The 288358-nt window shown below is 42.2% G+C and overlaps 1 protein-coding gene across 3 annotated transcripts; it reads right to left on the reverse strand.

Annotated features, from left to right (window-relative positions):
• Positions 1–8409: 8409 nt before the first annotated feature.
• Positions 8410–117762, reverse strand: SYT9 (synaptotagmin 9). Of its 3 annotated transcripts, none has more exons than XM_084631953.1 (7): positions 117260–117755; positions 67021–67372; positions 62761–63307; positions 17489–17609; positions 15993–16164; positions 15090–15219; positions 8410–9053 (listed from the first exon to the last, which is right to left on the reverse strand). In XM_084631953.1, the coding sequence occupies exons 1-7, from the start codon at positions 117681–117683 to the stop codon at positions 8979–8981; spliced, it is 1821 nt and encodes a 606-aa protein (XP_084488079.1). In that variant the 5' UTR covers positions 117684–117755; the 3' UTR covers positions 8410–8978. The 3 variants fall into 3 exon arrangements, with proteins under 3 accessions (XP_084488079.1, XP_084488081.1, XP_084488080.1); XM_084631955.1 differs by lacking the exon at positions 8410–9053 and adding an exon at positions 11215–14544 and having other exon boundaries at positions 117260–117759; XM_084631954.1 differs by lacking the exon at positions 8410–9053 and having other exon boundaries at positions 15121–15214; positions 117260–117762.
• Positions 117763–288358: the final 170596 nt, after the last annotated feature.

Consider the following 288358-nt stretch of genomic DNA (forward strand, 5'->3'; position numbering starts at 1 on the left):
AATTAGTAATTCAAACATTTCCATTGCGCATATTGGTACCCTATAAAGCCATATCTCTCTAGCACTGTCACCCTAATCTTCCCTTTCCTGTTCCCTTTCCAGATGCTTGTTGTAACTTGTCTTCAATTAGATTATAAGCTCTGGGAAAAGGAAACAGGTCTTCCTATGGTGTCCCTAGCCTCTGTTTGCCAGAAGCTGGGAATGAGCAACAGGGGATGGATCACTTGATGATTACCTGTTCTGTTCATTCCTTCTGGGGCACCTGGCACTGGCCACTGTCAGAAGATAGGATACTGGGCTAGATGGATCTTTGGTCTGACCCCGTAGGATCATTCTTATGTTTTGAACAGTGCCTAGCACGATGGGACTCTAGGTGGCATATGAGGGTGCTGCCATAATATAAGCAATAAATAATAATAATCATGCTAAGGTCTGGAATACTTTTGAACTTCTCTATCAATAAATCTGGAAACTGCAGTGAATGATGCAGTTTCCAATACTTCTAATTTGGGCCAGAATGTATAAACAGTGAGAAGGCTTTAATTAACTTCTCACCTGTCACAAGTAAATCCTGGATTGCATTTCCATGCACCACGTGGCAGTATTTCTGTCTGCAGCTGACAGATACATTCCACGTGTTTCTGTGCTGCTAGCTGGAGAACATTTGAGGAGAGCAGTAAAGGGGAAGCAGAGTAACTTTCCTCCAAAGGTAGGAATGTAGGGTCTGGTGAGCAAGGCAGGAGGATACAGCAATAAAGAGCTTGGCTGGTGTAAATCAGTGTCATTCCATTGAATTCAATGGTGCTATATTGATCTACATCAGCTGATCACCTGACCCTGTTACCTATAAACCTAGGGAGAGAATCTGGCCAAGTAACTTTCCGTAACCTCATCCTTTGATATTTTTTTAATACAAATTATCCTTCCCCCACCAAAATATTAAATAGTTTAAAAGTTAATGAATAAAAGCAGATTCTTCAAAGTAATCCAGTTCTTACAGGGGATACATAACAGGGTTATGTTATATATGTTATAACAGGGTTCAAAAAAACTTCTCCGTGACTTATCTATAGGTCCATCAATGCCTATTAGCCAGGATGGGCAGGGATGGTGTCCCTAGCCTCTGTTTGCCAGAAGCTGGGACTGGGCGACAGGGGATGGATCACTTGATGATTACCTGTTCTGTTCATTCCCTCTGGGGCACCTGGCATTGGCCACTGTCGGAAGACAGGATACTGGGCTAGATGGACCTTTGGTCTGGCCGTTCTTATGTACATAGAGGACACCAGCACAACTTCCCCTCCCCAAAGTAGTCTAGACAAAGTACTTGAAAGTGCTAAAGTATATGATGTATAATCTTTGTTTCAGAATTTTATTATTAAATGTACTGATAGTTGGAAATGTTTGTCAGGATTATGGAAGAGTGAGAATAGAAATTGCCAAAGGTAGCTCCTCACCAATGCAAAGCAGGCACATGCCTTTCAAGGAAAACAAGGGGGCATGTTTTCCTTTCTATTTACCTTTTCCCCTGAGTGACAGTTTCTCAGCTGAGAGGAAGATGGTGAAGCATTTTTAAGGGGCTCCTGTCAGGGAAAAGATTGGTTTCCGACCTGCACACTTAAAACAGTAAGAAGGATATTGCCACAATCACACACAGAACTTCTGAGGGCTGAGGCCTGCAGAAAGGCCATGTAAGGCCTCCAAGGGGTCCCAGCATTGAAGAGACCATGTGCCTCCATGCACCCTGGAACAATCGTTCTGTCCACAAAACAGAGGGCACAAGTCTCCATTGCCCTAAAGCTGATCCAGCAGCATAAAGGGACTTTACAGAAGCCACTCCTCCTCCTTTCCCTCCCAGGACAACCTTGGCATAAGGAGTTGCTGAGTTGGTACGTAACAGGGGTACAAGTCATACCAAGAGGTAGGGAGCATCTCTGAGGCTTCCCTGATGTACACTGGGGCACTGGCTGGGCCAGACCCACAAAAGCAGGAGGTGCAGCAAAGTTATCTTACCATGTTTCTTCAGCCCTCTAGCTCCCCGGTTCCTGTGCTGAGTAGGGCTGGCCCAAAACCAACCATTCTGTTTTGTGAAAAAAATTGGCGTTTCAGAATTTGTGTTTGTTCTGCATCAGAATGAACCTGAAACCTTTCACCATTTTTTTTCTATGTAAACTTGTATTCTCAAGTTCAAGTCCCTGCTCTGAATCAGGCAAAGGAAGCAGTTGAGCTAATATTGCCTACATCCGACGTGAGTGCCCTAAACACTGGGCTATTGGCTAATCTGGGATGGTTTTCTTTCTCCTTGCTCTGTTTTGACCAGAAATTCCATCGTATATCTGAGACCTCTTCCTAATGGAAGTTTTTTCACACCCTGGACCAACAAAAGTACTAGTGTAGACAAAGCTAAAGTGGCCAAAACTTTAGAAGTGGAATGCAGGAGCCGCAGCCAAAATTCCCTCTGGTGCTGGAGTGCAGGAACCATGTAGAGTTTCTGCAGTCTGGCGGTATTCATGAGAGCTGTGGGCAATGTCTGCTTAATGGGGTATTGGCCAGAGGGCAGAATTTAGCCCTAACTAATTAATCTGCCCCTCACAGCCCATAAGAGGTAAGTAAACATAATTCCACTTCACTCATCTAGCAAAAGCTGGGTAACTGACAATGACACTGTGCTGTCATTTCACAGAGGAAAGAGATAAAGGGCTCTTCAGCCCTAATTTCTATAGGAGAAATGCACTTACCTTAATTCATTCAATAAACTTGGTAATTTTTCACTTAAAAACCATCTGAAAACAAGCTTTTAGTAGCTTCAGGAATTAGCAACTCTCAGAATATTCCACAGCCTGGGAACAGAATTAGATGGTAATGATTTAATTGATTGAGTGTGCAGACAAAATGTATAGACAAAATCCTTTCAGTAATTATATCTTTTCAGGGGCCACAGGCTCTGATAATTTATGTCTCAGACTGTAATTACAAACCAGCTGCAATTTTAGGCAAAGCATGAACACATCTGTGGTGCTTATCTTGGCGTAAGAAACAAACAAAAACACACTGTTGGAGCTCATAGCAAAGAATTAAAAACAATTAAGTAAGGTAATGTAATATTATGCACAGATATGTGACATTAGAATAGTGCCAGTCATGCCATTATAGCTGAAGGTCTATCATGGTTTCCTTAAAATACCTTTAATTTTTCAGGGTAAAAAAATGTTTTGTGTTGAATCCTTTGGGTCCAAAAGTTCAGATTTCATTTGTAGGCTTTCTTACATGAAAGTTTTTAATGAGAATATTGGTTGAGTAAAGACTGCAGGAATGGGTTAATAATTTGGGGGTTCTGAAGGGCCAGTGTGAAATCTTCCTTGACAATGAAGAGTGGAAGCTTGTGCAACAAATTAAAAAGATTGTTCCCAAAGATTTACAACAGGGTCTTGGGACTGGCTGGGTAAGTCTGGCGATTATGGTCTTTAATTTACATGATCACATACTGTTTTTTCCACAGGACTTCTGTCTCGTTCAGTGCACAGGTTGGATCTTGTTCCGGGGATGAACCAGGGTTGTGTGAATCAGTGAAGGAGTCTGTCTGTAAACCCCCTGCTTCCTTTGGTGTAGAAGTTGGAAGGTTTGTAGTGAATAAGACAGGGAATTACAGGAAGAGAAAGTCTCATGGTTTAGGCAGTTGAATTCTGCCCTGGAGAACTGGATTCTATTCCTGCCCCTGCCAAAAGTGTGTGGTGGTCGGCAAGGTCACTTAAACTTTTCACAAGTAGTCACTAATTGGATGTACTTAATTTTCTTGATAGTAGGTGGTTCCCAGTCTGAGACCCTGGAGTCTGATTTGCCAAAGTGCTGAGAACTCAGTTGCAAATGAAGTGGAATAGAATGAACAGAGTGCTATAAAATGCTAAGTATTCTGAAAAACCAGGCCCTAGGCTTCTCAGATTGAGCACTCAAAATTAATGGACAGTTCTGAGCTTAGCTGCTCTGCACCTCATCTATAAAATAGGGATAATAATATCGCGTCACCTCCCAAGGGTGTTGTGAAAATAATTTATGTTTATGAAACACTTAGAGACTATGAGCACCATATAAAAGCCCATGAGGAATGAATAGTGTGCAATAAATAAGAAATAGGGCCAAACATTGAGCAATTGGATAAAATAAAATATTTGATTGCTGCCTGGTCAGTGAGCACCATCCATCCCGTGCAGTGAATGAGGCAGAAGTCCTGTGGAAAAAACAAAACAAAATATGCTTGTGTAATTAAAGATTGCAGCATAATACATGTGCACAAGGGGGTCAAATCAAGGTTGCAAGGGCGATCTTAACTCTGGCATTTCCTAACTTCTGAGTGCTTGATTTTGCAACCTTAACCTTCCTTTAATGTAGCTGTATTGCGAGTAATACGTTTTAAAGTGCTGTGAGATGAAAGGTGTGCAAGTCAATGGGATGACTCAGCAGTCTTTTTGTGTGTGTAATAGGGTTTTAAAGTGCTTTTGAGATTAAAGGCATGTAAATTGGTGGAATGACTCAGCAGTAATCAGTGTGAACAGCAGAAGCACATAACTGGTTCCCTTAAGGAAAGACAAACATAAAAAGGTTCTCCAGTTTAGGGTTCACTCAGCACCTGGGTCTGGAGCCCTGCCTTCCCACAGGTATTCTTCTCCTGCCTTCACAGCAGCACTTTTGTATAGCCCTTCCCTTGAGCTCAGGGGAGGGGAAGTAACAATTGTGTAGTGGGGACTAGCTAGTACTCCTGTCTTCTTTCCAAAGGTGATGTACAAATGTAATGTACATTTAGATAAGTCACTCCTAATTCTGTATTGTTCAGCTTCACCATCTGCCAGCTAACCACTTTCTAATGTGGCTTGGTTTCTATGTATCATGCTTTCTCTGTGTTTGGTTTATTGTGTGTGAAGTTATTGGGATCAAACACACACGTCACCTGCTAAGAGGAAAAGCAAGCTTTTTCCTGCCCCCTCATAGGATGATAGCCACTGACTCCACTTTGCCACTCTGAATGACCAGTCAGCCCAACTCCTGCAAAGAAACCTCCAAGATGTATTTGCTAAATACATGAATATAGTCCTATGGGTAAGGTACAGGATTAAGAAGCAGGAGACATGAGTCCCTGGTGCAGCAAGTACAGGAATGGGAGGGCGGGGAGGAGGTGGCTTTAAGTTACCTTTTAAATTCCCCATATTCTAGAGCAGCCAAGGGTCTGCCTGGCCCATCCCATGTAAGCTATAAACAATACAAAATTCAGCTGTTTATATTCTTGCTGGCAGCAGGTGATTCCATCATATCACCTCAATCCTATTCAGAATGTATTGGTTGCTCATCAAATGTCATATTAATTATAGGTGTTTGCCAATTCCGAAAACTGGGTAACTGGGCAACAAAATGGCAGATGAAATTCAGTGTTGATAAATGCAAAGTAATGCACATTGGAAAACATAATCCCAACTATACATATAAAATGATGGGATCTAAATTAGCTGTTACCACTGAGAGATCATGGAGTCATTGTGGATAGTTCTCTGGAAACATCCACTCAATGTGCAGCAGCAGTCAAAAAAGCGAACAATGTTGGGAATCATTAGGAAAGGGATAGATAAGAAGATAGAGGCAACATGATATTTTCTATGTAAATCCATGGCATGCCCACATCTTGAATACTGCGATCAGGTCACCCCATCTCAAAAAAGATATATTGGAAAACATTCAGAAAAGAGCAAAAAAATTATTAGTGGTATGGAAGAGCTTCCATATGAGGAGAGATTAATAAGACAAAGACTTTTCAGCTTGGAAAAGAGATGACTAAGGGGGGATATAATAGAACAATCATGAATGGTATAGGAAAGTAAGTAAGGAAGTGTTATTTACTTCCCTCATAATACAAGAATTAGGGGTCACCAAATGAAATTAATAGGCAGCAGGTTTAAAACAAGCAAAAGGAAGTATTTTTTCACACAACGCATAGTGAACCTGTGGAACTCGTTGTCAGAGGATGTTGTGAAGGCCAACCTTGTTCAGTATAACAGGGTTCAAAAAAGATCTAGATAAGTTACAGTGGTTATTAGCCAGGATGGGCAGGGATGGTGTCCCTAGCCTCTGTTTGCCAGAAGCTGGCAATGGGCAACAGGGAATGGATCATTTGATGGTTACATGTTCTGTTCATTCCCTCTGCAGCATCTGGCATTGGGCACTGTCAGAAGACAGGATACTGAGCTAGATGGACCATTGGTCTGACCCAGTATGTCCATTCTTATGTTCTTAAACAGGGCCCGAATTATCTTTTGGAGTTCCTGTTTTTTGTCCTACTGGCCTTTGGCTCAGGTCACTCATAAGTTTCATCTTGTGTTTTCTCTCCAGTCGTATCACTTGTGGCTCTTTGTGGAACTCTTTGCGTGTTGATACTAGGAATCTACTTTTCCATTGTCTAAATGTAGAGAGCCACATTCATCCCCAGCGTATACATTTCTGAAGTTTAATGTTTGGACCAAGGTGTGTTTGTTCTCTCTAAATTTTCACTTAACTAAATATCAACTCTGTAAGATCTCTTGACTGTTGATATTTAATATTACTGCTAAGTGTTTTATTTGCTTTGGAATAAGGTGTTTCAGTTCATTACTAGTGCTGTATGTCATCAGCACTTGAAAGTGGCAAACAAGTGGCTAGTAAAGTCTGTCAGTCACACATTCTTCTGGGCACCCAAAACATAAGGTACTTTGTCTATTTCAAGTCTGCAGTCTGAATGCAAATGCTCAAACTGTGGACAATGTGGGAATATCTGTTGAAAGAAGATAGTAGTTTTAAAATAGTAAACATCAAAAACCTTTTATGTGATATCAGATTTCAGTGCCATCTATTTATAGTACATTATTTAAAGAGACCTATGACTTGAACTGATCCGTAAGTGCTCTTCTTCAAATATCTCTCTCTGCTGTGATGTCTGTATCAGCCAGTTACTAATGGCTTGACAGGCAGATAGGGATACCTGGCACTTACACAGTTGCTTTTCCTCCCGAATTAGAAAGTGTGTGTGTAGATGTTGTTGTATTTATTAAATTATATCTTTCTCCCACCACCACTGTATATCTCTTGTCCCCTTAGATTGTAAGCTATTTGGAGCAGAGATTGTATCTTTGTATGTGCTTGTATAGCCCCTCGCACAATGGGGCCCTGGTCCTTTTTTGGATTATGGTTAAATACAGTATCCGCTTCAAAACTACAATTCTGCTCTAAATTTTTCCTTGTACTCCTGGGACTTTCAAATAGTTGAAAGAACAGTGTTATACAAAGTTGTTTTTAAATTGCTTTTCTACATCCACAGAACTTACATTCTGGGGACTAGTCCATTAATGTAGTGGAAGCGGGTGGGTACAGATCTTCCAAATGAGTTAACGGTGAGCTTGCCCGATGGATTCTTGTTTAATCAGGTTCAACGCTGGGCCAGTCATGCATGTGTAGAACTCTCATTGTGGGGAATGGAACATCTGGTTCTTTGGGCTCCTGTCCTTGGCCCAGGCAGGGAGCAGAAGCTGCCGCCGCCTCCCCAGCTGGGCTCTCACAGGCAGCTGCTGTGCCACACAGAGCAGCAATCCAGAGCAGCCGACATGAGAAGCAGCTGGTCCTGCCCCTTCCACTCCCCGTCTGGGCCCGGCTGCCAGGGACAGGGGCCGAACGTGCCGGAGGCAGGTGCAGTGTGAGAAGGACAGAGCCCCTCTTCCCCCCTCCCCTGGCAGGCCAAGCAGAATTCTGGGGGGAGAAGGGGCACTTGCCCCTGCATGTCCCCTCTCTACATGTCGCCGATGCTGCTAGGTATAACTTACTTAGTCATGCCAGTTTCTTATTTCTATACACACTTTTCCATGTGTGTCTACTCTCTACCTCAGCACAGCTGCCAGTTTCCCTGGGCTGCCTGTCAAGCTCTGACAGGAAGAATACTGGTCTGGTTAATTTAAAGAAGAAAATCATACTTTGCCACTCTGAAAATTACATGAAAATCTGAAATATGGTGGATATAGCAAAGTCAGGAGGCTCTTAACTTGCGAGGAAATTATGCTTCACTCTGCAGAAAGCTTTCTGTAGCCATCTGATGTTCCTCTTTGAACACCCTATTTGTGTGATATTTTACTTCATCTACAAGGTGAGCTCCATGCCCATTTTGTTTTAAAAATGAATGTTCAGAACTGTACTAGAGAGGTTTTCCATTGCTTCCTGTTGATAAACACTGAATTAAAACATCTCTAAAATATTACCCGTGAGTTCTTTAAACATTCACTTAAACTTTAATATATAAATACAAAATAGGAATAAATAACAATTGCACAATGTCTTATTAAGAACAAAAGTATTTGTATAGACTAGCTCTATATAAATAAATCAAAGTACATTTTACTTGTGTTTTAGAAGAATGATAAACTTTTTATAAAATTAAGAAATTTTAAATTTATTTACTTTATCCCTCATACCCTTACTGCAAAGGAATCATGCATTATCTCTACTAAACAAAGATAAGATCCACCTAACTGAATGAGCCCTGATAAAGATGTGGCTCTACTTTCCAAAATTAGACATGAAACATAGACATACCAGGACTACTCATTGAACAAGAAATAGTAAAGTAGAATACAATGTTCATGTGTAGTAAAATCAAAGTTACTGTATATCAAAACTATGTCCCTTTACATACCTTTGTGATGAGTATTAAAAAAAAAAAAATGACGACTGGCCAGCATGCAACTGACTAAAACATTCCAGTTTTAGGGATGTCTGAGTTTGGCCAAAGGAAAAAAAGAACTAAAAGAAACAGACAAAACAAACAAACATCCCAGATGCTTACAGTCCCTTTTGTGTTCTTCCTCTCTGTGCCAGGTCTGTTAATGCTTAGTTTGCAGCTGAGATGGGTGTTCCTGATGTTATTCTTCCTGTATGTGGTCCATCGTTGCAATTTCGAGCATAAATTTCATATGCCTTCATGGAGATGGTGGTCCTTTCAGAGAATTGCAGGACCCTGGAGTGCTTCCAACTGTAGTTCCTTGCCCAACCCACTGTATTAGAAATCACCTTTTAATGCAATTCTCGAAGACATTCAGCAATGTCCATAATTGTCACAGTTCCATTCACACAGTATTACTCACATTTACACAGCTTTGTTGACATGCTGTAAAGTTTCACTTCAGAACAGAATTATGATGCAAGCAAGGACCTTCATTAATTACAGCAGAAAGAGAGAGCTTTAAACATCTGTTACATATCCTGTTCTACTTCCCTTTTCACCTGCACAAGTGCTTCTAGTAAATTCTACTATACCATGGATTGCTCACTCTACATTTTTTTTCCTTATAATAATGCCATTTTTCCCCATTTGATTCTAAGGTGTAATTTTATAGTTTGATTCTAAGGTGTCGTCATTTTACAGTGAATTGTTCTAAACAGAAGGTAAGAACATTTAATTGAGAACAATTCTGTTGGTTTCAGCCTAGTTTAAGTTCTTCTGTCCCCCCTCCCCCCCAGTTGAAACACACAATGTTTTAACAATACACTAAATTGCACTGTATTTCTAATTGGGTCAAACAAACAAAAAAAATTTAAAAATCCTGATTATTTTTTTTAAATCAGTTGATATTTTAAGTTTTTAAGAGCATTTTCAGAAATTTTGTTTTGATAGCAAATAGGCCCCCTTATGTTTTAAAACTGCTGAGTGGTGTTGGTGTGAAATATCTCTCTTGTACCTCTTGGTTTATATCTTGTGTGATAATATGGGTCTATATAATCCTAGGTTTAAAACTCCTTCTAAATTCCCCTGAAGGAAATGTATCCTTTTTCAGTGATACCCACCCCTGAATGGGGAGTGACTCTCATCCACTCAGTCATCTTGTAATTCTTTGGATCTCTCTCCTTTCATGCCTCTCTGAGATTGATCCAGCTTCTGCTGAAACCAGTGGGTCTCTGTTTTCTCCAGTGGGAGTTAGATCAGGCCCTTGTCTAACAGGCTGTCATTACCTTTTTCATGTTTACTGCTCTTAGCTGATCCATGGATCAGCTAGAAAGAATGCTGAAATGCACATGCACTGGTACCATCATCTTGAGACACGTGTGTCTCCTCAGCCACATGCTGGATTTCTGCTCTGGAAGCAACTGCTGCCCCAGCAGTGGAGTTCTATATGCACTCATTCACTGCCAGGTACTTTAGACCCACATTTACGGTCTGTTTAGGAAAAGAGGGGAAAAAGTTTATAAAACTATATAACAGAAAGGTTTTTTTGCTTTATAAGTTAGTGAAAAGAGAGGGTGTGGTTTTTTTTTTAATTTTAAAATTCATGTGCAGCAGCGATGTTGTGTCAATTTATTAACATGGAACTTCCACAAAAATTCCCTTCTAGTCTGCAACAACATGAGTGTCTTGGAAGGATTGAAATATTTATTCTTTTAATTTCCTCTTTAAACAAAAATGCTCTCTTCTACCAAGGAAGTGAGGCAATAGGTGCAAAACTCCCATGGACTTCAGTGGGACCAGGATTGCACCCATAATCTCTTGGTGATCAAATTTATGTTATGGAAGTGTTCCTGAAAACTATGCTGACTGTATAAAGTAGCATTGCACAAATGTACAGTGTAATCTGAAGTGGCAGTAAGGTGTTTGGGGAGGGAGTTTTCTCTCTTGAGGAAGTATTTTGGAAATTACTGTACCTTCCATTTGAAGCAATTTGTTCCATTCCAAGGCAAATATACAAAATTTTAAAAAGAGGGCCCTAGTGACAAGTTACCTCTGGGAGCAGTGTTTCAAAAAGAGGTTGACTGTCAGGTTCATGGGTAGTCACCCCAACTCTCCTGTTAGTTCAGTGGCAGAATTTAAACAGGATCTTTGGAGTACTCCACCCAGTATAATGCTGCCCTGCAGAGTTGGAACCCCAAACAAAATAGTATTGTGCTAATGGGAGAACCAGAACATGAAATTGACTGATCTAGTGGATTTCGTTGTCCAAGGGGGTCCAAGAGGTAAACAGAAATTATAAATGGTGTCACACCAGTTATGAAAAAGAAATAATGTTAATATTCACAGTATGGTGCTAACCTACTGTGAGCATCTTTTATATAGTACTGCCACCCCCAACTGTTCAGGCATCCTGAGTTGGGCACCAAAAAATCATGAGAGTTAAAATAAATAAATGTTGGTTTCTTTTTCTTTGCCTTCTGGTTTCTGAACCTTTTAGGGTGCACTCAGGCCAAGTTTCCAAGCACTTTCTCCATAACTGAGCCAGCTAGAAACACCTCCCCCCCCCCCCCCCAAAATGAGACTGCATGCGAATCTCAGCTTTCTAGATCCCAGCAGCTGGGGCTGTAAGTGAAACACCAAATAGTGTGAAAATGGCGATAAAATAATGAGAGCAGCCAATACTGACTATATAACTTTTATGTCTCTAAAGGTGCCCCTTTAACATGCTGGAGATGCAGAAGCTGTGTGAGAACTTCCATATCGACCCTGAAAGTCAATCTCTCTCTCTCTCTCTCTCTGCAGTACAGGTGTTTCCCTTTCCACTGCAGCTACCAATCCTGGCACTACACTGGGGATAGTAGTTGCAGTGGGTAAGTACACACCTGTCTGCTTTGCATTCCAAGCAGGGATGCCGGCACTGACTTGTCCAGGGAATCAAAATGTTTTTGTTACAGGACCAAATTCATTGACCCCCATGGGAGTTTTTTGTTTGAATAAAGAGGAGATGCCTGAAATGAGGCTCATGCATGAGAGACTAGAATACTGTCACTGTGTCACAGTCTTGCTGATACCAAGGAGCTGCTCAGACAGCTTTTGTTGAAAGTAACAAGACAGAAACAGACTGACACTTTTTGCAAATTTTGGGCCAGCCTTGTAAGCATGTGCTCAAGACTACCTACTTGTATTTGCATGTGCTCAATTGTAAATCCAAAATGCCTAATGAACATGCAAGATGGTATGTGGACACAAAGGAAAGTCTGACTATGCATCAGGTATTTTGCTTTGACAAATGTATACAAGTTTGCATGTGTATGTTTTAACATTAGGGCTTTTACTAAATCCTTGAAATTAAACTATGCTGGAAAGGCTTTAGACAGTTAATTACATGCACAATTGAAGAAATAGTGAAAGTAGCTTTTTATCCCAGTGGCTCTTGTTCCTGGATGTGGATTTCTTAGTGTGGTACTGCCCAGTACAGTGATCACCTTTCAACATTTGTCAGCAGTTACCACACAGTGGCATCTAAGGTACTCCAGTTATTTCCTGTATAAATTATAGAGAAAGCTCCTATGCATTAACCATTGGTCAATTAATTTAAAATGACAACTGTGAGGGTGTTATGGGGCAGAGCCACCTCTGCCCTGCACCTATTTTTTACAGAGGTGAACAAATCTGTCTTATGCAATGTTACCTATATAACTGAGGCAGCTGTTGAAAACTGATCTGCAAAGAGCAATGAGGATTTACAGGCTACATAAAATACAAACACAAACCTACTTATTCTCCTTCTTGCTGAGGGAACATCGTGTCACTAAGGATGCCGTACCTGTCTCATTCTTGCCCTACAGACAGTAGCTCCTTTTTTAATTTCTTAAAGTGTAAAGTCTTTGGGGCAGGAACCATGTTAACCTGGGTTTTTGTACAGAGTGAGGGGGGACACCAATCCTTACTGGGACCTCAAGGCATGACCACAAGATAAAGGTATAATGACAATCAATCTTGAAGAAATGTATTTGCAAGAATATCCAGAAGAGCACTCTTTTTTTCGTTTGTTTGAAAAATATTGAATATATTAATCAAACTAGTTGCTGCACCCAGCTGCAAATCACACTGCTTGCAGATTTCCGTTGCTATCAGGCTTGCTGTTAAAACCAAACAGTTCCATGAATCTCTGGAAATGGGCATGATTTTGGCTTGCCATCTGAATTTGGGCAATAGTAGTGGCTGTACCAGTAATTTGTAGGTACCACCGAAACTTCTGGCTGTTACTGTTACTCGTGGATACCGTTAGACTATCTAAACAAACCACTCTTCACATAGTTGAAACATTTGTTTGAAAACTGAGGGTCCTATTCAGCAAATAGAGTCTTATGGCTCTGGCCACAGAGGCTCTAGAAGCTTCCAAAGCTCAGCTATCACTGAGCCTAATCCTGATTCAGGACCCAAAATTATACGTTGTTTGTATAAATATTTCTCTGCACAACTTGGATGCTTTGGGCACCCTCCCTCACTTGATTCTTGGGAATTACAGACATATGCTTCTTTGTAGCTCAGGTAGATGTAAAGTGACTCACATTAATGACCGCTGAAGGACTCAACTGAGCATGTGCTGAGAGAATAGTGATGTCAATTAGATTCTGACAGCCCTCTCTTTTCTATGAACAAGACTTCTGCAGCTCATTGCCCTCAAAAAAGGAAACACAGGTTTGATGTAAGGGCGTGCATAACCTCTGCTAACAGACATTGCCATGCTGGTTTATAATGCTCCATGAGTGTTCTGTCAAGCCACTTGTGTCATTGTTTGACTACAGTTAAGAGCAAGGTGCTCTGTTTTCCAAGCCCAGCTCAATCAGAGCAAAGCACAATTTTGGCTCTTGCATTGTCATGAAAAGGATAAAGTGCCCCTGGTCATGTCTTCAGCTTCTCAGTGAGCCCAGAGCTTTGTGTGCTGAACTTCACCACCTTGTTTGGACTATTTCCAGGTGCAGTCTTCCACTCCATTCATTCAAGCAGTTTGTGGGCACTCAGAGGTCCCAGACATGCGGACTGAACTGCAGTGGGACCCATTACTAAACATGATCAGTCATGGAGATGCAGTCCCAGTAGGATACTGCTATCATTGTACAAGGGCTTCCTGGTACTTGCCAACTGTCTACTGAAGCCATCTATGGTTGATACCTATAACTTAGCAAAACTGCCATATCACTGTAAGCATCCCCAATTACATTCTAATCAATACGACATACATAGAGAGGCTGCCCACTAATCATATCTTTGGATAACTAATGGGCATTGTGGCTGCTGGCTAGAAATATCAATATGGCAGGCCTTCCCATCCTTCTGCGCTGAGGGTTAGCATGCTAGTTGTTAAACAGGCTACCATATTTCTATCCATAAGCCTCTGGAAATGGGTGTGAACATGCATTGCCATCTGAATTTAAACAATACATGTAACAATAAAAGTAATTCCTAGGTTACAGCAGAGACCACTATTATTGTTGTATGTGGATAACAGTACCTTTGCCTAGATTAGAGCTAAATGGTGGTAACTTTCAGAAATCAAGATATAGCTGTGTCTATGATTTTTTTTGTCTCCTGAATCAGGATTAGTATTCCCTGGGGAGGGAAGGGAGTGAGGGGGAGGGGTTAGAAGGATGTCTCTACCCTCTGGACTCTCTGCGGAATGGCCCCTGAGGAAATGGCTAAGAAAGAGATCAACAGGAATGCCAAATTTCTGCTGAATAGGTTAAAAGGGTGAGGAAGCCTCTTCGGCAGCCATCCATGTGCAGAAGGCCTGCATAACATTTCTGCTGAATAGGGCCCTAAATGAAGACAAAAGAAACATAGGAAGCCAGTCGTAACTTGAAGAGCTTTTTTGATTGTGCCGTTCCTTATTTTTACATTTGCTAATCTCCAAGGACATTTTATTATTTTTGGTGCAATTAGACATCCCTTTGGACATGCCAGTGGAATGGAAATAGAGTCATATTTTTATCTGATATATAAATGTAAAACAGCCTATTTAGTTAATTATTCCTTAACAGCTCTAGACAGATGGATACGGTTTAGCCAATATACAGTGAACTCAACATTTTATGTTATAAAAATCACCCTATATATAATGCCTGAGTTTTAAGTTTATATATATATATTTTAAAGTTTGAAGTAATTTACATCCCACTAAAACTGAGAGGAGCTGCTATGTCAGGCTCACTTTAAAAACTGGAGTTTCAGTTTAGTCTTTTCTGGGTTTAGTCTACAAATGTGGATCCTGCTATTTTGTTCTCAAAGATTTTATCCATCTTCTAGTTTCTCATTTAAAGAGCTTTTACAATTAAAGTAAATACTCAGGAAATGGAAATCTTACCTCTGCAAGGGGATGCCAATGAGCAATCGGTTTCCGAGGGTACGAAAGCATTTCATTCCAGTGGTCCCGGCCTAGGCTCTCTGCATCGTTGCCTATTTGACACACTCCAATGACCTCATTGTGACCTACACTGTGAAAATGTGCCATAATATTTTTTTCTTAAAATTTTACATTTGGGAACAAATGCCATTTAAATTCTCTATGACAAATAATGATCTAGGATGCTGGGAAAACTTGATGAGCTACACAACACAGATTTGAGTTTCATCCCTATCTTTTTCATTAACCTAGATAATATACTAATAGTTTACTCTTTTCTATCATATTAGTTCACACCGTGTATGTTGGTTTTCTACGGAGTAAATTGACAGTTGGACTTTTATTTGTCTACACTCCAATTTTAACCAACAGAAAAATTCATTAACATTTGCAAAAGAGAAAAATAACTATACATTATACGTGTTCTGACTCCAGCCCACCCAAAGCATCTGACATGTAAAGACTACTATGTGAAATGGAATATCTGAACAAGCAGGACATCTCTTCCAAAGCAATTATTTGCAAATAGAATATATAGTGGGCCACATTTTCAGAAGAAATCTGAGGAATTAATGTGATGGTGCACAAATGGCCGTTCAGAGTGCAGACTGTTCATTGGGATAGGCAATCATTACAATTTGAGTAAATATGTATGCAAATTAGGCATACAAAGTTCTGGATGCAATTCTGTATCTCAAAAACTAAGAAGTAAATGCTGTGTGATGGTACAGAGAATTGTAGCCTGCTGCTGAGACCTGCACCACAAAACATTTTATGACAACTTGTGCCAGCTTTTTACAATCTCTTGCCTCATAAAATCTTGCATAGTAGATTTGTATTCAGTAGCAGCTACAGGTATCTCACCGGTCATAATCCATAACTGCTATTGACAAGTTAATTTGGTCAATGTTTTCCGGAGGGACATCGAAGACTATGGCTTCATTGTAAACGGGATTGAGGGTATTCCTCTTGGTGGATGTTTTCCTTTTCTTTAGCCGCCGTCCTTCGCACATTAAAGAAACCTTCACGTAGGGATCTGGGTGAATCATGATAAGCAATTTTGTTGATTTAAAAATAGACACAGATGGAAAGCAAATGGAGTAAGCTTAATTTATGCCTAGATCTATATACATAATTTATTCACCGTTACCTACATTAGAATCTGAGCTCCTTCAATAATGACACGTGCTGGCAGTTAAAAGGTCTTCCTGGTTGAATGACTGTAATGAACCATTAGATGTTCATTTAGGAAGCTGGGTTTTTGTATTGTCTTCTCAAAGAATGTAAAAATTTCCATTAAGACACAATATGGATTCCCATGTTAGTAACAGTCTGCAGGGCCGGCCCACAACATTTTGGTACCCGAGGCGAGGAGCTCAAATGACACCTCCCATGCTCCCTTGCTTGGGCCAAAACTTTGAAACTCTGGGTTTTTGTGGTGCCCCCCCCCGGCAGTCTGGCACCTGAGGTGACTGCCTCAGTTCGCCTCATGGTAAGGCCAGCCCTGATAGTCTTTGTAACTGATTACAGCTATAGCACAAGTAGAACCCGGACACAATCAGATAATGGGGTCAGCGCTAGTGTTTGCTGATATGGAACTAGTTATGTTAACACTTTAGAAGTATAATAGTTTGAGTGGTGTACAGTTACCGTTCTCTTTAGAAGTACGGTTAAAGCTGTGGGTGTAGTAGAAGACTGTCCTACGTGGGGCACCTGTTTCATTGTTGCTCCTTTCTGACAGTACTATTACCACCACCACCCCGCCCCTTTGCCAGTGGATTGAAACATGGCATCTCTGACCCCTTTGTAGCAAAATCCCAAATGGGTTTCATTTTGTTTTCAATACCAACCCTGAAAATGGTTGCTACAATGGACCAGTGAGCTTCATAATCTTGGCCCAAGCATCATTTGTATCACATTAATGGCTGTTGAGCCTCTCCATTGTCGGTGTTGGTTTGTATTGTACCCAACATATACCCCAACAAATAGCAGGCAGTGCAAAATTAAATTCTGTGGTTACCATCATAGGATGGCCACCTCCAAGTATTCAAAAGCCAGGCCCCCAAAATTCTTGAGGTCTTTACGATGATAAACTTTGGGTTCTTTTAATTTGCCGTGTAGTTTTTGAGCCTTTAGAGTTCACATTTTTTTAAGCTTTTCTTTGCAACTAGCTAAAATCCTAAAATTTAGGATGGCTAAAATTATTTTTTAATGAAAGAATCTCCTATAATCAAATAACTGCAGAAACCAGGGCTTTAAAAAAACACCAAATATCAGAAGAGTTGGACACACTGTACCATTTCTTTAATTCAAGGGGGAGAAGATGAAATTGTAATGTTGGGCATGAGAGAAATTCCTACCTGATGCTCCTGTTATGTCCATTGCCTTTAAATTCCTAGCCTTTATTATGGTAATAGTTAATCTGCCAGCTGTTGGAAGGTAGCAGAGTGAGAACATCAAGTCACCAAGATCCACATTGTCCTGTAAAAAAAAACAAGTTTGTGAAACAGTAATAAAACTCTCTCTCTCTCCCTCTCTGTGCCTAGAAACGAATGATAGAGTATGTGTATTTAGGAGCGCTGGTTATTCCAGAGAACTTAATTCTCCCTTGCAGAGCACGTGGCAGGAAAAGTATGCACTGTATGCAGAGGTTTGCCCAAGCTGCTGAGTTTGTAGGCAGAGTTCTGAGTCCCATGAGCTGTAAACATCATTACAATTTTGTAGCAGTCAGTAGTGAGAGAGGAGCCATGTCCTAGTAGTAAGAACAGTGGTAGGTACCTGGAGATCTTTGTTCTTCTACTGACTAGACAAGTCTCTGGAGCTCTTTGTGCCTCAGCCTCCCTATTTGCAGGGAATTTACCATAACGGGGTTCATGGGAGAAACCGCAAATTGACAAGGTAGGATGAGGTTTCATACAACTGCCCAGGATTTGTCAGGCCAAACATTGCAGTAGGGAAGGTCAGTGGAGGGAGCACCATCAGGGGTAAAGTAACCTGGAGCAGGAGGGAGTGCAACTCTCCCTTTCCGCCAAAAGCGGAATGAGAACTTTTCTCTCCCTGGTGTGCAGGAGCAGCTCTCCCCCTGCAGCCCTCCCTCCTCCTTAGCTGGTGCAGTGACTGCATCCCTTTTCTGTTTCAAGTCACTGGGTACCATCCGGGGTTCAGAAAGGTAGCTGAGGAGGAAGTCCACCGGATCCCAGATGTAGATATTAGGGAACAAACACAATTTTTTCACCTGATCACAAAGGAAAAATGTTGGTAGATTTTTATTTTTTTTTTATCTAGCCACTTTGGACGAATCTGCCAGCTTCATCCACTTTGGACGAATCTGCCAGCATTAGAAGCCGTCCAGTAGGGATGATGCATTAGAGCAAGTTGTAAGGCACATCTGTTTACTCAGCTTTTGCCTTAAGGAGTGGGAAGAGATGGCTGAGTGATAGTTCTTTCCTGCAGTTGTTTTTTTTTGTTGTTGTTGTTGAGGGGGGCATTCATTAATTGACAACATATTAATTTAGATGACCATTATTTGTGATAATAAGATGTTGGAGTTGTGATAGGTGAATTTTGTAATCTGTGGGGGGTGGGGAATAGATTTTTGGGAGAAAAGCAGGGATTTACTTTTTAATTCTTTGTAGTAGTTTGGATTTAAGGCAGTTTTCCCACAAGACAGAGTGGGGAAAATGCTCACTGTTTTTCTGAAAAAAATACAGTTGAGCATGAATTAATATTTATTGACACCAGCAGATAAATATTTGTTTTGTAGCTGGAGCAGTATCTATGAAGTATTTCAGAAAGGACTCAACATTTTATTTATTACTTCCATTCTACCAAGTTTTTGATACATAGATACATAGATATTTAGGTCAGAAGGGACCATTATGATCATCTAGTCTGACCTCCTGCAGAACGCAGGCCACAGAATTTCACCCACCACTCCTACAAAAAAAAACAAAAAACCTCACACCTATATCTGTGCTATTGAAGTCCTCAAATCGTAGTTTAAAGACTTCAAGGAGCAGAGAATCCTCCAGCAAGTGACCCGTGCCCCATGCTACAGAGGAAGGCGAAAAACCTCCAGGGCCTCTTCCAATCTGCCCTGGAGGAAAATTCCTTCCCGACCCCAAATATGGCGATCAGCTAAACCCTGAGCATATGGGCAAGATTCATCAGCCAAAAAATTCTTTCCTGGGTAACTCGGATCACACCCCATCTAATAGCCCATCACAGGCCATTGGGCCTATTTACCATTAATATTTAATTACCAAAACCATGTTATTCCATCATACCATCTCCTCCATAAACTTATCGAGTTTAATCTTAAAGCCAGATAGATCTTTTGCCCCCACTGCTTCCCTTGGAAGGCTGTTCCAAAACTTCACTCCTCTGATGGTTAAAAACCTTCGTCCAATTTCTAGTCTAATTTTCCTTGTGGCCAGTTTATATCCATTTGTTCTTGTGTTCATATTGGTACTGAGCTTAAATAATAATTTGAGTGAGTCTGGAGATGCTTTTTGTCCATTTTACAGTTTTGATATTAATGTAAGCAGATGAGAAACCTTGTTTATGGATGAAGAAAACTCTATTTATATTTTTGATAGATAACTGTGACTATCTGGCGGGGTGATTTTCTTTGGTTAATAATGTCTCCTAATTAAGCAGCCCTAGAGATGTTTCTCTTCATAGGTTACACACTTCTTCCTTTTGGATTTTCAAAGGAAACTTTTCTATTTATAAAAAGAAAAGGAGGACTTGTGGCACCTTAGAGACTAACAAATTTATTTGAGCAAAAGCTTTTGTGAGCTACAGCTCATGAAAGCTTATGCTCAAATAAATTTGTTAGTCTCTGAGATGCCACAAGTCCTTCTTTTCTTTTTGTGGATACAGACTAACACGGCTGCTACTGTGAAACCTTTCTATTTATACATACCTTTTTCTGTTAACAGTGTATGTGTTTAATCAGCTGAGGTAGTGCAGGTTCAGTGTCTCGTAATATTCCAAACCCATTGTTTTTCCCCTTATTGTGATATAATTGTTACAGTAACACCTAAGCTTCAAGCAAGATCAGGGTCTCATTGTGCAAGGCAGTATGTAGGTATATGGTAAGAGACCATCCCTGACTGACAAACAGGACAAAGAATGGGAATGGAACAAGATGTGAAAGGACCTGCCCAAGGTTATACGTGGCAGTTCAGGTCTCCTGAATTCCAGTCCAATGTCCTATCCACTACTTATACTGTCCCTTTCTTTCTTTTTTTTTTCTTTTTGCTGTGACCCTGTCTTCCCCCTTAGCTTCTTAGCCCTTTAACTGGTTATAGCTGACCTTTCAAATTAAAAAGGTCATAGAGCAGTTTTTAAACTAAGGGCTGGGGGGGAAAGCCAACAGGTGCAGAGGAGCACGTGGTTTGGACAGCACCATCTCTTAGGGGAGGATCTATTAATGGAGATTCTCTGGGTCCTAATAAGGAGGAGAGAGTGGAAGATGGTAAAATACAGGTAGGATCTGATGAGAAACAGTCAAAGGAAAAAAAAAAGTCCCATTCAATTACATCATGTAATGGCAGACAGCTAAAAAGTGACAAGTTTTTCAAGGGCTTATATACATCAATACTAGAAGTCTAAATAATAAGATGGGTGAATTAGAGTGCCTCATATTAAATGAGGATGTTGATATAATAGGCATCACAGAAACTTGTTGGAGTGAGGATAATTAATGGGTCACAGTAATACCAGGGTACAAAATATATCAGAAGGACAGAACCAGTCGTGCTGGTGGGGGAGTGGCACTATACACAAAAGAAAGCATAGAATCAAATGAAGTAAAAATCTTAAATGAACCAAATTGTACCATAGAATCTCTATGGATAGTAATTCTATGCTCTAATAATAAGACTATAGCAGCAGGGATATATTACTGACCACCTAACCAGGATGGTGATCGTGACTGTGAAATGCTCAGGTAGATTAGAGAGGCTATTAAAATAAAAAACTCAATAATAATGGAGGATTTCAACTACCCCCATATTGAATGGGAACATGTCACCCCAGAATGGGATGCAGAGATAAAGTTTCTTGACACCTTAAATGACAGCTTCTTGGAGCAGCTAGTCCTGTAACCTGCAACAGGAGAGGCAATTCTTGATTTAGTCCTAAGTGGAGCACAGGATGTGGTCCAAGAGGTGACGATAGCTGGACTGCTTGGTAATAGTGACTATAAAATAATTCAATTTAACATCCCTGTGGCGGGGAAAACACCACAGTGGTCCAACACTATAGCATTTAATTTCAGAAAGGGGGACTACACAAAAATGAGGAGGTTAGTTAAACAGAAATTAAAAGGTACAGTGCCAAAAGCGAAATCCCTGCCAGCTGGATGGAAACTTTTTAAAGACACCAGAATAGAAGTTGAGCTTAAATGTATACCCCAAATTAAAAAACATAGTAAGAGAACCAAAAATGTACCACCATGGCTAAACAACAAAGTAAAAGAAGCAGTGAGAGACAGAAAGTCATCTTTTAAAAAGTGGAAGTTAAATCCTAGTGAGGAAAATAGAAAGGAGCATAAACTCTGGCAAATTAAATATAATTAGGAAGGCCAAAAAAGAATTTGAAGAACAGCTAGCCAAAGAGTCAAAAAGTAATAGGATTTTTTTTTTAAGTACACCAGAAGCAGGAAACCTGCTAAACAACCAGTGGGGCCACTGGACAATCAAGATGCTAAAGGAGCACTCAAGGACGATAACACCATTGCGGAGAAACTAAATAAATTCTTTGCATCGATCTTCATGGCTGAGGATGTGAAAGAGATTCCCAAACCTGAGCCATTCTTTTTAGGTGACAAATCTGAGGAACTGCCCCAGATTGAGGTGTCATTAGAGGAGGTTTTGGAACAAATTGATAAACTAAACAGTAATAAGTCACCAGGACCAGATGGTATTCACCCAAGAGTTCTGAAGGAACTCAAATGAGAAATTGCAGAACTACTAACTGTAATCTGTAACCTATCATTTAAATCAGCTTCTGTACCAAATGACTGGAGGATAGTTATTGTGATGCCAAGTTTTAAAAAAGGGCTCCAGAGCTGATCCCAGCAATTACAGGCCTGACTTTAGTACCAAGCGAGCTGATAGAAACTATAGTAAAGAACAAAATTGTCAGACACAGAGATGAACATAATTTGTTGGGAAACAGTCAACATAGTTTTTGTAAAGAGAAATCATGCCTCACCAATCTACTAAAATTCTTTGAGGGGGTTAACAAGCATGTGGACATGGAGGATCCAGTGGATATAGTGTACTTAGCTTTTCAGAAAGCCTTTGACGGCTCCCTCACCAAAGACTCTTAAGTAAAGTAAGCAGTCCTGGGATAAGCGGGAAGGTCTTCTCATGGATTGGTAACTGGTTAAAAGATAGGAAACAAAGGGTAGGAATAACTGGTCAGTGTTCAGAATGGAGAGAGGTAAATAGTGGTGTCCCCAAGGGGTCTGTACTGGGCCCAGTTCTATTCAATATATTAATAAATGATCTGGAAAACGGGGTAAACAGTGAGGTGGCAAAATTTGCAGATGATACGAAATTGCTCAAGATAATTAAGTCCCAGGCAGACTGTGAAGAGCTACAAAAGGATCTATCAGAACAGGGGGACTGGGCAACAAAATGGCAGATGAAATTCAATGTTGATAAATGCAAAGTAATGCACATTGGAAAACTTAATCCCAACTATCCGTATAAAATGATGGGGTCGAAATTGGCTGTTACCACTCAAGAAGGAGATCTTAGAGTCCTTGTGGATAGTTCTCTTAAAACATGTGCAGCAGCAGTCAAAAAAGCGAACAGAATGTTGGGCATCATTAGGAAAGGGAAAGATAAGATGACAGAAAATATCATGTTGCCTCTACGTAAATCCATGGTATGCCCACCTCTTGAATACTGCGTGCAGCTGTGGTCGCCTCATCTCAAAAAAGATATACAGGAACTCCTCACTTAAAGTTGTCCTGGTTAACGTTGTTTCCTTGTTATGTTGCTGATCAATTAGGGAACGTGCTTGTTTAAAGATGCACGATGCGCCCTTATGTCATTTGGCAGCCGCCTGCTTTGTCCACTGCTTGCAGGGTTCTCTGGAAGAGCAGCCCTCCCCCCGCCCTAGGGATTAGAAGCAGGGGGGACCAGCAGCCCCCCTTCCCCTATCAGCTTCCCTAAATTCCCTGTAAGGTATGTGGCTCGGTAGCTGCCCAGCAGTAGTTCAGGTGGCCCTTCCCTCACTGCCGTGTTGCTCCTGCCCTGCCCTCTGCCTTGGAGCTGCTCCCGGGAGTTTCCTGCTTGCTGGGGGAGCGGGATGCTGATGTCAGGATGTTCCCCTGTTCCTACCCCCCCCCCCGCTTCATACCCCCTCTCCACAAAGTGGAGGAGGGGACAGTCACAGGGCTCAGGGACAGAACGGCGGGGTCGGGGGTAAGGAGCTTGCAGGAAGCTGTTGCTTCCTGTCTGAACTGGCTGATCTGCTTAAAAGGGCAACATACTTGAAGTGATGTCAGCATATTTAAAGGGGCAATGCACATCTCTCTCTTTCTCTCTCACTCATGCACACACCCTCTTACTCCACCATCTCAACCAAGCTTTACAATCATTCATTGCTGTGTACACTATTAACTGGCAAAAAAAATTTCCTTGGAACCTAACCCCTCCCCCCCCCGCCATTTACATTAATTCTTATAGGGAAATTGGATTTGCTTAACATTGTTTCGCATAAAGTCGCATTTTTCAGGGACATAACTGCAACATTAAGTGAGGAGTTCCTGTATTGGAATTGGAAAAGCTTCAGAAAAGGGCAACAAAAATGATGGGGCATGGAATGGTTGCCATATGAGGAGAGATTAATAAGACTGGAACTTTTCAGCTTGGAAAAGAGATGACTAGGGGGATATGTTAGAGGTCTATAAAATCATGACTGGTGTGGAGAAAGTAAATAAGGAAGTGTTATTTACTACTTCTCATAACATAAGAACTAGGGGGTACCAAATGAAATGATTAGGCAGCAGTTTAAAACAAACAAAAGGAAGTTTTTTTTGCACAACGCACAGTCAACCTGTGGAACTCCTTGCCAAAGGATGTTATGAAGGCCAAGACCATAACAGGGTTTAAAAAGAACTGTATAAGTTCATGGATGATAGGTCCATCAATGGCTATTAGCCAAGATGAGCAGGGATGGTGTCCCTAGCCTCTGTTTGCCAGAAGCTGGGAATGGGCGACAGGGGATGGATCACTGGATGATTGGCATTGGCCACTGTCAGAAGACAGGATACTGGGCTAGGTGGACCTCTGGTCTGACCCAGTATGGACGTTCTTATGTTCAGAAATAAAAAGTTGACATAGAAGAACTAATGAAGACACATTCTAGGTAGCACTCTAGGATCTTCTACTAATGGAATCCTCCTTACTCTTTTCATTAAACACTCCCATTGATAGCAGCAGTCCAGATGTCTTCACTTCTTGGCAGTAGAAGTGAACACTGTGGATAAGTTGTTTGTGGTGACTGCGAAGCAAACAATTAAAGGGTGTGACACTAGTGCAAGATGTCTGGGGTGACTCACCCTGTTTAATGTCTCTAAATAGTTCCCAGTGTGGAAATAGACTGCTGTCACACTGTGTGTCACTGACTCATTTGAACTGCTGGAAGATCAAAGTGGTGTTTGACAAGGTGATGCTTAAGAAGCCCTGAGGACTATAAGTGGTGTCACCACACTCAGAGGAAATACTCCTTTGCTAAAATCTGCATTCAGCTCTGGGTGAGGCATATCTGCTCTATCCGATTTCACTGATGAATACTGGACATGATTACTTTCTCACTGAGAAATTTTCCCTGAATGGTACATAAGTACTGTACTGCTGCCTCTTCTGATTCTGGGGGAAATGTTTCAAGAGATTGGCGGGAAGTTTCCCAGCTCCATAGGGATTCTGAGCTGTACAGTTTTCCCTCTTGTGATGCAAACTATGTAACTCTTTGGGGGTGACGGGGGGGCCGAGAATTCTATGGTCTATTTACAGTAGTTAGTGGCACCTTTTTGTGTCTGTATTCTTCAAGAACTTGTCCCCATGAACCAAAAAAATTGAGGAAAATTCCAAAGGAGGGATCATCCCTATCAAATTGCTCATGAGCTATTAGGAAAATCTGGCACACTAATGAAGCATGTAATTTGGCCTTAAACACCACAAAGAAGCCCCTTTACTTGTTTGTTTTAGTTGCAGATAGGATTTCCTATATTCTTTCAATCATAGCAGTGTCATTCTGTATTCATCCCTTGTGTTCTACTTATTGGCTATATAATTCATTGTTTTGTTACTGCCACTGGTTTATTGTAAACAACAACAAAAATCCCACCACCCTCAATTCCCCTATTTTCTCTAAACTTATTAGCCTGCCTGATGCTTTCAAAACTTCAAAACCTTTCAGCAATTCCTAGCCAGAAGAAAATATAATCTCAATGAGATACTGTGAAGTGGTTTTGAATTTGAGAACTTCCCAGAAAAGACATACTTTCCAATTCAGTATGCTCTATTTACAGTTGGCATAGATATTAATAATGGATCATTAGTTCTAGTGGACAAAAGCTGATTTCTGTAACTAAGTTATTAAATTAAATATATTTTCCTTTTGTGGTAAACGGAAGTCACAGTAGATAGAACTCGATAAATAAAAACAATGAATATGTTTCAGTGGTATTCATTACCTTTTAGATTTGTTTTCTACAAACATTTGTAAGAGCATCTTCGCTCACAAGAACATTCACAGAAAGTGAAATCCTCATGAGAATATGTTCTCTGGAGGCTTCAGGCCAGAAGAGTTCACCTTTAAATTTCTTTATACAGCAATCATGATTGAAACAATAATCAAATCAAGAAACGATACTGTCGCAGATTCAGGGTAACTGCATTGTTGACCCCCCTATATGGTCTGATCAAGGAATGCCATCTCAGGCCTCTAGCTGTCACCTGCCTCTGGGCAGCACTCCAGGTCCTTCTCTGTCCAGACCAGGGTTTTAGGCTGCAGCTGTCTGCAGTTGCCCTATGATTATCCAAAGTAGATTCTGACTTATGTCCAGCCTCTCTGCTTTGCTTGTCCTCTGAGAGCTATGACTAGGGAATGCCATAGCTTGCAAGTGATCACACAGCTCTTCCAAAGCAGAGTACATTTATTTAAGGACAAAAGCTACAGAGAGAACCTCGCAAAAGGTCTAAATGCATCAGATGTACCAGAAGTCACCCATCAGTCCTATGGGGATCCTGGCAGGTTCAAGTCCTCCAAACTCTTCTGGTGGGTTTGGCCCTCATTTGGACTAAAGGTCAAGTCCATTTACTGAATCAAACCAAAGTCCCCTGTGCTGTTCCCTCTGGCCCTTTATAGCCCAAGTTCTTTCTTTGTCTCCTGCATCTCTTGGAACACGGCCTGCACCAGCATATGTAACCCAGGCCACGGGTTGATACTTCTCAGAGCTGTTTATGTCCCCAGAGACTGCACTAATTACCCCCCACTGGTTTTAGTTTTTGGAGGAGCTGTGGTAACTCTCCCCTGTGGAGTAGAACACAATACCTGGCCCACAATGATAAATATAACATTCATAAAGTTAACACAATAGTCCCCAAATATATTGCATGTGGCTGCAATATCTCTCAGATACCATGTGACTTACCACATGGTACCAAGTGGCTGAACACACATCACAAATAGTAAAGGATACAGACGAAGTAAACAATCAATGAATAAACCTTAAAATGAAAATAGAACGTTAAATTATGAATGATCCATTGTTTGTGAGTGGTTCATGAAAAGAACAAAGGGGGTAAATTTAAAGAATAAGATTGTCTGCAAATAGCTCTCAATTCTAAGAACAAAGAATTTAAGGTTTTTAGATTACAAATATGCTGAAGTAGGAGCACTGTTGAGAAGAACTGCAGGAGAAGAGATTAAGAAACTACCCTGAGTGTACTTCAGGAAATTATCCTATAAAACATTTATCTTCAAGCTTTGTAAACTTCCTCACATTTGAAAAGAGCTCTTAAACTATAAAATTATATATTTTGAATCAAACAGCCTCAGGAACAAATAGAGCTAGTTAAGATTTTTTCAAAATTGTGAAATTTCAATGATATATTGTTGACAAAAAACAGCAAAAAAATCAGCATTTTTACCTTGTGGTGCGGTATTTTTCAGACTGCTGTAGTAAAAAATACACTCCTCATCCCAAGTTCTTGCCATGCAGGAAACCTCATGCACAGTTACATGATAGACTTTCTTATTACTGTGAGAGGATTCCAAAAATAATTTGATGCTAAATGGTGGTAATTACAACAAAACTGTGCATTTTCTATAGAATCTTTTTCGTGTGAAGATCTCGGAGCAGTTTTACAAATGTTTATTAAGCCTTAGAATGGACTAATGTGTGTGTGCACGCACAAGTCACCCACAACTCTCGTGATCTTTTCAAGCTTAAAGTGAAACAAGAATTTGAAATCTAGTCATTTTAAAAAAAAAACAGCTAGTCATAGTTTCAAGTACTACTTCTGCCTCTGAGACAGCTTGCCAGTATATGTAAATATGTAAATATTTATATGTACATATGTATATGTAAATATACACAAATGTTTTCTCTCCCTTCTTGCTGTGTGAAAGACTGACATAAACAGGTGGAATATGAACTGTGGTTATAGGGGAGAAAGAAGTAAACTGACTCATTGGAACTCAACATAAAATGCTGTTAAATGCACAAAGTAAGCAAACTGAAAATAAAGAGAACATAGCGTTTCTTTTCTCTGATCTTTTTCAGTTCTAGTAATTTTAGAAGTTGTTTGTAATAATGGTGGTAAAAATTCCATGCAGAAAAGGTTATTTTTAAAAATATTGATGTTGTCTCTTTTAGTAGCACACAGTAACAATACATTACAGTTTAGCACATGGATTGAAGACTAGTACAATAACTACTTGAACCAACAGAGTCAATTAAGGTAGGCAGAATGTAACTGCTTGGAATTTGGCCAGGAAAACATGGTTATAATATGCAAATTCTAGTGAAAGAACCCTGACATCTTTAATAATCACAAGTGGTTAAAATCTGTTTTCTGTCACCTGAAAGATGGCTCCTCCAGTAGCATAGCGCCGTTCTGCAACACTGATTGATTCAGTACTATTTCTGAAGGTACATAATGATTACCAGTCTACATCCTAGATGTTCTTCAGTCTTCTCCTCCTTAAGTACAGATTCATGCTAATCCTGATTTAGCTATGAGATCCCATGGAATCTCAGCGCACAAATGTGCTCACCAATCTTCCCAGGCTCATCAAGCACTTTTATTTTGGTGACCCTGGAGTTAAAATATTTCAGAGCACTGATTATCTGGGAAAGATTAAATTATTAATCTTGCTATTGAAATCTCAAAAGATAGTAAATTTCTGGTGTAGTAAGCCTCATAATCTCTTTCCCATTCCCACTGAGCGAACTGCTATTTATTTTTACTGCGGGGTGTTATATCTTATCATGTGAGAGTGCTGTTTCTATCTCAGTCCCAGATATGTTAAATTTGCTTTGAGGTTTTCAAGCCCTGACTGCTTATGAGACGATTCTCTTATACTGAACCAAAAAATGCAGAGAATGTCTAGAGCAGGAGTGGCCAACCTGAGCCTGAGAAGGAGCCAGAATTTACCAATGAACTTTGCCAGAGAGCCACAGTAATACGTCAGCAGCCCTCCATCCGCTACCCCCCTCCAGCGCCTCCTGCCCACCAGCAGCCCCGCCAATCAGTGCCTCCCCCTCCCTCCCCACGCCTCCTGCCCGCCGCAATCAGCTGTTTTGCAGTGCACAGGAGGCTCTGGTGGGGAGGGGGGAGGAGCGAGGGCATGGCAAGGTTGGGGGAAGGGCTGGAGTGGTAGCAGGACCTGGGCAGAGCAGGGGGTTGAGCAGCGAGCACCCCACAACATATTGGAAAGTTAGCATCTGTAGCTCCAGCCTCAAAATCAGCGCCTATGCAAGGAGCCGCATATTAACCTCTGAAGAGCCGCATGCGGCTCCGGAGCCAGAGGTTGGCCACCCCTGGTCTAGAGGATTATTGCATATCTTGGGTTGGTTTAATATCGCTGAGCCTTAGGGCTTTGTGCCATGTACCAGCACCCAATGTGTGCTGTAACTGTCTAGAAATGAACTGCATTTTCAGCTTAGAATTAACAAACTTAACTGGTAGGATTTTGAGTGAAGATTGTTTTCAGTATGACGTGGGTACTTCTATATTACTATGTATGCAAAACAAAAGATGGCTGTATAAATGGTATACTTTCAGGGCATTGTTTTATATTCTTGTTGTTAAAAATGACTCAATAAAATAACTCTTTTGGTTTGATCAATGAATGTATTTGTATGGCACTTCACAATGGGCAAACATTTATTTTGAAATAGCTGACATATGAGTTAATTTTGGATTCCTACTTGAAAATAGTTCTGCATCAGTTATTGCAAAAGTAGCTACATACTTATTTGTACAGTGCCAGGACAGAGCTAGATGTTTGGAATGAAGTTATCCAATGGTCTAGCTATGTTGTTTATCCTGCCCATGTTTGTCGATAAGCACTGCTAGCTAGATCCAGCCAATTACTCCAGAGTTGGGGAGCCCGAAGTTCCTTTTCTGAAAGGTAGTTCTGAAAAGGTCTCCTCTGCTTTGCTAGCCCACCTGTGGAATTTAGATTTTCTAGGTTAAATACATCTGTTTGCTAGGGTAACTGCTGGCTGGAGAACTCTGGCAAGGGTTGCTGGGAACTGAGCACTAAAACCTTCACCATTCTGACTGGTGGCATTTCTAGTCTTACGTTATTCCAGATTTGTGGAGCTCTTTGCAGAGATACAGTTTTCAGGCAAGGACAAAAAATTCCGTTTTGCAAATACAAGGAAAACATTAATTTTTGCTATGGGTCAAGGGTTAAGAAATCTTATCTACATCCCCACCACCATTTCACACTCCATTTTTACAGCCAACATTTGATCTACCATCAGAATCAGTTTAGAAGCTATGCAAATGACTTGACCACTGGCAGTTTATTTCAGATGATTCTGATTTACCCAGAAATGTTTTCCTGATTTCCTTACGTAAAGCTAGTGTAGTGAGCACCCATCTTTAAATGTTGAATTTCACTGGTAATTCTAATACCTTGTTAGTTAATCTGTTTTTTCACACATTAAAATTATTAATTTTGTTGGATGTTAGCCTTCAGACTGAGTCATCCCCTAGTACTATGTCAACTGTCTTCGTACTGGCTCTAAGATGAGTATAGTTCAGCATTACAAACAGTGAAACGTGTGACCATAAAGAGAGCTGTGACAAATGTACTCCTTAATGGCTCCATTTCTGATTCCCTTGGGGCTGTGTTGAGTCAGATTTGTGCTCAGAAATCTGTAAATTACATAGGAGTAGGAGGTTTTTTGACAAAATGGAAATAGCATTGAGGATCAGGGGTCCCTGTAGATCAACTGCCCCCTCCTATGAAATCATTCATGTCTGGGTAGAGTGGATATGCAGAATGGGAAGAGACTGAAGTCAGCCTTCCTTCTCTGATAGTGTTTAAGGCCTCAGGGAAGGTGCACTGTGCTGTGAGGTGGGACACCACATGTTCTAATCTAGACTCACCTATTCCACAAGCTGCTTCTAATATTTCTATAGTTCACAATGCTTATCAAGCATTCTCTACATACGGTTGGTATATTGTTCTAACTACTTTGGTTAGGGCTTTGATTTGTGTGTGTATGCTGAAATAGTTGTACTGGTACAATTTCCCCCCTTAGTGTGGATGCAGTTTTATCAGTTAAAAGGTATCTTATACCATCGTAGCTTATTCCTTTTGCCATACAGGAGTAGCCATACCAATATAAGGCACCTTTATATTGATATTACCAGGAGGTTGTACTGCTTTGACTACACTGGTATAGTGAAATCTATATGACTTGTGTGCGTAGACAAGCATGTACCAAGGGAGGGCTTATATTCCTTCTGGGAATAGGAATACAACCAGAGTCTTATTCCCTTGGCCACATTGTCTTTCAGAACAAGCATGCCCAGGGTTCCTGACACCCAGCATTCCACTGCTGTTTCACCAAAGAGTTGTTTAATCCACAGGCAAATACTATGTTGCATCTGCCTTTAGGGCCTACTCTACTTAAAGCATAACAGCCAACACCTGTTACCTTTAGCTCAAGTAGTAGAACTGTTTTGTATTCAGCTGAAGGTCTTATAGTTCAAACTATTTATTAACAGACGGTTATGGCTATGCTAATGAACCATGTGAGAAAAATGTGGTCACGTAATTAAAGACTGTGTCATAATCCATACACACAACTGCCTTAAGATTTGGCAATCAAGTTTGAAAAAGTCAGTCCATAATCTTCGATGCCTTAGAGCACTTATAATGTTTCTCTTGGAAATAGAACACCTTACTTTTTCTCCTAGCTGTTAAGATCTTATATTGCCCAGAATCTATTTCCAAGAGAAACGTAAGTGCTCTAAGGCATCGAAGATTATGGACTGACTTTTTCAAACTTGATTGCCAAATCTTAAGGCAGTTGTGTATATGGATTATGACACAGTCTTTAATTATGTGACCACATTTTTCTCACATGGTTCATTAGCATAGCCATAACCCTCTGTTAATAAATAGTTTGAACTATAGGACCTTCACCTGAATTTGCTATAGGCAACATAGAATCATGGAATCGTTGGACTGAAAGGGACCTTAGGAAGTCATCTAGTCCAGTCCCCTCCACTCTTGGCAGAGCTAAGTATTATCTAGACCATCCCTGACAGATATTAACAGATACTGTCAATTCAGCTGGCATGCTTGTGCATCCATGCAAAGAAGCCAATATTAAAACTGATATGAGAGGACAGGATTGATTTCCTAGTGTTTTATCCATTGGTTTGGCTGTAGTACAGACAGCAATTATTACCCTCTGGGTAATAAAAAGGTAGTACCTTCTAATAAAATGCTAGACATGGAAGTTTCTTGTGTGACAGACATCACAAAATACATGGTTCAGCACAATGCATGTTTTGAAACGGCATGGAGCATCCTGGTACTCCAAAACAAATGCAGTACAGAATAGCAAGCACCTCTGATGTGTGACTTGTTCTTGGAAATGAACGAGTCACACGAGGGAGCATGAGCATTTGAGTATGGAGATGATATGACATGGACAGACTCAGTGTTTATTGATCCAGTTTCTAATTACGCTCGGTGTGCATAAAAAGTACAAGTTTTGTGTCATTTTTGGTAATGTATATTTTTGTCCATTATATAACTGGCTAAAGAGCATTAGCAATGAAGGAATGAAAAACAGAGAAATGGCATGTGGACAATCCTTGATTATGGTGAGCAACAGAAGTTATTTCACAAAATTTCCATTCTATTTATACATGGGGGAAAAAATACTTTCCGTCAGACAGAAAAAAGCTCTACCTCATTATTCAATACATTTTTCCAGAGTGAAAATACCTATTTTTAATTCAGAGTTTGTTTATCTAACAAAAAGATGATAATGTCGCACCTTTCAGCATCTTTCATCAGAGGGCCTCAAAGTGCTATATAGGCACTAAGGGATAAATTCTGTCCCCCATGCCAAGTCTGAATAGCTGAGCTTGATGTTGGGAGTTCCCAGGGGACTGGAGGAGGAAGGAATCCTTCCTGCAGACTGTGATAGTGGATCTGCACCATGGCTGCCCCCTCAGCTCTGGGACTCTCTCTTACCTTGCGGTTTAATACCCGTCACTCTAATATCTGAGCACCTTTGATGTAAAATCGATAGCAACAGCAAAGTCCCCAGTGGATTTCATGGAGTCTGTGGCACTTTTCCTTTTTTGGGGTCAAGATTTTACTTGGGGAAAGGCTCTTGCTGGCCTTGTGCTTCCTGTTCCTTTGGTGACTTTGGTTGGTGGATGTGCAGAGCACAGGATCTACTGGCCTCATTCCAGCTCCTTCCCCAGTCTGCCTGTGCCCCACCTCAAACCCAGCTGCATGGGAGCCCTCAAAGAGCAGTCTTCCAGAACATGCAAAGGATGCAGACCTTTGGGCAGGCTCCCCATATCCTTACCCTCCCTTCACTGTAGAACCTCCTGCATTCCACTGTGTTGAGGGTGAAGGAGCAGGACTAGGCCCTAACTGATTTTAGCCTCTGAACACCCCTCTGAAGTGGATATTTTTAAATAGTAGTATTCCCATAGTCCAGGATGGGAATCTGAGGCACAGACAATTAAGTGACTTTCTCAAAGCCACTCACTGAGTCAGTGAGAGAGGGGCAGGATAATTCCCTGCCATGCCCTTTCTCATTTGGTGTAAGAAGTACAATGGATTTAACCCACCTCTTTGTCCTCCAATGCTTTCAATTCTGGTGGCCTCCTTATTCCCACCAGAGCCCGCAGAACCGCCTCCTTCCTCAAAGGGTTTTTTTGTGTTTACACCCACCCATATCACGACCACTTTCCTTTAATAGGCAGCACCTTACAGCACAATATCAAAAATCCTCCAGTACAGAATTCCGTGACCTGTCATGGCTGGTCAACATAGAAACCTCAAGATTTGTGCAAGTGAGACCCAGGGATATGTTCTCGTAATGTATATACATTTGAGAACAAGTCCAGATAATACTTATGAGAATAATATGCACATAACCTGCACTTGCCATAATGTCATTCATAAATGAAAAACAAAGTTCCATTCTCAGAGCCACAAGATGGATCTTGATGCTGATATTCTTTTCTCTTGACATACACAAAACCTCCATTGTCATAAATTTATGTACTGTCAGAGAGCTGAATATTGCCTTTAGTGGTCCATCTGCACACCGTCTGGTTTTGTCATAGATCCAGCTAATATTCTGATAGCAAATTATTCTTCATTAAGGGCCTGATTCATAAAAGCATCCCTGTTCAGCAAAGCACTGAAGCACATGCTTAAATCCCATTGACTTTAATTGGACTTCAGGGTTGTGCGTGCTTTGGTGAGTCAGGGCCTAATAGTGGATTTTAATTGGTTACTTTGGAGCCATGAACAGAGATATATCTTGAGGTGTTACAAGGTAAAATGGTGAGTTGAGGAGCCAAAGCTTCCAGTGAACAATTCAATGCAAATTGGCAATCAGGTGTGAATAAAAAGATGGAATTATTCATTCTGTTTATGTGTGTCACACATCAGGTTATAAAGTGAGTCCACAGACATAACTGGTAATGGAGAATTCTGAAAACAAACTTCTGTAGAGATCTAATAGCTCTAAAGTAATCTTTATCTGCCTCCTGAACAAACCGAGATGTAAAGAAGGTTGGTGAGAAAACTAATTGTTTTGTAAGTTATTCCATGTATCACTGCTGAAGTCAGAAGGGGAGATCAGTTAAAAACAATGTGATTCAAAAAGGCTGATAAGTCTCTCACTGAATGACATCTATGTTGTGTTCAATGAGTCTTAAGGTGTTTTGCTTCCTTAAATTTCATGTTTTAGTCCCACATTTTGTTACTTGCTGCCTTCCTGCCAATAGTGTGCTGTGTTCGATTTTAAAAAAACAAAACAAAACACCCTCATTTTCCAGATACCACAATGATCCTTTGATCATTTTGGTTCTCTCTCAGGGGAAAAAGCAGAGAAAACTTTCAGGGGAAAACAAAGTGTCTACCTGGTTATACGATTCATTTAAAAATGAAAATGTCATGTTCTCGAAGACATGAATTAACAAGTGAGATTCTGGGGAGGGATAACTGCTCCTCCTTCTCTGCAAATATCTCTTGCTTCACATCCCTTCATAAATGCCTATATTTAAAGCTGTCCATTCTTTGGTATTGTACTTCACAAGCCTTTAAAATGGAACCACCGTGAGGGTGGATTAAGTGGTTTCATAATGCTAAACCTTTTAAAAGAGAGCACTTTTCATGCTGAAGTCACTGTAATATTTCTCTTTGTAGACATGAGTGTAATGCTTTAGAAATGTTGACAAACTGAAGAAGAAACTGCAGCTCACTTTGAAATGTTAAGTGTTCGAGTTTGGAAGAGATGTTTAGAGAACAACCATTTTCTTGTAAAGAAAATTTCAGATGGGAAGCATGAGGGTTTTGGTGTTAGGTCGGTAGAGATTGTGAGAGAATGCATGGGGCAAATGTATAGCTCCAGGTTCAGGTAGGCAATAGCTGCCTCCCAGATGTCAGTTCAGGTAAAAATTCCCAAGGGGGAGATCTGAAAGAGTATGGAATAGTTTCCCAAAACAAGTGGCGGTAGGTCCAAGGCTTGAGACATTTAAATTGGGTCAAGTACTGAGGAATATACAGTTGTGTACAGAATAGTTACACGTTGGTAGACACTTGGACAAGATGGCCTACTAAGTCCATCTCTAACTTCTATGAAATATTAAGCTTGAGAAAAGAGAGGTTACTTCGATTGTGGCACTAAATATCTTACAATACAAATTAGCAGCTGACCTATCATAGGTATCTTAAAAGAAAACTCTCAATGGTAGTCATACAGGTATAAGGAGAGAAGATTGTAAACTCCTGTGGTTTGAGGGCCAAATTCAGATCTGTTGTAATTAGTAAGGGCTTAATTTGAGTTTAAATTTTCACTATCACTAAGAGGACTGGAACTTGTTCAAAATAAAGCAGCAAAACCACCCTGTAGCTTAAAATCTACTTCTGCTATATATTCAGGTACATGTTGTTCTTTGCCAGTTCCTTCTCACTTCTGTTCTGGTACAAGGTGGAAGGAACTTTTGTTTCTCTCTGTATACTATTAATTATACAGCTAAGAAAAAACATGTAAAGGAGGAAAACGTTTGTGAAAATTAGTTTATCAACATTTGGTACTGATGAGCTAAACTGAAGATGCTGAGATCAGTTAAACTTGTATGTGGACAAATGCAGTGACCTATCACATCGCCCAAAGTTGAGTGGCTCTATATGAATGTACACACCTACCAAAAACTTCACACAGTGCTCTGCTTCCTAACCAGTCTCTACTAAGAAATGAAGGAACCTGGAGATAGAATTACCCTTTCACACCTGGGGATTGAGAGTGATCAGTTTTTATGTAGGGTGAAGTCTAATGGAATGGCAGAGATGTGTGGAAAAAGCTTATGTTAATACAGTTATGCTACTAAACCTGGATAAAACAGAAGCTGTGGGCTCCACTGTTGACAGTCACTTGCCTTTTGTTAGCATTGAATTGCTTCCTCTGTACTTGCCACCTGTGTTGAATAAAGCAGCCTACTTACCCTTATTCCATTTGTAAAAACCTAATTTGAATCAGATCACATTGAAAAGGATAGGAACTAAATACTTGCGTAGTACTGAGTGAGATGGAAAGAGAGGCAGCAGTGGAGAGGAATAGAGATGTCATTTTCAACCTTTAAAGGCAACTTTTGTAAGTGCTAAAGGATGTATTCATTATGCTTACATTAGGATAATTTCTTTTCCACTCAGACCTAGCACAGACTCAACTTTGAAGGGCTAATAAAGAGTGAATCCTTTGATAAATATAAAGTTCTCTTCAAAAGTAATAGAATTTGTACTGCATTTACACAGCTTGACAGGGAAGAGGTTGAGTAAGGGTCCAAAGTAATACAGAATTCTAAAGTTAAAACTAAAACTGCCCTCTTCCATTGCATTAAAAAGTCTAGACCATGTGCCATTCTCATTGTACCACAAAGAAAAGAAACTTTACTCTTAGGGTTTTGTTTTAAAAATGCAAGAATTACCAGACATCTCTCAGCAGATTTCATTCATCTGCTTTTTGATTCAGTCTGTATGCCAAATTTAAGGGAGGATATAGAGAACTAGGGTGCACTTACAAACTTTTCTGGGAAAGTACAGGATAACCATTTTGTTTGAAAATGGATGTGTCTGTAGTGAATTATCCCTGTTCTCTTTTCAAGTTACAGGCCAAAATCCTGGTCCTACTGCAGTTAATAGCAACAATCCCATTGACTTCAGCAACACCAGGATTTAGCCCATTGTGTTTAATCTCTCGTTGTTATTTTACCTTAGTAAATTGATGAGAGATCACTTCATTCGTTCTTTTCAGCTGAATAAATCCACAACACAGAGTCATATGCAGTATTTATAGTAATTATAACTGGTCAGTCAAGCAGTATTCTGCCTGGGTTTGGCATATCCTAATTGTGATGGCCCCCATCACAGACTGCTGCAGGAAATTTATTAATGAATAATGTACGGACACTTTTACAGGAAACGTGTATGTCTCATGTACGCTGTGGTCAGTTCATATCCTAGCTATGATACTCTGAAAGCAAAGTTACAGTAATACACAATCCCAGGACTTCCGATTTGAAAGCAGAAATACTATGAAGGTATAGAAAACTATATGTAGGTGTCTTGAAACTATGTAAATGTCCTGAAGCTACTCACTTGAAAGATCTGGCTAAATTCTGTATTTTGAAAAACATACATACAATAGGAGAGTTGGTATAGTGAGTAGAGCAGAGCATAAGTCTCAACATATCTTCAAGTAGAGGAAGAGTCTTGAGATGTGTCAAATGTTCAAAGCCATGCATACTTTCTTTCTGTTGTTGTGACTGTTTTAGCAGCTGCATTGAACATTTATTGCCACATCTTCCTTCTAGCTAGCATAATTAGGAAAGGGTAAAGAATGGGCACAATTAAAAAGTTTATATCTGATCTTTTTAATGGTAGGTAAGATATTGCTGCTTTGAACAGGTATTCCTTAAACAATAGAACCTCAGAGTTATGAACACCAGAGTTACTAATTGACTGGTCAACCACACACCTCCATTTAGAACCAGAAGTATGCAATCAGGTGGCAGCAGAGACTTCTCCCCCACCCCTCTAAAAAGCAAATACAGTACAGTACTGTGTTAAACGTAAATTACTAAAAAAAAAAAAAAGGGGGGGGGTAAAAAATGTGACAAGTTAAGGAAACTCTTTGTGTTTGTTTCATTTAAATTTAAGATGGCTAAAAGCAGCATTTTTCTTCTGCTTAGTAAAGTTTCAAAGCTGTATTAAGTCATGTTCAGTTGTAAACTGTTGAAAGAACAACCATAGCATTTTGTTCAGAGTTACAAACATTTCAGAGTTATGAACAACCTCCATTCCCAAGGAGCTCGTAGCTCTGAAGTTCTACTGTGTTTACAATGGGAGATAACTCTAGAACCAGTCATTTCTCACCTACTGGGAAAAGGCACTTGGGGAATTTTAGCTATACCCACTGTATCCTCAAGGATTGTAAATGCATACAGTCATCTGACTTATACAACACATCTGTACTCTGTGGGTCCTTTAGCTACCCAGACCATATGTCTTGTACAATGATGGTGAAACTTAGGGCTCTTGTGTGTGCAGAGGCCACAAAGAACATCTGAGCACAGCCTCAAGTGACAAACATTGTCTGCTTCACATGGCACCTTCTCAGTTTCCTTTGTTCTTCCTTCTCACCTTCTGTTCCTTTCTCCACTTCTTTCTTTCCTAGTTCTGTCCATCTCCCCCTACTCCATTCTCTTCCATTTGCTCTCCCTAATTCATCCTTCTCACTGTCTGAGGCTTTTTCCACTCCCACCAAAACACACTCTTACGTTTTGGAATAGTGATGAGTCATGTCACATGCATCATGCTGACCACTTTCCGAGACACAACCTTCAAATAGTCTTGAGCTTCATTCCCCACTACATTTGGGACAATGGATTACACACCAGGCACCAGTTTGAGCCTGAAGTTTGTTATTCCTGATCTAGGATTTTGCAGACTACACCTTTACTTGTAGAAGCCAAAACTGCTGCTCTCTTAGCTATTTCCACCATGATCAAAACATATCTAATCAATCTATTCATCTATGTTATTTAGTATGTGAGGGTTACCATAGTATCTAGGTTCAGAATTTGAAAAAAAAAATACAGGTGTTGTTCAGCTTTGATGTCAGTTCTACAAATACATTAGAAGCAGGAGGAAGACCAAGGACCGAGTAGGCCTGTTACTCAATTAGGGGGGGAAAGATAATAACAGAAAACGTTGACATGGCAGAGGTGCTTAATAACTTCTTTGTTTCGGTTTTCACCAGGAAGGTTGGTGGCGATTGGATGTCTAACATAGTGAATGCCAGTGATAAGGAGGTAGGATCAGAATATAAAATAGGGAAAGAACAAGTCAAAAATTACTTAGACAAGTTAGATGTCTTCAAATCATTAGGGCCTGATGAAATGCATCCTAGAATACTCAAGGATCTAACTGAGGCGATATCTGAGTCATTAGCAATTATCTTTGAAAAGTCATGGAAGATGGGAGAATTCCAGAAGACTGGAAAAGGGCAAATATAGTGCCCATCTATAAAAAGGGGAATAAGGACAACCTAGGGAATTACAGACCAGTCAGCATAACTTCTGTGCCCAGAAAGACAATGGAGCAAATAATTAAGCAAACACTTTGCAAACACCTAGAAGATAAGGTGATAAATAATAGTCAGCGTGAATTTGTCAAGAACAAATTGTGTCAAACTAACGTGATAGCTTTCTTTGACAGGATAACAAGCCTTGTAGATAGGGGGGAAGCGGTAGATGTGGTTATCTTGACATTAGTAAGGCTTTTGTTTTGACACTGTCTCGCATGACCTTCTCATAAACAAACTAGGGAAATACAACCTAGATGGAGCTACTATAAGGTGGGTGCATAACTCATTGGAAAATCGTTCCCAGAGAGTAGTTATCAGGAATGGTTCAAAGTCATGCTGGAAGGGCATAATGAGTGGGGTCCTGCAGAGATCAGTTCTGGGCCCGGTTCTGTTCAATATCTTCATCAATGATTTAGATAATGGCATACAGAGTATACTTATAAAGTTTGCGGATGATACCAAGCTGGGGGGGGGTTGCAAGTTCTTTGGAGGATAGGATTAAAATTCAAAAAGATCTGGACAAACTGGAGAAATGGTTTGAAGTAAATAGGATGAAATTCAATAAGAACAAATGCAAAGTTTTACTTAGTTCTACTCTACTTAGGAAGGAACAATCAGTTGCACACATACAAAATGAGGAATGACTGCCTAGGTAGGAGTACTGCGGAAAGGGATCTGGGGGTCATAGTGGTTGATCACAAGCTAAATATGAGTCAACAGTGTAATGCTGTTGTAAAAAAAAGCAAACATCATTTTGGGATGTATTAGCAAGAGCAAGACACAAGAAGTAATTCTTCTGCTCTACTCCATGCTGATTAGGCCTCAACTGGAGTATTGTGTCCAGTTCTGGGCACCTCATTTCAGGAAAGATGTGGACAAATTGGAGAAATGTCCAGAGAAGAGCAATAAAAATGATTAAAGGGCTAGAAAACATGACCTATGAGGGAAGATTGAAAAAATTGGGTTTAGTCTGGAGAAGAGAAGACTGAGAGGGGATATGGTAATAGTTTTCAAGTACATAAAAGGTTGTTACAAAGAGGAGGGAGAAAATTATTCTTCTTAACTTCTGAGGAAGGACAAGAAGCAATGGGCTTAAATTGCAGCAAGGGCGGTTTATGTTGGACATTAGGAAAAAAATCCTGTCAGAGTGGTTAAGCACTGGAATAAATTGCCTAGGGAGGTTGTGGAATCATAGAATATCAGGGTTGGAAGGGACCTTAGGAGGTCATCTAGTCCAAGCCCCTGCTCAAAGCAGGACCAATCCCCAATTTTTGGCCCAGATCCCTAAATGGCCCCCTCAAGGATTGAACTCACAATCCTGGGTTTAGCAGGCCAATGCTCAAACCACTGAGCTATCCCTCCCCCCATCATTGTGGATTTTTATGAGCAGGTTGGACACGGACGATCTAGATAATACTTAGTCCTACCTTTGGAGTGCAGGGGACTAGACTAGATGACCTCTCGAGGTCCCTTCCAGTTCTATGATTCTATGGTCTAACACCTTTGGCAAGTACTACTTTTGCGAGGGAGCTCTGATTATTTTGCCTGTTTAAGATGAGATTATCAGTCTAAAGAGTCTGTTTGTGAGAAACTGTCTGATACAAGTCCAGATTTCTTCACTTCCCTTTTAAAATTTAATTTTACTTTAGGTGCATGGCTCTCTGTCTAGATTCTACCTATCACCAGCACCTATCTGATCCCCTAACTAAAGCATCTATCAAATGTACACATAAGGATTATGGTTTGTTTCCTCCTCCCCCAACTCCCCTGTGCGTCTTTATCATTGTGGAAAAGCTAAGTGCAACGACCAGTGCATGGGTGGTCAGGTCTAGTGGTCAGAACTGACGACAGTGTCAGCTTCAAAGCAAAGATCAGAGCCACAGTCAGGTGCCAAGCCAGGGGTCAGAGCTGGAGACAGCATCAGGGGCACGGTGTAGGGGCAGGGACCTGGAGTAAGGCAGGACAGCAGGGACTGGAAATAGATGGGAGTCTGGGAAAGGAGGACAGGAACCAGGAGCAGGTGGGGAGGCAGGAACCAGGAGCCGGCAGGAATGCAGGACTCAGGAGGGCTCCAGACCTAGAAGCCAGCCAGGGATTCCTCTAGTTGCTCAGACAACTTCCTGTGCTACTTTCCAATTTATACAGAGCTCCTCAGCCAGCTGGGGGGTTCTGGATGTTTTCTCCAATCAGGAGCTTGGGGGATGGAGCCCTCTGCACACTCGCTCTTGTCTGGTTCCCCTTCTCTGGTTACTCAAATGAGCCACTGGGTGGCCTGAGCACTGCCCACGGACATGGGTGTGAGGCTCATGCTAAGTAAAATAGCTGTGTTTTCCATTCCTTCTTAAGATGGTGAGGTTCGTTGTCCTGATTTTCACAGACAGTGAGTTCTACATTTGTTGGCTGGCTGCTGAGGAAGCTGCCCTGCCTTGGCCATCAGTCTCTAGTCTTCTGCCACAATCATTTTCGCAGCACTGCACAGCTGAACTTGTTCTTTTTGATAGACTTGTCTCAAGTCACTCAGACTTAAAACCATTTCCTTGATAACAAATGCATGGATACAATTAAATGATACATTTGTAATGTTCTCTCTTGTTCTCTTGCCAATGTATTCAGGAAATATTTGTTCAATATTGTGGTTATCCTGGTCCTTGACGACTACATCCTGAATATTAAAATACCCATCCTGACAGAACTTATTTTGATTATGCTGGAAAGCTTTTGTTGAGGAGTGTTTGGCATCTTTAACTACTGCTACAATCAAAACCTCTTTGCATTTCTAATATTTCTCTTTGGCAACTGGGAATATATGCAAACACTTCATGCTAACCCTTCTATTTCAGCTGTTCAGAATGTTCTCCAACAAAACCCTTATGGGTTGAAATTCTCCATGTTTGGTCTCTTCTAAACTCAGGGGTGAGGGTTGTTTTTTAAGTTTTGCACAATCCATCTGGCCATTTTTGAGTTCTTCAACTCTAGAATATTTTGAGTTCTCAAAAACATGCTAATTTCAATGAAAAAACATTGCATTATGAATATTTTGCCCAGTTCTAGAAGATGCCTTGCATGCATTTCTCTTTCTCTCCCTCTCCCCTGCTCAATAAAATTCTGATCACTTTTATTGAGGTGAAAAGTTACAGAAGTGTTGCATAGCTAATAAGGCGCATTCAAGGCAGGTCTTGCAGTGGTAATGTATTTTTTCACACCACGTGTCCCTTTAGTTATTAGTACCCATTTCTCACTTGAGGCGAGGATGGTGATATTGTGAGTCTGTTTCTGTAGTCTTCTTCCAAGGTTATACAGAGATTTTATTCCTCATGTTTTAGTGGGAAACCTTTTATTCTTGAATAAGTATCTTTCATGTACTACCTTATATTTTATACAATAGAGGAGAAAGTGTCTCTCAGTTTAATCTCTCAGACCTTTGTTTGGTCTCCTTGGACACTCCCATGAACTGGTCTCAATCTTTCACAACTACTTTCCTGGCAACAAATAATTTCTTCCTAGAACCTTCTTTTTATTCCATTACATTTGAAATTGTTACTTACTTACTACGAAATGGACTCATCGAATGTGCCAGAGTTGGCTGATGACATGTTGTAAATGCTGGAACTTATAAGCAACAATACTGGTGCCACACCATACTTAATTAAATGTGCAATCCACTGAAAACTTCAGTAAAAGGGAGGAAACCATTACAGTTTAAAAACGTGTCTAGTAGCATTCCAGGCTTTCATTAGATTGTAAGCAGAATTAAATTGAACAACATTCATTTTATCAGCAAGATTTGTCTGTAAAATGACCCATTTTTAACAAAAGTAAAGCAATTTCCATCAGGATTTCATTTATTTTTTAAGTAATATGTTCATATAGAAAAGAAAATCTCAGTATTTCGAAGTTAGAATATAAGGGCTGGAAGGGACCTCAGGAGGTCATCTAGTCCAACCCCCTGCTCAAAGCAGGACCAATCCCCAATTTTTGGCCCAGATCCCTAAATGGCCCCCTCAAGGATTGAACTCACAACCCTGGGTTAAGCAGGCCAATGCTCAAATCACTGAGATATGAACAGCCTAAACGAATTACAATGATAGCAGTACTCAGTGAGTGGGTTATTGAGTTAAAAGTTGTGAATCTAACTATGAGATAATCAAAGAAATATAAAATGGAATGAACAACCAAATTATCAGTACACTAGGTGGAAGAAAAAGTCACAGAATCCAAGGCTAGTCATTATGTCCTACCAGATCAGGTTTGTTAAATGGCAAAATCCCAGATGCAACACTGAGATTCCAAAATACTGAAAGGAAAATCTCTTTCTGTTGAAATGTAAAAGGAACCAAAATAGCAAAAGTTAGAAAGGAGTGAGAATGAATTTAAAATCACTGACAAGGAGAGAGTCTCACTCCAAAAGTGCAAATAACAGGACTGATGAATTTCATCATAGAATTTAAGTTCCCATGGTATAAAAAAACATTACCACCTCAATTAGGAGAAAAAAAATTATTCTTCCTCTAACAGTTACTATAACTAATTTCATATGTAATTGTTATTAGCCTTTGTTTGCTGCATAAACATGCCCAGTACATGATGCCAAAACCTCTCATCAGTGCACACATCCCTTAACCCCTGAAAAAATGCCAGCATTTGTGGAACTTTCATCTGTGGTGGTTAACAAGCAAGGGGTTAATTTAACCACTTGTCTGGGAGGGCGAGGAAATGACTTCAGTGATTCTACTGATATAAATAGGCTGGGCAGAATTTGATTTTTACTTTTGTCATAATTTTGATAATATCAATGTTTATTTTAAAGTATTTTTTAATTTCTATTGATTTTAAATTTTCACAATTGCAGGAAATTGGGGGGGGGGGGACAGACAATAGTTATTGAGATTCAAAAAGTTAAAGTTTTATAGCCATTAAAACATAAATTGTCAACATCACATGGCAAAATATACAAAGTAAAATATCCTTCAATCAAACTCTAATAGCACTTTTCTTACTTTGCCTATCTGAAAATTTCAGTTCTTATAGGTGGAAATATTTTTGGGTCAGTTAGTGTGTGTATGGTGAAAGCAACATTTACTGACGTTTACCAATAAAAATCGAATCCTTCCAAGCCTAGATGTAAACAAGTCCAGGTTGGCGTCTTGACGTGGTGTTAACTGAAAGGCCAGGATCCTGGAAACTACACTGCTCTGCTGTTCTCAGAAGTGGTTCCTCCAAGTCAAAATTAAGTTACATTAAGCCACAGGAAGGGGAATTTTTGCTGCCACTGTGTGTGATGAACCTGATTTACAAATAAATAGACGACTTCACTCCCCAGGCACTGTACCAATCTAGCGCTAAATCCAGTTTAAAAACCTGTCAATAAAAAATATTTCAAAATAAAAAAATAAAGACTCTGAGGAACTTGCCAGGTGTGGGGGGGAGAAGAAAGAAATCTAAATAAGAAACTGCAATCAAGTGAATCACCAGCACGCTCCAGGTGTCTACAGCACAAGCAGGCGAAAATGTGATTATGTGGCGTGTGATAGCAGTTCTATTTCCATAATACTTATACCTTAACAGATGTACTTGTCTCCACATTATATTTAGGCATCTGTGGCTGGCAATTTTAGGATTATCTCAGCTGGTCAGCATTTTTCTTCCCTTACAGACCACACAAGAGGCTGTATAAGATGTGGGATAACAAGAGTGCACTTAACATAGGCAAAAGGATCTGATTGTTGTAGGTACCGAAAAATGAATCGAGCATTCTACATGTCAGAATGTTCTCTCTCAGAACAGGTTTTATCTTTGTGTACTTGACAGAGCCAAATTACCAGCCTGGGAGAGGGAGTGTTAAGAATTTTTACTGTTCTTCTAGGGGCAAGTGAGCAGACCTGTTCAGGTCATATTTTGTGGGAGCTGCTCGTGTTACTCCACTGTTTATATATAGAACAACTAGTTGTTGTTATGGATATGAGTTTGTCACAGTAAAATTAAGCAAAATTCAAGGAACAGTCATGGGATAAAAGGACAAAATCAGTCACGGTGGGGCTGAAGCCAAAGCTGGAACCCCACTGCCCATGGCTGACAGCCGGAACCAAAGAAGTCACGGAAATCTGTTAGTCAGAGAATCCATGACCAAACCATATCCTTAATTATTATTTAAGTGCCCACTATGCTCAGCACTGTTCAAGAAATAAGGAAAATACAGGGTTACATTTTCAAAGTACCTATGTGATTTAAGAGTAGATCTGGGCAAAATTTTTGGCTGAAACATTTTTCAGGGCAAAATGCAAATTCAGTGACTCTGAAATGTTTTGCCAATTTGTGTTGGTTCGTAGATTCCTAGGTTCCAAGGTCAGAAGGGACCATTGTGATCATCTAGTCTGACCTCCTGTATAACACAGGCCCTAGAAATTCCTCAGAATAAGACCTAGAGAAATGTCCAATCTTCATTTAAAAGTTGCCAGTGATACAGCACGCGGGTGCGCACATTCAAGGATCTGCAGAGAAAGATACTACAGCCTCAGGCTGCAACCCCCCTTCCCTCCACTTCTGCTTGGGAACCTCTGGTAAAGGTTGGCCCAGGGGCAGCCACAGGATGTGAAAGCCTTGTCAACACAGCTCCACTGAAGCTGTACTCCCCGGGGAGAGGGAACCAGCACTTGGCACACACAGGGGCTCAGAGCTCTGGGGTACCCCGCGGCAGCTCGGCACTTCTGGGTGCCTCCGCCGCCCACAGTGGCTCAGAGTTCCAGGGCCAGCAGCTCAGAGCTACGGGGATCCCCTGCTTCCCACGGCAGCTGAGAGCTGCAGGGAGCCCCTATGGCAGCTGAGAACTGCCCCTGCCAGATGAGAGCTCCAGCCCCATCACCCCAGGGGTATGGCGGAAAATGTCAGAGGTCTCTGGAAGTCACAGAATCTGACCTCTGTGACATAGCTCCACTCTTACAATGATCAGCACCCCCTATAACACACCTTTCAAGATCCATAGATCCTGCACATGCCTATCACAACATGTGGTCTACCGCTCTGCAGTGCTCTAAATGTCCCAATAACTGCTATGTAGATGAAACCAGACAATCACTATGCTTTCAAATAAACTCACACAGGATAATGATAAAAGACAAAAACACCCTATCACCTGTGGGTGACACTTTTCACAAAGTGATCACTATATTTGACGTATCAGGCCTCATCCTCAAAGGAAATCTGCACAGCACTTTCAAAAGACAAGCCTGGGAGCTTAAATTCATTACTCTGCTAGACCCTAAAAATCAGGGACAGAAGAGAGACACTGGATTTATGACTTATTAGAATAATCTGTAACCCACTAACCACCTCTTTTTGTCCTATGACTGCAGAGGGGTTAACGGGCCACCCTACTTTGAATGGTCCCTTAAGATATGTGCTAACTACTTATGCTAAACAATCTGTTCCACCTTACAATTAGAAATGACTCAGGGAGTGCCTTTCCCAGGCCTGAAGAAGAACTCTGTGTAGCTCGAAAGTTTGTCTCTCTCACCAACAGAAGCTGGGCCAATAAAAAATATGTACATGAGAAAGGATTACTTGCGTTAGTGAATTAAAAAGGATATTAACACCACAGGAGAGTTATTAATCTTGGGCCTGATAGTGTCCTCCCATTGAAAAACTGTGTGAGTCAGGCTAAGGGTGCATCTATCATTCCAATTGTTACTTCAGGCCAGCAAGTTTTCTGTGACCTCTCCCAGCAGAGCAGGCTCTGACTGTCCAGGGTCATCCACACAGAGGTACGGTGTCCCTGTCATGGTTCTGTGGTGCCCCCTCTCCCTGGGAATACAGCTTCAGTGCAGCTGTGTTGACAAGGCTTTCACATCCTGTGGCTGCCCCGGGCCAACCTTTACCAGAGGTTCCCAAGCAGAAGTGGAGGGAAGGGGGCTGAGGGGGGGTTGTTTGCAGCCTGAGGCTGTAGTATCTTTCTCTGCAGATCCTTGAATGTGCTAATGGGTTTTGGGGCACTGGGGAAAAGCTGTTGTGCAGGAGGCTGACCCTCCTATTGCGTGGGTTTGTGAGATTTTGCGTGGTCAGTCAGGCCCTGAGTTGCTTGCTGAATTTATAATTGGGTTTTAACTGACTGTGTTGAGTGACTGGTTAAATATGTTCAGCTCTGATTTATGTTAACCCTGTCTGCTCTCATTTCCCCTCTTTCAAAATTTGATTCAAAATACATTATCAGTTGCTAAAAGCCTCCTGGAAGAGAAGCTATAAATAGATGACACCTGATCAGAATTCCCTAACACTTGGCTGGGACAGCACGTTTCTCTTTCTACTGCTCCCCTCCCTGCTGTTTCCATTCTTTATCTCTGCTATCAAAGGCAGTATCCATTTAAGTGATGCTAAGGTGCCACTCTGCTGCAGTGTTCTTTACAATACCACCTCCTCAGCACCACCGCATGTTCCAGTTGCATGTCTTAGTTCACTGCATCCGATGAAGGGAGCTGTAGCTCACGAAAGCTTATGCTCAAATAAATTGGTTAGTCTCTAAGGTGCCACAAGTACTCCTTTTCTTTTTAGTTCACAGAGAGTCAGTTCAGCACTGAATCACTCCTTCCAAGATCCCTTCCACACACAGAACAAGCCCCCTTTGAGAGCCCATGAGCTTCTGCTTGGACCAGAGGGAGAGCTTGCTCTCATAGATTACTTGGTGAATTGTATGACCTCATCATAAGCACAGCACGCTCTGCAAGTTAGCCTATTAGCATGCCACCCTGGTTGCCAGTGTAATGGTTAGGGTTAAATAATTCCTTTCTGTATAGAGGTCCACAATGGACCAATTAGGCACGCATTGGCATCATGAATTGCTTAATTGTGAGATGCCTTATGCCCCCCTACAAGAGTGTAAAGAGGGGGAGTAAGGAGCTCCCTTATTCCTTTGCATGAGCCACCTGCTTGTTGGTGGGGAGAAGAGCCTCGCAGGGCTGCTACTCGCCTTCCTGTGCATATAAGCAGGCATGGAAAGTGGATGATGGAGCCAAGCCTCTGCACCACGCATCAAATTCACCAGCCAGTGCATCTGAGCTGGTGCACTGGGGAAGTAATCTGTGTCAATGATAGGATGACCGCAGTTAAGTCGCCTTCCCCATGCCCTGGAGCAAGGGAAGCACCAACCAGGAACCAGATTGCAAGTCAGTCTGTTTCCTGGTTGGTTTTTGGAACCTCCTGCTCAGAGCCACAGTAGAGCTCTGAATTAATAATACGTAACTAGAACAAAAATGTGCCCATTGCTCAGCATGTCTGTGAAAGCTAAGGAAGAGTCAAAGAAGAATAAAATTTGAAAACTGGAATAACCAGAGCATTGACTGTACACAGTAGATCTGAAATCCTAAATCTCTAAAGAAGTCTATTTAGTGGAGAAGGAAGACTGATGGCTCTGATATCTTGTAGGGATTAAAGATTAAAAATAGCTTGAGGCATTTCAGGTAAGTACAATATGTGCAATTCAATGGGAAGAATACATTCAAGTTTGGCCCCAGTTATTGAAACTGACTCTACAGAGCAGGTATCTTTCAGAAAATCTGATGAATTCTACGGCTATTTAAACAGTTTCCATAAGCTCAACTGAAAAGCAGCAGAGTCAGAAGTCTCCGAATTATTTAATAATTAAACAAATGTTGGTTTGAAGTGGCTTTTTTTCACCTGGCTAAATACATATTTTAGGTTTTAAAGATATAACCTTGTGCAAATATTAATGCAACAAAATCTAGGTCTCTGAGTAACATAACAGCTGCCCACTGTGCAAAGTGACACCAGCTGAGGCTCCCTTAGCATAGCTGTTTTAGGGTCACAGCTAGGGGAGAAGCTCTTGCTTGGTTGGTAAAACTGCTGCCTATCAACTGCAAATTTTTTCCCCAGTTACACCTGTGCTGTATCATTAAAATCACTGGGATTGTATGGTGGAATTGAGGGTCAGGTATGACTTGTTACCATGCAATACTGGAGGCTGCCAGCAGATGGCATTTTGCTTCATTTCTGTATAGATTAGGGAAGGATTATGGAGAACAGGGTAAGGAGGAGGTGGGAGACAGAATGAGAGAAAAAGATGCTGACTACAGAATTAGCTACATCTTGTTTCTGTAAAATCTGGACCATCTAGTAGAGCACGGAACTAGAACTCAGTCTAACTTTATTATTTCTATTAATTTGTGACTGTATATGGTGTGAGGAGGGAAGTGTTTCTCTCATATCTTCACACACTGCCAGTTACAGGACTGCTCTATCAGAGAAATGTGTATGTACACATATGTAAATACCAAAGTGCCCGCCATAGATGGGCTCAAAAATATGCAGCATTGCTCCTGGGTAAAGCTGAATGGGAACTAGATTTTTCATTTTGTGGGAAATCCTGAGAATTAGAACAACAATACAAGAAATCTCTTCGAAAACAGAACTAAAAAAAGAAAAGAAAAGAATTTCCCCACAAAATAAAATTTTGGGGTTTTTTTTGTTTGGGTTTGATCAAAACATTTTGTTCTGATAAAATCAAAAACATGTTGTTCTGATTTTTATTTTTTATTATATATGATATTATATCATAAAATTTTAAAAGCATGAAAAATCATTTTGAAACAGAAAATTGGAACGGTCCATTCTGAAAAAGTCAAAATGGAATGTTTCGGCCTTCTCAAAATTCTTTTTTCCCCCCAAACTGACTTTCATCAAAATTGTCACAGCTAAATATTTTGCTTTAGACAGATTGGCGTTTTCTGATGGAAAAAGTTCTGTCCAAAAATTTCTTACCAGCTCTATGCCTGTTTTTTTGTAAGACCAATAAAACTTCTTAACTTCTTAACAATGAGGTAAAACTTCTTAACAATGAGGTAAAAAAGAAAACACAAAACCAACAGACAAAATCCAATCTTGGAAAATGAGCCTGCTTAAAAACATGAAAACTGTAGAAAGAACACTTTGCAGTGCAATTAGCTGACAACATGACAACTACTGTAGCTGCTGTGCTAAGCGTGAAGGCCAATTAAATGTTTTCCTATCCACACTGGGTTGATCCTTGAGAAATCTGGAGGATTCAAGCATCTCCAGTTTTTCAGACCTTTTTTACCCCTGACATGATATCACCTATTGCCCAAGGACTTTGTTTAACCTTTTTGGTACTTTTGATTAAGCAAGTATAGGCAGAAACAAACAGTCCCTCACAAATAAACAGTGATCACTGCAACTTGATTCTTATGGGGTGGATTTTTTTTTTTTACCTGAGTCTTTAAAGACAAAAGTGTAAATGAACATGAATACCCCATGATTTACTACCTGAAACTTATTTAAACACTTCCATTTCACAAGGATGTATATATGGTTGGACTGATTCTTGTCTCCAGTCTCTTCGGGGGTGTGGGTTCGAATCCCACTGCTAACACCAGTTGTCACAAAGTCCCCGGGCAATGCTCTGGAACTGCTCCCTACGAAGCCAGTCAGGAACTGGTGAAGCCGGTCTGGTGAACTCTCCTCTCTGTGAGACTGTCTTCAGGGCAAAAAGCTCACACAGCTTCCACCTTCCTGGGTCTGACCTCAGAGCATTCAGCATCCTCTGCCCCTCCTTGCGCTTCCCACAGCGAGTCCACTCAGGGGGGTCCTGGGGAAGCCAGAGGGTCCTTCACCTCAACTTCGCAGTCAGACGTGACTCTTAGCCAGCCAGTAAAACAGAGGTTTATTAGATGCCAGGAACACGGTCTAAAACAGAGCTTGTAGATACAGAGAACAGAACCCCTCAGCCGGGTCCATTTTGGGGGGCAGTGAGCCAGACAACCACGTCTGCACTTCACTCCATGTCCCCAGCCAGCCCCCAACTCACTCACCCTCCAGCCCCTCCTCCTATGAGCTTTGTTCCTCTCTCGGGCCAGGAGGTCACCTGATTCCTTTGTTCTGCAACCCCTTTAGCTATCACTTTAATATATACAGTTGTGGTTTGTTTTCTATGGCTGACATGCAGCAGGAATTATTTGGACAGTTTGAAAATTGTTACAGTGAGACTGAAAATATAATGCAGTTTAGTCCAAGTGAAACAAACTTATCTAACCAAGAAATAACTGGCAGTTTTCTTCTCAGCCTTCTGGCCCATTTTAAAAGTAGGTTGAACATAATGATTTACAAGTCTACCTTTTTACTAGCTGATTCACACCTGCAAATTGGATAGCTAAATGCCTATAAGTCCACTTCAATAACTGATTGCCCCAGTGACACTGACGGTTGGCTGGTTTTAAATGTGTCCCTAAATACAGTGTTGGTTTAATATTGGATATGTCCTCTGTCATGAGACCACTTCAATCTCTCTGGTCACGCGATTACAGACATGAAAGTTGCGATATTACAACAAAAAAACTTCAAATCCAGACCCCAGCGAGAAACTGTTGAATTGGAATTCATTTGCAAATTGGATATAATTAACTTAGGCTTGAATAGAGACTGGGAGTGGCTAAGTCATTATGCAAGCTAACCTATTTCCCCTTTTTTTTCCCAACCCCATCTCCCCCCAGACGTTCTTGTTAAACCCTGGATTTGTGCTGGAAATGGCCCACCTTGATTATCATACACATTGTAAGGAGACAGATTTCAGAGTAACAGCTGTGTTAGTCTGTATTCGCAAAAGGAAAAGGAATACTTGTGGCACCTTAGAGACTAACCAATTTATTTCAGCATAAGCTTTCGTGAGCTACAGCTCACTTCATCGGATGCATACTGTGGAAAATACAGAAGATGTTTGTTTTTATACACACAAATCATGAAAAAAATGGGTGTTTATCACTACAAAAGGTTTTCTCTCCCCCCACCCCACTGTCCTGCTGGTAATAGCTTATGTAAAGTGATCACTCTCCTTATACACACAAATCATGAAAAAATGGGTGTTTATCACTACAAAAGGTAAGGAGAGTGATCAGTAGGTTTCCGGTATAGGGTGGTGTTTATGTGACCATCGTTTATTAGCACTGTAGTGTCCAGGAAGTGGATCTCTTGTGTGGACTGGACCAAACTGAGGTTGATGGTGGGATGGAAATTGTTGAAATCATGGTGGAATTCCTCAAGGGCTTCTTTTCCATGGGTCCAGATGATGAAGATGTCATCAATACAGCGCAAGTAGAGTAGGGGCGTTAGGGGACGAGAGCTGAGGAAGCGTTGTTCTAAGTCAGCCATAAAAATGTTGGCATACTGTGGGGCCATGCGGGTACCCATAGCAGTGCCGCTGATCTGAAGGTATGCATTGTCCCAAATGTAAAATAGTTATGGGTAAGGACAAAGTCACAAAGTTCAACCACCAGGTTAGCCGTGACATTATCGGGGATAGTGTTCTTGACGGCTTGTAGTCCATCTTTGTGTGGAAAGTTGGTGTAGAGGGCTTCTACATCCATAGTGGCCAGGATGGTGTTATCAGGAAGATCACCTGGATTGTAGTTTCCTCAGGAAGTCAGTGGTGTCTCGAAGGTAGCTGGGAGTGCTGGTAGCGTAGGGCCTGAGGAGGGAGTCTACATAGCCAGACAATCCTGCTGTCAGGGTGCCAATGCCTGAGATGATGGGGCGCCCAGGATTTCCAGGTTTATGGATCTTGGGGAGTAGATAGAATATCCCAGGTCGGGTTTCCAGGGGTGTGTCTGTGCGGATTTGATCTTGTGCTTTTTCAGGGAGTTTCTTGAGCAAATGCTGTAGTTTCTTTTGGTAACTCTCAGTGGGATCAGAGGGTAATGGCTTGTAGAAAGTGGTGTTGGAGAGCTGCCGAGCAGCCTCTTGTTCATATTCCAATCTATTCATGATGACAACAGCACCTCCTTTGTCAGCCTTTTTGATTATGATGTCAGAGTTGTTTCTGAGGCTGTGGATGGCATTGTGTTCTGCACGGCTGAGGTTATGGGGCAAGTGATGCTGCTTTCCCACAATTTCAGCCCGTGCACGTCGGCGGAAGCACTCTAGGTAGAAGTCCAGTCTGCTGTTTCGACCTTCAGGAGGAGTCCACCTAGAATCCCTCTTTCTGTAGTGTTGGTAGGGAGGTCTCTGTGGATTAGTATGTTGTTCAGAGGTATGTTGGAAATATTCCTTGAGTTGGAGACGTCGAAAATAAGATTCTAGGTCACCACAGAACTGTATCATGTTCGTGGGGGTGGAGAGGCAGAAGGAGAGGCCCCGAGATAGGGGACAGCTGCTTCTGCTGGGCTGAGAGTATAGTTGGATAGGTTAACAATATTGCTGGGTGGGTTGAGGGAACCATTGCTGTGGCCCCTTGTGGCATGTAGTAGTTTAGAAAGTTTAGTGTCCTTTTTCTTTTGTAGAGAAGCAAAGTGTGTGTTGTAAATGGCTTGTCTAGTTTTAGTAAAGCCAGCCACGAGGATGTTTGTGTGGAAGGTTGGTTTTTTATGAGAGTATCCATTTTTGAGAGCTCATTCTTAATCTTTCCCTGTTTGCTGTAGAGGATGTTGATCAGGTGATTCCGCAGTTTCTTTGAGAGCGTGTGGCACAAGCTGTCAGCATAGTCTGTGTGGTATGTAGATTGTAACGGATTTTTTACCTTCAGTCCTTTTGGTATGATGTCCATCTGTTTGCATTTGGAAAGGAAGATGATGTCTGTCTGTATCTGTACAAGTTTTTTCATGCAGTTGATAGATTTCCACTCCATACGGCTAAAGGCAGTGCCTTGCATAATCACAGGTTTCAGAGTAACAGCCGTGTTAGTCTGTATTCACAAAAAGAAAAGGAGTACTTGTGGCACCTTAGAGACTAACCAATTTATTTGAGCATAAGCTTTCGTGAGCTACAGCTCACTTCATCGGATGCATACTGTGGAAAGTGTAGAAGATCTTTTATACACACAAAGCATGAAAAAATACCTCCCCCCACCCCACTCTCCTGCTGGTAATAGCTTATCTAAAGTGATCACTCTCCTTACAATGTGTATGATAATCAAGTTGGGCCATTTCCAGCACAAATCCAGGTTTTCTCTATTTGTGTTTTCCATCTCTAACGGCTATGATTCTATAAAATAGAGAGAGGCTCAGATCTTAACTTCTCTGGGGTTTGAATTAAAATCTGGAATAAGAGACATATTTTGTTCCTGGTTTCTCTCAGTTTGTCAAACCAAAATCCCAGGCTCAACCATCCTAAACCTTGGGGCATTTAAAATCCAGATCTGAGATCTGCAGCTCAAGCCCATCATTTCTGTATACAACGCACTTGCCAAAACAGGAATTTTTTTTAAATGGGCTAAAATTTGATGCCACACTGAAGGTTTCTCTAACCACCATAGGTGGAGTTGGATGGTTTGCTGTCAGCATCACTGGTTGTAAACTGAGGGAAAGAGGCAGTTATATAGTGGATTAAACCTGGCACTCGGAGCAGACACTCCCCAGTTCCAGTCTCACCTCTGCTACTAACTCACTATGCTGCCTTGGGCAATTTACTTATCCTCTCTGTATCTGTTTCCCTTTCTGTAAATTGGGGATAATATTTACTAACTTCCCTCAAATAATGTTTTGGATTAGTTCATGTTTGTACAGAGCTTTAAAAGTGTAAATGCCAAACATGTGAACCATAAAAGTCCCACATATTATTAGTTCCTTCTGGAAAGATTTGCTCCTCGGAAAGAGCTTGCTGTGTGTATCCCAGTGGGCTAATATTCTTCCCCAAAGTGCATGTTATTGGAGAAAATTAAATTTCTCATAGCATATGAGTAGGGCAGGTTTGTGGGGTAACCTTTAGAAAAGTCCCTTTTGTTTGGGAGGTGAATGCACTTTTGAATTTCAAGGAAGCCTGGCAGATTTCCGGTTACACTTCAAAAACTCACACCTGTAACTATTTTCCATAAATAGAACCCACTGACATAATTCAGATCTCAGTCCTTCCACATACAATGGAAGGAATCTGTAAATATATTGTTCTCACTTACCCTTAATTATAATTAAGGGGGGGGAGTAGCTCAGTGGTTTGAGCATTGGCCTGCTAAACCTAGGGTTGTGAGTTCAATCCTTGAGGGGGCCATTTAGGGATCTGGAACAAAAATTGCGGATTAGTCCTGCTTTGAGCAGGGGGTTGGACTAGATGACTTCCTGATGTCTCTTCCAACCCTGATATTCTATAATAATTATTATTATTTACATGTATTGTGATAGTGTCCAGGGGTTGTAATCATGAATCAGGACCCCAGTCCTAGACATAACTATATAAACACATAACAAAAGATAATACCTGCCCCACAGAGCTTACAATCTAAGAAGACCAGGGATACCAGGTGGATACAACCGACAGAGGGAGCACATGGTAACAATGAATTGATAAGCATGGTAAGCAGTGGTCACAGCACACCGGATGACTAATCACAGAGCAGAGTTTTAAGGAGGGATTAGAAGGACAAGGAGGAGGGGCTTTGTGGATGCTTATGAGGAACTCCTTCCATGTGTGGGAGTGGCATGGGTGAAAGTGCATAGGTGCTCATCCATACTAGAATTTTAAAATACATATATTAGTGTTGGGTTAACCACTCAGAATAGAAGAATCTTACAGACACTGAATATCTAACATCCAACTGCACTTACCATACCCAAATCTCAAAGATAACTATATTTGGAAGCTGAAAAGATACCGTCAGTGTCATGAGCTCTCTCTCTTGCCACAGCAATTTATTACATCATTTAGAAAAGTTTTCTACGTCGAGGTGCAATTGGTGACAGTATTGGTTTATCAAATGGCTGTACCATGAAAAATATCTGGCATTTAACACTAAAGTAGGCAGATAGTGAAGAGGGAAGTAATGCGATTAGATCATACAAGAGACCATTCCTGTTGTGTTCTGTGCTCCTGGAGTTATTCTATCTTCTTTTAGGATTTATCTGTCCAGTAGGAAAACTGCTTAACAAAGCCAAATAGGCAAGTGCATTGTAATACTTCACCATTGTACGTCCAGCACCTAACAACCACTAAATTGTTTATCAGACACGATACCTCTGTGTGACAGATAGGTATTTACTACTTTCATACCTGCTAAACTTGAAGCACCAAGAGTTTAAGGTAAGAATATTCAGACATGCCCACTAGTTTTGTGTGCCCATCTTGAAACACCTATGGCCTGAATTTCAGAGATATTGAGTGTCTGCTGCTCCCACTGATCTCAGTAGAAGATGTGGGTACTTGGCACATTTGAAAATCATGTCCTAGGTGTCTCAAGTTCGGCATCCAAAACCTCTTTTGAAAATGCTAGCAGAGCTGGGAGTAGAAGTGAGGAAGTCACAGCTCCCATTTATTCCCCTCCTTTAAGTGGAAATCATCACTCTCCAGTTCTAATTTTTGTTTTGTTCTTAAAGAAAGAAGCTAGTGGAAGTATCTGCTACACAGCAGGGTGACAGAGATAAAGCCGTTAGGTAACAAAAACAAGTCATTATGAAACAAAATGTTCACAGTAGAAACTGGTTCATCTAAGATTTGTAATCTTTCTGTCTGCCTGTGTAGCAGCATGGTCATGTTTAATAGGTTATTTCCTTGAAAAGAGTTTTTTTATTCTCTGATACATGGCATGTTAGTAAATGGGTATTTAGTATTTCATGGAGAAGGTGATTCTCATCTATCCAGAATGCTGTAACATGGGGTTTCATGTCTTGTGCAGATAAATTAATTATTTTATTTTATAGTTTAATATGTTTTCCCCCTTTTCCTGAGGCCCTATGCTACTCCTGAGGAAATATGAGTTTGAGGATAGCACTGTATGTGGGGAATGTGTGTGCATGTGGAGGGGGTAACAAACAATCATGCCCTCTTCAAAACATGCCACTGGTCTGTGAACATTTAAAGAAGTCTTTTGAATACAAACTTCAGAGGCTGCTGAGTGCATTAGTTTGACCTGTTAAACTCAGACCTAAAAATAGAGATGACAGCAACCCCTTCTCCTCCATCCTAACAGTCAGAAATCAGACTAACTTGCCCGATAGATGTACAAAAAGCAAATCAAACTTGATTTCACGTTCATCTAAGGCTGATCTACTTAATTACATCTTCCATTAAACAACCCCGCTGCTGGTGCCTGTAAGACAATCCCTTCTGCTTCTCTCTGGCTGGAAAAAGCAGTGTGACAGAAGATATTCAGTTTTATGCTCAGAGGGACTAAGATTAGAAGAACCGTCATTTGAATATCAGCTTGCTCTCTGCTTAGAGGCAGTGCTCACCATAGATTTTTTTGTGTGTGCTATTGAGGTGCTTTAAGCTACCATATGCATATTCAACCCTGTTAACCTAATGGACACTAAGCTATTAGAAAAGAATCATACAGTCTGGGATTGTACTGCACTCTGGAAGAAGAATTGAAGCTGCTGTGCTTCAGTGGAATTGTAAGCCTTCCGCCTTGTTTGAGAATAGCAAGTAGACACATTGATGATGTGGTCTCAGGGTGGATAAAAATCAATTATTTTTTTTTATTTAAATTGGATTTTTTTGGGGTAAAATGCTTTTTGAGGAAAAAACCTATCTAAAGATAGTTTTAATTAAGATATATTATAGTTCAAAAATATCTCGTCATGGAATAGGGAATATAAATTCTAATTCTAAAGTATGAGACAATATAGTCATGTAATGTTTAAGAAAAGTTTTGTAAACGAGTTCCAACAGTTCATGGATCAGGGACCCAATTTTATGGGATTCCAGGGGCTTCTGATAGATTATTTAGGTTAATCTTTCTATCTACCCAAATGGGACTGAATGCTCAGTCTAGAAGATACCATCAGAGATGCTTAGTTTTGCAGTTCTCAAACTGTGGTTTTGTGTCTCCACAGATAACATGCTTGTTAACAGCAAAAATGTTTTTAAATAAATAAATAATATACAGAGGTGACAAATAACAGACCTCAACCCTATTGTCCCTCTACAAATTTGTGTACATAGAGTCAATCCCTTACGTCTCTCTAAAAGTGCAAAGTTTCAAAAAGTTCAATGAATAGAAGATTGTTGGGGCGCAGAATAAATCTGGACAAGGAGAAGAAGTCTGGAGATAAATGTGAGAAGGGAGGGACGGGCAGTAATAACAAAAATGAAACTGTTTGAGCAGCATATTCTAGAAGTCTTGAGGTCTTTCTGAGTGTAGCCTTCATTGATTTGAGATCTACCATATCATTCTCTCACTAGAAGGGAAAACCTATAATGGCAGCAGGCCACAAAAGATACCCAGTTGGGGAATAAGAACCATTCAAGAAATATTTGTTTGGTAATAATGTTTTAAAGAAAGTCACACCAATGAACTGGTGGAAGTCACTTAAGCACTTGGATTCAGAGACTGTTGAAATGATTATCTCACTTTTAATAGCAGTAGCTTCTTCTGCTGGTGTAGAAAAAATATTTTCTTCCTTTGGAATAATTCATTCCAAATTGAGAAATCGTTTGGGACCTGAAAAAGCAGGAAAGCTTGTTTTTCTTTTCCAGATTATGAACAAACAGGAAAATGAAGGTGAAGATGATTGAGTTAGCTGAAGAAGCCAATATTTTAAGTTTCTCATGTTGACCTGGCTGACATAGTCAATTTAATTTTTTTTTAATATTTCATTTATTTATTTTACTTAAAAACAATTTTAACAAAAACAAACATGATTTTAAAAAACTTGCATGTTTAACTAAATTCAAAAATTCATGTGCTTGTTTTGTTAAAATATTATATATTTGCTGTTGAAGGAAAAAAAATCCAGAATACATAATGTTGTTGTTTTAGTTAAATAAAACAATTTAAATGTCTGTCTGGTGATGTTCTCCTGCTAATACAGCACGGCAAAATACAGCAAGAAAATCCTCCAAATATTAATAATTAACCTGTTGAATTGGAGATAGTTCACCTCCCATGACTTTATAAATATCTGCTTCAATTACCTTTGGTATATGAAATAACCAAACAATCATTCATTTTCTGATATAGCTGTAAAACTAATCTGAAAAGTTTTCAGAATAAATCTCTTTAAAAATGTATAGTGTGTACCTTCTAAAAATGAAACCTGTATCTATCTCTGAGTTGTGAAGAATATGTATTAAGGTTATAGCAACCAACAAGAATGCAATTTTATGTAGAAATCCATGATTAAATCGAGTCTTCCTGACTAGTGATTTAAATCAATTTGATTTAAATGAAATCCACCCTGCGTGGTCTAATGGGTGAATCGAATGGCTTTGTTTGTGGTGAAGCTGATTTATTTAATGTATAATCTGCAATATTCACTTGAAATAGACCATTTTGCTAGGTATTCAGTAAAGTCTGATTTGATGCGCTATGTTATAGTAATGTATCAAATTGGATTAGAATATAATAAAATAGGGAAGAATGTAGATAATGGGACATGAAATACTTGGCTATATAATGTCATGAGATGCATCAGGAACAGAAGTAGATGCAGTTTTGCTCAGATGCAATACCAGAACTGTGGGTAACTTGGCAGGTTTGGTTGTATAATGCTTACTTCTGCTCTTTGCTGGATTCTTTGATGATTTACACCCTCCGAAAGTCCACTGATTGCATTTGACAAAAGGCATTTGGTCCCTTTTAAGTTTGATGTTTGAAAAACCGAGAAACTCAAAGTTCAACTGCTGCCAAGGTTGATGCAATTCCTGCTCACAACCATTAATAAACTCAGGTTTATTTGTAACTCAGCCCAGTTTTGCTTCAAAGATTCATGAACCTTGTCCTGTGATCAGGTTTTTGATGAAATCAGGTGAGTTTTGTACAGCAATGTTGAATTCCCAGTAGGATTTGAGATTTTGCTGCCAGTCCATCTGGCAGCTAGGAGACGCAGATAAAAAGAGTTAACTCGGATTTGCTGCAACTCAGTGCAACTTCTTGAATTATGCTGGGTTAGTTTGTCAATATTTAATGTGCTAAATCTAACCGTTTGAATTTTTGGAAATGTTAATTGAGGAAAAAACATCTCACAACTTGGGAGAATCAAGTTTATAATTTATCCGAACCCCTTATCTGGAAACAAACACTAACTGAAACTGGATTATGTTTCCTGCTGAGCATCATTTACATTGAAAAGTCCCTGTTTATCAGAATGAATTCCATGTCCTTTGTTCTGTTTGGATCAATGTATTCTACTGTACTCTGAAATGCACTTTGACTAAAACTCTGAGGACTATAGAAGGGCCCATACCTCAACCCCCATGCAGAACATGTGGAACTTAAGAGTTTTAAAAATTTGAACTCAAACACAAATAGAAATATTGGGAGGGGACGAGGGGGGCACACATCTCCTTCACATAATTTGTGCATGCTTGTGGGGGAAGCAGAAGCAAGAGAAGGACCTACAGGGGCTGGAATGGGTCTGGGAGCAGGTAGGAACCCCCAGGACCCTCCTTCCCAGCCTGGAGCTAGCTGCTGCCCTCCAACCTTCCTGGGCAAACTTAATTCCCTCTCCTATTCTTGCACTCCACCATTTGGATGGAGCTTCTGTTCCACCCCATTTGCCCTGCCAGGGTAGCCAATGCCTACTATGAACTTCACAGATAAGAGAGTTTAAAATAATGACAGTCAGTGTGAATGCCAACATTTTCAAAACAAAATCAAGAAAAAAATGAATTTAGTCCTTTTTGCTCTATGGCCAGTAACATGGCACATTAGCAGGTTATAGTCTAGAAAGATTAAAGTGCTGACTCAGGAAAGAATCCCTGTTTAGAACAGCATTTAGCACATGCTTAACTTTAACTATGTGCGTAAGTCCCACCAAAGTCAAAAGGAACTTTTAAGGGGTGCTGGAACAATTTGTATAGTGGGGGTACTGAAAGCCATTGAACCAAACAGTAAACCCCTATGTGATGGGAACAGTCAACCTGTGAAACTCGTTGCCAGAGGATGTTGTGAAGGCCAAGACTATAACATGGTTCAAAAAAGAACTAGATAAATTAATGGAGGATAGGTCCCTCAATGGCTATTAGCCAGGATGGGCAGGAATGATGTCCTTAGCTTCTGTTTGCCAGAAGCTGGGAATGAGTAACAGGGAATGGATCACTTGATGATTACCTGTTCTGTTCATTCCCTCTGGGGCACCTGGCATTGGCCACTGTCGGAAGACAGGATACTGGGCTAGATGGATCTTTGGTTTGACCCAGTATGACTGTTCTTATGTTCTTAAACCACTTCAAACCAGGGGATACAGCATAGTTCCAGCACCTATGACTTTAAGCACATGCTTAAATGCTTTTTAGGATTGGGGCCTAAATGACTTACACTCTTTTGCTGTTATTGACTTGCTGACACTAAAAGGTGGAATCTGCAAGACTACAGTTCCATAAAACAAATGCAACCAAAACCAAATAAAAACAAATAAAACCAATATTTATTGGCTTCTGGAAGCAGTAGTTTCACTTTGTGGGCTCTGAAATGCATAGGGCTCTTTTTTTCTACTGGAGAATGCTGAAGTCCCATTAACACTAATGGGAGGTTTGCCTGTGCCATGAGAGAAGTATAAAGCCCCTGGCCTCTGAAAGTACTGTCTGTTTTGTAGCTGGTGCCCTGAGAGTGTTTCTATGTAGGCCCACATACCAAAGGCTGTCAAGACAGCAGGAATATTAGTAGATTATAGTAAAGATGTTCCCCTGCTTCTTTATTTAAAAAGTTTTGTTCAGAAAATGCCCCTAGCAGGACAGCACTACACAGATGTAGTACCTGCGACCTGCCTCCTGAAATGTAAACTGAGACGGTCCTTGTATGGATTTGAGTTTTCAAATCCTGCGTGACATCTTCAAACTTTTCTCTCATTTTAGGCTGTGGCTACTAACTGCTGGTGCTAGGTTTGAACTCACATATTCCCCTTGGTTGTAGGTGCAAGGTCAGCTGACTTTGTCAGAATGAGCTTCTATGGGAGGTTGACGGAAGCCATGCAAAAGTCTTCAATTTCCAAACTGAGGCCGATAGCATCCTAGAATACATGTGGAAAATAATGCAAACCACAGAAAAGTAGAGAGAGAAAAGAAAAAATAACATTCCCTGGGGTAAGTGAGGGATAGAGAACAGATTTTTGTGGCTTTCCTCCCCTACAAACAAGATAATGATTAACCTTCAGCATAAAGGACATTTCTAATGCTGTCCAATAAAGGTAAAATGATTGTGGATTGTGGTCAAATGCTGAGAGAGAGATAATTTTCTCCATAAATCTACCGTGGAGAACTTTTATTGCCAGTTAAAAAAAGGTAGAGGTTATAAACTATTAAATTACTGTATAAAATCTCAAAATGAAAAGGTGTCATACTCACATTGGTGACATACTCAATATCCCTCCAAATATTACTTTCCCTGGGAAAGTCTGCCAAATCTAAAAAATTATCCACTATCACTTGGCCAATCAAGTCATGCCTGGAGAATCTGTCAAAGTCATACACAGAGAAGTGGAGTTTCCTTGTGGTCAGATCATTGTACGGAACGGGAAATAAAAAAACCTCATCAAACACTGGGTTTAGGGTCTTTCTATGCACTTTAGTCTGTTGTTTTGTTTTTCTATCTGGAAGCAAATAGATCTTCACGTAAGGGTCTGAAGTTCCAGAAAAGTCCTTTGCTGGCAGGTTGACAGCTTTGTGAATTTTCACTATCAACTGCTCTAAATCACAATCATATTTCAGAATGAAGTTGAGTTTCCCACAGGCCTTGCTGTTATTCCTCCGGCCATCATCGGTATCCACTGATCTTTGCTTATACAACTCTGGCTTAATGCGTCCAATCCCTGTCAGCTGCTCCTGTTTTTGAAGCTGCTGGATGTTGAAGTCAGGGTTCGAGAGATTGAGCTGTCTTCGGATTGAATTGTGCCTTAAGGGAAAAATGACAGAAACTAAACTGATTATATTGTTAGGTGTTGTGTGATTCTGGTTTGTATAAAAGACCTATTATTTACTTTCATTTGTCTTTCCTTAGCCATGATTTTGGGTTGTATGGTGCCACAGGGTTTGATTTTTACTTCTTTACACCTATAAAGCACAGTATCCCTTTTAATGAGTAGAAGGATACTTATATTAGCCAGATGTTACTATAGTTCTTCTTCATCATTGGATTCATGGTGTTTGCATAATTTTCAGTTTCTATACCTCGAGCTGGCAATAAGTACTCTCCAAAATTGGTTGAAACTCATAACATCCCCTGTTAGATAGAACTCACAAGAATGCTGCAAAATCACTGACTCCCAAGAAAAGCTTAGAAGTGTATACTATTCAGTCCAACTACATATGTAGCCCATAAAGGAAATGGACCAAATTCATGCCAGGTGCAAATCCACAGAGATCAGTGGACTTAAGTACACCAGGTATGAATTTGTCCCACTGACTGTAATAATTATAATAAATACTAATACTTAGCACTTGCTTTATAGGGGCTTTATAAATACTGAGACGAATCCCATGAAATATAAGGGTGTAACACCAATGTAACTGAGAGCAGAATTGGTCCCATAAACTAAGTAATGGCTTACTTTGAACTTGCAGATATCTTGTATACAGTGACGGGAGGAGATATTTCCCAACATCTGTATTTACTGATGGAACCTACTACTTGGTTCACAGACTGGTTATTCTAATTTAAATGATTTTGCTGCTTGTTCCTATCAAGCTGGTTTGCCTCTCAGAACTCCTAGCTGATGTGATAAGCGCTGTAATACTTAGAATGAAAGACTGCTTTAGTTTCATTGCTCCTAGGAGAGAAAGTTACTTTTAGTTTCAGTCCAGTGAGATTTATTATCTAGACTTGGTTATTGTGATTGAAATTTCCACTCTACAAGAAGATTGCAGAAATCAAATTTGTAGTTCTTGTATGGGAGTGGGATGTGAAAGCTGGATTAGGTAAAACCTTAATCCTATACAAGTTGGATTTTACGTTTCCCCCCAATTAATATACAGCAATCATGCAACATATTGTAGAAACAAAATGAAGTGAACATGAAAAGTAAAACCTGGGAAAATCTTAGCATAGGATTCATTAAAAACTATGTTGAATATAATCAGCATTATTTTCTCTGCTGTTATCATTTCCTGAATGTGTGTGCATTAAAACAAAAGCATTGTCTCTTATAATCCATCTAATTTTTTCCCCTTACTGCACAATAAAAGCATAATTATGTTGTTGTGCATTAGTAATTTTCATGACAATATATTATACCACAAATAAGGAGTTATACAACTTAACCCCTAGCATTCTCTACAGATTGTCAAGATGCTGTAATAGAGACAGATAAGGGTTGTTGCTGGTGTGGGGGTTAATGTATTATCTACATTGTATAGGTGAGGAAAGTAAGGCATGGAGACTTGATGAAGGTCACACAGCAAAGGCCGTAACTGACCAAAGACTAGAATCTTGGTTCTCAGTTCTGTGCTTGCTAGACTGCATTGCCTCACATACAATATCTTATACAGCTTGCATATCTGGGAGCCCCCCCCAAAAAAAGGTGGTAGGGGATCAAATTGCATGGAAGGATCAAATGAGTATCGTTCTTTTCTTGTACCCCACGCAGGGTTTATTTCCAAAATTGACTTAAGTGTGACAATGTTTCACCAATGGCAAAAAAAAAAAAAATTTGATGATGATGATGATAGTAACATTAATCCCTCAATTTCCTCTTTTTACCTTTCCCTGGAGGATGTTGCCTCCTGCCCCTCCCCAGCCCTAAACTGTCTTTTATCGAGCACCAACAAGAGGCACTGATTTAGTTGGGTAAATTTCACTGCCTTCCTTTTTTGTGTGTTCCTGATATTTTCCCTTCTACCCATCCACTCCATTATTTGTCACTGATTTACCCCTCTCTCACTCCCTTTTGCTGTTCTTTTGCTCCTGCTTTATAACACTCCTCCATTTTACTGCTGTCCGAGAGATACTTTGGGATTAGACACTCCGCAGTGCTATAGCCATGTGCTTCCCTGCCATACTCCCTGTGCAATACTGTTGACTTCTGTGGCATTGTATGGCCTGTTAACCAGTACAGAGGTGGCCTTCTGATAGTGAATGTGAGGCCCTTTTCAGATCCAACATTTAATGCTAGTGGTATTGCTAGTGAACCACAGAACATGGGGCAAACTACTTTTACAGGGATTTGAAAACAGAACATTAGCTCCGTACCACAGCTCTCGACTACAATGCCAGTCTGAAATCAACCTTGCATGTGGCTGTGTGTGTGCAACATGGTGTCCAGCATCGACAGTTATGGCAATGCCCTCTCCACCGACTCCTAGAAAAGACTCTCAAGGAGCCTCCCTTACACTGATCGTACAGCCAGTGGAAAAAGATTAACAAAGTGTGTCCATGTACCTGGAGCCTTTGCTCTGTAGTATGTGTGGTGTTTGTTGGGCCTTCTGTTCATCTAGGCCTGGGGTGGCCAACCTGTGGCTCCGGAGCCGCCTGCGGCTCTTCAGAAGTTAATATGCGGCTTCTTGAAAAGGCACCGACTCTAGGTTTGGAGCTACAGGCGCTCACTCTTGCACGCCACAAAATAGCTGATTGGGAGGTGCGGGGAGGGAGGGGGAAGGTGCTGATTGGCAGGGCTGCCGGTGGGTGGGAGGCACTGGGAGTCAGGGGGAGGGTGAGCTGATGTGGCGCTGCTGAGGTATTACTGTGGCTCTTTGGCAATGTACAGTGGTAAATTCTGGCTCCTTCTCAGATTCAGGCTGGCCACACCTGATCTAGGCCAAGCCTTCTCACACCTAAACCTGGGTCTGTCAGCAATTATTCAGCTTTAACAGCTGTTACAGCACCTTATCTTAAAGCTTTTGCCAAACCCACTCCAGTCAAATGGCCAGACGAGTTATTGAGGAGCAATGGAGAGAGTGCTGTACCTTCTCCAGATCCAGTACATCTGCATTAGCTCAGAAATCCACTAATTGGCTGTTCACGTGCTGATCCTTTTCTGGCTGCATGCAGCCTAATCCTTTTATCACCTGCCCCTAAGCACTCTCACATTCTCCCCTTCTCCCTTTCCTGTTCCCTTATATGCTGGCACTCTGGTTCCTTTGCCATCATCTAATCTTGCTCATTCAGTTTCCCCCCACAGTCAAGGCTGTAGCTAAAACCTATCACCTTTAATTCTATTTCTAACTTTCAAAAGTGTTTCATTAGCCTGCCCTATTTTTCTCTTTTGATGGTTGTTGAAATCTTTGCGGAGCCCTCGGCATTGATGGTAAGTCCAAATGAATGTGATTTACAAGATCCAGTGTAGGCTGTTCTTTTGTTCTACGGGGCATTAACCTTCCTGGCTATTTCCCCAGCTTATAAGGGGAAGACACAGATGATGCTGTAGTTGTTCATGTTGGAAAACATGGATCGCCACTGTGGCTACTATGGAAGCACCTTCCTAATTTTAAAGCCATCCATCATCCAGTACACCCCAACATACAACTGATTTTCTATGATCATTAAAGTAAAAGAATGAGGCAGGTACAATATACATCTGCAGTCAGGCTCTGTGTTAACTAATAAAGTGTAACTCTCTTGGTCTCATCTCCATTCATAATGATTATCATTAGAAAGAAATTACAGCTACTGACCGAGCAGAAGAGGTTGGTTCTGTGATTTGGCGATGCATTCGGACATTGTGCACACAATTCTCCTTGGTCCCTGCCTGAGCATCTAATGGAATATCAGGGGAAGTGTGACTAATCTTCAGGGAGGACTCCGGGTAGGAAGTGGGCTGCCCCAGGTAATCCTCACTGTATTCATGGTCATTGGTCTCTGTGTCTGTATAGTTCAGCGATCCCTGCTTGTTGTCTTTGCTCCCAGAGGGCAGGCCACGTTCTCGCCAAGGGATCCAGCAAAGCTTCCAGGACACAAACAGAGACACACCAAAGAGAGCAAGTCCACAGGCTGTGACAACTAAGGACAGCAAGCTTACTGAGATATCTGCAAAGAAGAAAAATACAGAGACATGTCACATTTTTCCTCCTGTTCGGATATGGCTCTCTGCAGCTCCAAAGGGGCACACATTATGGAACTAATCGTTCATTACATAATGCTTTTCTACTGGATTGCAAAAATGAAGCACTGGTAGCTGCAGCATTCAGGTCACAGAAACAGAACAAAATGTGTTTCCTCCATTTCCCCCAGAAAAATTAACTTTCATTAATGTCTTGCTGTGAATAAAATATTAAAGAATTATAGTTTTGAAATGTATTATTAATATTGGACACAGGCTCTGTGACTTCTGGCCTTCACTAATGCTACAAGAGAGCATTAAACACCATTTAAAGTGATTTTCATCAGCCTCAACCACTCTCCATTCTATCCTGGTGGTAAATGCCATACGTGGGAAAACTTCTCTGTCTCACTCACAGAAGCGGGTCCAATACAAGATATTACCTCATCCACCTTGTCTCTCTAATATCCTGGGACCGGTACAGCTACAACAACGTTGCATACTTGGGAACATACATTGCTGTGGTCTTCCTGGCATAGACATAAGGGAAATGTACAATATTTAGACTTTTCAAAGGATGTCTTCCATTTTATCTACAGAGAGATTTTTTTTAGAGAAATATCACTTAGAAGAGTAAAATGAAAAAAAAATCCTCTATTGCCTTTCAAAATGTTTTTATGTGTCAGTTGCCCCTATGGCAGGTGTTGAGCTTCATGTGCCCTCTTTGCCCTGGGAAGAGGTTCAGCAGCCCTCGTATGGGTTCATCATGAGGTAGTGTAGAGGTTGTGTTTGTGTTCTTTTCCTGCGTAAAGTTGGGGAGGGGGCATGGCTGGTGGAATGAGGAATCAAACTAGAGAAGGAAGAGGCGTGTTCAGTCATCTGTTCATCTTCCTGCCAGTGCAGGATTGTTCGCTACAATACACTTTCTGTTGCCTTGTTCAGTTCAGTTTCAAATGCCTCCTTCATTGGGGCTTTCACCACTTGCCTTGTGGAGAATATTCCACAGTTTAATGTATATAATACCTGTCAAGATATTTTCCCCAAAACTCACCAGAAATGTTTAGTATTTTAATTCTATTCCTTTTAATTCTAGCCTCTTTCTCTACTTTGTGCGTGTGCACTCTTCACATATGTTTACATGGTAATCTTGTGTCTCCCCCCAGTCATCATTTAACTATGGTACAACTACGTGTACAAGGTCAAGTGTCTTAATTTTTGTGCTCTTCTCTGAAACCCTTGCAGTTGGTCTATATCCTTCTGGTCCTCAGGGGATGTGGAGGTGGACTCTTTGCAAATCTTTCACAGATCTTAGCATTATCCTGTCCTATAGGTACTATTTGGAGGTTGGGTTTTTGTTTTTTAAATTGTACTTTGGGAAAATGACTGACTGAAACAGCTGTTTTGATGGTGATGGCATTTTCTAAATGAGTTTCATTAAGGGTTACACAATATACCATGCCCTAAGCACAATTAACAGGGACTCCATTTCATTGCATCAAACTGCAACATAGCCTTATCACTGCAATTTTCCAGACTGTGTAAAAGCACTATATGTCACTGTAATCTCACCTCTCCAGTTTACTGTTAGAGTAAAGTTTGAAACAGCTGCACAAGATTTAGTCATACAGCTCCCAATACGAGTCACTTATGTAACTGTGTGTGACAATTCAGGTGAAACAAACCTCAGCCAACTTTAAAAGAGAATACTCTTCTCTTCCAAGGAGAACGCTAGAAGATACAGCCACTCCCAAAGGCTGGGCAGGTTAAATCTCTGCTGTTGCTGCAAAAGCCAGTCTCAGTCAGCCCTGGTCTATACTACAAACTTATGTCAGTATAACGAGCTCACTTAGGAAAATCCACACCCCCGAGTGATGCAGCTATACTGACCTAACCCGCAGCGTAGACAGGACTACGTTAACAGGCATTCTCCTGTCCACATAGCAACCATCTCTTGGGGAGGTGGAGTACCCACACTGCTGGGAGCAGTTCTGAACAACTCTGGTGATGACTTTGGGTAGAGCACAGTCAGCTAGAGAACCGAAATCAAGAGAAGTAAGTTATAGCAGTAATAACACTTTGCGCTTATTTAATACTTTTCATCTGAAGATCTTGAAGTGTTTTACAAGCACTTAATAAAAAAGCATCACAAGACGCCCGAGAGTAGATGGGTAATACATTTATACTCATATGACCTGAGGAATACACAAGTTAAGTGACTTGCCAAGGTGAGTCAGTGGAGAAACAGAACCTAGGAGTCCTGAGTTCCAGTTCCCTGCTCTGATCGTTAGGTTACACTCTCTACCAAATGTTCTGGCATCTTGAATTTAGTAGACATTGTCTGATACTGATGCATATTCTCTCTTTCTAAACAACTGTGGGTTTCTTCCTTGAGCCAAATCAGCTGGCTATTGACAAACCCAAGATGGGTCCCTGCATATGCTAGTTTCAAACTGCTGCCATGTGTTCAGGAAAAGCCCATCTTATACCAGGTGTTTCCCCACCTATTTATTATTCAATGTGCGTTGGGAGGAGAATCCGTCAGAAAGCGAAAGCGCACAGCAGAATGAGGAGGTGTGAAAATCGCTTCCACTATCCTCCTTTTATATTCTACCTGCTCTCACTCATTCCTTATAATTTTGTTTTGTAGGGTTTTTTGGGGGTATGAAGATAGTTTCACACTTCCGTGAAGTTGCAGTGGGGCTAAATACTATGGCCAAGGCATTGAGTGACCCTAGACAGGAATTTGCAGGTAATCAATGCAGGTACTTAACAGTTGAGTAGCATATTTTCAAGTACGAGGCGGATCCAGTTCCTTTGGACAACTAGGGGTACTATAACCCCTGTGGTACTGTGAGCAGCTTCAGGGACTGTAGCCCCAAGTAATGAGTATTTCAGCTGCATCTTCCTTCTGATTGTAAGAGAGCGAGGCTCCCATGGAGGTGTTCTCATATTACTTACTATTTTGTACTGATTTTTCTCTAGTAACTTTTCCTCCATTTCTCCAGCTGTTCCTCCGTTTTCCTGAGCCTATTTAGCGATATTCCCATGTGCTTTTGTTCTTCAGCCTGATATCAGTGGCTCACTCTGCTTTTTGATGAGAGCAGAAAGCATCCTCATTGTGTGTATTTGCAAAGATTACAGCCATGTAGTGCGAGCGAGTACCAGAATTGTGGTGACACTCAGGACCTCAGAGGCTAGTCTTTTCAGTTAGCTCAGCTTTCACAGGAATTACGGCAACATGTGTGTGACACTACTATTGGAGATAGGCCCAAACTGCAACTGCAAAACGGAGCTCTTCCAAGCATGGTAAACTGGGTTGTGGATTTACATACAAGCCTGAATTTGGTATTCGTGTGGAAGAGCACTGGATTGGATTGTAATTCACAAGGAACAATCCCTCTACCAGCTCATCAGCATGCAAAGATAGTGTGCATATTGCACCGTTCCTTTGGATAGTGGAGCCTGGTGCCTATTAGCTAGGGTCCTGCCTCCTTTGCACCCCCTTTGGGGTGATCTGTGCTCTTGGAGCTCGAGAATGGAGAAATCTCCTGAATGGATTGCTATTGTGCCTGAGTAGTAGAAATGGCAATGATAGGGGAAAAGACTTCTTTCACCCTTCCCTCTCCTGGTGCAACCATGCTTGAGCCAAGGATTCTGTGCTATACAGGAGGTCAGCCTAGATGATCACAATGGCTCCTTCTGGCTTTATAGTCTACACTGCAGAACAACATAGCCTGTAGCCCATTTCATCCTTTGTAGTCAGACAGGTTATTAACATCTTTATTTTCCTACCTTCTCTTTCTGAAAAAGATTTCAAACTAGACACAGCTTTTTAAAGCTGGATCTATTTGTTTGCAGTCTCGGCATGTGCCTAATAATTTTGCATGAAGCGTTTCCTGGAGTCAGTAACAGTAGGGAGCTAGAACTGTGCTATTTCTTCAGCAGGATTCTTCTGCATTTTAGTCTCATGTTTCTTTATTCCTGCTGATTGAAATCTTCTGTAAATCACCATTATTTTATTTTTTGGATCTAAGTTTTGGAACTTTAGTTAATTTATTCTAATTTTCCAATAGGACAATATTTTGACATAAGAGGATATAAGGGCCAGCTCCTGGCCCTGCTTTACATAGAAATAAGCCACACATTAATCCCTTTCTCACCACAGATACAATACTGTGCTAGGTTAATCAGGCCCAGTACAGCAGTGGAAGCAGAGAGGTTTCATGCTCACTCTCTGGTGAGGACCAGCAGATCTCCTCCACAGCATGTGAGCTCCTCATATCCAAGCAGCCGTCCACAGAACTCTGTCCCCTTTCTCCCTACACTGGGCACACAGGGGTTAGTGTGAGCTGTGGAAAGGGGGTGGAGGCAGAAGGCAAATGAAATTACACCTCCAGACAATCCACACCCTCATAAAACACAGAAAAGGGACCTCTAGAGAGGGCCTGGGAGAGTGTTGGTAAGGATTTTTCTGTCTGCCCAGCTCTCAGTTGCCATTGGGTTTGTTAGCCCGAGATACCACTGCATTCACAGATGCAGTTCATCACTGTCTGCTGGGAGGTCCCTGTCTTAAGTCCAAAAGTTCATTTACTCTCCTTGCCTGATTAAGAGAGAGAATTGAGGTGTGCACATCCTCAGTCCTTTCCTGACCTCACAGTCAGCTTGGGCCTGGGGAGGGCAGAGTCACTATGATTTATGGTCCTTGAGAATCTGATTAGTTCTCCATGGCTGCAGATAGTACTGGGATTTCACCGTAAACAATCTTTTGTAATACATAATGTTAAGGGACTTAGCTGTCCTTGGATCAGGAAGTTACAATAATAAAATTCAGGAACCACCTATATGCATTTCTTGTTTGATTTAAAACATATTCCAATCTAAATGAATTCTCAGATTCCTGTCATACATACACGCGCAAACTGGCCTCTCTAAGGGATTTTCATGCATATTCCTCAAGGGACCGGTCGTTCCCCCACTGAAATCAATGACAAACTTCTGGCTGATTGTCGTAAAACTACCCCAGGCTTTCCGGAATACCACATTCAGTTCTGGACACCTGAACACTAAACAGAGACACACACACAGGAGGTAATTTAAGGGAAACTAAAATGAACAGATGCTTAAGGGTACTGTGTTTATTGTCTTACGAAAAAAGATTAAATGAGCCAGAGATGACAATTGGAAGAGCTAAGCAATGACTATGGATCTTATGGGGAAGGAGACTGGATAATAATCTGATAATATGTAAAGGGTGTAAACACCAAGGGCAGCATTCTGATTCAAATTATGTTTGTATGAAAAACAGGTCTCCTCAGACCTTGGGTCCAAGAGCATATTAATAAACAGGTCTTAGAATCATGGAATATCAGAGTTGGAAGGGACCTCAGGAGGTCCTCTAGTCCAACCCCCTGCTCAAAGCAAGACCAATCCCCAATTTTTGCCCCAGATCCCTAAATGGCTCCCTCAAGGCTTGAACTCACAACCCTGGCTTTAGCAAGCTAATGCTCAAACCACTGAGCTGTCTCCCCCCACAGTGTATTCCTTCCTGGAGCAAGTTGGTGGGAAATAACCCCTGTACTCATTGGCCAGGTTACCTGTGCCAGAGCATGGGCTGGACTGGGATGGGTATAGGCCAACAATAAATTATTACCCGCTGGGAGTGAGGAGCAAACAGGGTAGGATTTGCCTCTACACAACCCCTGGCAACTCCTTTGAATGTAGCTCCAAGTAGAGAAAGGAACTGGTAATGGTGGGACAATGGGGTATGTAAATAGGAGATCGGGGTAATGGGAATACAGGTAAATTTGATAAAAATTGAGGCAGCAAATGAGAAAATACCACCTTCAAGTGATATGTTAAAAATGGGTGCTTTACTGATTGGGACATTTAAAACCAGACTGAACAATGCATTAGTGATGGACTCTAGGAGACACCCTGCACCCCAGACAGGTGACCTGGAGGAACTAACAGGGTTTTTTCCAGCTCTATTTTTTATTATTCTCTGACAAGATCAGCAGATCTGCTTTGCTCAGACCCCCTATGTTGCTCTCTCCCAGCCTGATGACCTTGCTTTTTGCAAAAATCCTCATTTATTCATTGGCTTTTAGGAGGCTTCAGCTGAGTGAGGTCATCTGCTCATTTTAGGGATCAGGAATATTTTTATCTACAAGTTTTTTTTTTAAATGTGGGGAAAACCTTTGAAAACTGAGTGAAAATGGAAACCTTTGAGACTTTTTCTTGTTAAGGTACAGCAGAGTGTTGCTGTCCTTGGGGGTTCAAGCGTGAATTTATAGCAGAAAGCTATTTTTTCCTTCGTGCATTATGAGAGAGGAGAAGTAGTATGCTGAAGGCTTCTGTAGACTGCTTCTGGAAGGTAATTTTGAAGATCTGGCCTTTGTATTTCATTTTCTCCTTTCCAAAGGGAGAAATGCTAAACAGATGTGAAAGGAGAGAGACTAAAAGACGCAAATAGATAAGATGGGGAAAAAGTCTGAAGAAGTGAGACATCTTAAAACTGTCAAAACCAAAGAATCTATTAGAACAAAACTGAACATTCAAGCCTCTGTGCTGCTCTTTTATGCTTCTGAACAGTAGTTGGCCTTTGTAAACCCATGATGCTGTCAGCCTCAGGCCTTCCCTAAATTTGGCAACTCAAAATGTAGAGAAGAACCTCAGCTTGCTTGCTTCCTTTTAGTAAAAGTAAGTTTCAAGCCCTTCCCATTGCCAAAATACACTTGAAAATGTAACCCGATCAGTAGAGTTGAAAGCGGTCAATGATTTTTCGTAAAGATTTTAGATTATTCACAGTTTGTAAAGGGCTACCTAGAACTCCTAAAGTCACAAATCCTTCTGGTAGGAGGAAGGCTAGTGGCTCCAAGAGAATACTAGCTTAGCTGGGGATTTCTTCTTTGTAATAGTTCTCTAAATTTTTGCAGCTGAAAACAGAACCCAGCACAAACAACTAGGCTCCTATTCTCTTGGAACAGGAATTAAGGGGAGTGGAGTGGGGGAAAAGAGAATTCAAAGGTCTCCCCCCCACTGCTCCAGTCTCTCTCACACACACGTTACATAAATCATTCCTGTCAGGATGATGATAGCGCCGACAATGTGCTAGGTGTGTCCAAACTTACAGAAAGACAAAGCCTCCGCCCTGAAGAACTCACAACTTAAGAAAGTAAAACTCAAACAAAACAATGGGGAACGATGGGGAAGATGTCAGCTGTCCCCAATGGGCCCTTGATCTAGTCATTGATTGGCTAATATTTGGTTGGCACCTCTGTAGAAGTGGGTCTTGAGGAGAGGGCTCACTTATGAATTAGTTCAGGGCAGGTATTCCATGCATAAGGGAAGAAAGGGTGGAGACAGTTGTGGGAAAACAGTCATAGAGTGCCTGATGCAGGCATCATTGGTTTACATTTTCATGTCTTTTTTTCACAAAGGGTAGACATTTTTTAAAAGTGAAAGGCGAGAGTCCGCCTGACAGGGTCTTTTGGCCTGTGGTGCTAAATGTGGGCTCATATGACCCTCCCCCCCTACAAGCCCCTCCTGCCTGGAGTATGCAGGTGTTGGATCTCCAGGGTCTGTGGGGAGAAGAGGCTGTGTAGGCACAGCTCGAATCCAGCCATAGAAATGTTGTCCTATATAAGCAGATCACGTGGGACATGGAGGAGGGACCAGCAGCAGTGCCACATAAAAGCCAAGGAGCTGTGGCAGGTGTTCCAAAAGGCAAGGGAGGCTAACGATTGCTCTGGTGCAAAGCTGCAGACATGCCACTTTTACAAAGAACTGCATGCCATCCTCGGATGAGACCCCACCACCACCCCTTCCAAGAGCCCCGTGGATACTTCGGAGGAGTCTGAGTTGGAGGCCCCCCACCCTGAAGCATGAGGGGGAAGTGTTGGACAAGAAAGAGGAGCAGGAGCATGGGGGACAGGCAACGTGTCATGGGATCCAGGTGCACAGGAAGCCAGGACATGTTTTTTACTCCAGCGCAGTCCAGCCAGTCTGTACAGGCCAGCACGGGTGAGCCTTATGCAGGGGTAGGAACCTCCAGTAAGTATGCTGTTTGCTTTGAAATTACAGGGATGGAATCCCCAAAGTAGCAGAACATATCTGTTGATTTGCTCCTTTTTACTTATGCTAAAAGAGGCAGTGAAACAACCAGTAGAGGTGGAGTTCCTGTCTGCTTCCCATCCCACTCTAGAATTAGGCAGAGGGGGCCCCCGCAGAACACTGTTTATGTGCACTGGGATGTCTGGTGAATCCTGGTGCTGGTCCCTCCTCCATGCCCCGAGTAAGGGGTGGGTGGTTCCTGGCCAGTTGGCCACTGCGCAGCAGAGTTCACAATGGCGACCAGAGCGATCAGGGTGGTGCATTGTGGGGGACACCTCCAGGGGGCTGCGAACAGTCAATGCAAGTAACACACCATCTACACTGACACTGTGTTGACGTAACTACATCGACCTTGACTCTATGCCGGTTGTGGAGGTAGTGTTATTAAGTCAGGGTAACTGGGCAGTTATGTCCGTGGGAGTGAAATTTAAGTGTAGATGCATACACATCTACATCGACGTAAGCTGCCTGCATTGACTTACCTGTGTAGTGTAGACCAGGCCTCAATAAGGTCGCTATAATTTTGTACCTAAAATATTTAGATTTGTTTAGATTAGCTTTTAGATTATTAAAATAGTAAGTGATTCAGTCAGCCCACTGTACTGGGTTTACCTGGTACACCTATTTTCTCATCTTCATCTTAACAGTTTTATCCTTCAGACAGACTTTGGTGGATGGTATAGGCTGCATTTAGGCCATGATTCAGCAAAGCACTTAAGCATATACTGATTTAAATGGGACATAAGCACATCTTTAGAGTTAAATGTGTGCTTAAATATTTTACTGAAGAAGGATGGACTGAAGCAGTGCTGTGCTGAATTGGGGCCAAAATCTGGGTAATGTTTTGCCATGCTATATGAATACTTTTTTTATATACAGTCAGAAATTCAAAGCTGCCATTGTGGTTTTTGCTATTTATTATAAGGACTATTTTGTATATAATGTATTCCTTACCTGTGTTACAATTACTGTAAATTATTAAAACTGAAAGAATTTTAAAAATCTTTATTTTTCATTAGTATGGCTGTTTGCTATCTATAACTCCCTTGGCTTGAAAAATGAAACTAGATAATTCAGTTTCAGTTTTGCTTATAATCACATTTTAATCAATTTTACTTTCCAGTGCTCATCCCTAGCACATTATACCATGACATTCTTTTAGGCATCAGAACCATCTGAAGGATTCATGAAAGGAAATAGAAAAAAGTTTAAAACAAGCAGAACACACATTTTAATCAATAAAATACAGACAACTAAACAAAATATGCTGTAAGTGGTAGGAGTTTAACAAATATGGATTTCTTTTCCATGATGTAGCACTGTATGGTCAGTCATTAAAAGGAATCCTTAAAAAGAACCAACAGTAATTACTATCTTTTGCAATTTTCATATGAAGTTTACAACGTAATATTCAAATTTTTTCATTAAAAGGAGGGTGAAGCTAGATCGTGGCAAGCTTGGGATTTTTTCTGTGATAGGACACTCCCTCATCCAGTTGATAGATAGGCTAACGAGGATTCCTGCTCAGCCAATGCCAATTAAGCACACCTGCAGAACATGCTCCACCTGGAGAAGAGGAGCTTAAAAGGGTGAAACTTGCAACAGAGAAGGGGGGAAGTTTGCCCAGGAGGGCAGGCTGCCAGGGACTGCTAGTGATATCCAGTAGCAAGGGAAGCCCAGCCTGAGGCAGTGGTTGGTGTTTCCTTCTCTTCCCCCGACTCATTTGGGGACAGACTAACACTACAAGTCTGATATGGGCGAGGGGCCCTGGAAGGCTGATCTCAGCCAGCAACCTATGGTAGGACCTGGGGAGTGCCACCAAAGACTACCAGCAATAGCAGTTGGACTCAGAAAAGACCCCATGAATGAGCTGAACTTCCCCCAGGAACAGACAGATTGCCCAGGAGAAGTGGATCTGATAGGGGACCCAGTGGCAAGAGACTTGGAGTGACTATGTCCAAGCCCCAGCTAAGGGTTGGACCACTACAACTGGTGGAGAATGTGGGCATGAAGCCTTATGCCTTATACAAGGCCCCGAGGCAGAAACAGAATCCACACCAGTCCGTTCAGAGGGTGCTTCTGCTGAGAGGGGCCCCAAACGCTAATGCAAGTAGATGGTGGAGTGGCAACAATAACAGGCCAACCAGCAACAGCACTTCCAGCAGCAGATGTTGTAGCAGGCCCAAGCCCAGGCAGCTGCAACAGCTGCTGAAGGAGGTTGTGTCCCAGCAGCAAGAACTCCAGAGAGTCTTTCTGCAACAGTTAAAACCCCTGGCCCCTGCCCAGGGAGACCTCAGAGTGGCCTTTACATCAGGGGACCTCTGTCACCCATGCTGGTGAAGTTCAATAAAATGGGCCCCGATGACAATCTGTTCCTCATCACCTTTGAGAGGGTGGAGCTGGTCTCTCAATGGTCTCTGGAGCCCTGGGCATTAGTTTTGTTCCCTGCCTGATGGGACAGGGACAGCTGGCCTAGAGTAACCTTGATCCAGAGCAGGCTAGAGACTACAGTTGGGCTGGATATCAGCAAAGAGACACATCAGCAGTGCTTCAGAGCAGAGATGTAGCCTTAGGGGGCATGCCCTCGGGTGGTGGCGCAACAATTAAGAGCATTGCTGGCAGTAGCATTGCCTGGAGGAGCACTTTGGGACCCAAGTTGCAGAGTTATTTCAAATGGAGCAGTTTGTGTCCATGTGGGCATTTCCCTGAGTTATTGTCAGATGCAGTACAGCTGATGGAGAATTTGCTCAAGGCCAATGGGCTGTGTCAAGCTTCCTTCCCCACTCTGAACTCTGGGGTACAGATGTGGGGACCTGCATGAAAAAAACCCCTAAGCTTATTTCTACCAGCTTAGGTTAAAACTTCCACAAGGTACAAACTATTTTACCTTTTTCCCCTGGACTTTATTGCTGCCACCACCAAGCGTCTAACAAATATATAACAGGGAAAGAGCCCGCTTGGAAACATCTTTCCTCCCAAAATCCTCCCAAACCCCACATCCCCTTTCCTGGGGAGGGCTTGATAAAAATCCTCACCAATTTGCATAGGTGAACACAGACCCAAACCCTTGGATCTTAAGAACAATGAAAAAGAAATCAGGTTCTTAAAAGAAGAATTTTAATGGAAGAAAAAGTAAAAGAATCACCTCTGTAAAATCAGGATGGTAAATACCTTACAGGGTAATCAGATTCAAAACATAGAGAATCCCTCTAGGCAAAACTTTAAGTTACAAAAAGACACAAAAACAGGAATATACATTCCATTCAGCACAACTTATTTTATCAACCATTTAAACAAAACAGAATGTAACGTATATCTAACTAGATTGTTTATTAGCCCTTTACAGGAGTTCTGACCTGCATTCCTGCTCTGGTCCCGGCAGAAGCATCACACAGACAGAGAGAACCCTTTGTTTCTCCCCCCTCCAGCTTTGAAAGTATCTTGTCTCCTCATTGGTCATTTTGGTCAGGTGCCAGCGAGGTTATCCTAGCTTCTTAACCCTTTACAGGTGAAAGGGTTTTTCCTCTGGCCAGCAGGGATTTAAAGGTGTTTACCCTTCCCTTTATATTTATGACAGGCTGCTAGACATGGGACATGTGTGGCCTCTGCCCATTTACCAGATATGGTCACCAATAGCGCCAGATGCCTGTCAGCACACGCCAAACCCTGGGCATGTTGGAAAACATGTACAAAACCCACTGCAGAGACCCAAGCTATCTGCACAGAGATGGGAAGACTTTGGTGAGCCACGGGGCTGAGTTAGGATGATGTATTGCATGAATAAATACCCGGTGATGCAAACAACCAGGCTGAAGGCTTTGAGTTCAGACAAAGGTCCCCACATAATTTGAACCAGGAAGGAAATCAGGGGAATGAGCCTGGCAACCTGCTACTCCTGTGGGCAACAGGGACATATGAAGACAGGGTGCCCATTGAAGAAATGCCAATATACAGAGGGCTGAATGGCCGAAGAAAGAGTCTGTAGGAAGACTCCTACCAGGTGATGGTTCCACTGTGGGTCCAGGGGAAGAAGGTATTGAGGCTTGTAGACTCGGTGTGTAGCCAAATGGTGATGCAAGCTTCCTAGTGGGCGAGATGATCAACCCAAAAGGAACGATTTGCTTGCAGCGTATACAAGGCCTGTGCGGAAGGTGATGTTCATGGATGGAGAGGCAATGGACCCCCAGTGCATGGGACAGTACTCCCCACTTTGTCCAGGAGAGAGAGTGGCTGTATTACGTGGAAGGAAACCCACAGTTGGCAGTAATAAGAACTCAGCTCCTGGTGTCCTGTAACCATGGTCGGGCTGTAATCCAGCTGGCACATGAGATGCCTTGTGCAGGGCATATAGGGTGTGAGAAGACTCTGGAGCAGGAACTGGTTCAGTTTTTCTGGCTGGGGGTGCATCAGGAGGTAAGGGAGTATTGCTCTCCCTGTCCTGAGTGTCAGTATGTGGCAGCTAAGAACACCCCAAAGGATCCTTTGGTCCCAGTTCCATTTGTAGAAACCCCATTTGAGAGAATAGAAATAGATATGGTGGGGCCTTTGGAAAAGAACTCCTTGGGAAACCAATATATACTCATAGTGGCGGACTTTGCCACATGCTACCCTGAAGCCATCCCCTTGTGTTTGGCAAAGGCAATAGCAATCACTCCTGAGCTTTTGAGACACTTTGCCTGGGCTATGGTTCCCATGGGAAATACTGATTGATCAGGTCTTCAACTTCCCCTCTCAGGTGATGTGTGAGCTATGCTCTCTCCTTAAAAAAGGCCCTGAGAACACTGATGTGCCATTTGCCGTGTGGTAGGTAGGCAGGCCCTCAAGCCCACCTGACCCTCTGGGTCTGAGCTTGGATGACTAGCCTGAGTCTCTGCTGGAGCTGCAACAGCCACACCGCTATTTTTAGCATGCTAGCCCAAGCCAAGCCAGTGTGAACCCATCTACCAGGTTGGGAGGTTTGCTCTAAGCTGCAATGTGGACTTATCCAAAGGCCCTGCAACCCCATGACATTTTGAATCCCATCTCTCTTCCCTGTTGTCACTCTGAACTCAGAGAAATGAAGAAATGTCTAATTCAAATGTCTAATTGTGGCATTTTACACAAGTTCCATAATGGTACTATGTCCAGAGCCTTATCTCTGACTTGTAAATAGAAAAAAGACTATTCAATCCTGATGAGACGAAGAGGTAAGGAGAGCGGAATAGTGATTGTGCCATCCACAGGACACTGGCCATGTCTCACTCTGTGAGCCTGATCCTCAGCTATGCCAGAGTTCTGTTCATTGCTGATGAGAGGGAGACACGGGTCAAATGTTGCATTAAACCACATCCCCACCATCAGTTCTTCGGAAAACTGGAGCCATCTCATCCCCTAGTGCTATGGTTCCCAAATGTTTCAGTACTGTGGCTCCCTTACAGATATTTTTTAAAACTTGGTGTCTCCCCACAACCATATACCCCTTTTAAAACAATTTAAAGCATTAAGATTCAAGAGGGACACAGAGTTCAGATGGTTTTGTGACTTTATTCAATTTTATACAGTTTGTTTAATTATACAATTGATCTAATTTGGCTTTTTAAAACTATAATTTGAAAATATGGATTTTTGGGGGGCATTTGGACATGCCAAGATCCCTCAACAAAAACCCAGAATTCCTGGTTTGTTAGATTTGAAAACTTGGTCTTCAGCATGTGATTCACTTGACAATTCTGAGAGATTTTCTTGAACTAGGTGAGATATTTAAGGGTGGAATGGAGTCAACTGTTATCTAGAACAGGTTTTGAATCCAGTTGGTAGCTGGGGAGTCATCTTCAGCAGCAGGAAAATATAATCAAAATGGGAATACAATCCAGAAAAAGAGTTAATATTTGGTGTTTAATAGCATTTTGAGCTCTTTTATTCTGTGTTTTAAAAAGTCTGATAACACTGGAAACATCTTGGTCACTTCCTTTTCAAAGTGGCATCTCCAAAAAGAGAGCTTCTTTATGAATCCCCTGATTTTCTATTTCATATCTAGTATATTTGTATTACCACCTTGAAGTGTTAGGTTCAGTGTATTCAATTTGCCATAAATGTCCACCAGGTAAGCTAACATAGTCAAGAAGTCCACATTGCACGTGTAATTTGCAAGATCTGTTTTCCCAAGGAGGAAATTTCTGATCTTATCATGCAATACAAAGACATGTTGTAATGCTTTCCCACATTACAACCACACGACTTCACTGTGAAACAGAGACAGAATGTGACCTGGGCCTATCTTTTCTCACAGCATACTAAAACAGAGTGGGTTCACTGCCTGGGATTTTATAAAATTAACAATTTTAATAACAATGTTGAGGCCCTCGTGTACTTTATATCACAACTTCTTTGATGCCAAAGCTTGGTGATAAATCACACAGTATGTTCATATTGCTGCTGGCACCACTTTCCTTACTTGTGTTGCAACCTCTCTGTTCTTTTCTGGTGGTGGGTGCTATGCCATCAGTGCAGAGCCACACACATAGCCACACAGTTTAGAGCCCCACACTTAAGACCTTCATCCACACTGAATTTATTGACGATCTTGAATATTTTCTCACCAGTTGCTCAGGTTAGGATTTTTTTGCAAAATAAAAGTTCTTCAACTATAATACTGCTTTGACAAATCTCACATAACACAGAAGTCGAGCCATGTTGACTATGTCTGTGCATTTATCAAGCTACATCTTCATCTTCATCATCTTAACTTGGTCTAAAGACTGGTCCTGGTCATTAATGTGTTGATGGATGATACTATTTGACATAGGAATGGTTTTCAGTGCCATGGCTGCTTTGTCTCCAATCATAATTCTACATGTCTATTGCTGCTGGAAGTAGAAGGGTCTTGCCAATGGTGTGTGCTTGTGTGCATTTTGCAATTTTTATAGCCACAACATAAGGTACTTCTGAGGCCTTTTGAGGAACAGTTGTTTCTTTGGACATGGCTTTTTTTCTGATTTAATTCTTCTTGTTTCGGAAGGAAAAAAATTGCAGCTCTCGTTTACAAATTCCAGGTGTTTGGTTTCTCAATGTCCCTGTGGTTTCCCAGACCTCAGGCTTTCATTTACTAACACTAGAAAGTGATGCATTGTAGCTGTGAATTTTCTGCAGTAATCAAACATAATATAAGTATCATTGTATTGTGTACTTTTCTTCCTTTTCTGTTTAACTTTATTAAAATCTTGATCTTCTTCAGCTGAATGTTTGCTACATGTAGGCGTAGCACTGGGTAAAAATCAATCTATTATAAAGAGCACCTGTCTCTTGCTCAGCACCCTTCCTCTATCCATTAGTACTGGTGCTGCTGTTGATGGCACTGGGAGCCTCTCATTGCCCTTTGCTCCACCAGGGGGCTTTGAGCCAAGAGACTCCCTGCTGAATGTTTCCCCCAGCAGGGAGTCTCCCTGCTGAAGTCTCCCTACAGGAGTGGAGGGCACAGAGGGGCTCCCCTCTCCAGCAGCAGCAGCAGCAGCACAAGATGCAGATCCATGGATAAGGCACAAGTGACTTTTAAGCCTAGTTTATTAGTCTCTTAATTAGAAAAACACAAAAATGGGCATGTTGATTAAAAACGTTTCCCAGACACTGGTGGCTCCCACATGAACCCTTTGTGGCTCCCTTGGGGAGCCACAGCTACAGCTCCCAGTTTGGGAAGCACTGTCATAGTACAAATTAAAGCAACCTCAGAGATGCATCAGGGGAATCTTCCTCAGATATCTGTCTTGGGTAGTTTTAAGGCTCCTTGTCACCACCACGGTGACCTTAGAACGGGCCAGAATCAGGCCATGTGTTTTATATAGGGATGAGTGTACTAGGAATATTCTGCAGCAAGTAATTAAGAATGAGAACAGAAACACCCGCGATAACATTACCTGACGCCTGAGTCAGAGAGAATTTTAAACAGAGGTTCAAATCCTTGTCCTTGCTTTCCAGAGTTCTGTATTTATAGACTATACCTTTCTGACACAAAATGTGACCTTTATTCTGTTCCTCTCTTGCTGTACCACCTGCCTTTCAATGGAAGAAAGGAAGAGACATTAAAAAAGAAGTAGTAGTAGACACATTTTCTCCAGTAACTTCCAATTTACCAGAAGGTCATTGTGAGCCTAACATGAAGGGAAAGCCAAATCTGGATTTCTGAGAGAAATCTACGAGCAATCATTTGTCAGAGCTTGAATCTCTATTTAGCAGCTTGCTGACCTCTGCTATATATAGGGCCAGAGTCTCCCGTTGGATACATATACATTATTCTTATTGATGTCAGGAGGAGCTGCATTCACGGGAGTGCAGAATTTGGCCCATGGTACATAACTTTAAAGATCTTCTTGTTGCTGTCACTCCACAGATGATAATTCTCTGGCACTTCTATTAATTTCCTCAAAAGGTATTTTCTGGAGTCAAAATTTTGGTAACACTTTATTTAATATTCCCTTTATAACAACAGTATTACTTGGTAATAATGATAATATTTTTTGAATTTGTTACTAGATATGTTTCCTGTATTTGTTTATTATCCTAGTACCAAAACAATCTAGCACAAATAAGCAGCCAGAGGCAGAAGGAGCATATTAGAGATGAAATAAAGATAGTTTTGGACATCACTGTAATTAGATATTAGGCCATAATTTCTACTGTTCAGGTTATTCCCACACCTGAATGGAAACGCAATTCTCCTCAGAACAAGTTCCATCCCTTAACCAGCAGATCACCTGAGATCAGCTTGAGGCCAGAAACTTCTGTATGGAGGCTGCTCGTCTCTCCACTGGCTACGTCCACACTGCAATTAAAAATCCCTTGGCTGGCCTGTGCCAATTCACTTGGGCTTGTGGGGCTCAAGCTAAGGGGCTGTTTAACTGCAGTGTAGATGTTCAGACTTGGGCTGGACCCTGGCTGTAGGACTCTGCAAGGTAGGCGGTTCCCAGAGCTCAGGCTGAGCCAGAACATCCACACAGCAATTAAACTGCCCCTTAGCCCAAATCCCGTGAGCCCAAGTCAGCTAGCACAAGCCAGCCCCAGTTGTCTAACTACAGTGTAGACAGACATACACTTAGACAACAAATGCTCAGCTAGCATGGCTCCTCTAAGAGTTTCTCTGACCACAGCTGCCCCTGGAACTATCCTAAATCCCTGTTCCAGCAGCAGCAGGGCAAGCAATTAAGTTAGTGCAAACTCTGTACAAGTAACTCTTTTTTTGAATATGTTGCAGCCACAGAGCCATCCTGTAGGACAGGGGTGGGCAAATATTTTGGCCCGAGGCCACATCTGGGAATAGAAATTGTATGGCAGGCCATGAATGCTCATAAAATTGTGGTTGAGGTGCGGGAGGGGGTGAGAACTCTGGTTGGGGGGTGTGGGCTCCAGGGTGGGGCCAGAAATGAGGAGTTCAGGGTGCAGAAGGGGACTCCAGGCTGGAGTGGGGGAGTAGGGTGCGGGGGGGGGAAGGTGAGGGCTCCGGCTGGGGGTGCGGGTGCTGGGGTGGGGCTCGGGATGACGGGTTTGGGGTGAAGGAGAGTGCTCTGGGCTGGGATCGAGGGGTTCAGAGGGTGGGGGGGATCAGGGATGGGGCAAGGGGTTGGGGCATGGGGAGAGGCTCAGGGGTGCAGGCTCCAGGAGGAGCTTACCTCAAGCGGCTCCCGGAAGCAGCGGCATGTCCCTTCTCCAGCTCCTATGTGGAGGCATGGCCAGGCAGCTCTGCCTGCTGCCCTGTCCGCAGGCGCCACCCCTGCAGCTCCCATTGTCCACAGTTCCTAGCCAATGGGAGCTGTGGGGGCGGCGCTTAGGGTGGGGGCAGTGTGCAGAGTGGAGCCTCCTGGTTGCCCCTACGTGTAAGAGCTGGAGGAGGGCCATGCCGCTACTTCCGGGAGCCACGTAGAGCGGCCCCCGACCCTGCTCCCCAGCTGGAGCGCCAGAGCAGGGCAAGCCCCAGACCCCGCTCCCCAGAGGGAACTTGAGGGCCAGATTAAAATGGCTGGCGGGATGGATCCAGCCTGCGGGCTGTGGTTTGCCCACCTCTGCTATAGGAGCTGCATTGCCTGGCTGTACGTCAACGGAATCTTTCTGAGCAGTACTGACAGGTAACGTGTGCTGCTCTGTCAAGCACACCGTTCTGTGGATTGAGCATAGAAACAGCCACCCTTCCTAATCAGCCCTGAGTTCTTCTCTCCCTTTGGAAGCCAATCTTAAGCTTTGAAGCAGAAGGAAGGAGGGAGGATCAGTGTGGCTCTGTGGAAGCAGTATGGTCAGAGAGCAAGTTACCTTTGGCCTGCATAAATATCTAGAACCATTTCTACTTTAAAGCACAGAGTTTTCTAGTGGTAGGTTGCCTGAATTCCAGGAGCAGTGCCTCAATTTAATCACAAAGTACCCAGTATACTGGATCTAAACCCTAGCTGCCGAGAAGCAAGGTGAAGAGATTTGGAGAACCACCCAACCAGGGGCACTGGAATGGTGGCCCAGGAGGCCATGGTCCCATCACTTTTTACCTGCCTTAAGTGCAAGTGAGGGGAGACGGTAGAGAGGAGCAAGTAGGGGGCGGGGCCTCAGGGAAGAGGCAGAGCTGGGGCTGTGCCTCGCAGGAAAAGGCGAAGTGAGAGGGCAGGGCCATGGTTCGGGTGCTGGTGGTCCCTTCCCCACTTCCCCCAGGAGGAAGAAAGTGTGTGACTGTTTGCTGGGCAGAGCTAGAAAATCTGTATATCAATCTTACCATGCCTGTCCTGGCACAACCAAGATTACTCTGGCTCTCCCTAGAAAATCTTCCTCAAGACTTTGTAAATGAAAGAAACATAGGAGATACTTAGTGGAATCCCTTTCCCTAGTGCAACAGGAATGTGTCTGATATGAACTGAGGGTCCTTTCCTGCTTTGGAGACAAACCTTGTTCACTAATTGCTTTGACTTGTACCAAACAAATCCTTGTCTGGTGACCCCACTTGCCGGAAGTCAAGATGTGCCATTGATGGCTTGCGTGACCATCCCTGCTGATCTGTACTTTTTCCACCGTAGATCATTAGAGCCTGGGCTATTTGTACAATGCAGACAGTTACCCCATTCTGAATGTACCATCCTCTGCCTCCTGACATAATGGAGAGGACCAAGAAACCTGCTTGCCCCATATTCTGCGTGTCAGGTAATTTCAACCATATGGGCTATGAGAATCTGCAATAGTTGTCCTCTTGCTTTAAGGAAGAAAGGACTTGAGGACTGTTAATTAAATCACATATTAAACCTCAGTGGTTAAAATTTACGTAGATTATATGATCTTTGGGGACAGGGGACATCTTTCTGGGTTTGTACAGCGCCTAGCACAATGGAGTCCCAGTCCATGACTGGGGATCCTACATGCAACGGTAAGAGCAAAAGGAGTCCAAGGGGAGGCCATTGTCTGCTGCATTCTATTATGGAAGCACTATCTGTACAGACAATGGCCTCCTCTTGGGAGAGAGGGAGGGGGAAAAAAAGAAGAAAAACCTGAGGGCTGTTTTGTTGTTTCCTATATATGCATGTTAAAGAAAGCTGTTTGCTGAAGAGTGTTTTAGCATGTGCTGATAATGACTCCTCTCCTCCTCATCACCTTTAATCTTACTTACTTTCTAGTGGTATGAAATGTTAAGTATCATAAAAAATACCAATCCCAAACCTATGCAGATATTTCTGTAAGAAACCTTTATCATAATGAAGGTTGAAAAGATGCAAATATCAAGAAAATGTAAAATGAGTTTACCATGCTAGCCTAGTCAAAGAGAAATTGCATTCTGAAATCTATCCACCTTCACATTAGAGAAGAAGCCTTTAATCCTCACTGGTGCTAGAATAGAAAAATGCATTATGTCCCCATGAACTGGATCAATGGGAATAGTTGACATTACTTATTCAGGAGACAACTTCTTCTGTCTTAGTTTTCTGAGCAAAAATGTGAATGAGCCAGAAGCTGGGAATAATATAAAGTAGACTAAAACAAAAAAGATTTTATAATTGATTAACCTTTTATGCATTCTGTGGATACACAACAATTGCTCCCTAAAGTAGCATGCTTACAGTTTTTATGGACATCCATCATTAGAACTGGCAGAATAATTCATAACATATAATTGATTTTCCCCTCTTTCTAGTTACGGAGTGTCTGTGAACCCTCCGCCATTTTCTCAAATGTATTGTTATGCAAATCTATTTAACATTTTCTGGTGTATGAATTTTGTTTCTTTTCTGGCTTGCTATTGGAATTCATTTTCTGAAATTTCAGTTATCTTTGATTAGTTGCAATTAGCAATGTTTCCATTCCTGATTTGATGAGTGTAATTCTTTAAATCAAGTAGCTGGAAAGAATTGTCTCAGAAATGGAATTTAAAATTCTGCACGTACATTGTGCAAGGATCTGAGATGCAAATTTTAAAAATTGGTAGTAAATCTCAATCTGACATTCATGGAAAGTGAACATGATGAAAAAGTATTTGTATTTGCAGAATTTTTTGTAGTGTGGTCCTACCTGTATCTGTCTGTTATGTAGCCTGAAGAACCGGGTCACTAAAATATCACAGTGATGAAACTATTTAACACTTATGGAACACATCCATAGATCTCAAAGGAATTACAGGTGGGTTAAGTATCATTTCCATTTCACAGATGTGGAATGGAAACTGAGATGCAGCACAAGGTCACAAAGCAAATCAGTGGCAAAGCTAGGAATGGAATCTGTGTCCCCTGACTCCCTAGATCATATCATATAACAGCACTTTCCTATTAAACACTCACACAGCTATATCTACTATGTTAGGAGAACAAAATGTGATTCAATGGAGCAGCATACATAGAAATGTGATAACACTGTTTAATGCATATCCATGTTTATTACCTTTAGGAGTACACTCGTTGCTTTCCAATTGGGGGTGGTTTGTGTGTGTGTTAATGGGTTAACTTTAATATTCTAGTTTTTAGAGAAGTTGTTATCATGACTTTGCAAGAGGCATATTGGCACCACAGTTAAAGTACCAACTGACACAACAGATATAGGAAGAAAGAAACCAAAAACAATTGAGAAGTGATGTCATCACATACTGCAGTCAAAAGTGATTGCTGACTGTAAATTAGAAAGTTGTGAAATATAATTTGGCAGATTTCGGGAAGACTGAAATGAAGCACAAAAGAGATCATCTACTATAACTCATTAGCTACTGTAATAAAATATAGTACAGGACTCATTAAAGATACGCATGCTGCTAGCTGAAGAGCTCAGCAATAATATTTATCTAAAAACTCCTATCCTTCCTACCAACAAGCCAATAGAAAAGATTCCATTAAGAGGATCTAGTTTATATACTGTGTGTGTAAAGTTATGAGTCCCTTAAATACAGAATTTTGCAGGTTTCAAGCTTGCTGAGTTATCTTTCCTAAAACAAACTGTGCAGTAATCCCTTGTATTATTTAGGATTGCTCTACATGTGACATGAGAACATTAATCTGACAATTAAACGAATGGGGAATAGCAAAATAATTAACTGAATTAAAAGCTCCAAAACAGTTTAAATGTTCTTTAGCTCATCTCCCTATATATGTGTTCGGACTTGTCTATCTGCGTAAAGTGGGAACAACTAAGTAATAGCAACGAATTGAACAATTTCTTATCTTAAAGCATATGTTCTTTTGGAACATTTTTTAAATGTTTGGAAAATCTCAATATTTCCAACATGCATTCTCTGCTACTTTAGCGGAGTTAATTCACCCTGGTTTATGTCTCATGTTGGCAACAAACAGGAACTAGACTTGTTTCTTTAATTAAATTAATCTAGCTAGACCAGTAGCTTATCTACGGAAATTATTTTTACAGGAAAAAGAGTGTCTCATCCTCTGTGCTTAAGAAGTAAGAGGACGTTTATTATCTGCTATTCCCTGAACAGCCCAGTGAATGGAAAAAAAGGAATGCTCTCAACCTAAGCTTGGAAAACAGATCCATGCTCCAAAACCAAATTTATGGTGCGTCAGGTGACAATGTAGCTCTCCATTAACTGGTAGGGAAATTTGATAGATGCCTGTGCTCTTTCTGAGATTGTGCCAGAGTTTTCTTTGATTTCCCAGATAGTTTTGTGAGGAGCAGTCAGTCTCTTCTGTTGAGGTTTGTAGCCAGTCCAGAGTAGCCTTGGCTATATAAATGGCCAGATGAACTCATGTGAGCAATTTAGTGCTTCCTCCACTTTTTAAGCTATGATATTTTTGGAAAATATACTCCCTTCCAGGTGTACTGTGGAATTACTCATGCTGCACGTCTTCTTTGGCGACCCAGCCACATGCCTCTGTTGATTCATCTGGTGGATTGTATTCCATTTAATCATTTGCATTAGGAGAGATCATTTTGTGATAGGGAATTTCACTGGTGTTTAAGCAGTTATTCTATTGCTGGGAATTCTGAAACTACTTTAGATTGTTACACCCTTGCCCTGAAAGAGTGTACACTTCTAGAGTGTACATCCTTTATGTGGGCGGGTTCTATGGCCTTGTAAATTTTACTAATCCGATAAAAATAATCTTCCTTATGGCAACATCTAGCCGAAGAGCTATCAGCTTAGGAGGAGATCAGGAGATACGGGAGCATCCCAAGGCCTTAGTTCAGCAAAGCGCTTAAGCACGTGCTTAGCCTCAAGCATGTTGTTAAGCCTTCCTCTGTTCAGCAAAGCATTTTCACACATGTAGTTATCTTGAAGTCATTAGGATTTAAACATGTGTCGAAGGCGAACTGCTGTGCCAAACGGACGCCAAAGTGAGATGATGGCTACACTGGCACTTTTCAGCACTGCAACGTTCTCGCTCAGGGGTGTGAAAAAACACCCCCCAGAGAGCAGCAACTTACAGTGCTGTAAAGCGCCAGTGTAAACAGTGCCCCAGGGCTGGGAGCTGTGCTCCCAGCGGTCTAAGATAATCCCCTCGTGGAGGTGGAGTACCAGGAGCTCCCTCCCAATGCTTGCGCGCGACCACACTCGCAACTTCAAAGCGCTGCTGCGGGAGCACAGTTTCGAGGGCAGCCCTGGCCTGAGTGTGGTAGGTACAGCTGGCTGGGATTGTTAAAATTTTCAGTGAAATTTAAAAAAAAAATCATGAAAAATATTTCCTGCTTGAGCAAGTTTATGGAATGGGTCATAACTTAGTTTTAAAAAAAATCAATTCTGATGAGAGTTTAAAAGAAATCATAAAAATATTTGCCATTTTCTAACCAGCTCTCTTACTAAGTAGCTTATCATTGTTCATGCTAGGAGAGTGTTAGGCCCTTCTGCCCATGGACTCTGGACAAAGTAACTGTTGAAGTGAAGGGAGTGACATCACCTGTTTGACTTCTGCCTATTCCAAATAGAGTGCAGGGCTCCCAACTCATACTTGGAGTGAGGCTCCCCAAACGAAGAGGCACCATGTTGAGAATGCATTTACCTCTGCTCTTCTATTTAGAAATTATTCATTCATTTTGTTCAAAGGGCAACACTCACTTCCCAGTGTTGGATGACAATATGGGCAGAATTTGTCTTAATATCTGTAGGCTCCAATTTTCCCTATGGTATCATGTCTTTGTGTGTAAGTAACTCCCTTTTAAGTACAGAAGGACTACAGGATTGGGCATTACATTTGTTTGTTTTTCATTCTTTTCTTCAAAATCTGAATATTTATCTAACTCGAAAAACACTCACACAAACAAGACTGCTCATTCGGAATAATTTTTACAAGCAGTTTACTCCTCAGTTTTATGAGTTCCCAGCAGAGGGATATTAACGTATCATGTACTTTTAGAATAGGTACAGTATAGCAATTACTGTTAATTGCAAGAGCTAGGAGGAAACAAAGGAAACAAGTTATTTAACAGACTGCAGTTTCAGTGCCAAAATCAGTTAAAGCATTCTGATTCCTGTACGAAGGGGAAAGTTAGTAGTAATTAATAAGATACATGTTAATGTGGATTCGTGATTTATTTCCAGCATGTTAACTGTCTTGCCATATTTACTATTAGAGAAGATTTACTTATTCAGTTTTTGTGCATACAATTTCCAATGTGCATTTTGGAACAGGGACCATGTCTTTATATGTGTATGCACAGCTCCTAGTGTAATTATGATTGGGCCTCTGGGTATTAATGGTAAAAACCTTAATAATAATAATTTTTAGTGCTAATCAGAATAGCAGGAATAGATTGAATGAGGATATATGAAATGAGCATGAAGGAGAACATGAAATGGAGCTTGGTATTCAAGTGACTCAGTACTAGCTTACTTTGCATATGAGAGGATTAAAGGTTATTTTGTAGGAGACTTCAGCCAAATGTTGAGTGCCTTATTTCTTCTAAAACACATTTTAGAATGTATTATGCTCATTAAAGCCACAGGTAAGATAAAGAGGGTAGTATATATCACACCTTCTTTAAAGAGAAGCTCAGTGTAATCATCAAAAAGTGTATTTGGTCAGAGAATGAGGGCCTGATTAGGGTTGCCAACATTCTAATTGCACAAAACTGAACACCCTAGCCCTGCCCCTTCCATGAGGCCCTGCCCCTTCCCCAAGGCCCCGCCCTCGCCTCGCTGTCCCCCAACCTCACTCACTTTCGCTGGGCTGGGGCAGGAGGTTGGCGTATGGGAGCGGGTGAAGGCTCTAACTGTGGGTGTGGGCTCCAGAGTGGGGCCAGAAATGAGGGGTTCAGGGTGCAGGAGGGGACTCCAGGCTGGGGTAGGGAGTTGCGGTGCAGGAGGGGGCTCCAGGCTGGGTGGGTGGGGTCGAGGGATTCTGAATGTGGGAGGGGGCTGTGGGTTGAGGCAGGGGGTTGGCATGTGGGAGGGGGCACGGGCTCTGGGCTGGGTATGTGGGCTCTGGGATGGAGCCAGGCATGAAGGGTTTGGGGTGCAGGAGCATAGGCCCGGGAAGTAGAGGTGGGGGGTGCTGCAGCAACTAACTTAGCCACTCCCACTTCCCAGCCACTAACTCAGAGCAAAAATGTGCGGGTGCTTCCTGCACCTCCGTCCGGTCCTCCACGCGCACTCTGCTCACCAACCCCTCACCTCACCTGGGGCTCATGTCCTGGCCGCCGGCCCCAACCCCCGGCCACTGGCCCGGGGCCCCGTGCCCAGCCCCACCCCCTGCTCCCAGCCCTCCGCTCCCAGGGCCCCTCCCCATTCCCGGGTCTGCTCCTGGGGCCCCGCCCACCAGCCCTGCTCCCCAGCCGCTGGCCCCGTGCCCTGCGCCTGGTTGCCCGCTGCCAGGGCTCCACTCCTGGGGCCACGCACCGGCCTCACCGCTGGGGCTCTGCTCTTGGCCCTGCACATGGGGTCCCGGCTGCTGGCCCCTGCCCAGAGCTCCGCTCCTGGCCCCACACCCGCCCCCAGCTGTGGCCCCAGCCCCCTTACCCTTGTCCAGGTCCCCCCTCCCAGAGACACAGCCCTGCTCCCAGTCTCAGCGAGGGAGGGGGACGGACTGGGGTAAGGGGCCTGGCTTTCAGCACCCGCACTACTGTTATTGAGGGGCACCAGGAAAACAACATGGGGAGTTAGGCGAGAAATAACGCAAGCACATGGGCAGAGCAGTCTGCAGGGTATAATAAAATACCACATGTTCAACTTAACTTGCAATCAGCTTCACTATTTGCTAATAAAACACACAGCATGCTTCCCTTGAGCCTGTGGATGTCCTGCAGACAAACGACAGGATCTGGGCTCCCACAGGCGTGGCTGGGGAATAAGCATTCTCCAGCGTGCATCCTCAAAGCTATGGAGAATATGCAGTGTAAGAAACTGCTGGCTTTATCAGCATTGATGAGGAACTGAGGCAGCAGCCATCAATGAGGTCATAGAACCTTCACTCTCAAAAGCCATAATGCCCTGGACAAAGAAGTCTCCAGGAAATAGCACAGAAACATGGGCCTCTGTAAATGTGCCTGTCTTTTTCACAACCTTGATCTGCTGGAATACTTCACAGATCTGGAGGATTCCTTGGGTTCTGAGGAATTCCACGACTCCTCCCTGTTCTGAGGGAAGAGGGGCAATCCGCTGCAGGATAACCCCATGTAACCACAGTGAGCTGAAACTTGTCATTCCCTGGCCTCTTCATGATAGTTTCTTTGCATGGGGGAAAATACAAATGAAAACAGGTGGAATCTTTTTCTAGATCCCTGCAGTCATTGCAGTCAACAAACCTTCCTGGTGTTTGCCAGAAGCTGGGATTGGGTAACAGGGCATGGATCACTTGATGATAACTTTTGGGGCACCTGCCATTGGCAACTCAGAGAGGACAGGATACTGGGCTTTATGGACTTTTGGTCTGACCCGGTATGGCCGTTCTTATGTTATGTTCTTATTAACAAGAAGCTAATTTCAAAAAAACACTACATGAATCCCTGCCTAAACTGTCTCTGGTTTGGTTGCTCCTATACTTCCTTACCTCAGAACTTATCTGAGAGAACCCTTCTACCTCAGATCTCCTCCCACCTCTCTTATAGTCAGGGTGGTATTGAACAGGCCATCCCTGTCTCAGTGAGTCATTAGATTAACTTGCAGTTCCTTGTAGGATTCCACCATTTGCTTCTTCTTGGTGTATGTACAATGTGCCTCAGGTGGCATGTGACCAGGATTCATTATCGAATTTGGTCTGCTGATTGGATTATTAGCTTCCCTCGTCCGGGCCGGGTACTGATGGGGAGCGTGACATGAATGCTGATCCATGCCCCCCACCATCTTCTAAAAGGGCAGAGCAAGAGGAAAACCCTGCCACTCTGATATTGTAAAGGAAGAATTGTACATTCTTGTATTATTATTATTATTGTTTTTTTTATTTATGGTACACCTAGGAAAATGAGGGTGAATAGGGAGATAAAGATGATGACTCAGTGTAATCACACTGAGTGAACTACTTTTTATTTCTTTGGATTATCAGTAGCCAGTCTTTCCCTTTCTTGATTGTTGGCTGAATAGCAACCCAAGCAAAAACATCAGTGTGCCAGCTAGGGCACACACAACCATATGTATATAGCCATTGATACAGTAAGACGTGACAGGTCCTGACAGAGGTGAGAGGGTTATCTTATATAGAATTGGAGGCCAAATTCTGTTCACAGTTACACCTATGCAGCCTCATTGAAATTAATGGTCAGAAGAATCAGAAAAGAGAAACTTTCCAGACCCCATTCTGCTTTGTTACATTTGTGCTACTCTACTGAAGTCCATGTGACTGTGTCTTGTGTTGGGTTTTCACTTTCCTCTGTAAGGTAGTGGTGTGGAACACTAACAATGTGAGGTTTCAGAGTAGCAGCCATGTTAGTCTGTATCTGCAAAAAGAAAAGGAGTACCTGTGGCACCTTAGAGACTAACCAATTTATTTGAGCATAAGCTTTCGTGAGCTGATCCATCCAGTGAAGTGAGCTGTAGCTCACGAAAGCTTATGCTCAAATAAATTTGTTAGTCTCTAACATGCTACAAGTACTCCTTTTCTTTTTACTAATGATGAGGTTTGCTTATTTTAGGATTATTTTCACATAGCAATTTTAGGATAACTCTGTAGGATGCTTAATACGTACCATGAATCTATTCACACTGCTGTACTTGAGCAAGTCATTTCAACTCATCGCTAATAGAAACAATCAATGATTGTTCTTCTATACCCTTATATAATTTAAAGCTTGGATTTTCAAAGACACTTAAGGGAATTAGTATCCAGCTTCCATTGAATGTTAGTGAGATTTTGGGTGTTTAACTCCTATGAACATTTTGAAAATCCCAATCTAAAAGACACTTCTGAGTTAAAAAAATGGTGCCGTAGTCGAGAGGCCAGATTTAGTGGCCCCTGATATAAACTGATACGATGCCACTGAAGTAGAGTTACATCATGGTTGAATTTGTCCCAAAGAATAGATAAATTCAGAGAAGGACAAGCAGAGGAAATATCCCTTTGAATTACCAGACAAATGCAATTTAAGAGAGCAGAAAATGTCTTACTTGCTATCCTTCTCAATTAGGAAAATTGTAAGGATAAGATTTTATCCACTTTGATTAAAAAAATCTAATACAATTATATCATTAAACCCGATTAAACAAAAGAAACTTGAAGAGCTGCATGTTCTAAATTTCCAGAGATTTATGAAAGGAAGCCGGAGCATGAAGGAGCTTGCTCAGTCGAAAGCAAGTTACACTGCCATTCTGCAATTTTCCCACAAGAATTTCACATGAGGGAAGCTTGGTACATTTTAAACAGCTTATTCAAACATTACAGGGATATTGAGGCTTTTTGGTAGAGTTTAAAGACAAATATGTAACTTAAAGAGCAAATAAATCAAGACCAAAATAATTGGTGTGTGCCCATTTAGTTCGCAAGTGGTATGAGTCAAGCTATAGTTTGTTTGCTGAAATAAAAGGATTCCATATCTTGTGTCTCTTTATTCCCACAACTGGAACAATTTTGCAAAGATGATAACAGTCCTCTCAGTTTTTGCTTCAGCTTGGTTCATACAGGAAGTGTATTTACAATGGATGTTTGACAGCCTTAAACCTCACAAAAATAGGAAGCAATCTGCAAAATTAGTTGGGTATTTAGAGAATGAGTGAAAGCAAACCCAAATTCCTATTGTATAATCAAAAATAGGCCAGATTCTGAAGCAGAATGGTTCCTACAAAACATTCCATTTGGTTCTTTAAACACAGAGAGCACAACGTGCAAATACATGGGCACCTAAATTCCACAACCAAATCCACATCTGGACATTCAAACAAATACAGAGGCAGATAAATGCCTCTTTAAGTGCCTAGTTTTTTTTCAATGCCCAAACGTAGAAGTTGATGTCCTATTTAGTGCCCACATTTGAATATTGCATCTAACCTCCAAAGTGTATCCCACCAAAACTCTAAACCTTTGTTCAATTAGTACTTATTGCTAGGAATGCCAAACTCTGCATAATCAAAAAGGCTGACAAAGGAGGTGCTGTCGTCATCATGAATAGGTCAGAATATAAACAAGAGGCTGCTAGGTAGGTCTCCAACACCACTTTCTACAAGCCATTACCCTCTGATCCCACTGAGGGTTACCAAAAGAAACTACAGCATTTTCTCAAGAAACTCCCTGAAAAAGCACAAGAACAAATCCACACAGACACACCCCTGGAACCCCGACCAGCGGTATTCTATCTGCTACCCAAGATCCATAAACCTGGAAATCCTGGACACCCCATCATCTCAGGCATTGGCACCCTGACAGCAGGATTGTCTGGTTATGTAGACTCCCTCCTCAGGCCCTACCAGCACTCCCAGCTATCTTCGAGACACCACTGACTTCCTGAGGAAACTTCAATGCATCGGTGATCTTCCTGAAAACACCATCCTGCCCACTATGGATGTAGAAGCCCTCTACACCAACATTCCACACAAAGAGGGACTATAAGCCATCAGGAACAGTATCCCTGATAATGTCATAGCAAACCTGGTGGCTGAACTTTGTGACTTCGTCCTCACCCATAACTATTTCACATTTGGGGACAATATATACCTTCAAATCAGCGGCACTGCTATGGGTACCCGCATGGCCCCAGAGTATGCCAACATCTTTAAGGCTGACTTAGAGCAACTCTTCCTCAGCTCTCGTCCCCTAGCACCCCTCCTCTACTTGCGCTACATTGATGACATCTTTATCATCTGGACCCACAGGAAGGAGGCTCTTGAGGAATTCCACCATGATTTCATAGAATCATAGAATATCAGGGTTGGAAGGGACCCCAGAAGGTCATCTAGTCCAACCCCCTGCTCAAAGCAGGACCAATTCCCAGTTAAATAATCCCAGCCAGGGCTTTGTCAAGCCTGACCTTAAAAACCTCTAAGGAAGGAGATTCTACCACCTCCCTAGGTAACGCATTCCAGTGTTTCACCACCCTCTTAGTGAAAAAGTTTTTCCTAATATCCAATCTAAACCTCCCCCACTGCAACTTGAGACCATTACTCCTCGTTCTATCATCTGCTACCATTGAGAACAGTCTAGAGCCATCCTCTTTGGAACCCCCTTTCAGGTAGTTGAAAGCAGCTATCAAATCCCCCCTCATTCTTCTCTTCTGCAGGCTAAACAATCCCAGCTCCCTCAGCCTCTCCTCATAAATCATGTGTTCCAGTCCCCTAATCATTTTTGTTGCCCTTCGCTGGACTCTCTCCAATTTATCCACATCCTTCTTGAAGTGTGGGGCCCAAAACTGGACACAGTACTCCAGATGAGGCCTCACCAATGTCGAATAGAGGGGAACGATCACGTCCTTCGATCTGCTCGCTATGCCCCTACTTATACATCCCAAAATGCCATTGGCCTTCTTGGCAACAAGGGCACACTGCTGACTCATATCCAGCTTCTCGTCCACTGTCACCCCTAGGTCCTTTTCCGCAGAACTGCTGCCTAGCCATTCGGTCCCTAGTCTGTAGCTGTGCATTGGGTTCTTCCGTCCTAAGTGCAGGACCCTGCACTTATCCTTATTGAACCTCATCAGATTCCTTTTGGCCCAATCTTCCAATTGGTCTAGGTCCTTCTGTATCCTATCCCTCCCCTCCAGCGTATCTACCACTCCTCCCAGTTTAGTATCATCCGCAAATTTTCTGAGAGTGCAATCCACACCATCCTCCAGATCATTTATGAAGATATTGAATAAAACCGGCCCCAGGACCGACCCTTGGGGCACTCCACTTGATACCGGCTGCCAACTAGACATGGAGCCATTGATCACTACCCGTTGAGCCCGACAATCTAGCCAGCTTTCTACCCACCTTATAGTGCATTCATCCAGCCCATACTTCCTTAACTTGCTGACAAGAATACTATGGGAGACCGTGTCAAAAGCTTTGCTAAAGTCAAGATACAATGCATCCACTGCTTTCCCTTCATCCACAGAACCAGTAATCTCATCATAAAAGGCGATTAGATTAGTCAGGCATGACCTTCCCTTGGTGAATCCATGCTGGCTGTTCCTGATCACTTTCCTCTCATGCAAGTGCTTCAGGATTGATTCTTTGAGGACCTGCTCCATGATTTTTCCAGGGACTGAGGTGAGGCTGACTGGCCTGTAGTTCCCAGGATCTTCCTTCTTCCCTTTTTTAAAGATTGGCACTACATTAGCCTTTTTCCAGTCATCCGGGACTTCCCCGGTTCGCCACGAGTTTTCAAAGATAATGGCCAGTGGCTCTGCAATCACAGCCGCCAATTCCTTCAGCACTCTCGGATGCAACTCGTCCGGCCCCATGGACTTGTGCACGTCCAGCTTTTCTACAATTTCCACTCCACCATCAACCTCAGCCTGGACCAGTCCACACAAGAGATCCACTTCCTGGACACTATGGTGCTAATAAGCGATGGCCACATAAACACCACCCTATACCGGAAACCTACTGACCGCTATTCCTACCTACATGCCTCCAGCTTTCATCGAGACCACACCACACGATCCATTGTCTACAGCCAATCTCCAAGATACAACTGCATTTGCTCCAACCCCTCAGACAGAGACAAACACCTATAAGATCTCTATCAAGTGTTCTTACAACTACAATACCCACCTGATGAAGTGAAGAAACAGATTGACAGAGCCAGAAGAGTACCCAGAAGTCACCTACTACAGGACAGGCCCAACAAAGAAAATAACAGAACGCCACTAGCCATCACCTTCAGCCCCCAACTAAAACCTCTCCAACGTATCATCAAGGTTCTACAACCTATCCTGAAGGACGACCCATCAGTCTCACAGATCTTGGGAGACAGGCTAGTCCTTGCTTACAGACAGCTCCCAACCTGAAGCAAATATTCACCAGCAACCACACACCACACAACAGAACCACTACCCAGGAACCTATCCTTGCAACAAAGCCCGTTGCCAACTGTGTCCACATATCTATTCAGGGGACACCATCATAGGGCCTGATCACATCAGCCACGCTATCAGAGGCTTGTTTACCTGCACATCTACCAATGTGATATTGCCATCGTGTGCCAGCAATGCCCTTCTGCCATGTATATTGGTCAAACTGGACAGTCTCTACGTAAAAGAATAAATGGACACAAATTAGACGTCAAGAATTATAACATTCAAAAACCAGTGGGAGAACACTTCAATCTCTTTGGTCACTTGATTACAGACCCGAAAGTTGCAATTCTTCAACAAAGAAACGTCAAAAACAGACTCCAAAGAGAGTGCTGAATTGGAATTAATTTGGAAACTGGATACAATTAACTTAGGCTTGAATAGAGACTGGGAGTGGATGGGTCATTACACCAAGTAAAACTATTTCCCCATGTTTATTCCCCCCACCATCCCCCACTGTTCCTCAGATGTTCTTGTCAACTGCTGGAAATCGCCCACCTTGATTATCACTACAAAAGGTTCCCCCCTCCCCCCCCGCCACTCTCCTGCTGGTAATAGCTCACCTTAAGTGATCACTCTCGTTACAGTGTGTATGGTAACACACATTGTTTCATGCTCTCTATGTATATAAATCTCCCCACTGTATTTTCCACTGAATGCATCCGATGAAGTGAGCTCTAGCTCACGAAAACTTATGCTCAAATAAATTTGTTAGTCTCTAAGGTGCCACAAGTACTCCTTTTCTTTTTGTGAATACAAACTAACACGGCTGCTACTCTGAAACTAAAAGGTGTTATACCAACCCATTCTCTCCCCTGCAGGCACATGGGACAAATTATTATTCTTTTTATCTGTATTACACTAGTGCCTACATGTCAACCTGAGATCAGGGCCCCATTGTCCTAGGCACTGTGACAACAGATTGTGAGAGACAGTCCCTGTCCCAGCGAGCTTACAATCAGTACAAAGGGTGGACAGAGAAACAGCAGCATAGAGAGGTGAAGTGACTTGCCCAAGGTCACACACTTGGTGAGTGGCAAAGCTAGGAAAAGAACTCTGGTCTCCCAAGTCCAAGTCTACTGTCATAGCTACTAGACCATGCTGCCTCCATATAACCTCATTGAATCACTGGGTTTGCACCCACATAAGAGAGAGCAAAATTGATGTACAGGACATATCCAGCACACCTACAGTGTAATTTTGAACGTATAGCATTTAGAATTCCAAACTGCTTTCTGTATATCTTCCTTTTTCCTTAAACTAACCCTGTAATTTTCATCTCATTACTTCATCTTCTAAGCATGAGTCAGCAAACACCTTTGAGGAACTTTTCCAGTGGCTAACTGCTGGCAGGCAAATAAGAATAAGAATAAGCAGTGTTTAGGGTTTTTTAATCAAATACATTAATATTGCAATTAAGAAAACTACCCCTTTCTCTGTCTAATATCATTCACTGGGTACAATACATTGTGAATTTTTCTAAAAACAGTCTTATGAAAGTTGCCTGATAATCATTGGTTCGTTATACAGCAGTTTGTATGTACAGTGGTAATTAAATTCTCTTCCTGCTTTTTAAAAAAATTCTCTTATTGGTAGCAACAATCCCAGAGTCCTGTCCCAGCCTTGTGGTATACTTGTGGTATACTGTTTATAGTGAAGTTGATACATGTAGCTTATGGTTTGGGAAAGTGATGACTTCTTCAACATGAAACATTCACACTAACTCTACTGTGCTTGAAATTATGGTTTATTTAATGCAGCCATGTTGCAGCATACTAGTGTAACCCACACATCTCCTGGGTATGGTGTTCTGTCCCAGCTAGTGGCACTGAGATCACTTAGAGAAAGAGAGATTAATGAGTTTGCTCTACAGCTTTAGCTAACAGCCAGTTGGCTTTGAGCTCATGCAGTAGAGGCTCATGCACTAAGCTCCAGAGGCCCCAGGTTCAATCCTGCCTGCCGATGATTGGGGTCTGTCAGCATTACCTTTATATGGGAATCCTAGTGTAAGAATGGTGAAAGGTGGCCCATCTGTTATAGCCTTGGGTACACTATAATGTGGGGAAATATCCACAGGAGACAGGACCGGCTGTACAGTTTTTGCCACCCCAAGCAGTGAAAAAAACTTCCGCTGCGAACGGCAAAAGAGAGGAGCTGCCGCTGATTTGCCGCCACGGCCAGTGGAACACAGAAGCTGCCGCCAAATTGCTGCCACCGCCGAAAAGCAGCCACCCCTTTCAAACTGCCGCCCCAAGCACCTGCTTGGAACGCCGGTGCCTGGAGCCGGCCCTGTCAGGAGAGAGTTGTTTTTATTGCTTCTGGCCTGGTATGGTTGATTTTTCTTGCCGTCATATTTTATGTTGTGTTCTTTTAATAACTGGTCTTTCATATTTAGTTACACATAGCTTTCAGATAACATTTTAAGGCACTTATTTTACAGCTTTTTGATCTGTTTGGTTACTGAGAGAAGAAAGGGGATATCATATATGCATACAGTACAGATGGTGGCTGTTTGTCAGCAAGACCATATTAAGAGGAGAGACTGTCCCAGACCTAACTTGGTGGAAGGACCTGGTAAAGGGCAGTGCTGGCCAGTGGTTTGGGGAGAGCCTGATTCCCGCTACAGCTCCTTACAGTGGCCACTTCTTATGGCTTGATCTGCCCAGGCTAAGGGAAGAGCCCATCATGAGATTAGACCCTGAAATCTTTTTGGTGCAGGCACTGTCTTTATTTTGTGTCTTGTACAGCTCCAACCCCCAATGTGAGAGCTTAACCAATAATAAATATCATAGCCCTGGTTATGGAGAAGGGTCTCAAGGAGAAAGAAGAGGGATAGAGCAGGCAAAGGAAGACCACTGAATGAGTTTGGGGCTAAAGAAGGATTGAAGTGGGAATGAATAAAGGGGAAACATTCCAGAGCAGGAGTGATAGGAGGCAGAGATTTACAGACAAAGAAAGGAGTGAAAATGACAAGTTAACTGGCAGGAAAAGACACTGAAAAAGACTTAAAGGAGAATTCTAGATATGGGGAAAAAAAGAAACTGGAATGATGGAAGAGAGAGGGAAGAACAAAGTGTGAAATCTACATATTGTAGTTTATTGTAACGTTTTAGCTTTATGAAAAGTTGATTGTTGAAGCCTGTTAATATATATGCTAATAATGATACTGTGCAAATACATTGGCCTCACTTTCTATTTTGGTCAACCTCTGCTCAGCTCAGGAAGAGAGCCGGGATGGCTAGGAGCTAAAAGGGCTGTGAGCCACGTTTAGTCCCACCCCTTTCTTGGGCCCAGCCAACTATCTACTCAGAACTTGCCATAATTTAGAGCAGCCTCAGGTATGCTCTGTTTTGCACTAGGTTGCCCCTGGCCCCAAGAGGTCTTTTCAGCAGTTGAGGATTGATTTTGGTGGGAGTTAAATGCCTAAATACCTTTGAAGATCTGGGCCACAGTGCTGTGGCTATATCTCCTTCAGTGGGGCATATAAAGGATGTAGCAGAGTTCAAGTAGTGGGCTACACCATGTATATTCCCTGGTAGCCAGATCTACAGGTTTTATGATTCCTTTTTGCTGCTCCAGCAACATGAAGAGTCCAAAATGTAATGGATGGTCAAGCCTATTATATTTTATTTATGGTGGGACACATATGGTGGGAAGACAGTTGCAATAACTTGCCATTTATCTTGTTATATCCCAAATCTATCTGGGCGGAAAGATAAAAGAACTTTCTCTCTTTGACATGTAGAAAGGCTTTTTCTCTGCTACACATAGAAACATTAGACTGTAAGACTCTTGGTTTTGTTGATACCATTATCAGAGACAGTGTATTGTCCCTTTTTTCTGGACATTCAGAATTCTCACTGGGATATTTCAGAGCAAGTTCTAATTAGTTTTAAGCTATGACAGATGTCAATAAAACATTTAATATGTTGTCTTATGAAACCTTAAATTAACCATTAATTCAATAGGCCAAACTCTCATATGAATTGAAAACTGACTCCAAAGGGTAATGATAAACAGAATTGAATATTGCTGAGGAGTGGTGTCTGGCGGGATAATGTAGGGAGTGGCGTAAGGTCTGGTCTTATCTGTCATCTTCAGTGATGGAAGAGGGATTCAACAGCACAGTAAAGAACTTCTTAGACAATGCTAACTTTGAAGGAGTTGCAAACAGCACTAACGACAAAGAAATAATACAAAGAGACCTACAGAGATTAGAACCATGTGTAGAAAATAATAAAATGAGCTATAGCTTGGACAAACACAAGCTCATGCATGTGGGGAAAATAATCTGAAACACAGATACACATACAAATCTGGCAAACCAATATGGGATGGTAAAGGATAGCATATTTGACATGTGTTTACAATGTGCTATAGCAGCAAACTAGGCCAATTCAAATTTGTGCTTCTCAAAGGCAATAGAGCAGGGAGGTAATAACCCCTTTCTATAAGGCTCTGCCTGGGCACCATATTACCAGAAAATTATTGGCAAACTGGAGGGAGTTGAGTGAACAGCCACAAAAATTATCTGGGAGCTAGGGGGATTGATTTACAAAGAGAAATTACAAGAGCGAAATATGTTGCGCTTAGCTAAGAGATGGCCAAGAGATGGTGGAGTCACACTAACCCGCTACACCCAGCTAGAAAGGCACACTGGCAGTGATATAGAATTAAATGTACTGACTGAGATTTATCACGCTGAAGAAACAGTCTCCCAAGGGAAGTCTTGAAAACCTCATTGCTTCGAACTTGTAAAGCAAAATTGGCTAAAATGCTAGAAAATATACTGTAGGGACCATCCCTCATCCCATCTCAAATGTCTTTTATTCTATTCATTCTTTGCATGTCTAAAATCTGGAATTATTAGTGCCACTGGATTTTTTTTCTACCATGTGGGAATAAATAATAATAACCATCAATAATCCAAAAGGTTTTTCTGAGGGAGTTTATGCCCTTGAACCCCTTCTACCACCTACAGTCTGATATATCCCAGGTGCTGTATATTGGCTCAAGGCATACCTTTATGTGTCAGTTTTGGCTACATCCACTGCCTCCATGGATCCCTTTTAAGCATATCAACCATATTCTATAAATCCTAGCTGTGGACCTGCTTGTCAGGGAAAGCAAAACTTCATTCTTCTTTCTTAACAAGTATTCAGTATGCTGCTAAACACAGTGAGCACCTAAAACACACTGATTTGGTGTGATTACAAAAGCCAGTGTTACAGATGTACACAGCACCAGCTGGTATGGAGAATGTTTTCTCTACTTCATCCATTTATTGGATAAGAACAAAACCCCCTGTACTTGCTTGTAATATATTCATTGTGGTCAATACTAAAGAATATGTAGATAATTATTTGTTTTGCAACAAACTCAGCGATCAAATACTTTATAAATTGTGATCAACAACGTTCTTTATAAAAAACATTTCTACGTTTAATTTTGCTGATGACCCAGTGAATGAAGGATTTGGCTTGTACGCTCACTTATTTTTTTTCTCCATTTGAAAGCAGGCACTGTCACAAACATAGCATCAGAGTAAAGCTTTAAACTAAAATAATCTCCCTCTATCTGTTCCGTCTAAATAAAGCCATAAAAGAGCTTAAATTAATGCTAAAGTACAGCAAAAACCCACAACATTATAGGAAAGTTCTTGACTACAGTTCTGTAACAAACCACCAGCAATGTTCATTATCTCCCAAAGGAAAATTTAAAAAAAAAAATCAAAATGTGTGTTTACAAATGAAATATAAATTAAAGAACTCGTCGCAAAAATATAACGTTAGTTAGAAATATGAGCTAGCATTGGCGAAGCAATTATGAGTTGGTTCTGATTGCTTAGTAAGGACACAGTCATTATCCTGGTTACTCACCAGAGCAGTAGTGTGAGGTGTAGCCTTAAACCCCTGCCTGGGCTACCTCTATGGCTGGTATCAGCACAAAGGAGAGGAGGGGTGGGCAGCTGCTTTCCCTCCTGTGCAAATGGTGGGGAGTGCGTGGTGCAGCTTTGGCTTCACCTGCCCTACTCAAAGAAGCTGGTCATTGCAGCCACGACGGTGTGGAGGTAGAAGCAATCTTCACCCAGTGAAAGGTTGGCGCATCTTATTGCTCCCTGGAGCGTGTATGTGTGCCTCTTTGCGGGGGGTGGGGGGAAACTCAGAGACCAAACTGAGACTCTGAATCTCAGTTCAGACTCTGGCCTGCTTCTGGAACAGCACAACTATGTGCTGCTCCTTTGGCAGGGCTTGTGGCAAAGCCACTATTCAACAATAAATTTAAAGGCTACATCCAGGCCTACTTTGATAGTTCAGAGCTACTGTAAAGATCAGCCCCCTGAGGACTGCTCCTGCTTAGAGGAATAATCATGTACAGCTCCTGTGTCACCCCCATTTCCAGCCCAGGTGCAAGGGGCCTAGCTGGGAAAAAGGAAGCTGCACTGGAGCATCCCTAAGATCCCTCAGAGATGTCTGGGGGCCAGAGAGGTCCCTGAGGTCCATGGGCAGCAAGGTATAAGATAGAACATCCCTGACATACACAGGGCTATGACTAAGAGTAATGGGATCAAATTAAAAAGGGAAAATACAGTCTTTTTTATGACATTCAGCCTATCTGACCACAAGAACAATTAGGCTGTAGAACACTCTCTCAAGGGAAGTAGTGAAAGCCTTATCACTTAAGGTTTTTAATACGGACTAGATAAAAGTTTTTCATATCTAATGCTGGAACACATTGAGTCTCATGGCAAACCATCATATTGGAGAGGTCACAGAATTATGCATTACTCCAGCAAGCCAATCAGTGCTGTGGGAAAAACATGTATGTTAAAATGTATTTTTACATTTACTGCCTCCCCACAGCCCTATCAGTGGTGCATTCAAGATATAAAACTGCACTTAAATCCATGTTCATTTAAGCTTTTCCATTCATATGCAATAACCTTGCAATGCCCAATAAAAAGAAAAATAGGACAATTACATATAGGAAGTCAAATCTGTAGAAGGGACCTCCTTTGTTTTTATAACTGAAATCAGTTGGGATTATACTTCTGATTCTGATTATTGGATGCAATCAAAGAATTAGATGTCTAAATGCAGACATCTGCATGCACTATTGATTCAGGAAATTAGAAGCCATTTTGTGGCGGGGGAAATGTGGCCTATTATTTGCACTTTGGTCACTCAAATTAGCACAAAATGTAACAATTTAGAACGCTAACATTACGTATCAACAGTACAATATGTTCACAAAAAGTTTTTACAAGGAACTAATAACCCATACAGCCATTAGAAATGAAGACCTCTACATAAGTGATTGGGGCTATGTGCCCTATAAATGTAAATGACTGCCTGTAGAAAATAAACTCATGAATATTTCTTAGAGACGTAATAAAGCAAATTCTGCCCTCAGTCAAGAATGTGCAAATCCCATTGAAAGAAAATGTTGTCACTACTAATGTGATGGTAAGGGCTCAGTGGGAATTACAAGCATATAAAGGTGAAAGCAGAATTTGATCCAATTTTTGAAATCTACAGAATATGCAAAGGCTTTTAAGGTTAGAGTCTTGGAGTAATAAAGAGGGATTGGACTGTAATTAATCCAGACTCCTGAAAATGTTGGTACTTCTTATATTTCTCTTTAGGTAATTTCCCCATCATCTGTATTTTTCCATTGATTATCCTAATTTTCTTTGACAGTGATAGTACATTATAAAAAACTTGCTTGAGTAGTTGGATGTTAGTGGACAAATAATTTCTGATTTGATTTTGTATATGATATGCTAATCCAATTTCCAAGAATGCTTCACAAACCTGCTCTCTAGAATATATTAAAAACACATATAAAATGACCTATATACAGGTCCCTCATATCTTTTCCCTTGAATGTTTCTGTAGGTTCCTAAGATGCATTATTAATGACAGTACTTGCTATTTATTTACTCTGGGTGTATTTCCAGGAATCAAACTCAGTTGCTTTCAAAGATACCATAGGATGAGGTTCTGTGCCCTCAGGAAAAATCTTTCATCATGGAGACCATTGGCATATTCCTCCAGCTCACTTAAAATAAACCTTGCGACCATATTTTCCAGTATATTGCAATGCTATAGTAATTCAGAATATAGACCAATATGCAGGTCCTAATTTTAAGCATGTGCGTAGTTCCATAGAAGTCAATGGGACTACTCATCCACCTAACTTCAGACATGGCTGAACAGGGACCGTATTTGGGAGAGAACTGAAAAACACTAGGGCAGGAACACTGGGTTTGTATTCATTTCTTTGTAAATTTTAAAAGCTCATAAATTCAAGGAGACCTTAAAGAATTTAAAGTAAACAGAGGAAGAATGAGTAAAATGGGTAGCAAAATATAAATAAAAAATAGGAAAAGAGAAGTTATAAAAGTGAGAGGAAAATAAGTGTTATATTTCTTTCATGTGCATGCCTTCTGTTAGAGCCCCCTAACTAAAAACCACAATGCCCCCTGAGAGAGGCAAGCATTTTTCTGATTTTACAGCTGGAGAAACTGAGGCACAGAGCGGGATATTGAAATAAGTGTAAGGATGTGTCATATCATATACTTATAAAAACATATGCTACGAAATGCAAAGATAACCTGGGGAGATGAGCTGTCTTAAGAAAACTAGTGCAAAGGGATCCAGTTGTGACTAGGTATGCGAAGACCTGGGGTTCATTTTGACTCAATGTGCATTTTTGCCTTGGTTGTTCGTGTCATAAAGCAACTCTAATTTTGCAAGTGAATTTCTTTATGTTTGTTATAATTTTAACAAGTCTGGCTGAAGTATCTCCTATTTAAATACAAACAGGGATCAGATGCAGTAATAAAAATGGGAAGTCATATGGGGAACTGATTGAACTAGCAATGGGAAGCTCTGATAAAGTGATTCTCTCTCAAGATTTGTGCTGGGATTTTATCAGGTCACTGCTAACAAATCAGAATGCTTAGCAGCTTATACCAATTGGAGCCTAAAATAATACTGTGGAAGACTGGATACATTTGTTTTCTCTCACAGAGTATTAAAAAAAAAAACCACCCCAAAAATGCAAACTGCAAATGTAGTTAGCAGCACCCTATACTGTACAGCACACCACTGTGTACTTTAAAGGACTACTTTGTAAACTGTGCAAGTCCGATGTAACTCCTGGGTAGTTCTAGGATTACTGCAAGGATAATTTTAATGAAGACATTTACAGCCCTGTCCCTCCCCTCTCCCTCTTTCTACTTTAAGAAAGTCACCTGGACTCCTTTGTAAGAATTTCTGCTTTTCACTTGCTACATTAAATATTTTTTCCCTATGGTCATTTGGTGGGTCCAACTTTTTACAGGTAATTCTCTGCAATCTTGCTGTTTTCTGAGCATGAAGAATTTACTTCAGGTTAATTTTTTAAGACCCTAAATCAACAATATGGGGACGGTTCTCAACAGCTCCGATCTCTTACCCAGCACAGGTGTGGGGAAGAAGGGGAAAGTGGCTAGGAGCCACCTTTACTCCTTCCTCTCTCCTGTGGCCAGCAAGGGGCCAACTGACCTCTCAGAGCAGCCACAGGGAACTAGTGGAAGGGGATGAGGGTGGAAATGCCAGGAGAGGCTGGAGTAAAGTCAGCCACACCAGCTTTTGCCAGCTCAGGATTCCTCAATTTGGAGGAATGCTCAGTTGACTCTTTTAGGGCAGTTTTAAGGTTGCTTATGCAACCCTGGCAGTGCACAGTGACCTTAGCTAGGCTGAGGATCTGGCCATACATGTCTGTACAACATCTACAACAACTAGGCTAAAATCTGAGACCTCTGGATCCCACTGTAATACATCCAATAACAACATCTGAAGCATCTATACATACACAGAATATTCATAAAAATACATTTCCCATAGTATAGGTCTGTAACGGACTGTACAGTTGTTATATTAAAGCAGAACCTTTGTTCAGAAAAAATAATATAGTAACTTGTACAATAATTGTCACCATCTTCTTTAGTTTGATTCACATTGTATCACTGGTTTTGTAAGGCAACAACTAAAGTCCCAAATCTTTGTTGGTAAGCCTACGTGTAGTCCTTCTTGTCTTAGCAGATACATGCTTTTTTGTTTCCTCTTTCTCAAAGCACATCATTTTTACAGTTATCTGTTGAACGCAGCATTTTTTCTCTCGTAACCTGAGTACTTAACCCTATTAGCATCAATGGAAAATCTCTGAACGCCGAGCCATTTACAGTAAATGTGCACTGACACCAATTAAAACAATACACCATCTCAGATGAAAGGGGAGCAGCAAATGTTTCTTTAAATCCCCAAAACTTGTGCCTGACTTTTCAAAAGAGGAAAACAGTGTTCAGCTCCCATTTAAAATATGTGATTAACACTCTATTTGAACAAAGTTTAAAACAATATTTTGGTTTCTGAAATTCAAAGGAATCTGAGCTGCAGTCTCCCTTGTTCATTTGCCGTAATGTCAGAGGACCTGGTTTACTGCTGCCTTACATTGTGTGGAGTGATTTATACTGATGGGAAATGTGTCAAAAACACCATCAGTTCAGAATTGTAGCATTTTACCTTTATTTGTACTGGTGTCACTGGCTACAAAATATGCAGGGCAATGGTGAATCTGGCCCAGAATGAGTAAAAAGCACAGCGACAATAAATGTACTATACCTTGAAAGGGTTATTCCCCTTTTTTTCACTTCATGACTGTGTAAATTGTTTTTTCCCCCTTGGCTGAAATTTCTCATGCTTAAACTAATCTTTTTCCCTGATACTTTTCATTTTTTGGAAGTTTGAACAAAATCAGTTGAGTCACTTTCATGTTATCCAAGCATGAAAAGTTAGATGTGTGCCTCTTAAGAAATTAAGCTACTTTTTTGAAGCCTGGTTTTTACCACCACCACTGAAACCAACCAAACAAAACGCACAAAAGTTTTTAGTTAATGTCAAACTTGCTGGGGACTTAGCCCTAGTAAAGGACAAAGGAATGACATGTTTGAAGAAACCTAAGCTGAGGTTTTCACAGAGGCCCAAAGGGGTGAGGACTCCAGCTCCCACTGAACCACAGCTCCTTTAGGTTCCTGTGAAAACCCAGGCCCAATTCACCAATTTTTTAAAAAAGTGATTTAATATAAGGGCTACAGTTTATTCAGAAAAATGCAAGCCCCCATGATGAGATTGGTTTTAAGATGAGGTCACAACATGTTATTAATCATAATATGGGGTAAAATGTATAGTCCATGTTGAAAAGATTTTCTGTGAGCAAGGGTGTGTCTAGACGAACAGTTAGCCTGTGGCAAGCTGGGGTGTGTATCTACAGCACACTAGCGTGCCACATACTAAGTGGCAGTAGCAGGGTCCACACAGCCAGTTAGTGTGCCACAGGCTAGAGCATTGTAGATTTACACCCTGGCTTGCCAAAGATTTCATTTAAACAAGTCCCAAGTTTGGCTTCTGTGCTCACGTGGTTGGCTGAATGCCAACCAGTCCAGACATCTTTGCTGTTTTCCACTTTTGTTTTTCCTATCGATAATTTATTATGCAGCTAAGCCACCTATATCTGGTGTAGAGGAATCAAGCAGAGTTAAAAATGCACTTAGTTAAGTAAAGTATTGATGAAGAGGACCGTTAGCTTCCACTGACATAAATGTAAATTGTACCCTTTCACACTGTTCCTTCAAAAACCATCACATTTCCATGGCCAGATTTCTTGGTTTCTTGATTGCAATCAACTATTTTTAATTTGATTAAATAATAAAGTCTGATTTTTCCATTACTGTATAAAATCCATCGCTTTTGCTCAAGATGTGTAGAGTTCTTCATGTCTAATGTCCATCACTAAACCACAATATTCACTGTTTATTCTATTTTAGCAGATAGTGATAATTTTAAAAGGACGTAATTAAGAATAACATCTGATCTTATTGGCTTATCCTCAAAATGTGCAATCCAATATGACAGTCAAGAATGGGCAACTTTATTTAGTATTTCTACTGTCATTATTCCGCTCAGTGTGACATTAATGAAAATTCACCATGATTAATGGTCTAGCCCTTTTATATAACTCCCTTATCTGCATAAACGTTTCCTGATCATTCTTCTCATCCTCCTCCAAAGGTCCACAACAGCTTCCAATGACCTTTTTAAATTTTTTATTGTAAGTTTCTAGTGCTGGATCCTTTCACTCTTTTATCTACAGGAAGGGTGAAGAATCCAATCCAGAATGTGCTGTAGCGGCATAATGTCTTTTTTGACATAATCTCCAACATTTTATTGCAGAATTTCCTAGTCCTTTGACTAAACGCTTCATACTTATATTTCAGTAATTATCAACAAACTGGAAACCAGGCAGTGAGCACTCTGTGGCTGCAGGACATGCTCAGTGAGGAGCACATGGAGAGCAGAAGCTGTGGAAAAGGTGGGGGTAATCTGAGAAGGGTGAGACATGCCACACCAGAGGACCCTGCAGAAATGTGCAGGGACAGACACATCTACCAAAGAACTATGACAGACCAACCCTGCCAAATGACTGGTCCCTGGAGAATTCTCTGGCGTGTTGGACTCCAGCAAGAAAATGGGTGAAAAGATATACAAACAAAACAAAAAGCAGTGGCAAAAAAACCCGTAAAAATTGCCATCTGATGTACGGGACTTTGTCATCCAAAATATACATATTGTCCTATTTGTAACGGAAGTGCAAACCACAGTAATTTGCCACAAAATTCACCATTCTGAGAAAAGCAACATTGTCTCTAGTGGACAGAAGAAGACCACTATCACTTACCTTCGGTGCTAAACTGTTAACGGTCCTAAACCCAAAATCATAGTACATTTTTGACTGATCTTCTTACAAAACACCTGCTTCTCTGGCAATCCAGAGTCACATACCTGTGTGACAAAAGTATACAGCTGTTTCTACAGACTCCTAAGACATGCCCCACATCAGATGTTTGACTTGGGAAGTGATAAAGGACTGGGAGAGGGATCTACTAGAGGAAAAGTCCACAAAGAATCAGCACATACTTGCTGTTGCCCTGATTCCTCTACAGCAACCGAACACCCATTCCTCAACTGCAAAATTTTTGTTGGTTTTAATTAAACTCACTTTCCAGGTGACTATCTCAAAGACCCCATAACTCCACGTAAGATGGTTTTCACGTGCATATCTATCTAAGGTACTGATGTGGCCCTCATTACCATAGTATCTGAGCATCTCAGAAGTCTTTAATGTATTTATCCTCACAACACTCCTCTGCGGTAGGGAAGTGCTGTTACTACACCATTTTACAGGTGGGGAATTGAAACAGAGAGGCTAAGAGCCAGCTTGTTAATGGTATTTAGATGCCTAAAGATGCAGATAGGTGCATTTTTCAAAAGTGCCTTGGAACCTAACTCTCATTGAACAAATCCTAGTAGGTGCCTAGCTGCATCTTTAGGTGCCTAAATACTTTGAAAATCTGGTCCTAAGTGACTTGCCCAAGTCATTTTACACATGAAGTCTGTGGTGGAGCAGTGAACTGAACCTGGATCTCTTAAGTCCCAGGTGTGTACCCTAACCAATAGACCATCCTTTCTTCCATATAGGGAAAATTATGTAACAAATAAAGATATTGTACATCACCATTTTCTCCAGGTTGAAGAGTTTAGGTAAGCATATAATTTACTGGGAAAATGCATCTGAGCATGGAGAAACTTTCTAAAAATAGCATTCACATATTTTTGTACAAGAACTGCCATAATGAAAACAGTAGCATTACTAACCATCAGCCACACACCACATATATTTTTCCTTTATAGCCACACTCTTGTCAGCTCTATTTACTAACAAATGTTTATGTATTTTTAAATGGTTTTCTTTTGTGTCTGGCTTGACAGGATTTTCTGCTATCTGAGAGGAACATAGTTTGGGTGGCTGATGTAAAACTTGCTTACATAGTAAAGAGAGTATGACACAATTAAGATGACTTCATGCTTATTTTTGCCCAGAAGAATCTGTCCCCAGCCCTATATTGTAGCCAACATCCTTCCAGTCCTTGAAAACTGATGAGTCTCTCTTCAGAGCCCATAAATTCCATTCCACCATTAATTCAATGGTATTTCTTATGTGAGTAAATCAAGCTGGATTTGGCCTGTCTGCTATTGAAGGGGTACTGTCTCCCTCTTTTGGGAGTTGAATGCACTGTCTTCTTACCATCCATGGATTTGACTGGGAAACCAAACTTTATGGGGAATTCATTTTCTTGACAATCCCACATTTGAACGATAGAAATGTGAGTTAAGTGCAAATTAACAGCTTCCTAACATAGTAGTTACTCTGTGTAATAGATCAGGTTTGCAGCAAATACTGAAAACTCATCCTACCATAATGGTTTAAGAAATAATGAGCTAAAATAAGAAATACAGAAACAGTTTTCTTCATTATGGAAAGTAATACAAGAAGACTAAGAATCTCATATTCTTGCAGCGATGTATGCTCAATGTATATAACTTTACTGAACACGGTATGTTTTTAAAATGTTCCCAGACAGAATGCCAGACATCATGTCTGCATGATACTTTCATGAATAGTCAGGTGTCTTCTACAAAAAATCTCAAAAATGCTTGTTATTCAAAGTGATTTAGGCTACCTCTTTACATATGGTTCAAATAACTCACAATTCTAAGTGATAATTGACTTAAGCAGCGGTCCTTGGGAATCATTACTTAGGATACAAGAATGTGATTGATACCTGAGTATATACAAACTAGAGAAACTAGAAATAGACACAATCACTTCTTGAATGCTTTTTGACAGAGAAGTGTCTGTCACACACAAAGTATTTATTTGAACCAAATTATTCTTAAAATTATTAAATGCATGTGTATAATATTTATTTGGTGAGTTATTCTACCTATCTTTTAGCAAATTTTAAAGTTCTTGTTACAAATGTCTGCAATCTTTTAAAATTAGAGTTGTTTTAAGTGAATGAAGTTATCACGGCTGAAAATAGATCTTAATACAAATAACCTAGACATATGAAAATTCTGCTTCGTTTATTTTACATGGAAGATTTTTTTACCTAACCAGTTTTATTCTCCTTATTGGATTGCTCAAGCTATCTTAGTTTACCCAAGTATTTGTCAGTAATTTACATCATGAAAGCTGTCTCATATTAATCAAGTTACTGCAAAATCTTTGTTTGAAAGCATTAGACATTGAAGAATAGACTGAAATTGGAATAACTGAACTAACTACTGTAAGAATAGTAAATACATCATTATTACTGTGCAGTGACGAGTAGCTGAACTGCCAGTACAATTTAGAGTACTGCAAATACTGTCCAGTTCTCAGTTATTTTAAATCTTTCTAAAAATGGTTCTGCTCATTTTAATTTTCCTTCACACCTGTGAAACCTTGATTTGATGCAGTATAGAAATTGAAATATAGTATTAGAAACGACAATATCCACCTGCTGAAGTGAAAAAACAGATTGACAGAGCCAGAAGAGTACCCAGAAGTCACCTACTACAGGACAGGCCCAACAAAGAAAATAACAGAATGCCACTAGCCATCACCTTCAGCCCCCAACTAAAACCTCTCCAATGCATCATCAAGAATCTACAACCTATCCTGAAGGACGACCCATCACTCTCACAGATCTTGGGAGACAGGCCAGTCCTTGCTTACAGACAGCTCCCAACCTGAAGCAAATACTCACCAGCAACCACACACCACACAACAGAACCACTACCCAGGAACCTATCCTTGCAACAAAGCCCGTTGCCAACTGTGTCCACATATTTATTCAAGTGACGCCATCATAGGACCTAATCACATTAGCCACGCCATCAGGGGCTCATTCACCTGCACATCTACCAATGTGATATATGCCATCATGTGCCAGCAATGCCCTTCTGCCATGTACATTGGCCAAACCAGACAGTCTCTACGCAAAAGAATAAATGGACATAAATCTGACATCAGGAATCATAACATTCAAAAACCGGTAGGATAACACGTCAGCCTCTCTGGTCACTCAGTAAAAGATTTAAAGGTGGCAATTTTGCAAAAGAAAAGCTTCTAAAACAGACTCCAACAAGAAACTGCTGAGTTTGAATTAATATGCAAACTAGATACTATTAACTTGGGTTTGAACAGAGACTGGGAGTGGCTGGGTCATTACACATATTGAATCTATTTCCCTATGTTAAGTATCCTCACACCTTCTTGTCAACTATCTAAATGGGCCATCTTGAGTATCACTACAAAAGTTTTTTTCTCCTGCTGATAATAGCTCATCTTAACTAATTAGCCTCTCACAGATTGTATGGTAACTTCCAACTTATCTGTATGTGTATGTATATATATATGTGTATGTATGTATATGTGTATATATATATATATATATATATATATATATATATTCCATTCTATGCATCTGATGAAGTGGGCTGTAGCCCACAAAAGCTTATGCTCTAATAAATTTGTTAGTCTCTAAAGTGCCACAAGTACAGATACAGACTAATATGGCTTCTACTCTGAAACCTGTCACTGAACACTGAGATTCTGGTTTGATTGAACTCAGTAAAGCTACTTATAGGTTCAAACTGCTATCTGGAAGCAAACATTCTTAAGCTTTAAAACAAATGAAAACACTGAACAACTAAGATGAGATAATTTAAAGTAGTGAATCTATGATTCCTGGTTTCAGACCAGCAGTCACAATTATATTTCACTGGAAATACTGTTGAAATTAAGATTTGCTAAAATTGATGTACATACATGCTTTTGTCCTAAATGAATCCAGTTTCAAGGGGAGGAATCTAATCATATGAATAGTGTAACCACCTGAAAGAATGGCTGGAAATTGATGACACCAGTTGTTGATTTCTTCAAAAATCCTAATGATTTAGGAACACATAAAACCCCATAGGGTTTTACCTTTTAGCAGCCTTCTACAGTACTCTGCAGAAAAACACTTAGATCAGGTCGTTGCTTGAAACTAAAGAATAGATTCTGTGACTGAGTCCACTCCTGTCCTGAACAATCAGAGCTATTGCTTTTATCCTACGGGAATGTTTCCCCTCTGAAGTTAGAGCAGAAGGGGTGTATATGCCCTGGGGAGTGGGTATGAGGAGGGACACATTCTTCACCTCCCTTGTTGTTCAGTGGAGGTACCTAGGGGTAGGGTGAGGCTGTTGATTTAGCATCTCCCCAGGGCTGGGGTGTGATGGGAAGTATTGATTCCTCACCTCCCCATGGCTGGGTGTGATGGGGGTATTGATTCTGCGTCTCCCCATGGGTGGGGCGGGATGGGGGGTGTTGATTCTACGTCTCCCCATGGGTGGGGCAGGATGGGGGTGTTGATTCTGCGTCTCGCCATGGGTGGGGCGGGATGGGGGTGTTGATTCTGTATCTCCCCATGGGTGGGGTGGGATGCGGGGTATTGATTCTGCGTCTCCCCAGGGCTGGGGCGGGATGGGGGGGTGTTGATTCTGTATCTCCCCAGGGCTGGGGTGGGATGGGGGGTGTTGATTCTGCATCTCCTCATGGGTGGGGCGGGATGGGGGGTATTGATTCTGCATCTCCCCAGGGCTGGGGTGGGATGGGGGTATTGATTCTGCGTCTCTCCAGGGCTGGGGCGGGATGTGGGGGGTGTTGATTCTGTATCTCCCCATGGGTGGGGCGGGATGGGGATATTGATTCTGTATCTCCCCATGGGTGGGGCGGGATGGGGATATTGATTCTGCGTCTCCCCATGGCTGGGGTGAGGAGCATTGATCCTGCTTCTCCCGGACTCCAGACACCGGGGAAGGCGTCTTGGGGGAGTGGGGTTTCGCTCCTTCCCAGTAAGTTAGCGACACAATGAGGGTGGGAAGGAACTAGGGAGTATTGTTTTCTCCGAGCATCCCCCGCCCTCCGGCCTGAGCAGCAGCGTGTACCTGAGTCCGTGAGCCGGGGTCGGGCTCTGTCCCGCAAGTAGTAGATGAAATCCAGGCAGTTCTCGTTCTCCACCGCCCCGCTGGAGCAGAGCTCGGCCAGCAGCTGCAGCGCTTTCTGGCAAATCTCGTCCTCCCTGCCGCCAGGCATCGCCCCCCAGCATCCTTGGGAATGGAGCCGAGCTCTCCGCTCACACTGCACGCGGCGGCTGCCTCTGCCCGCCGCCCGCCTGCAGCCGCCGATGCCACTGGGCAGCCGCCTGCATAGTTGGGAGCCAGCCGCAGCGGAGGTCCTCCCCCCCTTTGCAAGCCCCCGCGCCCCCTCTGCTCCGAACTGAGCCTTTCTTGGGGGCTGCCCTGCTGGCTCTGCTCTGGAGGGAGCACCAGGCTGCTCCTGGCAGCAGGAGGAGGATCCCACTAGTTGCATGCGGTGCGATAGGAGGCAGGGAAGCGGCCGGGGCTCTCTGAGCCTGTCCCCCGCCTGTGCTCCGAGCGGCGCGGGCACAGCTCTCCCCAGCGGCGGGAGCGTTCAGTGCACAAGCGCTGCCATCCTCCTCCCAGTCGTGGCCGAGGGGCGGGAAGGGGCCAGGGACCAGCCCAACGCCGGATAATGACACCCAGCCTCTGCTGGGCTGGGCTTAGCCTGCTCCCCTGGGGGCCTGCTCCGGAGAGCGTCCCACTCCGGCACAAACTTTCCCGCCCGTCTTCCAGGGGAGGAAACATGAACATACTTGTTGTGGCAAGTGATGGGCGCTGACACACGCTGCCTTGCTTGCGGCCAGATGAGGGGCGCGGGCCCACACACACACACACACTCCAGCACATATACTCAGTTACTGACATCCAGATCTCTCTCTCTCTGTCTCACACACACACACCCCTTCCCCACACGCAGCTCATAGGGGCCGCACCCCCTGGCTTGAAGTGGTTTCCATCATATACAGGGTTTACAGTTTGGTTCAGTGGCTCTCAGCACCCCCGCTATACAAATTGTTCCAGCACACAGAGGTGAAAGGGGCGGGGGTAGGGGGCGGCGGGAGCCCCCAGCCCTTTAAAATTGCAGCTAGAGCCCCAGGCAGCAGGGGCCAGGCAGTGTGGCTGGGCTGGCTGGCGGAGGCTGACCCCAGCCCTGCCCCCTTCCATGTGAGGCCCTGTCCATTCCAGGGGCCTGGAGCCAGGCCCCCATACAGGTAAGTCTTCTATGTTACTTTCACCCCTGCCAGCACTCCTCACACACGCGCACACACACACACAAAATTATGTCCCACAAACCCCCCACCCTGACACACAGTTAAGTCCATCTCTCTCTCTCTCACACACAGAGGCATATATACTCAATTACTTAAGTCCAGATGTCACACTAACACAGACACTCAGTTACTTATGTCCTGGTCTCCCTCTCTCTCACACACACACACACACACTTGCTTATGTCCAGATAATGGACGCACGCACACACACACGTACACCTACTGATTATCTGCTTATTTCCAGATTTTAGGCAAACAGGAAACACACGCATACGTACATGGGGTCCATATACTCATTTGCTTATTTCAGTCGATGGACAAATACAAAATTCTGAGATTTGGATGTGTAAATTAATTCAGTGAAACCAAGAAGTGTAAATCACAAAGATGAAGCCATGATTAAGTGTGTTGAGCAGAGGGTGATGGGACAGAAGATCAGGAAGGAGGGAGAGCACAAAATGCAGGTGGGGAAGAGGAAGGAAAAAATGAGGGAAGAGCAGATAGGTACAAAAATACAAGGAGTAAGGGTGAAGAAGTGTCAACATGGGACAACGTCAAAAGCTCTGCAAAAATAGAGGGACAGGGAGAGAGGTGCAAAGTCCAGGAGTGGCAACAAGGTTAAAAAATGGGGGGAGGAGGAGCGGAGAAGGAAAGGAATAGGCAATAAAATGGAGGAGGGAGTAGTTCAAAGAGGCACAAAAAAGAGGAGGGATGTGAGGAGAAGCCCATAAAAATGATGGTAAGGAGGACAGAAAGAGTTCGGAAAAAAGGAGGGGGCAAAAATGAAGGCAGATATGAGGAGAAGGTGGCACAGGGATTTCAGGGGAGCATGAACAAGCCTTTTTCCTCAGGAGGCTGTACACAGGAAGAGAAGGGGTATATCAAATAAGAGAGAGATGGAGTGGAAATGTGGGAGGACAAGAAAAAAGCAGAGTGGTGCTAAGAGGCTGTAAATACTGCAGGCAATCCATCTCTTTGGGTAAACCTCATAGGAAAGCAAGGGATGCACTTTAAGAGAGTTCTGGGTCACATTTCATTGTATATCTGGGTTTTCTCTCTGGTTGGAAAGCCAAACCTGTCTTCTGTCAGAGACCTCAGCTTCTAAAGATTAACTAGAGAACAGAAACAGGAACACTTTGAAATCCTAAATCATAGTTCAGAGATGTCTGTATTGTAGGAAAACATCAGAAGTGATATAATGTGTAAAAATAAACCTTAAATGAAGGGCCTGATCAATATAATCTCTGGCAAACCCTTGGGAAAATTTCTTTTCTCTTCTTGTTCTTGATGAATCAAGTCTATGCTTCTTTTCACTGCCTTTAATTTTTATAAACAGTTTGTAAAATACCATATGCTTTTTGTGTCTCACTACCTACTCCCATTCAGAAATGATTACGTTCACTGAGCTAATTGTCTTGCAATTATTTTCTATAAATAATGCATGCACTTACTGTCTGGAACCAAGTGGTAGAGAAAATATTATAGTTTTATGATTGTATGGTGGGCCTATTTTCAGTTAGTTTAGAAGTATAGGCAAGAATGACTTTTCTGAAACTGCTGAATGTGAGTTAGGAGCAGATTTCATACTGTGCAACCCTTATTTTTCTCATTTCTGGTTCTGTAGTGCTTGCCACAAGCTTCCCATTGGAGATTTAACACTAGCCACAGTCCATAGTCTCCATTTTAAAAAAATTCCAGCATCTTTAATGGGCTAATGATAGGCTCGCCGTTTAAAGTTTAACAGTTGCCATCTAATTTCTGAAGAATAAGGATAAGCTTCTTATTCTCTAGACCTACTCAAGCAAGTGATCAGATACCAGGATGATGAGTGAACTATGAAAGCCTAAATCAGGATTCACACAAGAAGGCAGCTCTTTTATGCTGCCTTCTTGTTTTCCAGAGTCTAAGATATATTTTTTTAAAAATGAAGTCGCTAACTGTTACAATGGTTGCTGAGATACGCTCAGGTCACACTTTTGAGGGTAAGGGACGCTGTGACATCAGCCTGTGTTTGCAGAACCTGCAACAATAGTTCTGAGAGGTGTAATCTGACCCATTCATCTCAATGGGGACTGAGATGCCAGTGTTAGTACTTTAAATGTTAACATTGTTAACTCATTGCTCATCAGAGCATTTAAGAATGGAGAGGGAAGATAATGTTAGATGAAGACAATGAAGTTCTATTGTGAATGACAGCTTATTTTGGCCCCACCAAATATGACCACTTTTCTCTACAGCGCAATCAGAAAGGAGCAAAGTGCAAGGAACCCAGCAAAGCCCAAGTTGGGCATCAGAGCCCCCTCGAGGGAGAGCCAAGCTCAGGAATCCCAGCAAGGCATGTGAGCCTTATGTAAGCTCCTTGGGGCAGGGACTGTCTTTTTGTTTTGTGTTTGTACTGTGCCTATGGATCCTGGGCTATGATTGGGATTCCTAGGCACTATGACAATACACATAAATAAGGCTAGCAATAAGGGAAGTGTGGGATAGAAAGAAATAATTTTAAATTGTTGGACGCCAAGTAATTTTATTTTAAAAATTACTAAAACAATTTAGTTTAGAGAATCAAGAAATGGTAGGCCAGCTCTTTCTAATTGTGTCTCTTATTGCCATCTTGGGGATGTAACTCTCACTATTTTAGTCACAGCGTTATTTTTTAAATTACCTTACAGAACACCATGATTGAGACCAAACAAAATAATCACAGCGATTAACCATGGCTATTTTATCATTCAGAAAAGGAAAAAAAACATTAAACGAAACAACACAAATGATAGAACACAATTGATAAACTGGTTACTTTGGTTACAATCTCTTCTTTATTTCTGTCTGTGAAGACATTTTAGCAGAGTTTACACCTTTGAGAAGGGACTAGCTAGGGGGCAGTCTTCATTTGGTAAGTTAAGACCAAAGTATATTGTTTCCCAAATTACTGTGAATTCAGTCTTAATATCTTATTAGATACTTTAAAACTGTTCATGTGGAGGCAAAATAATTTAAGGGCAAGTGAAACCTGTCCAGTTATTAATAATAATAATCAGTCAGTTTAGAGATGGACACAGGAAGCAATTGTAATTAAATCCTATGACATTGAAGGAGGTATATAAATCAGTACTTAGAAGAAGCCATTTAATGAACTGTCTTGAGACAGGCCAAACATAAATATTAAGAAATTTATATTCAATTAAATTCCACTGTTTTTTCTCTGTTTGCCAATGTTTAGCCTTGTCTCCTCTTCAGGACTATATAGTCTAACCATTTGGTGATTAAAATAAGAACTGTAAATATTTTAAGTTACAACAGCATTTCCATATCCCAACAAGATTATTACAAGCATTTTAAATCAAATTTCTTGGCAGTGTTTTAGCTAACTTTCTCTTACTGTAGCAGGTGAGCACCCACTCCAGCCCTGAAAGGATTGGAAAAGCCCTGCAGAGGGCTAGGGCTGGGGAAGGGAGTAAAACCCCAGCTGATTGGGGGAAGTGGTGGCCGCTGAGGGCCACGCCCCAATCAGGGCCCCGCTGGCTCTATAAAAGCTTTGAGCCAGCAGTTCTAGCAAAGATTCTCTTTAGCTTGGACAGAGAGGGACCTGGCTGTAAGGGCTGAGAAAGTACCTAGATTGGGAGCAGAGCTGGGGAGCTTGGGCCTAGGAAAGCCCTAGGCTGCAGGCCTGGGAAGGCCTATTAGGTACGGGGGTTGCGGGGGCAGCCACTGGTAGGCAGAGGCAGCAGGTCTAAACCCCCTTGCCTGTGATGAGTGGCTTATACTGCAGTCTGCCCCAGGGAGAGGGGGCTAGTTGGTGACTGGCAGTAGCCTAAGACTGAGGTGAGGTGGGGATAGTGGGTGGGGGTTCCCCTGGGAAGGGGAGACCCAGAACTGTGGGAGTACTGCCAGGGGGCATGGGGGCCTGGGGTGGTGAGATACTGGCTGGAAGAGGGTGCTCTGGAGGCTGGATGCTAATTCCCTGAGATGACCAGCAGGAGGTGCTGCTGGGTAAGTCTGTGCCTGTGATACTTACCAATCCATGTTGAAGTATTGGAGAGGGTTTCTTGGGTTAGCATCTTCTTTAGTCTTGGCAGCTTGCTTGTAGACATAATCAGGATAAGTTGATGAGTGCTTTGTGCTTCCTGTTAATGCAGGTTGGCAGAAGGGGTGTATGTGTGTGAGTGGTGCTTGCGTTGGTGTGTGTTTTTTATACTTCCTTCCTATTTCCATGAAATTAGGAAAATGCACTTCTTACAGGCTGGGTGATTCAAAGTTGGTTGCTGTCATTCTTTCATTGGCTCCATGCCTTTGGGGTTTGCTGAGGTGACACCTTTAGCTCCTGAAGATGAAATCTGCCTAATGCATATTCAACATTTAATTGTCTTTTTTCTACTTGTGCCAGGAAAGCATCAAATAATTTTTAAACTTAGTTTTAACTCTTTTTTATTAAACAATTTTCTGAGATAGTCTTTCAATTTCATTAGAATTTGATAGGAAACAAAATTCTGTTTTCCGAATGTCCAACTTCCTGTTCATGTAAAAGTTTTCAGTTTTTGAAGCAGTCTTTTAATATTCAATAATTTTTAAAGAAAGTCAGTAGTTTAAGTAGTTGTTGAAACTAAATGATCACTTTTGGAAGGATGATTCTTCCTGTGTTGGATTAGAGAGTTATTTGAGCAGTGCCAGTATTTAATTTTTTTTCCATTAATATAAATATTCTATACTTAAAATGGCTTCTTACATTAGTAATTAATTTAGCAAGGTCCTTAGAATCCATGTTGGAACATAAAAGCATTTTGTAATTTACATGGCAATGATATTAGGAGCTTTGCATTTAGCTAACATATTTGGAAGCATGCATTTCATAAAGACGTTTGCCATTTAAACATTTAAGAAATAAAGAAAAGGTTTAAAACATTCCAACAAATGTTTTCCCTCTAGAGGCTTAAAGACACAAGAAGCGATTTTTCTTGCAAAAGTGTGGAGGTTGATAGAGGCACAATTTACCTGTGGATTTATAACAGAACTCTACATTCCTTTTTCCATCAGGTTTCAGAGTAACAGCCGTGTTAGTCTGTATTCGCAAAAAGAAAAGGAGTACTTGTGGCACCTTAGAGACTAACCAATTTATTTGAGCGTAAGCTTTCGTGAGCTACAGCTCACTTTGAGCTGTAGCTCACGAAAGCTTATGTTCAAATAAATTGGTTAGTCTCTAAGGTGCCACAAGTACTCCTTTTCTTTTTTCCATCAGGTCTTTCATGTTTTAGAGAATGTTTCACATGATTTGCTTTCTTGATATAAGGATTACATTTGGACTAGTTGGTATCTTATACATAGGGACAGGATCTGGTCTAGATAAGACACTGTTAGTGTTTGTCTCTTAATCCAAGCTCCTTAGCGTTACAATCTGTTATAGCAATTAAAATTTTATTAAATATTTTGTGCCAAGCCTACATTTCAGTAGCCAATATATCTTTTTAAACATAGGACAAAAGAAAATAGTATAAAATTAAAGCATGGTAAAGTGTAAAATGCAGCTTTTTCTAAACATGGTTTTATGGCTTTACAGCTAAGGAAGGAATATCTTCCTGACATTCGCTTATCCTTGGGGACAGAGTAGACACTTCCTGCCATTTCTTTAAGTAGCCTGAATATTTTATAACATAATTAACTAAAAAGATACACTGGTATTATATTTTCAAACATCCTGGCTACAACTTGTAGCTATATCTCATATTAAATTAAGATACAAACAGATTTGTAATTACCAACTATTAAAAGAATAAAAGTTGTATTAATATAATTTTGGTATCAATATTGTGTCTCTCCTCACAGGAGTCAAGCTTCAGGAGCCCAGCAGAACCCAGAGGTGCATTCAGACCACACTAAAGCACAGCTGTTTCTAGTCTTGTAAGTGGTATTTTGTGTGAATGAATGATGACCCAAAACCCAATTTTTTTTTAAAGATGAGAGAGGCTCTGAAGTGTGTGTGTGAGAGAGATCATTTTGTGGGATGTTACAAAAACTTTATTGGTGCTCAATTGGGATGACCTCATAATTTACACATGGACAACCATTGTGTGTGTTCTGTATGCTTTACAGAAAGCTTTATACATTTTTACTGGGGTACCATTTTTTGTAACACTTTGTACTCTTTCTAGAAGCAGAAAACAGAGGAAAAATTATAACTGGTGCCACAAAAAACTCCAAAATCTCAAACAGTTTTACTATAATTAATATTGGGCTGTTATGATCTAATACCTCATCCTCTTCAATGAGATAGTGTAATTTGTTTCTATCTTTGTTAAAGGGGGATTCCCAGCTCTTTTTAGCCCTAATAATTCTTGAGATGTGGGACCTTAAGCCATCATTAGTCCAGAACTGGACATTGCATATCTATCTAGCTAGTTGAGATTCTTATACAACCTCCATTGCTGTAGTACCTGAGCACCTCACCATCTTTTATTTATCCTCACAATACCCATGTGAGGTAGGGAAGTACTACTTATGCCCATTCTATAGTTAGGAAACCAAGGCACAGAGATTCTACGTGACTTGTCCAAGAACACACAGGCATCTATGACAGAGCTCTGAAGTCCTAAGCTAGCACCCTAACCTCTGGTCATATCTTATAACACAAACTATTGTAATTTTATTGGTGGGGGAGGAGAACAGGGAAGAAAGAATTTCATCATTTGGCGGAAAGGAGGAGACTGTTTTATGGCAGCTCAATGAAGCTGATGAGAGGTTTGGAATGTTAGAGGTAGATCCAGTGGAGATGGATTAGCAAGCGGAGTGCAGATAAAGAATTAAAGGTACATGATCAGTGCAATTTATCATATTGTTCCACAATTGACCTCTTAGCTACCACCATTTTATTTAGGACACATTTAATGTGTGTATGTATATACATATATACACACAGAGGCTTTGCCTACACTAGCCTTTTTTTCCTAACACTATTAATATTTTAATGGTGCTAACACTGTAAAACTTTGCATTGCTTGTACTATGTCATGTAAACCTGGGCTTAAAATAGCTGTGACGGCCTGGAGCCTCATCTACATTAGTGCAGCACTAGGGGTTCAATGGTGGGAAATTTTTTCAGACAGAAGGCCAGGGGAGAAAAGACCATGAAATAGTTTGTTTAGAAGCCACAGCTTGTATTTAATGTAATAATGACTTTTCCCTGCTGCTTGCACAGAAAAAGTGAATTGTAAAGGTAATCCTACTAAACTAAGGCATCTGTTCTGAAAAGCTCTAAGTAGATTTTCAGTGTGCTGTCCACAATAATGCCCAGGCCTTTTTCCTGAAGGGGTATGTTAGAGTTGCCTGCAGAATCTGAGTAATGGAAGTTATTCCTTCTGATGTGCTTTACCTTGCATTGTGAACATTGAATTACATCTGCCACTGTGTTTTCCAATCACCTGTTTTTTTAGTCTTTTCTAGCCTTGACTAACCTAGTTTTGTGTCATCTACAGATTTTGCCACTTCACTGTCTTACTCACTTTTCAAGATGATTAACTGGGTTTTAAAGCACCACATAGATTATACAGTGCTTGCTACCTCTGAAAACACAATGTTTCCTGTGTGGTGACATTTGAGGGGTTTCTGCCCATGCACTGCTGGTTTGGGTCCCTGGTAAGAACATGGGGCCCCAGGATAGTGGGGAGGGGGCTGGAATGTCAAGGGACCATCAGGACACCGAGCCTGCACTGCCAGTTTCTGTCCCTCCATATGTGGTCTGCCATTGTACAGGGAGCAGCCCCCCCACCTACAAGAGGAACCCTCAGTTGTGACCCCATCACTTCCCTCCTGGAGGTTGAGGAGCACCTCCCTGCAGAGAAATCAGAGGTTCTAGAGATGGGGGTGAAGAACAGACTGACAAATTAGACTTATGTGAGACTATAAAAGGGCTAAGACTTTGGAGGCCCCTAAGCTGCTGGCAGTCGCTGATGATGGAGCGCTGTGCCCTGAGAAGGAGGATAGTGTTGTGCTGGGTGGTAGCTCCGTGTGAGGAGCTCCCAGTGGGGTACTGTCTTCCCAGAGCATGGTGAGTCCTCAAGCTCCTGATTCTGCATGCTGCAGTGATGACACTGGCTCCCAGCCTGGGGCTGCACTGCCTAGCACTCTTGGGAGCAACTGGCATATCCATATTCCCAATGAATTTCTGATTCATGAATGATGGGAATGTTACAGTGGTGGCTCAATGTTCTACTTAGTGGGTGGAGTCTGGGAGAGATGAAGAGGATGACTATGATCTCACTGGTCCCTGATGTCCCAGTCAGCTATATAGGAAGGCTGGGTACAGTGTGAAGGAGATTAAGGACTTTTTGGAGAGCACTAAAGGGAAGCGGAGACCTGAGGTCAAGGCCTATGTCCCTGTTTTACAGCACTTTGTTCATTCAGCTGCCCTTGTCTTGAGACATACCTCGGCTGATTGTAGGAAAAATTTCCTTCTCAAAGTTGTTGAGAAAGGTGAGGAACCTTGTGTGGATTTTTCAAGATCTGTAGACCTCCCAACAGCTCATTTTGTTCCAAGTACTTCTACTTTCCATTGCTTCTCTCTTCTGTTCAGCTCTCTCCTTCCAGTCTCTATGGTGCTGCTCAGTTTTGGCTCTGTATTAATGCATGTGGGGATGTCATAAAAGGGCACAACTCTTTGAATTTCTCGGACAAAACAGGTTGTCTCTTTGCAAGAGATGCACTCAAACCCTGACAATCGGGAGTTGGTTGAAGGAATGGGATGAGGAAGCTTTCTTGAGCCATGGCTTCAATGTCACTCCTGGGTTAGCAGTTCTTCTCTTCTCTTTCCCTCCCTCCTCCTCCCCCCTCCCCAAATTGCAGGGGCACAGATCTCCTCTGTGAAGGAAATTGTGTAAGGCCAGCTCCTCTGGGTAGAGACGCATACTGACGCTATTGTTTTTCATCTTTTTACTGTGAATGCTACTACTCTGGGATGAGATCATGTCTCTTTTCTGCAGACACTTGCACATGCTGTGCTTGGATGTGGCCCTGATACTATTATTGTCCTGGGAGGGAATTTCTATTGAACTGTAGATTGTTTTAGACAGGAATCATGAGGAGCCATATACTCAGACAAGGAACTGTCATCTCCTGCAAACCTTTGAGCTAGTAGATGTTTGAAGGTTCTTTCACCCCACTGTTAGGCAGTACTTTTGGCTGAAAGCTACTCCCAACCAGGCCTCAGGGGCTAGACAGGATCACTTTTATACCATGAAGGTCAGTGTGAATATATTTGTTCAGTCTTCCATGTCTCCTACTCGCTTCCATGTCTGATTATCATTGTTTGTCAGTGTGTCTCCCTCTTCCTGCCTGTATTTCCCACTGCCATTTAAAAACCAGATTATTACAGGACTTGAATTTCACCCAGATATTTGCTGTGTTTTGGGAGCTTTGGCAGTAGCACTAGCTGCTGCATGAGTCCCTGAGAAAGTGATGGGATGTTGAAAAGATCCAGATCTACCTGTTCTGCCAGTAGTATACCCAGGCTGCCACATGGTCCTTGTGCCCTGGAACAAGACATCTTGAGTCTCTGTGGCAACCTTGATATGGGAAACCCAGTGCAGATTCACCAAACCTTAACTGAGGTGCTTGTTGGAAGAGAATGTGCAAGGAGCCCTGGTTTAGACCCATTTTATGCATCTTTCTGGAACTGACACTCCCACAAGGTTTTTTTTCTGGGATGGAGGAAGTGCACAGACTGTCAGCAGATTTTTAGCCTCCAGCTGCCAGACGTTTTCTGAGGCTGATGCTGCTGAGATCTGGAAAGCAGCTGTTTCTTTTTACAGTACTCTGTACTTGCCTGATGCCTGTGTTGTGCTGGCAATGGAGGCTCTGTACCAGGGGTTACCCATCTGACTGGTGAGGAACAGAGATGTCGCTGTGGGAGCTCTCTGATGCAGTCCAGAAGCTGTCTACAGGCCAGGCCCCAGTGAGTGATGGGCTGCCACCTGAATTCTACAAGCGTTTCTGGCATCTGATCAGTCCTGACTTTTTTTCTAGGGGTGCTGGAGTGTATCCAGGAGAAGGATCTGCCCTTCAATTACTGCAGAGCTGCGATCACCCTGCTGTACTACAAAGGGAACCTCTGTGACTTACATAACTTGAGACCTATTTCTCTTCTCTGTTCTGATTATAAGACTTTATCCACTGCCTTAGCCAATTGACTCCCGGACTGTTTGATACACCCGGATCAAACATTGTATTCCTAACTGCTCTGTTTTTGATCTGTTTTTAATTCATGATGTTTTTACTGTTAGCACACTTTGTAATCTGGGTGTGCAGTTTGTTTCAATGGACCAGGAGAAGGCCTTTGATAGCGTTAACCATGGTTATCTTTTAAAGAAGTTGGAAGGTTTTGGTATTGGGCCAGTCTTTTTGGTGCCCTAAAGATAATCGGGGTCTTAACCATTGCTTTCCAGTCTGCAGAGGCATTTGTCAGGGGCATCCTCTGTCTGGGAAGCTGTAGGCTCTTAGTTTGGAGCCATTCCTGCACCTTCTCTGAAGCTGTCTGGCTTTCTGTGTAAGGGTACGGGATGTTTTCCCAGTTCATTTGTCAGTCTAAGCTGAAATCAGTTTTTTATCACATCTGATGGTGACATGCAGGCACTCTGTGCTTATGTATACATAGGGCATCTTCTGCCTCCATTTACTGGGCTAAGAGCAATTTGATCTTATTGGGCTCTTGGCAGTGTAGGGGTCCCTCCCTTTGTTGCCCCAACAATTGCTATAGGGCACCTCTGGGATTAAAGTGTTGGGGGTTGTGATGAGATGTTGGCCCCACACAGGTGTAGGAAGGGTTAACCTTAGCAGGGACCAGTGGAGGGGAGTCCTTCCTGGCAGCCCAGAGAGGCTGTGTGAGGTCCAGCCAATCAGGGAGGAGTTGCAGGGAGCCACCAATGCAGGTCCGGCAGGCTCAGATAAGAGGAGGTGCAAGGCTGAGTAGGCTTAGTAGCAGCCTGGAGCCCAGGGAGTGAAGGCTGGCTCCCAGCAGGTGGAATGAGCACTAGCACCATGGACAGTGCAGTGCTTGAAGGCCCTCTGGTAAGGGCAAAGTAGGTGCAGCGAAAGAGGCCCAGGGAAAAGTGGTGGCCAGTTCCAAGGAGAGCATTATGAGGCTGCCATTGACACGGTCCCTGGATCAGGACCTGGGATAGTGGGCAGGCCCAGGTCCCCCTCACTCTCCACTGGGGAAGTGGCAAGTTTATTGGACTGCGATACTGACCCCTGGAAGGGGAAACATGGATGGTGACATGGCCGGAGGGCCCAGCCATGAAGAGGACGTGGTTCCTGAGGCTGCAAGAGGCAGAGACAGTGATTGTGTGCAAACTGTGGATGGATGGGGTGGGGTGTTGCCCTTGAGCTAATCCTCTGAGTGACCAGGAGGAGGTGCCAGACCAGTGGTGATTGATGTACCCTGTGACAGGGAACTTTTTTGGATCGGAACATTATATTCTAAGGAACTGGGAGGTGGCTGAGGAGAAGGTGTAAGGCTGCCTGCAGAAATGGCACTGGCTCCTTTCTAGAATCTTTCAGAGATGGGTTTTGATTGCTGACAATCTTGTGTCCTCAATGTTGTGGCACTGGCTAGTGTCTGGATACTCCCCTGGGCCTTTTGGGCCAGATTCAGAGGAATATTAACTATTTTTTTAAAACAGATACTACTGGTTGTCCCCTGCTTTGCTGTTTGTGCTAGTACATGAGGGTGGCCAGGACTTCATTGATTTAGTCAGCAGGATGGTGGCCTTTCCCTCCAGTCTGTTGAATAGTTTCTATATGCTGTTCCTTGCTAGCCTGGAAGTCCTTTGCTTTTTCTCTCTTCCTTCATGCTGCAGGGATTGGGCATTGACTCCGACCTATTTTTGTTGACAGCTGGTCAGTTACAGAGTCTAGATTTGCTTCCATTCTATAATGGTGTCTTTTAATGCCTGGCAACTTCTGTGAAGTGCATGGCCTTTAGCTGGGAACAACTCAATAATGTCTTAGGGTGGCAGCTTCTTCAGAGTTGGCTATTATCTTTCACAGAATGTCTTAGGGATGGTTTTTAAGGGGAGAGGAATTAAGAAATGGATCTGCCTTTGGTTTGGGGCTCTTTACTCAATGTGCTACCTTCAACTGTCAAAAAGGTCAGATATAAATTGAGCTTAGTTAACTGAGACCCTTAAATAGTTATTCTCTGATATAATTAAAGAATTTTGCTATAGCAATGGGGAACCTGGATTTCATAGGTTCCCATTCCCAGGCCTGTGTTAAGGGGTGTACTGGGGGAGCTGCGAAGGGAATGACAGTCCATTTTTGTTTGTTGAATACTTAGCCTCCATTATGTGGAAGCAGGTGTCATTCATTACTATCATAGAATATCAGGGTTGGAAGGGACCTCAGGAGGTCATCTAGTCCAACCCCCTGCTCAAAGCAGGACCAATCCCCAACTAAATCATCCCAGCCAGGGCTTTGTCAAGCCTGACCTTAAAAATTCCTAAGGAAGGAGATTCCACCACCTCCCTAGGTAACGCATTCCAGTGTTTCACCACCCTCCTAGTGAAAAAGTCTTTCCTAATATCCAACCTAAACCTCTCCCACTGCAACTTGAGACCATTACTCCTTGTTCTGTCATCAGCTACCACTGAGAACAGTCTAGATCCATCCTCTTTGGAACCGCCTCTCAGGTAGTTGAAAGCAGCTATCAAATCCCCCCTCATTCTTCTCTTCTGCAGACTAAACAATCCCAGTTCCCTCAGCCTCTCCTCATAAGTCATGTGTTCCAGTCCCCTAATCACTTTTGTTGCCCTCCGCTGGACTCTTTCCAATTTTTCACATCCTTCTTGTAGTGTGGGGCCCAAAACGGGACACAGTACTCCATATGAGGCCTCACCAATGTCTAATAGAGGGGAACAATCACATCCCTCGATCTGCTGGCAATGCCCCTACATATACATCCCAAAATGCCATTGGCCTTCTTGGCAACAAGGGCACACTGTTGACTCATATCCAGCTTCTCGTCCACTGTCACCCCTAGGTCCTTTTCTGCAGAACTGCTGCCTAGCCATTCAGTCCCTAGTCTGTAGCAGTGCATTGGATTCTTCCATCCTAAGTGCAGGACTCTGCACTTGTCCTTGTTGAACCTCATCAGATTTCTTTTGACCAAATCCTCTAATTTGTCTAGGTCCTTCTGTATCCTATCCCTACCCTCCAGCGTATCTACCACTCCTCCCAGTTTAGTGTCATCTGCAAACTTTCTGAGGGTGCAATCCACACCATCCTCCAGATAATTTATGAAGGTATTGAACAAAACCGGCCCCAGGACCGACCCTTGGGGCACTCCACTTGATACCAGTTGCCAACTAGACATGGAGCCATTGATCACTACCCGTTGAGCCCGACAATCTAGCCAACTTTCTGTCCACCTTATAGTCCATTCATCCAGCCCATACTTCTTTAACTTGCTGACAAGAATACTGTGGGAGACCATGTCAAAAGCTTTGCTAAAGTCAAGGAACACATCCACTTCTTTCCCTTCATCCACAGAGCCAGTTCTCTTCATAGAAGGCAATTAGATTAGTCAGGCATGACTTGCCCCTGGTGAATCCATGCTGACTGTTCATGATCACTTTCCTCTCGTGTAAGTGCTTCAGAACTGATTCCTTGAGGACCTGCTCCATGATTTTTCCAGGGACTGAGGTGAGGCTGACTGGCCTGTAGTTCCCAGGATCCTCCTTCCGTTTTTTAAAGATGGGCACTACATTAGCCTTTTTCCAGTCGTCCAGGACTTCCCCCGATCGCCATGAGTTTTCAAAGATAATGGCCAATGGCTCTGCAATCACATCCACCAGCTCCTTTAGCACTCTCGGATGCAGCGCATCTGGACCCATGGACTTGTGCTTGTCATATAATATCAGGGTTAGAAGGGACCTCAGGAGGTCATCTAGTCCAACCCCCTGCTCAAAGCAGGACCAATCCCCCATTTTTGCCCCAGATCCCTAAATGGCCCCCTCAAGGATTGAACTCACAACCCTGGGTTTAGCAGGCCAATGCTGAAACCACTTGTCCGGCTTTTCTAAATAGTCCCGAACCACTTTTCTCCACAGAGGGCTGCTCACTTCCTCCCCATGCTGTGCTGCCCAGTGCAGTAGTCTGGGAGCTGACCTTGTTCATGAAGACAGAAGCAAAAACCTGTCAGGTTTCAAATATAATACATCAGGTTTTTAGAATAGCAAGGTTTGCAGTTTTCAGGATTTCACTCTGCAGGAGGGCTGTAATCTACTTGTGTGCCAGAATTAAATATCCTTTGTGGGGTTTTGCTCAGTGACTGATGACCAGGCTGCTCCATCACAGCAGGTCCTGAAGGAAGTGCAAAAGGGCTGTCCTGTATCAGGCAAAAAGGTACCAAAATCCCTTAAATGCTGCCAAGCATCACTGAAAACCCTGCTGTACTAGAGGTTTACGCATATTCACCTGATAGGCCATATCTTGGTATTGGGATTCAGCTACATTTCAGAAAATAATCCTAAAGAGGACTGGTAAAGAAACCAAATGACCTGAAGGAAGGTTATGAGGAAAATCCATGCAGCTTCTTGCCTAGGTCTAATAAAACTAGTCAGTGATTCAGGTCAAACCTCCCTGACCTGGGGCAAAGAAAAATACAGAATCCAAATCATTTAGAAGATTTTAAATGGCATAGTATGAATAGGTCATCTTTTACTCTCATGAAAGTATTCCAGGTGCTAGCTCATTTTCATAAACTCTTTACAGCTGGATAATTTTCTTTTTTTGATTCTCATGCATTTCCTCTGCCTAATGGAGAGGCCTCTGGGTGCTGTGGCTCACCCTCCTATGCTGTTTTCAGCTCCTGATACTGCCCTTAGGAAAGTCTATCAAAGCTGGAGAAATCGGGGGGGGGGGGGAGGAAGAGATTCTTACGTTTGACTAACTTTGTGTTTTTTGACTAATTTTGTGTTCTCTTCTTGGTGCATCTGGCACACACAGATTACTGCTGAAGAGTGCTGCTTGGGGAGCAGGGAAGCACTCAAATGCCCTGCTTCCCAAAGTCCATGTTCTTTTAGTCTTGAGCATCTGCAATGGAGAAAAGGATTTACATACAGTACTGTTTGGATCCTATCCACAAAGTCCTTCTCCTCTTTTCCCTTCTCAGTTCTGATGCTGTGTGCCCTGGGTTTGATCCATCTCCAGCCTACATCTGCATTCAGAATGTATGCATTACAATGCTCTCCCTGTTACCTTATTTAGCTCTGCTAGCTTCCACACCCAGAGCAGTTGGAATCACTGTTTTTAACCTCACTAACCATGAGTTTAAGTGCTTTCAGGCTTGCAATGAAAAGCAAGTCTTGGTGGAGAAAGAATAGCATGTTTGAACTCCGAGCTGCTTCACCAGTATTCTGTGCTTCAGTCAACAATTGATTGCATAATTCATATCCATAATACAAGCTAAGGCTACAGAAGGGAGTCTCTGGGACCTTACCCTGACACTTCACAAGTTCTCTGTCTTCCTGCCTGCAGAGGGGTATGCCTTCATTCCCTTTCTCTGTCTTTACCTGGAAAAACTTATTGTGACAGTTTCCCAGTGAATTCACCTGTTATCTACAGAATCCTGTCTTATTTTTCTCCAATCTATGGAAAACGCTGCAATTAAGATTGTCATGATCTTCCATTCCAAGCACATCCATCTCCCTCTTTTAGCCCCTTCACTGGCTTCCTCTTCTCTTGTGAATCAAATTCTATCTCCTAGTCTTCACCTTGCTGCTCCCCCTCACACCAACATCTGAGTCCTCATTCCTTTTCTGCTCTCTCTGGGGTCTTACAGCCTGCTCAATCTCTTTTCCTTAAAGCTATTTTTGTCATGTTCTCCCACTCTTCATTTCATACCTTTTTCATGGAGAGCACTTTAGTTGGAACCAATTACCTCTTCCCTTCAAAAGGTGATCTCTATCTTCTCCCTGCTCCTTCAAATCTGTCCTTTTGCTTTCTGTCTCTGACCTCAAACTTTAAGGGCAGAAGTAGCTATCATGATCCTCTAGTCTCACCTACTGCACTTTGCAGGCCACAGAACCTTACCTGCCCACTCCTGAAATAGACCCCTAAACTCTGGCTGAGTTTGAAGTCCACAAATCTTAGTTTAAAGACTCAAGTTAGAGATGCCACCATTTACACTAGTTTAAATGCACAAGTGATCCATGCCCCTTGCTTCAGAGGAAGGTGACCAACCTCCATGGTCTCTGCCAATCTCACTGAGGGAGGGGAGGATTCCTTCCCAACCCCAAATATGGCAATTGGACTCTAAGCATGTGGGCAAGACCCACTAGCCAGACACCCTTCTGCCAACTGTCTGCTCTTGCTCTACAATTAAACACAAGAATCTATAGAGGGCCTGCAGGTACTGAGGGAGGCAGGGGTGGGCTGCAGCAGTAATGAGTCCCCTGAAAAGCCACAGCCAGAAAGGAACTTCTACACTGGGGGGAAAAATCCCACTGAAGCAAGTCTGAGCCCAGGTCAACTAACTTTAGTCCCATAGCAAGAGCTCCAAGTAGGAGCATAGACCTTTCCACTCAGGTTGGAGGCTGGGTTCTGAGACCCTCCCTCCCCGCTGGGTTTCACAGCTCAAGCTGGTCTACGCTGGGGGGTGGGCGGCAATCAATCTAAGTTAAGCAACTTCAGCTATGTGAATAACGTAGCTGAAGTCGATGTACTTAGATCTACTTACCATGGTGTCTTCACTGCAGTAAGTCAACAGCTGATGCTCCCCTGTTGACTCTGCCTGTGCCTCTTGCCCTGGTGGAGTACCAGAGTCAACGGGAGAGCACTCAGCGGTCAATTTATCACATCTAGACTAGAGGCAATAAATTGACCCCCCCGGATCAACCGCTGACTGTTGATCCAGCAGGTAATGTAGTCAAGCCCTCAGACTCTAGTCTAGACATTTCCACTCAGGCTGCTGTTTTAGTCCTGTAATGTGAGCCCTGTGACTCCTCCCACCCCCAATCAGTTGACCTGGGCTGAGACTTGCTGCCCTAGTTTTTATTTTTTGTGTGAAGACATATTCTTGTACACGTAACCCAAAACCAGAATTTCAGCCTATGTCTGTGCCTTTGAAAGAGTGACTGAATCAGCTGACTAGGTGTGTTTTTTTTCCCACCCTCAGCCTCGCCTGGTTATCTCTTCCACCCAGACCATGCTATTTATGAAACTTTGCCCTACTGTTTGCCTGTCAATTGATGCCTCTTATTGCTCAACTTTCTTTAAAAAAAAATTCTTATGAATATACATGAAAAAGCTGGTAAACAATCTGAAAATGTAATTCAGTTTAAATTACATTTGTTTTGCTTCTGTAACCAAAAGTGCCGATAGCCAAATCATGTGTTTATGGGGTTTTTTGTGTGTTGTGTTTATGGGTCTATGGGTTTTTTATTGCTAGCATGTTTTGCAAATCACTTTTTGGGATTTTGAGTAACAACTGGGTTTCTACCTTTAGCAGATAATAAAAGTTTAAAAATAGTATTTGCTGTTGTATTTTAGCAGGGAAGATACATTATTCTATAGTAAGAGTAGAAATTAGAGATCTTTACAACAGTTTGTAATATGGCTTACTGACCTTTTATGCTGTCTCAGCTCCAGAGTGGGCCATTATTACTGCCTTTGCCCAGAGCTGAGGACTTGCAGTTCCCAAGAAGCATCAGAACTATGGTAGCAGGCTTTACTTACAGTCCTGCTCCCTTTAGGCTGAGAACAAACTCCCTTTCCTCAGGTTTCAGAGTAGCAGCCGTGTTAGTCTGTATCCGCAAAAAGAAAAGGAGGACTTGTGGCACCTTAGAGACTAACCAATTTATTTGAGCATAAGCTTTTGTGAACTACAGCTCACTTCATCGGATGCATGCACCTTTCCTCAGTGTGAAGGTGGTTGGAATTGCAATGGGGTGTCTAGCTGAGGGGGAAGGAACCTGTGAAAAGGCCAAAGAGGAGGTCTACAAGCAGGCAGAAGAATGAGGCACATTTTTCATTTGGTAAAGTGTGAGCCCTGTACTGAAGAATGAAGGCTTGTGTTCATGTACAGTGTCTGTTTTGCTGGGTTCTTGCTTATGCCAGTAAGTGGGTGAGTTTTTTTGGGTAGGGTAAGTTTAGCCCTTCAATCATGAGAGGGGAAACTGAGTCAGTGGCACCTCCCTCTACAAGGTAAGTGTCTGAGCCTAAATCCCTCAGTGCCAACTGACAGGGCTCACTGTTCTGTGACAGGAATGCCTGACAAACTTACTACACCCAGTACATTGTTTTCAAAGGGGGTCAAGTACAATATCTAATAACTTGGTATGCAGACCTTGGTATCACTCCAGATATCATCCTGTGCATAGGTGCCAAGTTTCTAATCTGCTTGGGGGTGCTCCCCCCAGTTCTGCCCTGCTTCTTCCCACCCCCACCCTGCCTCTTCCCTGCCCAGTTCTGCCCCCTCCCCCAAACATGCTGCACCCTCATTCCTCCCCTGCCAGTGCCTCCTGAGGCTGTGAAACAGCTGATCTGAGGCCAGCAGTAGGTGCTGGGAGGGAGGGGAAGGCACTGATTGGTGGGGCCCACTGGTGGGCAGGAGGTGCTGGGGAGAGGGGGAGGTTCTGGTAGGGGGGCTGCCGGTGGGTGCACTGCACCCACCATTCTTTTCCCATGGGTGCTCCAGCCCCAGAGCACCCACTAAGTCACCACCTATGATCCTGCATGTGGTTCAACTATATTACCCCTCTCGTTGGGATCTGGTCTCTCTCAGGAATCAGAAGCACATAATGTGGAGAAAGAAACAAGACCTCATAATCAACTAGGAATAAACAGCTCGGAGGAAAAGCTTCTTCCTAACACCAGTGGTTGGCTTATAAACCCTCATGATTCAGGGCAATAACCCTTAATCTTTTAGGTTAACAGCTACTTATGTTCTTATCTATAGATATGAATCCTACTAATTACATATTGAACACTGAAACTATCCTTACACAATTGCTTATGAGTAAAAACTTAAGGATAAGTGGTCCCCTTCATAGAGTATACAAAGGATTTGAAAGATGATTAATAGGGGGACTGACTTTCAACTTTTGTCAAGTGGATTCTGACACCATGGATTACTGAAACCATGGGATGTACTCATTTTACAGTGTCAACAGACATGTGGCCCACAGTAAAGGTAGATATTTGGATTGTATGGTTAGGGGATGCATCTTGCCCACTGTGTGGCAGTCTCCTTAAAATGCATAGCAAGCAACTTCACACTAGGAAGTTTTATATGCAAATACAATTAGATGGTAAAACTCTACATATTCTATTTCATAGTCTTTTTTTTAAAAGACTATACATATATTGCTTACTAATTCATCCAAACCATTGCAGAAATACTGTTATGCTGGCCATAAACAGCAATGAAGGATGTTACTGGCTGTAGTCAAGAGAAGTATTACTGGGTATAGTCAAGGGCAGCAGGGACCTGATCCGCTTGCTAATATACATACGGGCTCTGACTTTACTATGGCTTCTACTTACAGCATCTTAAGTGTTTTTACTCCCTATAGGAATAGATTGCTGGGGGTGGGAGAGTCAGGAAGCTGTGAATGGGACTGCTACCATCTAAGGATATAGGTGCACACTCTCATTTTACTGTGTCTGCATGCATCCATTTGGTTGAGCACCATAACTGTTTGCAGGTACCTTCCCTAAAGGAGGAGAGGACTGACTGTTTTGAGCCACAAAGACTCAGGGTAAGCATGTTCATAAGTGCATTATCAAATATATCTAATCTGTGCCTTTTCTCATACCTTCCATCCTGACTGATTGCTTACTAGTCATATCCATTGCTTGGGAGTGAGACTGGCAAATAAGCACATGAGTGACTACTCACAAAAGTAAAGTAAAAGTAAAGTTAACATTAATGGGAAAAGTTATTTATGGGTGGGTATTTGCTGGATCAGGTCACTGGCTTGGAAGCTCTCTGGAACAGAAACCTCTCTTCCATGAAGTACCAAACACACACTTTAACTTTTTTTTTTGTTCTATACCTAGTATAATTCCTATACCATTCAACTTAAGTAATCATAGAAGGAGCCTAAGTTCTCACAGGGGAAATGAGTTTAATAAATGTTAATGGGAAAGTACACCCTGTGGAAAAGTGGAAAGGACGTTGGCATGTGGAAGGTGGCCAAATAGGTTTCTCTCTCAATGCTGAATTACACACCTAAAACCCATTGAATAGAGAATGTTACCCCCAGAATAGGACTTCCAACTCTAGAAATAACTTATCCTAGCATCACTGCAAAAATGAAAGTATAGCATTAGTATCTTTTACTAACAGTGGGACAATTCATATGAATTTAGGGCTTGTCTATGTGTTGACTTAGTGTGGGGCAGGTTGGTGCCCTGTATATTTACACCCCAGCTTGCAGTGCACTAACTCATGTGGACCATGTTACTGCACACTCAAAGTTCCATAGTGGATTTTGATGTATCTACCTCTATTTAATGACTGGGCAAATGGGGGCCCTTGGAGTGATCTATTTGTTTACTTCTATTTAAGATGTCAGACTACTAAGAGCAAAAGATAAACACTGAATGTAATACATTAAAAGAATAAACACTTATTCAAACCGAGGTTGACCAGATGCCCTGATTTTATAGGGACATGTAGTGGGGTGCTCACCCTGCTCAGGTTTGGAAGGGGTTAAAAACAGCCCTGGGAAAGGGCTGCCCCAGGGAGCCAACCATGAGTGGGCTTGAGGCAGCCAATCAGGGCCTGGCAGGGCCAGTATAAGAAGAGCTCCTGGGGGTAAAGAAGGCAGTCTTCATTCTAGCAGCCTGGTAGAGACAGGGATACCTTGGACAGAGAAATACTAGGAAAAGGCAGGCTGAGCTGGGGAGCTCTGACCTGGCTACTTCCCAGGCTGAGGCCTTGTGTCAAAGGCCTGAGGAGGTACTAGGGCTGCAGGGAGGCAGCCAGGGCAAGAAAAGGCAGCAGGTCCAACCTCCTTGCCAGTGATGAGTGGCCATTCTAGACTGCAGTATTCTGCTGAGAGAAGGGGCTAGAAGATGACTGGCAGTAGTCACTGAGGCAAGGTGGGAATGGGGGGGGGGTTGGGATTCCCCTGGGAGGGGAGACCCAGAATGTAGGGACGCTGCTGTAGGGCAGCACCCCAAGGTATGGGGCACTGTGGTCTGGGAGCGATGCAGGGCCTGAACTGGTGGAGAGGCAGGGGAGAAACTGGCCAGAGAAGCTCACTCCTAAGCTAGATGAGCTAATTCCTGGACTAACCAGCAGGAGGTGTTGTGCCAGTGAGTGCCCCACCCTCCTACAGAACAGTCCTGATATTCATAGCTTTTTCTTATATAGGTGCCTATCACCCTCCACTCCCTCTCCATATTTTTCACATTTGCTATCTGGTCACCCTATTCAAACTCAAAATGAAACTTAAGGGTAGCAACCTAAAAAAACTAAAAATACAGTACATAAAAGGTTTCTATGAATCTGATAACCAAATTGCTGGATTTGCTCCGCCATGCTAAATGGTAGCATCTTATTAGAATCTGAGTTGCTAACATCACACAGTAGTTTAAGAAACAAACACCAAAGCAACTTTACAGTAGTGGTGTTTTTTTCCCCCTCATTAAAGATTAAGGGACCAGGACATAGGTGGTTTGGTCTAGCAGTCAGAGCTGGCATCCACCAATCAAGGACAGTCACAAAGCAGTAGTCAGTGAGCAAGGAATCAGTAAGCAAGAGTTAGGTCAGGGTCAGAGAATGGAGATCAAAAGCTGTTACCAAGCTAGAACCAGGAGGCCAGAGATCAGGAAGCAAGTACAGTCTGGAATCATAATAGACCAAAAATCTGTGTGGTTTCCCAGACCAGTTCCTGGGGTATCTTCCAGGGTTAGATAGTTTGCTGGGCCTAGGGTGCTGTCACTCTAGACTCTTTGGGCCATATATCCTGCAGTGCCTGATCTCTACAGTGCTCCTTGACTAGAGTTCTACATAGTCCCACATCACCACTGGGACAGTATCAGGTATCCCTGGCTCTACAGACATGGGTGCTTGACCCATGGATTCTTACAAAAGAATTCACTGTTTAACCGGCACTTGCTGCTCTCCCTCCTTATGTTTTTATGATCAATGGGACCTAAAAATAAAATCCAGCAGGGATATTTATTATCTGCAAGGCACTAAAGTCCATACTAATTGAACAGTTGCATCTACTTCTATACATAGTGTACTTAAAATGATGATTTGGACAAACTGTAAGCATTTCACTTAAATGGTTACTATCCTAATGCCAAGTGGGTGCTTGGCACCTCATGGTGTCAGGCCTGTAGGTCTCTGCTGGCTAGGTTTCACAAAAAGGGTGATATAGCATCTCTATTCTTGCTTCAGGGTAAATCAGGAATATAAAGCATAGTACCAATGTGACACATCATTCAGCTGTGATATCAGCTGGGCAAATGTCTCCCTCTCAGCTTCAAAATCCATTCCTTCATGAGGATCAGGCAAATCCTTTACCTTTGACCACAAGTGATGTTGCATGTGTTTTAATGATTTTGCATTGGCTATAATAAAAGCAGAATTTGGTTTGTAGTCGCTTTCTATCGGGGGGGCATATTATAACATGATTATTTGTATATAGTAATGGGAAGCAGAACAAAATGCTCCAAAGCAAATGGGTTGCTTTAAATAAACTGGACAACTGAACTCTGGTTCCAGTGTCATGTCAAAACGTTTTTTTTTCCTTTTCACCCTCCACCTTCCCCATTGAACATGTACTCAGCCATTCCTAGTGAGCACATGCAGGATGTTAGTGCACTGGGGAAGGGAAGCATCACTGAGGAGCCTGCCCTTTGCATTTCACTTTTGACATGACAGTAGTATATTGGTTCTTGTGCTGGCTACTTCCCTAAGTATCCACATCTCCTTGTGATAGTTTCCCTAAGCATGCCTTCTACTCAGTCTGTAACAATGGGTTGGGTCCATCACATTTCAGGATCAGCCTTGCCCCTCTTACTCATGTGGGTAGGCCCAAATTCAAGTAGGTACTTAAACATCTGCCTAACTTCAAGCACAATAATAATTCAATTGACATCACTGGGGCTACTCATCTGCCTAACTCTAAGTATATGCTGAAATATCTTCATAAAACAGGGCTGCTAAAAATACTAATGACTCCAGTAGGGCTAATGGTGTGAGCAACTTACTTACTTGGATGAATAAAGATTGTAGGATCAGGTTTTCAATATGCATTTGCCTGTTAGAGGAAGATTCCATTAACCCAGATCTGCAGGATGAAAGGCAAGCTGCAATGAAGATGGCTTAATTAGTCTGCAACTTTAACTCCTCTGGGAACTATCTGACCATACCGCAGATGGTACAGATCATCATTTCTTCCTTAATTGTTTGCACATTTGGGGAGGGGGGGAACGGGAGAGGCTGCCATCAGTGCTCCACCCCTCAGCAGCTAGCCCCATTGCTGGGATCCCACTGCCCTCCTGTTGTGCAAAGGTTAAGGGAGTTGTCCCATTGCTATACCAGATATGAGAAGCCCCAGCCCCATTCCTCTACCACTGCTGCCTTGGGGATCCTGGGATAGCCCTAGCTAGTCTTCACTGGGACCCTTGCTTTTGTGGGGATCCAGGATCCCCAATCTCACATGGTGGGGGTTGGCAGCTGCATGTAACCATGGCAGACCCCCCTCTCTTTGCAGCTGCTAGCTAGGTGTGAAATGGGGCTCAGGCTGGTGAGGGAGAGGGTTTATATACCTTTCCATAGGTGCCCGGGGCCAATGGCTTACTGAGCTTCACTGACCTGGCCACTATCTCTGGTGATCTCAACCTCCACCCTACAGGGAAAGGGTACTCCTAAAGGAGTCACTACCATTTTTTTTTCTGCCTGTCCAGACAAAGCCTACCCCTCCCCACATCTTGATGTCATGGGGGTTGCATTGGTTGAGAAGTTTGATCATTATTTTTAGTTCAAAACCCCTGTGGAATAACTCTTTGTTCAAAAGCTTTTCTTCTTTATTGACTCCACTGGGGAAAAAGACAGATTAGGGAGCACCTAGTGAAGACTGGTCTTTGGTCAGTTGTAAATCACAGTGCCTAGACACCACGCTGGTGTCCATGACTGGACTCTATGAACATGCAGAATCTGAACAACCAGTGCTTAGCAGACAATTGCATAGTCTATTATTAATTATTTATTTTATTTTGGTCAGGACAACTCAGACAGGTGCTTTCTCAGCAGACTCACTAGCAAGTCATTTCTTTGTCTGTCTGAAGTTAAAACAAATCCCAGAGTATCAGATGAATGAATGAACTCTGCTGCTATGCTAAACAATAGGGGAAAGAGTAGAGTTGTTTCATACATTTAAACGTTTCATAGATTATCACTACAACACACATGAATAATTTAGCTTCAGATAGCTAAAAGCCATATCTCAACATAGAATTCTATATGCAGGGGCTTAGAAGGAATGCAGTGATGAACATTTTGATAAGAAGACTAGGTAGCTTGTTTACATCTACAGCACTGTTGAAAGCAATATACAGTAAAGTATGTGAAAGTGGTGATAACAGCTCCAAGTTAAAAGAGCAAACTGTAACCACGCAAAACACTGCTTTTCCCTCTCTTCCCTCCTCCCCTATTGCCCCAAGCCAGCCAGATAATCTCCATTTCCTCTGACTTTAACAAGCCGCTGTGAGGATATCCTGTTGGGATTGATGCTGGGCCTGGACCAGCTGCCCTGCTCAGACCTTACACAACTTAGGGTTTCCTTGAGTTATACCTCCCAGATGTGTTGCCCCATGAATCCAGACATGCCTTGGAGCTGAATATTGAGATGTCAACATAAGAGAATTTTTCACTTGAAAACTTTGACAAAAACCCCTTTGTTAAAATAAAACATCTTGCAGGAAAAACTTCATTTTTCCCCAAGCATTTTGTTGTTTTACTTTTCTTCCTCTTGAATCACTTTGCATAAAGCTTATCACTTTCTGACCAGCTCTCATAGACATCCTGATGCTGATATCAGCATTTTGTGGCTCTGCATGAGGAGAAATGAGGGTAACTTATTGCAGCCTCAATTCAGCAATGCACTTAAGGATGTGCTTAAAGTTAAGTACATGCTTAAAGGCTTTGATTTGGGGTCTCCAACAGTTCTCAAACTTAAAGTTCACATTCAATTTGATTTCAGTCTAAGTTTTCCCTGGTTTTATTATTTTTGAATCAGTTTATCTTTCTAGAAATAATGTGCATAATTTTGTAGGAACTATATAATGGATGCATTATCACTCAACTTGGGCAAAAAAGATTCCAAAACTCAATTTCTGTAATACGTATTTGGAAAACATCCCATGCCAAGGTACTTGGGGTCTAATCCAAAGCCCACTGAAATCAATGGAAAGCCTCTCATTGAGTTCCAATGGGGTTTGCAGCAAGGCCATGCTGTGTTGTTCAACACATATGACAACCTGACCTCATAAAAGTCAAACAGGTAAAAAGCAAAGGAGTCTGTTAGCTGAAGTGGTTAGTCAAACCTTTTTAGATTTGTTTCATCCTGCCTTCTCTTCTTCCCTGTTCTCTAAATCATTCTTATATCCCTTTCCAGACTATACTTCTGTCTTCATAGGTCTCCTCAATTGACATTCCCTCTGACCAACAGACTTCCAGGGCTATCTACCTTTTCATACTCCATCTGTTATCAAACACTGATGATACTAGTGGGACACCCAAGGTCTGTTAGCATAGGTTTGCTGAGGGTCTCAGACTGTGACTGTATTCAGGTGTATTCCAGAGCTTCTCCAAGTACATGATGGGGAGAGGTCCAGACAGCAGGAGATCTGAACATAGCAACAGCCTGAAGACCTGGCAGATGCTCTACTATTCCATCTGGTCTCTTGTTTATGGCCTGATCCAAAGCCCACTGACTTCAACGGCAAGACTCCCATTAATTTCAAAGATCGTAGGGGAAACTGAGGATGGTAAATTAGAGGGCATGGGGGAGAGTCTGGCCATGTGGGCTCCCAGACAGGGAGGTGGGAAACTGCCTGAGAGGTTGCTTGATCCAACTCATTATGAAATGCTTGTGTGTGTTTGGGGAGAGGCATGATCATCAAGCCATTTTTAAAATGAGCAGGTTCACATATTTGTAAACAAAATTGTAACTGTAACCAGATTAGGAGATAGGCCTTTTTTGTTCTTCTTTCCAAACCACATTTTAAGATTAATTTTAATCACGTCTCTTTTTTTACTCTGATAAACATTAAAATATTCAAACAGTCAAAAAAAATTTAAAAAGCATATCTGCTTTCAATTTATACTCTATCAGAGTGCAGATGTAGGCAAACTAAGCCATGAGTGATCTGATTTCTTTGATGGCCATCCTTATTAAACTGACAGAGGCAATTTAGATTTATCCCTATTTTTTTTAAGTAAGGAGAATGCTAGTAATTTTGGTTGGTCTTGCAAGGCAAATATATTCAGCTGCTGTCCATAATAAGATTAAATCTCTATAGCCTTTGTTTCATAAAAAGGATCTGATCAAAGAACCTTTTGATTGGCAAAAAGTTAAGAATAACAGAATTCTTGTCGGATGAACATTAGTGAAACAAGTCTACACGGAAGGCGAAATCTCCATTAAAATATGTGAGAGCAGCATGTTTCCTCCAAGTGCATGTTCATATGTCACTGGAGCTCTCTGACATATGATCAAAGTGTCTAAAACTATATCATAGAGACCTTTAGTTATATCTCAGTTAACATTTAACTTATTTAACAAAACTTGGGTGAGTGTGAAACTGAAGAATTTCTATGTTACTTCTCAACTTGGATCTGAAGATCAAAGCTTTACAAATGCTAATTAACTTGCAGTCATGTCAACCTTTGAGAGTAGTTTGGTATAACTACCTACTATCTGGCCTGAAGTGACATACTATCCTACAGGCATCCAGACTTCTTGCTTTCACTTACATGGCTACAGCCTGTAAACCTGTGGCAGAGTTGGGAGTGGGACCTTTTGATTCTATTCCAAATCCTAGTCTCATGCCTTGCCTTCAAGATTCTTCTTTCTCACTTAGAACATATGACCTCCTTTGTGTTTATACATCTAATAAGGTTTACCTGGAGACATGATCAGTTTATCTGCATTCGTCAGGAGTTTTGAACTTTTAAATCACTGTATCCTTGCTGCTATTTGGTCAATAGGGCTGATCTGAGCCTGTTTTTATTCCTGGGTGGCTTCATTCCACATTACCTCACTACTCTTCCCTCAAGCAGCATGGAGAAGGAGTAATGAACCTTAGCCCACTACATCCTCTGTACTTTCCTACTGTGTTTCTGTTCATACTCAGACTTTTCAATTTTACAAAGCCATCTTTTAAGATTTCATGTAATTGTATCCTTCTGGGTCAAATGGACTACTTCTGTGCCAACTGCATCATTAAAGGGAAAAGATTAAAGCATTCACCCTGCTGCTTGCTTTCATGCCTACGAATCCCATTGCAGATGTAAAGGGATTAAGCATTCTAAAACATTAGCCAGACCAATGATTATTAATTCCATAAGTGCTGCTGATTATAGTAGAATTTTCAATTCCAAAATGCCCAGGAAAACTACTCTTTTTCGTAGGCATAACTATAACCAAATAATACATAACCACCTGGACCTTCTTCAGCATGACCTGATTTTGTTTTAGTACATACCGTGCCCATGCACCCACCTGCATAGCACATCAAACTTTTACCCCTGCTAAATTAAACTTAACTCCTCCTCTTACACTGTACCTGTTAGATCTAAAGCAACACAGTAAACACTTCCTGTTTGATTGAACTAACAACCAGACACCAGCAATGAAGAGCTTAGCAATGATTAGTAGTATCTCTTCTGTCAACATAGGGGCTCCTCTTTTTCCTCAGTAATAATTACCCTAGTGGGAGACCTCTGGGCCCTTTTCCACTCATACTGACTCAGTGACACTGCAGCCTGTGTAACACAACAGAATTTGGAGGAATGTCTTTGCTAGTTCTAAGGTCTTTTCTCTCTTCTAGCTAACATTCTGTGTGTCTTTCATACTAGCAGTGTGCCTCTTGCTTTGAGACTGTATTAGTCTGTCAGGAGCAGCTGGCTTTCACTCTGAAGTTCAGTATCATATTTCTATAGTAATTTCCTATTAAATGGATTGTGCTCTGTAAAATTATCCAGGCTTACCTTTCATACATTCATACTGCCAATGAGGAAAAAAGGGTTCACTTAGTGCTGCTCCATGGTGGAGGAACCATGTTATCTCAGCAACATTATTTTAAGGCCCCATGGGTCTAGAACCCAGTCCTGTAAAACTACCAGGCAGCTGACAGGTCCAAACTGGCACTAGGGTGACCAGATGTCCCGATTTTATAGGGACTGTCCCGATTTTTGGGTCTATTTCTTATATAGGCTTCTATTACCCCCCACCCCCGTCCCAATTTTTCACACTTGCTGTCTGGTCACCCTAACTGGTACCCAATGGCAGCTGTAATCAGCTTGTGCTCCACTTTCCATGACCCACAGTGGATACAGACCATAGGAAGTTCCACCTCAAGGTTTTGACAGACAGACTGCAGCCTCATGGCTCCCAGTTGGCTCCCTGCCCTATATATACCCAACTGGTATTCCAGGAAGTGTCTAGGCAACAGTGATTCTGTAGCTCTTATAGCCAGGCCCTGCTCCTGAATTTTTGGCTTGGTATCAACTTTGCCTCCTACTTGAACCCTGAAATCTGCCTTGGACGGTGACCCTTGGTATCAACCCTGCCCTAGAACCTGACTTTGAACTCCGCTGCTGTTCCCAGACTCAGGTTTGCCCTGCTCTGACCCTTGGTCCAGACTGCCCTTGTTGCTAATAAGCATGAGGATCCCATGTGTCTAGCATACTTTTCCTGACCAGTATGCACAGACTCCCACCATCCCCCAACCAAACCACATGCTGACCAATGCATATTTATGGAATATATTTGCACCATATATATTAGAATCATAGAATCATAGAATATCAGGGTTGGAAGGGACCTCAGGCGGTCATCTAGTCCAACCCCCTGCTCAAAGCAGGACCAATCCCCAACTAAATCATCCCAGCTAGGGCTTTGTCAAGCCTGACCTTAAAAACTTCTAAGGAAGGAGATTCTACCATCTCCCTAGGTAGCGCATTCCAGTGTTTCACCACCTTCCTAGTGAAAAAGTTTTTCCTAATATCCAACCTAAACCTCCCCCACTGCAACTTGAGACCATTACTCCTTGTTCTGTCATCTTCTACCACTGAGAATAGTCTAGAACCATCCTCTTTGGAACCGCCTCTCAGGTAGTTGAAAGCAGCTATCAAATCCCCCCTCATTCTTCTCTTCTGCAGACTAAACAATCCCAGTTCCCTCAGCCTCTCCTCATAAGTCATGTGTTCCAGACCCCTAATCATTTTTCTTGCCCTCTGCTGGACTCTCTCCAATTTTTCCACATCCTTCTTGTAGTGTGGGGCCCAAAACTGGACACAGTACTCCAGATGAGGCCTCACCAATGTCGAATAGAGGGGAACGATCACGTCCCTTGATCTGCTGGCAATGCCCCTACTTATACATCCCAAAATGCCATTGGCCTTCTTGGCAATGAGGGCACACTGTTGACTCATATCCAGCTTCTCGTCCACTGTCACCCCTAGGTCCTTTTCTGCAGAACTGCTGCCTAGCCATTCGGTCCCTAGTCTGTAGCGGTGCATTGGATTCTTCCGTCCTAAGTGCAGGACCCTGCACTTATCCTTGTTGAACCTCATCAGATTTTTTTTGACCCAGTCCTCCAATTTGTCTAGATCCCTCTGTATCCTATCTCTACCTGCCACTGTATCTACCACTCCTCCTAGTTTAGTATCATCCGCAAATTTGCTGAGAGTGCAATCCACACCATCCTCCAGATCATTTATGAAGATATTGAACAAAACTGGCCCCAGGACCGACCCTTGGGGCACTCCACTTGATACCGGCTGCCATCTAGACATGGAGCCATTGATCACTACCCGTTGAGCCCGACAATCTAGCCAACTTTCTATCCACCTTATAGTGCATTCATCCAGCCCATACTTCTTTAACTTGCTGACAAGAATACTGTGGGAGACTGTGTCAAAAGTTTTGCTAAAGTCAAGAAACAATACATCCACTGCTTTCCCTTCATCCACAGAACCAGTAATCTCATCATAGAAGGAAATTAGATTAGTCAAGCATGACCTTCCCTTGGTGAATCCATGCTGACTGTTCATGATCACTTTCCTCTCGTGTAAGTGCTTCAGGATTGATTCTTTGAGGACCTGCTCCATGATTTTTCCGGGGACTGAGGTGAGGCTGACTGGCCTGTAGTTCCCAGGATCCTCCTTCTTCCCTTTTAGTATGCATTAAGCATGTAATAATGTTCTATATAGGCCACATTGGCCTATACCTTTGAAAATTCTGTTTACTTGTGCTAAGTATCCCATAATGACCTGCATTAGCTGAAGTAAGTTTTGGCTAAAGTAGATAGGAAACTGTCAGCATCAGAATGAGTGTTTTTTGCCATAGCAACAGGTAGGGAGTTACTCTCACAGGCCAGTACTAGAATGTCTGAAATTAAAAGGACAACACATATATATATATATATATGACTGTTCTACCCTGGTACAAACCTAGGAGGTGCTTTCGTGGACCAGTACCTGGAATGCTAGTGTCCAAAAGAAAGATAAGCAAAGAAACAGAACAGGAGCTGGGACCAGCTGATGGGTTAGATTTTAGTGACATGTAAAGAGATGTGTAACTTGTAAAATATCCTTAAATATTCTGTAGTACACCTTCTGTGTAAGGTGAATGTAACAACACTGCAGGGGACAGATTTTTGGAGACTGGTATCCCATTGAACCACTTTCCTGCACTATATGATTGGTTTTTAGTAATAAACCTGACTGATCTTGGTTATTTGGTTTCTTGAATATGTCTGATAATGAAACAAAATGTGGTCAAGCAACTGACTGTACAAGTGATCAACACATGCTACAGACTATTGAGCGATAGATGACTCTTTAGGTTGTATATAACATGATTTTATGAGGTTCTCAAATCTGGTCTACAGTGGTCAGAAAAGCCATGCTAGAGCCTTTCTTAAACCCACTGGAAGCTGGCATGGTCCCTGTGATGGGATGTACAAATTCCACAGTGGGCCATAGGGGTTAAAGGACAATGCTGGGCCCAAGTAGGCCCACCCCTCAAGACCAGCAGAGCATGCTCCAACTGGAGAAAAAGTTGAAAAGGGAGCAACTCAGCCCAGAAGGGGGAAGGCTGGGGAGGAAGACAGACCTACCTGGAGAGCTGTGGGACAAGCGTGCTGGAGAAGCCACTCTGAGAGGAATAAGACTATGTGCTGAGCCCAGTTGGGCTGAAGTTTTCTTTTTCTTTTTACCTTATATTGGACTTGGAGCTGCGGGAGGAAGTGGATGGTACGAAGTGACCCAGGTAGGGTAACTTAGAGGGCACTCTAGGGTGCCAGACACTGACCCTTTTAAGGTCCTGGGTTGGAGCTTGGTGCAGTGGGAGGGCCCAGGTTCCCCTATCAATGACCCCTGCTGCAAGAGGGGCATAAGCCTCATGCCCAACTTGCCTCCCCTCTGGTAAGAAGAGTGACTGGATGGAAAGACCTTCCAGCTGTGAGGTGGCACTACGTGCTCTACCCACTAGGCCATCTAGCCTGCTGATGACTCTGTTACAGTCCTGCTCCCAACAGACACCGTTCTGGTCCTGCTACTATTTCTCTGATCACTACTTTGATAGAAGTCCTGCAGGTGGTTGCAGCAGAAACCAAAGTAACTATTACAATGCTTCCAATCCAAATCAAGCATTCAACAATCAGGAGTCAGGCCCTTTTAAAAAAATTATGAGATTGGCTCTAAAATCATCAGATTTTAGAAAATAATAAATTAGGGATTATTTTATTTGCTTTCCTGGTGTTTTAAGGTTAAGATTTTCAAACTTTTTTCTGTTACCATGAGGACTAGGAACTCTTTCAAAGTGAAAACTAAGATTCCAGGAGCTAGGGCTTTAGGATAAACACCAAATATTGTGCAACTTCTGATGAAATCAGGGTTGACAACACAATTTTGTATATACCTCCCAGGGTACACGTTCACTGAAGAAAAAGGTGTGTTAACTCATATCAGTTTTCACAAGGTGAAATCCTAGTGGAAACAAGGTGGGTTTGTAATTTTCACATGGGTTAGCAGGTTGAGGTAAACATTAGGCCCTTTAGCAGGTTGAGGTAAGGACTATGAGCATGCCTAGGTTTACTTCAACCTGCTAACTCATATGAAAACTACAGACTGCCTTATCTCCACTAGGATTTCACTTAATGTCACCTAACGTAAGAAAAGAAAACACTTTTTTTCCTAGTGAAGAAAAGATCACCCAGACAAAATGAGACTCAGGCCCTAGTGTAATCTGTGGCAATCACACTATGGAAACTGGCAGTGCCAGATTGCTACCAGCCAGTGGGAAGTCCCTTTGACGTGGGAAAATCCACTGTGGAGGCTACTTTGAAGCAAGCTTGCAGGGCCATTTCTCATCTCCTGTTACCCAGGCCTGTGACTCTCAGCAATGTGCAGGATATAATGGATGGCTTAGCTGCTATGGGGTTCCCAAACTATGGTGGAGCAATGGACAGCACTCACATCCCTATTTTGGCCCCAGAGCACCTTGCCGCAAAGTACATCAACAGAAAGGACTATTTTTTTCATGCTTATGCAATTGCTGGTGGATCACTGGGGATGCTTCACTGATATCCACGCTGGCTCATCAGGGAAGGTGCATGATGCTCACACCTTTGAGAACACAGGACAGTTCAAAAAGCTACAGGTGGGACCTTCTTTCCCAACCGGCACATTACCATTTAAATGCCAAGAGTCATCTTGGGGGATCCAGCTTACCCTTTACGCCCCAGCTTATGAAGCTGTGAACTGGCTACCTCAAGAGCACCAAGGAAAGATTTAGCTCAGTCTGAGCAGGTGCGGAATGAAGTTGAACGTGCTTATGGTAGACTCAGAGGGCGCTGGCATTGTTTGCTCACCAGATTGGATCTCCGTGCAGAAGATACCCCAGAGGTTATAGTGGCCTGTTGTGTCCTGCATAACATTTGTGGCAAGATTTCACCCTTTGCTTCACAAGCGTGGAGGTAGAGAAGCTGTCTGCTGAATTTGAACTGGCAGATACTAGAGCTATCAGACAAGCGCAACAAGGAGCTAAGGGAGACTTTGAAAGAACACTTTAACAGCTAGCTGCAATAATGAGCTTTGTTGTACTGGGCTGAATCTTGGCACTGCAGCTTGGGGAGCCCGTTATGAATTATGGTGCTTGCTGCACATCTGTGCATATATCACTGACAGTGCACCTACTAATGTTGGGGTGCTTGCCATACATTTATGGTGACTACACTGTTTGGCACTGATCCAATAGGTTGTGTGTGTACAAGACCACTACTTTCACTGTCAGTAGGCATTACACACTAAGTGTTTGCAAACTGATAGATGAATAATTTTCAAAACAAGTTTTATTCACTTACAGGCACAACTCCAAAAAAGTCTGAAACTTAAAAGTAAATATGTTTTAACTTAATTCTTTAAAAGAAATCTTAAATAAAAGGAAGGAACACTGATGTCCATTATACCTACACATACATCAGCTGTGGCTCTCACAGGTCAGTGTAGGTGAAGCAGTGAATGTTCATGCTTTCCCCTGGTTTGGCATGGTAGGGATAGGTGTGCAGGCCTTGAGGTCATGTGCAATGCTGAGCGGAGGGAGCGTTATGCTGCAGTTTTACACAGATTCCAATGGGAGATGGGCATGGGATTGTTGAACCTGTAGGGCCACAAGAGGCTGCACCATCTGAATTTGCTGACAGAGAAGCTCCATTATGTCCACATGCATGTCCCGCTCCTTTTCCTCTGCCTTTCTCCTGTCTGCTCTTTCCCTCTCCATACAAACTGCACTATTGACCTTGCAGGCCCTTTTTCAGGATCTGATGCAGCACTAGCTTGCAGGATCTCACAGAACATGTCCTCCCGTGTCTTTTTATTTTTTTTAACTCATCTGGGTCAGACCCTCCTCTAGTGTGGAGGGCAAACCCCTCATGGCCAACACAATTATGGATAAAACACACAAAGGAACTATTGTCAGGATAGTAGGAATGGAAAGTGAAACTAAAATTTCACCTCCCCTCTTCTGCCTAAAGCAGTGGTGGGCAACCTGCGGCGCATAGGCTGCACACAGTCCGTCAGTGTAATCCGCTGGTGGGCCACAAGATAGTTTGTTTACATTGGCCGTCCACAGGCACGGCCGCCCTCAGCTCCCAGTGACCGCGGTTCGCCGTTCCCGGCCAATGGGAACTGCGGGAAGCAGCAGCCAGTACGTCCCTGAGGCCTGCACTGCTTCCCGCAGCTCCCATTGGCTGGGAACAGCAAACCGCAGTCACTGGGAGCTGTGGGTGGCTATGCCTGTGGACGGTCAATGTAAGCAAACTGTCTCGCGACCCGCCAGCGGATTACCCTGACAGGCTGCAGGTTGCCCACCACTGCCCTCAAGTGTTTAACAAGACATGCTTATTGACACTTGACCTTTGGAGTGCTTGTGCCCAGGGCCACTCACTCACCATGGCTTGAGCTGAATGGCCCACCAGGGATGAGGGAAAGGAGGAGGGAATTGCTCAGTTGCATGAAACTATGAGCAGAGGGCACTGGCATTGAATATTGGCATCATTTTCCACAGGCAGTGGTGATTCTAGCTAATATCTCATTCCTGAGGGTAACATAAGGCACAGAGACTACAGCTGCTGCTGGCATCCCAAAGCTGCCCAAGCCTGAGTGCTGCTAGCCTGTTCATGAAAATGGTGCCTGCCAAAGTTATTCCTTTCTGGTGTGGGAAAGTATTCTTCTGTGGCAAAAGAAACATGGCTGCCATCCCTAGAAACCTTCAGGAGGATTGCAGTGTACCTCCATGGAAGTTTCATTGAGATCTCAGGAGGATTCAAGGGACAACCCTGTGTACAACTCCCCTGCATGCCCCCCTTGCCTAGAGGGGAATCAAAAGCAAGTATCAACTTCACCTCTTTGTTGCACCACTACTTCTTGTTGTACGAGAAAATTAATTAGAAGTCAATAGTTGTGCCCTGCTTAGTTGGTGGCACCATTGCAGTAATGGGAAATTTATTTACACATTATCCAAGGTTCCTTCTCCTGCATCAGCCTCACCTGTGTTCAATTGCAGGGACTGGCTGGATTGTGGTGGAGTCAGTCCTGGCTCCTGGCACAACTGGATCCCCTGGTTGCCTATACCCCATACTCCTCATCCTTGCTGTTCATGGCAGGGGCCTGTGACTTGGACACCTCAGAGGTATCCATGATGGCATGTGGAGTGGTGTGATCTCCACCAAGTATGGGATGCAGCTGTTTGTAAAAGCAGCAGGTCTCTGGTTTGGTACTGGATTGATTGTTGGACTCCCTGGCCTTCTGGGGTACACAGTACCTTAACTTTCATGGGGCACTGCTGCTGTTCCCTGTTGTACCCCTTTTCCTGAATTCCCTGAGGAATCTGCTTGTTGATGTTGATGTTTCTATGGCTGGTTCAGCACAATGCCTGCACAGCCTCTTCTCCCCACAAGCTCAGGAGATCAAATATCTCCCATCTATTCCAGGCAGGAGCATGACTGGAGTGTGTAACCAGTATTGTTCGCTGGAAAGTTGCACACAGTAGAGAGCAGCTAGCGGTGTGCTCATGAAGCTAGATAACCAGAGAAAGGAATTTCAAAAATTCACATGGTTTGTGTGTGACAGTCTGTACGCTATGCTCACCTCTTTTACAGGACTATGCAAATTTGTAGAAAATTATTTCTTGTAAGGTATCATTTGAAAATTCATAATTTGCTGATCATTATTGCACTGCTGAAATGTGTGTCAACATTGTAAGTAAAGTTAAGATTCTATTGTATGATATTACTAAGACATGTTTGAACTGAGGAGCAGTCACAAACCAATTCCCCCAGAGACAAAAGACTAGCCAATGCCTCAGCCAGGTGTCAACAAGATCAGATGGACCATCATCTGGTTAAGTGGCCATTCTTTGCCAGGAAAGAGGGTGTGAGTGAAAAATGTCTACATCTTGACAAAGAAACCTCCTGTCCACACAGATTTTGTCTCCTGAACCTCAGCTGGAAATGATTCTTGAGGAAGAGAAAGAACTATAAGAAACAAGAGCAGATGCACCAAAAGATCTCTCCTTTTTTAATCTACTCACGGCATCAACAACACCAGAAAGAACAAAGAAAACAGTTTTGGACTGGGGGAGGGATCCTGACTAAAAGAAATTCAGCCAGCAAGTCAGCTGAAACATGTGGTAAGAGAGACTTTGTTTTGAATTCACTTAGCTTGTTAAGTTAGACTTTAGTTGCAATTTACTTCTGTTTTCTTGTAACCAATTCTGACTTTTATGTCTCATTATTTGGAATCATTTAAAACCTATCCTTCTGTAGTTAAACTTGTCTTATTGTTTTATCTAAACCAGTGTGTTTGGATTGAAGTATTTGGAAAACTCCATTTGGGATTACAGGATTTGTGCATATCATGTTCTACTAATAAAATGACAGACTTTATATGAGCTTGAATTGTCTAGGAGAGAGATGGGCAATACAACACTCACATTGCTGGTGGAGGTCTGGGACCGGGAATTTGCTGGTGTTACTCTACAGTGTAATTCAGGAGTGCTTGGCTATAGTACTCATACAATATAACTGGGAGTAACTTACGTGCTGGAGGCTGTGTGAGAGCAGACCAGAAGTGATAGTTCTTACAGCAAAGCAATGTAAGAGTCCCCCCAATTCGGAGAACTGAGGGGACACAGCTGTTCATCAGTCCAGATTGTGCCTTGGGAAATGTCACAAGCTGGAAGCACCCATGGGACTCCAGGCAGTGGAGTTCACAACTGTGACCAGAGCAATCAGTGTCAGGCATTGTGGGACAGCTGCTGGAGGACTGTTAGATTTGACACAAGTAACTCAATATCTCCACTCATGCTGCATTGACCTCAGTACATTGATCTTGGCTCAATGCTGCTTAGTGAGCTGGTGTTACTCTGGCGTAAGGGGACCCTTACACCAGTGAGAAATGAATTTAAGTGTAGACACATGCACAACTAGGTTGACACAAAATGGCTTAGTCTCCCTGCTCTGCCCCCACCTCTGCTGCAGTGAGGTTGGAAAGCTCTTTTCAATTTCATTACTGAAACTGACAAAGACTTCTAAGCTGGTGGCTGGGAAGCCAAAAAATTCCCTTTTGGGTCTCCTGAAACGGAATTTTTCTTGAAAACCTGTCCTCTGGAAAAAAAAAATGTAGTGGTTTTTACTATTGTCCCACTTTAGGATGATTATTTTTTTCAAAAATGCAAAATTTTTCATGGGAAGGGATTTCCATGTTCTGATCAGCTCTAATTAGAAGTTTACTTGCTGACAAGGACAGCATCATAAGTGATTCCTAATGCTCCCATACAATAGCTTGCTTAAGTGTCTGCTGCTGTATGAATTTTATTTTCTCATTAGAAAGAGCTTTAATGTGTTTTTAAAGAACACTGAATCTTTATAGCATGTTTTGTTATTATCAACTTTACTAACACATGAGGGATAGAACCATAACCATTAACCTGATTTAGCCAATTTAAAGCTAAATTGCTCTCAAGTCCCTTCCTGTACAAATGAATGAATCAATCATATTAATGTGTTCACAGCATCCTGAGATTTCAGGCAATTCTCCTGTAACATATGAGTGTTTGCTAATGTTAGTGCTTCTGAATAGCATTATTATCTTTTGTGCCTTAAAAAAGAAAAATGATTTAAACTATTTGTTTCTTCGGGGGGCAGGACTTATTCTTCTACCAACTCCTTGAGATTCCAGAACTTTTTTTTTTAGTAACTTTCACTAAGCCTACATTTCTGGGTGAGTCCTTCTTATTGTAAATCTGGTGATAAGACTGCTTTTACCTTCGTGGCTTGTGTACTACTTTTAATGTAGCTTTCTGCAAGATGAGGCAGCCTATTAAGGCTAATGATACTTTACCCTCCTTTTGTAAAGTGCTTTCAGATTCTCTTATCAAAGGTGCTGTAAGTACAGAATATTATTAGTAATAATAGTATTAATAATATTACTAGTAATTATTATTTACAGTAGTTTTGCCAGCTTGTTGCAATCCCTAATGGCAAACTTCTTTTGTCTCTGTCTCCTGTGGATAATGTCCTACTTCACCTGAGACACTCTCTAATTCTGGAATGTTTTCTTTTCCTCAAATCCTTTGAACATATTTTTAAATGTTGATGCTGCTTTACCAGTTTGTTCTTCCACAGCCCCCACCAGACACTTCATCATTCATTCATTCTTCATTCTGTTTATTGCCATTAGTAGGAATATGTGAGACTTCACCATGGGCATTTAAGCCCCAATCCTGAAAAGGTACTAAACCAGCGGTGGGCAATCTGTGGCCCGTCAGGGTAATCCACTGGTGGCCCACGAGACAGTTTTTTTGTTTACATTGACCTCCCGCAGCTCCCAGTGTCCGCGGTTCGCCATTCCTGGCCAATGGGAGCTGCTGGCAGCCGTGCCTGCGGACGGTCAATGTAAACAAACTGTCTCGTGGCCCACCAGCAGATTACCCTGATGGGCCGCAAGTTGCCCACCACTGGTTTAGAGTATATACTGTGTACCTTCAGAACATGCAAAAACCACCCACAGTCCAGTTGTGCTGCTGATGCTCTTTATAGTTTGACATACTGGTAATATTTCTAATTCTGTAACATCACTCTGCTTTGAGAAGCTGTTAGGGCCGAGAGCAGCATGTTGCTTGCTTGCCCTGGCAGGAGAGGAGAGTCCTTTGTGAGGACAGCATGACCGCTTTCAGTTCTGCACATAGTAAAACCTTTTATGACTTATCAGACCAAGAGGGGTGGCACCTTCTCCTCAGGTCGTGTGACTCATCTTCATAAAATTAGTTTTTGCCCTGGGCCTTCCACTGTCTCAGCTGACCCTGCTTCAGTAAGAGCGGTCACTCAGCTGAAGCTGCAGCAGGTACTGACACGTTCTATCTAGACATGTCGGCATCTACCAGTGTAGAAGTTTGCATGATAGTAGTATTGAATACCTACCACCCCGGGTACATTGTAAAATGTCCTGTCACCACAGAGTTTGTCCACCTGCCCTGTTTCCTGTCTTGGCTCTGTGAGGCTGCCACACACCTTTTTTGAGAGGCTGTGCTATATAGACATGACTGTGCTTGAGAAAGTAAGAAATAGTTCACTACCTTGGAAAGGAAAGGCCCTGCTTTAAGGAAAGATGTGGTCTCAGCATGTGACTGTGAGTCAGGAGCACTGATCCTTACCTTCCTCCCTGCAGAAACATTGCTGATCACAGGAAGACAAATTACTTAACATCTTAGGTTCAGGTTCCCCATCTGTGGAAGGAGAGTGTTATTTGCTTCTGTGATACTGTACATAAGAAAGGTGACCATTTATATCACTGGTACACACTTTCCGTAAATCTTATACAAAGTATCATGTAAGGTGTAAATGGAAAAGTTATGATTTGCTAAGAATTATTTTGTGTTTATGTGCATGTATCATCTTTGTATTTGAAGTTATGAATAGTGGCTATGCTATGTACTTGTATCTTAAACCTGTGTTGTAGTCCTGGATGACACCCTCTATATCAGGGATCGGCAACCTTTGGCATAAAGAACAGGAGTACTTGTGGCACCTTAGAGACTAACAAATTTATTTGAGCATAAGCTTTCGTGAGCTACAGCTCACTTCATCGGATGCATTCAGTGGAAAATACAGTGGGGAGATTTTATATGCACAGAGAATATGAAACAATGGGTGTGACCATACACACTGTAACGAGAGTGATCAAGTAAGGTGAGCTGTTACCAGCAGGAGAGGAAAACCAGCTTACACTCAAATAAATTTATTCATCTCTAAGGTGCCACAAGTACTCTTTTTCTTTTTGCAGATACAGACTAACACGGCTGCTACTCTGAAACCTTTGGCATGCGGCCCATCAGGCTAGGAATGCTAAACTGCAGTTTGAGCAGCTCTATAGGTTCTTATGAAAGCCAGTTTCATTCAATAAAAATGGAATCCTCGCCTGTTACTTGCCAGCGTGTGGTACATGCTGGGGTCAGACTGGGAGGGAAATAGGGTGATACTCTTCTAAGTTCCTCCTGCAAAATAAACTATAACAACATGCCTTGCCAAAATGACACACTGCTTTCTGTGAAGATTTCAAAATAGGATGTATTCTTTAAGATTCATTAGGCTTCTTGAGCTTGGCTCTCTGGAGTTGAATAAGGCCACAGACTGTGCTAGGCTACATGGGCTTGGCTTCTTGACTGGTGGGGGAAGAGCAATAAGTTGGATCTCCCAAATGCCAAAATGAGATGTCTTCCCAGTTCCTCGCCTTTCTTACATGAAGACTGAAATAGCTCACAATAGTGACATCTAAATAATCACTGGGCACCTGAGAACAACTCAGAAGAGCATGCATATGAGGAGAGATTCAAAAGACTGAGACTGTTCAGCCTGAAAAAGAGATGACTAAGGGGGGGGGGGATAGAAGTATATTAAATCATGAATGGTGTGGAGATAGTGAATAGGCAAGTATTATTTATCCCTTTACATAACAGAAGAAGTAGAGGTCACCCAATGAAATTAATAGGCAGCATCTTTAAAACAAACAAAAGGAAGTATTTCTTCACACAATGTGGAACTCATTGCCAGGGAATGTGGTAAAGACCAAAAATATAAACGGGTTCAAAAAAGAATTAAACAAGTTTGTGGAGGTCCATCAATTGTATTAGCCAAAATAGAGACACAACCCCATGCCCTGAATGTCCCTAGCCTCTGACTGCCAGAAGCTAGAGCTGGACACTGGGGATGGATCTCTCGTTAGTGACCCTGTTCTGTTCCTTCCCTCTGAAGTATCTGGCATCAGCCACTGCCAAAGACAACATACTGAGCTATATGGACCATTGGTCTGACCGAATATGGCCATTCTTATGAGATAACACCACACTGGGACGAATGGGGCAGTTCACACTCTCAGAGTTATTGTTGCAGACTCTAGACACCTTTACATTGGTTAAACTGTGTTCACAATTTTGAGATTTTCTTTGCACCCATATCAGCTACAGACTTAAAAAAAAAAGCTGAGATTTTGGAGAACAAGATCATATGAACTTCAGAAAATTGCTAATATATCATAAAGGTGCATGCTGGCCATTAAGGAGCCCTAAGCATGAGGAGAGAGAGACTCTCTCACACACACATCACTCCTCTTCCACAGCTCACAATCTGAGCCTTTATCTTTACATCAACTCTGTATGTGTGTGTAATTTCCTTTCTTGAAAGTGAAGAATTACAGAGTAAATAGCTCAAGCTTACTGCAATGAAAGATTTCTTAGAAGAAAGGCAGTGAATTCACTATCAACACTGTAGCTATAAGGATAAAATCCTTGAACTGTATGCTAACTCTCAGGATAAATTTTGTTGCAAAGAGTTGACCATCAGGAAATGTACCTAAGTATCTCCACTCACAGTTGGCAGAACGACCTCACTATAACATAGCGTGGTGCTGTCTTATTGTGGTTTTCATAGCTTTACTCAATGTGATTTGTCTTTGAAACACTTGTTAGGGGAAGCATATGCAGGGCACAGGTCTCCATGGAAACTAAAAGATAAAAATGACTCTGGCTGTATCTGTTGCCTGTATTCTGATATAAACAATTTTATATTTCCCAAGAGACTGCTATCCAGAGACTGACTGAAGCATTAACCATTTGTAACGATTTTCTGTCCTCTGAAGCAAGGAGACTTACAGTAGGAGAGCAACAATGCCCTTCCTAATTTAGCAGCTAGAATGTGCTATCTGACCTAAGCCTTTCACATTCTGATTAGAAATCAAAACTCCCTGCAAGGCGCTTCACTTTGCCTAATAGGGTGATAAGCTAAAGCTCCTAAGAGTCTGGGAGTTCCCTTCTTCTTGCACAGCTTCTGTGTTCCATGTAGCTCTATTTCTGCACAGGACTTTTAGGCAAAAACCTTGCAGAATGGCCCCCTCAATTTTTATAGGCTGCATATGATAAAGTAACCAACTTGAAATGTATCATGTAGGAAGCTGCTGGTCCTGTGGTAGGACAGAAAGTGAAGGAGTTACAAAGGTCTCCTTGTAAAAAGAATGAACCAGAAAGGTAAAGGTCTTGGTTACTTCATTAGATCTTAGAAATCAGAGACCGTTCTTTCATAGGCTAGATATACCACAAGTCAGTTGACTCTCAGTTGGATGTGTTACTAACTGATGGCAGTGGAGTAGTGTCCATCTGAGGCTTTGTCTACACTGGCACTTTTGTCGTTAAAATGTTTGTCCCTCAGGGGTGTGAAAAAACCACACCCCTAAATTACAAACGTTTTAATGATGAAAAGCTCCAGATTGCTTCGTCGGTGGGAGCCGCGCTATTGCTCCTTATTGGAGGTGGTTTTATTTTGTCACCAGGAGAGCCCTCTCCCAGTGATAAAGAGCGGCCACACTGCGTAACTTACAACAGCATGGCTGCAGCGGCGTTGCTGCACCGTTGTAAGGTGTGCAGTGTAGACATAGGCTAAATCAGGGGTTCTCAACCTTTTTCTTTCTGAGCTCCCCGCCCCCACCCCACAACATGCTATAAGAACTCCATGGCCCAGTTGTGCCCAAGAACTTGTTTTCTGCCTATAAAAGCCAGGGCCAGCGTGAAGGGGCAGCAAGCAGGTCAATTGCCTGGGGCCCTAGTGAAGCTACATTGCTCATGCTTCAGCTGCAATCCCAGGGGTTTCAGTCCCATGTAGTGGGGCTTCGGCTTTCTGCCCTGGGCCCAGCGAGTCTAACACTGGCCCTGCTTGGCAGACCACCTGAAATCTGCTCACGGCCGCCCAGGGGGCCCTGGACCCCTGGTTGACAACCACTGGGCTAAATGACAGCAGAATATACCTGTCTTTGGGAATTGTTCTACTCTGTTCACTCTGTATCCTTTACAGAATACTTGTCACTTTCAGTATCTAACGCAGAAAAAACAGACACCTCCAATGACCATAACTATCAGTGTCTGAATTATTTGATCCATTGTTATTCCTCTACTTTTTCACACGCTGTAGAAATAGAATACTTGCAGCTCTCCATTTAAATGCGGGACAAAGGCCCCAAATGACAGATATTATAAAAGAACAGAGGAAGGCTGGAATGAAGTAGGATTTGCTGGATTTCAAGGTGGGGAAAGGAATCATTCCTCTCATCCCTAAGCTGTGGAGCGGCAGCAGACCCACTATGCAGCTGCTCCTACAGCTTTCAAGTTGAGTCTGTTTGTTCTAAGTCTAGGATGGAGCGTCAGTGTTCGTTCTAACTTCGTCAGCTTCTCTGTAAATTGTTTTTTTTTTAAGCGTTTAGTCTCTTAGTTAGTTAGTTCTTAGTATAGTTATTTAGGAATTAGGGTAATAAGGGGCTGGTTCCTTACCTTGGAACTCCCCTCCGGGGCAGACAACCATTGCCATACACCACCCCACTCTTCTGACCCTCCTTGGTTGTGGGGATGCCAAGAATCCCTGACATTTTTAAAGCTTCAATATCTGCCACAAGTTGTTACTGGTCACAGACTGCCATGTCACCTGTCGGTACTGCCAGGGGAGGCATACATCCCTTCTTGGTGCAGTATCTGCAGGTTGTTCCCAAGTAGAACTGAGCAGTCCAGGGAGTTTTGGTTCTAAGTTACTCATGGAGGAAGCCATGAAGGCGGGAACAACTTCTGTCTGGGGAGACCCCCTGTATGCCAGCCTAAAGGTAGGAGTGGCCCCTTTTCTTCAGTCCGTGGTGGCTACAAGACCTCCATTTTCCCCACTCTGGCTCCAACAGATTCTGGACAACAGAGCCAGAACAAACAGAGAGGGAAGGGACACATAAGCATTCCTATAAAAGTAATGAGGTTCCACTGGAGTCCCTGTAAAAAGAGGCATAAATCCCTGTCCCACACAAGGCAATCGGGAGCCCAGTGCACTAAAGCAGGGCCACTGGATACTGGGGAGGACCAGAATGAGACTTTGAAGGGAAAAACCACAGCATCATCTGGCATTGGGACTGCTTCTTTGGCACCGAAACCATTGTGGAGGTTCAGGGTGCTGGATCCCACCGTATCAATGACCAGAGTTGTGAAAATGATGAGTGACTCTGGCTCACTACTTGACTCTAGAAAACCTTCTATTGCTTCCAGAACCAGGGTCATTTCTCTTTTCCAGACCTCAATGCGCAGCACCAGGACTTCATCCAGTACCAATATCATTATGGTAACTGTCTCCATCCCCGCCCATAAGAAGGTGTGAATCCAGATTGTCACTGGTACCATCGACACATAAAGGCCGGTTACCGTTACCTTCCTTGGTACTGAGGGATGCCCTCTCTGGATGTGGGATCAGTATCCTCCAAGTCAAAGAGGCCTATGACAGAAACCCAGTCCCAGATTATGCCCTGAGGGGGACAGCCCTCTGAGGGGATGGAGCACAGACAGAGCATCGAGATTTTCCAGGATATATTATCACTCCTGTATGAGAGACTATAATCCCTATACTCATTGGTATCATCTGTGGCTTCTGAGCATAGCCCACTAAGATACTGTGTAAGAGATTTGTGGCCAGTCAACACTATCAGTACACAGTTCTTCCCTTTGCACTCTCAACAGCACCAAGTGTGTTTACCAAACTACTGTCAATGGTAGCAACACACTTTCATTGACAAGGGGTGACAGTTTATCCTTACTTATATGACTGGCTCCTGAAGAGAGTATTTTACCAGGAAACATGGGAAGCAACCACTATGCTTCTACATCTGTTTGAAAGTCTGGGCCTCAAGGTGAACCTGGGGAAGTCCACCCTAGAACCATCACAATCTATAGAAATAATTGGGGCAAAGTTGGCAGCTGTTACAGTCAGCAGTTACTTACCTCTTCATCACCAGGCTCATCCAGTGAATCTGTTTGAGCCTCAGAATGTCCATATGATCCTGCCTGGCACTGTTGAGCCATACAGTCATGAGTACTTACATAACCCTGTTCATGAGGGTTCACTTCAGATCCTACAGGCTTTGTTATGGGCCACCTACACTCTGTAGCAAAGACAGTTTTGACCTGCTTGTTACAGTTCCCTGAAGAATCTCAGCCTCCCTTACTGGTAGGAGGACAGAAGGAAGTGTGTGTGTAGGGAGGGAGCGGGGGGGAGGGTACCATTCAACCCCTCACTTCCAACAAAGACTGTGCTCACAGATGTGCCCCTCTTAGATTGCCCACATAGAGGGACAGGTTGCCCAGGGGATTTGGTCCCCTCTCAAGTCTACACTTCACACCAATGTGTTGGAGCTGTCAGCAATCAGATTAGCCTGCAAACATTTCCTTCCTCACATCTGCAGCCAGTCAAACCAGGTATTATTGGACAACATGACAGCAGACAAACAAGGAGTAGCATCCTTTGACTCATAGCTCCGCATGGAAGCAATTGCTCGTTGGAAATGGATCATTCCCATACAGATTACCTTAACCACCATTCACCTGCCAGGGATCCAGAACACTCTGGCAGATTCTCTGAGCAGACACTTCACTACAGAACACAGATGGGAGTTGTATGACCTGGTTTTCTCTGGGAGGTCTCCCATCCTCCTCTCCTATGTGAACAATAACTACACAGAGTTCTTCTTCAGAGTGGGTCACAGCCAGGCTGTCTGGGTGACACATTTCTCATTTAGTGGCCAGGAGCCCTGTGATATGTATTCTCTGCTCCTCCCCCGCCCACCCCAATTCCCCCTGTTAAACCTCATATCATGAAAAAACTGATAGGACAAGGTACAACTCATCCTTATAGCACTGTGTTGGTATCCGATGCTTCTGCAACTATCTGCCTGACTTCCTCTCTGCCTTCCCCTAATACTTCAACCTTTAAGTCAGGGCAGATGGACTTGCCACCCCAACCCAGCCGCCTCCTTATAAAGACACTGCTTGTGACTGCACATAGGGGCAATCACTTGTAATTACCTTGTAGGTTACCTACCAGGAACTAGAGGTAGAGAAGGAACTAAGATGGTGGTGGTCTGGAAGCCCCATTTATTTTCTCAGTGGGGGGGTCACAAGGAGAGCATGGGTGCATTCATGGATCCCGGTCCTGGGCGCATGGAGTGCATGTACATTCGGAAGTGCACTACACATAGGGACAACACATCTTTAGCTCCTGTTAATACAAGGTGAGCAGTAGCGCTGGAACTGGGGGTGCTAGGAGTGCTGCCGCAACCCCTGGCTTGAGGTAGGAATAACAAACATCAATAGGTGGTTTCTATCAGCATCCACTGAAGGTGAGTTACTTCTCTGTTTGTTTCTTCACCTCTGGAGGAGGCTGCAAGATTTGCCTTCTAGAGGTGGATGTTTGAGAGGGATAGAATGAGCAGATCATGTATTTAATATCTGCCACTGTCTGTGCTCCTGCATTGGTCTAAACTTCAGCCTATTCTGTTTCCCAATTTCAAGAGTTTTGATTAGGAGGCCCCTTTTTTCTGGAAAGCAGAAATGCTGGTGTCACAATTGCAACATAAAGCTGTGGAGTTGAGTTGTATAATATCTAAGGGTATGTCTACACTACGAAATTAGGCTGAATTTATAGAAGTCAATTTTTAGGAAACGATTTTATACAGTCGATTGTGTGTCCCCCCACTAAACGCATTAAGTCAGCGGAGTGCGCCCACAGTACCGTGGCTAGCGTCGACTTTCGGAGCGTTACACTGTGGGTAGCTATCCCACAGTTCCCGCAGTCTCCGCTGCCCATTCGAATTCTGGGTTGAGCTCCCAATGCCTGATGGGGCAAAAATATTGTTGCGGGTGGTTTTGGGTACATGTCATCAGTCGCCCCTCCCCCCATGAAAACAATGGCAGACAATCGTTTTGTTGTGCCTTTTTTCCGTGCAGACGCCATCCTGCTGTGAGCAGATGGTGCAGTAAGACTACTAACCATTGTCATCCACTGCTTCCGCTGCAACTCTGCTCTTCTAGTGCCATGAATCCACCTCGCAGGTCCTCTAGTTGTTCTGTATAAATATCTATTCTTGTGGCATCCGTCGTCATCCACCAGAGCTTCCTCTGCAGCTCTGCTCTTCTGCAGACACCATACCATGGCAAGCATGGAGCCCGCTCAGCTCACTGCTGCTGTTGTGAGCATTGTAAACACTTTGCGCATTATCCTGCAGTATGTGCAGAACCTGCAAAAGCTGGCGAGGAGGCGACGACAGCGCGATCACGATAGTGATGAAGACATGGACACAGACTTCTCTCAAAGCATAGGCCCTGGCAATTTGGACATCATGGTGGTAATGGGGCAGGTTCATGCCGTGGAACACTGATTCTGGGCCCAGGAAACAAGCACAGACTGGTGGGACTGCACAGTGTTGCAGGTCTGGGATGATTCCCAGTGGATGCGAAACTTTTGCATGCGTAAGGGCACTTTCATGGAACTTTGTGACTTGCTTTCCCCTGCCCTGAAGCGCAAGAATACCAAGATGAGAGCAGCCCACACAGTTGAGAAGTGAGTGGGGATAGCCCTCTGGAAGCTTGCAATGCCAGACAGCTACCGGTCAGTCGGGAATCAATTTGGAGTGGGCAAATCTACTGTTGGGGCTGCTGTGATCCAAGTAGCCAATGTAATCTCTGAGCTGCTGCTATCAAGGGTAGTGACTCTGGGAAATGTGCAGGTCATAGTGGATGGCTTTGCTGCAATGGGGTTTCCTAACTGTGGTGGGACAATAGATGCAATGCATATCCCTATCCTGGGATCGGACCACCTTGGCAGCCAGTACATAAACCGCAAGGGGTACTTTTCAATAGTGCTGCAAGCACTGGTGGATCACAAGGGATGTTTCACTGACAACAACGTGGGATGGCTGGGAAAGGTGCATGACATTTTGCATCTTCAGGAACTCTGGTCTGTTTGAACAGCTGCAGGAAGGGACTTACCTCCCAGACCAGAAAACTACCGTTGGGGATGTTGAAATGCCAATAGTTATCCTTGGGGACCCAGCCTACCCTTTAATGCCATGGCTAATGAAGCCATACACAGGCACCTTGGACAGTAGTAAGGAGCAGTTCAACTATAGGCTGAGCAAGTGCAGAATGGTGGTAGAATGTGCATTTGGACATTTAAAAGCTCGCTGGTGCAGTTTACTGACTCGGTTAGACCTCAGCGAAACCAATATTCCCATTGTTATTGCTGCTTGCTGTGTGCTCCACAGTATCTGTGAGAGTAAGGGGGAGACGTTCATGGTGGGATGGGAGGTTGAGGCAAATCGCCTGGCGGCTGATTATGCACAACCAGACACCAGGGTGATTAGAAGAGCATGGCTGGGTGCCCTGTGCATCAGAGAAGCTTTGAAAATGAATTTCATGACTGGCCAGGCTACAGTATGACAGTTCTGTTTGTTTCTACTTGATGAAAACCCACCCCCTTGGTTGACTCTACTTCCCTGTAAGCCAACAGACCTCCCAGCTTCGATCACCACTTGCAGAGTCAGTAAAGTCATTATTGTTTCAAAATCATGCATTCTTTATTAATTCATCACACAAATAGGGGGAAAACTCACAAGGTAGCCCGGGATGGGTGGGTGAGGAGGGAAGCACTGGGTGGGGTGGTGGATGAGGGAAGGACAAGGCCACACTACAGTTCAAAACTTATTGAATGCCAGCTTTCTGTTGCTTGGGCAATCCTCTGGGGTGGAGTGGCTGGGTGCCTGTAGCCTCCCCCCACGTTCTTGGGCATCTAGGTGAGGAGGATATGGAACTAGGGGAGGAAGGCAGGCAGTTATACAGGAGCTCCAGTGGTGGTCTGTCCTCCTGCTGCCTTTCCTGCAGCTCCACCAGAGGCCTGAGCATGTCAGTTTGCTCCCCCATTAGCCTCAGCATTGCATGCTGCCTCTTCTCAGCGTGCTCCTCCCTCCTCTCATCGCGTTCATTTAATGCTTTCCTGGACTCTGCCATTGTTTGCCTTCACGCATTCTGCTGAGCTCTTTCAGTGTGGGAGGACTGCATGAGCTCTGAGAACATGTCATCGCGAGTGCATTTTTTTCACCTTCTAATCTGTGCTAGTCTCTGGGATGGAGATGTTAGGGGGAGCGTAGAAACATTTGCAGCTGCAGGAGGAAAAACAAGGGAGAGTAGTATTTAAAAAGATACATTTTAGAGAACAAAGAGAAGATTATTTCACACTGAATCAAGTGATTCACATTACATAGCACATGTGCTTTTGGTACAAGGTCGCATTTTGCTTCTTATATTACATGCCTGCCAGTTTGGTATGAGACATCACACACGCTCGGCTGGGCAACAGAATTCGGCTTGCAGGCAGCCATGGTAAGGCAAAGGGTTTTGGCTTCTTCAACCTTCATAACATGTGGGAACGGTTTCAAACAGCAGTGCCCTCCTTTACCATACCAAGCAAAGCCTGTTGGTTGGCCATTTAAAAGGAGGGGCTGCAGTTTTAGGGTGAATGTGCAGCACAATCCAACCCCTCCCCCCACCCAATTCTCTGGGATGATTGCTTCACACACCTCCACCACTGCATGGCTAGTATCAGGGAAGATCCCTGTCAGCCAAACGCGAACAGCTCAGCATGAACGGGCCTCCCCCCACCGCATGGCTAACAGCGGGGATGATTTCTTTTCAGCCAAAGGCAAACAGCCTAGCAGGAACAGCCACCTCTGAATGTCCCCTTAAACAAATTTCCCGTATTTCAACCAGGTGACAATGAATGATATCACTCTCCTGAGGAAAGGAGTACTTGTGGCACCTTAGAGACTAACCAATTTATTTGAGCATGAGCTTTCGTGAGCTACAGCTCACTTCATCGGATGCATGCCGTGGAAACTGCAGCAGGCTTTATTTATACACAGAGAATATGAAAAAATACCTCCTCCCACCCCACTGTCCTGCTGGTAATAGCTTATCTAAAGTGATCATCAGGTGGGCCATTTCCAGCACAAATCCAGGTTTTCTCACTCTCCACCCCCCCACACAAATTCACTCTCCTGCTGGTGATAGCCCATCCAAAGTGACAACTCTTTACACAATGTGCATGATAATAAAGTTGGGCCATTTCCTGCACAAATCCAGGTTCTCTCACCCCCTCACCCCCCTCCCAAAAACCACACACACAAACTCACTCTCCTGCTGGTAATAGCTCATCCAAAGTGACCATTCTCTCTGCAATGTGCATAATTAAGGTGGGCCATTTCCAGCACAAATCCAGGTTTTCTCACATCCCCCCCACCCCCATGCACACACAAACTCACTCTCCTGCTGGTAATACCTCATCCAAACTGACCACTCTCCAAGTTTAAATCCAAGTTAAACCAGAACATCTGGGGGGGGGGGGGTAGGAAAAAACAAGAGGAAATAGGCTACCTTGCATAATGACTTAGCCACTCCCAGTCTCTATTTAAGCCTAAATTAATAGTATCCAATTTGCAAATGAATTCCAATTCAGCAGTTTCTCGCTGGAGTCTGGATTTGAAGTTTTTTTGTTTTAAGATAGCGACCTTCATGTGTGTGATTGCGTGACCAGAGAGATTGAAGTGTTCTCTGACTGGTTTATGAATGTTATAATTCTTGACATCTGATTTGTGTCCATTTATTCTTTTACGTAGAGACTGTCCAGTTTGACCAATGTACATGGCAGAGGGGCATTGCTGGCACATGATGGCATATATCACATTGGTGGATGTGCAGGTATACGAGCCTCTGATAGTGTGGCTGATGTTATTAGGCCCTGTGATGGTGTCCCCTGAATAGATATGTGGGCACAATTGGCAACGGGCTTTGTTGCAAGGATAAGTTCCTGGGTTAGTGGTTCTGTTGTGTGGTATGTGGTTGTTGGTGAGTATTTGCTTCAGGTTGCGGGGCTGTCTGTAGGCAAGGACTGGCCTGTCTCCCAAGATTTGTGAGAGTGTTGGGTCATCCTTTAGGATAGGTTGTAGATCCTTAATAATGCGTTGGAGGGGTTTTAGTTGGGGGCTGAAGGTGACGGCTAGTGGCGTTCTGTTATTTTCTTTGTTAGGCCTGTCCTGTAGTAGGTAACTTCTGGGAACTCTTCTGGCTCTATCAATCTGTTTCTTTACTTCCGCAGGTGGGTATTGTAGTTGTAAGAAAGCTTGACAGAGATCTTGTAGGTGTTTGTCTCTGTCTGAGGGGTTGGAGCAAATGCGGTTGTATCGCAGAGCTTGGCTGTAGACGATGGATCGTGTGGTGTGGTCAGGGTGAAAGCTGGAGGCATGCAGGTAGGAATAGCGGTCAGTAGGTTTCCGGTATAGGGTGGTGTTTATGTGACCATTGTTTATTAGCACTGTAGTGTCCAGGAAGTGGATCTCTTGTGTGGACTGGACCAGGCTGAGGTTGATGGTGGGATGGAAATTGTTGAAATCATGGTGGAATTCCTCAAGGGCTTCTTTTCCATGGGTCCAGATGATGAAGATGTCATCAATATAGCGCAAGTAGAGTAGGGGCTTTAGGGGATGAGAGCTGAGGAAGCGTTGTTCTAAATCAGCCATAAAAATGTTGGCATACTGTGGGGCCATGTGTATACATAAAGCCTGCTGCAGTTTCCACGGCATGCATCCGATGAAGTGAGCTGTAGCTCACGAAAGCTCATGCTCAAATAAATTGGTTAGTCTCTAAGGTGCCACAAGTACTCCTTTTCTTTTTGCGAATACAGACTAACACGGCTGTTACTCTGAAACTCTCCTGAGGCTAACACAGAGAGATAAAGAACTAATGTTGCTTCAATGCCATCAAAGCCCAGGCCCATTCACTGCAATGCTTTGTTCTGCAATGATTGCAGACTACTTGCTACTGGCTTGGCATGGTAAAGTGTCCTACCATGGAGGATGAAATAAGGCAGCCCTCCCCAGAAACCTTCTGCAAAGGCTTTTAGAGTACCTCCAGGAGAGCTTCATGGAAATGTCCCTGGAGGATTTCTGCTCCATCCCCAGACATGTTAACAGACTTTTCCAGTAGCTATACTGGCCATGAATGCATCCCAAGTCTTCCGGGCAAATGAATCATTAAACACACTTGCTTTTAAACCCTGTATTATATTTACAAAGGTACACTCACCAGAGGTGCCTTCTCCGGCTTCATGGTCTGGAAGCCTGCCTTGGGAGGTTGGGAGGGTATTGGCTCCAGGGTGGTGAACAGTTCCTGGCTGCCAGGGAGAAGGGATTCTCCGCTTGTGTGCTGTGCTCTATCCTCAACCTCCTCCTCCTCCTCATCTTCCTCATCAACAAAATCCTCATCCCTGTAACGTGAGACTCCCCCCTTGCAGGTGTCCACAGACAGTGGTGGGGTAATGGTAGGGGTCCCCCACCCCCAGAGTTGCATACAGCTCATCATAGAAGTGGCATGTATGGGGCTCTGACCTGGAGCGACTGTTTGCATCCTTTGTTTTTTGGTAGGCTTGCCTCAGCTCCTTAACTTTCACGCGGCACTGCTGTGTGTTCCTGTTGTAGCCTCTGTCCATCATGCCCTTTGAGATTTTGGCAAATATATTGGCATTTCGTCTTTTGGAATGGAGTTCTGCCTGCACGGATTCTTCTCAGCGATCAGATCCAGTACTTCCCATTCTTTCCATGGTGGAGCTCTTTTGTGATTCTGGGACTCCATGGTCACCTGCGCTGATCAGCTCGCCATGCTGGCTAAACAGGAAATGAAATTCAAAAGTTCCTGGGGCTTTTCCTGTCTACCTGTCCAGTGCATCTGAGTTGAAGGTGCTGTCCAGAGGGGTCACAATGGAGCACTTTGGGATAGCTCCTGGAGGCCAATACCATCAAATTGTGTCCACACTAACCCAAATTCGACCTAGCGAGGTCGATTTTAGCACTAAACTCCTTGCCAGGAGGAGTACAGAAATCGATTTTAAGAGTCCTTTAAGTAGACAAAACAGGCTTGGTCTTGTGGATGGGTGCAGGGTTAAATCAACCTAACACTGCTAAATTTGACCTAGACTCGTAGTGTAGACCAGGGCTTAGATGCTGCACACTCCTTCTTTGGAACTGATACGCTTATAACCAGGTGCAGAGGTGTGAATAGGTGACTGAACTATCCCTCACCCTACCTACCACCTTCCAGAGAGAATTTTATTTGGTGGTTTATTTGAAACAACTAAACACACTTCTGGATGAAAAGAGCCAGAGTTTATTTCCCAAGAATGCTCCCTGCTCTGTTAGAATCCTGATTTCCCTATTAACTCTTAATTTTCCTTAGTATAATTTTATGAATAGATCAGCAATGACAGATTTGTACCACAGCAGCATTTAATCAGTGCAGGGAATCTAAACAAAGACTAAGTTATGCATGTTAGTGTAGGTTGGCACCTAGAGTTAAAATGTTACTACTTCTAAGATTGCTGTAAATTTCCTGATTGACAGTCTGCATAAGGTATAAATTTGGGTAGTACTTCATGCCAAAAAATGGTATAAAGCTAATTAACTTTGAAATGTTTGTTTTTTCTCTTTTTTCTAAAAAGTCAGATGAGCTTTGAGTATGTGTGTTTGAATCAAAACCTGCCATTTCATCTCATATAATACCATGGATATTCAAGAGTTTTATAGTGGATACTGATTTTGAAGGCATAGACAACTTGCATTTAATTTAAACTTTGTTATTATAAAATGTAATCCATTCCCCACATATACAGCTCCAGATTACTGTAAAGGACGAGCTGTACAAACTGGTATGAGATCTGATAGACACTGAGGTTAAAGTGCAATTTTACTGTGGAAAGTGACTACATAAAAAAAGGGATCATAGGGTTTCAAGCTTGTTTCTTAAAGACTCCATATCAAATATACTCAGTTCACAAGTGTAAAGATGTTCTAAGAGCCAGCCCTGAAAACTCAATCTGGGCTATGATACTCAAGCTGAGTATTTCCTTTATTAGTGTAACTAATTGGAACATTGAAATGTAAGTGATTTTTGTTTATCCACAAGCAGGTGCAGAATACAGCTCATTCCTTTCTAACTGAGTTGTCTCTACACGGGTAAAATTCAGTAACAACTCATTTTTTGTCACTAAATAAACAATTATAACTCCACATGCACACAGGGAGTAGATTAGTTGCATGATTAGATCATGTCATTTTTATAAAGTCACGCTTCAGACTAGAACTGCACTTCCACGCAAGATTCTGCTGCTGTTCATGCATCTTGGGATTGATCCTTCTTCAGTCCTTTTGGCCATATTCTGCTTGGCTTACTCATGTGAACAGTCAATTTCTAGCCTAACTTCTGCAAGTAAGATTTGGTCTTCTATCCTTAATCAGGAAAAAATACCACTGAAATCAACTGGAGTTCTATCTGGTTACAGACTGCAGTGTTGGACCGATAGTGAGTTCACATTCCACATTTAAGGACAGAAATGCAGTTCATTAGGGTAACATTGATTAACCACAGTTTTAGCAAGCTCCAAATTTCACTTTGATCTAGTTCTTCTCCAAGAGGTTCAGTGTATGACTAGGGGCCCTGCATACTCAAATACAACTTTAGTTTCAGTAAACTTCTACTTTATCTTTACTGTTAATATAAAACAAACTGAAATTCACTATTAAATCTCACTATTCTTGGTGGCTAGTTTTCATAGGCCCTGAATTATATTGTTTGCCTTGCACTGACGTATTTTTTGAGATGGCTGAATGAGTACTGATCCTCTTTAGACCATCCTGAAAAAGTGTCTGCTGCGGTTATCATTCAGTGACATTTTAAATGAGTACAATGAGTCATAAATACAGATGACTTGCATGATGCAGGGTGAAGGAGGATTTACAGAAGCTGCCAGGGGACTGTCAAAAGAGGCACTGTCCTCCTCCCCACCCCCAGCATATGGGGAAAAATAGCTTGGTGGCAATGATGTATACGTAGATAGATGTATCATAGCTCAGAAGGGCAACAGCATGCAACATCAACAGGAGCAGTGAATTGGAAGGTGGGAAGAGCCAATACATCTGTTACTCAGGACTTCCACTGTGCTTTATGCATTCTTCCACCTTACACACCAGTTTCCAACCAAAGGTTTATGCTCACAATATCCCTGTAAAGTAGGGAAGTATCATCCCACTTCTCAGATGGGCAGCTGTCACCTCTGGAGACCAGGGGTGGGAAATTCAAAAGTGATTCTTAATTAGGCCAATGACTCCAATGTGAGGAGAGTTAGTCCAACACTGAGTACTTTTGACATCCCATCCATAACTGATTTGCTCAAGGTCACATAGGCCAGAAATTGAACCCATGTCACAGTCTAATACTCTAAACACAAGCCCAAATTTCCTTGTTTGCATAACTACCCATCTCCTGCAATGTCTTAAGCTGGAGGGCATCATATGCCCCACTCCATCTCAGGGCCCTAGCATACAAGCCTAACATACAGAATTTGCAACAGAGAAATTCAAAACCAAAGACAAGGTTGAAGAAGCTGTGCTGAACTGGGACTATGTCTGTACAACTTATGAATTCTGGTTGATATTGTGCAGCTGTATTATGAAACACTGCTGCATCATGAGTGTCTGTGTATGTGGATCCACCATTGCTGACCATTCCTATAGCAGGTACACAATGTGGGGAGGGGTGCTAAGGACTCAACCACCCTATTGAGGTGCAAACATCTGAACAGTGAAAGAAGTGCATGCTTAGAAAACCAGTTTAGCTGACTCCTCTGAAGGGAGAGGGAATGAAGAATAAATGGAAAGTTACCCAAAAGATAGAACAAAGGAAGCCAGAAGGGTTTTAAAAGCAAGCCAGATGGAAAGAGACAGCATGGGGCAGGAGAGAGCAAGGTCACAAGGTGTGTAAGGGGCTCCTGAGGGAGAGACCATCCACTATATAAGAGGCTGGGGACACTCTGCCTGTCCGGCTTCCTGGACACTGATGGAAACCTAGGTACTCCCAAGGGAAGGGCGAGATAGGAAAGGGACTGTGTAATATTTCATTGTTTGTATCATCTGTACAGTCCTGTGCTTTACATGATTAAATATAAAAGAACATAAAGGTGTTGGACTTTTTGCTCTGTGTGTGTATGTAACTGCTTCACAACTGCTGCATGCCTTTGAGACAGTTAAACTGTAAACCAGAAGTTTAACACCTTTTGGAAAGCATTCTGGGACTGGGTGTGTGTAGGTACTGTGGAGTCTTCAAGTCTTCAGTGCTGCACCCTGAGGGGACTAGGCAGCTGGTCAGTGGGTTCCAGCTCTCAGATGGAGGTGCCATATGGAAAGTCTGTGACCTAAGAGTGCTAGGGACCCCAGACTGGGGCAGTGGCTGGACTCTGTTCAGACCCAGGGGATCTAGAGCACAGAGGCTTGAATTCCCTGCACAGTAGTCCTGTTGGGTGGCCAGTGGGATTTGTGACAGAACCTATTTCAATATTGAAGAAAACTGATAAATATAAATGTTTCCATCTAAGTAGCATCATACTGTTACTGAGATTTTCCTAAGGTGACATTAAATCAGCAAAATAGGTTTAAGAACTTTTGAAATCATAGAATTGCTCCTTAGCTGTAATAAACCAAAATTAAAACACAAGTTTCAATATCTTTCTTGTCAGGTTTATGGATTTTTAAGTGTCACTAGCCATTGTTCCATCTGTAACATAGGGTCTCTGAACACCATTTAATCAAAGATCAATACTGTTTAAATATCAGGAGTATAATATGAAAAAGACTGTTAATGAAGAAACATTTCACTGCTCTAGTTTGGCTTGCCTTGCAGTAAAAACAGAATTGTTTCTGTCACTAGCAGGAAGACTAAAGATTTCTCATCTGAATCAAACCATATGCTTTTATAACAGTACTGTAGCTGTTTTTGAACAAAATGTGAGTGTGCACTGGGGCTCAACTTTTCCTAGGCAGCAGAAACCAATTTATACCACTTCCCATTAGGAAAAACTCCCAAGCATCATCATCATCATTATTATTAATATTTTTAGGTCTTTGAACCAATGCAGCATGGAATTTGCAGTGTTCAGGGGGGTTTGATGCAATATGACTCACTTCTATGAGCGTAATTGATGTAGATACTTTGGAGATCTAAGGAAACAGTCACTTCCCCCATCCTTAAGCAGTGAAACTTTCTGCAAGCATGTCAACTTACATCTATACTCAAGCATGCTGGCTTTTAACAGAAATAAATGTATTGATATTCTCTGGAAAAAAACAAACATCAAGTAACTTTATTTCTTTCAATGGTTGTTCCTATTTTGTTCTGTTACCACATGTTTTTTATCATTCTCTATTTTGTATTTGTTTCATATGGCCGCACCCATTTCTCTTATGCTGGACATCCAGTTTTATCCAGAAGAGCTGGCAGTTATATTTAGAAGTGAGAGCATTGACCTGGGGGTTGGGATTCAGGACTTCTGGAGTCTCTATGAGTTTGTCATGCACTTGATTCCTATTGGAGAGGCAAGTTAATCACCTAGTGCCTCATTTCCCCATCTGTAAAATGAGAACAGTAATACCTACCTCTCTGCAAACCCACATGAACTCCATGGGAGTCTTTCCATGGACTTCAGTGATGTCTGGATCAGGCATTGAGACTTAATTAGTGCTCTTTGGGTGAGAAGAGTACTAACTGCAAACTATTTACATGACAATTTTCCTACATGCACCCCCCACACCCGTTCCCCCCAAAAAGACAGGGAGGGAACTCTGAAGCATCCTTCTTAGAAATGGTAGAATTAGGATGTTTAGCAGATTAAAATAAGGTGCAATTATCCTTGTGTACACTTTTTCAATCCCTCTGAGGGTGCTTGGGTGCAAGGATGCAAAATTTGGCCCACAGGCTTTTGTAAACATCCTATTTGTTATGTATATATTAGGAAGGCACCCAAACAAAAAGCCTGAAGGTGAATACCCTGTATTTGTGTGAGAGAATCTGGATCTAAATTTCAAATATTGCAACTGTCTTTTACACTCCCTTATGGAAAAGTCCTGTTGAATGCAATAGAAAATAATTACCAATCCATATGTCTTGAAACATAATAGAGAATGTGATTGGGAATTATTCCGTGCTATAGAATTCTACAGGGCGATGTAAAAATCCCTCTTGGAAGAATTTCCTTTTCCACTACATTCTATACATTTCAGTCAGTTCTATAAAATCTGTGTTTTCACCTGGGCTTTTCTATAAGGGATGGGCGTAGGTTGTTCAAAATCTGCATCCAGGACTGAATTTTTGGCTTAGCCTCTTTTTACTTATACTGAAGAGGTTTGGCTCAGATCCTCATTTAGGCTAGTGTTTGGGTTCAGATTTTGAAGGTGCTGAACTCTTGTGAGTTGTTCGTTCTAAGATCTCTTGTCATATTGCAGCTAAGAATTCATGAGACTGTTTGTTAGTTCTCATGGGACTTCAGTAGCATCCAAACCAGAACTGGAAAATAGCTCCTTTTCAGTTTTAGATCTAACCACAAAACAAAACAAAGTTTATATGTGGAGATCCAAGTGTGACCCCTTCATTATTGTAGAGGTTCAGATTAGATGTTCTGGTTTTGGCTCAAGTGTCACTATACACATACTAATGCTTTGTGCAGTGATGTAAGCCCTTGAGGAATAATTATGCACTTGAGTTTCAGATCCTCTTTTTCCAAGCACACATGATACTGCATGATTCAGAATGTGTTTTTTTTGTTTTGCAGTGATAGGAAAGGAATGACAGGTCATACATCACATACTGCAAAGCTATATGTGCTATATGTTTAGGGTTGTACGAGAGTGTCATAAATATAAAGGGAAGGGTAAACCCCTTTGAAATCCCTCCTGGCCAGGGGAAAGCTCCTCTCACCTGTAAAGGGTTAAGAAGCTAAAGGTAACCTCGCTGGCACCTGACCAAAATGACCAATGAGGAGACAAGATACTTTCAAAAGCTGGGAGGAGGGAGAGAAACAAAGGGTCTGTGTCTGTCTGTAGTCGTCTTGGCCAGGGACAGAACAGGAATGGAGTCTTAGAACTTTTAGTAAGTAATCTAGCTAGGTATGTGTTAGATTATGATTTCTTTAAATGGCTGAGAAAAGAATTGTGCTGAATAGAATAACTATTTCTGTCTGTGTATCTTTTTTGTAACTTAAGGTTTTGCCTAGAGGGGTTCTCTATGTTTTTGAATCTAATTACCCTGTAAGATATCTACCATCCTGATTTTACAGGGGGGATTTCTTTATTTCTATTTACTTCTATTTTTTATTAAAAGTCTTCTTGTAAAACACTGAATGCTTTTTCATTGTTCTCAGATCCAAGGTTTGGGTTTGTGGTCACCTATGCAAATTGGTGAGGCTTTTTATCCAACATTTCCCAGGAAAGGGGGGGTGCAAGTGTTGGGAGGATTGTTCATTGTTCTTAAGATCCAAGGGTCTGGGTCTGTAGTCACCTAGGCAAATTGGTGAGGCTTTTTACCAAACCTTGTCCAGGAAGTGGGGTGCAAGGTTTTGGGAAGTATTTTGGGGGGAAGGACGCGTCCAAACAGCTCTTCCCCAGTAACCAGTATTAGTTTGGTGGTGGTAGCGGCCTGTCCAAGGTGTAATTTTGTACCTTGGGGAAGTTTTGACCTAAGCTGGTAAAGATAAGCTTAGGAGGTTTTTCATGCAGGTCCCCACATCTGTACCCTAGAGTTCAGAGTGGGGGAGGAACCGTGACAGAGAGCATGCGATTTTAGTTGCTTGGGAAGCTGTACAGAAACCTGGGATTTCATTATTAGAACAAGATTACTGCAAATACAACCAGAGGTCAAAACACAATCAGGATGGAGTTATAATAATGCAGTAGTGTTGTTGCAGTTACAGTGTGTTCAGCTCTTTTAAAAAAGACATTAAATTAATAAAAACCTTAAGGGAACTAACAGTAACTTGATACTGGAGCTGTGGAAGTACTTTGACTGATTTCACTTTAGTTTTAACTCACGAGAGACACTCCCCTCTTATGTCATGGATGACTGCAGTAGGAGTCTACAAACATTACTCATTGCCTCTGATATGCTTATGAATTTAAAGCATTCACTGTCCCACATCACATTGTCTTATTTAAAATAAACATAAATCTTAGAGAACAGGCTTCATTTTTAGATATTGAGAAAGGGAAGAGCAGTTAATAATCCCTGCCCTGCATTAGGATTGGCACCCATCTGATTATTTTATAATGTTATTTATTGCCAGACTACATTGCAAGATTCCACTAGTAAGATATGAAAGCAAAACATATAACTACACTCTCTTAAAAAGAATCAGTGGTTTTAGTAAACTTATTCCTGATGCAGGCCCTAAGAAGACTACATACACATCAATTATTTTGTCTTGCAACATATATTTAGGGCCTGATTCAATATTCATTAAAGTACGTGAGTGACAAATATCCCAGCACATTAGACTTGAGCAAAAAAAAGAAATAATGGTGAACTTCTAAATCTAAACTTTTCCTGCAGCTCCCATTGGCCAGGAATGGTGAAGCGCGGCCACTGAGAGCTGCAGGCGACCGTGCCTGTGGATGGTCAATGTAAACAAACTGTCTTGCGGCCCGCCAGCAGATTACCCTGATGGGCCATAGGTTGCCCACCACTATTTAAACAGAACTGAATGCACTAAGGCTGTGTCTACACTGCAGAGTTTTGTCGCTAAAAATTATGCTCTTTTAATTAAAGCACTTTAGTTAAACCACTGTTGCATGTCCACACTATGCTCCTTGAAAGCGGCAAAGAGTCCTGTGGCATCTTATAGACTAACAGACGTATTGGAGCATACGCTTTTGTGGGTGAATACCTAGTTCGTCAGATGCATGTAGTGGAAATTTCCAGAGGCAGGTATAAATATGCAAGCAAGAATCAGGCTAGGGATAACGAGGTTAGTTCAATCAGGGAGGATGAGGCCCTCTTCTAGCAGTTGAGGTGTGAACACCAAGGGAGGAGAAACTGCTTTTGTAGTTGGCTAGCCAGTCACAGTCTTTGTTTAATCCTGAGCTGATGGTGTCAAATTTGCAAATGAACGGAAGCTCAGCAGTTTCTCTTTGAAGTCTGGTCCTGAAATTTTTTTGCTGCAGAATGGCTACCTTTAAATCTGTTATTGTGTGTCCAGGAAGATTGAAGTGTTCTCCTACAGCTTTTTGTATATTGCCATTGCTAATATCTGATTTGTGTCCATTTATCCTTATAGGGACTGTCCAGTTTGGCTGATGTACATAGCTGAGAGTCATTGCTGGCACATGATGTCGTATATTATATTGGTGGACGTGCAGGTGAATGAACCGGTGATGGTGTGGCTGATCTGGTTAGGTCCTGTGATGGTGTCACTGGTGTAGATATGTGGGCAAGTTGGCATTGAGGTTTGTTGCATGGATTGGTTCCTGAGTTACTATGGTGCAGTGTGTCACTGCTGGTGAGAATATGCTTCAGGTTGGCGGGTTGTCTGTGGGCGAGGACTGGCCTGCCTCCCAAGGCCTGTGAAAGTGAGGGATCGTTGTCCAGGATGGGTTGTAGATCACCGATGATGCGTTGGAGAGGTTTTAGCTGAGGACTGTATGTGATGGCCAGTGGAGTTCTGTTGGTTTCTTTATTGGGCTTGTCTCGCAGCAGGAGGCTTCTGGGTACACGTCTGGCTCTGTTGATCTGTTTCCTTATTTCCTCGTGCGGGTATCGTAGTTTTGAGAATGCTTTGTGAAGATCTTGTCTGTATTGGTCTCTGTCTGAGGGGTTGGAGCAAATGCGGTTGTACCTCAGCACTTGGCTGTAGACAATGGATCGTGTGGTGTGTCCGGGATGGAAGCTGGAGGCATGAAGGTAGGCATAGCAGTCAGGGGTTTTCGGTATAGGGTGGTGTTAACGTGACCGTCACTTATTTGCACCGGGGTGTCTAGGAAGTGGACCTCCCATGTAGATTGGTCCAGGCTGAGGTTGATGGTGGGGTGGAAGCTGTTGAAATCGTGGTGGAATTCTTCCAGGGTTCCCTTCCCATGGGTCCAGATGATGAAGATGTCATCAATGTAGCATAGGTAGAGAAGGGGCGTGAGTGGACGAGAGCTGAGGAAGCGTTGTTCCAGGTCAGCCATAAAAATGTGGGCATATTGTGGGGCCATGCGGGTGCCCATAGCGGTGCCACTGGTCTGGAGGAATATATTGTCACCAAATTTGAAATTATTGTCCGTGAGGATAAAGTCACAGAGTTCAGCAACCAGTTGTGCTGTGGCATCATCAGGGATACTGTTCCTGACAGCTTGTATTCCATCTTGGGATGTTTGTGTAGAGAGCCTCTACATCCATGGGGGCTAGGATGGTGTTTTCTGGAAGATCACCAATGCATTGTAGTTTTCTCAGGAAATCAGTGGTGTCACGGAGATAGCTGGGAGTAATGGTGGCGTAGGGTCTGAGTAGAGAGTCCACATATCCGGACAGTCCTTCAGTGAGAACTATGCTCCTTGTGTCAGCAGAGCACATCCACAGTAGCAGCTCTTGCATCGACACAGAGAATATTGCACGGTGGGTAGCTATCCCACTCTGCAACTGGCTGCAGGATGCTTTGGGAAGGATTTGCAATGCCTAATGGAGCAGGTACAGTGTCACATGATGCAAGTTTCTCAATCCCATTGTTCCATGGGCATCCTACTAGATTGCCATCTGCTTTTCAGCTGAAGTGTGGGGAGGAGCTGAGGGAAGTGTGTGACAGGGGACCAGAGAGTGTGTGTGGGGAGAGACAGAGTGTGGGTTAGGGGAATGTGTGTGCTGGGGGGAGAGTGAATGTGTCAGCATGGTGTCTCTTTTAAGTTCAGACAGCCACCAGAAGCAATCAGTCCTGAGGCAGGGGGAGAGGGACACCCCCGGCATCAGCCCCCGCTTCCCTGCCTGGCTCTGCACAGCACAGCAGTCTCTCTCTCTCTCTGTCACCCCCCTGCCCCTGCCTGCCTGCCTCCCTCTGTGTTCCTAGTGCAGAGAGAGCAGGAGCGTTCCGCTAATGGTTTGCTCTTTGTTGCCGGGAGCAGAGCAACACACTGCGCTGTCAGAACTTCAGGGAGCTTTGAAAGGAGAGAGACGCATGTCTGCAGGGCAGCCAAGTTCAAAACAGTGAGCAGAACGGTCAGGGCAGGCATAGTGGGATATTGGGAGAGGCCAGTTATGGCGACATAACAAACGGCAGTGTCTACACTGACACTTTGTTGCTTTAAGTTTGCTGCAAAAAGCTTTATGCCTCTCACCAAGGTGCTTTTCTTTTGTCACTGAAACTGAAAAGTTTTGTCATGAAAAGTGGCATTGCAGTGTGTACTCCTCCACTGTCTTGTCTCCAAAAGCTGCCTTTTGGTGACAAACTCTGCAGTGTAGACAAGGCCTTAGGAGAAGAGCTCCAAGGGAGAAGAACAAGGGGAGTTCCTTCTTTGGGAGGGGTTTGGGGCAGTCAGGCTAGAAGACCCACAGGGAGCAAGCTAAGCTCCTGTGGGGGAACCCTGAGACAGGGATTTCCCTGCTCTTTGCAAGCCCGAAGGGAAGCTGACACAGTCTCTGTGGATGAGAGACCATGGAAGGAAAACTTGCTTGGAGGAAGCAGCATAAGACAAGCTCTGCAGGGGTCAGGGAAATAGAAAGCCATGTGAAATGAAAAGATCAACAGGCTAATGTATGCTAAGCCTTAGAAAGGAGTTTTCACTCGTTAAGTATTGGCATTCAGAAATGCAAAAGCTGGACCAGATTCTGCTCAGTCATAACATAGCCCCATTGACTTCAGTGTGCAAAGTCTGCAAGGTCTGGTATGTGCTGTCACTCTTTTCAGGTTGTCCAGAAAAGAGGAGCAAGAGCCTTAAAGTATTTGTGTCTACTTTATGAAACATGAGAACCTCTCTTCAGCTCATCCATAGTAAATCCACTAGAGCTTCTGTACCAATTAAATTTTCTCCAGGGATGTTGGTGAGGATGCAAACTGAGATTTTTCAAAGGCACTTGTTCACCTGACTCTGCTTTTGTTACGGTCAAAGATAAAATTCCCATTGATATCAGTGGGAGCAGACCTAGGCCAACAAGTGCCTTTGAAAAATTTCAGTTTGCATTTTCTGTGAAAGTTATCCACTATTGATCTTATCCTTATTCCTTAGAGTAATTAATATGGGAAGAGCTCTGGTAAGGACCATAATTTAATTCTATCGAAGAATAATATCAGGTTTTTAATCTCACTAGGAGTAGCCCTCTCAATGGTCATAGCTCAGCCAATGTAACCACTGACTGAGACTGCGTAATAAAACATCTTTGTCTGTAGGGGAATGAGTGTTTTCTCAACTTCCATATACAACATCTTGTGCATGTTAATCAGTGTGGATTTTTGTCTACTGTAATTGAACTTCAAAGGGAGTGACAAGAGTATTCATCACTGTTTGTACAGAAACTAGATGTATTGTATAATGGAATGATAAAATTGTACTATAATGGAATAATTCTGAGAGAATTTATGCTTGGTATGAATTTAGGTATGCGTGGCAAAAAGTTTTGATCTATTTTAGTTATACTTTACAGTAGCAATGTCCGCATGAAGATGGATATGTTGGGCATCTTACTGCTCATGTCTATATCCTCAATGTCATGGAGAATCTGCTTTGCAGCTAAATGTAGTTCATGGAATGAATTTATTTTGATCTTTATGTGCTTATGGTTGACTACAAAAATAGATTGGTAACTAGATGTAGGCAGGCTGAAAAGATCTTATGCCAGATTATTACTGTGATCAGAGCTAGGCAAATAATTAATAATGAATTTTTTATTCAACTAATTGTGCTTATTTTTCTGTTCATGAATTGTCCAGACTTATTCTCTATCTTGCAGATAACTTCAGCAAATATTTCTCTCTCTCTCGTTTGCAAGCACTTAGCTGCAGCATTTAGATATCTGAAATATGAAATGTGATCTGCTTTTACTGGGATGCTACTTGTATTTGAAAATATTCTCCAATATTCACTTCAAATTTTGCTTTTTCAGCAAACTTTCTTGCCAGTAAACTCATTTGTCAGAACATTTGAGGAGAATGAAAGCAGTCAAAATAAAACCAAAACTTGAATATTTATGCAAAACTTTATTTACCATATTTATGCTCTAACTAGTCTATGATATCCTTACTCTCTGGGAGTGATACCTTACTCTGTATATAATTCCACTGCCTTCAGAGGAACTACTTGTGTAATAAAGGACTACTCCAGGTGAGTAAGGAGGCTTGAATCTGGCCATAACTGCCTTATACAGAGCTTCTCACATACTGGACATGAGTCACTTCACCTGCCACCTGAACATATCATTTGGTGCTGTAACATCTGCTAACTTGCATATAGTGTTGTCTACTGAAAAGTAGTGGGAGGAGAAGTCTTCTGCTGGCATTTGCAGCAGCTTTGGAACTCATGAACAAACCACAGACTTGCTTCACGATCCCTGCTACTTTTCAATAAAATAAATACATTGTTAGATCCTCTACACACTGGATGAATTTGTGACAAGATTCTGTAACTTGATGAAAGAGCTGGGAGAATCTATTATTCTAAGATATCACCCATTAAAAAAGGGGAAGTTTCTTATTCATTTAAAAGAAATGTAAATTAATCTCAGTGCCAAGTGGACATGGCTACTATCAGTCCTGCTGGGAAATGGCATCACAGAACTGTGAGTTTGAGTCAGGAAAGCCATTGCAAAAGCTCCACTTACTTTACTGTTCTAGGACTGGTAATGACCTGGTCTGTTGGCAGCAGCTCTGTGGAATGCAAGTGGCAAAACAACCACAAGTTGATAAGTGCTCAGATGTTCAGAATTAGCCAAACTTGTCTGAACTAATTCAACTAATCTGTTTTACTCTGACACCATCACCTGCATGCACTAACACGACACATCTGGAGTCACAGAAATAAAGAAAGGAAAAAAGGATATTTTGCTGGTCTGAAATAGTTATTTTAAAATATCATTATTTCAAAATGTTAGTTTATTTTTAGCTCTTTGTGGTTTCTTGTTCACATGCATTTTTATTCTATATAGAATAATAACAAATACTAGCAGTACCCAACTCTGCAACACTCCATTTTACACTACATGTATTCTTAAGGCTATTTATTGAGGGCTAGGTGGAGCCTTTGGGGTACATCCTGAGTATGGGACAGTGCAGAGGTGTGCCACTCAGAGAGGAGTCCTGGGAAGGAACTTGTGCCTCAATACACAATTCCTCCATAGGCTGACCTCTTATTTTGGAGGTGAGTGGGGTATTGAGGGGAATAAATCACTACACCCCTTCCAAGGTGCAGCATAACTTTTCACCATCCTGTCCCCCTTCTCCCCTCCTCCTGCCTGCCCAGCCATGGTTTCTCCCATGCCTTGCCCCTCCCTCCCTACTTATTTCCCACTGCAGACACGAGGTGTGCAGCCCCTATTCTCCCACTCTGTGCTCAGAGTTAGGCAAGTCCTCCATGGTCACAGTGGGAAGCAAGCTGAAGCCTTACTCCCATGCAAAGCTGGATAAAATCAAAGCACAACCTAGCCTTGGGTTAGAAGAAATGCTATATGCATTTTTGGCTTCTTCTTCTTCTTTTTTTTTTTTTTTGGCAATCCTCATGATCTCTGATTATTTATTGGGTCTGCTTTTTTTCATGATCAGTAAAGTATGTTGAGCCAACTTAAAATACAGTAAGGTTTAAACCTTCAAGGTTTATAATTTCTCTTGGATGTGACCTGAGTACATAGTAGAGTCAATCCAGAATTTACTAATTTCACGGGTTTCTGAAGTGTGTGATGGAATCAATGGATTGTTTCTTTGATTCATCCTGTCCCAATGAGAAGCAAACTGAGATTAGTCTTGAATGATAAATGCAACCATTTTGTAAAGTGATCTTGGGAAGAGCTCAGCAGTAATCAAATGTAGTTTAAGAAATTATTCCTATACATATTCACCATTTCTCTGGAGAATAATGTTATTCTTGAAAGGGCTATGCTAAACTGAAAACCTTCCTATGATTAAGGAATCCAAAGTGTTTTTTAAGTTTTCTAATGGTTTGTATTACATTTTAATAAACCGGAACATGTAGCAAAATTTAAGTGATATATATGCAATTTAAGCTACAGTAGTCTTAAATCATATTTCCCACTATTGAAATATGAATTAACAATAAAATAGGTTTTCCTCTTCTGATCTGTCATAGAAAACTTCAAGTTAGCAAGAATTGTTCAACCTAGCACTTAATCAAATAGTCTGAAATCAATGAATGCTAATGGAAACAAAGCATCACTTACAGCTTGTGATGGGCAAACAATTTGTAATACAACTTACTCAAAGCCATGTTCAGAGATCAATGAGATTACTCATGGAGAAAAGTACTAGTCAGCCTGACTAGGGCACAAACCCCAAACCGGTTGTGTTCTAGAATTTGATTGCACCAACCAAGTATCAAGCGTGAACTCCTCAAGCATTTTAATAGCCTTAACATGGAGTTGCAGACAGTCCCCTGGGGCACTCTGGTCTATCTTGCCACCTAGGCAAGCTTGCCTTCTGGTCAGGGATTTTTATTCCCTTCTCCCAGAGTTCAAATTGATGGAACAAGTGTCAGTTCCTGTCTCCTCTGAATGGTTGGGAGTAGGAGTGGGGGGCAATCAACAGTCTTTCTCCTTTGTTTCACAGAGGCTCATTTGGTTTCAGTGGGCATTCCTGTGTTCAGGACCAGCACTTTACATTAATTAATGCTGCTTTTCTGTTTGGTGAGTTATACAATTACAATGCAAACGCTCAATATAACTTTATACCAAGGAATACAGATGTTATAAGTGAGCTCAATACGTGTAGTATCATACAAACATCTCATCAAGTCTAAACATATTTTTATAAACTTAACATTCATCTTAGCAGTGCTAAAACATAGGTGAGCCAGAGGGCTTCTAATTATACATTTGTGAGTGTTCAGTGAGGCCTAGGAGCCTTGGCATGAGCTGGCACCTGGTCTCCCATGGTCGCACTGGCCATTGGTGACTTTCTTATTTGTGGATTGTCCATGAACAGATTATACCCCTCATACGTGGGGCATTACAACTGTCCATACATCAGCCCTACCACATATCCGAGCTTACATGTCAGCATTTGGCAAGCAAGTGGCAGAGGATGACCTCCCTCAAAGCTTAGCCCAGTGGTTAGGGTACTCATGGGAGACCTAGCTCAAGTCTTCCCTCCAGCTGAGGGGGAGAAATAATTTGAACAGGGATTGGCCACCTGGCAGGAGAGTACACCACCCACAGGTGCTGTAGGATGTTCTGATGTGGGGCTCCCTCACTTTCCCCTGTTGAAGCTGTTCCACTGTGGATAAATAATGAAAGAGGCACTGTATCAGAGAGAGAGAGAGTGATACTGTAGGCTGGTGGTTAGAGCACTCACCTTGGAGATGGAAGACCCAGGAGCCAGTTCTTGCTCCAATGGATTTTTTTAATCTATCAACAATGTAACAGCTTCATCAGGAGAGATTGAGGGAGCTCCCCCCCAACAGAATATCTGATAGCCCAGTAACTAGGGCACTCACCTGAGAGGTGACAGATCCCTGTTCAGATCCCTTCTGCCAGAGGGAGAACTTGACCCAGAGTATCCAAACCACTGGGCTGAAAGCTATGAGGGAGCTCCTCCTCTGTTCTGTGTAAGCTCATCCGTAAGGGCCTGATCTGGTAGGTGAGGTCTGAGTATGCTAGCCAGATCAGGCCCTGCAGGTGAGTTAGCTGGAGGCACACCCTTCTTCCCTTAGTTTGTGCATTGCTCTAGGTCTTGGGCGTCCAGACAGCTGGCATGGGGCTTCAGTTTGCATGCCCACAGGCAGAAACATAGGCACCTTGGGAACTTTTACTGCAAACATTTAGGTGCTGAGCAAGTTTAGGCACCTGTAGGGTTTGGCAATGGCTCAGCAGGGGCCTTGTGAATCCCAGGGGGGCCTGATTCTGAGGTCTAGGCACCTAAAGTGCCAGCTAAGCACCTCCGTCCTTTTGAGAATCTAGCCTTCAGTTTTTAAATCCAAATAAAACTGGAAATAACCTCATTCCAAATGACAGAGCAATATATTTATGCCCAGATTTCACTGGCACGTGATTTCATCCATTCTCAGTGGACGGTTTCACCAAGTGCAGATGCCGTGAGAGAAAAAGAAGTTGCCTGGGCTTTGAAAAATACTTTCAGACTGTCCAAGTGGCACCATGTGGCCCGCGCCCCAGTTCACTCCAGTAGCTCTCTTCGGAATGTGTCCTCCTGTTATTGTGAAATGGGCAAGAATTTGTTTTGCGGAAGCACTGACATAGATAAATCCGAAAACACTTTTTTCAAGATGTATGACCTTTGTGTGTTTTTTATTTAGCCAGTGCAATAAATATTTTATTTTTATCATATTCTCTACATATTGCTTAACTAAACGCAATTAAAAGTGTTCACTGTCGCAGAACATTAGAGCTAAAATTAACTAATGGCCAGTCTGCTGTCTGAAAAAAGGCAATGCTGCTCCAGCATCTACTCCACGGAAGTGCATCATCAGCTTCTCATACAGCTGGAGCTAAATCCAACTCTGCTGTACTGGTATGCCGAAGGGGATAGGGAACTTCTACCCTGGGGCCAGCACTGACATAGAATCCCTCAGTCTCTCTCCTGAGAGAGCTGGTTAGCTGATGTGCTAGCCCACAGTATCTCCAGAAGAGCATAGTGTGGGGGGTTGGTTAGGGAGAATTCCATCCATACCTCTCCTTGACTAGTGAACATGTTGCTGCCAGAAGCAGAGCTGATTGAAAAACAAACTAGTTGTCACTAAATCCTTTCCCCTAAAATAAATAATTGCAATCCACTCTAGTGGTCAGCAAGCACTAGCTGGCAGGAGCATGGTGTACTCCCTTCTGTAAAGACTGCAAGATGCCCTCTGAGGCATGTCCTCCCAGCTAGACTGGCTGAATATTATAAAACCTGTTCCTGTGATTCAAACCACTTAGAACTCATGCTCTTGGTGAGGACAGTAGATATTGTTGCCCTTTTTCCATCCAAGTGGCTAGCCAAAATTTGGAAACTGGTGATTTGGCAGTGAAAATTGGTGATAGGTATTTCTTTGATTTGATGCCATTTTCTTTATTTACAAAGAATGTCCGAAGTCCTGGGTCTCTGAATTCAGAAGGAATCAAACAGCAGGAAACAGCACCACAGTCACTCTTTTTTTCAGCCTATGGCCCAACCCAGAAACCTCTCTCCAGGTTTCTTTTAGGGACGAATACGAGGTTTTCAGCTGCTCCTTCCGTCTGCCTGTCTGAATTCTCCCCCCGCCCCTTCCCCAAACACTCTGGCCCAAAACAACACTCAGCAAAAAGCTGCTCCACCAACCCAGTCTATAATTCCTGGGCAGGTTCACAATCCCTTTAGGTGGGGGGCTCTGACTAACTCTTCCTGACAGTTATATTAACTGAACAGTGTGTTCACACCCAGTTTCAAAGAGGTTTGTGTACCGTGCACTTATCAGTACCTCTCAGTGTAACAGTATTGTAATTGGCATTAAGTTAGGTGGGGGACCTCTGCAGGGGAGCTGGGAGAACAGTGTCCCTGGTTCTTGTCCTTGCAAAGTGCTCAAGGAAGCAGTTCTGTTGGGGGGGGGGGATTGATTGGGGAAACACCAAATCCCCTTTTCTTCACCAACACCAAGCTGTATCTGCTTGGTTTTCATCCCTTCTGACTGCAGAGATTGAGAAAATAATTAAGTCTGTTAATGAGGGTCAAATCCAGCAGAAAATGCTGCTGCGTTTGGTCCTAAATCTGTCATAAATACTATTAAACTTTGCTTCCTGACTTCTGAAGTCTGTATCATTTTTTTCTATTAATCAATTCCAGTATTTTTATTTCAAGGAATGATTTTTTGATCACAATCAAGCATTTAGTAAAAAGAAATTGTGCTCAATCCTGATTCTTTCTCGGGCTCCCTTTGCTGCTCTGTTTAGTGCAAAGTTGCCTGGCAGCTGGCAGATCATTCCAGCTGAGGATTGCCCTTTCTTGGGGAAATCACTGGGTGCCTGCTACATAGCTATAGGAAGCACGCCAAGAGAAGGGCATGGACAGAGTGCACTATTTAGGGTAATCCCCCGATGGCACACCAGCCACCTGGGACCATAGCTAGCCAGGCTGAAGTGTCAGCTGCACCCAGTGAACTAAGACCACTTTCTGGTATTCCTTTTTAGGCAGATTTATCTCAGTGATTGAATTAGTAATAGATGGGAGCCTTGTCCATTACTATGATTCATAGGTTTAATTTACAGTGGTAAGCTCCTGCTTAGAGCCAAGTTTATGGATCAGCTATTTCTCTTTTTGAAGTTTGCTCTCTTAATGCCAGAAAATATTAGCTGAAAAGGGGGCATGCAATGTAGATTTTTGTGTTTATTGTATTTGTAAAATTGACCTACTGAAACCTGGATGGATCTTCCAGTGCAGTCTTGTGTGACTGTGCTGTTATATAAACTATGTGGTTTTTCAAAAAGAAAATTATCTAAATGCATATAATACAGCATTGGGTCTGTCAGAGAAAGGAGTTTCCAAGGACATAGGCAATACTGTTCCTGGGCAGCTATAGAAAAGGTTCTGGAGCTTCAAACTAGGAAGTCTAAATTCAGACCCTTTAAAGGTTATTTAGAATGAGGCTGATCTTAGATTGCTGGAAATGCTGCTGGAAGAAAATCTTCAAGATTTTTCCGATCAATTAATCCTGGTACCCTGGATGGGTGTGATTTTTCAAATGTATGTAGCAGTGAGACTATGCTATGCACTTTGCAAACCGTACACAAGGATGTCATGGAGATTTTATAATTAATTGCCCCAGTTCTGCAAAACCCTCACTCCCATGAATATCAACTTCATCAGGGCCACTCAAATGAAGAGAAGTTTACAGGTCCTAATAAGATAAGTTGGGTTTTCTTCTTCAATTTATCTTCCTATAAATAGTGCATATTTACTACAACAGCATAGTAAGTTTACAAATAAATATCCGCAGATATTCGGCAGGCCAAGTTATACAGCATATAAACATTATTAATAGCTCAGACCCTTGAATTATGGTCCTGGAGAAATTGGAGGTAATTAGCAGAAAAATCTTGTTTGCGTTTGAGAAGTAGAACTTGAATTGATTTGAGGATGGTGGAGAGGCTCAGCCATAGTATGTGGAGTGACAGTGCTCCTTAAATAGTAACTAAGAAGAGCAACAAGCTACAAACAAGACAAGATAGCTTCCCCAAGAACATGCCTCTTCTGGTACTCAGTACAGAATGGATAGCTAGCAACCAACCAGCACAACTACAAGTGGTACTTATGGAAAGAGATGTAAAGAGTGTAGCTATTAAAGAGTGCACCTGGCTTTTAGCGTATCTTTCTCATTGTTCCATTCCTGATGAGAATGGAGCTTTGATGTATAACTGACTCAGCTAGTCTTCATACTAGAGAGGAGGCTCTGATTTCTTCCTCCTGTAGATGACTGCTTTGACCACCTAAATGGAACTCTGAATCCCTTTTCAATCACTACCAGATAACGTTAGTGTTGATAGCAAGGGTCTGGTGGTCTTGAAATCTCCAAAGTATACCTTTTCCCAACAGATGGGACAGTCTGCAAAATGCACTTATCAAAATAAGGGTTTTGAGGAAAAGGTTTAAAGTAACAAGCAAATAATTTCAGTTATGTAAATATTTATTTCTTTAATAGCTTCCCCCACACCCCAACATATCTTTTCACGGTCTGATAAGTGAACTATGTGTGTCATTGTGGGTTCCAGGTAAAGATTAAAGGCTGCAGAAAAAGATACAGTTGACAGAGGCTACTGATACAAAAGATAAGTGAGCATCTAGCCCTAGAAGAGAAGTAATATGGTTTGGAGGTGGCCTGTTCTTGATTGAAAGGTAACCAGATTGGAAGTGCATTTCTATTAAATAGAATCAGTGTAAAGATTTTTAAGTTCCAATTTTCCTTGTGTTATCCAGTATCATGAGACTTACAGTAGGTAAATATCCTTCTCATCCTGATAGCCAACAATACTACATTAGCCAGAGGACATGACCAGAGCTGAACAAATGGACTTTTTTTGGTTTGAGGACTAAGCTGGAAAATTTAGTTCAATTCAAACCTAAACAATTTTTCTCATCAACTCAAAACATTTCATTTTCGTTGTCTCAGTCATTTTTTTCCTGAGTTTTTCATTTCATTTCATTTGTGCGTGCTTAGTAAAAAATAACTTCAAAACTTAAAAATTGAAATGCTGTTTTGAATGGAAAAGTCAAAATGTTTTGACTCTTCTGAAGTTTTCTCCCACAACCAGATCTGTTCGTCATATTCAACCCACATTTGGCAAATGGTTTTGGCCCTTGCAAAACAAATTAAAAAAATTGCCCATCTCTAGTCATGACTGTTGGCATGGTGTGTTAATATTCCATTATGATGTTTTTACAAGATGAAGTATATTTTTAACTGGATATGTTGTTTCTGTCAGGGTGGTTAAGCACTGGAATAAATTGCCTAGGGAGGTTATGGAATCTCCATCATTGGAGATTTTTAAGAGCAGATTAGACAAACATCTGCCAGGAATTGTCTAGATAATACTTAGTCCTGCCATGAGTGCAAGGGACTGGACTAAATGACCCTTCCAGTCCTATGATTCTATGATTCACTACATAGAACAGATTTTGTTTCAAGTTCCCATACATTAGGAAGAGCGTTACCTTAAAAACATCAGCATTATCCAAGAGAGTGTACATTTTTCCTGCTACATCCTAGTGGTTTTCATATTTTTACATTATTTATATCCCATGAATATTCTAATGCAAGGAGATCAAATATATTAGCATATACATGAGCAGTATGTCTGAAGGAAAGAAAAGCAAGGAATCTATACACTGCTTACTGCTGTATATAACTGAGAACGGTATTTTGTGGAGGGATGTCTTAAAATAGTTGTAAAAAACTTTGCAAAACCATGCAAAAGCAAATGGGTGGGTGGTTTCAGCTGAAAAGTAAAATATACAATTTTAAAATTAATATTCATTATAATTAATGGGGAGTAGGAACTGATTTTACTATTTCTTAGGTTCAAGCTGAACAAGCTAATAGTAGCCATTTGTATGTCTGATGTTGCTTCATTTAGGATCTGGGCAAGACAGACAAAGGAGAAGGAACTGAGACAGACTGACAATATCCAGATCAAACTTTATGGAATTAAGTTAAACCTTATTGAATTAGGGTTAATACCTTTGGGAGGCATATTAAAAATGCAATTTTATTCGGGTTGTGGCATTGTGTGTACCTTTTCTAATACAGAGGGGGGAGGCTAATGTACTTCCTTCATTATCTCCAGAGAGTGGCCTCAAAGGGTTGTTAGTTGCATATACTAGTTCAAACTAGATTCTCCAGGGATCAACTGACAAATAAATGCGTTTTGGATAAATAGCCTGGTTTTAAACTGTCTCAGGGCCTTCTTCGTGTTCCAGCAAATGGACAGGACATCTGGTTCATGGAGGGTTCCAATCCTGAGGTCTCAGAAGGCTGTGTACTTGATCTGAGCTGAAGCTGTGATGAACTGGTAACCACAAGAAATCCCCTTATGTGCGGGGATTGAAGGATGGCTCCTGCCAGCATTCATGTTAGGGTGATGTCTGGTAAGCTTATTAATGTGCATAAGTTCTTTTGTTGTTTTTAATATACCTTCTCTGTAGTGCTTTTTACCTCAAGGATAGAGTAGGCTTGCAAAGAAGTGCTGCCGTGGTACCTTATAAATGTAGCAATTACACCTGTTAACTGTCTCTGAAGAGAAAGCGAGCAGGTGTCTTAGGGCAACCTGAAGGCAGGGAATATGCAGCCTTGAAATACCCTTGTCAGAAGAGGGAGAGATACATGTCTCCACCTTAGAGAGACAATAGTTGGGGAGCTGGAAGCCTGAGAATCCATGGCCCTGCTGGACCACTGCGGGGAAATACAGGGGGAATATATCACTAAACTCAGTTGTGCATCATCTCATAGATGATAACCGAAGAAGTCTCTGTACTAATTGTTAAGCTTGATGTGGTTTTTTTAAAAATATTTTTATGAATATTTTTTGTTAGAAATATGCACTTTTCAGTAGAGTAAAACTATTCATGAATTCAGGTCAAATTCCGCAAAAGCAGTTTTGGTTGAATAAGAACTGGAGAGAAAAAAACCGGAAAAAGCTTTATATCATGGAGTCAAGTGAATACTTGAGGTGCTCAGCTTTCATTTTTCAAAAAAAATAAAAAGAATGAATTTCTAGCCTCCATGACTGAAGAGGAGAGTAAAAACGTGAAGACGAGGGCTGACTGAAAATTTTACATCAAAACTGTTTTTGACCAAAAACTGAATTTTCAGCTAAACAGATTTTTTTGGTGAAAATCATTTGCTTTCTGTGAAACTTCTGATTTCCCAAAAAAACTGAACACCAGAATGTTCTGGTTTTGGCCAAAACCCCAACATTTCATTCTGGATATGCCATCAATATGTCTCATGGGGGTTGTAGTTTGGTTGCATCCTGGCCTCTTCTCCTTTGAGGGTCAGGCTCCCCACCTGAATTTCTTCTCTCATGATGTACGATGGCCACGTGACTTCCATGGTACACGATGTCCCCTCACCAAGAAGAAAGATGGTGGATGGTACATGGGAGATGCAGTCTGACAAGTGAGCCTGGTCTGTGGAGAATAAAGGGAGCATGAGGCACTCAAACTACAACTCCTATGAGGCACTATGTTAGTCGATATTCGCAAAAAGAAAAGGAGGACTTGTGGCACCTTAGAGACTAACCACTTTATTTGAGCATAAGCTTTTGTGAGCTACAGCTCACTTCTTCAGAGCATTTTGGAATGTAGGTAATTCGGTTTACTGAATCTAAATATTTGCCCCAAAATTTGAAGTTTTCCATGGATCCTTCCCTTATCTTCTGCCCAGTTCTAGTGAACATTAAAGGCTCCAAAGCCAGAAGTAAAATAAAGTCAGTCCCGAATCTATTTTAAAAATCTTATGCCACTTCTGAGGCCTGACTCCTGACTTTTCCAATAATTGGGTTTGCCAACATTGCCTTCTGGCCCTTAAGCCCTGATCTGAAAAGCTACAGCCTGTCAGTGTACCTCTGTATGGGTGCAGGATTCTGCATGTGCAGAGCAGCTTGCAGCACTGGGGCATAAGTATGCAAAATGCCTTCTTGCTAGGCAGGGAGCACAGAACGGGGGAAAATATACTAGTAAAACTACCTGCTGCAAACTGTCTCACTGAAAATGTCAGCACTGAAGGACATGCCTAGTTCATGATATAACTGGTTACATTGATTTGTGCCACCACATACAGATTTTAAATATTTCATGACTGGTTTTGGATATACATCATTTTGATACCCATACTAGACAGTCAATAATTTCTTCCCCCAAAATCTTTCAAATGTAGACAGCATTTACAACTTCCTTGTTGTCTCTGCCCTGCACTCCTGTTATTGTCTGTTCCCTTCACTCTCACACAGGTAACTCCTCAACACTGTCACATGGCTTTCATGATACTAAGCTTGGCTAGTACAGTTGGGCCTGGGAGTTAACCCCTTTAGCTGCTCTGTAACACAAAGGAACTACTCAAAGGCTCAACTGTAACAAACATCACTGAAACCAGCTTCCCAGTCATGTAGTGAAGGATAACATGGGTAAATGGAGCTTACTCACATCTCCTTTTAGAAATAAGGTATTTACTCACTTCTGCTCTCCTGTGATAAGCAAATCCTGGATGCAGAACTGCCACAAATGACATGCATATCTAGTGGTTGGTTATGTTCTAACACATCAGTCGCAGAACTGGGATGTCACCCTAGCCTAAGCCCAACTCAAAATAAGGGCATCTCTACTCATGCATCTTGCAACTTCCTTTACACTCCATGCAGATGAGTGCTTACTGCCAAAACAATTCCTGAATGGACGTCTGGGTGTGGTTGCTTTAACCAATCCTTATGGAATCCTTTGGACAAGATTCTCTGGCCCTGATTTTCAGATGCTAGGGCTGCTTTGTGACAATGTGGCAGCACAAAGCAGACAGCAATGTTCAGCAAATGCTATGGGCACTTCCATAGTCTAAAAATATCATCACCTCATGTCAGAGTGAGAAATATGAAAACAGAAGGGGTAAAGAAAAAGGTACCCATCAACTGATCTGTCATTTGGTAATTGAAAGCAACAGTATATTAAAAACAAACAAAATAGCCCAATTAAATCAGTGCTATAAAAAGTGTTTTGGGAGTATGGACAGATGAAGCAAAAGCAAAAATAACTCAATGCATTTTGTAACATCTTGGGATGTCCAGAAGGCAGCAAGAGTCTTTTTTCTCTCAGTTATTACAGCATGGTAGAAAACATGCTTCAATGGCCACTATTTAAGAGGCTTATTGAGCAGATCTCAATGTATCCATCCCACCTAGGGTTTGCTAAAGGAGGGAAGGATATGCAAAGCGATACAGAAGATGAAGAAGGTCCCATCCTCCGTATGTTATGGAATAAGTGAGAAGGATTTCAAGACATATCATGGACCTAGAAGAGAGGCAATGGAGTAAGAAAGGGCAGTGAGCCACATATGCATTAGATTGTGGCTTACCACCCCAGACTACACTGGATGTGAGAATGCAGTGGGGATGTGCTACCCTGTGGCACCCAGGAAGGAGTTCTGGTTGACTGAACCAGTAGTCCTCTGAAGACTGTAGCTTGCTTTGCAGTGACAGCTACACCATCTGTGAGAAGGTGCAGTTTGTCCTTTGCACTGTGGGTCACCTTCCCTGTGAAGCCAGTCTGTTTTGGATTAGTGCTGACACTAACCATGTTATACTCATCTGTGCAGATGGGTAAAGGCCATAACCTGACCCAAAATGCAGGGGCAGCTGGTCATCAGAAGCTGATTGGCTAAGCCCCAGCTGTCTGCCACACTGTTGACATTAGGCTTCATTTTTCTATTGACCTGCATCTTGTGGAGTCATTTACACCTGTGTCAACTGAGTGTAAGTCTCTGCCAAATCAGAATGGTAACATTTTACTGTCACTTGGCACAGGTGAACAAGACTCAACAAGGAAAAGGAAGTAGAGAATAGGGCCCATAATGTGGTATGCTGTACTGTAACAGTATGCAGTACCACCTATTACCGCCAGGGGACTCTCTGGAGGATGCAGTATTGGTTTCAGAATTTGGCTAGTGATGTCATCTACCTCTCAACACCTGGCTAATGTATGTGTCACTGAAATGAGTGGCAGCTTTGCTCCCTAGATAAAAAATGTTTATTCCCAAAAGTTCTTCACTTTTGTATTTGAATAGAAAAAGTGCTGATACAAAGCAATTTCTACCACTTCAATATATCAACCTTGAAAGTGGAACTTAAGAGCCTTATCTTCTCCGGATTATTCTCTTTGGACCTTGTACATCTTTAGAGCATTTTATAGCCTTTGTAGTCCGGTATATTGATGAAAACCCATGTAGGAAATATCAGTCAGACTCTGATGGTAACTTGTTTTTGTACTAATGCTATATAACTTAAAACACTTGACCCAAAATGCTAATTATAGGACACTGACAACTAATGTGTGTGAGATTACCACTCTGATTTCCAGTGCACACAATCGCCAAGCAGCCCACCTATTAAAAGGGTGCTGGTGTGCAATACATCTTGTTCCAATTTTGTTTTGGATTCAGTAGTTCAACTTACTTTCATCAATACATTTATCTCTCTTTGAGACTGATATGCACAAATAGGAAAGATAGTGCTAGTAAAGTCACTTAAACTTTAAAAACTGGATGAAATGCCAATGCACGTTTCACTATTGAGATTATTACATAGGAAGTGGGTTGGGTGCTGTAGGCAAGCAGAAATCAAATCAAATAACTTACATAACTCCATGGCTGGTGATTTCCCATATTAAAACCATTTTTGTCAGGATGCAAAGGCAGTTGGGTAAGCCCCGCAGGCAACAGTCTTGAAGAAGCAATCGCTGTCATTTTCCACAGTCTCCAAAAAGGGATTTATCATGAATTTTTAACAGTGTTACAAAAGGAAGAACAGTGGGATAAATCTGGCAAAACATTGATCAATTTATGTATCCTTATTACAGGAGATGATTTTTAATTAGGGAAGCGAAGCACAACTGAATTAAAAATTGTGCCATTTCTTGAGCTTCTAAACAGTTAGAAAAAGATACAGTAGATTAAAAAAAAAATGGGGGAGGCATTTGTGAAAGACATTTTGCAGTATATAACATCTCTAGATCCTAAATTACCATTAGATTTATGACCTTCTGTTTGAACTATTGGTCTTTTCACTTCTGATAAAAATGTTTTGATCATATGCCCATTAAAGTAACTGCATAGAATAACATTTGGCAATGTCCTAAATAACTAATTTAGCTATGGGCCTGGTATCACTTTTATTATTTCATTTTGACAAGGCAACACAACTTCACTGATTTGCTCTAGTTCATAAACTGGGTTTTTAAGGATTATACTGCTGAACTGATATTCTCATTATATTTTTCTAATACTCTGGTTTAACAATATGTTCAATTACTTCATGCTCTTTTAAGTTACTAGAAATTTCATTTAGTTAGTAGGTTAATATGGCAGAATAGGAACAAGGGGAGCACTTAAACATTTTGTCACTTTATTTTACACCTTGAGAAAATCCATTAATAAGTTTTATCAGATGTGCTATGGGCTTCTCTGGTTTAATTAATGTTATAAATAATGTTAATGAAGTTCTGATTCAGTAGGAAGTGAGCTTATAAACTGAACAAGAAATAAATTCAGCAGGAATTAGTAAATTCAGCAGTTAAACTGAATTGGTTAATAATTATATTCTGCATTTCTAACACCTTCTCATGTGAGGATCATAAAACAATTTACTAGCATTAATTAATGTCTGTCAAACATATTTATAGGGCACCAGATCTTCACAACTCTCCACAAAGTAGGCAAGAATTGTTAGAGTAGAGTAAATGCTGAAAACTGCTAATGTTTTAAAACTGCTTCAGCCACACTCGTACTCCTGTTGTGAGATTTTTCTGTGAACATTTGAGCAATCAAATTTGAATGAAACAATGTTAGTAGAAAGTAAAGCTGGTCATTTTTTTTTATTTCCCATGGAAAATTTCAAGGAAAATAAGAAAAAATAATTTTCAACATCTTTTACAGAAAACTTTTATAATAAACTTTAAAACTTTAAAACTTTAAAATAAAACCCCAAAACATTTTAAGCTAAAATCCAAAATGTTTTGCTTTGGAAATGTGACTGTGATACCTCATAGGTGGTATAATTTGGGTGCCTTGTACTCTCATTTTCCTCAATAAACGAAACTCAGTCGTTGGACTACATCTCCCATGATGCACCACAGTATCCCTTCTTGGTGGGGGAGGCAGTGAGTCACGTAAGTCCCATGGGAGTGTATCAGAGGAGACAAAGTGTGTCTGGAGGACCTGATCCATAAAGGAGAATCAAACTAAAATTCCCATGCAGTACTTATAGCGGCATATCCAAATCAAAATGTTTTGGTTTTGGCAAAATGTTTTCAGTTTGGCCAAAACCAAAGACTTGGGTTTTGGGGCTGTTGGTTTTTGATGAAAAATTGAAATTTTCCACAGAAAGTCATTCTCACTCAATGAATTTTTTGTCAAAAACCCAACTTTGCATCAAAATGAGTTTCAGTGGAAACTTTTCAACCAGCCCTTGTAGAAAGCAAATTTCAAAGTCATATGTGAACAGTTCTGAAATCACATTTTAAATTCACATTTCTGAGAAGTCACATCAGAAATTACTTGCTGAGGTCACTGAGAGACTAAGTGCCAGAGCTGGAAACAGAGTCCAAGACTCCTAGGCCCCTAGTTCCCTTCTCTAACCATAAAGTAGGCTCTTAAGAAAGACATGGTAATTATAGAACTACTTAAAAAAAATAAAATAAAGTACCATGGCTATAATCATTTGAAACTATATCAATATGCTCTTCCTATACTTTTGTAAGGTCTGAACACCTCAAATATCAGAAAGAAGTATTACAACATACGCTGTATGTAATAGAAATGATTAAGGATGAAAGCAGAATAAAGGCAAAAGTATTCCTGCAAGCTGCAAAGTTCACACTCTAGATTTCAGGTAGTTGGGCACAATCATAAATGTTTTTATATTTGACATGCTGATTTATGGAGACAAAGAGAAAACCAGATAAATTAAAATCAATAGACTTGGATATGCAGAGTAGCACTAGACAGTTTTAGATGTGCACTGTGACTTGCAATAGAAGAAGCATTGATTTGGTAACTTAGAAAGCAAAACCTTGTAAAAACCAGTTGAGGCAGAAACTTGAAAATCTGTAATTCTTCAGAGAGTGCTACCTCAACCAGTATAAAAACTAGGCCACTACCACGACTTTGATGGATGGAATTTCAGATTATTTTAAATGTCATCCAATTTGTGCTAAGATTGCTAAATAGCATTCTTAGTGCTGGTTATACTGTACTAATGGAGAATGCAGGTATCATGAATTTGTCTCTGGCATATCTTAATTGGCGATATTTTTCTGTTAGCCTTCCTGTCCTTTTTCTTAGATATTTTCTTCAGCAAAGAAAACACTTTACTAAAATAATTATACCAAAAAAGTAACAAACATCAAAGTAAAGGCAACTATTAGGCAACAGAAAATACATGTAACTTGTAATTTATACGTTTTGAAGTGCAGACGAAACTGGTTTTTGAGAAACTGACAAAATACTGCCAATCTCCAATGAACAAGCCCAATTTTATTATTATAATTTTTTTAAAATGTGGTATTTTCCAAAGAATGTACTTAACTCTAGGCAATCTCGTTGTGTAGGGCCACCTTATTTAACATGCTTTTCAATATGATCCCTTTAAAGACATTAACAGTGACTGGAGCCTCGGGCATACAGAGTGAAAAAGCTCTCGGTGGGAAAGCTACCAATCAACTAGTTGGTATTCACTGTTCAGAAGATCAACTGGAAGTCACCTGCTGAATGGAATAACCAATCCCTAAATAGCTGAATCTAATCCATTTTGCTGACAAATATATTATTAAACAATCTACAAAAATCTCTACCTAGTATGAACAGATAAACTGCCAGTGGTCATTCATAATTGGTGTGAAATAGCGTCTCAATTTGCCAGTAGTGTATTTGCACTCAAACAGAAAACAAATTAACAGGACATGATTTTTTTTAAATACTGCACTCCAAATATGAGCGTATGTTTCTTGTATCTTATTACCTGCACATAATATTCTAATTGTCCTTAGTTTTACACAGTGGTGCAAGTAGAAATCATGTCTTGCCGGTACGCTGTACTCGTGGCAGGGACACAAATGAGGGGCACATGACTCCCCCATGTGACTTTTCCCCACCCTGCCCCCAGCTCGAGACACCCATGCCCTCCGTGTCCTCTCCCCATGATCTATATCCATCCCACATTACCTGTGGATGGGAGGGCTCTGTCCTCTTCCCACTGTGCCAGAGACGTCTGCTGTACAGACCCCAGGCAGGAGAACTCAGGAGACGCAGCTGCATGGAAGGGCTGGTCGCTGGGCTGCGTGCAGTCTCCTCCTGTGTCTTTCCAGTGTGCTGTACCAGCAACAAATATCTTACCGGAATGGTGTACCGGATTGTACCACCATACTTTCACCACTGGTTTTACATCTGGGCTCTCTACTTAAAGTAGTTGATTTTTTAATCAATGACTCACACATTCAAAACAGTGCAAAGATTTTTCACTTTAAATACATTTTTTACATGTATTATTTGTTGGACTTTTAGGGCCTCTCCTTTTCTGCTCTCTATCTTTTGATTATTACTAACTGCCTTAATGCTGGACAGATTGAAAAGTGGGAGGATTTGTCCTTGGGTGCTGTGAGCTGTGGTTTGTCTGTTACATGCTGAGGGTAAGTCTACACTGCAATTCAACACCCACAGTCAGCCCGTGCCAGCTGACTCAGACTTGCAGGATTCAGGCTAAAGGGCTGTTTAACTGCAATGTAGACATTTGGGCTTGGGCTGCAGCCTAAGCTCTGGGACCCTCCCCCCTCACAGGGTCCTAAAGTCCAGGCTCCAGCCTGAGCCCAACCATCTACACCACAGTTAAATTGCCCTTAGCCTGAGCCCCACAAGCCCAAGTCAGCTGGCATGGGCCAGTCATGGATTTTTAATTTCAGCATGGACATTCTTTTAGCAGGAGTGGCATGTGTCTTCACTGAGGGAAAAGAATGGATGTCAGTGCTTGTTGAAGAACTGACAGCGCTACTGGTAGAGGGAGAAGTTATGTCCCACTCTTCACACTGGCAGAAAGGAGGACGGGGACTTAAGGTGCTCCTTACACCAGTGTGCCATACTGTAATTTCATGTGCACAATGGAGAGCAGGCTCCACGTAGCCACTATGCCCAATACCTTATGAAGGTCGGGGGGAGCTTCACCTGGGGGTGAAGCTACATGAGCCTGTTGGGAGCATGTGCTGAGCTGGGTATAGACCTTCACAGTTTACTGTCACGCCAGAGTCTGAGTCACAGTCTCCCTCCATAGCTGCTGCAGGGGCAGTGCACGGGGGGCATGGATCAGTGATCATGTTGCACTCCTTCAGTATCTGGCCTGGGCCGGAGAAGCTAATTATCCAAATTCGGATCAAATTCGGTGATGAATTCTGGTCACATGGCGCCTGAGACACGTTGTGCATACACTAAGAAGAAGTGTAGCAACACACTGTCCCTTGCCTGGGGCTAGACTATAGTGCATGGTCTAGCCATTAGTGATTGGATTACGCTACTCCTAGACATCTCACTGTTACCTTGTGCTTCTCCATCAGTTGTGCTCACGTGTTGTCTCTCATCTTATACGTAGATCGTGAGCTCTTTGGGGCAGAGGCCAACTTTTCATTATATGTGTGGACAGTGCCTAGCACTAGTGGAGGAGTCTTGATCCTGACTGGGGTCTTTAGTTCCTACTGCAGTGCAGATAACAATGAAGAATGTGTCGAACGAAGGGATGGTAGGGAGGAGGGACTAAAAGGAAAAGAACCAGAAACATGATTTGTGATCTTGAAACAGCCACATTGGAGTGGATTGTTGACAGTGAAATAATTGGATATCCTAGGCCTCCACTGAGCCGAGGCTACCAGTTACTGTTAAACCTGCTGAGCTAGGGGATTGCATTATTTTCACATTAAAATACCAGTCACTTTAGTTGGATACTTAATTTCTTATCCTGCCCTCAAAAAATGTCTGTTGTTGATGGTTGCCATGTAAAACATCTAGGGCTATACATCTTTACTGTTGTCATTTTACTGCACTCCGAGCTATCTGAACCTTTACATCGGAGCCTTTCTTCACCTTGACACCTGCACTTTTGGACCCCTCTGTCTGATAATTGGCTATAGTCTTACAAAGGGCATCAACTGAACTTTTCTGTCTGGCTACTTCAAAGAGTATTTATTACATTAAAACATCTCTCTTCCTAATTGACAGCCTGCGTAAATGAACTGTCAGCCACGCAAAGGAGACAACTAGGGATCAGAGTGGATTCTGACAGAGGGGGTGCTCCTGGCTGAAGTAAAACCCTGCCCTAATCCTTGGTAAGAGGTTAACCCCATATTCAATGTTATCCATATCTAGATTAGCTGTGTGTTAAGATTAATTAGCTCCAAATTTGGGTTTTTGCCTGGAGATTTGTGTTCAAAATGTATTTCAGTTCATTATTCAATGTTTATGACTAAATCCATGGTATTTTCTAACTTGATGGCCATTGTTTGGTATGCCTACCTTGCATTCCTTTTTATTTCATTATGATACAATGTTGCAAGATCTGCCTAATCTCTCAGGCTTTGAGAAGAAAGAAGGCTTTGAGAAGAAAGAGGGCTAAGAATGATCGTGGCAATTTGTTGTCTTGATAAGTTGATGGGAAAGGAAATGCTTGTTTGTTTAGTACTATATTTTGTGTATTTATTGTGTCCATGCATAGAGAAAGAGAGAGGAAAAGGTATATTCTATGTGTCTGTTTGAACAGATGAAACCTGTGCTCTCCAATCTGCACTGGCTGCATATTGGTTTCTGGGTTGATTTTAAAATGTTGGGTTTTGACATATAAATGGCCTTGAGAGTTCTAAGACTTCCTCTCTTCCTGTAACCTACTACTACAGCTGTGGTCAGCAGAGGTGCTTGAGCTGAAACCCAGTTGGGATAAGAGAAGGCAGCTAGTTGAGTGTTCTCCATTAGAGATCTATGTTTTGGAACTTGTTTGTCAGAAACAGCCCTTGTTTGCTAACCTTGAGGGTGCAGTGCAGGGCCTGCCTTTTTTCCCTGGCCCATGAGATGGCTGTCTGGTAGTGGTGGAGTGAGGATTCTTTGGAGAGTTGGATTTTCTTTTTTATGTATGTTGTTGCTAGGTTATTTGATGTGATTGGAGGTAACTGATGGGTCTGTTTTAGTGATTGTCAAAGGCTCCCAGAGCATGAGATGGGTGCATTTTGGTTCCAGAGCTGTAAAAAAAAACAAAATAAATGTTTAAACACTGTACCATGGAATGTCTTCATCCCAGCATTTAAAAGACGGATGCCACATGGGCTGTGCAATGGCCAGATGGAAGAATGCAATGATTTCTGTCTAAATATCAAGTGTCATGAAAGGCAAAAGATACAGGGAATAAAACCTGGCCTGTTTTTTCCCCCTTTTGACACAGTGTTTGTCTTGCTGTATGGTTAAGGCTGAGGTGAGTTTTGTCCTTATCACAGGAATTCAACCTTTTTGTTTGCTGGAAAAATACACGGTATCCTCCCCAAATTTTAGCACGTATTTTCTGAGTTAAAATGCACTGAAATCTCATGTACTGGCTATATTTAAAGAAGCTTTTAAGGATTAATATTTTTGTATTTATTCCTTCCTAACTGAAAGTTTATGCTTTAGCATTTGCTGAAGAATAATGATCTAAAGAGAATTCCACAAAGAATGTCCTCTCTCAAAATGGCCACAATTGCCTATTGCTGTCAATGTGACCAGGGCAATAGCCTACCCTCAACTGAAGGTAATCTATAGCCTCAGTCATTTAGAAACTTTCAGATTAGAAGACAAGATCAGGAAGTGAGAGGCTTTACGTCCTATTGCCAGTTCAAAAAGCCTTCACAAGCAATGGACAGTCAGGCCTTCCTGTCCACATATCTTGATTTTTAAGGACTCCGTTAGGGTCACTGGTTTTATATTTTTGTTTTAGCTTTTCAAGACAGATGTTCATTCTCTTTCCCTCCCATCACCATTATTCTCTTTTGTGTCATGGTGCGTCTGAAAAAAGCCATCCTTCATCATCTAATGCTTCAGAGATAGTGGAGTCACACACATGATTTTTAAATCACCAAGATGTCAAAAGAAAAATTGCAAGGCAACTACAACAGTTTCCTGTATTAACTTGTCTAAGATTCTTCAGTGCCTGGAGGAAAGAATTATACTGATGGTCTTCAGGGGATCTCCACTTCAGCTCTCTCTAGTTTGTGGTTTCAGGTTAAAGGGGCTGGCAAATCTCCGTAGAGTTGTTATTTAGAGAGAGAAGCAAGAAAGAGAAATGTGCTGGGGTAGCTGATAAAAAGGTTGCATCATACAGGGAAAGCAAAAAAGGAATTAGAGTGTAAAAAAAGAAAATTAATAGCTCTAAGGGTAAATAGCTAAATTCTGAAATAAACGAGATAATGTAGGTAGCTGGAGAGAGGCTAAAAATAGAAATGTGGTAATAGTGTGAATAGGGAAAATATAAAACAGGGCAGAAATAAAAAATAAGGAAGTTAAAAATGAAAAGTAAAAATGTGATAAAAGAATCTAGAGGAGGGCAGGTTCAGTATATGCATTTTAAATAACCAGGTGGGAAGCGAGGTACATAACACCTTTGACACTAACAACAAAGCAGAGGAAGCTGAACCCCTCTCCCCCCCTCCCCCTTGAGTATGACAGTATAACACTGTAGAGGAAAAGATTTAAATAGCCATTTTGGATTTGTCTGTAAACTCTTCTGAGCCAACGGCCTCATTGCTTATACTTTCCTGTAAGCTCTTCCCGTTTAATGCAATGTTACTTACAATTCACTGAAAGAAAGAGGCCACATTTTGTTACACATTGTATACATTCTATAGTTTCCTTGTAATTGCAAGGTTTTTTTCTTTGTGGATTGCTTTTGTATTTACTAAATATAGCTTTGCTTTCCCTAAACTTATTTTGCTAGGCTGACACCCTATCAATAGTAACAAATATATTGGTACAAAGAGAAACCATCAAGACTCATAAAACCACTAATGAGCCTGTTTCCTGGCTTAAATGTAATGCAATGAAGGTACTGAAAGAACAAATGCTTCAGTCTTTAAAAAATATTTTGCTTTTAGTAATCCATTTTGCATTTGTGTTCCTAAAAACATTTAGTGTATGCTTAATTTGGTTTCAAAGGACTTATTTCACTATAAAAATTGCTATGATTCATCACTTCAGTTGAAATATTTCCCCTCTGTACAAAACAGGGGATTTAATTTAATGAGTCCAAATTAAAAGTTAGCAACAGAATTAATATATTTTAAATTTACATCTCATTTATATTCTTAGTGTAGAGAAGATCCATACAATTTTTATAAACTAAAGGTTGGCTAGTTATGAAAGTGGCAATGTACATATAATGTCCTGTTACGAAGTGCACTTGGAGTGAGGGGTTCTTGGTTTGATCTGATTTTTATATCAGAGATCAAATTTCATTGAATCAAACAGTCTTTGGTGGAACATCTTAATTTTGATAACTCCATTTTAAACTCAGCTGATGAATTTTTGATCAGATCTGAGAAGGAATAAAACACTGTCTCCAATGTGATGTCACCTTGGAAGAGAAGTCCTGGACATGTCTTGAACTGAACTCTTATAAAGGCAACACATGAATATATTCTGATCTCTTGCAATGTGAAATTCCATATCAGCACACGCTTCCCTAAAAACCCCTGCTTGTCCTCCATTCTCATGAAACTCATCTTGGATACCTCTAGCTGCCTCATTTCCATTGATCTTGGTGGGTTTTTTTTGGTATCCTGAAGAAGGAGAGGTAAAGTTCACAGAAAAGCCACAAGTATAATTAAAGAATTAGAAAATATGTCTTATAGCATTAGATGCAAGGAGCTCAATCTGTTTAACTGAACAAAGAGAAGGTTAAGGGGTGACTAGATGACAGTCTAAAAAGTACCTAATGGGGAACAACTATTTAATAGCAGGCTCTTCAATCTAGCAGAGGAAGGTATAACATGACCGAGTGGCTGGAAGTGGAAGCTAGACAAATTCAGACTGGAAATAAAGGCATATATTTTTAAGACTGAAAGTGGACCAACTTCTCCATCAGTGATAATTTTTGAATCAAGACTAGATGTTTTTCTAAAAGATATACTCTAGGAATTATTTCTGGTGAAGTTCCATGGCCTGCGTTACAGAGGAGGTCAGACTGGATAATCACAATGATCCCTTCTGGTCTTGGAATCTCTGAATCTCTGATATTTATTACTAATGTCAGCAATTTTCTCCACAATTTCTCCATATACATGAAAACTGATGAAAAATATTTCCATCAATAATAATCTAAATTTACGGATAGTCAAAATAAGAAAAATGCTGCTTGAGAATTTATTAGAGTTTAACTTCAGAATGTTTATTCTGTATATTTTGACATGTGAGGTTGACAATTTGTGTTTAAACAGTTATAAAGCTTTAACTTTTGGAATCTGAACATCTGTCATTAAATAATTGTCCCAGTATTTGGTTTGCCCTGCCATAATTGCCTACAACTGTGAAATTTAAATAGATTTGAAAAAAAAAGCTTAAATATAAACATCAATAGAATCTGTCAAAATTATATATATAAAAAATTGATTCTGACAAGTTTACTCATAGTGATGAATGCAAGAGTAGTGGTGAGATGTGCTGTAAATAAAGAAAAGACGATCATAGTTCATGGTGTGAATCCAGGCCCTCGCTCAAGCCAGCTGGGAATTGCTTTAGCTGTCTCCCTGGCCTGGTTTTACTAGTGTTCAAGCACTGGTGGTCAATTCCCAAATTGGGCTATTGAATGTCTGGCAGCATGTAGCAATATTCAGAGCAGTGGTAGGCTCTCAAATCTGAAGCCTTACATTAAATGGGGCTTCTGAGTCTGAAATGATTCCTTCCCCTCTAGTTTTGGTTTTGTAAAATTAAAATGTGACTAAGATCTTGCAAACCTAAAGCCACCTTCAGTTTTGCCTATAATCCAAACCTACCTTCAGCACCAGGAGATTTTAAGTCTGCTCGTCTACCACTCTTGCCTTCTTGTTGACTTCAGCAGGCTTTGGATCAAGCCCTGAAAGCATTTTCTTTGTTTGAGGACTAAAACCTCTGCCTCTTGCCAAGATTGCTAATTAAAACTCTTAATCAGATACATGTATTTTCTTAGGAAAATATCATCATGAAGCAGGCCAACGACAACAACATTCTTACTATTGGCAAGGATGCACTTCAACAGGGTAAATAACTCAGATGCACTTTAAATTTAATTATGAAATTTTTTTACAAACTTCCTGCTGTAGCTTAATTTTTACTGACAGCTAATAACTGTAATCTAAGTTACACTGCCTGCTTTGATTTTTATTAACTTGCAGCAGATAAGAAGAATGGGCATATTATTACAACATCGCAAATATCTGAAAGTAAAGCAGTCTTCATAAAAATACTACAGCACGCTACAAGAATGGTCCAAACCACTGCTACTTATAGTAGTGAGTCCGCGTTATGGCTCAACGTGTTTTTAATGAAAATGCACATACTTTGCTCAGCAATCTGAATGTCTGAAAATCGAAAGAGCATATCTGTGCTAACCTGTGAAAAATTTGACATGCAATTTAGATTGAGACCTTAAAGTCTATGCATCTGAGTCAATGAGCTCAAGCTGGAATGATTGGAACTAGATTCAGATCACCCCAAAGTCTGAAGGTGTTCTTATTTGTGGATTTGGTTTGGCTTATTAGAGATGGATTAGCTGTGATATTTGGACCTGGCTCCAAATGTCCTCAAAACATAGGTATTTGGCTCCCTGTATTTGGTTTGAGCCCATTTCTACAGTTAGTGTTTCTGAGCCTTGTCCTAATGTCAGCCATCTTGCTGCACAGAGTGTGGTCATCTGTGACCCTGACAGTAGGGAAGACCAAAGAACAGCAAGAGCCTAATTTTTTGGAAGTGCTAACTACACAAATCCAGTTAACAACATCAGTGGAATCTGAGAATACTCAGCACCTCTGAAAATCTGGCCCAATGAGACTGAAATAAATTTCCCTTCTACTTCATATTGGTTTAGCAAACACTTCTTGTGTACTCTAATCTAGAGACACTTTCCGCTGGAGCAGAAACAAAGAAACAGGGCAGTCACAGTCTGCAGCTATACAGAGAAGAAGAAAGTTTATCTCATTTCTGTACATAGTTCTGTTAATAATAATAGGTTATCTTGACACCAGTCTGCTCAACAGTAAGATACCATGTGGCATCAGAAGTGGAAAGCATAGTGTGCTAGAAGACCGAGTAAGGGAGGTAACTTTGATATGGCTGCTACAGAGCTTGTGTAATTGGAAGTAACTCCCCCATCAGCCCTGAAAATAAGGAGAAATGCCTGGAAAAGGTTCAAACAGCAATTTGAGCTGTATATGAAAGCTACAGGGTTAGCTGTAAATTGTAAATTGGAGGATGAACAAAAGATTGCTCTGCTCTTAGCAGTGGCAGATGCAGAAGCCCTACATATACACAAAACACTCCATACGGATGGTAGTGGAGAAAGAGAGAGAGAGAAAAAAACTTTGAAGACATAATGAAAATGTTTGAGGATCACTGTGTCCTTGGGAGGGTGGGGGGGAGAGTTACGAGAGAGAGAGAGAGAAGCTCAGGATGAGAATGCAGAATGAAGAGGAAATAATAGAAGAGTTTGTCACAGACTTAAAACTAAAAAGTCAGTCCTGTGAATATGCAATATTAAAACACATCCCCAGAACAATCTGGTTTTTAGAGGAGTAACAATAAAAAAAAGTCACTGAACGGCTACTAAGGTTATTAAGGAAGATGGATCTGACATGAAAGGGCAATTTGTATATGCCAAGCAGCAGAACAAACACACACAAATAAAAAGTCTAGTGCATGACTGGGCTTATGATAGCTAAACCAACAAGGGAAAAGTTCAAAGAAATTAAACTGGCCAAGGACAGAAACATGGAAACATGGAAAGCAGGAAACAATGCCGACAATGTGGCAACCAGCATGAGTATAGGAAATGCCCTGCATTCTGGCAAATCTGTAGAAACTTTAATAAGCCCAGCAATTATGCTAAAATGTGCAGAAAAAGCAGGAAGTGCTTGTATTAACTAAAGAAGGGGATTCTTCAAGTGAAGAAAAAGAGGTGTTCTTATGCACAATAATGGAGGAGGCTGAAAAGTGAAAAGATTGGTTAATTAAAATATACACAAATAGCACATGAGATATACAATATAGACACTGGGGCACAAGTAAATATAATTAAAACTGAACTAGACTGGTGTAAAGAGCACATAATTAGGGAAGAATAAAAGGTGCCTGTGAAAAACTATAATGGAGGAACAATCCCAGTGTTGGGAGCGTGCACACTGATGCTTAAATACAAAGGGAAAATGATAAACAAGAGTTTGTGCTACTATTCAGAGGCAAGCAATCAGTCATGGGTGTACCTATGTATGAGGTGCTTGGTCTCATTAAAAGGATGTCTATAACAAAGAGACAGAAAGCCAACATAGAACTAGAGATGAAAATATTATTAGTGTCATATGAAGATGTACCACAGGAAATGATGCCTTCCAGTGACATACAAGATATACTTAAGAGAAGATGCCAAACCTGTTGAACATGCTACAGTAAAAGTTCCACAAACCTTAAGAAAGAGGCTAGGAGAAGAGCTGCAAAACCTGACAGCAAATGGTTTCATCTGGAGAATAGAAAAATCACAACCGAGTATACTCCTTAGTAATTGTAGAGAAAAAAGAAAAGAGGGGGAGGGGAAACTACTCTTGTGTATGGACCCTAAGGAGCTGAACAAACACATAAAAAGAGAACACTTCCACTTGCCCACACAAAGTGAACCGTTGTCTGCGATGGCAGGATCCAAATTCTTCAGCAAATTAGATGCATTGGCAGGTTTTTGGCAGGTACCCTTAGACACTGAGAGCTCCAAGATGTGCACTTTCACCACACCATTTGGCAGATTCTGTTTCCTAAGACTGCATTTCAGAATGTTCAGCTCCAGAAGTCTTTCTTTGTACAATGAGCCAGATGCTTGAGGGTCTAGCAGGTGTGAAAGTGTGCATTTATGACATAGTAATCTGAGTCACCACTGGTACTGACCGTCAGGAATGACTGAAGAGAGTACTGGAAATCGTGAGAGCTAATAATCTTAAACTGAATAAGCAATGTCAATTTCAAACAATGGAAATAACATACTTGGGAGAGAGACTGACCTCCAAGGGGAATCTTGCCCAATGAATGAAAGGTTCAAGCAATACTGAACATGTCAAGACCTGAAGACAAAAAGGGAACTCGAAGGCTGCTAGATGTTTGGAATTATGTCTGCAAATTCCATTTTTCCATAAATCTTTCCATAAATTTCCATTTTTTACGATGAAAAGTGCTTTTTAATGTTTGGTCTTTCCCAATGCTGAGCTGAGTGAAATGGGCATAATTTTGTTAAAAGAAAATAAACTTTAATTTTTCTCTGACTTTTTCATACCATGAACTTTTATTGGATATCCTATTTTTAAAAAAAATTAAATGGAATTCTGAATAACTTCCTATCAAAACATTGAGCAACAAAATTAAAGGTTTTAGAGTTTGATAATTTTATAAAAGGTTTTGTGAAACCTAGAAATGTTAACTTTTTTCCCCACATACATTCTATATTGCAAAAATGGTAAATGCTAACAGCTTTTCTTCCAGTTGTCAAGGTATTGGATCATCCAAAATGGCATTATGATAGAAACATTTATTTCCAGTTTAAACTCCACTAAGGGATCAAAAATTATTAAGGCTTAAAGTGCAGTCCTGCTTTGAAAAGTGACTCTATCAATGGCATTGCATAGGTGCTATGTTTGTGTCTCAATGACTGCCAATACTTTATAACTAAAATATTACTTTAGTATCTGCCAGCCCTGCAAAATTCAGCCTGAGATCTGAAAGTGAAGCTGGGATCTTTCCAGTGCATCATTGCTATTAATAAATGTCAATTTGGGGTGTTAGTTATGCCTTTGCTAAACCAGTGGCCTTTCCTTGATTTGGCCTATGTGTAACAGATTCCATTCCTTCTTGTGCAGCATCAATGGAATTGTTTACTAAGACGATGTCTACACTCTGCGTCTAAATCAGCACCACTGCAATCAATGCAGTGGCATCGATTTAGTGGGTCTGGTGAAGACACGCTAGCTAAGGTCGTCTGTAATCCACCTCAATGAAAGGCAGAAGCTATGTCACCGGGAGAATGTCTCCTGTTGACACAGCATAGTGTGGACACTGCTGTAAGTCTATCTAAGGTACATTGACTTATGTTACTTACATAACTAATGTAACTTAGATCAAATACAGCAGGGGTTGCCAACCTTCAGCATGTGGCCCATCAGGGTAAGCCCCTGGCGGGCCATGAGACATTTTGTTTTCATTGACCGTCCGCAGGCACGGCCTCCCGCAGCTCCCAGTGCAAAATTAATGCAAAAATACTGTATATATTGTCATGTATCTATGCTTTGTTTCTGTGTGTCTTGTTATTGTTAATTAAATAATTACACAGATTTCCTTTCTTGCAACCGGAATTAATAGAACTTAAAGCAAAATATCAGACAATGTCTGCAAATTGAAATGGGTACTCAAACTGGCATAAGTTTTTCCTCCAATAAAGAATAAAGCTCTTGTCTTCCCTAAGTGCACTGCAAAGCTGTTAAGAACATAATAAAGTATTTAAAATTTCTACAGCATTTTATGAGCTGCATCCATTATTCAGAGTGGTAAAATGAATAAATAATAACTTATGCCAACAGATTGTACTTTTTTGCTGGCAAAGAGACTACGCTAATGGGGATTGCTGTTAGCATATGTTATGAAAACAAGTATGGCAACTTGAGTTGTGAATTAAAATTCAAGCACAAGATGGTCTGAAGTAAAGCAGTCTGAAAATTCTTTGAAATGACTTATTTAGGGCTGAGAGACAAAGTGGGCGAGGTAGTATCTTTTATTGGACCAACTTCTGTTGGTGAGAGAGACGAGCTTTTGAGCTTAAACAGTTCTGCTTCAAGTCTGGTTATTCAGGTCAGCTTGTTCAGGTTATTTAGGCTGCATGCTTTTTTCCCCTTTGAATACTTGTTACTATAGTAGTTCTATTTTAGAAGATCGGTGATTATTGTTTTGATCTAAATCAGTGTTTGACACTCAGTTTCTTTGTTGTTGTTATTATTAATATTATTTATTCCCCACTCCTTTGTGTATTCTACAGTACATTGTGGAACACAGAATTTTCATTCTTGTAACATTTTACAATTTCTATGGAGCTTTTGAAATAATTCAGAGCAATAATCTGGAGAAGTGTACAGGAATCTGCTCATTTAAAGGTCATATATATGGTTTTACCTTTATAATTTTCTAACTACCAATGAGATATGCCCAAGCAAATTAAAAGAGTGTTAGTTGCTTTAAACTCTTGAGCAATCCTAGACTCCTCAAGCATGAATGTCTTTTACACACAAAGATGCCAGTTGCTGAAAAAGCCTATTATATATAATAATGCAGACGAGATAGGAGCAAACCATGGTGATAAAAGGTTTAGAAAAACTGATCTATGAGGAAAGGTTAAAAAAACTGGGCATGTTTAGTCTTCAGAATAGAAGACTGAGTGGGGACCTGTTGGCAGTCTTCAAATATGTAAAGGGCTGATATAAAGAGGCTAGTGATCAATTGTTCTCCATGTCCACTGAAGGTAGGACATGAAGTAATTGGCTTAATTTGCAGCAAGGGAGATTTGGGTTCGATATTAGGAAAAACTTTCTAACTATATGGGCAGCTAAGCTCTGGAAGAGGCTTCTGAGGGAGGTTGTGGAATCCCCATCATTGGAGGTTTTTAAGAACAGGGATGGTCAGGGGTGGTCTAGGTTTGCTTGGGTCTGTCTCAGTGCAGTGGGGCTGGACTAGATGACCTCTGAAGGTCCATTGCAGCTGGACATATCTATGATTCTATTCTGTTTTTCACTGCCCAGTGGGAGTGGAATGCACACAGCAAACTGTTATAAATGCTAGAAAATACAACAGATGTTAAACATTAATTGAATTTTAATATTCTAAGCAGTGGCGGATTACTGTAGAGGTCTGTGGGGTCCATGCCCAGGGGCCCTGACCAATTGGGGGGCCCCTGCAGGCTGGAACTCTGGCCTGCCCCCTGCTCCTCCTCTCCCTCCCCCCGGGACCCTGCCACCCTACTCCTCCACTTCCTCCTTGAGGCCCTGCCCCCTTGCCAGGCTGGATGCAGGAGCTGTGTAGGGTGAGCACTGAGCATATTTCCCCTGTGCGGAGCTGGCTCCCCGCTCCTCCCTCTCCTTCCCGTGCGAAGCTGCCTCCTTCAGCCCCTCTTCTTCCCCCCATTTTACACAGTGACACACAGAGGTTAAGTGAATTGTCTACAGTCAAGTATCACTGCTAGTTAGAGAACTCAAGAGTCCTGACTCCCAGCCTCCAACGCTTACCAATAGATATTGATTTAATAAAAAAAAAACCTTCATGTCTCAGCTGTTACAATGTTTGGCACTTAGGCAGAGTTCTCTGGCACAATGCTGTATTATGTGTACAGTCAGCCTCAGCTGTCCACACTCACTCACCTGAAACTACAGGATCCAAAACTACTGTCGCAAGTATCAGCAGGAAGAAAGGGAGTACTTGTGGCACCTTAGAGACTAACAAATTTATCAGCAGAGTTATTAATTCAAACCCAAAATTCAAAGCCAAATAATTTATTGACAAGATGATAACTTTAAGATAGCCACATTTTTAGTGCATTGAACCGTTTATTTTCATTCATATTTATTTCTATGCTGCCTATTTTATATTAGTGTTTGATTCTTTGACATGTAAAGAGACAAGGCTCCTGCCCTGAGCAGCTTACAATCTAGTATTTTTCCAATAAATGTGTAACTTATATTTAGTGTTTATAAACTTCAAGCTGCTTTATAAAAGCTAAATAATTAATTCTCACTCCTGCTGGGAGGTTAATAAGTAAAAATCATTTTATGATGTGGAAACTCATAAACAGTGCAAAGTTATGCAATTAGCAAAGATCATCTAGCGAGGAAGAGGACTCATTCTTCTGGCTCCACAGCCTATGCTCAGATGCTCTGACTACATCAGTTTCTCAAACCACTTAAAAAGGAAAATGTACATATCGTATGTAAGGTAAACAGGAATAATTGAAGTATTTTAAATCATAACATGTTTTTCTTTATTAAACCAGTTTCAATAAGATAGGCAGTTCTAACTCATTTAAAACAGTAAAGGCGGTAAAATAAAGTGCAGCAACTGTACACGGTTCCTTTGTTGTCTTCAATAAATAGCTGTTTTTTCCCCATAGCTGTTTTTTTAAAAAGACTTTTTCAGCCAGCCCAGTACATTATACGTAAGCTGTCTAGGCTTTTCGCTGCTCCCCTCTCACCCTCACTCAGATTCATTCCTTCCCTATTTGAATGGGCCTTTTAGACAGCCAAAATTTCCCCTCTCTTTAAACATATACACCGGGGTGGCCAACCTGAGCCTGAGAAGGACCCAGAATTTACCAGTGTACATGGCCAAAGAGCCACAGAAATATGTCAGCAGCCCCCACATCGGTTCCCCGCTCCCAGCGCCTCCCGCCCACTGGCAGCCCCACCGATCAGCGCCTCCCCCTCCATCCCCGCACCTCTCAATCAGCTGTTTCGTGGCATGCAGGAGGGTCGGGGGTGGGGGGAGAGGAGTGAGGGCATGGCAGGCTCAGGTGCAGGAAGGGGTGGAGTGGGGGTAGGGCCTGTGGCAGAGCCAAAGGTGGAGCAGTGAGTACCCCCCGGCACATTGGTAGCTCCAGCCCCGGTGTCGGTGCCTATATAAGGAGCCACATATTAACTTCTGAAGAGTTGTATCTGGCTCCGGAGCCACAGGTTGGCCACCCCTGATATACGCACTGCTCCTTTGCTCTCTGTATTTGTAAACAGACTTTCCCTTCTAGGGTCCCCTCAGAGCTCTCCCCGCACATGGAGCTGCAGCTGCCTGAGTCCCTTTTTGGCAAAACTGGGCATTTGTCCCGTTTGCTCTTGTCAACTGATGATGGACAAATGTCCAGTTTTGCCAAAAAAGTCACAATGTTTGGAGCAGGGCTTAAAAAGGGGACTGTCCTGACCAAAATAGGATGTATGGTCACTCTAGACTGTAGTAAGAGCCTCCCAGGCAGCTGTGAGGAGCGCCGGACCCACCACCTGTCCTGGGCGAGGAGCCCTTAGCCTGTGTCCCTAACCCCCCAGAGCATGCTGTCCAGGACAGGTGCAGAGTCCAGAGCTCCCCACAGCAGCCCAGGCTCCCTGGGCAGCTCTTACCATGGCCTAACGTCTGGCAAGGCCAGGAGACAGGGCCATGGGAGGACGGTTGGGGAGAGCAGGGGGCAAGGCCCCATTGTGTGTGTGTGTGTGTTGGGGGGAGGGCAATGTTCTTTGTGCCCAGGGCCCGAGTAAAACTTAATCTATCTCTGATTCTAAGTATTATTGCGAACACAGGGCAAAATCCCTATGTTTAATTTCAATAATTCTGCTCTCAGTGACAATCCTAACAACCAAAAGCTTCCCTAAGTGAGGACTGAATAAGAATTTGAGATAATCTGTATGTATTGAATGAATGTAATGCAATATGGAAAGAATGTAACATAGAAAAGAATGAATTTCCTTTTCAACCTTACCCTCACAATAATAATATTACAGTGGTGTGTTCACCGTCATGAATAACACCCAATTCATAAGCCAGCATACCAGGGTTTTAGTTTTAGAAATGCTGTTTTATAGAGACATGAGCTTTCATTTAGGCCCTAATTCCACATCATTAAAGTTAATGGGAGCTAATGAGTGTAGGATAAAGCCTGAAATCATGTTAAGTGTGCTAGTAAAAGATGTCAGTAGTTGTAGGGTATAAGTCATTATTTGTTTATTTTTTACTCAAACCTGTGAATATAGATCCTCAGAGTTTTCTCCTGGTATGGTGCACTATGAAGCTGATCTAGCTATGAATGGATAATGCATTTTTGTCCAGGGTAACTAATGTAAAATAAAATGATATTCCACAAACACTATACAATAAATAAGAGAGTGGAATGCAAGACACTACCACGCTCAGCATAATTGAATAGTGCTGTAAATGTCTGAACAGCTAAATATAATGAATAAGTGAGGAACATGTGTTGATTTGACGGCATTAAGACTGTTATTGATGCAGTACTGCTGGTAATATTTCTTAAGTTTGGCATTTATAAGCTCTGGATTTTAAATCACAGCAAGATAAATAAAACATGTGATGCAATTAGATATCGGTAACAAAGTCTAATACCATCCTGTCAGCTCAGCCACTCGGTGCCTTAATGAAACCTTTGGGGAAGAGAACAACATTTCTTTAATTATTTTCTATCAAGTGTATATATCTATATCTTGTAATGCAGTTTTGCCCTTTCTTGTAAGAGAGAAATAAACTTGTTCTCTTCAGTTAAGTGTTGCGTATTCATAATAGTACTTAGGTACTATAGTGATGAGTGCTGTAGTAAGCCATAAAATACATAGATAGACTGATATTCCAGTTCTAGTCCAACCACTGACTTTGTTCTGAAAAACTCATGTTACTTTGTATTCACTTGATCAAAATGGTTTTTGCTATTCCCTTTTCTGGATTTTAAGAAACAAATGTTTGTATTTTTTAAAAGAAATTGTAACATTTATTTACAGAAAACTGATTTTTTAAATTTTAATGTGAAGAATAGTACCTGCTCAGAACAGCCTTACCAGCTGGAACAGCAAGATGGGTCTGGGGTAGGTTATTATTCAGGATTAGTTGTTCCCAGATACAGTGATGGTGGGCATGTTAGAAATGAATAGATAGAACAGACAGATTAGAGAGGAAGGAGATTGTGCTTCATTTGCTGTTCACTGCAGTAGCATTTAGCCACACAGTTTTCAAGAATAGGGGATATAACAATTATTTGGTTCCATATGAGGATGGAAGTAGAAAAAAAGCCAGTTACTGAAACTAGGGAAGAATCACATTTGTATGAGTTCAGAACACACTATGGGACAAACTGTGTCCTTATTTACCATGCATAAGCCCCTCATATTCTCCCATGTGTAGTTAGTATATTGGTAAGTATTGTTCTCGCTCAATCATTAGCAATCCTTCTGGACAAATCTTGAGGTGCAGGATGACTGGAAGAGGGAAAATCTGGCTTCAAATAATTTTTAAAAAGAGACAAGAAACTTGATGCAAATACCCAGAGGATCCATTTGTAAGTATTGAGGGGTTTATTCAATATGAATATGTTTTGATAGCCACTGGTTCAACTTTCCTTGGCTTCGCAGCAACAGACAATATTTTATATTTCAAATTAAAAATGTCCAATTCTGGCTGTCATGGAGTTCTGCATGTTACCTGCTGGAGCTGCCACCTCTCAAGACAGTGTTTGACTCTGCCTACCCATAATCACAATCATGGCAATCGTGTTCATGAGAATGATGCCAATAAGTCAATGAGTACATGTGGATGCCGTAACACAAGGATGATTTCTTCCCTTACTGACTATTAAGAACAAGTGAAGCTATATCAATAACGTGCAGTTCAGCCTAACAAAATTCATGTCTCTGTCTAGCAAGATGCTGTGATCTATTTATCAAAAGCCACACTCAGATAGAACAGAATGTCAGACAGTATCAATAAATTAACAACCCTGTCTAAATCTCTGTAAGTGTTGTGAAAATGTCTGATGTCATCCTGACAGTCTTCAGAAACTTATTTCCAGCCATTACTATTAAGCCAAGATAATAGCAACTTTCAGTGCTGCTGCACATCACCTGCTGTCCGACTGTTACAGAGCTGAAATAACACGACTGCGTTTCATCCAAGACTCTCAAAGTGCCTTAAAAATATAAATTAAACCTCACAATTCCCCAAAGGGTACCATAGAAAATGTTATGCCAGTTTTGCTGATGGGTAAACCAAGCATAGAGAAATGACATTAGCAACTTGGCCATGGTCACAGGGCAAGTCAGTAAAAGAGCTAAGATTATCAGTTCTGACTCATGTTCCTCTGTTCTTTCCACAGGATCTGAGTGAAGTATCAGAAAGACACTACAATGTCTGCTAGTAAACTGCAGATAAATTCACACACAGCAGTTCTGCTAGGAAAGATTGCATATCGTCTGTTTGATTGCTATTACTCATCTGCCTAGGACATTTTCAATCAAAGTTCAATCATCTAAGGGTATGTCTACACTACGGAATTAGGTTGAATTTATAGAAGTTGATTTTTTAGAAATCGGTTTTATATATTCGAGTGTGTGTGTCCCCACAGAAAATGCTCTAAGTGCATTAAGTGCATTAACTCGGCGGAGTGCTTCCACAGTACCGAGGCAAGCATCGACTTCCGGAGTGTTGCACTGTGGGTAGCTATCCCACAGTTCCCGCAGTCTCCGCTGCCCATTGGAATTCTGGGTTGAGATCCCAATGCCTGATGGGGCTAAAACATTGTCGCGGGTGGTTCTGGGTACATATCGTCAGGCCCCTGTTCCCCCCCTCCCTCCGTGAAAGCAAGGGCAGACAATCGTTTCGTGCCTTTTTTCCTGAGTTACCTGTGCAGATGCCATACCACGGCAAGCATGGAGCCCGCTCAGGTAACCGTCACCATATGTCTCCTGGGTGCTGGCAGACGTGGTACTGCATTGCTACACAGTAGCAGCAACCGATTGCCTTCTGGCAGCAGACGGTGCAATACGACTGGTAGCCGTCATCGTCATGTCCGAGGTGCTTCTGACCACATCGGCCAGGAGTGCCTGGGCAGACATGGGCGCAGGGACTAAATTTGGAGTGACTTGACCAGGTCATTCTCTTTAGTTCTGCAGTCAGTTCTATTGAACCGTCTTATGGTGAGCAGGCAGGCAATACGGATTGCTAGCAGTCATACTGTACCATCTTCTGCCGGGCAGGCAAGAGATGAGGATGGCTAGCAGTCGTATTGCACCATCTTCTGCCGAGCAGCCATGAGATGTGGATGGCATGCAGTCCTTCTGCTACCAGCCAAAGATGTAAAAGATAGATGGAGTGGATCAAAACAAGAAATAGACCAGATTTGTTTTGTACTCATTTGCTTTCCCCCCTCCCCCTGTCTAGGAGACTCATTCCTCTAGGTCACACTGCAGTCACTCACAAAGAAGGTACAGCGAGGTAAATCTAGCCATGTATCAATCAGAGGCCAGACTAACCTCCTTGTTCCAATAAGAACAATAACTTAGGTACACCATTTCTTATTGGAACCCTCCGTGAAGTCCTGCCTGAAATATTTCTTGATGTAAAGACACCCCCTTTGTTGATTTTAGCTCCCTGAAGCCAACCCTGTAAGCCATGTCGTCAGTCGCCCCTCCCTCCGTCAGAGCAATGGCAGACAATTGTTCCGCGCCTTTTTTCTGTGCAGACGCCACACCACGGCAAGGATGGAGCCCGCTCAGATCACTTTGGCAATTAGGAGCACATTAAACACCACACGCATTATCCAGCAGTATATGCAGCACCAGAACCTGGCAGAGCGATACCGGGCGAGGAGGCGACATCAGCGCGGTCACGTGAGTGATCAGGACATGGACACAGATTTCTCTGAAAGCATGGGTCCTGCCAGTGCATACATCATGGTGCAAATGGGGCAGGTTCATGCTGTGGAACGCCGATTCTGGGCTCGGGAAACAAGCACAGACTGGTGGGACCGCATAGTGTTGCAGATCTGGGACGATTCCCAGTGGCTGTGAAACTTTCACATGTATAAGGGCACTTTCATGGAACTTTGTGACTTGCTTTCCCCTGCCCTGAAGCGCATGAATACCAAGATGAGAGCAGCCCTCACAGTTGAGAAGCGAGTGGCGATGGAAGCCACTGCCCTGTGGAAGCTTGCAACGCCAGACAGCTACCGGTCAGTTGGGAATCAATTTGGAGTGGGCAAATCTACTGTTGGGGCTGCTGTGATGCAAGTAGCCCACGCAATCAAAGATCTGCTGATATCAAGGGTAGTGACCCTGGGAAATGTGCAGGTCATAGTGGATGGCTTTGCTGCAATGGGATTCCCTAACTGTGGTGGGGCCATAGACGGAACCCATATCCCTATCTTGGCACCGGAGCACCAAGCCGGCGAGTACATAAACCGCAAGGGGTACTTTTCAATAGTGCTGCAAGCTCTGGCGGATTACAAGGGACGTTTCACCAACATCAGCGTGGGATAGCCGGAAAAGGTACATGACACTCGCATCTTCAGGAACTCTGGTCTGTTTCAAAAGCTGCAGGAAGGGACTTTATTCCCAGACCAGAAAATAACTGTTGGGGATGTTGAAATGTCTATATGTATCCTTGGGGACCCAGCCAACCCCTTAATGCCATGGCTTATGAAGCCGTACACAGGCAGCCTGGACAGTAGTCAGGAGCTGTTCAACTACAGGCTGAGTAAGTGCAGAATGGTGGTAGAATGTGCATTTGGACGTTTAAAGGTGCGCTGGCGCAGTTTACTGGCTCACTTAGACCTCAGCGAAACCAATATTCCCACTGTTATTACTGCTTGCTGTGTGCTCCACAATATCTGTGAGAGAAAGGGGGAGACGTTTATGGCGGGGTGGGAGGTTGAGGCAAATCGCCTGGCTGCTCGTTACGCGCAGCCAGACACCAGGGCGGTTAGAAGAGCACAGGAGGGCGCGGTACGCATCAGAGAAGCTTTGAAAACCAGTTTCATGACTGGCCAGGCTACGGTGTGAAAGTTCTCTTTGTTTTTCCTTGATGAAACCCCCCGCCCCTTGGTTCACTCTACTTCCCTGCAAGCTAACCACCCTCCCCTCCTCCCTTTAATCATTGCTTGCAGAGGCAATAAAGTCATTGTTGCTTCACATTCATGCATTCTTTATTCATTCATCACACAAATACGGGGACGACTACCAAGGTAGCCCAGGAGGGGTGGTGGAGGAGGGAAGGAAAATGCCACACAACACTTTAAAAGTTTACAACTTTAAAATTTATTGAATGCCAGCCTTCTTTTTTTGGGGCAATCCTCTGTGGCGGAGTGGCTGGTCGGCTGGTGGCCCCCCCACCGCGTTCTTGGGCATCTGGTTGTGGAGGCTATGGAACTTGGGGAGGAGGGCGGTTGGTTACACAGGGGCTGTAGTGGCAGTCTGTGCTCCAGCTGCCTTTGCTGCAGCTCAGCCATACACTGGAGCATACTGGTTTGGTCCTCCAGCAGCCTCAGCATTGAATCCTGCCTCCTCTCATCATGCTGCCGCCACATTTGAGCTTCAGCCCTGTCTTCAGCCCGCCACTTACTCTCTTCAGCCCGCCACTTACTCTCTTCAGCCCGCCACCTCTCCTCCCGGTCATTTTGTGCTTTCCTGCACTCTGACATTATTTGCCTCCACGCATTCGTCTGTGCTCTGTCAGTGTGGGAGGACAGCATGAGCTCAGAGAACATTTCATCACGAGTGCGTTTTTTTTTCTTTCTAAGCTTCACTAGCCTCTGGGAAGGAGAAGATCCTGTGATCATTGAAACACATGCAGCTGGTGGAGAAAAAAAAAGGGACAGCAGTATTTAAAAAGACACATTTTATAAAACAGTGGCTACAGTCTTTCAGGATAAACCTTGCTGTTAACATTACATACATAGCACATGTGCTTTCGTTACAAGGTCGCATTTTGCCTCCCTCCACCGCGTGGCTTCCCCCTCAACCCTCCCCCCTCCCCGTGGCTAACAGCGGGGAACATTTCTGTTCAGCCGCAGGCAAACAGCTCAGCAGGAACGGGCTCCTCTGAATGTCCCCTGAAGAAAAGCACCCTATTTCAACCAGGAGACCATGAATGATATCTCACTCTCCTGAGGATAACACAGAGAGATAAAGAACGGATGTTGTTTGAACGCCAGCAAACATACACTGCAATGCTTTGTTGTACAATGATTCCCGAGTACGTGTTACTGGCCTGGAGTGGTAAAGTGTCCTACCATGAAGGACGCAATAAGGCTGCCCTCCCCAGAAATCTTTTGCAAAGGCTTTGGGAGTACATCCAGGAGAGCTGCGAATGCCAGGGCAAATTAATCCTTTCACACACTTGCTTTTAAACCATGTATAGTATTTTAAAAGGTACGCTCACCGGAGGTCCCTTCTCCACCTGCTGGGTCCAGGAGGCAGCCTTGGGTGGGTTCGGGGGGTACTGGCTCCAGGTCCAGGGTGAGAAACAATTCCTGGCTGTCGGGAAAACCGGTTTCTCCGCTTGCTTGCTGTGAGCTATCTACAACCTCATCATCATCATCTTCTTCGTCCCCAAATCCTGCTTCCGTGTTGCCTCCATCTCCATTGAAGGAGTCAAACAACACGGCTGGGGTAGTAGTGGCTGAACCCCCTAAAATGGCATGCAGCTCATCATAGAAGCAGCATGTTTGGGGCTTTGACCCGGAGCGGCCGTTCGCCCCTCTGGTTTTCTGGTAGGCTTGCCTCAGCTCCTTAAGCTTCATGCGGCACTGCTTCGGGTCCCTGTTATGGCCTCTGTCCTTCATGCCCTGAGAGATTTTGACAAAGGTTTTGGCATTTCGAAAACTGGAACGGAGTTCTGATAGCACGGATTCCTCTCCCCATACAGCGATCAGATCCTGTACCTCCCGTTCAGTCCATGCTGGAGCTCTTTTGCGATTCTGGGACTCCATCATGGTCACCTCTGCTGATGAGCTCTGCATGGTCACCTGCAGCTTGCCACGCTGGCCAAACAGGAAATGAGATTCAAAAGTTCGCAGTTCTTTTCCTGTCTACCTGGCCAGTTAAACTCTGCAGCTCTGCACTGTCTGTAGCAGTTCATTGAAGGCCCAAATTGCTATGTACAAATGCATATTACGAGACAGTTCCTGTCCTGCAGAGATTAAAATCTAAATAGATGTGACTCTTGATGATTAGGAGAAAGGAAGTACTATTAGCCCCATTTTACACATGGGGAGCTGAAGCGCAGGGAGTCTATGGTGGAGCTGGGAACCGAATAGAGATCGCCAAAGTCCCAGTCCAGTCCCTTAACTACAAGACCATAATTCTTTTCCACTGCACTTTCTGTATAATTAATCTGAAAATGTTTTTAGTGGAAAAAAATTGATAGTTCATTTTTGTTGAAATTTTCAGCAAAAGAAATAGTCTTCTCTTGGGGAAAAACAAAAACAAAATAATTTGACAACTGAAAACAGGTAATAGAATTTGCTTTTATCTTTTTCCATTAAAAATGGAGGCAATAATATTTTTATGTAGTTTTTTGAAAATGTAATTTAGGTTGCAATGCCAGACTTATAGTTGCCAATGCAACTTTAATTCTGCACCTTTGTATGTACGCTTTATGTATATTACATGATCATTTACATTTTATTACATGATCACATACATTTTTTTCCACTGGGCCTCTGTTCATTCATAGCAAAATTGTGAAGTGAGATCATTGGTCCAGAGATTGAAGCTGAAGGAGGTGAGTAACAGGTGCTGAGAGGGCAGTAATGGCAGATTGATTGTTGATGTAGGGATTCAAGTATCCAAAGATGAAAGTGGGAGACCGTGAGGAGATCCACGTGTCAAAGGTGAATGTGGAGGGAAAATCAGAGGGCAGACGATGATCACCTTGAAGGAGAAGAAACAAACAACGTATACAGTACTATTATTGGTTTCCCAGACACCCCTCCTCCTTACAGGCTGTCAGGGAGGAGATTTTGGCTCTCTGATATGCTGTCCTACCCTGGCCCAAGATGCAGGTTTGAGCATAAGCTGTGGGGCTGCAATAATATTTAGAAAAGCTGGACGTGCACAAGTCCATGGGGCCGGACGAGTTGCATCCGAGAGTGCTGAAGGAATTGGCGGCTGTGATTGCAGAGCCACTGGCCATTATCTTTGAAAACTCGTGGCGAACCGGGGAAGTCCCGGATGACTGGAAAAAGGCTAATGTAGTGCCAATCTTTAAAAAAGGGAAGAAGGAAGATCCTGGGAACTACAGGCCAGTCAGCCTCACCTCAGTCCCTGGAAAAATCATGGAGCAGGTCCTCAAAGAATCAATCCTGAAGCACTTGCATGAGAGGAAAGTGATCAGGAACAGCCAGCATGGATTCACCAAGGGAAGGTCATGCCTGACTAATCTAATCGCCTTTTATGATGAGATTACTGGTTCTGTGGATGAAGGGAAAGCAGTGGATGTATTGTTTCTTGACTTTAGCAAAGCTTTTGACACGGTCTCCCATAGTATTCTTGTCAGCAAGTTAAGGAAGTATGGGCTGGATGAATGCACTATAAGGTGGGTAGAAAGCTGGCTAGATTGTCGGGCTCAATGGGTAGTGATCAATGGCTCCATGTCTAGTTGGCAGCCGGTATCAAGTGGAGTGCCCCAAGGGTCGGTCCTGGGGCCGGTTTTATTCAATATCTTCATAAATGATCTGGAGGATGGTGTGGATTGCACTCTCAGCAAATTTGCGGATGATATTAAACTGGGAGGAGTGGTAGATACGCTGGAGGGGAGGGATAGGATACAGAAGGACCTAGACCAATTGGAAGATTGGGCCAAAAGGAATCTGATGAGGTTCAATAAGGATAAGTGCAGGGTCCTGCACTTAGGACGGAAGAACCCAATGCACAGCTACAGACTAGGGACCGAATGGCTAGGCAGCAGTTCTGCGGAAAAGGACCTAGGGGTGACAGTGGACGAGAAGCTGGATATGAGTCAGCAGTGTGCCCTTGTTGCCAAGAAGGCCAATGGCATTTTGGGATGTATAAGTAGGGGCATAGCAAGCAGATCGAGGGACGTGATCGTTCCCCTCTATTCGACATTGGTGAGGCCTCATCTGGAGTACTGTGTCCAGTTTTGGGCCCCACACTTCAAGAAGGATGTGGATAAATTGGAGAGAGTCCAGCGAAGGGCAACAAAAATTATTAGGGGTCTGGAACACATGACTTATGAGGAGAGGCTGAGGGAGCTGGGATTGTTTAGCCTGCAGAAGAGAAGAATGAGGGGGGATTTGATAGCTGCTTTCAACTACCTGAAAGGGGGTTCCAAAGAGGATGGCTCTAGACTGTTCTCAATGGTAGCAGATGACAGAACGAGGAGTAATGGTCTCAAGTTGCAGTGGGGGAGGTTTAGATTGGATATTAGGAAAAACTTTTTCACTAAGAGGGTGGTGAAACACTGGAATGAGTTACCTAGGGAGGTGGTAGAATCTCCTTCCTTAGAGGTTTTTAAGGTCAGACTTGACAAAGCCCTGGCTGGGATGATTTAACTGGGAATTGGTCCTGCTTTGAGCAGGGGGTTGGACTAGATGACCTTCTGGGGTCCCTTCCAACCCTGATATTCCATGATTCTAATATGTATCATTTGGCAACAGTCCCCAAAAGTCCATCTGCCAGCTGAGGATAGCCAGAGGCATGCTTTCTCCCCTCCTCCAACATTCCCTTGCACTAGGGCTTGTGGGGAAGGTGGCAAGGTACCTGATTCTGCCAGTTCTATGGCTGCTTGGGTCTCTTCAACACTTTGGGTACAGGTGCTGCCAGTCTCCTCTTCCTTTACAGGGCCCACGTGGCACAAAGGTGCTTGAAGGAGGGGTGGAGAAATTGCACAAGTTATCTTTAATAAAATGCACCTCATGTTCCTTTGTACAGGGGAAGAGGGGGACGGGAAGAAGATTCAAATGAGGCAAGTGGGTAAAGAAATTTCAAAAACCAGGACTATTAAAGCATTCTCCTCCTCCTCCTGATGAAGTTAATAGCAAAACTTCCATGACTTCAATGGAGCAGAAGCAGGCATAGGAAACGATATCCTTTTAAAATGTTTTACGTGGTTTGAACAAATTTTTTTTTTAAATTGCTAGAATTGTTCAAGCCCTGACCTTGCAGATTCAATAGTGGTCTCCCATATTCTGTCTAGACATTTACAATCCTGCCATTTAAAAGAAAAAAGACACAGAAAGGAATGACTTTGAAAGTATACCAGAAATATAAAGACATGAGTCCAGACTCTGACTAGGTATCCCACAGAGTACAGAAATTCTGAAGCCATTTCTATGGTATTTCTTTGTTCCAAGATTTGTTTAATTCACAAGTGCAGAGGCAGATTCATACTGTGAAGAGTAACTGTTTGATTTCCACACTGTGCTGGTGTAAAACATCAAATTTCAAGGACACTTATGTAGATCCCTATGAGCCCTTGTAATAGAATCAGAAGGTACAGTGGGTGTAGAGTGTGGGAACCTTGATTGTTACAGATCTGATTCCTGAGAATTTCATTTTGTTGTTCTTGTTATAGCTTTAATACATTTCATATATGCAAAATACAGTTTTCTCACCAATTAATTTTGCCATATTCAGTTTTCCCATTTGTATCCAAGTAATGCACATTACTGGAGTGTGGCAGTCTGTGGAGTCTCTTGATGTCATCCGCTGCTCTTGATTATGGACAGGTGAGAAACTTCCTAATCTGCTTTTGTGCTCTTCTGAGTTAGTTTCTGTTACTGTTCATTCTGATTTGAATGTTGTGGGTTAGAAATGACTCCTGAAAAAAATAAGTTGTCAGAACCTCTCCAGCAGAAGCCACGGATAGCCTCTCTTAACTTCAAACTTGAGGTATAGTCCTGTGGTTCTCAAAGTGTGGTCAGTGGACCACTAATGGGTCTATCTGGTCACATAGAGAGCTATATTTCTAGCTGCTAGTTTGCCATAAAAGATCACTAAAACAGAGAAACACTTTTCCATTTAAGCAATTACAGGGGTGTTATTCAATAGCAAATGGAAAAAAAGGCGAGGCACATGGTTGTAAATTGGAGGGATGATGCTTTATATAACAACAATTTGTCTAAGTTGTGGTCCATGCTATAAAAATGTTTATGTACTCCTGATATAGGAGGTACTTGAGAGAGAGCAAGTCAAAAATTACATTTTACCTGCTTGTCACTTTCCTGTTAGCAGCCATACTGATAAGATATAAGATCCCGATTTAGGGAAAGGGGTTTTGGCTGAGATTATCAAAGGCCAAACCTTTTGGGTTTTGGTTTGCAAGAGAGATCTGAAGATCTGGATTTTACTAATAACACTCAAGCTCTTTTAGGAACTATTCCAGGAACAAAATTCAACCTACCATTATTGGTGAAGAAAATCTGTCTTCACTTGGGCCCAGCTACATGGTCATTTCCATGATCATGATCCTTTACAGTTAATTACATGATCATATGCCATTGTTTCCACAGGACTCCTGTCTCGTTCAATGCAGGTTATTGTTGTTGTTGGTGGGGCGGTCATTAGTCCAGAGTTCCAGGTGCTCTTGCTGAGCCAGAATTGTCCTTTGTAGTGTGTGACCCAGCAACCTCTTGGTGCCAAGCTGGAGATGCAGAGCTGTACCTAGGCATTTTAACACCTGGGGTGAGCAAGCGTGTTTGTGCCCCCTACTGTTTTTTTCATTATTTTTCTGCCCTTGTGGCTTTGTGCCCTGGGTGGCTGCCCCACTCACCCCACACTGGTTATGGCCCTGGACAGAGGGCACTAGAGGTGCATAGAGTTTTTAAAGGATTTCCTAGGTCAGATATTGCATAATAATTCACTAAAGGGTGGCATATGACTTCTCTACTGAGAGCCAGTAGCCTACTGGTCATCATAATCATTGTGATGTGTGTACGGATAATTTTTAAGGAATTGTGTCTATACTAAAAATACATTTTTAAGGCAGGTAACCTTTAGGAGATGATGGATCTTGGACAAGTTCCCTTCAGGCAGGGAGTAATGGGGATCTCCCTGTGTAGTCATATGTAAAGTGGGTATTGTCTGCTTCAAAATGTATGCCTATTTGCATACTTAGCCTGAGGACAATCAGGAGATTGCAAAATCAACAGGAGAGGAAAGCCACAGGAAAAAACAACCAGAAAGGGAGATCCTGTTTATGAATAAGGACATTGTTTGCATCCCCAGATATATCAGAACAGTCCAGACACTCTGACTCTTCCACAGAAGAGGCAAGTTGACAATATGAATTGTCTCATGCATGGAATATCACCGCCAAGCTTGGCTGTAAAACACTGGAAGGACTTTGGGTGAGCATAGCTTTATAAAACATGCAAATAACTAGTTAAGTAAATCTAGGTTCTAGAAATGTTATGATTTTATTTTATATGTAACCATTTGATTCCAATACTTCTATTTGCTATCACTTGAATCTCTATACTTTGTTAAATAAACCTTTAGTTTAAACCTGTCTGTGCGCTATGTGCTAAGTGACAGTGATATGAGGTGCAACTGGTAAGCTGAGCTGTACTGCTTCTTTGGGAGCAGCGAATCTGTGAATACTGCATGTGTCCAGTGGAACAGAGTCTGGACACTTCAGGGAGATGCTCGGAGGTCTCTGGGATTGGAGTGTGCCTACTGCTAACCTGTAGAGAGAGAATGGGACCTGTGAGGTCTAGAGGGAAGCGCTTCTGTTGCCCATGGTGGGTGGAGTTGGGGAGCTGACCCCTGGCAGGCATACACAAGGCTTTCCCATGCTAAGGACAGGTGGTAGTGATGTGCCTCATAACCCAGGGTACCTCTGGGAAGCATCACATTATATTTTACACTTATTTATTTGATATCTATCATTGATAGAGATGTGTAATGACTCAAAAGAAAACTAAGAAAAAGGTCACTTATAAAGGGAAATACATACATGTGTTTCCAACAGGCTCTTGCATAGCTCAGTTCTAACACATACAAAATTGATTTTTCTGTTGTTTTGACTGATGTAACTCTTCTGCCCGTCAGAGTTGGCAGCAACAAGGGCCGGGTTCAGTATCTAGGGGTTTCATTCCAATAACACAATGCAAAGCGGCTCGAGCCCCCACCCAGTGACCTGGGACAAATATATACCACCCCCGCTGGGTGCCTCCAAGAGGCAATACTTCTCCTCTCGCAAGCACAGAGTCTGAATGTAGCAAAAAAAGCCTTTTAATAACAGAGAGAAACAATGTGGCATTATGTTGGGGAAACACCACCAACAGAATTCATAACACAACCCATGAGCAAATTGGTGCGTGTCCTTTCCCTTTGGTTCTTGAGTCCAGCAACCCAAAATCATCCAAAGTCCCAAAAGTCCAACATCCCAAAAGTCTCTGTCCCTGGTCAGGGCAGCTCCAGAGTTCGAAAGTTTATCTGTAGAGTTTTACCTCCCAATCTGGGTGGAGATTTGAGGGGCAGGATTTAAGGGGCACCTTACGTGGTCCAAAGCTGGTTGCCCCACCTCTCCATGCAGCTCTGCTCTGCCAGCCACCCCAATGAGCTGCTCCAGGCATCCAACAAACTGCTCTGCTCCGCCAGCCATCCTGCAAACTGCTCTGCTCCACCAGCCATCCCGCAAACTGCTCCACCGTATATCTTCAGGCTCCCCCACTACTTAACACAACACTCAGTGATTTCAGCTCTTAGTAAGTTTAGCTCTTTTGTGATTTCAGCTTGTAGGGGAGCCTTAGTTCTGGTACACCATTAGCCCAAAGTCAGTTCAGCTCAGCAGCCTGTAACTAGACTCCTAATAGAATCAAAATTAGCTCTGATATTCTACAGAAGAGAAAGAGGAGGAAATGCATTTAGCATATAAGGCCCTCACCAACGGGGCCATGTCACCAAGTATTAATACCTATCCCCAGGCTCTCTCCCTCCACTAGCTTTTGGAACCCATGACCCTTGCCTAGCGAGGGCTGCTTAGTTGATGGTGAGTCTCTCCATCATAACAAAAGGCCAAGTACAGTTCCACTGTCCTTGATTCACATAATCAGAATAATAACAGTTTATTCCTGCCCCAATAACAGAGAAACTGGGACTCCTACAGCAGCCAAAGTGACCATTTGGCAGTGTGGGTGTGCCTATGCAAATGAGATCAGCCCCTGAAGTTCTTTTCCACAACCCACCATGACTCACTACCAGATGTCAGGGTAGAGCTCATCCTGACTCTGCTTACATCAACAATTGATCTATTTTCTTTGACTATAATGAAGCCAAGATATTTGTGGATCTGAACATTTTAGCCTCCTAGGAACGAGAAGTTGATGAGAAATCTGGGGCCAACTCTTCAGATTTTATCCTAAGAAATGTATGTTTCTGGAGTTTTGGTGTGTAATGCCTGGTATTTTTTTAACATAACTTTCTCTCTTGGTAACTTTTTCACATTCAGGTTCTGATTAATCACTCAACTACTCCAGTTTTATGGCAGTGTAACTTAATTGACTTCATTGGAAACTGAGTTACACCAGTTTTATACCATAGTAAGAGGGTGGGAAATATAAAATATATTGTTAGGACATGTGCTGAATTGTTTTTTACAGTAATTGAGAATGTTTGAAATGTTACTGAAATATTTGAAATTCTCCAGTTTTTTTTTTTTTTGAAGATTATAATATTTTCCTGCACCTACAGTAGAAAACTGAAGGCCAAAAATTGGTGAGGGATTGAGACTATTAATTTTGTTCAGTGCAGGATATATTTCTGTGCACAGAATTATTACTCTTATAATTTTATTTATTTATTTATTTGCAACCCAAAATAAGAAAACCATCAGTGAGAACAAAAATAACAGGCAAGATGATGTAATGGGTTTTGGTTCATTTCCCAGGCACTTTCTGCAAGCCTGCAGCTGCCCTCTAGTATATTATTAATGAGCTTCACAAACAGTAGGTAATGGTTACAATCAAATTGCTGAGAGTTGCACTCTGGTTAAGAATTTATGAATAGTCCAGACCAAAATGGTTAAGTGTTTAATCCTTATTCAATCTGTTCTAAAGGCCTGATCCTATAATTTGCTCAGTTATCATAATCATCATTGTCATCATGGAAAATCCCAAAGGGACATGGCCTCTTTGCATATTGAACACCACGTGGCTCAATCTCTGTCTTCATTCTTAAGGTTATATCTGGCTGGATATTTAATATGCTCAGTAGAGCATTTTAATTCCCATTTACTGCAATGTGTTATGTTTCATGGCATACAAACAGAGATGTAGACAAAACCAAGATTGCAACATAATGCTGCTTCATTTCTGAGAATTCAGACCAACAACACAGCGAGAAAAACAGACTGCTCCCTGAAACAGAGGCACAATCACCACACCTTGCTTTAAATTGGCAGTCTGCTAACTGACTGCAATTGCATGCTTTATTACAGAGCCACCTACTCTGCAAGCAGGACCAGGGAACACCCCAGCCTTCTTATAAAGTGATAGCTTGCAATTCCATGCCGTCCTCAATACACCACATAATGTTTGAGCCAAACCTCTCATCTGAGCATTTGACAACACCCCTGTAATACACAATTATTCCCATTTTACAGATGGGAACGGAGCCACAGAGAGGATAAAGGACTTGCCGAAGTCTGTGGCAGTGAAGGAAATTGAAACCAGATTTCCAGAAGCCCAGGCTTGTGCTCTATCTAGCAGACCTTCTTCCCTAATATAATATAAACATAAGCCTTCCTTGGCTAAGCCAGAATGAACTATGGTAAGCTTGTTCAGCTGGAAGTTGTTTGTGACATAAATTGTTCACTTGTGTTAAACTTAAACATTAATTATACTTTTCCATATTAATGTTTAATAAATGTCACTACTTTAAAAGTGAGGATGAAAGTTGTAGTTAGGAAAATAACAATCCCGTTGTCTTCAAGCACATTTAAAGAAGTATGGTTGTACATGTTTGCTGTTCAGTGAAATTGTAAATTACAGCAGTTCTGTGGCAATATGGATTTACGTCTTCCATTCAGATGAATGAAGCAAGACTTAGCCGTGAAGGAGGAGTCATCCTATGCAAAATAACACACTCAGCCATAATTCTGAAATTCAGTGCTGGGAAGGGAGAAGATGTGGTACTCTGACTGTACCACATGCTACTTCAGTCTGCTGGAATACTAAGAGCAGCAAACAGAAAGTTTATGACTGCAGTGTTCTGAACTCCTGCAGTTTTATGGAGTTTCTTAATTCCCTAGCTTCTGGAGTCATGTGATTAAAGACTCATTTTTCATTTAAAATAAACAGTTAGTTTCTAGAGCTTCTGATTATGGAGAAAAGTTCAAACTCTAAAGGCCCAGAAAGAAGGAAATAAAACAATTTTTTTTAAAAAAGAAACTTATGATTTTTTTAATGTTTGGGGATGGCAATACTGCTCTTGGGAGTCCAATTTACTCATCATTTATGAAAGTAACTTTATTTTAACTATATATTCTATGTGATTTAGTACAGTTATTTAAAGTCATTATACTACCCTTATGTTCTTGAAATCTTTGGCAAAATTTACAGTAAAGATGCAATGCAAAAGCAAATGTTGGTTATGTTATCCAAGAAAATAACCTACAGCGGAGAATGTGGATTCTGAGCCAACACTGTTCCATGGAAAGTCTATATAGTAAAAGCATATTTTACCTCATGCTAGGTGAATATAATGGGATATGCAGTCATCAGCAGCAACACCCTCTAAAATTGTTCACCATTTTCTGATCTAAGTTTGGCTAAAAATGTACTCATTATTCATTATTATTATTACCTGATCACTAATTTTTTTAATTCTGACAATGTTTCACACTGCAGAAACATACACACACACACACACACACACACACCCCTGCCATAAAATACAGACATTTAGACTGAAGAGCTTACAATCTAAATAAGATAGAATAGATAGGAATGAAAAGTCCAAAGGAGAAAGCAGTTGTTTAAAGTATGTGCAGAGAGTTGATCACTAGATTATATAGCTTTTTCCAAAAATGGGCAAGTTTCATCACTATGAAGTGTATATGTGTGTGTGTATATATAATATGTGTGTATGTATATACACTTAATCAAAACCAACCAACCAAAACCCCCAACTCCTACAAGGTTTTACTGAGGGTAGGGGTCCTGTGGGGAAAAATAGTACATGACAGTGTTATTAAAAACTGTATCATAATTAGGGTTGGCAGAATTTCATTTTTATTTTTTACAATTTTGATGGATAATAGCAATGTATATTTTAAGAATTTTATTTTCATCGGTTTTAGTTTTCACAGTTGGGGGAAATTATGGTGGGTGGGTAGCATATCAGCAAATAAGGCTGAGGTTCAAAAAGTTAAAGCTTAACTGTGAAAACACACATTATCAGCATCACATGTCCAAACATATACAATAAATATCCTTAAATCAAACTCTACTCAGTTGGTGAGAGAGAAAGAAGCTTTTGAGCTACACAGACCTCTTCTTCAGGTCTGGGGCAGGTACTTCGAATGGCACCACTAAATTAGGGCCTGCAGCAGAGCTGGACCCCAGATAGCCTCAGCAGTACAGCTGGCCTGCAGCAGGGGGCCTGATTGGCCATGCCACCTGAGTAGGGTGACTAGATAGCAAGGGTGAAAAATCGGGATGAGGGTGAGGGGTAAATGGCACCTATATAAGACAAAGCCCCAAATATCGGGACTGTCCCTATAAAATCAGGACGTCTGGTCACCCTACACCTGAGTGGCTGCAGAGGCCAGCAGGCTGCAGCTTGCTTGCTTCTTAATGCTCATACTCACCACTGTGCCTGCTCCTGTGTTACTTTGTTCTTGCCTTCCGTCCAGCCTTGCCTCTGTCCTACCCCCGCTTTGAAGACTTCCTTATCTGATATCCTGCTTGCTCCAAGTCCTGCCCTCTGGTTTGACCATTGGCTCTGGCTTCTGACTATGGATTCCGGCTCAACCTTAGGCTCTGATAATCCAGTTTGACCCTTGGTTTTGGCTCCTGACTATTGACTGTGGTTCTGTCCCTAGTCCTGGGGGGCCTGATGACTGCTCCAACTACTGGACTAGTCTGCTCTCATCCAAGTCAGCTGATGTTTGCTCTCAGTTCTGGTGTCCAGAACCAAAGTGGCCTGCAACTGCAGCATGCTCAGTGCAAATAGAAACTCTGGAGAATTTAGCTGCCAAACTCTAACAAGTCTCAATGAGCATACGCAAACTGAGATTTTGGAAAGTTTTATAACTTTGCTAAACTTGGGCAGTTTTTCACAAGAGCAGAAAAAAGGTACCCATTGACATTAGCATCACCTTCCTGCCAAACTTCAATTCCTGCTCCAAAGCACGGAGGAACTAGAGCTCCTCAACAAAATGGTTATAAGAATTTTATTAACATAGGTGAAACAATGCATTTCCCCCAACCTCTTTTTCAGAAATAGCTGAACCATTTTTGCTGAAAATTTCCAAAAATATTCTGCCTGAGGCAGGCACCTAGCATGGAAAATTACAGCCAGACAATTAAAATGTAGCAAAGTTGTAAGACCCTGTTTTCAGTGGCTTATTAAACAGGAAGTGTCAGGCAATCTTTACTATTAGCAGTGGTACCAGCTCTGCCTATAATATATGGTGAATTTGTTTACCCTATTGAAGTCAATAGCAAAATTCCTGAAAACATAAATGAGGCCAGAATTTCAATCACCATATTTAAAACAGAACAAGATCTAACTGGTACAAAACCCAATGCTGTATCTTAGGTATTTATATGGCCCCCCCATTATTGTAGTATTTGAGCTCCTCACAATCTTTATATCCCTATGAAGTAGGGATGTATTGACATCCCTATTTTACGGATAGGAAACTGAGGCACAAAGACTAATTTGATTTGCCCAAAGTGTCACAGGAACTATATATGGCAGAGCAGGAATTCAGGTTCACTGAATCCTGGGCTGGCTCCCTAACTAATGGACCCTTCTTCCTGTCCCATAGCCTGTGAACATCCCTTCGGAAATGGCATCTGTCACTCCAGTTAGCCAGACCCCAAACATGATAGTTTTGCTCCTGATGATGATTCAGGGTTCTTACTGAGTATGCAGTTCTTCTGACCGATGTTGACAGCAGCGACTGAAGCTCTTATTCTTTTGCTTTTTGTAGCAGGCGGAACTTCCCCTTGAAGCTATCCGACTGCCACAGAGACAGCATTCATGGCCCTCTCTAGTATGTTCTATGTTACGGTGCCACAGAGCTGTTCTGTTGGATCAGGCCTGTATCAAAAGAACGGCATGACCTGAATTTTATTCCAAGTGTCGCTGGCTTTGTGGAGGAAGGGTTACGCATGTGGCAGATGTTGTGCTGCTTTTGCTCAGCATCAAGGTTTCTCTTCCTGAAAGCATTTCTGGAGGTTCCAAAGGGATCAGACCAGAGACAAAGAATCCAACTGGCAAACGAAAGAGGATGTAAATGACAGGAACACAATTTTTGTTTTCAACCTCTCATTTTCCAAAATAAACCACAAACATATGGGAATAAGGCAAATAAATACAATTATATAAAAGTATCAAGATGTGGCTTACTAATGAGGTTCCAGAGAGATGTCTTGTCTTCCTGAAGAGTATTCTGTAATTTCTAAATCTGTTATACATTTGACTTCTGTGCTCCAGAAGGAATTTGACAGATGGCTGCATTCATGTCAGGGGAATAAGTTGGAATTAAATGTGTCTAAAAATAGTGCAGTGGTTTGGGATTCCTCTAAAGTTTAGAACTGAACTGTAATTCATTTAAAATGAAGAATCGCCTAGGACAGTGCTTGGCCAGTACAGATGCGTGTAAATACTGAAGTTTATGGACTGTCTTAAATTTGAGAAATATCAGCTGCTTGTTATGTAGGGATCACCAGATGACACTGCGTAACATAATATCTGCTGCAGTTTCCACGGTATTCATCCGATGAAGTGAGCTGTAGCTCACGAAAGCTCATGCTCAAATAAATTGGTTAGTCTCTAAGGTGCCACAAGTACTCCTTTTCTTTTTCCAGATGACACTGTTACACATTATCTTGCAAGTTCTGTTTCTTATTGTGCAAGTGAGCTTTTAGTCTTGGAAGAGATGCTGTGATCCTGATTATACTGTTGTGGGAGATGTGCCTAGCAACAAGGGAGTTTGCTGTCTACCTATCTAACTAGAGCCAATTCTTGAGGCAGAGTTGCTGCCTGGGAATCACACATGAGTGTTTGGCTTAGATCCCTGAAAGAGGGATGGCTTGCATACTGTTTGACCATCTTTATTCCAGGAATGGTGTGTTTGGGTATTTTCTTAGTGCAACTTTTTATTGGCAGACTGCTTATCGCTGATGTGTCCTTCAACAAAAACTTGACCTGCAAACTCCCAACATTTGCTGTCATTTGACTGAGAAGTGACAGTATGTATCTATGGGTATGTCTACACTGGAATAAAAGTCCCATGGCATTTCTGCAGCTGGCTCAGGTCAGCTGACTCAGACTTGCAGGGCTTGGGCTGCAGGGCTAAAAATTGCTGTGTAGACATTTGGGCTGGAGCCCGGGCTCTGGGACTCTCCCACCTTGTGGGAGCCTTGAGCTCACGTTCCAGCCTAAACCTGAATGTCTACACAGCAATTTTGCAGCACCACAGTGTGAGCCCTGCGAGCCTGAGTCAACTGACTTGGACCAGCTGCAGATGTTTAATTCTGTGTAGATGTAACCTATAAGGTGTAACCTGAAGTAAGCAGGGCTGATACTCACCAGTACACACTCATTCTTTAGGCCCCCAATTCAGAAAGGTACTACAGCAAGCACCTACCTTTTAAGCATGTGAAAAGTCCTACTGACTTACATGGGACAAATCCTGTGCTTAAAGTCTCATGCTTCAGTACTTTGCTACAGAACAGTCTAGGATTGCAGAGGCAGGAAAATCACACACATAAGACAGGGTGAGAACAATAGACTGAGTCACATTGAAAAGATTCAGAAGCATGGGACCCAGTCCTGCAAAGTCTTACACAAAGAAAGATAAGCTCGTGACTAGTCTTGTTGACTTTAGTGAAACTACTTGTATGCATACTGTTTGCTGGTCTTTGCAGGATCAGGACCCTTTTTTAATGAAAGCTTAAGTTTGGAAGAATCTGGGAGTACCACAAGGCTTAGAAGAAACAACCAATTTTACCCTTGCAAAAATGTTAAATTATATTGATTTCATTTGTTCTTTTTTCCCTTCATGAAGAAAATCATGGATTAGAACAAATACAGGGAACCAATTTTCTAGTGCTAACCTTTGTTATTGAACTACATGGACTATCCATCAGGTGTATTCCAGACCCATTACACTAAGTCTTTCACACTAATTGACAATATTCCATTAATTTCTGCTGCTGAAAGGGATTGCAGTATTCCTTAATGGTGATATTTTCCTTTGCAACTCATCCACCACTGCATCCCTTTCAGGCTGTTTTTGTATCATTCTCTTCCAGTTTTAGGAAACATACATCACAGGATAGTAATTTATCATTTATTTAGCTACGTGCCTGCATCAGGACATCTAGTTTTACTCTGATCAGAGCAATATCTTGGTTATTTCTTCCATTAGCACTATGCCCCAAAACCAATGTGTCATCTTTTCATATTTCTGAAGATGAAGGTTATGACATTATCAGTTTTATAATATCTGCTTGGTTGATAACACCTGCCAACTATGTGTGTGTGCAGAACACCCTCCATGCATGAATCTTCACTTCCGGTGTGGAAGGGTGTCAACTACCTCTATTTTCATTACTGTGATCCTGAAATGCTGTTCTGCCTAAGAATGGCTATTCCTGGGAACACTATGTTGTAGAAAGTAAAGGCTAAAGGGAAACTGCCTGGATGTTTGGAGTAGAGAGGTGCTAGGCTGGACAGAGGGAGGATGATCTGCCAAAAAGGGATGAGTATTCACAGAAATCATCTTTTTGAGTTTTCCGGTAACACTTCTTTCTTATGTAAAAGCATGGGCAGGAAGCTTCTTTTTCTGAAACGCTGCTCTTTGTAAACAAAAATAGAAAAGTGTTAAACAAGGCAGAAGAAAGACATTTGAGTCCTGAGTTTTGGTATGAAAGAGATACAAGTGCAGTCTAATAGCTGTCACATGATTTATGAATTCTCAACTATGCCTCCTAAAACTTGAACATTAATTTAGCTTCTTGAACAGTTTGGAAAGCTCCAAGATTTCAATTTGCTGTTGAGCTCTAAGGAAAGTTACAAGAAAAACTATAACAGCTTCATTTGGAGTCTGCCAGGGATTCGACTGATGCCTTAAGAATACAGCATAAACATTTATAAAATGTCTCCCTGCCTTCACACACTTCATAGCCAGCCACCCAAAGGCATAGGGTGTCAGTTAGCAGTATCCACCAACCCAGTAAAACACAATGGCAGCTTGATGTCTGCCTTTGTCGGGGATAGACCAGGAATGCAATCTTAGAACTTTTAGTCAGTAATCTAGCTAGGTACGTGTTAGATTATGATTTCTTTAAATGGCTGAGAAAAGAACTGTGCTGAATAGAATAACTATTTCTGTCTGTGTATCTTTTTTGTAACTTAATGTTTTGCCTAGAGGGGTTCTCTATGTTTTGAATCTAATTACCCTGTAAGGTATCTACCATCCTGATTTTACAGGGGGGATTTCTTTATTTCTATTTACTTCTATTTTTATTAAAAGTCTTCTTGTAAGAAAACTGAATGCTTTTTCATTGTTCTCAGATCCAAGGGTTTGGGTCTGTGGTCACCTATGCAAATTGGTGAGGCTTTTTATCCAACATTTCCCAGGAAAGGGGGGGGTGCAAGTGTTGGGAGGATTGTTCATTGTTCTTAAGATCCAAGGGTCTGGGTCTGTAGTCACCTAGGCAAATTGGTGAGGCTTTTTACCAAACCTTGTCCAGGAAGTGGGGTGCAAGGTTTTGGGAAGTATTTTGGGGGGAAAGACGTGTCCAAACAGCTCTTCCCCAGTAACCAGTATTAGTTTGGTGGTGGTAGCGGCCAATCCAAGGACAAAGGGTGGAATATTTTGTACCTTGGGGAAGTTTTTACCTAAGCTGGTAAAGATAAGCTTAGGAGGTTTTTCATGCAGGTCCCCACATCTGTACCCTAGAGTTCAGAGTGGGGGAGGAACCTTGACATGGTGGCATAGTGGTGGGATTAACCTGAAATCATTTTGAGATCCAGTTGAGATTTTTTGAACTAGAAATACAGATTTTAAAAAGGATTTTTTTTTTCCTTTGGAGCTGCTGGAAAAGCAGCTTGTTTTCTCTGTGCTTTGGAGCCAGAGCTGAGACAAAAGGGGATTATCTTTGTGAATTGCAGGTTTTCTTTGCCTGGAGGCAGGGTACTTAACTCCTGCAGGGAAATTCACAGTCTTCCAACCCAGAGATTTTTTTTTTCCTTAAAAGTAAATAGGGAGGGGGGTGTTCTACCCATTTGCCTGGAGACAAAAGTGGCAGGGTTTTTTTTTTAGGATTTTGATTTTTTTGTTTTACAAGGAGCACAGGTTTGAAAAGGAATTTTTTTTCCGTTGGGCTGCTGGTAAGCAGGTTTCCAAGTAGTTGGAGGTTTTTTGCTTTGATTTGGGCCCAGAGCAGAGACAAGGGAATTGTCTTTTTCTGTAGGCTGACAATCACTATCAAAGAATAGGTATTCTATTCCAGCACAGCAAAATTTTACAGCCAAGTTTTGTTTATTTCTAAACCTTGGGTGTAAAGTTAGTTAAAACAGAGAGGTTAGAATGACAAAATCCACGGCTCGACACAAGCTGGAATTAGCCAGATTTCAGGCTGCGGAAAGACAAAGGGAACATGAAAGACAGATAGAACTCATGCGGCTGAAGAAGGAACAAGCGAGAGAGGCAGAACCACACCAAGCGGCTGCTCACAGGAGAGCTATGGAAGCAAGGGACAAAGAACTGGAGGAGAAGGAAAGAGAGAGGAAGTATGTGGAGGAGATGGAGAAGATAAAGGCTCAGCAGAATATCCCAACAAACCCTAGTAATTCTTCTCCAAGTACCACTTCCCATCCCAGAAAGTTCCCCACCTACAAGGCAGGCGATGATACTGAGGTCTTCCTAGAAAACTTCGAAAGGGCCTGCCTTGGGTACAACATCTCTACTGACCAATACATGGTAGAGCTGAGGCCGCAGCTCAGTGGACCCTTAGCTGAGGTGGCAGCTGAAATGCCTAAAGAACACATGAACAAGTATGAACTGTTTAAATCCAAGGCGAGAGTCAGAATGGGGATAACACCCGAGCAGTCTCATCGGAGGTTCAGAGCCCTAAGGTGGAAACCAGACGTGTCATTTACCCGACATGCCTACCACATTGTGAAACATTGGGATGCCTGGATATCAGGAGCAAGTGTTGAATCTCCAGTAAATTTTCCCTTCCTAATGCAAATGGAACAATTCTTAGAAGGTGTTCCTGAGGAAATAGAAAGATACATCCTAAACGGGAAGCCCAAAACTGTAATCGAGGCAGGAGAGATTGGAGCCAGATGGGTGGAGGTGGCAGAGAAGAAGAAAACTGGTCGCAGTTGGAGCGGAGACCAGAAGGGACAACCCCAGACCACACCCTATTACCGGGGGCCGCCCAAGGCCCCACCTACCTCCCAAAGAACCCTCCAGACCCCTTATCGTCCCACCACTCCATTCTCCAGCAACCCACCTCACCCCAGTGACCCGTCAGCTGGACGATGTTTTAAATGTAACGAGCTGGGATATTTGGTTATCAACAGTGAAAATACTTGTAATCTGGGGTTGGGGGAGAATAAACCTCCACTCATATATGGAAATTGAGTTTTGTTAGACTCCAAAGTAATTTGGCTATCAAAATTAATTTGTAATCAATTGTTAGTGTTATTTAAAACTCATTACTAGAGAAGCCTGCCGGGGCAATAATCTCAGTTGAGCAGATAATTCCTAATTTGTATTTTATGTGGCCTATTTTCTTCCTCCCTGTTTGCAAATGTCTGTGGGCACAGATGGCAATTTTATTTAGTCACTAAACTTTATTTTTCTTAGAGTAAATGAAATTCAAGTCTGGCTATTTGATACTTAACATTAGAGCTGTGTATCTTGTCATAGAACAATAGCGTTAGAAGGATAGCAAGGATCATCTAGTCTAACCCCCTGCCAAGATACAGGATTTACTGGGTGTAACCAGTGGTTCTCAAACTGTGGGTCGGGACCCCATTTTAACCCCCTACCAAGATACAGGATTTGTTGTGTCAAACCATCCTAGCCAGCCTCCTTTTAAAAACCTCCAGTGAAGGAGCTTCCACAACCTCCCTAGGCAGTCTGTTCCATTGTCCTACTGTTCTTACAGTTAGGAAGTTTTTCCTGAGATTCAATCTAAATCTGTTATGCATTGCCTCTTGTCCTTCCTTCTGTGGCATGAGAACAACTTTTCTCCATCTTTTTTACGGCCGCCTTTCTAGGATTTAAAGACCACTATCATGTCCTTCCTTCATCTCCTCTTTTCCAAACTAAACATACCCAGTTCTTTCAGCCTTTGCTCATATGGCTTGTATTCCATCTCTTTGATCATCTTTGTTGCTTGCCTCTGGATCCTTTCCAGTTTCTCCACATCCTTTCTATACATTGATGAACAAAATTGGACACAGTACTTCAGCTGAGGCCTAACCAGTGCCAGGTAGAGTGGTACTATCACCTCCCATGACTTGCATGCTATGCCTCTGTTAATGCAGCTTAAAATTGTATTTGTTTGTTTTTGGGGTTTTTTTGCAATAGCATCACATTGCTGACTTATGTTGAGGTTGTGATCCACCACAACTCCTATATCCTTCTCAGCAGTGCTGCTGCCAAGCCACTTATTTCGCATTCTGTATTTGTGCATTTGGTTTTACTTCCCTAAGTGTAGCACCTTATACTTGTCTTTGTTGAATTTCATTCTGTTGTCTATAGCCCAGTTCTCCAGTCTATCACGATCCCTTTGAATTTTAGCTCTATCTTCACTTAGCTTTGTTTCTGTTCCCTTTATTTGGTTAATGTAACTCTTTAATGATGTTTCTGACATGAATGGCTATAGAAAGGAAAACTTAAAATTCCCTTCGTGTATTTGAGACCGAAAGCTTAACCTTTTTTTTTTTTCAGTACTGATTGCAAAAAAAAAAAGCCAACACCTAGGAGTGTGAACATGGCAAATGAAAATTTTCATTTAAACTTACACTAATCAGTGGATTATGTGTTGCACTATTTCTCACCTCTTCTAATTCAGACACCAGAGCTGTTTTTAAGAATCAGAAATTAAGTCGGTGATGTATGATGACAAGGGTAAAATATCACAGTCTCTTAACACTGAGCAAGGAACCCTGTTTCACTGTAGATTCTGCCTAGAACCTTCCCCAGCTGCCTGGCTTCAGACTGCAGATTTTAAGAAACACACACATTCCTCTCATTTCACTAGCCCCCAGTTCATACACCTGTCTTCCATAGAAAAAGCCTTTAACAAGACTTAATATTTAACCACAAACTGTAGATTCAGATGAGTTACTGGCTTTAGTACATTTTAAAGAAAGAGATGGGAAATTTGATCCCTATTTCTGTCTATTTTAATCTCTATTTAGATGCTCCTACTGTGATCACCTCTGAGCACTGGTCTGATATATATTTGGTAAGGTTAATAACGGGAATATGTTACTTATGGGGTTTTTAAAAGATTTTGAGGGGTATATTTCCATTTTAATTCTATCCTTTTTTTCTTTAAAATGTGAATGGAAACAAGACCCCCCCTAAAAAGCTGCTTTTTAAAAAAGCAAAACCCTTTCCTTCAAAAAATGATTAAACCCCTGCCCCTAAACAAACAACCTTTACCCAAAAAGAAAAGGAGTACTTGTGCCACCTTAGAGACTAACAAATTTATTTGAGCATAAGCTTTCGTGAGCTACAGCTATAAGCTGTAGCTCACGAAAGCTTATGCTCAAATAAATTTGTTAGTCTCTAAGGTGGCACAAGTACTCCTTTTCTTTTTGTGAATACAGACTAACATGGCTGCTACTCTGAAACCAACCTTTACACAGTTTGTGAAAGAATGACGCAGAGGGGATCCTGTCACCTAGTGCTGAAGCACTAAGCCATTAGTGCCATGTTGCTGTTGTCAATCCTGTCCATCCAGTACAGGCAGAAACATGCCCCATGATAGCTTGCTCAGCGCTAATATTAGAAGGGAAGAGAAGTATGTCATAATAGAACTGGAAGATTGAATGCTGCCAAAACCACCATAGTGCTATATATGAGGCTAACAGAGTTTCAGCTAGCCGATGGGTTTAATATGGGGCAGCTGCTATGGCTGAACTGTTTTAGTGAGTTGCCGGTGCCCTACAAAATGAAATGAATCTTTTCCCCCCTTAGTAATATAGTGGTAGGTATTTTGTCAAAGGGCATGCTAGGTAGTGTTGTTTTTTAATGAGGGGCCACAGGCAGACACGCTATGTAGTTTGTCCCATATGATCTTTCCTAATTATCGTAGTCTGAAAAGCAGTCTCAAAATACTCACAGATTTCCAGGTATGGTGCTACCTCAAATTAACTAAACATGGTGAGAGACATTGAATAAGACTGGATCACTAAGGGACTCTTCAATGTAATTGATAGACCTAAATCATAACAGACATGACCCTATTTCAGATGGAAGGGAATTTGGGTTAATAGAGGGTTGGATAATTGGGGTAATAGTTATATTACAGCAGTGCAGCAGACTGCAATTAAGTTGAAGATTTGGGAATATTACAAAACAGTGTTATAATGTTTAATCCTAGAATAGCTTGTTCTCAGTCTATCACCTGTGACGCCCGTATTTGATCTGAAAAATAGCACAAGATAAGCTACAACAGTCCTGATTCTCTTATACTTATCCATCTTGAGTAGTACTACAGTAGTCCCATAACTGCCAGATGAGACTACTTGCAGAGTAAGGCAATACTCCACATGTGTAAACACAGCAGACTTGGAGCCAGAAGCTATATCTCAAAGCTTTAGTTTATAATGAGTGGAACATGAATTTCTGAAATAATACTGAATGTTGCAAGATGTATGAACCAAAGCCTGAACTCCTCCATTGAAGACTGATTAAGGACTCCAGGATTTAACCCTATATATGGCTAATGCTTTCTGTCATTTTACTTAAAATTATTTCTGCAAAGCACAGTAACTCTGTTTTTGTGTGAGAATTGGCAGGAAAATTTAAACATTTTTAATTTAGGGCTGCATTCTAACCTTTATGTTGACTAATACCTTACTCCACAAGTGGACCCATTGACATCAGAGTAAGGGTATGTGAATAAAGATGTTGGAATCTGCTTTTTAAACTATTCAGCATGCAAGTAATCACATCTCTTAGTGTAAATTAGCTTTTAGAGAATGGGATTCTTCAGACTACTGATATCTTTTATGAGAGTGGATTTCAGTCTTTTTTTTTCCATGTTATAAATAAATCTTCATAATAAGCTTAAACTTTCAAAAATGATTTAGGGATAGATTTAAGGGACTCCAGACAAGTAGATTAACATCTTTGCATTAAAGAGGCGAGGGAGTGAAATGAGGTAACTGATTATATGAGTATTTGTCTTGTGTTTTTTGTTTTGTTTTCCCCCCAGGAAAACTTAAAAAAAGCTGAGCGACCCAAAGCCAGAGTCGATGGTACAAAACCAAAATTTATTCTTGTTTGTGCTAAGGTACACTGATCCATTCCAGAGGTGCCTCAGCCTGCTTACAGCTTGGAGGGCAGAATTAGACCTGTCAGTAACCAGCAACTGAAGTTCCCTCCAGTTTTTTTCTGCCTCCTCAGCAGCTGGTGGCTCAACCAGCCCTCCCTCCTGCAAAGCTTCTTTGATGAAAATTCCAAACTTTAGTTCCTATTTTTATGTAATCCTTCTGCCCCATGTTGTGGACACCAACAACGGCTGGGTTCTTATGTCTAGGGCTTCCTCTTAAAATTAACCAACACCGCCAGCTGAAGTCCCCACCCAAAAACCTGGGGAAATGAAATACCTTCCCCGGGTGTCTTTATGTTCCCTGTTCTCAAGCACTGCATCTGCATATAAAACAAAGGAAAGACCTTATTAGGGGACACAGTGCCACCTTGGGAAAACACAACAACTATATTTATAATATACAATGAATAATAAGTAAAACGCGGTAGGTTTGGCAACAGTCCTTTAACTGGGACTATCCCACCCTTACTATTGACCCTCTGAAGGAAGTGTCATTATACTTCCTATTCATTAGAGTAGGCTTCCCAATGGCTACTATCTGCAGTAGAATGAATGTTATTTGAAGTTAGGAGTTTTCTCTAATGAGACCCAGTATTACACATTTAAGACAGACAGGTTGTCCTCATAACTGCCATAGCATTCATTCCCTAAGTAAATTCAAGAAATGTTCCTCATTTGGTTAATGATCAGAGTTCAATCCTTAGGCGCACTGACAACTTCAGGGCAAAGTAGTCATATGTCCTGTATTGAGATCTGCTAGAAAGTCATTAGTTCTCCAAATTCTGCATATTGGTTATCCAGGCTTAGATCTTTTGGCAGAAGACTTTACCACCCCTTAGAGTATGTCTACACAGCGAAGCAAAACCCAGGGCTGGCCCATGCTAGCTGACTCGGGCTCGTGGGGCTCAGGTTGTGGGGCTGTTTAATTGCTGAGTAGACTTCTGTCTTGGGCTGGAGTCTGGGCTCTAGGACCCTCCCACCTTGCAAGCCACCTGTGAGTGTCTAGTTACTATGTAGACATACCCTTCGTGCCCAAGTGAAGATGGAAGAGATATGTATACATAATCTACTTCATTTTGGATGTCTGTCCTTAAAAGATGATCCTGCTTCCTACACTGGAGGCACATTACTGTGAAAATTTCTTTGTAACAGATCTGTGGCCCTTAGCCTAAAGAAAAGGAAAATTTGCCTGTATTTTATCTGAAAAATTCCTTTCTTTCAGATTGAAGTCCACAGATCAGGCCCACTCTGGAGACAAATGGATCATCCAGAATAGAGATGGAAACTGACATCAAAGGATTTGGGTTTGTTGTAATTAGGTATAATCTATCATGTTCTGCAGTAGGAAAAATGTGCTTTTTCTCTAAGTATATTTAACATGATCTGTAATTTAAGAAAGCAGATTTGAATTATGCTGGTGATAGATGTTATCTCAACTGGAAGGAATTTTGGGAGGCAGTGCATTCTCATGCTGCCAGTGACATGACAGGTCTGGTTCTGTCTCCAAACTCAAGCAGGCTGATGCATCATTGTGATGGATCTGGGGACCTTATTTCTTAAAGAAAGGAAATTTTCAGATAAGCGTGGATACCTTTTCCTATTCTTTATGAGGGCTTTTGTAAGCAGGGTATTTATGGAAATTTATAGGATTGCAGAAGGAAGAAATCTCCAAGTGAAATAGAGTGCTCTCAGAGAAGGTCATTGATGGCCTGTGAAGGTCCCATGCTTGTCATCGATGCTTTCCTAGTTAGATAACACAGAAAGTTACATTTTTATATTACACACTTTACCCTGATGTCTTTATTTTCTTGTATGTACATATGGTACTGCTTTGAAACATATCAAATTATCGGGAATTATTGTGTCAGAGTAACTTAATGTGATGTTTCATTGAGTAGCAATCAAAATTGGGGCATCTGGCATTGGCCACTGTCGGAAGACAGGATACTGGGCTAGATGGATCTTTGGTCAGATCCAGTATGGCTCTTCTTATGTTCTTATGTTCAATATGGCATTGGAATGCTGAAACATTATGAAGTAAAGTTGTCTTTCACAGAAGTATATAGCTGTAATAAAATCTGAGCATTAAAAGAGTGAACGCATTTGGATGGTGGTAAAATCAAGGTATATATATTCAGTAGGCCACTTTTTGAGGATCCAAATGCTTTGAGATCCATGGAAAAACTTACATTGACCTCATTGGTTTTTGGATCAGACCTAACATTTCTATATACAATTCTAGAGCTTTAAAATTGCACCTGGCTTGTGGAAAGGGATTTTTTTTTAAAGGAACTCAGTGGAATTCATGCTGCAGAGCAGAAAATAAGGAATGATAGGAATTTAAGACTCCAGGACAGTACACACATTTCTGCTTTGAGTGCATTACTTTTCCAGTAAAAAGGAGTGTATAATCTGCCACTTGTTTTTATTGTCATCCGCTAAGTTACTCCTACATATGCAGGCATCCCTTTAAAAATGTGGCAGACTCTGGGCTCTGTGATGCAAGTTCCTGCAGCCGTTCCTTGCAGTTGCCATTTAGTGCATGTACCCCAAAGTGTAAGTTCTAAGCCTCATTTCAGTGGTTTATTATAAAACAGAGGTCGGCAACCTGTGGCACGCGTACCAAAGGCGGCACGCGAACCGATTTTTACTGGCACGCTGCTGCCAGCTGGGATCCCGGCCGCTGGCCCCACTCAGCCTGCTGCCTGCCTGGATGAACGGAACTGAGGGGGCTGAGCGGGGCCGGCGGCCGGGACCCTAGCTGGCAGGAGCCAGTGGACGGAACCCCAGACCGGTGGTGGGCTGAGCCGCTCAGCCCGCTGCCGGCCCCACTCAGCCCACCACTGGTCTGGGGTTCTGTCTGCTGGCCCTGCTCAGCCCACTGCCAGTCTGGAGTTTTGACCACTGGCCCCTTGCCAGCTGGGGTCCCAGCCATTGGCCCCGCTCATCCCACTGCCAGCCTGGGTGAACGGAACCCCCGGCCGGCAGTGGGCTGCGTGGGGCCAGCAGCCAGGACCCTGGCTGGCAGGAGCCGGCGGAACCCCAGACCGGCGGCGGGTGAGCTGCTGCCGGTCTGGGGTTCTGTCCACCAGCTTGCTCAGCCCACTGATGGTCTGGGGTTCCGGCCGCCGGCCCCTGGCCAGCCGGGGTCCCGGCCATCAGCCCCGCTCAGTCTGCTGCCGGCCTGGGATACCAGCTACTAGCCCAGCTCGCCTCGCTGCTGATCTGAGGTTCCAGCTGCCCGGCCCCCTGCCAGCCGGGGCCCTGGCCACCAGCCCCGCTTAGCCCACTGCCATTCTGGGGGTTCTGTCAGGGGCTCCTGTAAATGTAAAATTTATTACTGACATGCAAAACCTTAAGTTAATGAAGATTTAGCATGCCACTTCTCAAAGGTTGCCAACCCCTGTTATAAAAAGAGTTTTAGAGCAGTGTCTATGTGCAGAAAGCATCTGAAAACAACACAGAGCTTTAAAGACTACAATTGCAGATTCCCTCGCAGAAGATGGTCCAAGCTAGCATAATCCCATGGGACACTGTAAAATCCAGCAGTTTGCTTTGCAGATTTTTAAAACGAGCTCACACTGTTGAACACAGATTAAGAAGAAATAAGCTCAGGATCAGGTTGTGCAATGTATGATTATGTGGTACTTTTCATGATATTATATATGGAGAAGGCACACATACCCTTACACATTCCAAACAACTCCTTATTCTAATTCATAGATACATGCTTCAGATGCTGAAGAAAGATTGGAACATGGAAGTATATTAATTCCAAGAGAATGCTATTCTTGGCATCAGGCTTATGTCAATGCCCTAATCTTTATATGATGACTATTTTACCTCTCCATTATCTCGTTTCTGTATACTTATGCACAAACACATGGCACCACCACCGTATCAGCTTCAGTGTTCTCCCTTCCTTTGCAACCCTTGTCTATTGATTGGGATTCTTTGTGCCTTGACTACCATGCCATACAACTGTCTGTCCTCCTGATTCTTACCTCATCCCGGACCAGTCCATCCAGAATACAGCCGCTAAAACAATTTCTCTCTCCAGTTACCCAGGCTAAGTTGCTCTCCTTTTCAAAATCCTTAATTAGCTGTGCAGTGCCTTCTGCCTCAAATTCAGGTTTGTGGTCTGTGATGGGTGTATAAACTCTATCCTGCCTCAGTCGCTGAGGGGTTAAGATACAGATTAGATACCTCCTTAGCTATGGTTAATTGGGCAGACCATGTACAGCCGGGTTAAGAGCCTGCAGAGCAAGCAGATGGGCTTTTCTGACAGGCGACTCTGTATCAGCTACAAACTGGTAGAAAGTGGGTCAAAGGAGCTGGAACCTCCAGGGACAAAGCACTGGAATGGGTTGCTCTGTTAAAGGAGCCGGAAGCAGATGGAGGTTGGACGTGGCACAGAGAAGCAGCAGCAGCAGCATGTCTGACATAGCAGGCTGTAGCTGCTGAGTTCCTACTGTGGTAGCTGGGGAAATGGTGGGCCTAGGCTGGAACCGAGCATAGGGGGTGGGCCTGGATTTTCCTACTGGCCTACCAAGAAAAGAGGTGGAAAAGCCCCTATGAAAGCAGGCAAGGACTCTTGAGCCCAGGGAAGAGCTGGAGACTTTAGGTGCTTTTTGACTCTTTATTACCCTGAGAGGGGTGGGAACTATAAATGAACCATGAGAAGGGGCAAACCCCATCAGGGTCTGAGTGGCTGTAGAAAGGGGGTGCTAGAGCTGATGAGGCTGCCACGCGTGGCCACAAGGACACTGCCTGTGGCCAGTGAATGACCCCCACCCCCTTCTTTCCATCCTTACCTCCAAGGCACTGTGCAAACCTGCTTATGCCTAAATCTTTAATAGCTACTATTCCTTTTTTACGTGTAAGGCTGAGCGTCTAACTCGGGGTGGCAAACCTGAGCCTGAGAAGGAGCCAGAATTTACGGATGTACATTGCCAAAGAGCCACAGTAATACGTCAGCAGCCCCCCATCAGCTCCCAGCACCTCCCGCCCACCGGCAGCTCTGCCAATCAGCGCCTCCCCCTCCCTCCCTGCACCTCCTAATCAGCTGTTTCGTGGAGTGCAGGAGGCTCTTGGAGGAAGGGAGGAGGAGCGAGGGCACGGCAGGCTCAGGTGAGGGAGTAGGAAGGGGTGGGTGGGGGCAGGACCTATGGCAGAGCCAGGGGTTGAGCCGTGAGGACCCTCCGGCACACTGGAAAGTTGGCACCTGTAGCTCCAGCCCCAGAGTCGGTGCCTAGACAAGGAGCCGCATATTAACGTCTGAAGAGCCGCAGGTGACTCCGGAGCCACAGGTTGGCCACCCCTGGTCTAACTTGTCCTATCCTCCCTTAGTCCCCCGCTTGTTACCTGTATTGCATATAGCAGCATGGAGGGAAGAGTGTGAGGGCACTTGCGCCAAGTGATACTCGGACTACACTCAGGCTATGTCCGAGCCTTAAATAACAATACAATCAAATATGCGAACAAAGGAGAATTCCAGAAGAAAGTATTTGCAGTCTGTTACCTTATATTAGTTCCTCACTGTTGTATAAAATCGAGAGATTATAACCAAGCTACACATCCCAAAAATAAAGAACAGAGCTGCAGCATAATCAATGTTACTTTTTGTAACATGCTTTGCTTCACATTCTTCTCTCTGTGCAGCTGCATCTCTTTATCTCACTCAAATCCTGTAATCGCAAGGCTCACAAGCATCAGACCAAGCCATCATTCAGCAAGAGTTAATGTCAAGAGTGAGGTGGGTGTGTTTCACATAAATAATTTCTGTCTATCATCAAATGATCCCAATACATTTCCCACTAACACTTTATTATGGACACATATTGTCACATTGCCCAGCTGTTACATGGGTATAATCAAACTTAGTTGCCTTACAGGAGTGTTCTGAAGATGTTTTTCTTGCTTGTTTGTAAATGTTTTGAGAGCTTCACATAAAATGCTATATGTAAGTGAGGAGTATTGTAAATAAAATCATCGTTCTAAAGACTGTCTTATACTGTAGAGGTAGCTTGTTACATGGAACATTATTAACTAGTGCCTTTTTAAGGGTAGTATTCAATGGGATGAAATGAATCCATCTTCTATTGAAGTCAGTGTCCAAATTCTTTAATTGGGAGCTGGACTGAGCCCTTCCATAAGAAAAATTCTCAAGGAATAGAAATACATTCTGCTCATGGGCATATCTAATAATTGTGTATGCTCTAATCAGATCATGTCTCTGAGGTATTTATCCCCAAGTGAGGGCTAATATTTATATAATTGTAATTTATTGCTTAAAGATTCTCTAAAGGCACAGAAAAATATCAAAGAACTTCATATCCTCAGGTCCCTAAATTATCTCTGGCTTCACATACCAATGCATGGTGGAAGCATTTTTTGTCACCAATTAGAAAGGGGAAAACTGAGCAAACAATATTTAAAATTTTATAGGCAGTGTTAGTGACTTTTAATGAATACAATTAACATTTTATGATGAGGACTTATTAATCCTATTGCTGGGCACAATATGCAAGTTTTCTGGAGTTTTTGGTTCAATGAACTTGATCTGATTAAAGTAATTGGTTACATGTTTGAGCAGGTTGTTTCTTCTAGTCTTTTATTCAAAAACTTACTCTTATGCAGTGGTGTTTTCCTCAATGTTTTACTTCAGTGAATAAGCTACTGTGCTGTAATATCAATAGCCAAACCACAGGAGCAGCTAGATTGTTTGTATCCTTAAGCTATTTAACTTGTAGCAAGACATTTTTCTTCATATTTTAGAATTATTTCTCTTGTGAGTACACATACTGCATCCACTGTAAATTAATCTACTTTTTTCAGTCTGACTCATGCAATGGTTTAATTTGAATACATATGCTTTGTAAGTACAGTTATACTTCACATTTATATAGTGTCTGTTATCTAAGGGTCTCAGAGTAATTTAAGGCTTAAATGAATTAACTTCTCTATAGCACTGTGGTGAGGTAGAGAACTATTATCTTCACTTGAGGTATGGAAAGACTAAGGGAATTGTCTAAGCTCATAAAATAAATCAGTGGAAAAGCCCGAAAGAGGACCCAGGAGTTCTGATTCTCAGTCCTCTGATAGCCATTAGACAAGGAGTTCTCAAATGTGTTTTCCATAGCGTGTGAGCCTCATCTTAATAAAGAGATTGTCTCATAGACCCACCTCCCCTCCTGTTTGCAATTACATGACATCCTGTGGTAAGTACAGGAACTGCTTATCTGAAAAAGTTTTATATAGGAAAGTATGTCAGGAATAGTATTTTCAGTTGTCTTATAATGGCATAGCAGGTGGACGTTAGGAAGAAACCCAGCATTATGGGATGACCCAATTCCTGAAAATCACTAGCAAGTGTTCTGCACCTTGCTGCTGACCTACATATCAGGCTGATACCCTCTGCACTAGGTCATTTTTAATATAGTTCATGTTAAACACATCTCCAAAAAGGCTGACAGTTGACATTTTATTTTTAACTCAAATAGACATTAAAATATCATTAGACCAATCCTCCTGTGCTTACCGGTCCTTACTCAAGCAAGTCTCACAGTGACTTCAGTGGCTTTGACAGAGGACAGTATAAACTAAGGGTTGTGGGATTTTGGCCTGTTGTATGTAACACATGAATATTAATAAATCTAGAATTAGGCCCCAGTTTAGGAAAGCACTTAAGCATACATCAAATCTGTCCCTGTTCACAAAAATCACTTAAGCACATGTTTAAGTCCGATTGACTTCAGATTAACGTTAGAACATGCTTAAGTGCTTTCCTGAGTGCAGGAGTAGTGTCTTGAATCTGCATCTCAGACATTACTGAAATTGACCAATTGAGCCCCCCTAAAGAATTAGCTACCATCTGTATGATTTTTCACCTTCATACACTCAACTACACTTTGAGAACGTAACTTAAACTAGTTTTTACAGATGACATTGCTAATGGAAAAATATTACTACAGAACAAATACTCCAAAATGTTTCTGCAGATATTTGTTTAAAATTTTAAACAAATATCTTCAGCCAAATTTATGCACCAGAGACCCTGATTATTAAAATTCTGCTCTTCCAGTCAAGGAGCAGAAACACTACTATTGACTGACTGACTTGGGTTTGGTTGGCAATATATCACCAGTTAAAATTTCAAATTCTGAAGAGAAAGCTTTAGAGAAAATGTAAAATAATAAATACATCTGAGGACAAATGTGATCTCTTTTCTGACAATCTATGAACAGAAAAACTGAATTAAGAATTAATTTCTCAATCAAACTAAATAAAAATACTGTACATACAAGATGGCTTTTTCTGAAGTTTGAGTCCAGGGTCTTAAAGTCAACGTCAAAAGTCTTAATGGTTTTAATGGGAATAGACTTAGCTCTGTATTATTATTGTCAGTAACAAAGTTCTATGCAAGGAACATCAGTCAGATGCTTTCAAAGAACATCTGTCAGGTGGATTCCTTTAACCAGTACAGTCACTGATGCTGCAAAGAACTTAGAAATATGAGAAGAGGAAATGCAAAAGTTACTAACAGAACAGCTGAAAGTGATAAAAGGCTCACTTGAACTAGCTCAGAGCAAGGTGCAGTACATTGTTACTCTGCCCTATGAGCAGCTTGGAAGGGAGATTGTGATTCAGAGAATTAATCTCTCTATCAGTTACCTTCCTCTGCTGGGAAGGAAGTAAACTTAGTTTACACCCAGCACAGCTACATTGGGCAGTTCTCACCCCTGTTCACGCTTTCTTACCCATCTGCAAAAAGGAGGGGATGTTGCAGCTTTGCAGAGCTTACTTTCCTCCTGTGATGCTGGCAAAGGGATCATGGGGCTCCTCGTTACCACTTATGCCATTGTGCTAGTTGGGCCAGAATTTGGTCCTAAACTTTCACAGTGAAATTCTTGTTTTATTGATGTTAATGGGAGTCTTGCCACTGACTTTATTAGGGCCAGAATTGCACCCTGTATTATGTTGTTTGTTCATTGCCTTTGAAGAGAAGTCAATAAGCAGCATAGATATGGTGAGGATTTCTTGTGTAAAATTAAATATTGTGCATAGTAAGATCAAGATCTTTGCTTATAGACTGAGTATATTTCCTCCTTTGTTTCTGTTTATTAATAGGAATAATATAGGCATGTTGTGGAGAATGACTAAAGCCCCAAAATGGTCTGGTTGTGTTTAGTTTTGAAGATTTGTATTTGTACTCTCAATGAATTTCACATTGCTGTAATCACTTCCCAGTGCTGAAATTTTTACACAGATTTAGTATCTAAAAAATTAACTTATAGTGACCCATCCTTAGACTAGGTCCCAAATATCTACTGAAGCATCTAGCTTTCAAAATTTAATTACTTCTGTAGTTATAGTATTTTACAGAAGTAATTAAATACTGTAACTTCCATTTTTTTTTAAAAAGTGAAAATACTATATGCCAATTTCCTATTAGCATGCATGTCACTGTAATTGTAAATAATGAAATTCATTATGTGCCTGATAACTCCTATTGAAGTCAATGGAAAGAGGCCCTTTGATTTCAATGCATGGTGGATTTGGGCCTAAAATGTGTGTCTCATTACTAACTTTGTCATATAAGTTTTACTCCTGGGGGGATTCTGTGCCAAAAAATTAAAAATTTTGCATATTTTATTTGTACCAATTTCAATTGTTTTGGTAATTTATTTAAACTATAATACAGAAAAAAATCACAACTATTCAGCATTTCCTAAACACATGAAAGTTAAGTTACAAACACTTGGTAACTAATACCCTGCATTCCAGTTATAATCCTGGATTTTCATTTAAATTACATTACAGAACACCAAACAGCAAAAATTAAAAAAAAAAAAAATAGAATGTCATTTTAAATTGCTCAGGCTTTCACAAATGAAAGTTTTCCAGTTTTGCTAATCTTTGTTCTGGACCTGGCTGGGTACTTTGGGAAGTGCTTGCTTCTGATTGTCCTGACATTTTATTGACTACTTGGCAAATATTTTATTTGCCTTCAAAGTCTTTTTTTTTTTTAAGGGGTAAGTAAAATAAATCCTGAGCTGCAATCTAAACCATTGTGCCACTTTGGCACAGGAAAGAAGTGAGAAATCACGTAGATCTTCCTAGCTCAGGGGTTCTCAAACTTCATTGCACCACACCCCCTTCTGACAAAAAAGTTATCATATGACCCCGGGGATGAGGGGGCCACAGCCCAAGCCCTGCCACCGCAGGTGAGGGTGGAGCAAGTCTAATGCTTACCCTGGCAACCCCGTTAAAATTGGGTCACAACCCACTTTGGGATCCCAACCCACAGTTTGAAAATCACTGTCCTAGGTGATTTCCTTACTGTCATTTATAAGGCTTTACATCACTCTGGCAATGGAGGGGCCTTAAAACTGTTACAGGTGTTATGCTCCTGGGGGAATTGACTGAGAATGGGAACAGTTAACTAACAATAGGAACATTAACAACGTTACTACTCAGGCAGGCTGCTACATTTCTGCCTCAGAGAATGAAATCAATTAACTAGCAGGCAGGTAGCTACATTTCTGCCTGAGGGACAGAGCCTTTCTCATTCGTAATAAATAGACTTCCCCCTCTATGAGTCTCTCTCGTTTGTTGACAGGCACACCCAGCCCCTCTCCCACTGCAGTGATTTGCATCTCAGAGACTTCTCCGGGAACGCTGGACAGACATGCTACCTGGGCTGCCAGGGAAGAGGCATGTCCCCCCGGCCCGCCCCGCAGATTTCTTTTGCATTTTTGTGTACGGAGGACACACAGATATGCAGGCCACATGGATTCTGCACCCCTGCAGGGGCACACAATTCTGTCAGGAGTAAAGTTTGTTTATAGATCTATTAGAATCAATAGTATGCATCTGTATGCAGAATCTATATGCAACTGTTCAAATTCTGCATTAGAAAACAGGAGTTATGTATAACAACTTACAAAGTATCCCAGAACTTACCCAAGTATCCTTTGCAGAAAGGAGCCAACAATTGTCAGGCATCAAAAACCTGAGAACAATATCTAGCTTTTATGGCCAAATCTTGGGGAAAGAGGGCCCAACCAAGGTAAATAGCCTGATCACTCAGAAGTAATAGGACTGAGGGGCAGAGTATGACGTGAGGTTTGGGTCCAGGGTAGCTAGTGTGTTCCATAGGCAAAGCTGTTGCTGTATGGTGCTGAGAGAATAGCAGATGCAGCATGGTATGTTTCCTACTTCCCTCCTCCAGTGCAGAGGTGTGACTCAGTGGAGCTGTGCTGTTCATTCACTCACTACTCACACAGGCTAACACTCTCCTGGCCTTCTCACAATCCCCTACCAGGGCTCAGAGTTTGGCTGTGCACTGCATAGGTGGACTGAAACTCACTCCTTTACAGAGGGCCAGCACAGGGCCTATGTACCACTTAGTTACTGCTAGTTGAAACTTTATCATTTTTCCCCCCATCAATTTCAAAAGCTTTACCAGGAAACAGAGTTTTAAAAAAATGGAAAAGAAAATTTTAGCCAAGCTTTTGTTCCTACTTTCTGACTAACTCTACGCTTCAGTGCTAGTATGATGATATGAGTGGTGCCTTGATCTTGTACAGGGGGTGAATTTCACCCAGCCAGAGTCCCCATCCATAGCTGTCCTCTAACTGACTGCCCCCACACAACATGCAAACATGTCCACTGCATTTTAAACCTTATGTTTCCCTACATATTGGAGGGCAGATGGGATGTGGGTACCGGTGGGGGCATTTCCCCTTCTATTTGCAAGATATATGGTTATTTCAGTCTCTCTTTTTTGCTTTAACATCTATTTTTGCTGATCCACTATCTATCTGTCACTTATATCTTTGTCTCCTGACCCTTTCCATTTACCGTAAGCTCTACTGAATATGCTTTTTTTTTTTTCAAATTAGAACTAAGGCAGTGCAATCCTGTTGGTTTTAGAAACCATGTTACTGTTGTGTTTTTCCCACCTGCTGTACTTCCTTGCTTTGTGTCAACACTTCAAGGGTGTTTTTCAGTAAGCCCACTATGTGAGATGTGGCTGCCATGGATACGAGGAACAGAAGCTGGGAAGAAAATTGAATGATTCTGGATTTAAGCAACAGAAATAATAGGTGAATGTCCTATTTAGCTGGAGCATGAACTGTAACGGTGAAGCTTATGTAGACCAGGCAGACATCAGCAATTAATTTTCATGGTCCTCCAGCTGTAGTTTTATGTACATGCCATTGAATAACCTGGTTTGTTATTCATGGGAAGTAGAAATGTTTCAAGTAATGATTCTCTTTGACACTAATTTGCTTAACTACAGAACTGGTAAGTCATTGAGAATAAAGACTTTGAATCAACAGTGGCGCCAGTTAGTTTATATATAATGTAACCTTTCTGCCAGGCCAAGTTGATAGCAGCAAGGGCCGGGTTCAGTACACAGGGGTTCCCAAGTCTCGGTGTAGTAGAGAATCTTTAATAACATGAGGTAAACAACATCCGCATTAAATTGGGGAAACACCACAACTAATGTTCATTAACCAAACCATGAGCAAAGACCCACCCCAGAAAATTGGGCCACATCCTTTCCCTTGGGTTCTTGAGTCCCAGAACCCAAACGTCTCTTGAGTCCAGCAATCCACAAATCACCCAAAGTCCAAAAAGTCCAGCCCCAGAGTTCAAAAGTTCATCTGCAGAGTGTTACTCCCCAGTCTGGCTAAAATGTGCCTGTGTGTGGGGAAAGAGGTAAGGGGCACCTTACGTGTCCTGAAGCTGACTGCCCCACAGGGCTCTGCTCTGCTACGCTGTCTCACGAACAGCTCCGCTCCACCAGGACCGGCTCTGCTCTGCACAGTTCGCCGTCTCACGAACACTCCGCCAGCCTATCCACAAACAGCACCGCTGCACTCTAGATCTTCCGGCTCCTCACTACTTGACACAGTGCTCAGTGATTTCAGCTCATAGTAGTGGGAGCCTTAGTGCTGGTGCACCATAAGGCCAAAGTGAATGCAGCACAGTACCTGTAGCAAGACTCTTAATAGACCCAAAATTAGCTCTGACATTCCACAGTGGAGAGAGACAGAGATGCAATTGGTGCTTCAGGCCCTCACAAAGGGGCCCACACCACCAGATACTAATACCTGTCTCAAGTCTCTCTCAATTCACAGAGTTTTGGAACCCATGTCCCTTGCCTAGCGAGTGCTACTCAGTTGATGGTGAGTCCCTCCATCATAACAAAAGGCCAAGTACAGTTCCAAGCACAGTTCCCACAATCAGGGTAATAACAATTTATTCTTCCCGCCCCAATAACAGAGACACTGGGGATCCCACAACAGCCAAAGTGACCATTTGGGCAGTTATGGCCTCATTCTAGGTGGGGTGGGTGTGCCTATGCAAATGAGATCAGCCCCTGAAGTTCTTTTCCACAACTTGCCACACCTCACCACCAGATGTCAGGGTGGAGCCCATCCTGACTCTGCTTACATCATGTAATTAATTGATGAACTGTGGAACATATAATATTCAGTTTCTAGGAAAGGAACAAGTAAACAGGCAAACACATTTTTAAGGGGAATAAAAAACTCAGTATTTTGGGCAACATTGTTAAAAGTACAAGTTGCACAATATACCAGTGCTGTGCTAGGTGATGAAGGAGTCAACACAATTAATTGCTGAGTCAATGGCTGAGAACAGCAACAAGATTACTGAGGCAATATGCCACATGCCCACAGCAGCACGCCTGATTTCCTTGGCAAACATACATCAATAAGAGAGTAACTAGACTATATCCTAAGGTGATGGGAGGGAAAAGGAAAATATCTGTGAACAATATGTCAGGATAGTCCATTCTGTAAGATAAATCAGAGTGCGATAAAAATAATTTGATTTACCTCAATCCATTCTCACAGCAGAAGTAATCTTGCAAGATCCAAATTCTGCCAACTTTTCTCACTGGGAGTAGTCCCTTGCTCCAAATTGTCTATTGGTTTCAGTGCGATTCTAAGGTATTACTCAGAATGCATAAAGGTTCTGGCTCTAAATGCTTCCCATGTTCTTCTGTTTTTTTAAATAATAGTAGTTTATGTAGTAAAATAGACTTGACCTTCTCAGGCAATTGGTTCGTTAGCACTTAGGCATTTTGTTTTGTATTTTTTCCCTTTAGACATGCTCTCATTACTATTTATTTTTAATGGTTTATGGCTTGCCTGACAAATTTGTACTGAATGGATCTGCAGCACTCTGCCAAGCATATCAGTATGACAGTGTGAAACTACTCATTTTGGCTTTGCAATTATTTGTAATCCAAAAACCCCTGAAGTTTCAGTGGTGAATTCACATGAATTTGAACATTTGATCCAAGGAGAAATTTAATTATTTCTGCCAGCACACAGAGCTCTTGAAAATTGCTAATTTTCCCAAGAGAGAAATTACACTATTTTTTACAAAGAAATTCTGACATTTCACAGCAAAACAGGGTCTTTGCTTGGCAGGCTGAAGCTTTTCTTTTGTCAAAACTGTCTCTTACTTTTTCAGAAACCAAGACAAATTCCAGGCAAGACCATAAGTGTTCTGTGATTTTTGTCAATGATGAAAGATTATTTTTGGACATAGCTCTTATGTTTGGGACCAACTAAAGTTCCTGCTCCATCTTCAGTGAATCTCACAGAAACTGTCATATGAGTGATTTTCAGTAGCAGTGATTTTTTGCTCCATGAACATTTGGTTGTACTAAATCAGAGGGTCTTTAGTTGCACCAATTGTTGCGATATCTCTGAAATGTGAGATTAGATATTGGCATATTGTAAATGGATCCCTCGATTACACAACAATGCAAATATGGCCATTTGTGGAAATTTTAAACTAATTAGCTTACTCCTCATCCCATAGGAAGTCTGTGGCCTTGATTAAAACCTAGTCTTTCCTGGAGATAATTCCAGTGTGTTAGATTCAAGTTCAAGCCTTATTCACTATACACTTTCCAACTTCTGCACTAAGGCCCTGATTCAGGAAACCATCTTTATTCAAGACACTTAAAGTGAAGTATGTGTTTAAGTGTTTTCCTGAATTGAGGTCTCTTTGAGGCAGGGGTCGGTCGTATGGGGGAAAAATATGTGATGGTAGAACCAGAAAAAAATACCGAGTTCTATTAGACTGTGGAGTGCCCTGCCCAGGGGAGTGATGGAAGCCTCCTCATTTCTCATTTTATAAACAAATTAGCCAAAGACCTACAGCAATATTTAGTAAACATTGCAGAAGTGACAGTGAGCTGGATAAGATGGATCTAATACTGCCTCTTCCATTCTGGCTTCTGCCAGGGGCTTTGCTAATGTTTGAATAATGTTATCCTGATCTATGAAGAAAATATTTGATGTAAATACCTGAAGGAATTCAAACATTTCAGTATTCAGATAAAATCTGTTACGTGATGTAGTTTCTATGAATGGTAATGCCTTTTTTGGCACTCTTTGGCAATCTAGGTCCACAGAGATTAATGGGCATGTTTTTAATCTTCCTTGCCTTTGCTTATATTTGAATTTGAAATCACTTCTGAAGCACGATTCCCAGCAGCATGAGCAGGGAGAGTTTGGAGGTTCAGATTCTGCGGTCTGGCCAAGAGATTTCAGGGGGGAGAAGTCTGCATTCCCTTGATCCTGGGTTCAGTCCCTCAGGCGACCTGATACAATTTAGCTGCATATGGCGTTCTGGGGCCATTTTGTCAGCTGGAGATTGCATGGCATAGAGATGTCCTAATCACCCTCCCTTTCACCCAAGAATGCCCCTTACACTGCAAAGAATGCCCCTATGTGGGGCTGGGAATTCTGAGGTTGCTATTTAAGCTACCTTCACAGTCCCTCTGCATTGTTAGTTTTACAGTGCTACGTGGCCGTAGCAGAGCCAAGAATCTGACTCCGTAAAGACTTTGGGTTGTTATCCTGTAAGAATAATTTCCTTTTCACTTGTGCCAACACTTTGAAAACCTGGGTGCCTTAAATTTGGTATCTAAATCTAAATTCAGATACCTAAATAAGTAGATTTCCCATTAATCACTTATTTAAGTGCCCCAATGTGGATTTAGCTGCCTAACATAAGATGCTCAAGTAGATGATCTTAAAGATCAGGATTTATTTAAATTATTCCTGGATGCATAAGCTTTGTCCTTATAAAGCCAAAAATGGGTGTAACCCCCCATTGCCTCAAATGTGAAGCCATGGCTTTTGCATAATGTTCCTTATGCAAGACCATTTTTACAGTTCATATAACTCCCCCTGAATTGTGAGGTGGATATTGACCACTCCAGCACTGAACCAGGACTCAGGAAACCTGAGTTCTACTCCTGTCTTTTCCACTGACCTGCTATTATAACCTGGGCAAGTCCATTTCAGTTCTCTGTGCCTCAGTTTCCCCTCTGACCTTTCATCTGTGTTGTCAATTTATACATAAACTCTCTGGGACAGAGGCTGCCTCTTATGTGTTCATACAATATTTAGCACAACTTGAGCCCAGTCTCAGTGGGGACCTGTAGGCTCAACTGTAATACCAATAATAATATGTTGGAGAAGCTCTAGACGTTTCACAAGGTTAGGTCCTAAGTGTGTATTGAAGAGACATGCAGCAACATCTGTTGGATTGTAAGTAATGGGTCAGTGGGAAATTTTTAAACCTTATTGAATTGCTGCAAGAATGCTTTCAGAAACCCTAAGTCTCAGTGCATCCTAAAATATCCGAAAAACACACTCATATGCTTTAATTTGAAATGAGGCCCAACAGAAATGCAATGACATTTTTTTCCTATACCTTCATGTAAAAGACCTATGACTGGCTGAGCAGACAGTCTTTCCCAGATATATTGCTGGTTCCATTCCAGTCTAGGATGTTAGTGACAAAGGCCCACATTTTCACAATTACACATCCACAATAACAACGAGGAGTCCAATGCATCTGCATAACTTGTACATTAGGTTGCTGTGATTGCACATGCAATTACATTAATTACACATGCAAGTGACCAGTTTGTCTAATTTGTCATTTGCATGCACAACTGCAATAAGTGGGTGCAGTAAGCGTGATCTCAAAGACCAGGATTAAAATGGCCTGGAAGATGAAGCAGCTTCTCACTTTGTTGTGTCCTTTCAAGTCCGGACTGAGGTGAACTGTGGGAAAGCTTGCTCTGCTGCCTATGCTCTTCAGGATATTATGACCACAATCGCTACGTTTTCAGAGTGACCGATGGTGTTTCAGAACGTGCCTCCCCTTAAAGGACTTCACTGTAATGTTACAGTCTGCCCCAAGTAAAGAGCAGCGTGTAGCTGTACTGCCCCAGGAGGATACTAGAGACTGTGTTGTGACTCAGAGCCACAGTTCAGTCCCTTGTTTCCCTTTGCTGCAGAGGGCAAGTAATCTGTGCCAGCACTTCTCCAAGGTGCAGATTATTTTAAACCACTGTAACTGCTAAACTGTGCTAGCTAGTGCACTCCTGGGTGAGGGGAATTGGCACAGTAGAATCAAAGCTACCCAATCCCCACCACTCACTTCCCACTCATTTGCACAGAAAGTCACTACCCTGCTACTATGACAAGTGAACCTGTACAGGAGAGTAAGGGGGCATTTGACAAATGATAATCTTGCCACGTGTGAATCGAAACAGTGTGGCTAACATCCAAACGGCTGCTTTGAGAAATAGTGGAAATGTTTTCCTGGTAGATCAAAGTAAATATATCAAAGCTATAGTCTGTTTTCTTAAGCATTATACTCAACAGCTTTAATGTTACTGGGTAAAACCCACAGTAGCCTGTATCTTGTGTAACTCTGTCCTTTACATGGCAGCCTCAGCATTTAGAGCAACACAAATAGCAATAAACAAGTTATTTTATTACATGTGTCCTTAGTCTGTGTAAAAATGTATTGACCGTATTATTTTAATACTATTTCCGTACTTCTAAGTTTTATGTAGAATAAAAGATTATCCAAGAATACACATGAAGTTTTAATGGGAAAGAAGCATACAGGGAAGCTGCTGCAGAAATGGATTAGTAATATAGATATGATTTTGACCATAGTAGTTTTCTTTTCATTTTCTGGCTCACTTTCCTATTTGGAAGAACTGTGCTGTCTAAACATCACTGCTTTAAAATACAAAGCCACTACTTTGCTAATATGACACTGATAACAAGTGGTCTTTGCCATTGAAATGAAAGCCTCCTGTCAGCTAGGATCTTTGGAACTTTAGTATGCAGAGAATTCATTTCATAAACTTGAAACATACTAGCTCACTGTACTGTAGCCATGATATAAAACAGTATGTTGTGGACCTTACTTCATTTCCATACAGTTGAACATACTTCCCAGTTGTTAGTGTTCTCTCTCTCTCCCATTGCTCACAGTTCCTCCATTAGATCTGAAAAATGAATACAGAGAAGTGGCTCACAATTTACTGATGAAACAAGATGCACAATAATCTGCTAGAGAACTGAATAGTGCCAAAGCCACTAACTGTGAGAAACTCTTGCTGTTCAGAATGGTGGCTGCAAGAAAACGGCCAAAAAATACTTAGTATCACGAATCAGTCAAGCTCATTATGCATTTCCATGTGTATTGTTAAATGGCCAGGTAGAGATGCTGCAGCTGGGTTTTGTGCAAGAACCTTGGAGGTGTGTGTGTGGTAAGTATGACACCATGAAATTGCTGAGAAGATGGAGCAGCGAATAGTTTATTTTAAACAAACAGGGCCTGATCCTCAGCTGGTGTGATGTTCAGTGGAGCTATGCCAGTTTACACCAGTTGAGGGCGGAGACTGTTACATAAAACTCTTTGATATGCACACTAAATCAGCTGATGCACTGGTGGGCAAATTTATCCAGAAGTGTGCTTGCCACAATTAGCACATTTTCTTGGTTTGCATATAAATACTTTGTGTTCTATCAGGTGTGACATTAAAATAACTCTGAATTTTCTTATGCAAAAATCATGTTGCATAAAGCTAAAATTGGAGAAGGAATGTGTGATGGGTTGGACCCGTTGGGAAGCAACCTGGTGTGCTGAGATACCACTGAGTCCACCTGTTCTGCTAGCATGGGCCCCCTTCAACCTGTCTTGCTGAGCCAGGCTCTGAAATCCTCCTCTAACACACATACAGGCAGGGCCACACCCAGCTGCAGATCAGCTCTGGGAAGACTCAGTTTAAGGGATTTGTTCCAGCACTCAGATGTCTACCTCCCTTGGAGTGCAGACCCAAAGATATATTATGAAATTTGCCCTCTCCCTCAATGTGGAGAGAGGTGTGTGTACACTTCTTGCCCCTCCCCCTCATTAGAAATTACAGAAACTGGATTTAATAATAAATAAAACACATTTTATTAACTATAAAAGGCAGATTTTAAGTGGTAAAAAGGGTAACAAACAGAACAAAGCAGATTACTAAGCAAATGAAATCAAACATGCAAACTAAGCTAGTTTCACTAAAGAAATTGGTTACAAATAGTATTGCTCACACTAGATATTGTTGCAGGCAGTTTGCAAAGCTTTTGTGATTCAGAGTTCCAGTTATATTCTCTTTCAGACTGGGCCCCTGTCTTAATCTGGACTCCCCCTTTGCCTTCCCTTTTTCAGTCTTTCCTCTTGGGAAGACAGGCCAAGGAGAGGAGGACTCCTGTATGCCTTCCTCCCCACCCTTAAATAGGATTTACATAAGGCAGGAATCCTTTGTTTCTCAAACTTCACCCCCCTTCCCTTACAGTGGAAAGTTACAAGAAGTCCCAGGTAATGTTTTAGTATCAGGTGACAAGACCACCTGACTCTAGTCCATGAGTCAGTGGCAGTATGGAGCGTCTACAGGAAGGCCAAGCTCTTCACAGTCTCTTGTCCTTGCTGATGGGCCATCTGTCCTGTCTGGCTTTTCCATTGTTGTACCTGAAGTATTAGCAGTGGGTGTCACCCAAAGTAGCATAGTTGAAATACAGATACATAGTCAATATTCCTAACTTCAGATACAGAAATGATACAGGCACACAAATTGGATAATGGCATTCAGTAAATCATAGCCTTTCCAATGATATCTCACATAAGCCACTTGCATAAAGTATATCTCAGTTATGTCATATTCATATCATAAGCATATTTTCATAAAGAATATGGAATGTCACAGAATGAAGCATAGGAGGAAAGTCGTGTGTGTCAGTGGGCATTATTGCGCTCAGACCCCATGGCGATGAGCTCAGCACGAGAACCGATATAGCATAAACCAAGTAACTATATAGCAGGCAATTAAAAAAGTGTGGAACAGATCCTTAGCTGCTGTAAATCAGCATAACTCCAATGAAGTCAAGCAAGTGATGGTGATTTGTGCTAGTGGAGGATCCAGCCCTGTGAAAATATCTTGTTTTCTTGCTTGTTTTGGCAGGCAAAGGTCAGCAAAGACACAGTGGGGGTCAGCGAGCTTAGAGCTGCAATTTGTTGTAGTGTTTCTCATTACCACCTGTGCGTAGGTCGCAATGACAGATGGCTTATATTTACTTTGCTGAACATGTACTCTGCTTCTTAATGTACAAGTCGGGATCAGATAAATGCCTCTGCTCATCCCTGCCCCCTCCCAGCTCAGATTCCCCTATTTCTGATGATCCTTTGATTTTTGTGCAGCGTCCTAATAATCTCTTGAGCAATCAGTTGTGGTGTTCTGGAGGCAGAGGATTGTAATCTAAAGTGAGCAAAAAACAGTTGGAGGCAAGGGATTCACAGGAATGATATTTAGCACTTGAAAAGCCCCTTTCATAACAGGTTGGTAAGCAGTTGTACCAGTGGGGAAACTGAGGCATAGAGAACTTAGATTTGCACAGTGGCGTAGCAGCAAATAGAATCTGTCTCCTAAAACCCAGTTTGCTGCACTAAATGCTAGACCATACGGTCTTCTAAATGCAACAAGGGGCCTGTCTTCCATTTCATACAAATGCCTTTAATAATTGGTTAAAGTAAGAAATAAAGTATACATGATACATTAGCAGAATTATGCCAGGTAGAATTATGAGTTAGGCTAGTTTTTTAAGGCTTTCCTGGGTCTTTTCTGGGATGTCTATACTGCAATTAAACATCTGTGGCTGGCTTGTGTCAACTGACACTGGTTCCAGGGCTGTTTAATTGCCGTGTAGACATTCGCACCTGGGCTCTGGGACCCCAGCAGTGGGGAGGTTCCCAGATCCCCAACATCTGCACTGCACTTACACAGCCTCCTAGCCTGAGCCCTGCGAGCCTGTGCCAGCTGACATGGGCTAGCTGCAGGTTTTTTAATTGCAGTAAAGACCTACCCTGTGTTAAATGAATATATTCCAAATAAATATTCCACTGTAATTGCAGTGAGAGAAGACCCTGTCCCACTAAACACCAAAACAGAGAAAATACTTCAGAAGTCTCTTTGCAAAGAAAAGAGAACCCTGTATATATAGCTGAGTGGCCACAAGCATAGAGCAGCTTCAGTGACACCTTTTAATACAATACAGTTAATTGCCAGTGTTTATTCTGGTAGGGAAGCATTTTCTGTACTGATAACGGGCTAGGTTAGTAACTTTGGGTTCATTACAAGTGCCCTAAACTCCTTTGTCATCATGCAGCAATATTTTCTGTTCTACAGAAAGATTTTGCTTCTAGAAAACCTGAAGCACCTTATGAGTGTGAGGTGCACAGGGGTTGGACAACAAGACAGAAGCAGTTGGGCAGATGGTCCCTAATCCATTTTTACTATGGAGGCCATGATGCCTCAAGGGCTCATGATGCCCATTACTCGGCCTCGTACTGCTGGTCCAAAAAGAATGTCATGTGTTTCCCAATATGGCTGCTGCTAAAGCACAAGGGGCTGGGAGCGTGGCTGTTCTCAACCCCACTGACCAATCTAATCAGCAACCACAGGCCAGTCCACAGGGGCATGTTAATTAGTTATGTAACTATCCCTGTCTTCCACTGGAAGGGAGTACTAGGTTCATGTCCTGTCCTGCTCTTGGTATGGGGAAGGGGCAGGAAGAGGCTACCTTCATTCTCTCTTCTCCCCCTGTCAACCTGTGTAAGGTAGGCCAAGATTTTACCACCAACATATATATCAAGATTTGAAATGTGAAAATATCTAAAAGAGAAACAGAAAGCTGCTATAGCTGCTTTTAAAACTGTCAGTTGTATTCACTATGAAATCCTAGAGCGAAGTATTGTTCCATCACATTGAGTGATGCCGATAGGAAATTACATTTCAGCATAACTTCTGCTGCTGTTCTCTGTCCTGAGACCGTGGCTTCAGAAAGTGCTGCATAAACTGAATGCCGCCCCTTGGGGCTGCTCCTTGGTGCTGTGTGAGCCCTGGTGCAAAACTTGTGCTCTTCTGTTCACTCCTACACACTTTTTTATTGGGTTGTCACAAGCAGGTGAGCGCTGTTTCAACCAGGGGGAAGCTTCATTTTCATTCTTTATTTGCTCCCTATTTCCAAAAATAGGAAGCACCTCAAAGGCAAGTAAATATCTGTCTAAATTATGTTTGATTAAGCCTAAAACTGTTCACAATTTAAATCAAACCCTTAAGTTTATTTCCTTCATAACAAAAACAGACAGGTAACATTCAAGGAAGACTGTTATGCATCCTCCTGAAATATATATTTGTGATTTTTTTTATTAGAACTGACTAATAGGAAATTGAGTGGTAGTGATTTTTCTTTTTTATGCTTTACAATACTTGTCTAGTTTCGGGGGGAAATATAGTACTGCTCTTACAGTTGCCATTCAGAAATAAATCCAACTAAGACACTGAAACATTTTTTTCCAGTGGGGAAAAGGATGGCTTTTTTTGACTAAACAGAAACTTCCATTTTTGTTGACAGTGGTGGGGTTTTCAGTTTTTCAACAACTTCCCCCCCCAATTTATTTGTATTATTATTATTTTGAATTTTCAATTAATAAAAAACTCAGGAAAAAATTTCTGATGAGCTCAACTGTCTTAAAGTTGGCTAGGAAGTATTATATAGTTCTGCAGATAACAAACTGCGGACCCAGACAAAAGATTTCAATTTTCCATATGAGATTGCTTTGTGAATGCATCAGTCCTCTCACAGCCTAGCTAGGAGCTGAGCCCAAGGCAGGACACATCTTTGTTTGAAGGGGTGCCAAAAACAGATTGACAAAAGGCAGGACTAACCAACTCAGGAGTTTAAAACATGAAGATAAACAAAAATAAAAACTCAATTAGATTATTTTCCAACCTAAAATATGTATGACTTATTTCCATTCCAAATGTATGTTCCTGCCTCTACCATAGCTCCAGGATAAGTAGCACTGTGGTCTAAAAAGAGTGAAAACTTGGTGGAAATGCAAAACCCTGTCAAAACTAAACCCATTTGATTCATTGGTGAAAAAATTGTTGTGTGAAATGATGGATTCCAAGGCCAGAAGGGACTATTATGATCACCTGTGTAACATAGTCCATAGACCTTCCCTAAAATAATTCCTGGAGCAGATCTTTTAGACAAACATCCAGTCTTGATTTTAAAACTGTTAGTGATGGAGAATCCATCACAACACTTGGTAAATTGTTCCAATGGCTAATTACTCTCACTATTTAAAATGTATGCCTTATTTCCAATCTGTATTTGTCTAGCTTCAACTTCCAGCCATTGAATTGTGTTATACCTTTTTCTGCTGGATTAAGAGCCCATTAAGTATCTGTTCCCTGGTAGATAATTATAGAATGTAATCAAGTTACCCCTTAACCTTCTCTATGTTAAGCTTAATCAAAATGTCATGTGGTATCAAGTCAAAGTATATTATGTCAATACTATTACCTTTATCAACCAAACTTGTAATCTTAAAAAAAAAAAAAGATAACAAGTTAGTCTGACAGATCTATTTTCCATAAACCCCTTGTTTATTTGCAGTAGTTACATTGCACTCATTTAATTCTTTATTAATTGAGTCCTGTAACAGCTGCTCCATTATATTGCTTGGGATTGATGTCAGTCTGACAGGCCTATAATGATCCAGATCATCCCATTTACCCTTTTAAAAACTGGCACAACATTAGTGCTTTCTTCCAGTGTTCAGAAACTTTCCCAGTGCTCCAAGTTATATTGAAAAACAACATTGATAGTTCAGTGTCTCCTTGGCCAGCTCTTTTAAAGCTCTTGGATGCAAGTTGTCTGGATCTGCTTATTTAAAAATGTCTACCTTTTTAGTAGCTTCTGTTTAACATCTTCCAAAGATTGTAACAAGTTGCTAATCATATCTTCATTATGGATCCCATGTGCTTCTCTGCTGTGTGGCACAGAGGTGAAGAAAAGCATTTCTTCCCTTGAAAATAGGCCCAGGATACAGAGTGGAAATGAAAGGTTGGTAAACACCATGCTTGCCTCTCCATGTGTACAATCCACATCTGGGTCTATGTGGGGAAATGCACTGGTCTTGGCTGGTGGGTTGGGCAGTAGCCATGATCCCTACAGCACTGCTACTCAAAGTGTTGGTCCGCGGACTGGTGCCAGTCTGCAAGCCATCAGCTGCCGGTCTGTGCGCACATTGGAAAAAATATTGCCGGTCCCCCACATCAGATAGCTTGAGAAGCACTGCCCTAAAGTACCATTTAGGGAACATGTTTTACCGTTGAATTGGGCCAGACTCTCACAGGAATGAAAAGGGGCACAAAGGAAAGGAAGGGTGAAGGAGTGACACTTTACACTCGGTCCCAGGGCGTGTAAACTCTGGCTGAGGCTTTGATGCTTCTCTAGCAAATCCACATAGGTTTCAGTATATTTCACCTATGATTGACCGTTGTTCTTTACAGCACTAATTTCCAGTCTGCTGCCTCTTGAGAGAAGGCAAAGGGTGAGTGTGTAGCTGTGGACCAGTGATTAATTGTGCAGTATTGGTAGTCAGAAATTTGTAGCTGAATAGCCATTGCCCAACTTACTTCTGTACTGCCTCTAATCCTTCTCTCAGGAGGGAATAATGTCAGTTTCTCCATTAGCTGAAATTTATGCTGCTTTGCTATTAGTTTTTCTCCTTCCTTGCATTTGCTGCTGAAAGGGATGATAGGGCCCTATATTACGGAATCTCTCTATTATTTATGAAATCAACCACATCCTGGCCTCAAGTGATTCTTACTGAGCCAAAGCCTAGCAGAAATATCCTGTGGTCAGGGTGAGGGCTACAAAGACTTTACATCATTGTATTGCAGGAGTTAGAGTGTATGCTAAAATTTACACACACATTGATTCAAACCCATAAGCAGGCTGAACGCTGTGCATTCAATGGCTAGGAATGTTCCTTATTTGAAAATTGTCAGGAACTGTGAGATGTACAACATATGGCCACTGATCAAAACACGTGCCATTTAGATGGCCCTACACTGAACATCCATAGGTCAATGAAGAGGTTTCATAATGTTAAGAGCCTGATGAACCCCTACAAAAGCTATTGTTAAGGCTGGAATTCCAGACAGGCCATTTACATTTTAAATCTCAGTACTTTGGCTTCTTGGTACTCTGGATGGTTGCTAAAAAATATCAAACACTATTAATACACATTATTGACTAATTACCTGGAGTATCTTTCTTTTAAAATTTGCTAGAGGAAAATTTGCTGAACCACACAACTATAAAAACCATGTTCAACTAAAAATCTGAGCCAGTTGAACATGGTTTTTATAGTTCTGTGGTTCAGAAATTGCCAAAACATTGACATATTATAACCAAGTTGTGGCCCCAACAGCTAAATTTTAAACCTCTGTATGTGAGCAAAAAGAAAAGGAGTACTTGTGGCACCTTAGAGACTAACCAATTTATTTGAGCATGAGCTTTCGTGAGCTACAGCTCAATTCATCGGATGCATACCGTGGAAACTGCAGTAGACATTATATACACACAGAGACCATGAAACAATACCCCCTCCCACCCCACTGTCCTGCTGGTAATAGCTTATCTAAAGTGATCATCAAGTTGGGCCATTTCCAGCACAAATCCAGGTTTTCTCATCCTCTGCCCCACCCCCCCCCCCACACACAAATTCACTCTCCTGCTGGTAATAGCCCATCCAAAGTGACCACTCTCTTCACAATGTGTATGATAATCAAGGTGGGTCATTTCCAGCACAAATCCAGGTTCTCTCACTCCCTCACCCCCCTCCAAAAACCACACACACAAACTCACTCTCCTGCTGGTAATAGCTTATCAAAAGTGACCACTCTCCCTACAATGTGTTCATGGTCTCTGTGTGTATATAATGTCTACTGCAGTTTCCATGGTATGCATCCGATGAAGTGAGCTGTAGCTCACGAAAGCTCATGCTCAAATAAATTGGTTAGTCTCTAAGGTGTCACAAGTACTCCTTTTCTTTTTGCAAAGACAGACTAACACAGCTGTTACTCTGAAACCTGTATGTGAGCAGTTTGTAGTAGAAATGTTGTGCAGAACTTTAACTATAGCAGTGCCAATGGGTATTGTATATGATTAATTTCTGCTGTCTGATTATACAAAAATTACCTAGATTGTATTGATCGTATTTCTTTTGTGTCATTTTCATTAAGAACTCAGAGTCATGGCCTTTTCCCAAACAGGAACTATGAAAGAGTGACATGAACATCTCCAGTTAGCTTTAAAAAGCTTTATAAAGATTCTCTTTGTGAGAAATATGAAGGCGATCAGAAATGGTAAAGTACTTTAACTACTACAGAGCTATTCTATATAAAGCTCAATATCCATATGCCAAGTCAAGTAAGAAGTACAAATATATCCTTTACTTCAGTCAGAATTATGTCATTCATCCTTGCCAGGAAATGGAAGAAATATCCTGTTTAATATCCTGTTTAATACCCTTAGGCACTTTGACTTTCAGTGAGACTTAGGAACCTGTGTATCTCAGTCAATGAAAATGTTACCTGGAATGTTTGGATGGTTGGTTTGGTTTATGTGAAACTTTTTGGTGGTCTTAGTCCAAATCCCAGCAGATATATGTTCTTGTCACAACAACCATCTGAATTGCCCCTGATTGGCAAGACTGTTGGTAATTGCCAGTTTCAGCAGGGTGGCCAAAGACTGAACAGGCTTTAGAGACTTACCTCTCAATTATAGGACAGGATTGAGACAGATTGGTAGAACAGCTACCAAGCTGTCATTACTTATGTTGTCCGTGTCTTGTAGATAAATGCAGGATTTCAGTCTCCAGGGCTGTTGCTTTGGAATCATTCTGCAAGCACTGGTTTCACACACAGTGTTTCAGAAGTTTTCTTAATTTTGTTTTTTACACACAAACTTTTCCAAGTTCATTTGGGAAATCTATAAAACTCCAAACAATATAATAATACCTCTTATAAAGAGTATTAGTATATCTTGTAGTGTAGATGGGACCTTAGCTAGGACCTTTCAAGGCTTTAGCATGGTGTCAGAATACATTAGGGTTCTGTTTTCCCTACAAAATTCAGCTGTGTTGTGGCCAAGTCCTGTGATCACATGGGTGTGCCATTTAGTATTCTTGATTTTGTTGCACTAAGTCAACACAGTAGGTGATAATGACAGAATTCACCCAGAACATTTCCAGAAATGTAAGCAATATCCCATAGACCAGGGGTCAGCAACCTTTCAGAAGTAGTGTGCCAAGTCTTCATTTATTCACTTTAAGGTTTCGCGTGCCAGTAATACATTTTAACGTTTTTTAGAAGGTCTCGCTCTATAAGTCTATATATTATATAACTAAACTATTGTCATATGTAAAGTAAACAAGGTTTTCAAAATGTTTAAGAAGCTTCATTTAAAATTAAATTAAAATGCTGATCTTACACTGCCGGCCCGCTCAGCCTGCTGCCAGCCTGGGTTTCCATTCACCTAGGCCGGCAGCAGGCTGAGCGGGGCCTGCGGCCGGGACCCTGGCTGGCAAGGGACCGGCAGCCAGAACTCCAGACCGGCAATGGGCTGAGTGGGGCTGACAGCTGGCACCCCAGACTGGCAGTGGGCTGAGCGGCTCAGCCTGCTTCCCCTCAACCCGCTGCTGGTCTGGGGTTCAGTCTGCTGGCTCCTGCCAGCCAGGGTCCTGGCTGCCAGCCCCACTCAGCCCGCTGCCAGTCTGGGGTCCCGGCCCTGCCCACATAGAGTGGGTACCTACCTTCTCCCTGGTTCTAGCCCATTCTCTTTCTCTCTCTCTGCACTGAGATGAGGGTGGGAGTGCGCTGAGCACAGGGCTGGGGGTGAAGGAGCAGGCTGGGGGTTGAGGTGCAGGGTCTGGCCAGAAGCTAGAATGAGGAAGGGGGCTCAGAGTTGGGGCAAGAGTTTTGGGTATGGAGTGCTTACCTGGGCAGCTCCCATTTGGTGCGAAGGGTGCAGGTGGGAATGTGGAGGGGTGTGGGGAAGTGCAGGAGCTCCTGTTTGGTGCCCAGGGTGGGGGTGCGAATGTGGGGGGTGCAGGAGTCAGGGCATGGGGTGTGGGGGGGCTGGGTATGTGTGGGGGGGTACTGGAGTCAGGGCTGAGGTCGTGGGGGAATGCAGGGGTCAGGGCAGAGGGCTGGGGTGTGTGGGGGGTGCAGGGATCAGGGCAGAGGGCTGGGTGTGTGTGAGGGGGTACAGGGCTCAGGGCAGGGGGCAGGGGGCTGGGGTGTGGGGGGTGTAAGGGTCAGGAGAGAGGTCTGGGAGTGTGTGTGGGGGGGTGTAGGGGTCAGGGCAGAGGGCTGGGGGTGTGGGCTGTGTGTGCTCCGAGCCCCCTGCCCAGAGCGGCTCACGGCAGGGGGCTGGAGGGGATATGCCCTGATTCCACCCCCCACTTCCCCAAGGCCCTGTCCCCACCTCTTCTCCGCCTGCTCCCCGGAGCAGCGAGCGCGCTGCGGCTCCGCTTCTCCCCCTCCCTCTCAAGGGCCATCAGCTGATCGGCGGCAGGGAGAGGAGGAGGGGCAGGAACGCAGCACGCTGGGGGAAGAGGCGGGGGTGGGGGGAGCTTGCCTGCTCCGCAGCAGTAGCTGGCAGGACCAAGCTTCTTCATCCTGCCGGGGGGCGGGGGGTGGGGGTGGAGAAGAGTGGGCCAGGTCAGGCAGGACTTTTAATGGCACGCTACGGCCTGCCCGGGTCCCGGCCTGGGTTTGGCAGCGGGTTGAGTGGGGCCAGCAGCTGGGACCTGGCAGGCAGCAGCGTGCCATTAAAAATCGGCTCGCGTGTCATCTTTGGCACGCGTGCCATAGGTTGCCGACCCCTGCCATAGACTGTTTGGCAGTGGAACTTACTATATAAGGTGGATATTTATTAAACAAATGATTTTGTCAAAAGATATTGTTATATGGTTTGGAGCACAAGAAAATCTCGGGACGAAGTATCTGTATCTCTATCTGGAATTGAGGTCTCATTATCTGTACTTCTGTGTAGGATTATTTTCCTAAAAGGAGGACAGTATGTGTTGTTTTTGTTATGGCTCTAAACTGGTAGACAGTAAATTAGGTAAGTTGGCTGAGACCAGCCTGCTTCTGATCTCTGCCCTGCCTTCTGATGCTGTATCTTACTCATTAAAATAAAAATCTGTAAATGAATTTATATTTATAGCCTTTAGTTTAAATGGTGTTGAAGGAGGACAATTTTCTGAAAAAACAAGATTTACAATGTAATGTAACGAAAAACTGACTGCTTAAATTTCTAAGCGAAACTCAGACAGGGTCTCATACTCTACTGTCCCTCTCTTTTCTGGAGGAATATTTGTAGCGCTCTTCTGATCTTGGCAAGCCCAGCTTGCAGCCAAGTCAAGATTTAGAACAACCCTGACCACTGAGATGCTCATAAATTAGTCTGATTAGGTAGTTTCTACCAGCTCAGACAGAAATGGAGCAAAAAATATTGCTGGACCCTTTACCAAGGGCTTGGCTGTGACCATGAAAGCCACAACTATATGGGAGGGAGGTCTGAAGTTGAACTCGACCAGTGGTTGCAGCTACTAGCCAGGATCATTTAGACAGACATACGTAAAAGCAGCTATTACACTTAAAAAATCATAGTGAATCATAGTCTTCAGCCTCCCTTTGCCAGCTAGTGAACAGGGGATTGGGGGGTTGGGCCCTCTGATCCAGCCATGCCTTGTTGGGGTATGGCCATGCTTGCTGTCTGCCCTTTCCTGGGGATTTTTCCACTAGCCCTCTTTGGTGGTGGTGAATTTTCTTTCCTTCAATCTGCTTGATTTGTTACATGTGGTAACGTACCCCAGTTTTGGAAGTGGTTAGCAAATAAACCAAAATAGCCTCTGCGCATCAGCTGTTTCCTTCCACTCTTCTTACCAGACTGCCTGACAAGGAATTTAAATAAAGCAATCTGGCAGCTTGCATGATTTGTGAAAATTCAAACTTTATGTAACTTTTACTAATTATTTGAAATAAAAGATAAAAATGAATTTAGTGGAAGAAAGGGTCTGATCTCTGCGCACACTTGTACTGGTTTAACTAACTGTATGATGTTGTACTGTTTTAGTTAAACCAGTGCAGCTTTGTGTGTGGACACTGTTCTGTTGGTTTAACCCTGGTTTACCTTGCTCTTGTTCATTACTAAACTCTGTGTGTAGGTAAGCGCTGAGGCTGTTACACACCTGGGCTCTTTAAGCTGATCGGCTTGACGTTTTAGCACAAGTGCTGTGGTGTTGTCTCCAGTTGTTTTAAGAATCCGACTATGAATCTTTGAGTCTTTTGACTATGAGCAGGGACAGTGGAATTAGGCCAATAGGGCCAAGGTTCTGGAAAAAGGGAATAAGCTTCCTCTATTCTCTCTGTCTCCTTGCCTTTGGTGTGAGCAGCATTTCAGGTAAAGGGAGATTGATTGTGACTCTCCCCTATTTCTGAGAATGCCAGGATCTGTTAGAGGAGAGGGAGGCCAGTGGTGAGCCATGCATTCTCACTGCCTGGGAATCCACAAACCTATGCCATAGATGCAACCTGAAGCTGACATATATATATGGGCCTGGAGGTAGTGTAGCTCCATTGACCATTATGAATGTGGTTAGAATGAGCTTCATTTTTACCCATTCGTTCAGAGCTTTTGCATACAGAGATGTCTACCCAGACAAACACCTGATTCCCTACTGGCTGAGCGCTAATGTTCCTGACCCTTCGGCTTGTGAGTGTGCCCAAGTTTCCTACAGTGATGTATAATCTCTCCACTTCTTCCTACTCCTATATATAATGACAGGTTTCAGAGTAACAGCCGTGTTAGTCTGTATTACCAGCACTATCCTGCTGGTAATAGCTCATTTGGATGAGCAGGATAGTGAGTTTGTGTGTGTGGTTTTTGGGAGGGGGGTGAGGGGGTGAGAGAACCTGGATTTATGCAGGAAATGGCCCAACTTTATTATCATGCATATTGTGTAAAGAGTTGTCACTTTGGATGGGCTATCACCAGCAGGAGAGTGAATTTGTGTGTGGGGGGGTGGAGGGTGAGAAAACCTGGATTTGTGCTGGAAATGGCCCACCTGATGATCACTTTAGATAAGCTATTACCAGCTGGACAATGGGGTGGGAGGAGGTATTTTTTCATATTCTCTGTGTATATATAAAGTCTGCTGCAGTTTCCACGGCATGCATCTGATGAAGTGAGCTGTAGCTCACGAAAGCTCATGCTCAAATAAATTGTTTAGTCTCTAAGGTGCCACAAGTACTCCTTTTCTTTCTACTCCTATATAATGATCCAGACAAAAAAGCATTATTTTTGATCTAACCATCCGCTTACAGTTCACTTACTTCAATACAGCCAAGCAAATAGATTGTCAGCACACAGGGCCCTAATCATACATATCAGATCTGGTTCAGGAATTAATTATTGTCTGTGTTTTAACTTGTAGATCAGATTTAGTGCCAGCTTAATTGGCAGAATGGTATCTTGAATATTAATCGGGGAAAACAAGTTAGGTCCTGATATTTTATTCCTTACATAGGCAAAACTTGTATTTTTCCTGAAGAGTTGTTACAGGATTAAATATATCTCAAAATATAATTGCAGACTTGCATATGGCCTTCTGCTCCTTAAAGTCTAGTGTAATTTTAAGATCCAACATATTCTGGCTTCGTAGTCAGTTTTGTCTGATAAGTAGATGTCTGCTGGACTAACAAAAGTATTATGAATCTCCACACAAAGTTACAAACATCAACGTGAACTATAATCTCTGTTTTCAACTACACTACTATGAATTTCACCATCTTCACTATAGTTCATGGTGTGATGTGATATGTACAGCAGAACACGTGTGAGCCAGTATCTCTGTATTCTTATTTCCTTCATATTTCCCCTTTTAAATAAGTAACACTTCTTTTAGGATGTAAAATAGATTTTAATTTTTAAATAGCATCTTTTTTCAGATCAGTTTTAGCCACATGGCTGAGAGCCAACCCCAGTTGTGCTAGTTGCATTATAATTATTTTGTAAAGGAGGTCTTTTTTTGCTGTATGTCTGGAAGCAGGTTTCATCACCATCTTCTCACAATTTGTTTTGCATCAACTCTAGGATGTCTTGTTGGATTGATAATGGTTTTGTGTCTGAGTACCTTCCATATAAATTAGACTGGCAGTAGCCAAGTCTTCTGTGGACTTCATGGAATCTCTATCTCTCCTCCCGTTTGGGGTTCTAGAAACTCTGCTTGGGAGAGGGTTGTGGTTTTGTTTGGTTTCAGGGTTATTTATTTTACTTATTTTGAGAAAATAGGGCTCTTGTGTAGGAGCCTTTGGTTCTGTGAATGTCATTTGTATTGTGATGGGAAGACTGCTGAGGGCCTTGAGCTTTTATATCCATAAATATTTTCTGTACCATGTGCCCAGAGACCTTTAGAGATAAATATACACTGGACAAGGGCAATGCTAAAGGTGTCCTTTCCTCCTTGAGGCAATTGCATTGAAAGTGCTGTGGTCTAATGAAGGTCCTCATATCTTCGTATACATTACAATATTTTGGCTGTTCTCTTCCCTCTGTGCATTTGTGGTATGCTCATAATGCAGTACTAATTAAACTGCCCCTTGGAGACCTTAAACAATCGCCTCCACAATCCTCCTTGTTTTTTGTTTCTGTCTGGAGTTAAATCTTTGCATTGAGTAAATCTCTAAAGCAGAATAACTGCAGGATCCCTTCCAGGCAATCAGCTTTTAAAATAATTGAGTCTTAATGTATATTTTTAATATAAACATTTAAATTGACTTTTAGCAGTCAGTCTGTCTGCAGTACGATTTTCTCCTTATATTAAGGCTCCTGTTGCTAAACAGTCACTTGGAAAGGACAAACCTGTGTAGAGCACTAGGACAACATTTTTCTGCCTGCAGAAATAATCTGTCTTTATATCTACCGAAATGGTGCTTGAAGAAGACTGAGGAATCTTACTCAAATCTGGGTCAGACTTGCGTCTCACGAAATTTAACTTCAACCACAAAGCATTGCATAAAGCATGCATGGGCAAGAGTTTTAAGCGTGCAAAAGGGAATGGAACTCTGATTTAAAACTGAAAATCTGAGCTAAGGCCGTGTTCTTAAATCCCCTGGTTCCTTCCGAGTTTGCAGTCGACAGGGTAAGATAAGGGGACAATCTCAGCCCAGATTGTCAGTCTGAACTGTGAACTTCCTTGCTGTGGTGAGTTTATCAGATTCTTAATTATATTAAAATATAGCTGCTTATTTTTATTGTATTTATTGTGGTGTTTACAGTAGAATGTAAATTTAAACAATATGCCTCACTAGTGCAATTTTTAAATGCCTTTAGTTAAGTTCAGTAAGCTACTTACTTGGCTCGGACCTGCATGTTTACCATGCTTTTTAAATGGCAGTACCGCAGTTGGCTGAGAAGGGTCAAACTTTGTCGATCTTTATAAGTTAACTTTTTGTTTGAAGCAATTGTTGACATTGGCATGCAAGTTACAAGAGCTGTGCTATTTAATCTTCTCTTCACTCTACTATGAGAAGACCATACTTTTTCTATTTCCATTGGGGGCTAGTTTTCTCTTCACTCTGGCTTCCAGGGAAACTTCCATAACTATCATTTTTCTTTTCTGAAAAATGCTGGATGTTCCAAGCTAAAGATTTAAAATTTGTAGAGTAATTAATTAAAAATGATGAATTAATAAATATTTTCAGACAAATTGAAACTTTTCTCAAACTGTGACTGAGAAACACTTCAACAACTCATGTTCACACCTCCCCCTCCTTAAAAAAGCAGCTATTGCTTTGAGGAAGACTGTGGTTTGCTTGTATTTGCTACTGAGAACCTGGAGGAGACTAAAAATATCTTGGCTGAATTTAGGGTTCCTGCACTATGTTTGCTAAGTAGCAATTAGTTTTCCTTTTGCCTTTGCTGGAAAACTTTCCTTTATCTTTTCTTGTGCTACACAGTAGAGATCAGGCTTTGTTTGCATATGTTGCTTTAACAGTCTATCCCTTGGCTTAGTTCTCTCTCCTCACCTCTAGTCTTCATGAATATATTCCTATTGGGCCAGATCCTCTGCTGGTGTGAACTGGCGTAGTTCTGCTGAGGCCCATATAAACCTGCCAGCTTGCGTAGCTGAGGATCTGGCCCATTGTTTGAACAGAAGGTGGCCTTGCAGAGTCTTTGTGCTATAGGTCATACTCTTCTGTATAAATGTTTTGAATGAAATTAACACCTTCTGTGGTGTGGTTGGTTGAGAGACATTCATGGCAGCATTGTCCCTGAGAGATCATTGCAGCTGGGGAGTTGAACCCTCAAAACAGTGTAGAAGGACTGCACCTCGAAGCTAATGCTATGTGTATGATATTTCTCTGAAGGGTTTGTCACAGGAGGATGAAGGATCTCCTTTAGTTCAACTGATTATCATCTGTGTTTTGGGAACCACTGGGCCAGTGTTCTAGACTTGGCTCCACAGCGATCTGTGTGATTCATCGAGCATGGCTGTCTCTGCTGCACACTGATTTGTGACACGAGGATCCAAAGGGCTGGGAACAGTGTTTTCCCTGAGTGCCCTGTTCCTTTTGTGTCCTCCCCTGACAAATGCTGCTTCATAGGAGACCATTATGAAGTGAATCTAGCAGAAATTACTGGGCCTGGTTTCTCCTTCCCATGCAAGGGAATGATGTAGCTCTGTACTGATGTGAAAGTAAACGATTTAAGGGTGGCAATTTTGCAACAGAAAAGCTTCAAAAACAGACTCCAAGGAGAAACTGCTGAGCTTGAATTAATATGCAAACTAGATACCATTAACCTGGGTTTGAATAGAGACTGGTTTCAGAGTAACAGCTGTGTTAGTCTGTCTTTGCAAAAAGAAAAGGAGTACTTGTGGCACCTTAGAGACTAACCAATTTATTTGAGCATGAGCTTTCGTGAGCTACAGCTCACTTCATTGGATGCATCTTCATCTTCATCTTCATCGGATGCATCCGATGAAGTGAGCTGTAGCTCACGAAAGCTCATGCTCAAATAAATTGGTTAGTCTCTAAGGTGCCACAAGTACTCCTTTTCTTTTTGAATAGAGACTGGGAGCGGCTGGGTCATTACACATATTGAATCCATTTCCTTAAGTTAAGTATCCTCACACCTTCTTGTCAACTGTTTAAATGGGCCATCTCGATTATCACTACAAAAGTTTTTTTCTCCTGCTGATAATAGCTCATCTTAACTAATTAGCCTCTCACAGTTTGTATGGTAACTTCCAACTTAATCTGTATGTGTATATATATATCTTACTATATGTTCCAGTCTATGCATCCGATGAAGTAAGCTCTAGCTCACGAAAGCTTATGCTCTAATAAATTTGCTAGTCTCAAAGGTGCCACAAGTACTCCTGTTCTTTTTGCAGATACAGACTAACACGGCTGCTACTCTGTACTGATGTGAGTTATCACTAGTAATCACAGCAATTCCGGAAAGTGAGTTAAAAAGTGCCTCCATTCTTAAAATCAAGTTGACTGCTCCTAATCAAGCTACATGTCGAATCCATTAATTTTCCAATTAATTCATCAGAGAAATTGTCTAATAGACCTTTATTAAAATAATGAAATTCCACCATACATCAAAGATGCAGCCTTAACATCAATGATTCTTTTAAAATATATGCTAAAAGGACCATAATCCCCCTTTTAGTGATGGAATAGATCTCCCAACTTTGCAAAATTCAACTCGCTAACTAATTCCATGAAATTACATTTTTTGTTCATGAGTGAGTAAAATAGTATTCATTTTTTCATTATCTTCAAGAGGGAGAAGGGAGAGTAGATTTTGTTCTCGGGCTGGTAAGTCTCATGACAGTATTCCAAGGCTGAGATAAGTCACTCTGAACCACACTAGGGCAGAGGTGGACAAACTATGGCCTACGGGCCAGATCCAGCCCCTCAGGGCTTTGGATCCAGCTCCCGGGATTGCCCACCGTGGTGTCGCAGGCCCCGCGCCGCTCTCAGAAGCGGCTGGCACCAGGTGTCTGGGGCCCCGGCGGGGGTGGGGCAGGTGGGGGCAGAGGGCTCCACGCATTGCCCTTGCCTCTGTGCGTTGCCCCCTGCAGCTCCCACTGGCCGGGAATGGTGAACCGCGGCCAATGGGAGCTTTGTGGGAGGTACCTGGAGGTGTGGCAAGGGCAGTGCGCGGAGCCCTGTGCCTCCCCTCCCCCAGGGGCTGTGCAGGGATGTGATTCTGGCCGCTTCCCTGAGTGGCACGGCGTGGGGCCAGGGCAGGTATGCAGGGAGCCTGCCCTGGTCCTGGTGCGCGCTGCTGCCACCCCAGAGCCGCTTTAGGTAAGCAGCGCTGGGCCGGAGCCCGAACCCCTCCTGTACCCCGCCCCCCAACTCCCTGCCTGCACCTTGCACCCCTTCTGCACCCAACCCCCTTCCCTGAGCCCTCTCATACACCCCGCACCCCTCCTGCACCCAACGCCCTTCCCTGAGCCCCCTCATATACCCCACACCCCTCCTCTGCCCCAATCCCTTCCCGTGAGCCCGTTCCTGCGCACCGCACCTCCTCCCACACCCCGCACTCCTTCCGGCACCCCAACTCTCTGCCCCAGCCCTGCATACAATTTCCACACCCAGATGTGGCCCTCGGCCCCAAAAGTTTGCCCACCCCTGCACTAGGGAGACTCCTACTTCACTTGGGAACCATTGCAAGATATCTTGAACCAATGTCAGTGGACACTCCTTGATTCCTCCTACATAATGAACAGTCTCTCTCTTTGAAACTGACATCCAAGTGAGTCTCCCACACTCAGACGTCCCTCTTCAGTTCCACACCACTCCCTGTCCTCACCAAAATTCTGCCCCTTGGTTCTGTTTATGCATCTATTCTCCTCTCTCTTTTTCTCTGTTTCCTACCATTCCTCTTCAAAAAGTCCTGAGTCATATCCACATTTCAGACCATGAAAGAAAGAAAGCAGTACAATGAAGGTAAGTGTGCATAACTGGTTTTTATTGTAAATGCCATTACTAGTACAATGCAGTAAGTCCACATGTATATAATCCGTTGTCAATATTGCTGACTGTATCTGAAAGCAACAAGTGAGTCCCTCCTCCTTATGCTTGAAAGTCATCGCAATATTTTGGTGGTGATAAAAATGCAACTATTGCGCCATTCTGCGGCTACTTTCATCCAAGGATCCTGAAGCATGTTACACATCTTAATGGCTGAAGTCTGCCCTCACCTATGCAGGCAAATCACACTGAAGTCTATGGGAGTTGCATGCGTCCATCAGAGGACAGAATTTGGTCCTCACTGAAACACTTCAGTGAGGTAGTGAAGTATTGTAATCTCCATTTTTGTAGATCGGCTAACTGAGGAACAGACTTGCACAAGGTTGAGCAGCAAAACCGAGAAGAGAATCCACATCTCCTTCCTTTCCCTGGCATCCACTTTAACCACTAGCCTCTTATCTTTCTCCTTGTTGAAAAAAAGAGAAGTTTTTTTAAAAGGGGAAAAAATCTCAAGCTATTTTCTCCATATGCCAATATTTTCCCACTGATGTCTTACTAGAATTTCTAAATCTCACTCCGGAACTGAAGTCAAATTGACTGGCCTAAAACGTCATTGCTCATTATGTCCGTAGATTTAAATAGTGAAATTATGCAAACATTTCTCAGTACTTAGGGCACTTATTTAAATTAGTAAACATTGTGAAAATGCCAGCTAATAAGTCCAGCTCTTGACGTGTTTACTTTGTTGGTATTTAAGAGCTGATACAACCTTTGTCAAAACCTTATGGAGAATTGCAAACGTCTTTTTGCTTCAGTTTCCTCAGTGGTAGTCTAGGGTACCTCTGTTTATTCGAATATGAGGAAACTGGACTGTTTACCAGTCTGAAATCTCTGGAGGTCCAAATTTTTAAAGCTCCTCCCTTTTCTGAGTGCAAATGTCAGAGTGTAATCCATCCAATTGACATGCACTTATGGCTGGTTTTGTGCATGTACAAAAATTAATTCCTTTGAAAAAGTGGCCCTTATTTTACATCAAAGTTGGTAGAAAACTTGCTCAGGAAGACCTCTGCTTTTATACCATATGTGCATAGTTTGATTGATCCTGGTTTCTTTGTGGCTTTGAGCAAGTCACTAGCCATCTCTGCCTCAAATTCTCCATCTGTAAAATGGAGTTAATATTTACATACCTCACAAGAATATTGCAAACATTTTTTAAGTCATATTCCAAATTACTTTTGTATATGAAAAGTGCTATGTGAGGTTTGACATGCGGTATTCTTCAAAATGGAAAATCAAGTGATTTTTTTTTTAAATAGCAGATCCTATTTAAGTTTACAGTTTTAGTCTAATAATATTCAACCAGAGTGTCTTTTGCTTCTTCATAACCCTAGACTTAGACTCAGACACATGGCATAATCCGTATTGTCCTAGGAGGTATCCCTGGAAAGTGAGCCCTAATTATTAACATAGATGTAACTGGGTTTGTAGCCTTTATTTAACTATAATAATAAACATACTTAATTTTGTTGCACACATTTGTATTCTAAATCTAAGGCTTTAATCATCATCATAATGTAATTCACAGCTAGGTTATTTTTAACAAGGATAATTGTTGTCTGATCTGATGATGTCTCAGCTGGAAAATATTTTTGTATCACTTTAAATTTCCACTAGGAAGCTCCTATTTCTCATTAAGCCCTGTCCTGTTGTTGCCTGGTAATGATGAAGCAGAACGACATGTTGCATTTAACTAATGATTTGCTGGCCTCACTGCCAAAAATGTAATGCTGCGTCCAACTGAGAAAGTTTCTTACAGTTCATGTGGCTACTTCTCTGCCTGAAATGATAATGAGGAGACAGTCCAAATGAAATGTCCCTGGTAGGGTAAGCGCTCTCTCTCTCTCTCTCTCTCTCTCTCTCTCTCTTTATGAATCATACATGACCAGGAACAGTATTGTATCTTGCCTGCAGTCTCTGCACATTCAGTTCCCTGATTAATCCCCCTCCAACATCCTTTATCTTGTAAAGGAAAATTTCTTGCCGTATGTCTGTTGTTCTGGAGGCAACCATGTCAAAAACCATGTAAAAAAAAAAAAAACGCCCTGGGTCAATAAACAAGGGGTTGAAATTAGTAGCACTAGAAGTATATTTTCTACAACTTCAGCACCCCCTCAAAGCTGCAGTTTATGGCAGGAAAAAAGGGGATCTGTAACGAGGGGGAAAGAATCACAATTCTCTTCTCAGAGTAGCAGCCGTGTTAGTCTGTAGCCTCAAAAAGAAAAGGAGTACTTGTGGCACCTTAGAGATGAACAAATTTATTTGAGCATAAGCTTTCGTGAGCTACAGCTTACTTCACTTTAAAACCAACAGTTTACAAGATGTTTTGGGTACTTCCAATGAGTTAGCTATCCTTTCAGATCTTATCCATCTAGGCTTTGCTGTCACATTCATCTCTCTGGTATCTGAGCATCCGCATATCTCTACTGCCTTTAACTTGCACTTCAGACTATTCTGATACCCAGGGATTTAAAACATGCAACTTTTAACTTTCCATAATCAAGATAAGAATACTTCATTAACTAAATTAATTCTCCTATGATGAAAGGGGATGGTTGGAGTGATCCAGTAGAGTTCCCTTCTAGTCCAAATGACTCTGTGATGCTAATTCTGTAAATACTTTGTGCTCCCAATATAGCTTTTTAAAAAAATTATAATTAATTTTGCATAGCTGTGGAAAAGATAACAAAACATTCATCCATATTAAATGCAGGATGTGTACAGACTTTCTAGGCACAGAAGCTCTAAAAGCTACCTCAGCCCATAAAAAGCATTAAAGCTGAGCTGGAACTCCAGGCTTTGTGTTAGGAAGAAGAAAGCCACCTCCCAACAGTCATGAAGTAGTCTGTGGAGAGCACCTTTGCTTGGGCTTTATAAAGGGGAGAGGGTTTATGCCAAAATGTGAATGAGTGTGTGCCACTGAGATGGTAGCATTGAGTGTTGTATCGTGGTGGTTTTTGGATTGTGGATCTCCCTCTTTCATTTGCATCAGTGTTGTGGTTTAATATTTATATTCCAGTAGTGTCTAGAGGTTCCCATCACGGATGTGGCCCCATTACATTAGGCACTGTATGCACACAAAAATAAAAGACCGTTTCTACCTGCAAAATGTTTCATTTGAGACTGATCCTTGTAAAACACCTCCACAATCTTCACTGTAACCACTGTAAGTCATACTCTGTCTCTCTAGTGTTGGGTTATCTGCCACCCCCACTCTACATGGTGGTTGCATGGTGATGGTGCTTATTACACCACAGTCATATAATCGCTGAATTTTAGTGACATGGCTGTGACTCACCATTAAGCAGTCAGATTGCTAAATTTATAATCTTATTTTATAAAATTATGATAATGAATGTTTGCTGTTTACTTGAAATATAAGAGAACATAATCTGGCCTCAACTTTTGTCCTCTCTCAGTTGTGATTAAAAATGTACTCTGACATATTTTTTTCCCATATGTGGGGGGAGGGAGAATGATCTTGTGGTGAAGGCACAGGACCGGGAGTCAAGAAACCTGGGATAAAATCCTGGCCCCATTGAAGATAGTGGGAGTTTTGGTGTTGACTTAATGGAACCAGGATTTCAACTCTGGTTTTCTTTCCCAGACTTCCTGTGTGACCTTAGGCAAGTCCCTTAGGCCTTGCTCCTCCAAGAACAGACCTACATGCTTACCTTTATGTACTGAATTGTCCCATTTGAAGTCAGTAGGACTACTCACAGTACACATCTAAGGCCATTATTTTTCTGCTCTTCAAATTCCCCATCTGTAAAATGTGGCGAATAGAACTACTTATCTACCTCATGTGAGATGTGACGTTTGTTCAGCTAATGTTCATAAAGCACGTTGAGATCCTCAGATGGACATCGCTTTGTGCAAAGTATTTTTGTTCATTATATATCATTTCACTTTGTTATCTTAAGCCCTGATTCAACAATGAGCTTTAATTTTGGCTAACTATGTAAGTAATCTTTATGAAGCTGAAGGGACTACTCGGGTGCTTGAAGTTAATCAGGTGCCTTTGTGCTTTGCTGAATCAGGGCCATAAAGAAAAAAAATCTGATTAGAATATTATTACATTCTATTTTAAAAATACATTGAATAACTTCGATTAAATCAAAAATTCTTCCCTACTTGGATGTTCTTCCATGAAATATTTTATGCCAGTCTGTTAACGTTCACATTTTTCCTACGGAAAATTTTATATTTTCAAAATTGTACTAAAACTGTGGCAGTGTATTAATCACAAACCTTTGTATTAAAAGCTTAAAAATCTGAATAAACTACTTTATGCCTTACATTTGCATTAACCAGTACATTTTGCTTTTTTTCTTCTGACAAATACAGGCAAACTATCTTGATACAAATATTTGTTGTTAATATACTTCTGCAGCTTTAAAAAAATCTTCAAAATATTTTGACTTTTCAGTGGAAGAATTTTAAATTTGAATGGACTAACCCAAATGTTCATGGGGGGACATCTAGACTGGAAAGAACCAACCTTTTAAAAAATGGAATTCAATAAAATTCCAGTAGGATTCTTTTTCCTTTTGTCAGTAAAACTAAATATATAATCTAAACAAAAATAATACAGTACTTGTCACAGTGCATCTGAGGATCTCAAAGCACTTTATGTACATTCAGCTAAGTAAGCTCCAGTACTAAGGGGATGGAACAGGGGATGAGACTTGGCTCTCTGTTCATAAATCAATGGCTAAACCATGGGGAAACATCTGCATGCTGTCCTGGCAATGTACATCATAAGCATGAGCTGGAGCAAATGTGAGATGTATCCTCAGCTTCTTACATACAAATACTATGGGTCCTTAGCGGGAAGGAAGCCTGTGGTTTTCGCACCAAAAGAATTCGTTTCTGTCATTTAGATATAAAGGAGTGACTTGCTGTCCATAACAGACTCTTCTACTTGCTGGGGACAGACGCTAGAGGGAGACATGATTGCGGGTACTAAGGGTTGGATTTAGCAAAGCATTTAAGATCAGGCGTATAACCCGCTGTTTAATTGGACCAATGCACATGTTTAAAGTTAAGCATGTTGTTACGTGCTTTGCCTACGCTGGTGTTTGACACATGAAGAAAGAAAACATGCATAAGAAAATAGTTTATGTATCCAAGTGGCCATTGGCGTGTGCAAATGCCTGATTCAGGCAGGTGCATAAATCAGGTGTGCACAAATATTTGCAAGTGCCTTATTTAGGGAATCAAGCACTGACTATACAAATATAAACTACATTTTAAAAGTTCTCTTAAATATGTTGCAAAATAATGATCATTTCAGAAACTATTTTACTCAGTTTTACTTATAGATGGTTTGAAGCTGTGGAATTTAGATCCAGTTCTGAATTTCACTAAAGTTAAAGGAGATTCATGTCTGGGATTCTTGATGGGGCCCTTCTAATATATTCCACTGTTGTTAATATTTATAAAGGTACCAATTTGAATTGCAGAATCA

This window comes from Lepidochelys olivacea (genome assembly GCF_965140295.1).
Source record: "Lepidochelys olivacea isolate rLepOli2 genome assembly, chromosome: 6".
NCBI lineage: Eukaryota > Metazoa > Chordata > Testudines > Cheloniidae > Lepidochelys > Lepidochelys olivacea.

Bases quoted from the DNA above. Each gene is read 5' to 3' on its own strand.
- SYT9 (XM_084631955.1), bottom strand. From the start codon at position 117,683: ATGCAACTAGTGGGATCCTCCTCCTGCTGCCAGGAGCAGCCTGGTGCT. The intron at 16,165-17,488 runs GTAGGAATTTCT...TGATTCACCCAG, and splicing joins GGACATAACAGGAGCATCAG to ATCCCTACGTGAAGGTTTCT. The intron at 14,545-15,089 runs GTAAGATTTCCA...GTCTTCATTTAG, and splicing joins ATTGGCATCCCCTTGCAGAG to GGCCCTATTCAGCAGAAATG.